The sequence below is a fragment of the Pongo pygmaeus genome, chromosome 9, assembly GCF_028885625.2.
Source record: "Pongo pygmaeus isolate AG05252 chromosome 9, NHGRI_mPonPyg2-v2.0_pri, whole genome shotgun sequence".
In the NCBI taxonomy this organism is placed as follows: domain Eukaryota; kingdom Metazoa; phylum Chordata; class Mammalia; order Primates; family Hominidae; genus Pongo; species Pongo pygmaeus.
In genome coordinates, this window is record NC_072382.2 from 103418574 (window position 1) to 103679120 (window position 260547).

At 38.6% G+C, this 260547-nt stretch overlaps 3 protein-coding genes, 1 non-coding gene and 1 pseudogene across 11 annotated transcripts; 3 read left to right on the forward strand and 2 right to left on the reverse strand.

Annotated features, from left to right (window-relative positions):
* Positions 1-35897: 35897 nt before the first annotated feature.
* Positions 35898-61251, reverse strand: ANGPTL5 (angiopoietin like 5). 2 transcript variants are annotated; one of them, XM_054438894.2, is made up of 9 exons: positions 61086-61251; positions 59092-59247; positions 58382-58526; positions 57022-57125; positions 56099-56192; positions 53910-54010; positions 51725-51845; positions 40108-40293; positions 35898-36825 (listed from the first exon to the last, which is right to left on the reverse strand). In XM_054438894.2, the coding sequence occupies exons 2-9, from the start codon at positions 59185-59187 to the stop codon at positions 36506-36508; spliced, it is 1167 nt and encodes a 388-aa protein (XP_054294869.2). In that variant the 5' UTR covers positions 59188-59247; positions 61086-61251; the 3' UTR covers positions 35898-36505. The 2 variants fall into 2 exon arrangements, with proteins under 2 accessions (XP_054294869.2, XP_054294868.2); XM_054438893.2 differs by having other exon boundaries at positions 59092-59279; positions 61086-61237.
* Positions 61252-66251: 5000 nt separating this feature from the next.
* Positions 66252-151444, forward strand: CEP126 (centrosomal protein 126). 4 transcript variants are annotated; one of them, XM_054438895.1, is made up of 11 exons: positions 66252-66674; positions 73889-74008; positions 95950-96095; positions 100218-100329; positions 110359-110557; positions 113924-116069; positions 130770-130882; positions 134328-134403; positions 139286-139495; positions 146202-146266; positions 151017-151444. In XM_054438895.1, exons 1-11 carry the CDS (start codon positions 66547-66549, stop codon positions 151059-151061), a joined length of 3360 nt encoding a protein of 1119 aa, XP_054294870.1. In that variant the 5' UTR covers positions 66252-66546; the 3' UTR covers positions 151062-151444. The 4 variants fall into 4 exon arrangements, with proteins under 4 accessions (XP_054294870.1, XP_054294873.1, XP_063527447.1 ...); XM_054438898.1 differs by having other exon boundaries at positions 113924-115463; XM_063671377.1 differs by having other exon boundaries at positions 66292-66674; positions 139292-139495.
* A 48877-nt stretch (positions 151445-200321) lies between these two features.
* Positions 200322-237490, forward strand: CFAP300 (cilia and flagella associated protein 300). 4 transcript variants are annotated; one of them, XM_054438899.1, is made up of 7 exons: positions 200322-200568; positions 200802-200883; positions 211874-211949; positions 219437-219603; positions 228787-228959; positions 234151-234217; positions 235994-236472. In XM_054438899.1, exons 1-7 carry the CDS (start codon positions 200459-200461, stop codon positions 236120-236122), a joined length of 804 nt encoding a protein of 267 aa, XP_054294874.1. In that variant the 5' UTR covers positions 200322-200458; the 3' UTR covers positions 236123-236472. The 4 variants fall into 4 exon arrangements, with proteins under 4 accessions (XP_054294874.1, XP_054294875.1, XP_063527449.1 ...); XM_063671379.1 differs by having other exon boundaries at positions 200429-200502; XM_054438901.2 differs by having other exon boundaries at positions 200437-200654.
* LOC129009192 (small nucleolar RNA U13) lies at positions 209924-210014 on the forward strand (annotated as a pseudogene).
* Positions 211299-211402, reverse strand: LOC129009182 (small nucleolar RNA U13). Its single transcript, XR_008492713.1, has one exon. It is a non-coding gene; the product is annotated as a small nucleolar RNA U13 (small nucleolar RNA).
* Positions 237491-260547: the final 23057 nt, after the last annotated feature.

Genomic DNA, 260547 nt, shown 5'->3' on the forward strand with positions numbered 1-260547 from the left:
TATAAATGTAATTTTTTATTACCAGTAATATTTAGGATTATATTGCCACCTGCTGGTGGACATTTTGAGAATTTCATATAACGATGTCATACTTTGTTTTAAACTTAACTCTTTGCTATTGTTTTCAATGAATATGTTTCACTTTAAAATTTTAAAACTTTATAAGAGAAAAACATTGAACCATCATACAAATCTGGAACATAAGTAAGGCATATCATAAAATATGCTTTGGGGAAATACACAAACAGGATTTTGAGAAGCGCTCATTTACATGCAGAGTTTGGCCCATTGTCATCCTCAGGTCTAAGGATATAGGACACTTAGACACATCAGTAAAGCTAAGGTTGTCGGGAACCGGAGTAGAGATTATTCTTTGACAAAGGCATTGAAGCAGAGAAAGCACATGAGCTTCTGTTTTGCCACGACTCATTTAAGTGAGCATTGCACTTTTATGGAGCTTTTTCTACAATGCTCACTTAAATACAACTGGTGTCAAAACAGAAAGGCAGGGAGAAGCAAAATCATATGTATTCATGTACCTAGATATACATATACATAGATACATTAGGAGGAAGATTAGGACTTGTATAGAAAAATGTAGATCATCGTTCTACTACTCTGGCTGTGGTTGTACTTCTGTTCCCAAGGAAGCAATATGTAGAACCTATGGAAGAGACCAACATGTGTCTCACCTTCCAAAAAGGTTGGACAACTCTCTCACCTTCCAAAAAGTAGGACAACATGTAACAAGGCACTTAAGCATTGCTACTGATACAGAGACACTCAAATAGACTACATCACCTACTGAATGTCACCAGTGTTACTTTATAATTTATTGACCTTAGAAATGACACATGGGCAGCTGCTGGTGTTTATGGCCAGTTTTTAAGTATGTGTTCAACAACAAAATTCACAAATGTTGATTGATATAAATATGGATAGCTAATATTCCTAGGTATTAACATAAATTAGATGAAGAGAAAGCCTCAAATAGGCTGTGAGCTAAGAATTCCATTATTTCACAAATTGTGGGTTTTTGTTTTTATGTCTGTTGTAACTATTGTTAGTCCTATGTTGGGAACCTACATGTGTAATATAAGTAACGTTATAAAGTAGGAAAGTAACTCAACTGCAGAAAGTGAACATGTTTACATTCCAGATGTTCCCATATTGGAACCTGTGGATTACGGTATCACGGAAAGAGTTAAGAGTGCCAGTTGGTCAATATCTTGCCATGGAGGCTGATGCAGGTCACTTCATTTCTATGTTTTCTCATCTGTAAAATGAAGGGGTTGTCCAGACTAAGGAAGATAACTATGTTTTGTGATGTAATGGTTAATTTTATATGTCAACATGGCTAGGCCATGGTACCTACTTATTTAGTCAATCATTATTCTAGAAATTTGTGTAAAGGAATACCTTAAATGAGATTAATATTGAAATCAGTAGACTGAGTAAAACAGACTACCCTCTATAATGTGGGCAGGTCTCATCCAGTCAGTTGAAGGCCTTCATAGAAAATACGTGTAATCTAAAAAAGTTGATCTCATAGAATTAGAGAGTAGAGTTGTGGTTAACAGACTGGGATGGTTGTTGGGGAAGGAGAATTGGGGCAATATTGGTCAAAGGATACATAATTAATTATAGTTAGCTAGGAGGAATAAGTTCAAGAACATTGCACAGCATGGTAACTATACTTAATGACAACATATGCAGTTCTTGAAAAATGCAAAGAGAGTGAATGTTAAGTGTTCTCACCACAAAAATGACAACTATGTGAGGTAATATATTTATTAGCTAGATTTAACCACTCCACAATTTATATATACTTCAAAACTTCATGTTGTACATGATGAATACATATAATTTATCTGTCCAGTTAAAATATATATGTAGGCCAGGCGCAGTGGCTCACATCTGTAATTCCAGCACTTTGGGAGGCCGAGGCAGGCGGATCATGAGGTCAGATATTCGAGACCAGCCTGACCAACATGGTGAAACCCCATCTCTAACAAAAATACAAAAATTAGCCAGACGTGGTGGCGGGCGCCTGTAATCCCAGCTACTCAGGAGGCTGAGGCAGGAGAATTTATTGAACCCGGGAGGCGGAGGTTGCAGTGAGCTGAGATTGCGCAACTGCACTCCAGCCCTGGCGACAGAGCAAGACTCCATCTCAAAAATAAATAAAATATATATGTATATATTATAAAAAGACTGATCTCCCCCAGAAAAAGGGAATTCTGCCAGCAGACTGCTTTCAGACTCAAACTCTGGCATTAACTGTCCCCCAAACATCCACGCTGTAGATTTTGGACTTGCCAACCTCCAAAAGCACACAAGCCAATTCCTTAAAAATCTCTGTCTCTCATAAAAAAAGGGTGGAGGAGCAAATGGGCATTATGTATTTCAATTTATTATATATTTAGTGTATTATGTATTATTATGCATTTTAATCTCCTACCGGTTGTGTTTCTCTGTGGAACCATGGCGAATGCATAGTAACAGATTAATATTAGCTAAAATTACAAACAATGTCCATTTGTAGGTTAAATTGAGGCATATTATTCCCTAATGCTTTCTCCTCATTGAGGCATATTACTCCCTAATGCTTTCTCCTCATTAAGGTAACTGATAAGTCCAAATTAGTACTCAGAAAAAGAGACTGATGGCTTCAAAGATTAAAATATTCTAGGCACTTGACACTATGATGAGGTTATTTTGCTACATAATGTACATTTTCCCCACCCCCTTTTTTAAGCTGATCATTGAACTGTTACTCCCTTATGCTAAAAGACAATGCATAGGGATCCACCCCCTGGAAAATGACACACAGCCTCTTCAGGCCTGCTCCCTACCTCTTCTACTGTCTGATCAAGGGGCCCATCAGATATTGGACTTTCTTCCTTGTGGTAGAAGGTGGAAGCTGCAATAATTTATCTTTTACTTTGGAGTGAATGTCCCAGAATACCATTGACCACTGGACTCCTAAAACTTCACGAATGTAACAAGTCCCTGAATCTTCATAGGGTTTATCTCCCAGCCTCTGAGGTGTGTGTGTCTTATAAAGGCCTCCTGTATGCTACCCACCTCTTGTTCATTCTGCCTAATTGTCTTAGTTTAGGCTGCTGTAACAAATTACCACAAACTGGGTGGCTTATAAACAGAAATTTATTTCTTACAATTCTGGAGGCTAGCAGTGCAAAATCAGGGTGCCAGCGTGATCCAGTTCTGGTGAGGGCCCTCTTTACAGCTACAGACAGCTGTCTTTTCACAGTGTCCTCAGGTGGTAAAAGAATCAAGGAAGCTCTCAGGGTCTCTTTTATAAAGGTACTAATCCCATCCATGAGGTATTTGCCCTCATGATCTCATCACTTGCCAAAGCCCCCACTTGCTAATATCGTCACATTAAGGGTCAGGATTTCAATATATGAATTTGGTGGGACAAAAACCTTCAGTCTGCAGCACTGATCAACATACTGTCATGGACATGATACTTTAGCACATGATTTTTCCAGGATGTCTAGATGATCCAGATCTCTTTGGACTATGAGAAGACTGAGGGAGAAAAAGTTAACATAGCCTGGAGAAAACCATAAATCTGTATTTTTGTCTACTCAGTGATAACTGTTTCTGATCCTCTTTTCTCATTGGGATACCAGCCATATTAATCTAGCCTAGCATAAATACCATACCTGACATGACAGCTGCAACTGGGACTAGTACATGGGCAAGCCTGTAGTAGTTAGTTATAGTTATCCTCCCAGATCCATATGGTTTCTGCAGAGGCCAGAGTGGTAAATTAAAAAGATCTATGATACGGCCACCACTTCTACATCCTTTAGATCTTCAACAGTGACATTCATCTCCACTATTTCCTGTCCCCCTGTAATATGTGATTTTGCTTTTCATTTACCATCATGGCTGGTATTGCATAGGGTGATTTCAGGTGCTTACTCTTCACCTTTCCACAATAATAGCTTTCCCCAACAGGCTATGAATCCAAGGAGGGTGTTCTACCAACCACCAGGTATGGCAAAACCAATTATACATTTGAGGACTGGAAAATGACCACTGGGTTTGTCCATGAAGCAAATGGATCTGCTGTAAACTGGGTCTTGTCCAGGACTCAATTCGTTACCTGGCATCCCTTTTCCATTAAAATGCTTTGGTTCTCTGGGTATTAATATCACGTCAGACTCCATGTTCAAGAGTCCTCCACCTATTTGTGTACTCTGCTTTCCCCACTATACAGTTAGCTGAAATAGCCATAGGGGATCATCACCACGTACATTTTCCATGGTGCTATATTGTCCTTTCCTGAGAACTCAGTTACATCTCAATGTATTCTGAGATCTGACCTGACTCAGGTTTGGATATTGGGCAAGAGATTGTGATTTTTTTTAAACTGGGAACAACCGTTCTCAGCTTCCAGATCTTCTGCCCTTGATTTGATTTGTCCTTGATTTGGCTGCGTAAGTAATTTACTTGTTGGCCACCATGTTTTATTGATCTTTATAACTTTCTGTGAAGAAAGGCTGACTGCCATTCCATGCTTACAAGTAGTTATGATAATGACAATGCTCTAGCTTCTGATGGGTAAGTGCTAGGATCTGGCCTCTATTTTATTCAAGGTCCTATCATTCCCATTGCTATCAGAAAGCCAAGTTCTATGACTGCCTCTCCTACAGAGGAGAATCATTACTGAACGTTTTAGTGATTCCAGTGCCCTTCTCCAGGTGCTTCTTTTTCATAAGACCTTTGTAAATGGTGTGGCCCCTGGGCTTTCCCATAGAATGTAGTTATCAAGTGTGTCTTCCAGCCATATGTAGTAGATTCAGGACATCAATCCTATGTCGCTGAGCCTTTCAATCCCTCCCTCTACTGTCTACCACAATAATTATGGCATTTCAATTTCACTCAGCCTGAGCCATTCTATTTTTCATGCTTCTAGAACTCATTCTAGTAGCAGGATTGTCCTATCTCCTAGTATCCTTGCCAGTGCCTTAAATCCTTTATCTCAGGAAATTACTACCAAATCAAACTCTTTATTAATTATATATATCAGAGTGATGATCTAGCATGCTGAGAAGCCAGTCCCAATCATACTCCTCCAGCTCCTGCTGTATACTTCTGCAGGTCTTTGGAGTAGAGTCCCATTCCTCCTTCCTCAGGTGTAGCACCTTTCAGGCCCATCACCTCTCAAATTGGATTATGCTGTCACTTGGCCATAATTATAGGCCTAGTAGCCAAGAGAGAGCAGGTCCTGAGACAGGCATGTGTCACTCACTTTGCAGAAGAGATTCCTATGCATTATCTTTCAGCCCAAAGAGGTATTTGCTCTTAATAGGAAGTTGAGGGCCATTTATGAATGCTAAGAAAGTTCAGGAGAGTCTGGGGAGCCAAACTTTGGGATGCATCCACCCAGATGTCCTCATCCTATGTGTCAGGTCCCCAGATTATCCTAATCAGAGCCCCAAATTTGATGTAACAGATCTGTTTTGTGGGACATTTAACTATATTTGACATTCAATCATTTCAACTCTTAAATGGGCTTGGTCCTTATTTTTATCTGTCTCCCTGGTGCAGGAGATGAAAGTTTTTTGTATACAAAGAACCCCTCTTGCTTACTTTCCTAATTTTTAGTTTCCTGCTCATTGTCTTTCTGTGGCACAGAAGCTCTTAGGGACATCCATCCAATTTATTCTTTCTTATAGTTTCTCTTTCCTCTGTGTGTCCCAAACACCTGAAATATTGTACCCACCAATGCTTTCTCTACCCGTGGTAGACACTAGACCAACACAATATATCACCAGTGAAAGCTGTATGTGCTCCTCCCACCAATAGTGATAGGGTCCTCATTTCCAGCTGAGCGGTAAGTAATCCAGTTCCAAAACCCTATCATATCACCTACTTTTTCAGTCCATACCACCTCTGGTACCAATTGTTACAGGTTGAGTTCTCCAGAAGCTACTCTGAGACCAAATCAGGGTGCAGGATTTTTTTTAGGAATTAATATTTATCAACAGGAAGGGGGAGGAAGCAGACTTGAGCAGAAGAAGTCAAACTACAATGCAACCATCTCCTAACCCAACAGAAGGACAGCTCAACAGTCAGTATTACACACCACAGTTGTCCTGCTTCAGGCTTCAATGGCCAGGCTTTTTAACCCTACGCTACTTAATTACTGGGTATGGATTTCCCCAGCAAGGGAGTGACATTGGATGAGGAATCTTTCTACCATGGAGGCTGACCTTAAAGGAGCTGGCAGCCAGAAGTGCTCTGCACTCCCCACAGCCAGGCTCCACTTACATGAAGTGAGCTGGGTAGCACATCTCTACATCTACCACTTGGCGGCAGTAGTGAAGGGACTGAGATGAGGTTATAAAAGGAAAACTCATCTGCCAAAACGATTGCAGGATATTGCTATTTGAAATCAGCAAAATATGAGGAAAATGTACGGGATTTGATTGGAAAATGTGAGGCTGCTAGACCGAGCAAGTACTAAATTTTAGCTGGAGCTTTATTTAGTAATATGGGTAAAATTACCAGATTATGGATTCAACTATAAAAGCTGAAGCAGCTGGAAGGTGCTTTTGTGTTTCTCACTCTAATCTGATAGAAAGTTGAACTCAAAGGTGATCCAAGCTAGATTTTGGCCTCTATACTGTAAACAAAGAATTTCTGTCAGCTAAGTACTTCACAAGATAGAAATTCTAGTATGGATTTACCACACAGCAACCAGATAATCACCACCAACCTTCAACTATATCCTATTAAAGGATGCAGAAGGCACACTCTCCCCATCAAGACATAGGAGAGTGTGCCAACAGCTATGAAGTGCTAGAGTAGTAGTTCTCTATATAGCACAATACTGGTGAAAGATGCTAAAGATTAAATGGCCTCCCTAAATTCAATAGTGTATTAGGTCATTCTCACATTGCTATAAAGAAGTGCCTGAGACTAGATAATTTATAAAGAAAAAGGGTTTAATCAGCTCAGTTCTGCAAGCTATACAGGAAGCACGACGCTGTCATCTCCTCAGCTTCTGAGGAGGCCTCAAGAAACTTACAATCATGGCAGAAGTCTCTCACTTATGAGTGAGAATATACGATGATGTTTGATTTTCCATTCCTGAATTACTTCACTTAGAATAATAGTCTGCAACCCCATCCAGGTTGCAGCGAATGCCATTAATTCATTCCTTTTAGTGGCTGAGTAGTATTCCATTGAGTAATTGGTAGAGGGAAAATTAAGCTGCAACATGGATTTGCTTTCATGTTAAGAAAGCTACTGCATTTCATCAGCATCTTTTGTCTCAGCAAATTAAACTCCAGCCTGGGTGACAAAACAAGACCCTGTCTCATAAGAAAAAGAAACTCAAGATTATCTGAGCTAGATGAGGTATTTATTTTAGCAATACTGTCCATGAACTCTGAAGACAGACACCAATCATCTCATGATGACTGGAATTCCTTCTGCCACCTTCAAGCAGAAAATTGAAAACTACAGTCTATGCACACACATACACCCTAAGGGTCAGGCTTTGTCAGCTAGGTCCTATCAAAGAGGGTGGGGGCATTGCCAGGAGATACCCCTAATAAATCCATCCCCTAATACGTCCAGCCCTTAATGATGTCCTGGGATGGACTCTCCTTCACAGGCTCATACTTCAGTGTTTGTAAATATGTCATCATAACCCCACTCCAACTGGTAAATAACTTCCCCACAGCAAATAAAGACACAGCCTAGACAAGTATTAGAAGCAACTCCATCAGCACAAAGAAAACTTCTCACCAATCTCAAATTTTTTCTGTAACTCTACATTCAAGAAGCATTTTTACTACAAAAACAAGTTCCTAAGAAGAACACAGGAATGAGGAAGGATACAAGACAAGCCAGGGGGGTGCAAGAGAAAAGAAAAACAAGTGTTATCCAGCTTGTGATGTAATCACAGGCCAAGCACCCATGGATGGAATCACTTAACAGGCTCTGAGGGAAAACAGACTGTCAGGTCCACTGTGGTGCCACTGGAGGGAGCAGGAGTGAAACAGTGACTGATATCTGTGCTAAATATACTGATGTTCTGAGATTATTGGGGTCGGGGGAGGAGATTGCAGAGAGAGAGAGGAGAAGATTGCGTAAAACGGGACAATTAATAGATACGTATAGTGCACAGGCGAGTGTAGTGGTAGTACAAGAGCAAGGTAGCAGGCTCGTACAATGAGGCTGTTTCTTGGGGAACTAGGGAGCAACCCAAAGATAGTGAAATTACATAAGAATTCCATTGATATTTCCAATTAGCAATGCCCATTCAAGAGAAAATCCATGCAAAATTTGGGATCAAATGTTTCAGGCATTAAGGAAAGTTAGGGCAACTCATCCTTCCTTTCTCAGTTACCAAAAAAAACCCAACCTTAAATAAAGCAGACAATTTCCGGAATGGAATGCAAGGCCACTGTGAATTGGCTGGCCCCTATGCAAGCAAGGCTCTGCTTTAACGGTAGCTGTTAGTCCAGTTCTTTCCAGGCTGCTATTTTCCTTCTTAGTGACTTGATGTTACTCCTGAGTATATGTCGTGGGTCCTTACATATTTTTTACTTCTTCTAACCATAAATTCTAAAGGTGTGCTCACTAGAACGGGAGCCCTCTCTAGATCATTCTAAGCAAAGTTTGGAGAATTAGTTGCCTCCTTTCTTTGGGTTCACAGTTTCTATGCCTATAATCAGTTGTCAGGATCCCTGTTGAGAATCTCCAGAATAAGTTTCTGCCTATGCCCATGAATATTTATCAGCCTAATTCACCAGGAGGCTTAACCCAGAGCTTCTCCTTGACTTCTGGAAGCTCAAGGTTTTTTGTACTACTTGTCACCAACACTCTGTTCCAGCATATCCCCAGATGATTAAAACTTCCAAAGCAGTAGACCTTTATTATTCCAAAAAGGATCCTCCATCAACATACCAAACTGATGAGGGATATGTTAAGTGTACAGAGAACGCTTTCTCCCACATTGAGGCACTTCTCTAGCAGGAAATAAGAATGTAGTTAGTCATAAGAGAAGCTCATTAAACTTGATTAGGATTTTAACAGTTAGGGAAAGATGACAATCACTTAAAGTTCATTAAGATCCCATGTCAGTATAACCTTTAGTATAAAGCCTGGCATTTTTTTGCCCACAAAATTTTTAATCTCAAATTAAATGAGACTTGACCCTTGATCTATGTTCCAATCCATAACAATATTTGGCATATGAGCAAAGGCCACTTTTAGTTTTTAAAAAAACTAGTTTAATTATTATGAATTAATTTTGTAATAATTATATTCTAACTCATAATGTAACCCCTATTTAGTGCAATTAGTAAGATTTGATTTCTAACAAAGCCTGATTCTACTAATATCAAAGATAAAACATACTGGGAGATTGAATTGAAACTTCTACAAGGTGTTTTTCCACTGTACCTGATTCATCCAAAAATCCTCTCATCTATAGAAGAAATAAGAATACTGACCAACAAAAAAGTTGTCAGAATCAACCGTTGCAGAACTACAGAAATTAATCAAAGGCTTGCAACAATCTAGGAATAATTTATTTACAAAAAAAAGCTCAATCTTGATAAGAAAAATAGGTTTGTAGTTTTATAACTTCCCTTTTCCTATCTCCTCTCCCAGCTCAGTCACAGCCTCAAAAGTCAATAACCTACAATCACAGTGAAAACCAGCAGCCTGTCATACACTGAAGAAGGTAGAATGGGGTTGGAGCTTCTTTAAAGCACATTCACAGAAAATTGTTATTATGCTAATTGCCTGTTGGTTCCCTAGAAGAGCCCACTTACCAGGTTGTCTTCATTTTTACCTTACTAAGAACACTACCTTGTGAAAAATTCTTTTCCCCAAAAGTGTTGAAAACAATAAGAGGCAATTGTATAACGTTGCAGCTGCCTGAAGTGGTGGATAACAGTTATGGCTAACAATAGACTAATTAAAAAGCTTAAAGGGTAAGCTAGAGGATAAGCTGTCCATAGGAACCTTGAAAAGCTGTGACATATCCCTGACACTATAGAAGCCACTTACGTGTGTAAAGCTGTGTGCATGTACAGGGCTCTGCATATGCTCAGGAAATACCTGATAACCCTCTAAACTCTCTCCTCTGGCTAGTCTTGAGGTTCTGCACAAACAGGAACTGAAGGCTAAGGCAGAGTTGTCAACTACCCAGTTGCATGTCAAAGGCATGCCCCAAAACACACACAGAACCTCTTAGCAAAGATTAATTGATTCCAGACATTTAAGGAAATTTCTATCCAATCATGTGTTGGTCACTAAACTAACCAATCAGACATGTCAGTGGCCACACATGAGAAATAGAGTTTTACAAAATTAGTTCCCGAAATTCACTAAACAAACAAACAACTAAAAACAGCAACAACAAACCCTGGAGAGTGGGGAAGAATCTGAATTCCAAAGTTGCCACACTGTATTATCTTAAATGTCCAATATTCAACAAAAAATTAATGTCATGCAAAGAAACAAGAAAGTAAGGCCCATACACTACACACACACACACACACACACACACAAAGTCAATAGAAACTTCCCCTGAGGAAGAACAAATATTGAACTTACTAGACAAAGACTTTACATCAACTACTTAAACATGTTCAAAGTACTAAAGAAAATCACATCTAAAGACCTGCAGGAAAGTATGAAAATTATGTTTCATCCAATAAAAAATAATAAAAAGATAGAAATTATTTTTTAAAGAACCAAATATTAATTCAGAAATTGAAAACTAACTGAAGTGAAAAATTCACTAGAGGAGCTCAATAGTGGATTTGAGCCGGCAGAAGAAAGAATCTGCAAATATCAAGATAAGTAGATTGAGATTATTCCGTGTGAGAAAAGAAAAGAGAATAAACAAAACAAGTAGAGCCTCAGAGTCCTGTGGGACATCATTAAGTTACTAACATACACATAATGGAAGTCCAAGAGAGGCTAGAAAGGAGCAGAAAAAATATTTTAAAAAATAATGACCAGCCAGGCATGGTGGCTCATGCCTGTAATCCCAGTAATCCCTCCCTCTGGGAGGCCAAGGCAGGCAGATCACTTGAGATCAGGAGTTCGAGACCAGCCTGGCCAACATGGCGAAACCCCATCTCTACTAAAAATACTTAGCCAGGCCTGGTGGCAGAAGCCTGTAATCCGAGCTGCTCCTGAGGCTGAGGCAGGAGAATTGCTTGAACCTGGAAGGTGGAGGTTGAAGTGAGCCAAGATCCTGCCACTGCACTCCAGCAGCTTGGGCAACAGAGTGAAACTCCATCTCAAAAAAGTAATAATGATGACCAAAACTTCCAAATTTAATTTTAAAATATTAATTTACATGTCCAAGAAGCTCAAGAAACTCCAACCAAGATACACTCAAAGACACAATTAAAATATTCTAAAATTGGTTATTGTGATAGTTGCACTTTAAATATACAAAAAGCTATTGAATTGTACTTTCTATCTGTAAATTGAATGGTATGTTAATTATATCTCAAAGCTTTTAAAAAGAGAATGAGGTACCAATACATCCTTACAACATGGATGAACCTTTAAAACATTGTTCTAAGTGAAAGAAGCCAGTCACAAAAAGCCACATATCATATAGCCCACTCATATAAAATGTTCATAATAGGAAATTCCATACAGACAGAAACTAGATTTGTGCTTGCAGAAGTTGGAGGGAAGTGAGTTACTGACAACGGGTATGGGATTTCTTTAGGGAGTGATAAAAGTATTCTGCAATTAAATTGTTGTGATGGATATACAATCTTGTGAATATCCAAAAATCACTGAACTACGTACACTAAAAGGGTGAACTTTATGGTATGTAAGTTATATCGCAATGTTTATAAAAGCAACTCCCTCCTCCCCAGAAATTTCAGTAGTGAAAAGGTGTAAAACCATTGTAATGGTTGCACATGTTTATGCTGGAAAATTGGTAAACCGAAATGTTTCTTTAAAACACCTACACTTCATTGGGAGACAGTTATTTCTTTGGAAAATGCCCTTTCTCTTTTTTCTATAAATAGTCAAAGTTTCAGGAAAAAGAACCAGTAATACACATGTATTTTAAAAGGCATGACTAAGTGTCAGAGGGTAGATTGTGCAAGATAGGTACCTTAGAGCTTGACCAGGACAACTCTTTGCTTATCTTCAGGAATTCCTGGGATTCTGGCCCTGACTCAGCCAAGACAAGAATAGTGAGCTAATGATTAATGATGTGATGATTAAAGTTCAAATTCTCCTGGTGGCAGTCAGAACCAGTTTGTTTATTGATGGCTTATACCCAGTATAACCAGTTGGATATCCTGGCTTGGCTACGTGACCAAGAGAGATATAAAAGACACTGTTGGAAATGTTTAAGTACCTTTCCCAAAACAAAGATTTATCATCACACAATTCTTGGTAATTCAATTTGGAAACATTGCATATCCTGATGTAAATAAGAAAGACACTAGGGAGCTGCACTTGGAAGTTTCTTGGACCCCTGATGCTTGCTTGCAATCTCCTGTTCCTGCTTTACTGTATCCTCTGCCTTTATTGAACATGCTCTTCGAGGCCTTGTGAGTCTTTCAATTATCCAGCCTAATGTAATCTCTTTTCATGAGTAATGCATTCCATACTGCAGATCTTTTTTACAGAAAGTAAAGGAACAGCAACCTCAGTAATTATATTCAAATGAGACTCTCAAAACCCTATGAGCAAACATAAGCAAAATTAGTCCCACCTGTGGGACAGTGCCAATATACCCAGCAGCTGTTCCTGAATAGAGATGGCGAAGAGAATATTGCCTGTTCCCAAACCTAGAAATCCAATCTGGTTGTCCAATCCAAACCACGAAAATCGTTGCATTCCACAGACAAGGACACAAGAGTTGTATTTGTGAAAGAGAAGCTTCTGCTGCTCAAGAACTTTCTCGATGATGCCTGGAATTAAGGGTCAAGAAACAAACCCCAGAATCTAGTAATCTACTCTTGAGTACCACCCCACCCCACATTATCTAGACCGTAGGTCTAAGTCAGAGATTCTGATGATCTCCTCAGGTACTTTGGCAAATTCATCACAAACATCTCCTGTTAATATATGGATAGAGAAATGTTTGGGGTTAATATATGGGTAGAGAAATGTTGGGATGACCAGAACCATCCTCATACATAGTCATATCTCTGTAGCACAAGTGTTCAAATTTCTCCAAATTCCACCACTAAAAAGATATCAGAGCCACATGGATCCATACCTTCATGGCTTGGATGTTTTCCCATGCTTTGCCTGAGCTCACACTATCAAGAAGGTACCAAGAGAAAGGCACTTTCTTTGAACTTAATCGCCAGACCCACTTCTTCTGGTTGCTATTTAACCAGACTGGTCATCCACTCTCATTTATTCTGTCATCCTTTCTACCCAAAGTATAACCAGTTGAACAGTGTGGATTGCCACCACCCTAGAGCATTTCAACAATATACAGGCTCTGGGTTCTCTAATCTTCTTCCTAAGACTACATAGGGGTTGTATTAGTCACTTACCTCCCTCCCACCTCTGGCCATATTCTGTACTTCCCTACAAGGAGCTATTAAGCTTAAGAGCCATGAGTTCAGCCAGCAATTAGTCTTTCTCATTTGCTTATAAAATAAGCAAGGTTTACAAGGGAAACCCCTGGGGCAGGTCTTCTGAAGCTGGAAAATAATTTGGACCCCTACACACAAATTAAGCCAGAGAGAATTGAAGCTGGTGAGGCAATTAAGTGGGCAATAAAAATCTGGAGTTGGTGGAGGGAGAACCATGTAAGTCGAGATGAAATACGTAACACTTGCGGGAATCTCCCAGACAGAATCTCCGACTAGTCTAAGCAACCCTCTAAGACCTAAAACAAGTTTTCTTCCTCTCTTACTCCATTTGGGCTGTTATAACGAATTACCAAAAACTGGATAGTTTAGGAACATAAGAAATGTATTTCTCACAGTTCTGGAGCCTCGGAAGTCCAACATCCAGGCACATTCACCGTCTGATGAGGGCCCACATTCTGGATCATTTCTCATTGAAATCATTTCTTCCTACTGTGTCCTCACATGGTAGAAGAGGCAAAGGATCTATCAGGCCTTTTTTATAAGGGCACTAATCCCATTCGTGGGGGCTCTACCTTCATGGCCTAATCACCTTCGAAAGGCCTCACTTCCTCATACCATCATATTGGGAGTAGGATTTCAACATATGAATTTGGGGGAGACAAAAACATTCAGACCATAGCACTTCTTTTGTCAATACTTACTGACAAAGCCTAAGGAGTAGTAAAGAAACAGAATCCCAAGATGGGGAATAAAAAGGGGAATCTACTAACTTTTCTCTCAAGGTGAAGTGTCTTTTAGAAAGGAAAAAAGGAGAGAAAAGTCCCTCAAAGACCTTCTTTGAAGACCAGGTTTAGAACTTAGCTCATATATCCTGAGAACTTACTCCATCTCACCTAGAAAAATCAAGAAAAAGTGAGGAGAAAGAGAAAAAAAAAATTACAGTTTTAGTTTTCCACAAGCCTTGACACAAGACACATGCAAATCAAGCCTCTGCTCAAATAACTTCTAATCCACTCACTCCCTTTTTCCCTCATTAGAGTTTGCTTAGAAACCTAGAAAATCTACCTGCTTGACCTGGCAAAGCAATGGGGGTAGTTCTAATTGGCTAATAGCCTAAATACTTGATGGTGTCCCTGGACTAATTAATTTTATTAAACACATTTGAGCTGGATTCTAGTGAGTGTTGCTAAAAGGAGGGATTCATTTATTCCTTCATTCAGCAAACACTTGTATAATTTTAATGTGCATGATGCTGTTCTAGGGACCTGGGATCAATTATGAAAAATACAGAAAATCAGTATGTTCATGAACTTTATATTCCTTTGAGAAAGTGCACACAACAGGAGGTAAGCCTGATGATGGGTTTAGCATAATGAATTCTTATGAAAAGAAAGATAATGCCCATATTTAGGCTTGGGAAACACACAATCTTTCCTGTGTACGTTTCCCCTAGATTTCTAAATTTTCTCTTTTCTCTGCCCAGTCTGGTGACACAGACTGTGTCCCCTCAGCCAACTTGTGTCCTCTCAGCTCTGGGCTTTAAATATTCAGGTCCATGTTCATAATCCTTGCAACTCCATGGGGTTCTGATGAAGGTCAAATGTTTTAATGGAAGGTGAAATTATTGTTATAATCTCTTACTATTAATATGGCCCTTGGCAATTGTATGGCCAAGGTCCATGACTGGTTAGCCCTGCAGTACTCTTTTCACTTCTCCATCAGAGCCAACCATTCTCTAGTCTTGGCCATTTGTAAAGCTGTTTCCCCAGGCCATGATGTTGACACAGCTGCTCATGGTACCCATATCCTGGTTCCCCTGTCTGTTCTATGCGTTATGTGTATGTAATTAGAACTTCCAACATTTCATTCCATAAGTACGCTGACCAAAGTAGCTGAAGACCAGTAACGTAAATTCGTTTTTCTGAATTTTTTTTCTGTCTTTACTTGGATTCTCGCTACATGTTGAGCATAGGTGGTAGTCTCCCTTTAATTCTCATCCACATGTAGACACAAAACTTTTCCTTAAGGGTCCCTTATAACATCTTGGATGTGCTAAAACTTGAAAACACTAAAAGAGAATATGAACAGATAAACACAGATGGTGCAAGAACCATAAAACAATGTTAGGTATATTCCCCATGTGACTGCAACCAGGAATAACTATCCTATAGCTAGGAATCACTTTAAGTCGTATATAATGGCACACTAACCATGCAATAAGTGAAATATTCACCTTCAACGAAGTTACCCACATAACACTAATGAGCAATCTGTTTCCTCTGGCACTCATATCCAGCTCAATGAACCTAACATCCCCCTTCGTGACCTTCATGCCCTTTCCATGATACCCATATCTACAGTAGCTTGACCTTTAAAGCTTAGGAGTAGCACTTAGGTTCCTTCATTCACTTCCATCTCCCATTTACAACCCCCAATTGCATTAGAGTGATTCATATATCACTTTCAGAAACGCCAACGGACACACAGTGACTCATGTTCCCTGCTTTCATCCTCATATTTCCTTATGGAAATACTAAGGTCCTGCATGTGCCATTTTAGTGAATGTCCCATGTTTTCCCTACTATCTTCCAAAGCAGGAATTGCTCAAGTTATGAGGGACTTTGCTGAAGACCCTGGCATGTATGGGATTAATAGATTTTTCTTCAGAGAGGCTTTCAGGTGTTTCAAGCTGCCATCCAATCTTTCACACAACCAGTCTTCTTCCCAGGCTACTTAGTGCAATTTCAAACACTAAGGAAGATTTAAAACTGCTGGTGGATGAATATGAGTGTGTTTTTAGAGGCATAAAACTAGGTGTGTTAGTGCCTTCTCTCTCTCCTTTGTGCCCTCATCTTACACTGGGCTTCAAACACTCCGTTTCCTTCCTTTTGTTTGGCTGTGTGGGAAGCCACTTTCTAATCCCTAGACTGAGGTGGTATGGTCATTGCCAGTAAGAAAAATGGGAATTTCTGGAGGTACGTCCATTTACATGGTTGGGATGGAGACAGGGCTGATTGCGAAAGCAATATTTCCACAGGGTAGTCTAAGGGAAAGGGAGCAGCTTGGATGAACCAGTAGCCTGCACTTGAGACTAACGCACTATCACCTACAGGTGAAGATTTTTTTGCTGTGTTCTCTGTGTATTTGTCTGTTCTCACACTGCTATATAGAAATACCCAAGACTGGGTAATTTATAAAGGAAAGAGGTTTAATTGACTTACAGTTCTGCATGGCTGGGGAGGCCTCAGGAAACTTAGAATCGTGATGGAAGGGGAAGAAAACATATCCTTTTCCACAAGCGGGCAGAAAAGAGAAGCGTGAGGAGTGAAGAGGAAAGAGCCCCTTATAAAACTGTCAGTTCTCGTGAGAGCTCACTATTACGAGAACAGCATGGGGGAAACCACCACCATGATTCAACTACCTCCACCTGGTCTCTCCCTTCACATGTGGGGATTGTGGAGATTATAATTCAAGATGAGATTCTGGGTGGGGACACAGCCAAACCATATCACTATGGATCATGTTTTAGGAAGAAATTAGAATTCAAAGAAATCCTAGTTGAAAGGAGAGAAATAAGACTAGTATATCTTTCTGCACTCTCACAAATCTCCAATCAAAGCGCAGTGTGGACAATTCCCCACTGCTAGCAGGAAAGGTCTAATCAAGATAGAATAGAATCATGGTTATCAGAGGCTGGGGGAAAGGGAAGACACTGGTCAAGGGTACAAAGTTTTCATTAGACAGGAGGAATAAGTTCTGGTAATCTATTACACACCATGGTGACTATAGTTAGTAATAATGCATGATATACTTCAAAATAGCTAAAAGGATGTTAAATGTTCTCACTAGAAAGAAATAATAAGTATTTGAGAGGACAGATATGCTAAGTAGCGTGATTTGATCATTCCACAATGTATACATGTATCTAAACATCACATTGTACCTGATAAATATATACAATTATTATTTATCAATTAAAAATAAAATGAAACTTAAAAAAAGAAATATATGGCATGGAGGATTCACCAGGAGTTATTAAGTTGCTTAATGGAATTGAGAAAGTGTAGGCTTTACCTCTGACAGGGCTGCATTGAAATCGTGACTCTGCCACTTGCAGGCTAGGTGTCTTGTAAGCCAACCAGGCAATCTGTTCCTCCATCTGCGAAATGAAAGAAAAAGAAAATTATGCTCTTTTTTCCTGACAACCTGGAACATATTCCTAAGCCCCTCTGTGATAAAGTCACTATATAACAAGTAATTTAATAGGTTTAGGAATTGGATCCTGAGGGTCTTTTTTAGCAATTGAACTGGACTAACTGCCACCACTAGTGCAGATCTGAACAGCAGTATGGATATCATTGGAATATCAAATGCAGAGTTCAGACTTGCTAACATAATTGCGTAGGAGGAGGGTGCAATCTTCCTTAGTGCTGCAATGAACATAAGTATGCATATATCTTTATAATAGAATGATTTATATTCCTCTGGGCATATGCCCAGTAATGGGATTGCTCATCTCAAATACTTATACCTAAGCTGAGAGGACACCAGTTGGATGAGGGGACATGGCTGAGGGAACACAGTCTGTGTCACCAGACCTAAGTAACCATCCCTGAACCGTGTTAAAGGCAGTATTAGGATAGGCAGATGAGCTCAGTTAGTGTCATTCCACAAATTGCCTTTTTCCGGGAGATTGCACCCTCCTCCTATGCAGTTATGTTAGCAAGTCTGAACTCTGCATTTGATATTCCAAAGATAACCATACTGCTGTTCAGATCTGCATTAGTGGTGGCAGTGAGTCCAGTTCAATTGCTAAAAAAGACCCTCAGGATCCAAACTGGTAACGCTGACAAAGACAGTTTCTTACAGGCAAAGGATACAATATAGCAACAGCATTAATGTAAGGATATACACCTCAGCCTAAGGCTGCCTCATAGGGAGGGGTCCAAAGAGGCTGGGACTGCGCAAGGATGTATGGATGCACTTTTCTGTTTGGTCAGGAACCACCTACATATGCGCAAACCTCTCAGATCCAGTGAGGCCAAAATGGCATTACAGCCTGGTCTTCTACTACCCTGCTGTTCCTGTGGGCGTAGTCGGCTATATAATGGCAGAACCCTTTGAGGCCTCTTTGAGACCCAGTGCAAATCATCAATGTCACTGTTATCAGTAAACAGTGCAGATGAGCTCGACTAAGGGGTCATTGATGTGAAACTTCAGCAAAACAGCTTGGGAGAATTGTAGCCCTGGTTGAGTCAACCTCACAGCACACAACCCCATCCCCAGTCATCAGAAGTCATGGTCCAGTGTATATCAAATTGGCCCCTAAAAATGCTAAAAATGCCCTTCTCAATGTGACCCTAACCCATAATTTCACATTTTCCTTGTACAGTCATATAACACTTAACAATAAGATACATTCTGAGAAACTCATTGATAGGCAATTTCATCGTTGTGCAAACATCGTAACAAACCTAGAAGATACAACCTACAACACACCTAGGCTATGTGATGTAGTCTATTGCTTCTAGTCTACAAATCCTGCATGTTACTGTACACAATTGTAGCACAGTGATAACTATTTGCATTTCTAGGTATATGTAAACACAGAAAAGGTACAGTAAAAATACACTTTAAAAGATAAACGATGGTATACCTGCAGAGGACTGAAAGTTGCTCTAGGTGCAAGAGTGAGAGAGTGGTGAGTGAATGTGAAGGCCTAGAACATTACTGTTAACTATTGTTGATTTTATAAATACTGTACACAGGCTACACTACATTTATTTTGAAATACTTTTCATTCTTCAGTAACAAGTAAGCAACTTCTGTAACTTCTTTATTTTATAAACTTGGTAATTTTTTTTTTTTTTTTTTTGAGACGGAGTTTTACTCTTGTTGCCCAGGCTGGAGTGCAATGGCACGATATCGGCTCACCACAAACTCCACCTCCCAGATTCAAGCAATTCTCCTGCCTCAGCCTCCCAAGTAGCTGGGATTACAGGCATGCACCACCATGCCTGGCTAATTTTGTATTTTTAGTAGAGATGGGGTTTCTCCATGTTGGTCAGGCTGGTCTCGAACTCCCGACCTCAGGTGATCCTCCCACCTCAGCCTCCCAAAGTGCTGGGATTACAGGCATGAGCCACCATGCGTGGCCATAAACTTTGTAATTTTTTTAAGATTTCATTTTTTCAGATTTTTGGGGTTTTTTAAATTTTATTTTAAGTTCCAAGATACATGTGCAGGATGTGCAGATTTGTTACATAGGCAAACATGTGCCGTGGTAGTTTGCTGCACCTATCAACCCATCACCAAGGTATTAAACCCAGCATGCATTAGCTATTTTTCCTGATGCTCTCCCTCTCCATGCCCCACTTGACAGGTCTCAGTGTGTGTTGTTCCCCTCTCTGTGTCCATGTGTTTGGATAGTTCAGCTCCCATTTATAAGTGAGAACACGTGGTGTTTGGTTTTCTGTTCCTGTGTTAGTTTGCTGAGGATAATGGCTTCCAGCTCCATCCATGTCCCTGCAAAGAACATAATCTTATTGCTTTTTATGGATGCATAGTATTCCTTGGTGTATATGTACCACATTTTCTTTATCCAGTCTATCATTGATGGGCATTTGGGTTGATACCGTGCCTTTGCTATTGTGAATAGTGCTGCAATGAACATAAGTATGCATATATCTTTCTAATAGAACGGTTTATATTCCTTTGGGCATATGCCCAGTAATGGGATTGCTGGGTCAAATGGTATTTCTGGTTCTAGGTCTTTGAGAAATCACCACACTGTCTTTCACAATGGAACTAATTTACATTCCCACCAACAGTGTAAAAGTGTTCCTATTTCTCTGCAACCTCACCAGCATCTGTTGTTTCTTGACTTTTTAATAACTGGCATTCTGACTAGTATGAGATGGTATCTCATTGTGGTTTTGATTTGCATTTCTCTAATGAACAGTGATGTTGAGCATTTTTTATATTTCTTGGCTGCATAAATGTCTTATTTTGAAATGTTTGTTCATGTCCTTTGCCCGCTTTTTGATGGGGTTGTTTGTTTTTTCTTGTAAATTTGTTTAAGTTTCCCTTGTAGATTCTGGATATTAGACCTCTGTCAGATAGATTGCAGAAATTTTATCAATTTCTCTAAGTTGTCACTCACTCTGATGATAGTTTATTTTGCTGTGCAGAAGCTCTTTAGTTTAATTAGAGCCCATTTGTCAATTTTTGCTTTTATTGCAATTGCTTTTGACGTTTTTGTCATGAAGTCTTTGCCCATGCCTATGTCCTGAATGGTATTGCCTAGATTTTTTTCTAGAGTTTTCACAGTTTTGGGTTTTACACTTAAGTCTTTAATCCATCTTGAGTTAATTTTTGTATAAGGTATAAAGGAGGGGTCCAGTTTCAATTTTCTGCATATGGTTAGCCAGTTCTCCCAGCACCATTTATTAAATAAGGAATCCTTTCCCCATTGCTTGTTTTTGTCGGGTTTGTTGAAGATCACATGGTTGTAGATGTGCAGTCTGATTTCTGAGTTCTCTATTCTGTTCCATTGGTTTATGTGTCAGTTCTTGTGCCAGTACCATGCTCTTTTGGTTACTGTAACCTTGTAGTATGTGCGGTCTTATAGCTGAGTTGTGTATTCTGTTCCATTAATCTATGTGTCTGGTTTTGTACCAGTACCATGCTGTTTTGACTGTAGCCTTTTAGTACAGTTTGAAGGCAGGTAGTGTGATGCCTTCAGCTTTGTTCTTTTTGCTTAGGATTTTCTTGACTATATGGGCTCTTTTTTGGTTCCATATGAAATTTATAGTAGTTTTTTCTAATTCTGTGAAGAATATCAATAGTAGTTTAATGGGAATAGCATTGAATCTATAAATTTTGTCAGTATGGCCATTTTCACGATATTGATTCTTCCTATCCATCAGCGTAGAATGTTTTTCCATTTGTTTGTGTCCTCTCTTATTTCCTTGAGCAGTGATTTGTCGTTCTCCTTGAAGAGGTCCTTCACATCCCTTGTAGGTTGTATTCCTAGGTATTTTATTCTCCTTGTAGCAGTTGTCAATGGGAGTTCACTCATGATTTGGCTCTATGCTTGTCTATTGTCAGTGTATAGGAACGCTTGTGATTTTTGCACATTGATTTTGTATCCTGACACTATGCTGAAGTTGCTTATCAGATTAAGAAGCTTTTGGGCTGAGACAATGGGGTTTTTTAGATATAGGATCACGTCATCTGCAAACAGAGAGAGTTTGACTTCCTCTCTATTTGAATACCCCTTATTTCTTTCTCTTGCCTGATTGCTCTGGCAGAACATTCAATACTATGTTGAATAAAAGTGGTGAGAGAGGGCATCTTTGTCTTGTGCTGGTTTTTGAGGGGCATGCTTCCAGCTTTTGCCCATTCAGTATAGTATTGGCTGTGGGTTTGTCGTAAATGGCTCTTATTACTTTGAAGCATGTTCCATCAATACCTAGTTTACTAAGAGTTTTTAACATGAAGGAATGTTGAATTTTACTGAAGGTCTTTTCTGTACCTATTGAGATAATCATGTGTTTTTTGTCTTTAGTTCTGTTTATGTGATGGATTATGTTCATTGATTTGCATATGTTGAACCAGTCTTGCAACCCAGGGATGAAGCCAACATGATCATGGTGGATAAGCTTTTTGATGTGCTGCTGGATTTGGTTTGCCAGTATTTTACTGAGGATTTTTTTCATCGATGTTCATCAGGGATATTGGCCTGAAGTTTGGTTGTTGTTGTTGTTTCTCTGCCAGGTTTTGGTATCAGGATGATGCTAGCCTTATAAAATGAGTTAGGGAGGAGTCCCTCCATTTCAATTGTTTGGAATAGTTTCAGAAGAAATGGTACCAGCTCCTCTTTGTACCTCTGGTAGAATTCAGCTATAAATCCATCTAGTCCTGGGTTTTTTTGGTTTTTATGGTATTTCTTACTGCCTCAATTTCAGAACTCGTTATTGGTCTATTCAGGGATTCAGCTTCTTCCTGGTTCAGTCTTGGGAAGGTGTATGTGTCCAAGAATGTATCCATTTCTTCTAGGTTTTCTAGTTTATTTGCATAGAGGTGTTTATAATATTCTCAAATGATTGTTTGTATTTCTGTGGGGTTGGGGTGATATCTCCTTTATCATTTTTTATTGTATCTATTTGATTTTTCTCTCTTCTTTATTAGTCTAGCTAATGATCTATTTTATTAATTTTTGCAAAATCAGTTCCTAGGTTCATTGTTTTTTGAAGGGTTTTTTGTGTCTCTGTTGCCTTCAGTTCTGCTCTGATCTTGGTTATTTCTTGTCTTCTGCTAGCTTTGGCGTTTGTTTGCTCTTGGCTCTCTAGTTCTTTCAGTAGTGACATTAGGATGTTGATTTGAGATCTTTCTACCTTTTTGATGTGCGCATTTAGTGCTATAAATTTCCCTCTTGATGATGCCTTAGCTGTGTTCCAGAGATGCTGGTACATTGTCTCTTTGTTCTTATTGGTTTCAAAGAACTTCTTAATTCCTGCCTTAATTTCATTATTTACCCAGGAGTCATTCAGGAGTAGGTTGTTCAGTTTCCATGTAGTTGTGTGGTTTTGACAGAGTTTCTCAACCTTGAGTTCTAATTTGATTGTGTAAACTTTTTGAAATATAATAATGCTTAGCTTTAAACACAAATATATGATACAGCTGCGCAGAAATATATCCTTTATATCCTTATTCTATAAGCCTTTTTAATTTTTTATTTACTTATTTATTTTTGAGATGGAGTCTCGCTCTGTCGCCCAGGCTGGAGTGTGCCGTGGAATGATCTTGGCTCACTGCAACCTCCACCTCCTGGGTTCAAGCAATCCTCCCACCTCAGCCTTCCGAGTAGCTAGGATTGAAGGCATGCACCGCCACACCCAGCTACATTTTTTTGTATTTTTAGTAGAGAAGGGGTTTCGCCATATTGGCCAGGCTGGTTTCAAATGCTTAACCTCAAGTGATCTGCCTGCCTTGGCCTCCCAAAGTGCTAGGATTACAGGCATGAGCTGCCATGCCCAGACTAATTTTTTTTTTCATCTTTTACTTTTTAAGCTTTTTTGTTACAAACTAATACCCCAACACACACATTAGCCTAGCCCCACACAGGGTTAGGATTATTAATAGCATTGTCTTTTTTTCCTTCACGTCTTGCCCCACTGGAAGATCTTCAGTGGCAATAATATACATGAAGCTGTCATCTCCTATTATAACAATGCCTTTTTCTAGAATATCTCCTGAGTGACCCCCCCCAAGCCGGTCTTACGTTAACCTTTTTATATATAAGTAGAGGAAGTACAATCTAAAATAGCAATAAAAAGTATAGTATAGTAAATACCTAAACCAATAAAAGTCATTTATTATCATTATCAAATATTATGTACATTTTATAATTATATGCGCTAGACTTACATGACTGGCAGTACAGTAGGTTTGTTTGCATCAATGTCACCACTAACACGTGAGTAATGTACTCTGCCACCACTTTATGATGGCTATGACGTTACTAGATGATAGGAACTTTTCAGCACCACCATAATCTTATAAGACTACCATCATGTATTCAGTCTGTCTTTGACCGAAAGGTCATTATGTGGTGTATGACTATAGTTCAAAATCACAATGACACAGTGAAGCTTTTGCCAACTAAGACACATTACGCAAATTAGCTCTATAGTTGTTGGGCCCTGGTACGCATGAAAGGAAAATATCTTGGGTCCCCAAAATCACTAAGGAAAACTCAAGCTGGGAACTGTATAGGGCAAACCTGCCTCCCATTCTATTCAAAGTCACTCCTCTGCTCACTGATATAGATGCATATCTGATTTGCTTCCCTTGGAAAGGCTAATCGGAAACTCAAAAGAATGTAGCCATTTGTGTATCACCTATCTGTGAGCTGGAAGCTCCCTCCCCACTTTAAGTCTTCCTGTTTTTGCTTCAGGTTGTCCCCTCTTTCCAGACTGAACCAATGTGCTTCTTAATTGATGTCTCATGTATCCCTAAATGCATAAAACCAAGCTGTGCCCTGACCACCTAGGGCACATGTCATCAGGACTTCCTGAGGCTGTGTCATGGGTGTGTCATCAACCTTGGCAAAATAAACTTTCTAAATTAACTGAGACCTGTCTCAAATTTTCAGGATTCATAGACCCCGAGAGGAAAATGTATCCTTAAGGACAGAGAGAGGACAGTTTGGAAACTATTAATTCGTTTGGTCTCCCTCCAAAAGAGCCTGGATATTTTTCAAATTATATGTAATCCATGCTTGCCCCTGAGGCAGACCCACCCTCCTGAGCGACTTAGAGACAGGACCATTATGTGGTTCATGTTTCTTCAAAAAGAAAGTTTATCTGGTACCAAGTTTTTCTGAACTGCCAGAGGTAGTTGCAGTTGAGACCCCACACACACCCTTAAAAAGGCTCTGAAGTTACTGACACAAAAAAGGACATCTGGCTACAAGAAGGGGCTTCTCCTGGATCTCCATCATCCACGTCAGTAGATATCTAATGAAGCTCTCCACTGAATCCCATTCCCATGTCCTGCACCAAGAATCACATCGTTTTCTTCTCAGATAGCCCATCCACCTCCTACCTTGGCCCAGAACAAGAACCTGAGCTTATAAACCGAGACTACCTGTGCCTGCTCCCTTAATATGTAAATCAAAAAACTCAGAGATAGTTGTGAATCTTTGAACACCAGTTATAACTGAATAATTCTTCAGACCAAAACTCAAATACAGAAAGACTAATAGCTAACATGCTGGTAATAAGCTAGTAGGACACTTTTAAATAAGTCTAGCCACTTAAAGACGTTTGGGTATAAGAGTACATCTGGTTATAGATTACTAAAGGACATTTAGTTGTTGATTGTAGAAGCATAATCATTAACCCTGTTAGGTGTCATTTTATGTGTAGGAAAAGGCAAGGACTAGGATCATTTCTCTTTTAAGGAATGTAGTGACTTAGGTAAGAGACTTGGGGCCTGTTTTTTGTTTCCAAGGCATCTTTTCGGAGAACTGCAGGTCATCACAGAGTCAGGGGCTTTGTGAAAATATGCTGGCAAACAGAAATGAGCAAACATGGCTTCTTACATTTGCTTCTTTGTCTCACAAGCTCCCCCTTTTAGTCACAAATCAATCAGCTGGTTGTATTTATAAGACCAATGCTAATTGTCCCACATAGTTAGGAAGGCTCTTTTCCAGGAAGGTTGGTAGTCTTCAGTTGCAGTTGTACAGAATGAGCATTGAGCCCAGTGTGCATACTTGCCTATTTATTGAAAAACATGCTTCAGATCGCATCTTATCTTAATTAGCATAAGCCAGGTTTCCTGACGTTGCCTTCTCTTGCACCTAACACAACACCTCAATAGGATTATTATGAGGATACTACAGATAATATATAGCAGTACATACTTAAGTGAGTTAAAGCATTAAAGTACGTTAAAGATTGGGAGAAAAACATGATAATCATTTTTTTTAAACTGTAACACACACTTGTTTCTTTCTTTCTTTATTTAGAGACAGGGTCTCACTTTGTCACCCAGCCTAGAGTGCAGTGGCATGAACACGGTTCCCTGCAGCCTCAACCTTCCAGGCTCAAGCGATCCCCCCACCTCAGACTTATTATTTTTATTATAGATTCAGGGGGTAACTGTGGAGGTTTGTTACATGGATATATTGCTTAATGATGAGGTTTGTCCTTCAACTGTACTCATCACCCAAATAACGAATATTGTATCAAAGGTGGAATTTTTCACCCCTCATCTCCTTTGGTAAACTCCTCCCATCTAGGGAGTTACCTGGCAGTAGAGTTTCCATGTGTGTTATACATGCAGCCATTTCTTCCTAGTAACTTTCAACTAGGAAAATTTCCCTTCTGGAGAAACAAAATGTCTCAAGGAAGAACTTACCTCTTTGTCAAGGAGTCAAAACAACTAGATGAATAAAACTCAGGACCAGAAACAAAGTAGGAGATCTGAGATTCAAGGGAGAGTCACCCAGTTGTCTCCAACCACAAAGAAGTTGGAAGATGCTGGCCCCAAGGTGCTGGATCCCCACAATGTTCCAGACAACCCTGGGCAGTCCACTGTGAGTTCCTTTGTGGTTGTCATGATTGTTCACTAAACAAAAAAGAAATCAAGCTTTTAAAGCATTAAAGTTAGTTTTATTCAGAAGTCTTACTGAGGGCTGTAGACCAAAGGCTACAGCCCAGGTGCAGTTCTATCAGACTACTTTGATGCAGTATTTTAGTTCAAAGCTTATATACAGGTGGTAAAGATTCAGTACATGCAAAATTACATCAAAGTTTGGGAGTAAGAGTACATCTGGTTATGGTTTACTAAAGTACATTTGGTTATAGATTGCACACACATAATCACTAATCCTGTCAGATGTTATGTGTAAGGAAAGGCAAGGATTAGAATCATGTATCTTTTAAGGGATGTAGTGATTCAGTCCAGAGACAAGGGAGGCTGTGTGCTGTATCCTGTTTTGCCTTCCAAACATGTTTCCAGAGAGCTGCATGTCATCACAGAGTCCTGGCTTTGTAAAATTATTCAAGCAGAAATGAGCACACATGGCTTCTTACATTTGCTACTTTGTCTCCCAGGAGTCAGAGAGAAAAGATCAAATGACTACCTCATAGATCTAGATGTTTAAGTGCTTCAAGGCTGATTCAGTAGTTCCATCATTGTGTTGAGAATGATTTTAATAATAACCCATCAGTGTAACAATCCATATAACCATATAAGTTCAGTGGGCTGAGAACAGTGGACACATTGCTATAAACCTCTCTGTTCACCATACCAAATATTAGTAGCAAAGAAAAAAAGCTACCTGAGAATCAACCAATACTAGAGCAGAAGGACTTTCACATATAGTCTTTATCCATCCATGCAGCATGAGACTGGCTTGCTGCTGCCACAATAGGTCTTCAAATCCTGAAAAAAGATAGAAGGACACAAAGATAAGGACTGAAGAGAGCAACTAAAATCTACATGTGTAGTACTCAGGACAAGCGATGAACACCACCATCCAAGATTCATTTGGTTCCAATCTTCTTTCCAGCTTTGCTGCCCATGAGCCCAAACATCATGCCACATTCCTCAAGTCTCCAAGGCTCATTGCTATCTTTTCAGGGAAGGGAAGGAACAAGGATGAGTGGGTTACCTCAATCAGCAAAGCCAGTTTTTCCAATAAGAATAGTAAAGGGCAGCCATTGCCAGACTTTTTCCATCTAGATCACTTCTGGTTGATGACAAAAAGCAGATCTCATTCTTTGTGAAAGGGGAAAACCTGAGGTGAATATCTATGTAAGTGTCAAGAAAGACCACCAGTCATAAGCCATCTATGGGTAAAACCTAGGTGCCTGATCTCTGAAACTTGCAGCTGAAGCCAGGAGCCTTCTCATGTAAAGTTCATCAAGAATCAGTATAAAGAAGAAGAACCCCTATAGAGCTAACTTTGTTCTCTGGAATATAAGATTTCCCTGAAGACATTAACAAGTTAGGGAAGGGACTGGTCCCAAAAGAAGTCAACACCGAGGAACTGCTAACCCAAGCAGAGTTCTGTTACCCTCAGAACCAGTTCAGAGATGTAGCAGCACGGCACTAGGGTGACCTACCTCCTCTCAACAGCCTGAGCGCCTCAAGTTCAAAGCAGAACATGGCCAAGGGTTAGTACTCAATGAAATTCAGAGAAGCTCATCCTTATTTGTATGTGCAGACTTACAATATACTACCTACTTGAGGGAAGAATATTTGGAAATAGATGAATATGTTGAATTTTTGCAGAGACCCAAGAACTTGAGGCCAAATCTATTGGGGCTTGAAAAGAATCAGACATTTACAACATCCTAACGAAATCATTTGCCATACTCTAGGAGCATCCTCTAGGGAACGAAGGGCAGTTCCCTGGAATGATCCATTGCATCTTAGTTGGGGGAGAAACCCTTCCCAAAGACACAATAAGTTTTATCAACTAGTGTAACTGCTTCCTGATCCCTGAAAACAGTCCTGAATATTTGTTGTCTGCCAGAGAAAGCTAAAGATATTCCTATGGACTGTTCCTCAGGGAACAGAAGCCCACCACCTGACCCCCACTTATTCCTATTCATAAAGAGGATTGGGTTAGAGAAATTTTAGTATTTAAAGTAAGTATTTAGTATTTAGAGTAAGACACAGGTACTGGTCTGAGTTTGGGAAGTCCCTTTAGTATAACCTGGTGTTCTCCATCAGGCACATATCTCTCCCTGTAAACTGAGCATTGTTCTCCTCCAGAATAATGGGGCCTGAAAGCCCTAGTATAGAGAAAGGGGCAGAATACCTATAAATAGGGGTATTTAATGGGACTGCAAGCAGTCCTTATGAGGGTATTTTGGGTGGGAAAGCTGTAGAAAGGTAATGATTCCCTAACTGGGAAGGTGGGCCTTTCCCCCTAGATGCCCTGTTAATAAGTTCAGAAGCCTCCTAAAGAATTCCTTTCAGTATTCCTCAAGGAATGTGGACCTATTCTGGGATAAAGGGTCATAAACAGCAGGTCTTTTTAGAATCCAGAGGCTTTGAGGCTTTGTTTGGGTGCCCTTTACCAAATCTGATACCTCTCTCAAGGAGACTGGAAAATTATGACCAGAAATTGAGCCTCGCCAGCACCAGTCCCGTAATCCATATCCCCTTACACGAACCATGTAGGCTGCAGCACCAAGTATCTCTCTGGTTTCTTTTCCGCCCAGTGAGCTTGATCTCTCACAGATCCTCTTCCAATTTCCCATCTCGAATCTAATCCAGGATTCAGCAAACTTTTTAAGTAAAGGACAAAATAGTAAGTATGTTCACCTTTGTAGACCATACGGTCTGTGTGGGAACTTCTCAACTCTACCCTTATAGCATGAAAGAAGGCATAGACAATATTCAAATGAATATGTCTGTGTTCCAATAATACTTTATTGGACAAAAAAATCACAAATACGGGCCATATTTGGCCTGTGGGCCACACTTTACCAACTGCTGATTTTAACCATTCTCACATCTGGACTCAAACCTGTCCGGGGAAATAAATACTAAGTCTAGTGTGGGCAGACCTGAATGGGCCCACATGGGAGAATCTAGAAGCCTTCTGGGCCCAAGTTCTCAGGAAAAAGAAAGAATGAAGGCTGATTATCAGAGAGTTGTCAACTTCTCTAGCAGCTGTCACAAGACTTATCTTCTAGCAAGATGCTTGGGAATCTTAGAACAAGATTTTATTCCCCCAATCTCAGACATCCTGCTGCCCTGTATATGAGCTCATTTCTGAGACTATGCAGTGAAAGCAACTATCTATCTCAGACCAATGGGTGGCCTAGTCAACCTGATAAGGTAACAATTCTTGAACTCTGACATATGGATGTCAGACAACATAGTGAAAATGTCATATTTGTTATCTCTCTTAGTTTGGATTTATCTAAAAGTAAACCCTAAAACAAGAATTTGAGTACAGGTAACTTACTTAGGTGCAAAAAGATTGATAATCCTTAGAAATGAGTTCTTAAATCATGCCGTTAATTTATAAGATTATCTCCTGCATAGAGAGACAATAGTCTAGCAAATAGCAAGACAATTTCTTGTACATCAAGAAAGAACCAACCCTTGCAATTAACTTAAAATGAACTCCCAGGCCCACCTATACTAGTTGTCTAACTGCCTGGCCACCCAATTTTATTCATTCAAGGATTGACCACATAGCTCAGTTTTCCTCTCTATGTTAAGACCTTCCATTCCTCTAGGAGGTTTTGACACACAGACTCTGGTGCCTCAATTATCTGGCCTCCTCACTTCCCAAAACTAAATACTGTCCCGTATTTGTCACTCACTCTCATGGCCACATTCTAGAGCTCACCACCTAGAGTCACATAGCTCTCTGAGCCCTGCGTTCAGACAGTACCCCAACCCCAGCAGCCAGTCCTTCCCACTTGCTCAGGTGAAATGAGAGGCTACCATGGACCACAAGAGCCTTAGGATTCCTTCTGGAGAATACTCAGAGACAACAAAAACCCCTTCTGATCCATGGATTCATGCTTCCTCTTTGGATATTTCTTTGAAACTGACAATACAGGGAAAGAAATTTGTACAACTTGGGAGAAATCAGTTTTCATTATTCCATTTGTTTCACTTTCAGAAGACTAGCCTTGCTGAAATATAAAATGTCTTAGGCATTAGTGGAAAATGAAACATCTTGTTTCATTCCCAGCTGCTTAATGCATTAAGTTCTTAAGCACCACGTAACAAGTATCTGACTTCTTACACTCTACTTTTATAGAAAACAAAAAGCATGAATACATTCGATTTATAATACTCTGAACAATGAAATGAAAATAGCCTTTTATATGCTTTGATATTACCAACTTTTCTCGTTTCTGTTTCTCAAAGCTTTTCTAGTCTTGTTTATTTGAATTGAAAGCACATGTCCTGTGAGCCTCTTATATAATTTCTTGGATAGTGAGCAATAACTATGAGTCTGATGGCAAGCCTGGTTTAGGTTAATTTCAACAGACAATAAAGCTTAGGTTTTGTTTTCACAAAACCTAACTATCTATCTCCTACTATTTATTACATGTACCTAAACACCTAGCTACCTATCTCCTGCTGTTACATCACCATACGGCCTTGCGAACTCTTTTTTATAACATCACTGAAAACCTATTTCAGAACTAACATAAGGATTCAGTTGTCCTTAACTTATAAGAACATTCACTGCCTAATAGCACAATAGGGACCAGTGGTTAGAAGCAGCCTGAGCAGGGCCAGCCATCTGGGGGCCGCCACACTGCCCCCGACACCTGACTGTGTCAGCACGGTAGATGGAGTTGAAAAGGTTGATGGGGTTCAAACTCCAGTTCACCTACACATAAGTGAGACTGCCGTAGTTATAAATTGGATTCAGTTGTCTTCGTCAGAAAAGTGAGAATAATACCTAACTCATAGGATTTTCTAAGGACTAAATGAGATCCATGCATAATATTTAGCACAGTGTCAGGCACAGAATAAACACTAAATGTTAACTATGATAGAATATTCATAATCATGTGTATGTGGCTATGTTATATAAAATTGGGATAAGCTGTTTTCTCCTGACTATTCCTCAGACCTAGACAAGTATCAAATGTACCCTTCAACAAGGTTGTATCAATTTACATGACAATAAAAGTATGAGTAAGCCCACTTCTTGGCTTCTGTACAAACACTGAGTGTTACCTCATGTAAATGCTGACATTAGGTCTTAATTTTTATGATAACTCATGAGATAATTTTATGTATATTGACCATTTATATTATGGAGATTGCTTTTCATGTCATTTGCCTATTTCATAAGGATGTTCTTTTCTTATATTTTAGAGTGAATCATATATAAGAAATAGAATCTGTCATTTGTTCAAATACTTTTTCTAGTTTCTCCCTTATCTCTAATTTTCCTTACAGTGTTTGGGGTATATGGAGCCTTCAAATATTCAAGTAATCAAATGAAATCTTTCTGCCTTGGAAATAAAAAGATTAACTCATATGTTTGCCTAACATTAATTTTTAGTGAATTTAATCGATCTGTAATTAATTTCTATGCAATACAGCATTCCTTTTTATTTTCAAGTTTTTAACCATTTTCCCAATTACCATTTATCCATTTTTCTCTTCTCCCACTAATATAAAACTCTACTTTTTCTATATTCTGCATAACATATTTCTATCAAGTTATAGACATAGTCAAGTATTTTACCGACCTCTCTGTTTTCCTCATTACACACATTTTAATTTTGTAGTTTTATTGTGGTGGGCAGAATTCTAAGATGGCCTCCAATATTTCTCGCAGCTTACATGCACACACCTTCTCCCAGTTATTCAATTAAACACCAATCCATATACTACCTTGGAGGGATATCCAAATGCAATTAAGTTTCCAAACCAGTTAACCTTAAGATAGGATTATGCAGGTGGCTTGACCTAACCACATGAGCCCTTTAAAAGCAGCTAGTTTTCTCTGGCTGGTCTGGCTGGCAGCAGAGGTGGTAGATATAGAGATGTGTTCTGGTTGACCTGGAAGAAAGCAAATATTCATCCTGTAAACTGGAGATCCCATGTTAAGGAACAGCAGGCCACCTCTAGAAGCCGAGAGCAGTCCCACCCACAGCTAGAGAGACAACAAGGTCCTGAATCTTATAACCACAAGGAAATGAGTTCTGCCAACAAATGAGCAGGGAAGGGGACCCCGAACCCAGATGAGAACTCAACCTGGATGACACCTTGATTTAGCCGCATCATTCTTTGAGCAGAGAACCCACACAACCTTTGCCAGACTTCTGAGCTTCAAAACTGTAAGCTAGTAGTTGAGAGTCCTTTTAAGCCACTAAATTTGTGGTAATCTGTCACACAGCAATAAAAAACTAATATGTTTATAGTGTGCTTTCACAACCAATATATCAGAACACCATCAATTCCTATTCCATCATATTATTTGTTCTCATTAATCACACTTACAGGACTTTAAATTTTCTCCAAATTAAAAAAAAAGTTCTATTGTTCTTTCATGTTAAGAGTATGGATAACATTGGAGACAGATCTGAATAGTCCGGGAGGTTCATTGTCCCTTTCCTGTGGTGGCTAGACAGAAAGAGCAGCCTGGTGCCAGCCACTGCACTTCAGTGAGCTCCTCTTTCAAACCAGGCCACCCCCTCAACCACAAAGCCCATACTGTTACAAAACTGCCCTCCCAGAGCACACTGCTCATTAAGATTAGTGGGATCCATCAGTGATAGACTGGATAAAGAAAACATGGTACGTATACTTCATGGAATATATGCAGCCATAAAAAAGAACAAGATCGTGTCCTTTGCAGGGACAAACATGGAGCTGGAGACCATTATCCTTAGCAAACTAATGCAGGAACAGAAAACCAAATACTGCATGTTCTCACTAATAAGTGGGAGCTAAATGATGAGAACACACTGACACATAGAGGGGAACAACACACCCTGGGGCCTATCGGAGGGTGAAAGGTGGGAGGAGGGAGAGAAGCAGGAAAAATAACTAATGGATATCAGGCTTAATATCTGGGTGATTAAATTATCTGTGCAACCAACCCTCATGACACAAGCCAGTCATTTACACACACACACACACACACACACACACAAACATAAACCTATTTCCTGTCTACCTAGGACATTGCTGGGGTGCATCAGCAAGATCCTAAGTAATACCCAAATCGTCCTTACACATTGTTCCTGCATCTCCAAACCACCCTTGGTTCTCACACCCACTACTCAACTTTACACATCCAGGGCCCTTTGCATCAAGTCTTCTATTTGAAGACTATGATGTGTGTTGCTACTTCTAGTTGTTTATGTTTTTTCTGTCATGTTTTAGAAATATTTTTAAATAGGTCATTACTTGCCTTTAGCCTACCTTTGAGTACTATAGCTCTCAAAGCTATTATGAGTAAGTTAACTTTTTTTGTTTATACTTAATCTATGCTGGCATAAAGAGAAGCTATTGGATCTATATATTGCTGGGGGGTTTTCTTCCAACTGGACACAGAGTGTTTACTGACCATTAAAGTGTAAGTGGATGAAAGAATAAAGCATTTATATTTTTAAACAGGACCAGTTAGCCAGAGAAGTCTTCAGAATGTGAAAGAATGACTCTATAAAGATGTCATTCAGACTATCAGCATGTGACTGCTACCTATTATGCCTACTTCCAAGGCACATGTGCATGCTACTGGGGGAGTAGATAAGAAAGAAAGAAAGAAGAGGGAGAGAAAGAAAGAGAGAGGGATAAAAGAAGAAAGAAAGAAAAGAAAGAAAGAAAGAAAGAAAGAAGGAAGAGAGGAAGAAAGAAAGAGAGGAAGGAAGGAAGGAAGGGAGGGAGGGAGGGAAGGAGGGAAAGGAAAGGAAAGGAAAGGAAAGGAGGAAAGGAAGAAAGAAAGAAAAAGAAAGAAAGAAAGAAGAAAGGAAAAGAAAGAGAAAGAGAAAGAAAGAGAAAGAAAGAAAGAAGAAAGAAGGAAAGAGAAAAGAAAGAGAAAGAAAGAAAGAAAGAAAGAAAGAAAGAAAGAAAGAAAGAAAGAAAGAAAGAGAAAGGAAGGAAGGAAAAGAAAGACAGTTGCCCTTATCCCTTAACATCTCCTAAGAGTCAGGTCTGAGTATCTGAGGCTCAGGATTATGACCTGAAATATACCTTCTCATTTGCAGTAGGGTTTGAGACCTCTTAATACTTTTAAAGCATCTCACAAGGCAACCCGGAAGTAATGTTGCCCATGGTTAGTCAATTATAAGTCAAATACATCTTTCCACTCCAAAGCCCCCCAAAATTAAAATTTCTCACTTCTCTCTGGGTCCATCTTTCCTTTTAATATTCCATTGATTCCCATTCTGCTTTCATCCTCAATTTTTCCATCATTTCCATAGCCTTTAGATGGGATAAAAATGTGAAGCCCCTATCTCTTGCAGTACCATAAGGGAGATTGCCTCTGTCCCAGCTCAGCAAAGATTTCAAGGCCCAGATTCAAAACAACAGAGTGGCTTGCTAAGTGACAAAATTATTCCCTTTATTTTTAGGGGAATTTGCCTTGTGGTGCTCATATCATTACAGATAAAAAAGGCAGTTCTGTGCTTCTCCAACCTGGCAGGCATCTGACTCCACTGCCAAGATACAACCTCAGCTGTGCCTCTGTGATGTGCACTGGAGACCATGGGAATCCATGTGCACCCTCCTGCAATCTTATCTCATGTAATCCTGTTCACGATTTATTCACTGCTTTCAGAGGATATCAAAGTGAAAGCACCTTAAATGACAACCTTATTATCATTTTTGTCCATCCCTGAACCCAAATCAGATTCTGTGTTCTATTCTGGGCTTAGCTATGTCACCCTGACATCTGTATCCTCAAACTTACTTTTAATTCAATCCTCTTCCCACTTAATTTTTCAGCCACTTTTCCCCTCCCTTGAGTATTATATAACCCTAACTCTGGACAAAGTACTTTCTATTCAAAGCTAATTCTTGATCATTTCCCTTGTCTCTCTTATCAGTAACTGACACTTGGCCCTGCATGTTCTCTGCTGTCCTCTCCCATGGAATCCTTACCATCCAATTCCCTCCACCTTAGTAGAAAAAGTAGAGAGGACCAGCTTACTCCTAGAGTGTATCTAGAATTGATTCATCACTCTTTTATCCACCATCCTTCACGTAAAGTCCATACCATTCCTACTGGTTCAAAAAGAGTTCAGATAAAGACGTATTTTAGAATGCAGCTGATCAGGATATAAAAGTACGGTATATTTATTACAAACAATAACAAAATAGTTAACCATGATTAGATATGAAAACAAGAAAAACTATTTGGGCAGCAAACTTTTACTACTTTTAAAATGGTATGGCATCACCTAGAAATAGTTAAGGTTCTCAAATCATGTGTAGTTTATATATTAATCTGCATAAAAGTTATTTATTGTAACTGTCTTCAGTAGAAATTATCTGTAGATTACATAATCATATAAAGTATAAAAATAAGTGAAATATTCTCTTCAATTTTCCTAACAACATATTATGGTTTAAAAATGCTTCAAAGGAAAGGCAAAATCCTTTAAAAGCACCATAAATTTTAGGAAGACAAGTTGTAGTTCACTTGAAACAAATTTCATTGTATATTGTTAATATAGTCAGAAGTAAAAACATACAATAAGTCATGTTTTCTTTTATAGAATATTACAAAATTGAAGTTTTCTAATTAAACTCATAGCATCTAAATGCCATCTACAGTTAAATTTTGCCTAATATGTTTGAAACACTAAGTGAAAAGATAAACTTTTAAAAATCTTTAATATATTATCATTGTAGAACTTGCGTTACAATGTTAAATGAGATTATTTAAAATATGGATTGTACATTCTTCTAATTTTCATTGAAACAGATTTAATCTTGACAGGTGAGTTGTTTTTGGTCCACGTGCCCCACTGAATTCCAGTTGCAAGCAATTTTCCAGAGAAGTGATGAATGCCATTTAGATTTGCTAGACCACACTCGTTAAACCACCAGCCGGTCTTGTTATGGAGGTGACTGCAGCTCCTCACAGACTGACCATTGACCAGGCATGCAGGGCGACACCCATCATTATCAACATCTGATGTGCTAAAAGGCATTGCATTTTGATTATCTTCTTTTTTGAGACCCCGGAATGCATCACCTGGGAAAAAAATTTTTAATGATTGAATTTAAAGGAAATTTATATTATTTTAATTAATCATTACCAGCATATTAGGCAAGAGCATCACATCTGGAAATAAGGTTTAAATTATTTTTCCACTGTTTATCATGTTAAAATTCTCCTACTCGAAGATTCAACATGCCACAATCTGGTGATGAGTTCCTCAACATGACAGGCATCTTTAAATGAATATTTGATATAAAAGTCACAGTCCAAAATGGAGTTTTGCTGTGTAGACAAAACCAGATAATTTAGGCCAAAAATTATAGCATACAGAGCTGTCAAAATTTGGACAGACCAATATGATAATTGATAATTTAGGAAAAAAAAAATTTACGCAGGGTAGGTTTTCATCCCACTACCATTTACGTCACTTTAGCTAGAGAAACTTTTACCTTTAAGAAATTTAGATTTACAATTACAAAGTTGGGGATTTTTTCTAGGGACCATCAACTTTATACAGAATACCAAATGCCCTCAAGAGAAATTCAGATATACTGTTGACGTGTACCTTTTCTTCACGGCTCTTCACATGATTTATGGACCAATTGGATAGTAGTTAAGACAATACCATTTTTAAAGGGCTTCTATTGAACATTGCTTTATTTTGTTTTGTTTTTAAGACAGAGTTTTGCTCATGTCCCCCAGTCTGGAGTGCAATTGCATGATCTCGGCTCACTGCAACCTTCACCTCCCAAGTTCAAGTGATTCTCCTGCCTTAGCCTCCCAAGTAGTTGGCATTACAGGCACACACCACCACACCCAGCTAATTTTTGTATTTTTAGTAGAGATGGGGTTTCACCATGTTGGCCAGGTTGGTCTTGAACTCCTGACCTCAAGTGATCCACCCACCTCAGCCTCCCAAAGTGTTAGGATTACAGGCGTGATCCACCACTTCCGGCCTGAACATTGTATGTATGGTATCCCTCGTATTTACAATATCCCTGCAATGATTAAGTATCTTGTCCAAGATGACCCAGTTAACTCAGTGGCAGGAGCAGGAGTCATATTTTGTTTCATAAAATTCCATAAAGTTAAAGATTCTAAGTAAACCCATAATGCCTACATTTCACCTATATATAAACTTTGGCTAATGTTTGAAACACTAATTTAAAAAAGAAGCCATATAAAATCTGTGGAGAAACCAAGCTCTATGTTTGTTTCATTATTTCTGAAAGTTTGGCATCTCTTGAGATAAATCTTTTGAAAGGGCCTGAAGAACTTCATTAGCAGTGGTGGCGTATCCTATACCCCAATTCTGCTGATTATTAAAGTCTCTGACTCTGCACTTCATGGGAAACAAAACACACACATTGTAGGGATTTTCAGAGAATATATAATCTCCAACACCCACACAGTGTGATACCTTTCCAAAGTTCCAGTGAGAGACAATACCCATGGAGCATTGCCTAAACAATGTGATCATGCCATGGATACTCTCCCTAGATAAAGTCCGACCACCGGAAGGATCATACAGCACATAAGCTCCTCAATAGATTTTATTTAATTCATTTAAAAAATATATGCATAGGTATATTTCCTTAAAAATAGCCTATTATAATATACCCATCATGTTTTCTGTGAGAGTGTGGTTGGAGAACATAACACTTTTGTTTTCCCTAAGAATCCAGAGAAATTTATCTCAAGTCTTCTAATCAGGAATAGTTGGGATTCTCATGGAACAAGTGTGTTGCTCAAATGTTCAAATTCATATCTCTGTTTTTGCTCCAAGCTCAAAGCCAAATTTGTGACCTGCCTTTACCACACACCTGATCACATTTAACCCATTGATTTTATCTGTATTTCTATCATTACATTCTGCTGACACCTTTTTCTTTTATTCTTTTGATTACATTATGTGATCAACAGTTGAAAGTTACTTCACAACTTCAAAACCTTGTTGGGAAAATGTAGAGTACAGTATGGCATAATTTGAGAGTTTTGTAACAAAAAAACTTTTGCCATTATCAATATTATCGTTTAATTAGATCCTAGTCATCTTTCAGAGAACCCCCACATAAACTTTTCCTAATATAGTGTATTCCATCTTTAGATAGTTCTTTACACTTTTAGAGAGCAAGCATTGAAAATCATATATTGTAATTTTTTAAACTTTTCCCTATAGATCATGATTGGAATTTCAGACTTTCACCTAATAACCCAAGTGTAAACCCCTCAGGTATCATAGATTCCAACCATGTCAGACAACTCTCTGTGCCCTATAATTTTCCTCCCTCTATGCCTTAACTTAAGCTGCTCTGTTTGTCAGCCTTCATTTGCCAAAAGCCTATCCCTTCTTCCAAGACTAGATCAGTGGTTCTCAACTGCAAGTATGCCAACATATCCATCTGGCTTAAAATAACTGAATCAGATTCTACAGGAATATATACTTTTAAAAAGCTTCCCATGTTGAATCTAACATTAACAGCTTGTTAAAAATTGCTTTTCCATGAATATTTTTTGGGTACAATCAACTGAAATCATTCTCACCCTCTTTCTGACCCCAAAAGTCCTATCAGTATTCTGTATTTCCAGTGTTACTTATCTTCTCCTTTATATTGGGATCAGTTAAAGAGCTGGGAACATATATCATTTATTTTTTTATTTCTAACACTAAATATACATAATGAACAAGTACCACAAACAGCAAAAAGGGAGTTGAATTTAGTACTTTTTAACTCAAATGCCTTTAAATTTTCAGCATTAAAATGCAAGTTTAACATCAAGTATTTTGAAGTTCTGACAAATTAAATTTATTTGGAAATGAGCAGATGCATCAAAGTACAATGAAAAGAACACTAAACTTGTTGTTCTGTCAGCCTGGTTTCTTGCCTTGGCTCAGGTGACGTGATCTCGGAACGCTGGGCAAGTCACTTTATCACTCAGGTTTTTTCACCTGTAAAGTGAGACGACTAGAGATCATCTCTAACAGTCTGTCACTTCTAAATGTCAGCCTCTCTGAACATGAAAATGAAAATACCTTCACAGCCTACTCCACAGGCTCTCTATCCAAAGAATCAACTGAGATTACATAAGGCAAATTGTTTTAGAGACTATAAAGCACTTCAGAAACATGAGGTGGTACAATGATCATAACAAAGTTTCAAAACTCAAGACTTGGCCAGCTTTCTTATTCCTAATCTATTCTGTTATCAGTTATGTGTTATATATAAAGACAAATGCATTATTTTTATCTTTACTTAATAATGAGTCAGTTATAATTTAGATCTGGATAATTTTAGGAATAAAAAAAAAACTTACCAGCATTTCCTGAATACCGTCCTAAGTGCATTTTAAAAAATCTCGTTTCATCCTCTAGCCAAAAATTATCATATGATGCATAAGCAAGTGTGTCATCTTCAGATTCCAAAGCCACATACAGCATAAAACTGGTATTTTTCTGATTTACTATATAAAAAATCTTTTTTAGTCCTAGCCAAAATTCTCCTGTAAAAAAAATACTTTGTTTTAATATGTTTTAATACAAATTAGAATAATGGTTTATTATTGAATGTTTGGTCTTGTTTAGTATTTCAAAAACCCTGAGATGGCTCACATAAGTAATTAAAGGCACTGGATGACCTAGCTCAAATTATCAGTGCTTACCTACTTTATAAAACAAACAAAATTCCTACTTCTACTTCACCAGACTTGAGAAAATCAGACCCTTTTTCATTTTTATCTCCCCAAATTAAGTAAAATTTGGGGAGAGAAGATAATAATGATCTCCCCAAATTTTATCTCCCAAAATTAAATTAGTCTTCATTTAAAGACTAAAATAGAAAGTCAACTTTTACCTTAAGGCATTTCAACATAAAACCAATTGAAATATTATGGCAGGTAACAAAACGTTATTTACCAGTAAATGAGGTTTAACCTCCAAATCAGCGGTTCCTAAAGAAACATTTCCTAAAAACACTCAGTTGAAATTATTTTTCCTGTCTTGGAATACTTTCTTAACAGACACTTCTTTGTTACAATGCAGCTGGTTAATTTCCTGTGCCCTGAACATAATGTAATAACATTGGAATATCCCCAGGTTTAGGATCAATATTTCCAAGACAATTATAGATTCAGGATGAAATATAAAACTCCCCAACTCGGACTGCATACTTCTTGCATACATATTCTAGCCAATGGCTTTCTACCTCTCCCTACCCACGTGGCATAGCCCAAATATGTATACCTCTGCTCTGAGATATATGCCTCTACTTGAATCATAAAATTATTAAAGAAAACAAGGGTCCAGTCAAAACAAGCTTCAGAGTTGGAGAATAACATGACAGCATTCAAACTCTTCAAATTATAGCTAAGATATTAAGTCTTTCTTCAGACCTCACCGGGGCAGACGTTTTAGCAACACACTCACAATTGAAAAGTAAGGAGAGGGGGAGGAGCCAAGATGGCCGAATAGGAACAGCTCCGGTCTACAGCTCCCAGCGCGAGCGAAGCAGAAGACGGGTGATTTCTGCATTTCCATCTGAGGTACCGTGTTCATCTCACTAGGGAGTGCCAGACAGTGGGCGCAGGTCAGTGGGTGAGCGCACCGTGCGCCAGCCGAAGCAGGGGCGAGGCATTGCCTCACTCAGGAAGCACAAGGGGTCATGGAGTTCCCCTTCCAGGGGTGACAGACGGCACCTGGAAAATCGGGCCACTCCCACCCAAATACTGTGCTTTTCCGACGGGCTTAGAAAACGGTGCCCCAGGAGAGTATAGCCAGCACCTGGCTCACAGGGTCCTACGCCCACGGAGTCTCGCTGATTGCTAGCACAGCAGTCTGAGATCAAACAGCAAGTCGGCAGCGAGGCTGGGGGAGGGGCGCCCGCCATTGCCCAGGCTTGCTTAGGTAAACAAAGCAGCCTGGAAGCTTGAACTGGGTGGAGCCCACCACAGCTCAAGGAGGCCTGCCTGCCTCTGTAGGCTCCACCTCTGGGGGCAGGACACAGACAAACAAAAAGACAGCAGTAACCTCTGCAGACTTAAATGTCCCTGTCTGACAGCTGTGAGGAGAGCAGTGGTTCTCCCAGCACGCAGCTGGAGATCTGAGAACGGGCTGACTGCCTCCTCAAGTGGGTCCCTGACCCCTGACCCCCGAGCAGCCTAACTGGGAGGCACCCCCCAGCAGGGGCACACTGACACCGCACACGGCCGGCCAGGTACTCCAACAGACCTGCAGCTGAGGGTTCTGTCTGTTAGAAGGAAAACTAACAGAAAGGACATCCACACCAAAAACCCATCTGTACATCACCATCATCAAAGACCAAAAGTAGATAAAACCACAAAGATGGGGAAAAAACAGAGCAGAAAAACTGGAAACTCTAAAAACCAGAGTACCTCTCCTCCTCCAAAGGAACGCAGTTCCTCACCAGCAACGGAACAAAGCTGGAGGGAGAATGACTTTGACGAGCTGAGAGAAGAAGGCTTCAGACGATCAAATTACTCCGAGCTACGGGAGGATATTCAAACCAAAGGCAAAGAAGTTGAAAACTTTGAAAAAAATTTAGAAGAATGTATAACTAGAATAACCAATACAGAGAAGTGCTTAAAGGAGCTGATGGAGCTGAAAACCAAGGCTCGAGAACTACGTGAAGAATGCAGAAGCCTCAGGAGCCGATGCGATCAAATGGAAGAAAGGGTATCAGCCCTGGAAGAGGAAATGAATGAAATGAAGCGAGAAGGGAAGTTTAGAGAAAAAAGAATAAAAAGAAACGAGCAAAGCCTCCAAGAAATGTGGGACTATGTGAAAAGACCAAATGTACATCTGATTGGTGTACCTGAAAGTGACGGGGAGAATGGAAACAAGTTGGAAAACACTCTGCAGGATATTATCCAGGAGAACTTCCCCAATCTAGCAGGGCAGGCCAACATTCAGATTCAGGAAATACAGAGAACGCCACAAAGATACTCCTCGAGAAGAGCAACTCCAAGACACATAATTGTCAGATTCACCAAAGTTGAAATGAAGGAAAAAATGTTAAGGGCAGCCAGAGAGAAAGGTCGGGTTACCATCAAAGGGAAGCCCATCAGACTAACAGCGGATCTCTTGGCAGAAACCCTACAAGCCAGAAGAGAGTGGGGGCCAATATTCAACATTCTTAAAGAAAAGAATTTTCAACCCAGAATTTCATATCCTGCCAAACTAAGCTTCATAAGTGAAGGAGAAATAAAATACTTTACAGACAAGCAAATGCTGAGAGATTTTGTCACCACCAGGCCTGCCCTAAAAGAGCTCCTGAAGGAAGCGCTAAACATGGAAAGGCACAACAGGTACCAGCCACTGCAAAATCATACCGAAATGTAAAGACCATCGAGACTAGGAAGAGACTGCATCAACTAACAAGCAAAATATCCAGCTAACATCATAATGACAGGATCAAATTCACACATAACAATATTAACTTTAAATGTAAATGGACTAAATGCTCCAATTAAAAGACACAGACTGGCAAATTGGATAAAGACTCAAGACCCATCAGTGTGCTGTATTCAGGAAACCCATCTCACGTGCAGAGACACACATAGGCTCAAAATAAAAGGATGGAGGAAGATCTACCAAGCAAATGGAAAACAAAAAAAGGCAGGGGTTGCAATCCTAGTCTCTGATAAAACAGACTTTAAACCAACAAAGATCAAAAGAGACAAAGAAGGCCATTACATAATGGTAAAGGGATTAATTCAACAAGAAGAGCTAACTATCCTAAATATATATGCACCCAATACAGGAGCACCCAGATTCATAAAGCAAGTCCTGAGTGACCTACAAAGAGACTTAGACTCCCACACATTAATAATGGGAGACTTTAACACCCCACTGTCAACATTAGACAGATCAACGAGACAGAAAGTCAACAAGGATACCCAGGAATTGAACTCAGCTCTGCACCAAGCGGACCTAATAGACATCTACAGAACTCTCCACCCCATATCAACAGAATATACATTTTTTTCAGCACCACACCACACCTATTCCAAAATTGACCATATACTTGGAAGTAAAGCTCTCCTCAATAAATGTAAAAGAACAGAAATTGTAACAAACTGTCTCTCAGATCACAGTGCAATCAAGCTAGAACTCAGGATTAAGAATCTCACTCAAAACCGCTCAACTACGTGGAAACTGAACAACCTGCTCCTGAATGACTACTGGGTACATAACGAAATGAAGGCAGAAATAAAGATGTTCTTTGAAACCAACGAGAACCAAGACACAACATACCAGAATCTCTGGGATGCATTCAAAGCAGTGTGTAGAGGGAAATTTATAGCACTAAATGCCCACAAGAGAAAGCAGGAAAGATCCAAAATTGACACCCTAACATCACAATTAAAAGAACTAGAAAAGCAAGAGCAAACACATTCAAAAGCTAGCAGAAGGCAAGAAATAACTAAAATCAGAGCAGAACTGAAGGAAATAGAGACAAACAAAACCCTTCAAAAAATTAATGAATCCAGGAGCTGGTTTTTTGAAAGGATCAACAAAATTGATAGACCACTAGCAAGATTAATAAACAAAAAAAGAGAGAAGAATCAAATAGATGCAATAAAAAATGATAAAGGGGATATCACCACCGATCCCACAGAAATACAAACTACCATCAGAGAATATTACAAACACCTCTATGCAAATAAACTAGAAAATCTAGAAGAAATGGATAAATTCCTCAACACATACACCCTCCCAAGACTAAACCAGGAAGAAGTTGAATCTCTGAATAGACCAATAACAGGAGCTGAAATTGTGGCAATAATCAATAGCTTACCAACCAAAAAAAGTCCAGGACCAGATGGGTTCACAGCCGAATTCTACCAGAGGTACAAGGAGAAGCTGGTACCATTCCTTCTGAAACTATTCCAATCAATAGAAAAAGAGGGAATCCTCCCTAACTCATTTTATGAGGCCAGCATCATCCTGATACCAAAGCCTGGCAGAGACACAACAAAAAAAGAGAATTTTAGACCAATATCCTTGATGAACATTGATGCAAAAATCCTCAATAAAATACTGGCAAACCGAATCCAGCAGCACATCAAAAAGCTTATCCACCATGATCAAGTGGGCTTCATCCCTGGGATGCAAGGCTGGTTCAATATATGCAAATCAATAAATGTAATCCAGCATATAAACAGAACCAAAGACAAAAACCACATGATTATCTCAATAGATGCAGAAAAGGCCTTTGACAAAATTCAACAACCCTTCATGCTAAAAACTCAATAAATTAGGAATTGATGGGACGTATCTCAAAATAATAAGAGCTATTTATGACAAACCCACAGCCAATATTATACTGAATGGGCAAAATCTGGAAGCATTCCCTTTGAAAACTGGCACAAGACAGGGATGCCCTCTCTCACCACTTCTATTCAACATAGTGTTGGAAGTTCTGGCCAGGGCAATTAGGCAGGAGAAGGAAATCAAGGGTATTCAATTAGGAAAAGAGGAAGTCTAATTGTCCCTGTTTGCAGATGACATGATAGTATATCTAGAAAACCCCATTGTCTCAGCCCAAAATCTCCTTAAGCTGATAAGCAACTTCAGCAAAGTCTCAGGATACAAAATCAATGTGCAAAAATCACAAGCATTCTTATACATCAATAACAGACAAACAGAGAGCCAAATCATGAGTGAACTCCCATTCACAATTGCTTCAAAGAGAATAAAATACCTAGGAATCCAACTTACAAGGGATGTGAAAGACCTCTTCAAGGAGAACTACAAACCACTGCTCAAGGAAATAAAAGAGGATACAAACAAATGGAAGAACATTCCATGCTCATGGACAGGAAGAATCAATATCATGAAAATGGCCATCCTTCCCAAGGTAATTTACAGATTCAATGCCATCCCCATCAAGCTACCAATGACTTTCTTCACAGAATTGGAAAAAACTACTTTAAAGTTCATATGGAACCAAAAAAGAGCCCACATCGCCAAGTCAATCCTAAGCCAAAAGAACAAAGCTGGAGGCATCACACTACCTGACTTCAAACTATACTACAAGGCTACAGTAACCAAAACAGCATGGTACTGGTACCAAAACAGAGATATAGATCAATGGAACAGAACAGAGCCGTCAGAAATAATGCCACATATCTACAAGTATCTGATTTTGACAAACCTGACAAAAACAAGAAATGGGGAAAGGATTCCCTATTTAATAAATGGTGCTGGGAAAACTGGCTAGCCATATGTAGAAAGCTGAAACTGGATCCCTTCCTTACACCTTATACAAAAATCAATTCAAGATGGATTAAAGACTTAAATGTTAGACCTAAAACCATAAAAACCCTAGAAGAAAACCTAGGCATTACCATTCAGGACATAGGCATGGGCAAGGACTTCATGTCTAAAACACCAAAAGCCATGGCAACAAAAGCCAAAATTGACAAATGGGATCTAATTAAACTCAAGAGCTTCTGCACAGCAAAAGAAACTACCATCAGAGTGAACAGGCAACCTACAAAATGGGAGAAAATTTTTGCAACCTACTCATCTGACAAAGGGCTAATATCCAGAATCTACAATGAACTCCAACAAATTTACAAGAAAAAAACAAAGAACCCCATCAAAAAGTGGGCGAAGGACATGAACAGACACTTCTCAAAAGAAGACATTTATGCAGCCAAAAAACACATGAAAAAATGCTCACCATCACTGGCCATCAGAGAAATGCAAATCAAAACCACAACGAGATACCATCTCACACCAGTTAGAATGGCAATCATTAAAAAGTCAGGAAACAACAGGTGCTGGAGAGGATGTGGAGAAATAGGAACACTTTTACACTGTTGGTGGGACTGTAAACTAGTTCAACCCTTGTGGAAGTCAGTGTGGCGATTCCTCAGGGATCTAGAACTAGAAATTCCATTCGACCCAGCCATCCCATTACTGGGTATATACCCAAAGGACTATAAATCATGCTGCTATAAAGACACATGCACACGTATGTTTATTGCCGCATTATTCACAATAGCAAAGACTTGGAACCAACCCAAATGTCCAACAATGATAGACTGGATTAAGAAAATGTGGCACATATACACCATGGAATACTATGCAGCCATAAAAAATGATGAGTTCATGTCCTTTGTAGGGACATGGATGAAATTGGAAATCATCATTCTCAGTAAACTATCGCAAGAACAAAAAACCAAACACCGCATATTCTCACTCATAGGTGGGAATTGAACAATGAGAACACATGGACACAGGAAGGGGAACATCACACTTTGGGGACTGTTGTGGGGTGGGGGGAGGGGGGAGGGATAGCATTGGGAGATATACCTAATGCTAGATGACGAGTTGGTGGGTGCAGCGCACCAGCATGGCACATGTATACATATGTAACTTACCTGCACATTGCGCACATGTACCATAAAACCTAAAGTATAATAATAATAATAATAATAACAATAATAATAATAATAAAAGAAAAAAAAAGAAAAACAAAAAAAAAAAAAAAAGAAAAGTAAGGAGAGAAAGTGCACCCAGTAAGATGGCTCCATGGGGGTCCACTGAGTCTCACACAGTATACAACACTTCAATTTAAGTGCCCCTGCCATCTTTTCCCAGTACCCCACCCTCAAATTTAAGACTTAAAAATACATTTTCTGTAATCCTATATTTATTTATTTATTTATTTATTGAGAGTCCAACTCTGTCACCCAGGCTGCGGTGCAGTAGTGCGAACTCGGCTCACTGCAACTTCCGCCTACCCCTAATTCAAGCAATTCTCATGCCTCAGCCTCCCAAGTAGCTGGGATTACAGAGGCGTGCACCACCACCCCCAGCTAATTTTTGTGTTTATTTTTTACTATACTTAAGTTCTGGGATACATGTGCAGAATGTGCAGCTTTGTTACATAGATATACATGCGGCATGGTGATTTGCTGCACCCATGAACTTGTTATCTACATTAGGTATTTCTTCTAATGCTATCCCTCCTCTAGCCCCCACCCCCTGACAGGCTCCTGTGTGTGATGTTCCCTTCCCTATGTAGATGTGTTCTCATTGTTCAACTCCCACTTATGAGTGAGAACATGCAGTGTTTGGTTTTCTGTTCCTGTGTTAGTTTGCTGAGAATGACGGTTTCTAGCTTCATCCATGTCCCTGTGAAGGACATGAACTCATTCTTTTTATGGCTGCTTAGTATTCCATGGTGTATATGTGCCACATTTTCCTTATCCAGTTTATCATTGATGGGCATTTGGGTTGGTGCCAAGTCTTTGCTGTTGTGAATAGTGCTGCAATACACGTACATGTACATGTGTCTTTATAGTAAAATGATTTATAATCCTTTGGGTATATACCCAGTAATGGGATTGCTGGGTCAAATGGTATTTCTGGTTCTAGATCCTTGAGGAATCACCACACTGTCTTCAACAATGGTTGAACTAATTTACACTCCCACCAACAGTGTAAAAGCGTTCCTATTTCTCCACATCCTCTCCAGCATCTGTTGTTTCCTGACTTTTTACTTATCACCATTCTAACTGGTATGAGATGGTATCTCCTTGTGGTTTTGATTGCATTTCTCTAATGACCAGTGATGACAAGCTTTTCTTCATATGTGGTTGGCCGCTTAAATGTCGTCTTCTGAAAAGTGTCTGTTCATATCCTTTGCCCACTTTTTGATATGGTGGTTTGTTTTTTTCTTGTAAATTTGTTTAAGTTATTTGTAGATTCTGGATAGTAGCCCTTTGCCAGAAGGATAGATTGAGAAAATTTTCTCCCACTCTGCAGGTTGCCTGTTCACTCTGCTGATAGTTTCTTTTGCTGTGCAGGAGCTCTTTAGTTTAATTAGATCCCATTTGTCAATTTTGGCTTTTGTTGAAATTGCTTTTGTTGTTTCAGTCATGAAGGCTTTGCCCATGCCTATGTCCTGAATGGAATTGCCTAGGTTTTCTTCTAGGGTTTTTATGGTTTTAGGTCTTACGTTTAAATCTTTAATCCATCTTGAATTAATTTTTGTATAAGGTCCAAGGAAGGGATCCAGTTTCAGTTTTCCGCATATGGCTAGCCAGTTTTCCCAGCACCATTTATTAAATAGGGAATTCTTTCCCCATTGCTTTTTTTTGTCAGGTTTGTCAAAGATCAGATGGTTATAGATTTGTGGTGTTATTTCTGAGGCCTCTGTTCTATTCCATTTGTCCATATATCTGTTTTGGTACCAGTACCAAGCTGTTTTGGTTACTGTAGTCTGGTAGTATAGTTTGAAGTCAGGTAGCATGATGCCTCCAGCTTTGTTCTTTTTGCTTAGGATTGTCTTGGCTATACAGGCTCTTTTTTGGTTCCATATGGAATTTAAAGTAGTTTTGTCTAATTATGTGAAGAAAGTCAATGGTAGCTTGATGGGAATAGCATTGAATCTGTAAATTACTTTGGGCATGCCAGGCACGGTGGCTCATTTCTGTAATCCCAGCACTTTGGGAGGCCGAGGCAGGTGGATCACCTGAGGTCAGAAGTTCAAGACCAGCCTGATCAACGTGGTGAAACCCCATCTCTATTAAATTACAAAAATTAGCCGGGCATGGTGGCAGGCACCTGTAATCCCAGCTACTCGGGAGGCTGAGGCAGGAGAATCGCTTGAACCTGGCAGGCAGAGGTTGCAGTGAGCCAAAATCACGTCATTGCTCTCCAGCCTGGGCAACACGAGTGAAACTTTGTCTCAAAAAAAAATAATTACTTTGGGCAGTATGGCCATTTTCATGATATTGATTCCTCCTATCTATGAGCATGGCATGTTTTTCCATTTGTTTGTGTCCTCTCTTATTTCCTTGAGCAGTGGTTTGTAGTTCTTGAAGAGGTCCTTCACATCCCTTGTAAGTTGGATTCCTAGGTATTGTATTCTGTTTGTAGCAATTGTGAATGGGAGTTCACTCATGATTTGGCTCTCTGTCTGTTATTGGTGTATAGGAATGCTTGTGATTTTTGCACATTGATATTGTGTCCTGAGACTTTGCTGAAGTTGCTTATCAGTTTAAGGAGCTTTGAGACTGAGGCAATGGGGTTTTCAAAATATACAATCATGTCATCTGCAAACAGAGACAATTTGACTTCCTCTTTTCCTAATTGAATACCCTTTATTTATTTCTCTTGCCTGATTGCCCTGGCCAGAACTTCCAATACTATGTTCAACAGGAGTGGTGAAGGGGGGCATCCTTGTCTTGTGCTGTTTTTCAAAGGGAATGCTTCCAGCTTTTGCCCATTCAATATGATATTGGCTGTGGGTTTGTCATAAATAGCTCTTACTATTTTAAGATACGTTCTATCAATACCTAGTTTATTGAGAGTTTTTAACATGAAGGAGTGTTGAATTTATCAAAGGGCTTTTCTGCATTTATGGAGATAATCATGTGGTTTTTGTCATTGGTTCTGTTTATATGATGGATTATGTTTATTGATTTGCATATGTTGAACCAGCCTTGCATCCCAGGGATGAAGCCACCTTGATCACGGTGGATAAGCTTTTTAATGTGCTGCTGGATTCAGTTTTCCAGTATTTTATTGAAGATTTTTGCATCGATGTTCATCAGGGATATTGGCCTGAAATTTTCTTTTTTTGTTATGTCTCTGCCAGGTTTTGGTATCAGGATGATGCTGGCCTCATAAAAAGAGTTACGGAGGAGTCCCTCTTTTTCCTACTGCTTGGAATAGTTTCAGAAAGAATGGCACCAGCTCTTCTTTGTACCTCTGGTAAAATTTGGCTGTGAATCCATCTTTTGTGTTTTTATAGAGACATGGTTTCAACATGTTGGCCAGCCTGGTTTCAAACTCCTGGCCTCAAGCAATCCACCTGCCTTGGCCTCTCAGAGTGCTGGGGTTACAGGCGTGAGCCACTACACCCAGCCCCAAATTTGTTTTCAAAATACACCAGTACAAAGCAGTCTCAGTTTGTATGCAGTATACCTGCCTGAAGACCTGGTTAGTCAAAACTCATATTCTTTCCCCATAAAAATAAATTTGAAGTAAGGAAGATGGCAAAGCCTGTATATGGATCTATAACTCCCTAATTCAAGAAGAAGCACTCAATGGAAAAATCAGAAGTAATGCTGAGAAAATGCAAGTAAATTCCCTATATTCCAGAGCATGGCAGTTACCTGGGTATAAGCCAAATTGCTTCTAAAATCACTGGCATTCAGTAGCATTTTTAGCACTAGGACTGACACCACCACTTACCAAATCCTTGGATGACATTATTATGAGAGATTAAAGATTTACAATTATAAAAATAGTAACTTAAATTAGCATAAAAATTAGTAAACTCACTGGCAGAAGTTCCAATTAATGTAAAATTCTGCAAAGTTCAGAAATATTGGTGTTCCTGTTTACCAGCAAAAGTGATGGTGCCATGTGGCAATAATGTAAACAGATTTTACATCGACCTGGGGTTATAATTTTCAAATTTTGAGCATAATGATGTTTACTGATATTTTAATACTATGCTCAGTTTAAATAATTTGAGTTTGCACAGACACATACCTCAATTCGCCATTTCATTAGCTTGTATAGATACAACACACCCCTCAAGAATTTTAAGATCTAGGACGACGCTGCCATTCAGTTATTCGTTCTGCAAACAGTTGGTGATCACCTGCCAGAATTCTGCTGGGTGCATAGTAGATACTTAATACATATCCAATCTAGAATTTTCACTCAAATCACATTTCACCATATATCTACAAATAAAGATTTCCAGATCTCCACTGAAGACCTACTTATTTTAAATGATCTGGCATATGAAAAGAGGGTGATTAAAGTTATATTTTGATATTTGCAAGCATTTGCTATTTTTACTAAAGATCTGACCAATAGAGACTCTATAGATATAATACCAAAAAGAGTAAACAGTGTAGAGTAAAAATACAAAAAATTAACCTAAAAGGTCTCCAAATCCATCCAGATAATCACACCACAACCTTTGGAAATCAATTATCCCATCAATTCTTTTCTGGATCACAGTCCATCCACCTCCTCTGTAATCCATGTCACACATTACCTAAAATAAGCACAGAGAAGACCAAAATAATACACTATTATTTTCATTATTTGATAATATAACACTAATGCTTCATCCTTAGGCTTAGAAAAAGAGACGATACTGCCACTGAGTTTTCAGTGCAATCATATGCCATTAATTTATTCAGATGTTTTTATATTTCTAGAAATAATACTGCTTATTATAAAGCAAACCTGTAATTAACCTAAATAATACTGTTTATTATCAAACAAATTTGTAATTAACTTAATCACAGTCCTTATAACAATCATTTTTAAAAATATGTATTTGCAGCTTTTCCCCCCCCCCCCCCCCTTTTTTTTGAGACAGAGTCTCCCTCTGTCGCCCAGGCTGGAGTGCAGTGGCGCGATCCCGGCTCACTGCAAGCTCCGCCTCCCGGGTTCACGCCATTCTCCCGCCTCAGCCTACCGAGTAGCTGGGACTACAGGCGCCCGCTAGCACGCCCGGCTATTTTTTTTTTTTTTTTTTTTTTTTTTTTGTATTTTTTAGTAGAGACGGGGTTTCACTGTGTTAGCCAGGATGGTCTGATCTCCTGACCTCGTGATCCTCCCGCCTCCGCCTCCCAGAGTGCTGGGATTACAGGCGTGAGCCACCGTGCCTGGCCGTATTTGCAGCATTTTAAGGTTATCCTCTTATTACTCAACTTTATAAATATTCTTCAGTTTGTATAACAGTATTGCTCTGATGTGGCAGAGCAATGTATTTCTCTATAAACTAAATTTTGAATTAAAACACTGGTGTGTGTGTGTGTGTGTGTGTGTGCGCCCGCTAAATATTTCACGTGCTTGTCTTTGCTCTTTTCTCCCACAAGCCTGGAAGCCCTGTTTTCAGACTGGCATTTTCAGAGAAAGGCATGATCTGTGCCCACTCAGCAGGTGCTCATAGACACATCTGTTGATGCTGGGTAAAATGCCCCTAAAAGGACCTCTGTAGGGCACCCATAGAAGCGATATGGGGAAGAAATCAGAGCAAAATTCTCCCTCAGAAACTTCCCGCATAGAGACAGAGAAAAAGCAGCATGGAGGAAGTTAAGGAACCAGCACTTTCCCACAAAAGAGGTGATTATGCATCCCACTCTTCACAAAATTAGAAGCCTTCCTTTTCCACATCTGTTCAGATCCAGTTTTGAATCTGTAGGTGAACTAACTTAGGTAATTTTAAAATTATTTCCCACCTAATTTCCAATTTTTTGACATCTTGTCAATAGATTTCAAATAAAATAATGGTAGTAACTCTAAGAAGAGAAATCGGTAGTATTTACTTAGAAAAAAAGTGACTTTATTATCCAATAAAGACTATCAATAAGGTATAAGTATCATAAACTTTCTTCTGCACAAAGAAGTACCCAGGAAAATATATATATAATATATAAACTGTATGTGTGTGTGTGTATATATATATACACACACACACACATATATTCCATCAATATGCATAGTCTCTAGCAGAAATTTCTACTAGATATCCTTGCAGAGAACTACTAAGAATAGACATAAGAGTAATTTATTTTATCAATTTCAGAATGAATCAGCTTTTCAGTCTGCCTTGCACCCCACTGAAAGGTTTTTTTAATTATTAATTTCTCATACAATCACATAAAATCATCTATCATCAGAAGAAATTATAACCATATACAGGAAGGGAAGTCAAAAGTATTTTTAGTAAGCTCCAAGGCAAAGCACACCATTATTTTCCAATATCCACAGGCTAATTAAAGCAAGCAAGTATTTATATTGCATAGTTCTGCCTGCTATAGTTCTGCCTATTACGAGGATAATATAAGCTTTTGCATCAGATGGATTTACTTTAAAGAGTATAACCGCAGAAACTCAAATAGAAAAGTGAAAGACAGACATTAGCTCTTCTATTAATTCATGTTTTGGGCATTAGAATTCTAAAAAACCAAAATTTTGAAAGTAGAACTTTACCTAATTTATTTAAAATTTTTCAAGGAAAAATTAAAAATTAAAACAATTTAAATTTTAACATAAATTAAATTGGTTGGATGTTTATCTTAGCCCACATAATACAGGAAAACTTTACCTCAAATGGGTAGCTAGATCCTTCTGGGTGAATTATGTATAAACCACTTGGTGTTTTGGTGACAGAGCCAATGGTATCCTTAATATCAGTGCAATCTAAACCTAGAAAAGCAAAATTATTTAATTGGGATATTTTCAAATGTACACTTAAGGCAATCATTTTACTATAGAGAATTGATAGTGCTATTATCATAATTTTCATTATTATATTATTTTAACTTCTTCAAAATGAAAAATGGTCACAATTTTAGAAATAAAAAGAAAATATAAGGGATTAAAGAATTTATGCTGCAATAAGCCTTCACTTATAATATCACTGTTAATGATTAGTTTCCTATACTATTTAAAAATTTCATTTGGGATCAACACTTATTAAACATATTTTATAATTACACATTCTCTTTACCAATAAATAATGCCCTTTCAGAAATTTAGGTTTATCTTAGAGAATGTAATGTGTAAAGGAAATCGACATGAATAGGGAGGAGAAAACCAAAAGGAATAAGTTGATTAACCACTACAGACACATATTTCACTATTCTATTCCCAACTTCAGAGACTGATGTGTTTGGGACCACTAATACCAGTAGCCAAAGGAAGAAAGGGGAAAATCACTTTCTTCCCCAAGAAATTATGCCTGACGTTAGAGCCTACTCTGTTGACAACAGTTAGAATTACAGCACCCCATAATCACCTTCTCCAAAGCACTCATCTCCCCAGGATTGTAAACACGTCTATGTGGACATGGATATTACATTTTCTGGAAGATACTCTACTCTGTAGCATCTTTAATAAATGAAATAAATTCAACCCTTAGAGTGTCCATTGTCCAAATGCCCATCTTAACATCCTAGTTCTACTCCTAACACTTTACTTCATAGTGTTATCCTAACTATTTACGTAGTAAGGTATTACATAAAGCCCTTACCATAGTGCCCAGCACACGCAAATGACAAAGAAAATGCCATCTACAAAATGTTAGCTATAAAAAGTCATTTGCTTTCCCCTTCGTCTCTGGGAGACATAGATTTGTTGTTGCCTGTGTCCTTAATTGTTAAGAGATATTCTCATAATGACTTTATGCTCAGAGACATGAAAGAAGTTCATGCTGAAGGACTGATCGGGGTTGGAGTATCTGCTTTATCATTACCTTTCAAATTAATGTGAACAGATTATTTCGATTTTTCTGGGCTGGATATTTCTTATCTGATGATGATGATCATAGCAAGCCCTTATATTGCTCTCCCTATGATTCGGGCATTTTTTTTTAATGTTCCTTGTGATAAACATTTGATGCGGGCAATATTTTAAGAGACTTTCCTGTATTTATTCATTTAATCCTCACACCAACTGTAAGAGGTAGGTACTATCAGTTTACTGATAAGAAAACACATCGAGAGCAGCAGGTCAGAAATTTGAAACTAAGGAGTCTGACATCAGAGTCCATGCTCCTGACTACCACATTATACCTGCTTTGGGGCAGTTATGAGATATAATAAAATAATTTTAATAACAAAATAATGTGAGAAAGTGCCTGTCTTCCTACCTATCACATAGAAGATTTTCAGGCACTGTTTATTCTCTTCTTTTTCAAAGAAGAACATAAAGATCATGTTCTAGGCCCTCAATAATATTTATTTGCTTTAAACATTTGGGGATAAATTCATATTTATAAGATTTATAGGGTATTTTTCTTAGAAGTCCAAGCCTCTAGGAATTAATATGCTATGTTTTAGTATAAAAAGTGCTAACTTTCAGTTTATTCTTGTCTTACATTTCTTTTTCTTTTCAAATTTTATGCCCCAATTTGAAACATTTCAAACATGTCAAAAACATTTTTTACAGGTGGGAGAACTTTGAAATTTTCTTTTCTTCTATCTGCAGATGAATTATTCATAAGATGTAAACTGGGAGCCCAGAACAAAGCTATAGAAAGCTACGTTATTTTCAACAGCTTCAGGATATCTTTATACAGCCATGGCTTTCACGTGGTTGAAAAAGTTTCCCATTTTAAGAAAGTACACGTTGTCTGCGGTGAAATTTGCTTAATGGCAGGTATTAGCCCCCCAGTCTGTTAGAGAATGGTGAGCTGTAGTTTTTAAACAAAACTTTTAAATGGATCAACCTCTCCAGGAAAATTTTAAGCAATAAAAGACAAACATGAAAAGGCTGAAATACCAAAGTTCTCACCATGTGACTGAACTGGTCTGTGAGGAAAAGGATCCAGCTGTTTTCTAAAAACTTCTGTAGTCAAAAGGAGAACTCTATTCATGAGCTCGTTAACCTAAACACATGCATACACATTTAAGTAAATTTATATTTGAAGAAATTGCCATCTCTAAGCCTCTCATAAACCCTACATGAAATACATAATGGTGCCCATTTTTCTAGATTGATTTCTTCCTGCTTTAACAAAGAATAAAGGCAAAGCTAAATAGCAATCATTAAATTTCGTAGTATCTACCTCCTTAACGTCGATTTTATCTGCCCCTATTTCTGCATTTGGCTGCTCTTGCACATCTGTCCTTCATACCTTGTCCAAACCATTGCTGTAGTTTCTTACCTCCTCCTTTGGCTCTTCCTCAAGTCATTGGCCACACAAGTTGATCAGATTGTGGCATTTCCTTGCTTAAACACTACAGTGGCTCCTTGGTGTGGTATGATTTCGTTCTTGCCTATTCCTATAGTCAGTTTTCCTTACTCAACCTCACCAGCCACTCCACCCTGCACCAACTCCAAGAAGTTTCCCCAGAATGGAATGTCCTCTTTGCCTTACCCAAACTTTATGATTTTTAAAACATTTATTCATCCTTCATGACTGTTCACAGACTTTCTCCTCTGGGAAGTTTTTTGTATCTGAGAGTTCTCTTTTGTGGCATTCTAACAACCACATTTTTGTCAACACATTTTAATGCTCCACTAGACTATACCCCTTGAATTAAGTTCGATTTTTTTACTGCTTTTTGTTTGCCTAAAGTTAACTATGGTGCCTCTAACATGGTAGGCACTAAATAGATCTGAACATGAATGCATTTTAAAAAAGATTATACCTCCAGGTAACTATACATCAACGTGCACATGCAATAACAACAACAATACTAAAACATCTATACCTGATTAGATAAATAATCCAAGGAAGCTTGTTGCTCATCCATCATATTCCTTAGTAGTTTTTTGGTACTTCTTGTGTAGGAAACAATAGAATTTTGCAAATTTCCTTAACCATAATAAAAAGTGGCTGTTAAATATTATATTGTTACAGAAAACAATTACCTTGAAAAATAGTGAATTTTACCTGATTTTGGATATGTACGTTAACTCAATACTAACTCGATTTATCTTAATACTCAGAATTACATATTTTAGTTAGTATATATTTTGTTTAACTCAGGATTAACCCCAGAAATGATTGTCTCAATACTTCTTAATGAAACTATGCTTCCTACTAATATAGATTACCCAGAATAATTAATCTGTTATCATTAAGAGACAGTGTTCTGATTATAAATTCTCACTTTATAAGATGAGATATATAGAGGCAGGAGTTATAGGATTCATCAATTCTTACTGTAAAAGAAAGTTAGTGGTAACAGTTTTATACCAGGCAAGTTAATTTTAAAAAGTACATGTTTGTTTTAATTTTTCTATTAATACTATATTTACACAATTAAATTGCAAGCACATACATATACCTACATATAATAAATCTTAGTCAAAGGTTTTGGTTATTTGGTTTCTGACTAAATATTTACTATACATTTTCCTTTTAAAAATGTTTTTATTTTAAGAGAAAATTTCTTATAGCGAAGTTGCGATAACAGTACAAATAACTTTTTTCCTAATGCCTTTGAAACCATGTTGCCATGATGTACCATCATGCTATTTCAGTGTATATTTCTTACACCAAAGACATTTCTAATAACACACCACCAAAATTAGGAAATAAACATTGACTACCTATATTTCTCAGACCCTATGTGAGTTTTACCCAAGATAGTAATAATGTTGCCCCCTATAACAAAAGGGCCCACACATTATTACGTATGTTATTCTTTAAAAATTTATTTTCTAAGTTTCTGTCCACCAGCAGTAGAATCACATTAATAAATCTTGATATTTTTAATTCTACCTCACTCCGCTTCCTCTCTCTTTCTTATTTTCAGCCTGTCACTTTCTATTAGCTTTTTCCTGAATTTAGCCATCTGTCTTAATAGGTCTAAAGCTGCACTCATTGGTTTGAGAAGCCTGAGACCCTTTTGTTGCAAACAGAATTAGCTACATAGAGAAAGGATCCATTCATTTACCAAATATTTATTAAGCACCTATTATGGGCCAAACAATAAAGCTTCTGGCCTAGGATGATCAGGATGTGTAGAAAATGACCCAGACAAAAGCTAAAGTATACTTTTCAGTGTCTACCCTAAAAATAATGAATCATATACCCTTATTATTGTGTTTATTTTTAATACTTACTACACATGAAATGTTTTTCTTCTCGTGTAATTTTAGTTTTAACATCACATGATTCCTCACAGTCTTCCTTACAAACAGTATCATTACTTTTACTTTCATCTTTTGCATTAGATACATCTTCTACAATGTTAACTACTGAAGAGTCCTTTATATTAAAAAATAGATATAAGAAAAAATGCATTAAACATGTTATATGACCTAATACATAATAAATAAGACTATAGAGAAAAGCTTAGATTTCAGGAAAGACAAGGCTGATCATTAGAGAAAAATATAAGCTATTTAATTCAAACTTCCACAAATAAACCTGATGAGTAAATAAAATCAAATGGACCAATTTCTTAATTTCCTGGGTAGCCACTCACAGGACAATATTTGAAATATGAAAGTTTGTGGAACAGCTTTTTTTTTAAGCAAAGTGATTTTTTACTACCTATCAGATATTCCATTGAAAAGTTGTGGGCTAGTTTTTAACCTAGGCCTGAAACGTCTTCAAACTTTTTTCATATTTGTTGAATCAATCCTCAGTTTATAGTTTCCTCTGTTTAAATCCAGTAACATTAAAGCAATTTTCAACATTTGTAAATAAATGTTTTAATTGTTCCATAAATTATATTTGGTAGTTATGATTAATCTTTTCAAAATTCTACTATATATCTTGAAAGCTAATCATGCTTTCCTAGCTAATATAATATTGCTAAAATTCTTACCGTAGAATGATGTACACAGTTACCTTGTACAGCTTCTCCACAAATAAAAATACATACATTTAAGAATAAGAGTGAGGCTTGGGATGGAGACATCATATTTTTCTTGGATAGATGAAAACACTTCTTCAAATATCAGTCAGCTCTCCGTGGAAAGAACTACAGAGCATAGAGTCTTCAGTTAAAAACCTCTGGAAAGCGTACAACAAAAACATAAGCCAAAACTTACTAGTTTCCATGCCCTGGTTTGAAACAACACCCTTCATATGAAAAACAAAGTAGCCTCTGGAGATCCTGATATTTTAAGTTGTACAATTCCTTTTTTATCACTTCATGTCTGTATTATAAATCCAAGCTTTTGCAATATAGGCAACAAATAGATAAATAAGTAAAGAAATAAATAAATAAATGACAGATGTAGACAGATAAATAAAGCATGAATTTATAAATTCATCTAATTTTTGTGAGTCAGCCTTTTCTTGCCTTGGGGAAAAAAAAAGGCTTTGATAAGCTATACATCAATAATTGCAAACTGCTTGCAAAAAAATAGGAAGTAGAAATGACTGATAGAGTGGGAAAAATATTACCTTGGAACTATTTCTATAAAATGCTAAGTAGAAATTTGATCAAGGTGGACATCCAGAGCAGATAATTCAGACTTAAAATTTACTTTTAAAATGCCAAATTTCAAGGCTGGGCGCGGTGGCTCACACCTGTAATCCCAACACTTTGGGAGGCCAAGGCAGGTGGATCACCTGAGGTCAGGAGTTCAAGACCAGCCTGGCCAACATGGCGAAACCTTGTCTCTACTAAAAAATACAAAAATTAGCCGGGTGTTGTGGCAGGTGCCTGTAATCCCAGCTACTAGGGAGGCTGAGGCAGGGAGAATCGCTTGAACCTGGGAGGCGGAGGTTGCGGTGAGCTGAGATCACACCACTGCACTCCAGCCTGGGCAAAAGAGTGAGACTCCATCTCAAAAAAAAAAAAAAAAGTCAAATTTCTAAGACTCTAATTAATCTGTAATTAGTTGTAATCTAATTACAACTATTTTGTTAAAACTGTAAAAATTCTGAACATCAGAGAAATAATATTATTGAAAATGACCACTCTTTGAAGGTTGATAGATCAATGTCTTCAAATTTTCCCTTTCAATATCTCCTTCCCTTCATTCTACACACATGCCTAAGTCTTCATTATCCTAAAATTAAGAGGCAAAGCAAAACTTTCCTGCATCTTCCTTCTGGTTCGAGAAATTATTTTCTCCATCTCCTTTCCTAACCTGAGAACTGCCATAGTTTTTATGGTATTAGTACAATGACTGACACACAAGAGGCACTCAAATATTTTCTTAATGAAGAAACAGCTTAAAATAATTATCTGTTCTCTGACTTTCCTTCCTCACCACCTACTATTTAAACCCAAACAATCATATCTCTTATTTGTGGCAATCACTTTCTCAGAGTTTCTCCAATGAGACAGTATGAGATGGCTGGGAGTGCCGACTCCAAGGCCAGATTGCCTGATTTAAAGATTAGTTTCAACACTCCCTTACCCTGGAATCTTGGACAAAGTTAATAATATTGCTATAGCTCAATTACCTCCTTTGTATTATGGAAATTGTTGTATGGATTAAAAGATTAATATATGTAACATTGCAGACAATATTGATGCCTTTTATAATTTATATTAATAGACAAATACACATATTGTAATCTTAAATTTCTAGTTGAAGTCTTACAAAATTGAAGTGAAAATGGCAGAACTTCAGCAGAAGTTGGCAGAACTTTAAATTAGCCAGATGTTAAAATTCTTTGTTCTTTCACATCTTGCCCAGAGACCAATTCAGGAAATTCTTATTTGAGCAAGAAAATACTTCAGCAGAAGATGGGAAAAAAAATAGCCTCAGCTAAGACAAAAGTGAAAGCGCAAAAAATTGTCCATCACAGCTGCCACATGGTTACAATACTTGTTAAATTAAATAAGCAGGAGGCAATTACCTGAGCCTGTCTCTGTACTTTGAGTTCCTCTGTAGCAAACCGCAGCCTGACTTAGGAGTATATTTTTTGTAACAAATAGCGGAGTTTCAGCCAATCATAGGCAGCCAACTAATCAGAGTATACCCAAATAAGATAAACACCTAGCTGTAATCAATCACATGATTCCTCTACTTTGTTTCTGTGTCCAACAAAATCTTGTTGCTCATGCTGCTGGGTGGAGCTCTCTGAACTTCTTGTTCTGGGTGCTGCCCAATTCATAAATCATTCTTTGCTCAAATAAATTCTGTTTATTTTCTGTTCTAAAGATACTAAAAATAATATTCAGCCTGGGTGCGGTGGCTCACATCTGTAATCCCAGCACTTTGGGAGGCCGAGGCAGGCGGATTACCTGAGGTTGGGAGTCTGAGACCAGCCTGACCAACAGGGAGAAACCCCATCTCTACTAAAAATACAAAGTTACCTGGGCGTGGTGGCGCATGCCTGTAATCCCAGCTACTCAGGAGCCTGAGGCAAGAGGATCACTTGAACCCAGGAGGTGGAGGTTGTGGTGAGCCAAGATCATGCCATTGCACTCCAGCCTGGGCAACAATAGCAAAACTCCGTCTCAAAAAAAAAAAAAAAAATATATATATATATATTTTTTTAATATATATTCAAATTAGATAGGTTATGTGAATATGCTTTATAACCATAAAGTGGTTATTATTAGTTTCCTTTGTAAATAAAACATCAACAATTTATGAGACCACATTAATGAAATTGCATGTCTAATAGACATCTCACATTTAACATGTTTGAAGCCTAGCTTGTATTCCTTATTCCACCCCTACCTATTCTTTCTCATCTTAGTAATGGCAATACACTTTATCCAATTGTTTGAGCCAAAAATCAGAGAGTCACATTTGACTTTTTTTCTCTCGCTTACTGCAACCATCAACCAACACATCTTATCGGCTCAAGGTTCAAACTGTAAATATTTCTTGCCACCTCCACTGCTACCATCCTAGTCCAAGTCTGCCGTCTCTGGTAACCTTATAACTGTCCTCATTGTTTCTGGTCTTATCTCCTATAACCTGGTTTTCCCCATAACAACTAGAGGGTCTCTTTAAAGGTTCAATAAAATTGTGTTACTCTTCTAACCAAAACTCTCCAATGGATATCCCTCCATTGAAAGTTGGATTTTACATTAAGTCCTTGCATACAATACAAGTCGCCACTAAATCTGGGCCATGTACCACTCCAATCTCATATGTTAGCACACTTCCCTTATTATATGGTTTGGATCCGCATCACTACCCAAATCTTTTTTTTTTTTTTTTGAGACGGAGTCTCGCTCTGTCACCCAGGCTGGAATGCAATTGCACAATCTCGGCTCACTGCAACCTCTGCCTCCCAGTTTCAAGCGATTCTCCTTCCTCCGCCTCCCAAGTACCAGGGATTGCAGGCGCTTGCCACCATGCCCAGTTAATTTTTGTGTTTTTAGTAGAGATGGGGTTTCACCATGTTGGCCAGGCTGGTCTCAAACTCGTGACCTCAGGTGATCCACCTGCCTTGGCCTCCCAAAGTGCTGGGATTACAGGCGTGAGCCACCATGCCAGGCCTCCCCGCCCAAATCTTATGTCAAACTGTAATCCCCAATGTCGGAGGTAGGGCCTGATGGAAGGTGATTGGATCATGGGGGCAGATTTCCCCACTGATGCTGTTCTCACAATAGTGAGTGAGTTCTCATGAGATCCGGTCATTTTAAAAGTGTGTGGCACCTCCCCTCTCTCTTTCAGTCCTGCTCCTGCCATGTAAGATGCCTGCTCCCACTTTTCCTTCTACCATGAGTAAAAAGCTCCCTTCCCTAAAGCCTCCCCAGAAGCAGATGCTGCCATGCTTTCTGTACAGCTTGCAGAACCATGAGCCAATAAAACCTCTTTTCTTTATAAATTACCGAACCTCAGGTATTTTTTATATCAGTGCGAGAACTGCCTAATACACCCTACCTCACTCTAGTCCAGCAACAGTGGTCTTGTGCTGTTCTTTGAGCACAACAGTATGATTCTGTCCTCACGGTCTTCTGTACTCACAGACCCCTGTGCCCTTATTCTTCATCCAGATATTTGAATGGCAACCTCTTTCCTTCATTCGGACCTATGTCCTAATTTCCCTTCCTTTGGGCCATTTCCTGAGCACCCTCTCACAATGTGAGATAGAAATGACGTTGGTCTCCATCCCCCTTCACTATCCCACTTTCCATGTAGCACTTTTCACTACCCTAATATGTTCTAGTTGGGAAGAAAAATAAATATAAGCTTCATGAACATAAGGACTTTGAAGTTTTATTCACTGTATCCCTAGCACCTAGAAAGTGCTTGGCACATAGTAGGTGCTCAATATATATTTCCTTAACAAAAGAAGGAATTGTTTTATGGTTTCAAAGTGTGAAAGAATATAACATTATATTTAATTCAGATGCCCCTTCTGATAAAAAATAGGGATTTTAGGGTAATATTCTTCTTTACTGCTTGAATCACAACTGCCTTTCCTGTCAAGAGATGAAGTTTATAAAATCCTCATGTTTTTTATTATCCAAATATCTAATCCTAAAGCCTTTTTCCATAAATAACACTGACAAAAAAGTCATGACAAAATCAAGCATCATGATGTTCAGAGCCCCTTGGGCCCTGCCTTTCTATAAGAATCTAGCATTCTACAACTTAAATAGAATGTGGAAAACCCACTTAATATTTTGAAGAAATAAAGAAAGAATTTAAAGGTCAAAAAAACCTATGATTAAAAAAAACTGGCAACATTGTTTGAAATTTCTTTTCTTCTTGTTACTGTAAAACAATATTTGAATGAAGAATAATTATATAAGTCTAAACTGAAATAAAATCCTAAGCCCCCACTGACTGAAGAGACCCCCTCTTGGCCAAGGGGACCCTGGGAAAACCTTAAAACTGAGTTCCCAGCCATAATGGGATGGAAGGTCAGCTATGCCTCATTATATCCTCTTCCTGTTGTAGTTTAGACACAATTGACCAGGATTAACGTTAAAATAGAGATTAACGTTAAAATATTGGTGGCAATAAGATATCAAATGACAAATAGGACCTAAGGCCGTGCCAGGCAAGGGTTGTCGTGCACTCCTACACTTAAGGAACAAACTATATTTAACTTCCACAAGTTTTCTGTTTTTCTCTAGCAGCTAAACAAACACTGGCCTTGAGATAAGCAATAGTAAAACAATCGTAGCTCACCACCAGACACTGACTAACTGACCCTCTGTTCCATAAGCCATAACTACAGCTGTGACTGGACAAGAGATTGATTTCAATAACTTTCTCCTGATGAGAAGACCACCAACCATGAGGTGGTTCTGGCCAGTTTGAGGAGACTGCTCACTTGAGTGCCTTTGTGTCCTAAAAAAAATTTAGACATAATAGGGCCTAATTGTAATGCAATTAAATGTTAAGTCTCCAGCCCAAAATGAACACGGGTCATATGTTACATTCACGTTTGTTCAATATACATGCATCAGAACTACCTTCATAAATATTCATAGCTCCTCCTATATCCTATAAATTATGTATGTTTAGCCAACTTTGCAGCATAAATCTCCTACCTCAACATCCCTCCTTCAAAGTACCTGCCTCTCTAGGCTTCAGTTGGAGGCACACTCCCAGCTTGTGGGATGGCCCTCCTTTCAGGCTGTAACCCTTTCCTCTCCTTTCTAGATTCATAAATTACGTGTTTTTTTAAGTTAACATAAGAAAGGATTTATAGGCAATTGAGAAACCAAATTATGCTTCTTAGTGCTAATATACCAAGTCACAAAGCAGTGAGATGCCTAGGACTTACGAGACCACAAACTAATAATATAGCAAAAGCTGGACTTTTGGAAAGCTAACCATGCCTAAATATTCCAAATAGCAACCCTAATATTCTCATATTCATCTGTACTTTGCACTGCCCTACTTTGCTCAGATCACCCATGGGGAGACAAACTTGTGATGATAGCAGTGGGAATAGAATCAAGGCCATTGCCTGTGGCTAGGCCAATTAAAAACTTGCCAAGATAACCAAGTGTCCAGTTGTATACATTTAGCTTTTCGTGTCAGAATTGTATATTTTATCCTGTTGGTATGCTCCTGAAGGAGAGTTCATGTGTTTTTCGCCTTAAATCGAAACTGGATTTGTTGTGGCACTTTAAAATCTGTCGCCAGTGTACATTCCAATGTGAATCATTGCAACCAAGTTTGCAAAGATTGTTTTAAATAGTTTCAACTGAAAAGTTTATTATTTGAACTCTTAAAATGAACAAATTAATTCACAAAGGCAGAGACATTTGAATGGTGGGTGAATAATCTTTATTTGGTCTGTACTTTCTGCTTCCAATCTGGGAATTTTTCCAAGAAAACACTGACTGAAATACAGTCAGAATTTATATGTGCATTTACATTAGGCTCCAACAATAAGATTCAGCCTTTTTCAAAATTGTCACTTGCATAGCCAATAAACTAGTGGCTCAAAAATCCATTTAATTTTCCATACTTCCCAAAACCATTTCAATGCGATGATCTCTTTTGGCATATCTTCCCAAGAGATTGCTAGTTTTGCTGTGATGGTCCATTTCCAGAATCTGGCAGCAATGCAAGAACCATTAGGAGGCTTTGAAATGTAGACCTTATAAGTAGGGCAAAGGCAAGGAAGACGACTGCAGAGGGAATGCCAGAAGCATTACCGAGTGGATGAGAGAATGCAGGAAAGGAAAATTTCCACTTCACAAAGACATTTTAAAGAGACGGTGTTTGGGGATGGTGATGCCACAGAAAGACTCACAACTCAAAATCTCACAACAGGATTCAGTAGTTTAACAAATTCAACTCCAAATTGTCCCCCAGACAATCACTGCAGACTCCTCCCGGTGGCAATTGCCTGTATCTGAGGATTTTACATCTGTCTTTCGTCACTGTCGGTACTGCCACAAAAACACTCTCATAAAAAGGGAGGCAGAACTGCATCAGGCTCTAAAACACCACTCAGCTCACCCCTCTCGCAACAACCCGGGTCCCTAGGTATGCCTGGGTTGCCACCCGCCGCTCGAAGCTGGCGGGGCCGGCGGAGCCTGCGATTGGCTGCTTCGGGCACATCGTCCCGCCCCGACCTGTAGCTCCTCCCAGGTTTCCGTTGTCAAGGACGCGGCGTCGGTTGTTGTCAAGATGGCGGCTGCAGGGTTGCTGCCGCCCCGTCTGCTATTGCCCGGCGAGGTCGCCGCTGCCTCAGCTGCCATCGCCACTACAGGCACCAGTGCCGCTGCGCGGGAGCTAGGGCTGTCGAGGCCAACCCTTCCGCGCCCGTGACGCGGGGCCTGAGAGACGGAGTGTAGGGAGGGGCCGAGCAGGAGGAGGAGGAAGCCAGAGCTGCCATGAGGGAGGTGCTGGGGGCGAGCAGAGAGGCGGCGCTGAAGTGAAGGATGCTGGCGGGGAGGCCCGGAGCCCGGAGCGCGGTCGGGGAACTGAGCACTGAATCATCGGACAACCTCGACAGAGCCCTCCTCGGCCCTCGGGAGAGCGGCGGGCATCACCGACCTGGCGCTTACCTGTATCCTTCCCAGCCTGTGGCTGCCAGGGTAGTGATGTTGAAAACGGGGCCCATCTTTTTTCCAATTAGATTCCCATTACCTTTGACGCAGGGTGATCAAAACTAGCAAGTCATCTTAGTGCAGATACTTCCTTTAGCAACTGTCGTGTCTCACCTTAGACCTGAAATTATACCATTTTATCTAATGCTGTGGCTGCTTCCCCCCATCACCCTGTTATTCTACTCCCATTCTTCAACTTTGTAAAATTTTTGTGAATTTTAAAACACATCAACTGCGTATTCTGTGGGGATATTTTTTACCTTCTAGAATTATGCCATTATGTTCTTTACTTACATGTTAACTACTTCCTGATTTATCGTACTACTTGGAGAGAGAAATTACACAAATAAGTAAAATGTTTTGCTATCCTAAAGAGTCCGTTTTAACAGTTATCCTAACACAGCACTAAATGCATTTACCAGAGCTGCTAAAGGCTACACAGTTTGGTAAGTTGTTTTGTTTTCCATCTCTGCCCAGTCTGTTGTCAGAGCGACAGAAGGGAGGAAATGAGAAACAGGGGACCTGGACGCTTTGCAATCTGGATTATCTCTGACTTTTCTCGAAGAGTTGGTTAAGCCTACCTTTGATGTTGCTGTTGGTTGCATTGTAGAAAATGGAAAGAGGAGAAGTATTTTGTTATCAAAATCTGTAAATCACATTTATTCCTTTAGAGACTGTTGTGATGATTAGGATTTAACCTTTGTATTCCCAAAGGACTTGGTTGGCAATGATGGTGTTGTGTAATCATCTTCATTCTTGTCAGAGATGGGTGTCTTCTCTTTCCAAGTTAACTCTGTTTTCTTATCCCCTTTGTCTCCAATTTCTAGGATGTTCTTTGTACTCTGTTACAATTTTAGCAGCAAGTCAACAATTTGTATTGAGTGCCTGCTCTTTGGCTGACTCTTCTAGGTTCTAGGGATACAAATCTAGTGAGGAAGACAAGTGTGTATAGAGCTTCACTAAAAGTAAAATGTCTCTTCTCCGATCATGCTTTCTCCAATCTTCCATCCCTTCAGTCTTTTCTTTCTTTGGGCAAGTTCTCAAAATGGTAGCTTGCAATAGCTGCTTCTAGTACCTCTCATCTATTCATTATTAACCCCATTCAGTTTGGCTTTTGCCCTTGCTGCTCCCCAAAATTGCCCTCTTAAAGGTTACTCTGAAATGAATACAATCATTTTCTGTATGGATTTAATTCTGGCCTCTTGACATTATATTTTCTTGGACACAACTGCTATTACACGACCCTGATTTATCTCTAAATCAGAAAATAGGGAAGTATTGTAAATGGCTCATTGAGAGTGTATTTTCTGTTATTTTCATTAATAAAATGGTTGTAGGCCTCATTTTTTAAAATTTATGTGGTATAAATTTTTGATACAAATGCCAAAGAAAATATTCATAAATAGAATCCAGCAATACTTTGAATGAACACGACCAAATAGACTCTATTCCAGAATTAGAATGACATTTCCTATAAAGAAATACAACACTAAAAAATATCCTTAAAGGCTAAATATATAGTTAAAATTAGGCAAGTTATAAATGAACATTTTAATAGATGACCAATAGACTTTGATAAAATTCAACAACGTGTGTGTGTGTGTGTGTGTGCTGGTTTATATATATTTTTGCTAGTTTGTATATGTGTGTATATATGTATGTTTAGATAATATATATTTAAATTGGAACAGAGGAATTATTTTTGAACATAATAAAGATTATAACACTAAATCAAGAACATTATGTTTGCTAGTTGGAAAAACACTAAAGCACCTTTTATATAAGTTTAATTGGAATGTTCTTTGTGTCTATAATGTTTCCCATTGGATACCTAGTACAGAGTAGGTGCTCAAATTTACATGACTAAATGAAAAAAAAGGAAAGAAAGCAAATGAAAGGACCATAGTCTTAAAATAAGCAAGTATGTGGTAACATTTACATTTCAATTTCAAATATGAACATGATACTCAGAGGCCATCTGGCTTTCTGTTGAAGACATTTTCTCACTGGAGTCAGAATTTTCTGACTCTAAAGGTTATAAAACAACAAAACCTTATAAAGTTTATTTAATTAAAATTAGCTAAAGTCCTATCATTTCAATCTCTTTTTCTCTTGAGAGTTCAAATAGAAATAGAATTTTTTTTTTTAAAAAAAAAAAAAGGAAGGTCTCTCATGTCCCCTTATACCTGCCTTTTTTTCCTCATAAATATCTCTAGCCTTCAACCCTCCCATTTTATCCTAGCACCCACCTTGCCTCTCCTTTCCTCTCCAGTTTATACCTTATTCTTAACTATTTGAACTTTCTCTCACCAACATCTTTGGCTATTTGTACCCCAGTCATTCTGTCTCAGCCACTCAATAACTACCACAGTCCTGTTCCTTTACTCCTTCATGCAAATAATAAAAATGTTGTCAAAGAAAAATCACAAAACAATACAGATTGTACCACTAAAGATTGATGGTTTCCAGCTTCACCTAAACAGGAACAGGGTTCTTTCTTTTTCCTATTAATGCCTCTGCCAGGTCTCTGTCACCTTCCATCACACTTGATAGACTGTCTTACCATTTGATAAGACATGGATGCCCTGACAGGTCTCTTCCAACAAGCAGCACAAACTCACACACTCCCACCCACCTGTCTTTTTTTCTCCAAGGCTCACTGATGGGATCTTACTTTTACTATAGAAAGTGAAGTGAACCCATTCAGCTGGGCCCAGTGGCTCACATCCGTAATCCTAGCACTTTGGGAGGCCGAGGTAGGCAGATTGCTTGAGTCCAGGAGTTTGAAACCAGCCTGGGCAACATGGTGAAACCATATCTCTACAAAAAATACAAAAATTAGCTGTGTGTTGTGGTGCATGCTTGTAGTACCGTCTACTTAAGAGGCTGAGGCAGGAAGATTGCTTGAGACTGGGAGGTGGAGGTTGCAGTGAGCCAAGATTATGCCACTGCACTCCAGCCTAGGCAACAGAGTGAGACCCTGTCTATAAATAAATAAATTGTATTTTGCTAATACATACATAATAAAACATAGTTTTGTACCTTGTGTTTCTAAAAGGTACTGCCCCATGGTCATGAGATTTTGAAACTTAGGTACATAATACATTTCTAATGGCATATACATTTGTATAACCCCCTTAGGAGCCAAGTTTTCTATAATGCACTAAAAGATATAAAAATGCATATGCCTTTTGTCCTCATATCTACCCCAGAGAATTTTCTCCAAGGGAATAATTCAGCAGGTTTTTATTAAATCATTACTATATTCTAAGAACCATGCCAGGCGTGAGAGTTACAGAAGTGTAGAGAAGACACTTAACGATGTACTCATAAGGTGTCATCAAGTCATCTAGTAGAGGCTAGATAAGGCTTCAAGGGAAGGAACTGCTTGAGATGGCCCTGAAAGGATGAGTAGAGTTAGCCAAGCATGTGCCAAGAGATAATGGTATGATACATCACGGGTTGTTCTGTTTATAATTATCTTAGTGTGTCTGGGCATAGGATTCATACAGGGAAATGTTAAGAAATACAGTTGAAAAAACAAACTATATTATAGAATGGTTTATATATAGGTCCAAGAACTTTAGAATTTTTCATGAAGGTGATAGGGAGCTTTTGGAGAACAACAAAGAGAAACACAATCAGATTTGCATTTAGCTGACTTTGTGTAGGTTCAAATAGAGGTTTAGAGTAAGATGAGTTAGAGGAGCACTGTAGTAGTCCAAGCAAGGGATTTAGAGTACCTGAGTTAAGGGAGAGGAAGAAGGTACAGTAGAGGAAAAATCAAATCAACATAGCTTTAATAGATTTGGGAAAAAAATGGGTTATATAATACATAGTTATTTGTGATGGCAACATTTTAAACAACCTAATTGGATAAAAGACTAAGTTGGGAGAGGAGAAGTGAGGATAGAGTGGGGTAGAATAAGCTATGCTTTAAAATCACATGTTACAATCCGTATTATTCTTGGTTTTGTTTTTTAATGTTAAGTATATAAAAATTCCCTTCTTTTGGACAGGTATTTAGCAGTGTTTTTTATGGAACTCATACCTTTACCATACAGCTTGTGTAAAAAACAAAATTTAACCAGCCATCTAATTTTTTTAAACTTGAATACCATATTTGAAATGATACAAAAGCAGCAGGATTCTTTATATTAATAATTAATAATTCAGCAGGAAACATACTATACTATTATACTTATATATAAAGTAGAAAATCATTTGGTTAAATTGAAGACTATATAGTTGTCAGAGCATTACAAACATTACATTTGTGATTTTCTTTATGCTGTCATGATGAGACTTCCTACATGTCAGAGAACAGAACTCTCTCCTCCTTGCTTCTCACGTAAGCCAAAGCATCTTCCTACCCTCAACCTCAGGTTGGCCCTGTGCACCCTGAAAGGAAGTTGCACTTTTCTTTACTGCCGAGTTGTCACTTTTAATACCTAGCCATCTTGTTGAAGTCTGGCTCTTATTAAAGTATTCTATCAGAGAATAACAGTTTTTCTGTGCTAGCAAAGAACCAAATTTTCTTCCCTTTTGGTTTGATTTTTATAAATCCTTTAAAAGAAATCTTTAAGTAAAAATATGTTTGTGAGTGTGTTTGGGTCTTTGTCTTGAAGTAGTGTAAAATTTTATTTAAAATGAAGGTAAAATGAATTATGGCCTATGGTATAAAGATGGTTAAATAGCAACATAAAAGAAAACAAGCCCCCATCAGCAAAGGTCTAAACAACAAAATGTTCAAATAAACCTGTTATTCTGAAATATGTAATAATAGAGTTTCTTTATAATATTGATGCTGAAGCACTATAGGATCCTGAAATTAACATGTTGAATTAACAAATTATGTACCGCATAGTTTATTATTGAGTGAATTTCTTGTATTCTGTTTTACCATTAATAATCAATTTATGAGATTTTTACAATCTTGATTAAATGCAGCTTTTAAAGAGAATTTTGAACCTCCCTCTTAGTGTAAAAAGTTTTTAAACAAGCTGTTTGTTCTAAAAAAGACAAGTAGATGTGCCCTACAATCTGTAACTTCAGTATAATCTCATATATTTCTACATCTAATGATGAGGTACTAAATGTGATTACATGGTAATTGAATGAACTTTTTTTTTTTTTTGAGACAGAGTCTCGCTGTGTTGCCCAGGCTGGAGTATAGTGGTGTGTTCTCAGCTCACTGCAGCCTCAACCCCCTCCAAGCTCAAGTGATCTTCCCACATCGGCCTCCCAAGTAGCTGGGGCTACAGGCATGCACCACCACACCTGGCTGATTTTTGCATTTTTTGTAGAGACGGAGTTTCACCATATTGCCCAGGCTCATCTCAAACTCCTGGGCTCAAGCAGTCTGCCCACCTTGGCCTCCCAAATTGTTGGGATTACAGGTTTGAGCCACTGTGCCCAGCCAAATGAACTTCTTTTAATTCAAAATCATTAAAAACAGAAGACTCATGAAAAACAGAAAATTACTCTGACAAATTTGATAAAGATACTTAATCATGTCAATTAAAACACAACTAAATAAATTGGAGAAATTACTCATACTGCTACAACTTATTTAAGGAGAGTTTAATTTTATAAAATAAATTTCAAATGAACAGGTGATTAGGATAACCAAAATATTCCTCTTTTTCTCTGACAAGCTTCTGGATACACAGATGACTATACATGGTTTTCCTAGTGTTTTTTTGTAACCACTAAGTAAGTCACTAAGTAAGTAACTAAACTGTATTCGTAACCATTCTAGTTATATTGCTATTTGATTGTTTAATATTTGAAAATGTACTTTCCTACTATAGATTAAGGGATCTGGTGAAACATTTACTTCATCTACTTTCTGTTAGTGAAATACAATCTTCTTATTTCATTTTCTTATATTCATGACTATGAAGGCAACTTGTTAGTGAGTACTCAAATATCTGTGTAATGAGGCCAAGCGCGGTGGCTCACGCCTATAATCACAACACTATGGGAGGCTGAGGCTGGTGGATCACCTGAGGTTAGGAGTTCGAGACCAGCCTGACCAACATGGTGAAATCTCGTCTCTACTGAAAATACAAAAATTAACTAGGTGTGGTGGCACATGCCTGTAATCCCAGCTACTTGGGAGGCTGAGGCAGAAGAATCACTTGAACCCGGGAGGCAGAGGTTGCAGTGAGCTAAGATCATGCCACTGCACTCCAGCCTAGGCAACAGAGTGAGACTCTGTCTCAAAAAAAAAAAAAAAAAAAAAAACTGTGTAATGAATGAAGATATACAGTCTTATCTGAGTTCATGATTTCTGTCTTATCTGAGTTCATGATTTCTTTTTTTTTTTTTTTTTTTTGAAATGGAGTTCTCTCTTGTTGCCCAGGCTGGAATGCAGTGGCACAATCTCGGCTCACTGCAACCTCTGCTTCCCAGGTTCAAGAGATTCTCCTGCCTCAGCCTCCTGAGTAGTTGAGATTACAGGTACCCACCACCACACCCGGCTAATTTTTGTATTTTCAGTAGAGACAGGGTTTCACCGTGTTGGCCAGGCTGGTCTCAAACTCCTGACTTCAGGTGATCCACCCGTCTCGGCCTCCCAAAGTGTTGGGATTACAAGCGTGAGCCACCACGCCCAGTCTGAGCTCATGATTTCTAAAAGTAGATTTTTTTCTCCAGGAAAAGCGAGCTATATCTTAAGTTCTAATACCAAGTCAGATTTTTTTTTTTTTTTGAGATGGAGTCTTGCTCTTGTCACCCAGACTGGAGTGCAATGGCACAATCTTGGCTCACTGCAACCTCCGCCTCCTGGGTTCAAGCAATTCTCCTGCCTCAGCCTCCCAAGTAGCTGGGATTACAGGCATGCACCACCACGCCCAGCTAATTTTTGTATTTTTAGTAGAGATGGGGTTTTGCCATGTTGGCCAGCCGGGTCTTGACCTCCTGACCTCGTGATCTGCCTGCCTCGGCCTCCTAAAGTGATGGATTACAGGTGTGAGCCACCACACCCAGCCCAATTTTTTTTTTACATAAAATGTTTGCCAGTCATATACTAATGTGGGCACATACTAATTATTCCACAAAAACTATCATTACATCATTTGCATGAGGCTATAGTTATATTTATCATATAGCACTGACAGTCATCCACTAAAGATGTAGACCATTGTTCTTAACTTAATGCTATCATTAGAGATATGAAAATCCATCTGGAGAAAAATTTAGAAGAAGAGCGCCAGATATTACTGCAGCAACAAAAAATATGTCGAAATCGAGCACGTAAATATTTTGTGGAGTCAAATCGGAGAAAAAAGTAAGTAATTGCACTTTATTCAGAAGTATAGAAATTCAAAGTCAATATAAAGTAATAGTTTCTCTACTTTGTAGCACTTTATGAAGCTAAGTCATGGCATTGTTATCTGTGAAACATTGATCAAGATGATCAATTTTTGGCTTTGTAAATTTTATTATTGTTTTCCTTCCCAAAGCACAAGGGTGGTGGTGTATTATCTAGGTCTCTGACAGTAGCAGTCTTTTTTTGTCATAGAACAGCTTATTGCATTGTCATATGCACTTCTTAAAATGACTATGAAATGTATTATCTTCTTTTTTTGTATCATTTCTTGATGATTTTAAAGTCACCAATTAATATTTAGTCTTTCGGTATATAGTTTGAGTTTGATTTGTTATTCACTTCTATATAATTTTTCTATATCTGCCACTTTTCATTCGTTCAATCTGAAAAAATGGAAAAAATATGAATGATGGTATAAAAATTGGAAAAATATGAATAATGGTAGCAATATGAATAACAGTAGAAGGGGTAGAAATGTTTTATAAGTGAATGCTGGAAAAAGGAGCTTTCTAGGGTGAACTAGAAACTATAGTAAAGTAAAAGTACAAATTGTTCAATCACTGCTTAACATTTTTCAGGGTGTTTTTTAAATATTAGGCTTTTTTTGAGACAGAGCAGTTATGCCATTCTTTAAGTGTTGTTTTTGCTACCTTGTCCATATTTCTACAATATATGAATAGCAGAAAATCCCTAGAGTTTATTAACTACATCACTGGGCATATGTTACAAATCCCATTTGGGGAATAAAAAATTGTTTACCTATAATTTTTGCCTGGCATTATGTTTCTCTTCAGATTAACTTTTTTATTGTCTGACGTAGTTGAAATTATTTGCTGAAATTTTGAATTTTATTTTGTATGTATGTGTTTCTGTTTTTCTCCTACCTTTGGGCTCCTGGCATCTATAAACGGCGTGTGACAGGTGTTTAATAAAGATGAATAATCATATGTTGAAAGAGTAATGGACTTTGGAGTCAGAGATCTAGGAAATACTAGCTCTATGAATTAAAGGAAGTCTGTTTAATGTCTTTAAGCCTCAGTTTTCTCATTTATGATTGGAATTAATAACATCTATTTCAAGGGATTTTGGTGTAGAGCAGAAAGGGTAGAAATAAAGTGGAATATTTGAGAATACATGTAAAAATATCAGTGTCTGACACATAGGACTTATTTTTCATTATTAATGTTTGTCAATTGTTTATTTTACAATAATCAACTTTGTTTAATAGCAAGCCTTCATGGAATTTTATTAATAAATTTTCTATTTGTATTCTCTCATCAAATGTAAGAATTCTGATGTAGAAAATAACAGAAAAGAAATCTTGCTTTAAAATTCTAAGATGCAGGACATTTTCCAATACAATATTATTGTTTTTTATTTTCTGTTACCCTAAAGTGCAGTGTAAAGATACATAAACATTTCTTTTAAAACACTAATCATTTGTCTCTGTATTTCACCTTCTATAAGGGGGCTGAATTATTTGTGCACATCCGAATTTCAGAAGCTGTCTATGATTATGGTCTTCTTAACCATGCCATTGTCTATCAATTTATACTTTTTACATCATTTAAGTTTATGCTGTCCACTTACATTGTGGTCACAGAGGATTTTTTTGTTTTGTTGTTGTTTTGGGGGTGTGTGTGTGTGGTTTTTTTGTGGTTTTTTGTTTTGTTTTGTTTTTTTGAGATGGAGTCTCAATCTGTCACTCAGGCTGGAGTACAGTGGCACCATCTCAGCTCACTGCAGCCTCTGCCTCCCAGATTCAAACGATTCTCCTGCCTCAACCCCCCGCATAGCTGGGATTATAGGCACGCACCCCCATGCCCGGCTAATTTTTTTGTATTTTTCGTAGAGACAAGGTTTTGCCATGTTGGCCAGGCTGGTCTCAAACTCCTGACCTCAAGTGATCCTCCCACCTCAGCCTCCCAAAGTGCTGGAATTATAGGCGGTTTTGGTTTTTTTTTTTTAATAGTATTTTCTTCAGGTAGAGACAGTCTCCTGCCATTTGTCAGTTATACGCTGACATTGTCAGTGTTATGTGTCCAGCAGAAGTCAAAGGAAAATGTTCCTAGCATCAAGTTCTCTTTATTTTCATTAGTTGCTTTAAATCACACACATTTTTATTTTCTTATTATTTATTGCATTTCTGTTAGCCAATATTTTTCTTTCATTGTCTGCTTTTATCACATCCTCAAGTTTTCCATTCTTTCAGTCAGTATCTATACAATGGAGTCCCCTTTGTTTCCCTCCAAGTCCCCTTTGTTTCCAGCTCCAGTAGATACTGGTTATCTTTTAGGCCTATTGCACAACTGGCATCCCAGAACTTTCTTTTATTGCTCTTAGGAGTTGGAGCCATAATTTTTGCCTCTCATAGCATCCCTTTGTTTGTTTGTTTGTTTGTTCGTTCTTTGTATTCCATTAGTTTGCTGGAGTACATCCTCAAGTTACTTTCTAATATGCTTCTTTGTAGACCAAGCAATTTTAAGATACACACACACAAAGGAAATAAACTGGCTTATTTCCTACTTTTTCAGTCCACCAACCAGAACTATCTTTTGGTAAATAAGTGAATGTGCATTTATTCACTCAACATGGAGAATTCAGTGAGCACAAATGATTTGACATTATGTCATGAAAAGAATTTATTTTGTTAATCTATTCTACCAGTAAACTTTAGAAAATGGCAATAATCTGGCCGGGCATGGTGACTCACACCTGTAATCCTAGCACTTTGGGAGGCTGAGGTGGGTGGATCACAAGGTCAGGAGTTCAAGACCAGCCTGGCCAAGATGGTGAAACCTCGTCTCTACTAAAAATACAAAAACTAGCCAGGTGTTGTGGCAGGTGCCTATAATCCCAGCTACTCAGGAGGCTGAGGCAGAGAATTGCTTGAGCTCAGGAGGCAGAGGGTGCAGTGAGCCAAGATTGCACCACTGCACTCCAACCTGGGCAACAGAGTGAGACAAAAAAAAAAAAAGAAAGAGAGGGAGGGAGGGGTGGGCAATGATGTGATTAATGCAACTTCATAAGGCAAAGAAATTGAAATAAATTTTAAGAAGTAAAGAGCTCAAAGGGAACATTCAGATCGTTATAAAACATTATAATACAGGCACATAAAAGCTCAGATGATGAGACAAAATTCTATGTAATTAACTGGCAGAATAAGAGAAAAACACGACAAAATGGGGAAAATTGCGCAGTGAAGAAGAGGAAAGAATACCAAATGACAGATGAGGGACAAGTACTTTGGAAGGGTCACTAAAATCTACAATAAAAAAGATTCCTTAAATATCCTAGAGGCAGAAAAAAATACTTAGAGGATCAGCAAAATACTTGGTGGACATGAAGTGTGAGGTAGCTACATTATCTGTTTGTGAGAATGATGGAGTTTGGAGTCTCTCATAAAAGCATTAAAAAAGTACTCCTAGAGTAATTAAGAAGGAATTATACGTTAAACAATAAGTCATATTTATTGAACCTCCATAGATATATATGCTATAAGCTGAAAAAAAATAGATTCAAATAATTTTAGATATAAATTTAAAACTGTCAATATCAATAGGTCTAAATATGCATGGGCAATACATCCATACTACATACATTTTTTTTTTTTTTTTTTGGTTTTTTGTTTTTTGAGATGAAGTTTTGCTCCGTCGCCCATGCTGGAGTGCAGTGGCATGATCTCGGCTCACCACTATCTCCACCTCCTGGGTTCAAGCAATTCTCCCTGCTTCAGCCTCCCAAGTAGCTGGGATTACAGGCACCCATCACTATGCCCAGCTAATTTTTGTATTTTTAGTAAAGACGGGGTTTCGCCACGTTGGCCAGGCTGGTCTTGAACTCCTGGACTCAAGTGATCCACCCGTCTCAGCCTCCCAAACTGCTGGGATTATGGGCATGAGCCACCGTGCCCAGCCATCCATACTATATTAAAGAAAATTTGGATATTTGGAAGTTATCTTTGACTATTTAAAATGTTGTTACATAAGACAGTCATTTATTCACTCAACTAATATTTACTAGGAAACCCCAAGGTTTCATATTGCAAAGGATAAAAAAATAAAAACATGATTTCTGTCCTCAGATTACTGATAGTGAAGTAATAAAAGATGGCAATGCTATGCAGTAAGTACTACAATAGCATCACTTACGAGATTCTATGGAAGCACATGCCATAGACTTAAACGACAAGAAAGAATTCCTGGAAGAACAAAGTCTCTTGTATTAGTTAACCAAGAGTTGGCCAGGGAAGATGAAGAGGAAGAGAGATGTTTTATTTAGAGAGAACAATATGTGAAAAAGCCTAATGTTATGAAATACACGACAAAAGTTGTATGTGGCTGATGCATGGGAATATGTGGAAGAGTATCAGGAGATGAAGTACAGTGTTGATAGTACACATGTTATGAAATAACTTTTATGCCAATCTAAAGAAATCAAAGATGCTGTTGAAGGAATAAAATCAGAGGAGTGTCATCATCAGATTTATATTTTAGCTCATTATAGCAAAGGGGTAGAGGATGAATTGAAAACAGGCTGGAGGCAAAGAGTAGAGTAGAAAGCTGTTATAATGTTCTAGGCAAGAAGATGGCTATGGAGGTGGAGCTGGATGGAGTAGATAGGATCAGTAGGAGTCAAGGATTAATTATAGGTGAAGCATAAACAGCATTGCCAGAAATGGAATTCTTGTAGATTATGAAAACTTTATTTTCACATTTTAACATAAATTTTTTTAAAATACAATGCATATTTCTATAATCTTTCATATAGTTTATGATAAAAGTGGTTTGATCTTTTCTTCATGCCCTACAATCATTATTATGAGCATTAAATATTCTCCTCCGTTACATTATTGTACTGCCTTTGAGCTGTTAAGCTTTATTTAGGCTATAATAAGTAGCCTGTAACAGTTAAGCTTGGTGAGTTCTTGCATTGAGGATTATCTATCTTCTTGTAATTTCTCTTTTTAAAATTAAACTGTTGGCTGGGCGCAGTGGCTCACGCCTTTAATCCCAGCACTTTGGGAGGCCAAGGTGGGTGCATTACTTGAGGTCAGGAGTTCAAGACCAGCCTGGCCAACCTGGTGAAACCCCGTCTCTACTAAAAATAAAAAAATTAGCCGGGCATTGTGGCGCGTGCCTGTAATCCCAGCTATTCAGGATGCTGAGGCAAGAGAATCTCCTGAACCTGGGAGGCAAAGGTTGTGGTGAGCCGAGATCATGCCACAGCACTCCAGCCTGGGTGACAGAGCGAGTCTCCATTTAAAAACAATAATAATAAATTAAATTAAACCAAATTAAACTCTTTATTTTGAGGTAATTGTAGATTCACAGGCAATTGTAAAAAAGAGAGAGATTCCATATACCTTTTACCCAGTTTCCCCCAATGATAACATCTTGCAAAACTATATAGTACAATATCACCACTAGGATAATAATATGTTTACAGTCAAGAACACTTCCATCACCACAAAGATCCCTGAAGTGTTGTCCTTTTATAGCCACACCTACTTCTCTCTCAGTCCCACCCCCTGGAAATCACTAATATGATGTTCTCCATTTCTACAGTTTTTTTCATTTCCAGAGTCTTGTATAAATGGGATCATACGATATATAACCTTTGGGGATTGACTCTTCTCAGTACAATTCTTTGGGATTCATTCAAGTTGTAGTGTGTATCAGTAGTTTTTTTCTTCTTATTGCTGAATATTTTTTATTATTATTATTTCATGATATGGATGCACCAGTTTGACCATTCACCCCTTGAAGGACATGATATAAAGTTGATAAAAACATTCACATACAGGTTTTTGTATAAACGTAAGCTTTTATTTCTCTGGGATAAGTGACCATGAGTACTCTGGTTAGGTCATATGGTAGTTGCCCATTTAGTGTGTTTAAAAACTGCCAGCTGTTTTTCAGAGTATAAGCATGATCTAGCTTTTCCTCATCCTCACTAGCATTTGGTATTGTCACTATTTTTTATTTTAATCATTCTGATAGGTATGTAGTAATATCTCATTGTGGTTTTAATTTGTATTTCCCTAATTGCTAATGATGCAGATTATCTTTTCATATTTTATTTACCATCTGTTATCTTTTAGTGAAATTCTCTTTACATTTTTATTCATTTTTAATTGGACTGTTTGCTCTTTTATTATTGAGTTTTGAGAGCTCTACATATATTCTAGATACTAGTCCTTTGTCAGATATGTTGTTTGTAAACATTTTCTTCTACCTTGGAGATTATTTTTCCATCTTCTTCATAGAGTCTCTTCCAGAGCAGAAGTTTTGAATTTTGATGTAATTCAACTTATTGGTTTTTCTTTTTATGGACTCTGCTTTTGATGTAAAGTCTAGGAACTCTTTGCCTAGCCTTAGTTTCTGAAGATGTTCTCCTGTGTTTTATCCTCAAAATATTATAGTTTTACGTTTTACAGTTAAGTCTGTGATCCAGTTTTAGTTAATCTTTGTATAAAGTCTCAGATGTGTACCAAAGTTTGGAGGTTTTGTTTGATAGTTTTTTGGGGGGTGTGTTTTGTCTCCAGATGTCCAATTGGTCCAGCATTATTTGTTGAAAATAATGAATTATTTCAACATAGCTTTCCTCTATGAATTGTTTTTTCACCCTGTCAAAAATCAGTTGAGCATATTTATATGCATCTGTTTTGCGGTTCTTTATTCTGTTATTTTTGTGTCTCTCCCTCCACCAATACCCCACAATTTTGATTACTGTAGCTGTATAATAAGTCTTCAAATCATGTAGGCTGATTCTTCCCACTTTATTCTTTTTCAAAATTGTTTTACGTGTTCTAATCTTTGCCTTTGAATATAAAATTTAGAATAATATTATCTAAACCTGCAAAAATTGTTGCTGGGAGTTTCATAGGAATTGCATTATACCTGTGTATCAATGTGGGATGGGGAAAACTGACATCTTCACTATGTTGGATCTCCTAATAAATCTACTGAGTTTTTTTATTTCAGTTGTTGCATTTTTTAATTCTAAATTTTTCATTTGATTTTTCTTTATATTGAGTCTTTATATTTTCTATTTATTTTCTGAGACTATTTTTTCATCTACAAACATGCTCATTGAAGCATTTTTATCATGGCTGCTTTAAAATGTTTGTCAAATAATTCTAACATTCCTGTCATCTTGATGGTGGCATAGGTTGATTGTCTTTTTTCACTAAGTTTGAGACTTCCCTGGTTCTCAGAATGACAGGTGATTTTCTATTGAAACCCGAACATTTTCACATCCTATTATGAGATTCTGTGACTTATTTAAACCTTCAGCTTTAGCTGGCTCTCCCTAACACTGCTCTAGCAGGGGAAGAAGGGTTGCAGCCTCATTATAGACAGATGGAGGTGGAAGCCAAGGTTCATCACTCAGCCTCTGTGGACACTAGACGAGTACGACAGTTCTTTATTACTGCTGAGCAGGAGGAGGAGTTCCAGCTTCTCACGTGGTCTCCATTGATACCACAGTGGAGGTGGCCTTATTACTGCTGGATGGTAGTGAAAGTCATGTCTCTCTGCAGGCTTCCTCAGATACCACCGACTATGGAGAGGTAGGGCACCTCTTCCTGCCGGGTAGGTGAAAGTCCAGACTCATGACATAGTCTCTACTAATACCAGGATGAAGAGAAGACCACATTACCACCAGGTGGAGATGAAAGCCAGGCGTTCTACTCAGCTTCTCTGACACCATCCCTACAGGAGGGTTGAGGGCACATTGTTACAAGGGAGGCAAGGATAGAAATCTAAGCTCTCCATTCAGTCTTTTCCGGCTGGATGGGAGTGGAACCACAATTTTCTGTGGTGTATGGATGGAGTGGCAGGATTTTTGCCTAAGTTTTCTGTCTAGCTAAGCTGATCTTTTCCTTATCCTGAGGCTAGAGAGAGCAAGCTTTAGTTAGGACTTTTTTTTTTTTTTTTTTTTTTTTTTTGTCTAAGCTTGTTGATACTTCCAGGCTTCCAGTTTTTTTCTGCTCCAAGCCTGGGATATATGAAACAAAAAAGAAAACCCAGAGAACTTAATCACCATGTCCTTCCTCAGGCGCCAAGGTCCCTAGCCTGCTGACCTCCTGTTCTTCACTTCTCAGAATCTTCTTATGGGTGTGTGTTGGGGGTGGGTGATGTGTAGTTGCCCCTTGGTATCTTCTGGTGATTGGTTCCAAGACCCCCAGGGATACCAAAATCCACAGATACTCAAGTCTCTTATATAAAATAGTGGAGTATTTGCATATAATCTACACACATCCTCTCATATGCTCTAAATCTTCTCTAGATTACTTATAATAACTAATACAGTGTAAATGTTATGTAAATAGTTGTTATACTATATTTTTATTTGTATTATTTTTATTGTATTGTTGTGTCCCTTCCAGTGGGTTTGTGGTCTCGCTGACTTCAAGAGTGAAGCCGCAGACCCTCGCGGTGTTTGTTACAGCTCTTAAAGGTGGTGCGGACCCAAAGAATGAGCAGCATCAAGATTTATTATGAAGGGTGAAAGAACAAAACTTCCACAACATGGAATGGGACCCCAACGGGTTGCCCCTGCTGGCTCTGGTGGCCAGCTTTTATTCTCTTATTTGGCCCCGCCCATGTCCTGCTGATTGGTCCATTTTACAGAATGCTGATTGGTGCATTACAATCCTCTAGCTAGACAGAAAAGTTCTCCAAGTCCCCACGCCACCCAGAGGCCCAGCTGGCTTCACTTCTCATTGTTATTTTTATTGTTTTTTCCCAAATATTTTCAATCCAGGGTTGGTTGAATCTATAGATATGGAACCCACAGACATGGAGGGCAAACTGTATATATCATGCACAGGTGTTTTCGTTGTACTTAGTGGGAGAAATAGAAAAAGTATGTCTACCTCCGTTTTTCCAGAAGCAGAATTTGTGTCTTTTTGATGTTAGTATTTCTCCTTCTAGCAGCTCCTTCACATTTTTTTAATATTTCTAATACATTTTTACCTACTAAATCGAGGGATTTTGTTAGAACTGAAATCTAAGAATAGTGAATGAGGACCTAAGGCAGCTTGTTACAAAACTTTTGAGCTTTAGTTAATTGATATGTTTCTTTTCACTGACACCTCAACCTTTAGAGAAATGAGATACTTCTGTATTTTTCCTTTTTATGATGTATATTACTAATTCTATGAATCTTTATTGTTTGAGTGTTTTGCCGTGTGATAGTGTACTGAGCGAAATTTTCAACGTTTCATTTGTTTTCTTTTCCAGTCAAGTGAAAGACAGTCTGTTGGAAAATATGATTTTCAATACATTCTTTTAGGATTTCAAATAATTTTATGTCTCAGTAAGCACAGGATTATAATCTGGGACACATGTTTCTTTGACAGGCAATGAAAACTCACAGTATATTATTGGGTTTAGTTTTATTTCTTATAGGCTTATTGTTGGCATTATTGTTTGTTAAAAATGGTATTTTTCATTTCTAAAAACCATTTATCCAACTGCATTTTTTAATTTTCAAGAACAATTTATCCTTATTTTTAATTTTTTAATTTCTAATTGTCTCAAAATATATTTAGCTTTACAGTTTAATATTATCATATCTCTAGAAAGTTGTAACTACCTAGATCTGAAATGTCGTTCCATCCAGAAAAAGGAAATGTATCACAAAAGGCAAGTTCTTCAGTTCTACATTTGTCTCCTGTGACCTCAGATACTCTAAATACTACTTCCTAGGTTCTATTGTTAAACTGTTGCCATGATGTTTATTTGCTCACTTCTCAAGAGCATTTCCAACAGATGAAAATGATACCCATAGCTGTAGACTCCTGGGAAACTAGAACAAATAGTTTGACATATAGCTGTCATTTGATGAGATGGCTCACATTGAGCCAAGGTGCTCTACGTGTTTCATGAGGCAGAGCTGCACATGTTAAACAGACCCTTCAAAAGTTGCTAAGGCAGACTGTGTTTCTTCTGCAAAAAAGACTAATTCCAGGGTAAATAGGAAGCAAAAATGTACTTTCTCGACTCTGAATTCTACAATGGTAGAGAAGCTTTCTCATTTTTATTTCCATTTCCTTCTATTCTCACAGCACTTACCAGTGCCTGGCACAGAATAATATAAAAGGAACTCTGTAAATAGTCGTTGAGTAATGAAAGAAGTATAGTAATCATCACTATAATTGCTTATTAAAACTTTTTATTATTGGCCTATCATTGAGTTCAGGAGTAGAAATGTCTGCTTATTGGTCACACTCCATCCCTGGTTTAATGTGGCTCAACTTAACACTGGCTTTATTTTCTACAGCCCCAGAAAATACTGTATGAAATTATTATTACTTTCTGTATACATTTTAGCCCAGAAAACCTGGCCACTGTGGAACAATATGAAATGACGGTGATGATAATTTGCTATCAAAATGACTTTTGGATAATAATAAGGAAAATACTACCTCTTAGCTTTGGAAATCTATCATTCATCATTGCCAAATATTGCTGAGTTGGTGGTTATTTTCTCAATTTCTCAAACATGCTAAGTTTTTTTCCCTCTCAATTCAGGGCCTTTGCACACTGTTTCTGCCTAGAGCACTTTTTTCCCCATTTTTAAAATGATTTGCCCCTGTGTATTTGGAGTTTTTTAGCTTAAATATCTCCAGAGAAATATTCCCTATTTACCTTATTTAAAGTGGGTTTCCCTGGCTCCCTATGTCAAACTAGAGTTTCTTTACTTCCTAGCACTTATGATAATTAGTAATTCTTTGTTTACTTGGTTTTGTTAGCTTGCCTCACTAGATAATAAATACTTGCCTGAACCATATCTGTTTTACTTACTGTTATATACCGAACAGATACATTATTAAATAAAAATAATAGATAACTGCTTTTAAAAGTGCTCTGATTATATTTGAAGTTGACATACGGTCAAACATTTATTAAATAATTATTTATTAAGCATCTACCAGGTACAAAGCATTGTGTTAGGAACAGGACTTCCAGAAATTAAAATTTCAGGCTCTGCACTCAATGAACTTGGAGAGTATGATGGGAAAGACAGACAGTTAAAATGCAATTAATTCTTTCATTCAACAATGCTATTGCATGCTGCTGTGTTCCAAGCCCTATGCTATGTGCTGACACAGACACTGAACTTAGGATACTTACAGTCTGATAAGCAATGCAGAAAAGTAAATAATTACAATTTAGTGAGATAAATCCTATGGTAAGGTTAAGCTTAGGGTTCCATGGGAAAACAAATTCGTGTTATGTGTGTAAGTTGGAGATGGAAGTGCTTTGAAGAAAAAAATTACAGAAAGGTTGTTACATAGTGTATACTCGTTTAAAACCAGGTAGAATCAGGCTTCCTAGTTTAGACTCCCAGTTCTTCCACTTAATAGTTATGTGGCCTTGCACAAGTTACTTAACCTTTTTAAGATTCAGGTTTTTTGTCTGTAAAATGCTTACCTCAGATAACTGCTGTGGGATAAAACAAGGTAATACATAAAAAATACTTAGCATTTAGAGTGCCTGACCATACTAAGCACTTGTAATGAGTGAGTATTATTTTCACAGGTCACCTTATATGTAATGACAAACTTTACTTTGCCAGCAGCCTTCTCCCAAACTTTCTTTCCATATCAGTCCCTAGCACCCTGATAGTATCCCTCTATCCAAAATATAAATGCCGGTCATGTAAATGCTCACATGCACAGTGCTTTTGGGAAGAAAGTAAACATGGAAAACTTTCACCCCCAAGAACCCCCCTCCGCCCGCCAAAACAATTAAGACTTAAAGCAATTGAAGATATATGATTATATTAGAAATTGTTCCTAGAACCCCAAGTTGAGGAAAACATGGATGAAGTAATTTTTTCGATATGTGATAAGGTCTCTGCTTACAGCTTCTGTTTTTCTCTATGATAAAGGATGTGAGAGGGAGGTGGAAGGTAATATGGAAAGTGTGAAGATACTCATAGATAGATACAAAGGACAAGGTGTCATCTTCGCTCTTTGTTGTCATTTCTGGCTATTGCTCTCCCTTTTCTCTAAAATCCTCCAGCTGTCTTCAAGCACATGCCATCAAAATATACTGCTTACCCCTACTTTTCCTTACTGCAGTCATCTATAGATCCTCTGTGTCATTCATTGAAAGTTTTAGCAGCTTGGCTGTTTTTGTCTCCCTACCATTATTCTAGCAATCATTCTTTGTGATTTTAGTATCCGCATAGACCATTCATCCAACCTAATGGTCTGTCATTTTCTTGAACTTCACACATTCAATGGCACATCACCTCAACTATTACCAGTTACTACTTTACCTCTAAAATCTCAGTTTCAGTTATCTCAATCTCTGATCTATATCTCCTATTTTTCCATGCCACTTCCTCTAGTACCCTGAATTCAACAGTTCTAAGACCCCACCAGGTCCTCCAATCCATTTATCTTTTTACCCTTTTTCTGTTAATCCCATCCCTCATATTCTCACTTCTGTTCCAACTGAGCTTCATACTCCATAGTTTATCATTATCATTCCCCAGAATATACCCTCAAACCTCTTGCAGTCAATCTCCACCCTTCATAGCAACCACTGTTATAATTTCTATCATCAGAGTTAATTTTTCATGTTGAGATTCATCCATGTATTAGTTCATTCTTATTGCCCAATGGTATTCCATTGTAAAAATATATTATAATTTATTTAGCCATTCTTCTATTGATAGGCATTGGGGTTGTTCTAATTTGGGACTACTAATAAACCTGCTGGCGGAAAGACAATTATAGCCAAAATGGTAAAACATGAGAGAATCCATAAGTAGGAAATCTTTTTGTGGATATACATTTTTATTTGTTCTGAGTAAACTAAAAGTAGAATTGCTAAGTCTTAGGGTATGTGTATGTTTAACCATATAAGAAGGTGTCAAACAGTTTTCCAAAAGGGCTGACCTTTTTTACACACCCTCCAGCATTGTGCATATGAGTCCCAGTGGCTTTATAACCTTCCCAGTCAGCCTTTTTAATTTTAGCTATATACTAAGTATAAATTGGGTTTAGTTTGCACTTCCCTGATGTGCCATTCCTAAGTTTTTTTATGAAATACCTATTCAAATATTTTGTCCATGTTTTAAGTTGGGTTGTTTGTCTTCTTCTTGTTGAATTGTAAGATATATATAGATATATAAGATCTATATATATATATATATTCTGGGAACAAGTTCTTTATCACAGATATATATTGTAAGTGTTTTCTTCTAACCTGTGGCTTGCCTTTTCATTTATTTAATAAAATCTTTCAAAGAGCAGTTTTACATTATGATGACATACAATTATCAATTTTTTGTTCTATGGTTAGCCTTCTCTAAGACATTTTGTCCACCCCAAGGTCATAACTTCTTGATTTCTTCTGGAAAGTTCATACTTACAGATTTTCAGTCTAGTTTTATCATTCATCTCTAATTATATGTGTGTGGTGTGATATAAGGGTTGAGTGGTTTTTTCACATAAGTTTATTTAGTTGCTGCAGCACCATTTGTTGGAAAATAATTTCCTTTCACTATTCAGTGGTCTTGATGCCTTTTTTGAAAATCAATTGAGGGTCTACCTCTGTGCTCTGTATTTTGTTCCATTGGTCTGTTTACTCTTATACTAATACTACATTGACTTGATTATTGTAGCATTATAGCAGGAATTCTCAACAGCAGTACTATTGACATTGTGGATGAGATAATTATTTATTATGGGGAAACTACCATATAGGAATTTTAGGATGAAGTATAGGATGTTTAACAGTACTTGCCTGCTGTCCACTAGATACCAGTAGCACACCCCAGACATGACAATTTAAAATGTCTCTAGACATTGTCAAAGGTCCACTTGAGGGGGAAGGGGCAAAACTCTCCTCAGTTGAGAACCACTTCTTTATAGTGAAATAAGATAGTGTGTAGCCTCTGATTTTGTTTTGATTCAAGATAGTTTTGCTTATTCTAGGTATTTTTACTTTTCCCTATAAATAAATCTGCCTGGTTTTGAGTGGGATTGTGGTGAATTTGTATATCAATTTAGAAAGACTTGATAACAATTCTAATTGCATTAATAAAATTGAGTCTTGCAGTCCATGAAATCCATGAACATAGCTTATCTCTTCTCCTCTTTCCCCCACCCTTTATTTTGGTTTGGGTTTTTTTGGTTTGTTTATTTAATTTCTCTCAGTGGCATTTTCTAGTTTTCAATACAGAAGTCTTGCATGTCTTTGTTTAATGACTCCTAAATATTTTGTATTTTGTAATGCTTTTATAAATGAATTTATTTAAATTTCATTTCCCATTGTTTGTTGCTTATATGTTGAAATACAAATGATTTTTCTATATTGACCTTGTATTCTAAGAACTTGTTAAATTTTCTCATTAGTTCCAGGAGTTATTTTATATATTCCTGATGATTTTCTAGTTATATAATTGTGTCATCTGCAAATAAAGAGAATTTAATATCTATCTTTCCAGTCAGTATGGCTTTTACTTTTTTGTTGGCCTCAGTGAACTTTCTAGGACTTCCAGTGCAAATGGGGAATAGAAGTAGTATGAGTAACCCTCTTTGCCTTATACCTTTTGGGGGAAGTATTTACTATTTCACCATTAACTATGTTGCTAGCTAGGGAATTTGGGTAGGTGCCCTCTATCAGATTGAAGAAGTTTCCTCTCATTCCTAGTTTGCTGAGAATTTTTATGAATGTGCATTGAATACTGTCAAATACTTTTTCTACATCTATTTTGATGATCATATCACTTCTCTCTTTTTTGTCAATATAGTGAGATGCACTAATTTCGCATTCCATGGATAACCCTCATTTGGTAATGATATGTTATTTTTATAAATTGCTGGATTTTATTTGCTAATACAGATTGAGTGCTCGTTATCTCAAATGCTTGGAACTAGAAGTGTTGTGGATTTTAATTTTTTTTAGGCTTTTGGAATATTTGTACATACATGATGAGTTATCTTGGGAATGGGACTCAAATCTAAGCATGAAATTCATTTATGTTTGATATACACCTTATACACATAGCCTAAAGGTAATTTTATGTAATATTTTTCAATAATTTTGTGCATGAAACAAAGTTTGTGTACTTTGAACCATCAAAAAGCAAAGGTGTCATTGTCTCAGTCACCCACGTGGACAATCTGTGATTGTTTGGTCATCACCACCATTCCTGAGTCTGAATTTATATGTTACTGATAAGCAATCATTTTCTTATACTTATTCACACTTAAGTACTTAAAAGTAAAAAATATGACAGATAACATTAACACATTGAAAAAATAATGTGTTCAAGGTAATGAACCAGTACAGTAGCATCACCGGAATACCTGTATCAGCTATCAGACAACAGCAACAGCAAACAAAGGCAGACTTTCAGTCTTCATGTCAGTACTCAAAAGTTTCAAATTTTGTAGCATTTCAGATTTTGGATTTGCTGATTAGAGATGCTTAACCTGTATTTTGTGAAGGATTTTTGTGTAATGTTGATGAGAGATATTGGTCTATAAATTTCTTTGCTTCTAATGTGTTGTCAGGTTTTGGAATCATAGTTATGCTGGCCTTGTAAAACATTGTGGGGAGTGTTTTGTTCACCTCTATATTTTGAAAAAGGTTGTATATGATTGTTGTTTCTCTTTTAAACGTTTAACAAAAAAAATTATAATATATCGGAACCTAGAGTTTTTTTGTGGGAAACTTATTAATTATACATTATTTTATTAATGTGTAGAGGTTTTCATATTTTATTTTCTTTTGTGTCAGTTTTGGAAAGTAGTTTCTTTTAAGAAATTGGTCCATTTTACCTAAGTTGTTGAATTTATTAGCATAAAGTTGTTTGTAATATTCTCCTATTATTTTTTAAGGCCTGAGGTATTTGTAGTGATATCCTGTCTTGCATTCATGATATTATTAATTTTTGTTTTCCCTTTTTTTCTTCATTGTTCTTGCTAGGAGTTTATCAGTTTTCTTAACATTTTCCAAAGCAACTTGTCTATGTTTTCTCTATTTTTTTTTTTTTTTTTTTTTGCTTACTGTTTCATCAGTTTATTTTCTTTTTATTAGATTCTTTCTTCTTTAGGATAAATTTGCTCATCTTCTATCTTGTTAAGGTGGAAACTGAAGTCATTGATTTTAAACCTTTCCTCTTTTCTGGTATAGCATTTAAAATTATAAATTGGCCAAGCGTGGTGGCTCACACCTGTAATCCCAAAACTTTGGAAAGCCAAGGTAGGAGGATTTCTTGAGGCCAGGAGTCAAGACCAGCCTGGGCAACAAATCAAGACACCCCCTCTTCTTTACAAAAAAATTTAAAATAAAATTATAAATTTTCTTCCAAACACACTTTTAACTGCATTTAACAAATTCAGTATGCTGTATTTTAATTTTTATATCATTCAAAATGTTTTTTTTACTTCTCTTTAGATTTTTTCTTTGATCTATGGTTTACTTAGAACTATGTTTTCATTTTTTCTCTAATTTCCAGTTATTTGGAGCTTTTCTAGATATCGTAATTGATTTCTAATGTAAATGTGTTTTGGTCAAAAACATACTCTGTAAGATTTTAATCTTATGAAATTCATTAACATTTCTTTTGTGGCTCAACATAAGATTTTTATGATGTACTTGGGAAAAGACTCTGTATTATGATTGTTGGGTATAAATTATTACTGTTCTATAAATATCAACTAGATTGACCCAGTTGATAGTGTTGTTCAAATATTCTATATTCTTACTGATACTTTTTTCCAGTTGTTCTGTTACTAAGAGAGGATGTTACAATATGCACCTAGGATTGTGGATTTGTCCATTTCCATCTTTAGTTCTGTGTTTGCTTCATGTATTTTGAAGGTCTATTATTGGGTTCATACATCTATATAATTTTTGTGTCTTCCTGATGAATTGACCTTTCTATCATTATGAAATGCTGTCTTTTACCTCTAGTAATACTCCATTTCTTAAAGTCCAATATTAATAACACTCTAATAAATTTGTCTGGTATTAATATACATAGTCAAAAACTTCATCTGATATTAATGTAGTCAAATAAATTTCTCAAGCTTTTCCATTCTTTTGCCTTCAGCACGTGTATATTTGCAATTGGGTCTTACTTTGTATCCATTCTAGCAAGTGTTAAGTCAGAAACTGTGAAGGGTCTGAGATTTTACCCTACTTGCAAGCTAATAATTTAGTTTACCATGATTTCACTCAGTACCAATGAGATGGTTGTTAATTCATGTTGCCTGTTTTGAAATATTAAACAACAAATAACTTTTGTTTCCTTGTTTTCACAAGTGTCTGCCATATGACATAAAGATTTAGTGTCTTCTTTGATAACTCAGATATGAGATATTACCAAACGACTTCAAATACTTTAATAGGGGAAGGCTTATAAACTCATTATTTAACAAATTCTCCTGAACATCTAGGCAGCCATGGATTTCTCAGACCAACTCTCAGATATACAATGTTGTATAGAGTTAGCTCCATATCAGCCATATTAAAGGACAGACCATCAAAGCATTTGCCCAGGAAACAAATCTGTAAGGATCACTGAAACATCACTAACATAAATCAGTAATACATACCAGCTGACTAAGATTCCTTCCTTACCTAACTAGATAAATGTAAATTGTTCTCATTATCAGTGAAGTAGATAGTGCTCTAAAAGAAAAATACAATAGTACAAAAAAAAATCCCTGGAACAGACATCTCTGTTTAAAAAAATGTCATAGGTATAACTTGTTTTATGCAGTTACATGCTGCACTATCAGCCATGAGACATAAAGACGACAGTTGCCTAAGTTGGCAGTTGCAGTGCGCTGATACTCTGAAACCAAATAATGCATGACATAGTGCTGTTTACTAGGAAGATTTTAATATCACAAAACTAATTTCTAAAATCAAAAAAAGTTTTATTCTTCAGAAAAGTATATATAATAAATGGATGTAATCCTTTTAAAATAACATAAAGAAGAAAATAAACAATTTTTGTTAATAAACATTTCTCCCCATCTCTACTATATAAATATTAACTGGTTTTTAAAATACTGACTTACAGTTATTATTCTGATCATTTGCTTCTATATAACAAACGACCCTAAAATTTAGTAGCTTTAAACAATTTATTAAAAATCTGTGTTGAATGGTTGAGCTGGTTTATTCTCCGTTGGAAGTTTCATGCTTTTGCACTCAGATTTGTGCTGTGGTTGGTGTTATCTGAAGATTCCACTTCGTTGGACATCCAAGATGGTTTCTTCAGTCACATGTCTTGTGGTAGGCTGAGAAGGCTAGAACAGTTGGAACCAAGCCAGTTATCTCTCTCCAGTGCTGTCTCTCCTGTTAGCTAGCTTGGGCTTCTTTTCAGCATGGTGATCTCAAAGTCACTGAAATTCCTATATGGGGTGTGGCTTTCCTGGAGTGAGCATTCCAGAAGTCCAAGTTGGAAGCTGCAAAATTCTAGCATGGGAAGTCACACAGTATCACTTCCATAATATTCTGTTGGTAATAAGAAAGTCACAGGGCCAGACTGATTAAAGGGGAGGGGACTACATAATCATGCTTCATTGGACATTATGTTTGGAGACTGACTATGGCTACCACAGGAGTGCTTGACACGTGATTTTATCTACTTGACACATGATTTTAATCTCAAGAACATATGAATGTAGAATTTGGAACTTTTTAAGCTGACTCTGTCAGCTTCTGCTAAGCAAGCTGTGCCTCCTTCCTCCCAACAGAAAGTAGAATACTCTATTATGACTCTATTTAATCGCTTTTGTTTTCTCTGTCTTCAAAGACTACATTAAGTACATTCATATTGTTGGGTAACCATCATCATTATCCATCTCCAGAACTTCATCTTGCCCAACTGGAACTCTGTACCCATTAAGCACAAACTCCCCATGCTACCCTCCCCACCAGCTGGTAACCCCCATTCTACTTTCTGTCTCTCTGAATTTGAATACTGTAGGTACCTCATTTAAAGTGAAATCATACAACATTTGTCCTCTTGTGAGTGGCTTATTTCACTTAGCAGAATGTTTTCAAGGTTCATTTATGTGTATGTAGCACATGCCAGAATTTTCTTCCTTTCTAAGACTGAAAAAAATTCCATTGTATATATGTGCCACATTTTGTTTATCCATTCATCCATTTATGAACAGTTGGGTTGCTTCCACCTTTTGGCTATTATGAATAATGTTACTATGAAAATGGGTATAAAAATATCTGTTTGAGTCTCTGTTTTCACTTCTTTGGGATGTAGTCCTCAAAGTGAAATTCTTTTATCCTATGGTAATTCTATGTTTAATTTTTTGAAGAATCAGCATACCAATTTCCACAGCTGCTGCACCATGTTACCTTGCCACCAGCAATGCATAAGAGTTCCAGTTTCTCTACATCCTTACCAACAGTTCCTATTTTTTATTTTGTTTTGCTTTTTAAATAATAGTCATCCTAATCGGTGTGGTATGGCATTTCATTGTGGTTTTAATTTGCATTTGCTTAATGATTAATGATGTTGAGCATCTTTTCATGTGTTTGTTTGTGTTTGTATATCTTCTTTAGAGAAATTTCTATTCAAGTCTTTCGCCCATATTTTAAAATCAGGTTGTTTTGTTGTTGAGTTGTTGGAGTTCTTGATATCAATCCTTATCAGATATGTGATTGGAAATATTTTTTCTCATTTCCTGTGTGGCCTTTTTACTCTGTTGATGATGTCCTTGGATCTACAAAAGTTTTTAATTTTGATGAAATTCAACTTACCTATTTTTCCTTTTGTTTGTGCTTTTAGTGTCATATCAAGAAATTATTGTCAAACCCAATGTCATGAAGCTTTTTCTGTATGTTCTCTTCTGAGTTTTGTTTTAGTCCCTGTATTTGGATATTTGATCCACTTTGAGGTAATTTTTATATGTGCTGTAAGGTAAGAGTCCAACTATATTGTTTCGCAGTATCCAGATATCCAACACCATTTTCTGTAAAGATTGTCCTTTTCTCATTAGATGGTTTTGGCATCCTTGTGGAAAATCATTTGACCATATATAGGAGGGTTTATTTCTGGGCTCTCTGTTCTATTCCATTAATCTATGTGTCCGTCTTTATGCTAGTACCGCACTGCTTTGATTACCATAAATTTGTAATAAGTTTTGAAATCAGGAAGGGCGAAACATTCTTTTGGGGTGGTTTTTTTTTCAATATTATTTTGGCTATTCCGGGTTCCTTGACATTGTATATAAATTTTAAAATGGATTTCGCTATTTCTGCAAAGAAAAAAAGTCATTGGGATTTGAAGGGATTGAATAGAATCTGAAGGTAGCTTTGAGTAGTGTTGTCATCTTAACAATATCTTCTTTGAATTCATTAACATGGTAGGTCTTTACATTTATTTGCATCTTTTCAAAATTCTTTCAGTGATGTTTTACAGTTTTTGGTGTAGAAGTCTTTTGCCTCCTTGGTTAAGTTTATTCCTAGGCATTTTTGTGCTATTGTAAATTGAGATTGTTTATTTTCTTTCTGCATTGTTCATTGTTAAGTGTATAGAAATGCAACTGGTTTATATGTGTTGATTTTGTATCCTGCAACTTTGCTGAATTCATTTATTAGTGCTGGTTTTACGTGGAATCTTTAGGGTTTTCTAAATATAAGATTATGTCATCTGGACTAGAGTTAATTTCACTTTTTCCTTTCCAGTCCGGATGCCTTTTTTGTTTTCTTGCCTACTTGCTGTGGCTATAACTTCTAATATTATGTTGAATCAAATGGTAAAAGCAACTTCTTATCTTGACCTGGGGAGATTCTTGAAGGAGATTGTTTTGGGAGCTAAAAATCTTCTCCCCCACCTCTGGTGCTACATCACTACATTCTACCTATCTCATATGTTGGACCACTTGGAGATCTATAGTCCTCTATCACCTGAAAGTATTTCCCTTAATCTGAGCTATTTAGAGTAGCATAATGTTCTAGCCTGGAGAGGTCTTTAGAAAGATGGTTAATAGTAACCTATGGCACTAAAAATTCTAAAAGAGTTCTTACCAACCATCTCCTAACCCCATGCATTCTAAGGAGTTCCCTTTGGAGGTTTCTCTACCAGTAATTTGTAGGCTTGCCTTTTCATTTTTTTTTTCATTTTCCAGCAAATAATTATTGAATCATACACACATATGCACGTGTGCGTGCACACACACACACAGTCTTCCAAGGACAAAATCAATTTTTGAGACAGTACAGCTTAAACTAGAGAACATAAATTCAAGTGTCTGGGGGTAATCAGAAATAAATGAAATAAGAAAGTTAAGAAAAATAGGGAATGGCAGGGATTAGGGGCAGGTGTTTGGAGCTATGTGTGATTAAGAATCCAGATTTGCCAGATCTTCCAAATTTTGAAGAGAAACTGGAAATCCACATTTTTGTGTAAATTTCCTGAATTTTTAGCACAGTTCCAACTTGACAGCCAATTTTAAACTTGTGGTCCAAAAGAAAAATAAAAATGTACAGGTTTTATTGAATACCTCGTAATTTTCAAAGCTACTTCTTTCACTAATGAATTCATTCTTCACATTACAGAAAATGGCATAGCTTCCTTAGAAAAGACTTTTTCCACAGCACAGTTTGCGAGGTGGGAATAGGTATGCAAACCTGCCAGAAATTAGAAAGGGCTGCATTAGAGAATCTTCTCTTAGTTGCAAGAGACCTGGATACAGTTCTGAAATTACCATTTACAAAGAAATAAGTCTTTGGCAAACACCTGTTTTAAAAAATTTAAAATTTGTTGTTTTTAAATAAAATTTTGAAAAATGAAAACATTGTTATATAATAAATGCATCATTTTGAAACTATTTTCTAAACTTACCACCTATTTCTGTTGCTTACTTTGTGTTTTAAATATAGAGCTTTTGAGGAGAAACGAAAAGAACAAGAAGAAAAAGAACACCAAATTAGAGAACAAATACTTCAACAAAGAAAACAGAAGTTTGAAGAAGTTACTGAAAAATTCCAGCGTGCCCATATTCCTCTTTCACAGCGGAGGAAAGCAGGTGCCTTAATTTCTAGAACAATATGAGAACATAAATTAAAGTTTTAATCTCATTTGACTTGAGTAGACAATAAAATCATAAATGAAGAAATGAAGTGGAAACAAACTAAAAAGACCAATATGACTTTTGAGTAAAAGCACTTTAATCAAATGAAAAATAGTCATTTGATTTAGGTTTAATTCAGAGAATATTGTTGGCTCTGTTACTAAATTCTGAAACTCACAGTTTGATTTGACTTCCAACTGGTTACAATGGTTTGTCTTTTTAAAATTGATTTGGTAAGTAGCTTAGTACAAAGAAAATTTAACATTTGGGTTCAGAAAATTAGTGTCACATTTATTCTAGTATTTTTTAATGGTTTGGTTCAAATTCATATTTGAGAGACTGGCAGAACAAAAAGTCTACAGAGTAATATAATCCAACAAGATAAAAACTTGGAACCAGTTAAGAATTTAAATATGATTATGGTTGGTTCTTTTGTATTATATCTACATTTTTATACCTTAAATAGTGAGACAATTAACAATATGTCAAAGCTTCATAAAGAATAGTGATAAGCAGAACCTTTATGTATTCAGCAAACATATGGTGTACTGTGTTGTACTTAGCCTTAGGCTAAGCTGAGATATAGAAAAATCTAATTGCATTCTACCATTAAAGATCTTACAACCTATTTTGGAGATGAGAGTGGTATAAGCAATGTCAATAACGTAATGATAATTGCTATGGTAGCAGAGTGTGTAAAGTGCTGTGAGAGCAGAGGAAAGAACACTAAACCTATGTCAGGACATCAAGGACATCATTCTTGGAAAAATGACTTAGGTCGGATCTTAACAAATAAGCATATTGCAAAGCAAACAGAAAATAAAAGGACATCCCAGGCAAAAGAACAGCTTGTACAAATAAATTATGTATTTCAGTGTATCTAAAGCATAGGTTGGGGAAAAGAAGAAAAATGGATATGAAGCTAGAAAAAATAAGAGGTAGCCAGTTCTCAAAGAGCTTTATATGCCATGCCAGGAATTTCATCTTTATGCAAAATACAGTCCACTTACAGTTTTTTTAACAAGAAAGCAAGCCATTGCTGTGTTAGTAATAAATATTACTGTTAATAAGGGCAGCTAGTAAAACTGCGCTAAATAACAATAGCTTAAACATGATAACAGTTTATTTTTCTCCCATATAATATGAAGTCCTGTGGTAGGCAGTCAAGAGCTGGTTTGATGATTATACTGACCTGAGAGACAGAAGGATCATCTGTCACTCGGCTCAAAAGTCTTTAGTACACAGTTTATACCCTCACTGTCGTGGTCACAATGTAGCTGCTAGAGCTCAACCGTCATACCAGTGTTCTAGGCAGGAAGAAAGAACAGGAAAAAAAAGATGTACCTCTGAGATCTCTGCTTGGCAACTTTATTTGCAAGGGAGTCTGAAAAATAGTTTTTTTAATGTAGGTATATTGCTACCCCTAACTAGAGTCTGTTACCTAGAAAAAAGGGAAAATGCGTATTAGGTGGGGAACTAGGGGTCTCTGCTGTAATTAGATTTGTTAGAAAGATAATCATAGTTACAAGATGGAATATAGATTGAAGTAGAGACTTACTAAAGTAAGTAGACTAGTAGGATACTATTTAAATAATTATGGTAAGAGATGTTAAGCTCCTAAATTAAAGCAGTGCATTGAGTGTAAGAGATAAGATTCATATTCATCCATATCCATATTCATCCTTTTTTTTTTTTTTTCAAGACGGAGTCTTGCTCTTCTTCGCTACTGTGCCCAGCCAGAGATACTATATTCAAGAGATATAATCACGGCCAGCCGAGGTGGCTCATGCCTGTAATCCCAGCACTTTGGGAGGCCAAGGCAGGCGGATGGCTTAAGAGCTGACAAGTTCAAGACCATCCTGGGCAACATGATGAAACTCAGTCTCTACAAACAACACAAAAATTAGCTAGACATGGTAGTTCATGCCTGTAGTCCCAGCTACTCAGGAGGCTGAAGTGGGAGGGTTGCTTGAGCCCAGGAAGCGAAGGTTGCAGTGAGCCAAGATCACACCACTGCACTCCAGCCTGGGCAACAGAGGCAGACCTTATCTCAAAAAAATAAATAAATAGATAGATAGTAGGATTTAGTTACTAATTTGATTGAAAGTGGTGAAAGAGGCCGGGCGCGGTGGCTCATGCCTGTAATCCCAGCACTTTGGGAGGCTGAGGCGGGTGGACCACCTGAGGTTGGGAGTTCGAGACCAGCCTGGCCAACATAGTGAAACCCCATCTCTACCAGAAATACAAAAGTTAGCCAGGCATGGTGGCGGTTGCCTGTAATCCCAACTACTACGGAGGCTGAGGCAGGAGAATTGCTTAAAAACCCAGGAGACAAAGGTCGTAGTAAGTAGAGGTCGCACCACTGCACTCCAGCCTGAGCGACAGAGCAAGACTCTCAAAAAAAAAAAAAAAAAAAAAAGTGGCGGAAGAGAGGCTAGAAGGAGAACAGTGCCTCTATAAATTAGCAGAAAACCTCATTTTAAACATTCAATAAATAATTTTTTAATTAATTTATTACTTTGATAGATGCATCCTTTATGATGCGAATATGAGCAGACTATCCTGTAGCTTTGCATTCTTCATGTAATTACCAGTTGATTAGGGAAATGGATTGTCTCTAGAGTTCAAGTTTGTACTAACCCTTACATAAGAACATACTGTTTTTGCTTAAACTTTTTAAATAAATTACAAACATTGTAATAATGGAAAAGTCTGATGACATGTTGGTGTTTTAAAAAAGAAAAGAGGAAGATAGTTTGAAAGTACCCACGAAGAGCTAAAGCCAGAAATTCACTCACCGTATTTCTAGGCCTTGAGTTATTTATAGTATATGATATACTATAGATACCATGTATAGATAGATAGTAGATTTATAGTATATGATGGGAGGAAAATGATGTCTCCATTTGAGAGGGTTGTAGGAGAAGACAATATTTAGAGAGAGAAGTAGGGTAAAATAGAGTATGTTGAATACCAAAGTGCACAGTGGAAAGCTTTGAGAAAGTGGTTATATATGGGACATAGGGTTATATTAAAGGTTGTGCAGTACAGTATATGGATGAGTGTCCATACTAATGTATGATCTTGAGCAAGTTACTTGCCTTCTCTATGCCTTAGTTTCCTCAGTTGTAAAATTCAAATATACCTCATAGGCCATAGTGAGGGTTAAATAGTTTATGTGCATTAAATGCTTAAAAATAAGGTCTATAAGTGCTCAGGAAATGTGGTTTTTTTGCCATTTTATTTTATTTTATTTATTTTATTATTATTATACTTTAAGTTTTAGGGTACATGTGCACAATGTGCAGGTTAGTTACATATGTATACATGTGCTATGCGGGTGTGCTGCACCCATTAACTCGCCATTTAGCATTAGGTATATCTCCTAATGTTATCCCTCCCCCCTCCCCCCACCCCACAACAGTCCCCAGAGTGTGATGTTCCCCTTCCTGCGTCCATGTGTTCTCATTGTTCAATTCCCATCTATGAGTGAGAACATGCGGTGTTTGGTTTTTTGTCCTTGCGATAGTCCTAATCATCATTGAGAATGATGATTTCCAATTTCATCCATGTCCCTACAAAGGACATGAACTCACCATGTCTAAAACACCAAGACCAATGGCAAAAAAAGCCAAAATTGACAAATGGGATCTAATTAAACTAAAGAGCTTCTGCCCAGCAAAAGAAACTACCATCAGAGTGAACAGGAAATGTTAGTTGGTGTTTTTGTATGTTCCCCTTTTCTTCATAGGAATATTTATAAATTTTGTCAGAAATTTATGGCACTATGAGATCAAATATAGGGGAATTTGCATGCCAGGATGAAGAGCCCAGACATTTCTCAAAGTCTCTTTTTTCCTGATAAATATTCTTAAAATTGGTGATGAAAACTTTGAGGTAACACATTCTCTTTTGGGAATTGAATGTCAAAATTTAAAGTATTTACACTATTCTGAAAATATTTTATTTTTACAAAGTTTTAAAGTAATATTTTATCATTAACCAATTAAATTATATGTAAAGTGACCACTGAAGATAAAGTGATTCTGTACTGTTCGGTCTTCATTATCTCTTTAGTTTTCCGAAAACCAGTTCCTCCATTAGAAGAGGCCCTCAAACAAATTCAGGAATCCAACTTAAAATCAGAAGTAAACCTTCCCTTTTCCCGTAGACCAACAATAAACTGGAGGTAAGTAATTTATGATTATTGTATACAATTATTACAGTAATTGTATAACCATCTAGTTGCTGTGCTTGTCAGCTTTCTCATCAGCTACTCCTCACCTGTGTTTTAGAGTTTATTCTTTTATTTTTACAGATTAAATTGAGGTAGAGTAGAATGAAAATTGCTCCAAGAATAGGTCAGAATTCCAATTTGTTGTCTTAAAGTCCTTGGTATTACAAAATACTATATATGTTAAATAATTTTTGTGGACCGTACCATCAAAACACTTTTTAAATATTGATATTGATATTTTGATTAAAATGTTGATATCTTTACTGAGAAGAGAAAATTATGTTGAATTGTAATAAATTTAGGTAAAAAGAGTAATTTTATGGTAGAAATGGGTTTTTCCTTACTGAAAATCTCTCCTGGATGTCTTGAAAAGGCTATAGAGTCTCCTGGTTCTTCTGCAGGATGGCATAAGTGAATCATCTAGAAGTAATAGGATGGACCGATCAACCACTGGGTACCCTCGGACATCCTGTATCTTCCATTTATTTATTCCAAACATTTGTTAACGCTACTACGTGTATAAAAGTAGATCAGGCATTATAAGGGGATATGGAGAAGTATATACTATTGTAAAATATAATCCCTAGTGCATAATCTAAAAGATAAGTGAAATAGTGCTTCAGAAATATAGAATAGTGCCAAATGAGTAATTACAATAGTATATAAAATTCATTTATATAAATACATCTACAATTCAGACAATAAATTATGTTAATATCTTACCTGTGCATAATGTTATTACATTTTTAGAATATCTGTGGGCAACAGTTCCCTTGATTAGGACTAAGAACAAGTAAATATATCCTCTTGATCCTAATTAGAGTTCAGGAAAGACTTCATAGGACAGAGACTTCTTCAGCAAAGCTTTGAAGAAAATAGTAGTTATTTGGAACAAGTGAGTGGATGGCATTTTAGACAGAGAGATGAGCATGTGCAAAAGCCAAGGGCAATCGAAGGCATGATATACTCTAGGAGTAAGAGTATGTGTACATCATAGAATGCAAAATACAGATGGCTTTGCCAGATACAAGATTGGAGAGATAAGTGCATCTGTATGCCAAGAAATATAAACTTTATCTTGAGAGTTTAAGAGGAATCAATGAATAATTTTAGGCAAATTAGCGATAAGATGAAATTTTCTTTTTAAACATATTATTCCAATCCATTGTGAACAATTGTGGATAATGGATTGAAAGCTAGGGATATTTCAATAAATGTAGAAATTATATAGCCTAGAGCTCAAGAGAAGGACTTAGGCTAAAGGCATTTGAAGCCAAGGTAATGGATATGGTCAACTATGGAGAGTATGTGTGTGATGAGCACTGAAGAACAGCAACATTTAAGGAAGTGGAAAAAGAAGAGAAGCTTGCAAACAGAATGGCTAGAATGGCTCATATAGGACTAGGAGAGGTCAGTATCATGAAAACTAGGGAAGGATAAATTTTCATGGGAAAAAAATAGTTTACAGAGATCAAATGACTTCTAAAGAATCAGACACAGAATGTCTGTCAGTCAGGATCCTGGCAGGGAACAGGAGGTACACTTAAAAGAGGTGACTGAGAGGTTAAGTAAGGGACTATAAAACCAACAAGGATGGTAAAGCACCCCCAGAACTGACACAAAGTCAGTATTACCAACACAGACCTGAACTGAAAAGAGCTATATTGTAGAAGAAGGAGGCTAGACAGGTCCTGTGGTCCTAGGGAGAGGAATGTAAGCCACTGCTAAAGCAAGCCCAGCAGGGAGGAAGTCAGAGGAATAATTATCAAAAACCTCTTTCTTCTGTCACCCTCCTTTCTCCTTCTGGTACCTTCCACTGGCCAAACTCAGCCATAAATCAAAGAGCAAGGGATCATTCAGTCTCTTGGAGCAGAGTCAAGTAGAGAAATGTGGTAAATGAATCTGGAAGGGCAAAGAGAGAATATCCAACACAGAAACAATGGGTCCACTGTATTTCACAACAAAAAAAGTTACTGACAACTTTTGTCAGACCAATTTTAGTGGAGTGGTGGGGGCAGAAAATAAATTGCAATGAGTTGAAGAGAAATGGAGAGCAAAAAGGATAACAAGTTTAGTTTGACTGTGAAAGTTAGAGAGTGATAGGACAATAGCCAGAAGAGATGTATGGCCAATATATGGCTTTTCCCTTAAAAAAGATCTTATGATGTTTAAATATGAATATTAAAGTGATGAGCAACAGAATTGGAGTCTATAAAGGTAGAGTAGGATAAAAATGTAAGTACTTATTCTGTGTTAGACATTGATTAGCATGGGTTACACATGTGAATGAGATATGGTCCTCTGCCTAGCAAGGGTTTGCAATTACATTATAATACTGTTTGTTGGTCTTTACAACATAATACAAATATAATACTGTATAATGGGGGTTGTTACAGAAATACTAGCAAAGTAATAAAGAAGTACAGCATTGAAGGTAGAAGGTAGTCTTAAAGAATGAGTTAAGATTTATCAGAGAAGCATGTGTTGGGTTTTAGGCATATGCAGTGCTACAGTGTTGTGAAAGGCATAGACCCCTGAGGAAATAGAACTTATTCAGAGTGTCGAGACTACAGGATGTGTTGCTGATGGGACAGGGGATGATCTAGAAATGTAAATTGTGATCAGATGTAAAATGCTTGTATGTCTAGCAAGTGAGTGTGAACTTTATCCTGTAACCAGTGGGGAGCCAATGGAGGTTTTTCAGCAGGGAGTGATAGCATCCTCTTTCTTATTTTAGAAATATAAATGGTGCAAATGTTGGACAGTAGGGAGGATAGAGAGAAATTGGAGGCAAGGAGACCAGAGAGGAAATTAGTGGAATAACCCAAGGGATAGATCCTTACTGCCTAAACCAGAACATTACTATTTTGTATAGTGAAGAAAGGATGGCTCTGATAATAGAAGATTTTGAGTAGTGAGAAGATGAGAGAGAAGAAAGAATGAAGATAATGTGCTTTCACAGTGCAGAGAAGTAGCATAAAGAAATAAGAATTTAAGGATGTTGATCAACTAGAAGTATAAGAATTGAAGTATAGGCTGGGCATAGTGGCCCACACCTGTAATTTCAGTGCTTTGGGAGGCTGAGGAAGGAGAATCAATTAAGGCCAGGAGTTCAAGACCAACCTGGACAATAGAGCAAGACCCCATCTCTACACACACACAAAATGTAAAAATTAGCTGGGCATGCTGGCACACACCTGTAGCTCTAGCTACTCGAGGAGATGAAGTAGAAGGATCACTTGAGCCCAGGAGTTGGAGCCACAGTGAGCTATGATCACACCACTGCACTCCAGCCTAGGTAAGAAGAGTGAAATCCTGTCTCGAAAGAAAAAGGAGAAGGAGAAGGAAAAAGAAAAGGACAAGAAGATGAGGAAGAGGAGGAGAAAGAAGAGGAAGAAGAATTGGAGAATAGACAGAATAGAAACAGAAAGAAAATATATTTTATTAAAAGAATAGATGAGTTTGGTATAGGACAAAGGAAATGAAAAAAAGCAAAAAAATAAAAAGCAACTGATATTTTGAGTCTTGCTGATTAAGGGAATATGATTAACTTTTTAAAATTCCCTTTGAGCCTTCTGAATTGAGGGGATAAATATCCACGTAGAAATGTGTAAAAATAATTTAACCAAAGATGAGGTGAGAGGCCAAGGCTATAGAAATAGATTTGAAAGTTATGATTGTATATATTGTTGCTTAATTTTCATGTGTACTTTTGTCCCCACAACCAGATTGTAATATTCTAAAGGACAGTGTCTCAGTCTTACATATGCAGGTATTCCCTATAGTGCTTAATTCAGTACTCATGTTGGAGGTATTCAATAAATACTTTGAGTGGAAAAATATCACTGACATGAGTGAACACTTCTCAAAGTGTATAAAAGTGGCCCGAAGTTAGATAGATGAGGAGGATATTTATCTGAGACAAACACCGAGAAGAAACTTCAACCAGAAGGAATATTAGCATGTGAAAAGGCATAGAATCATAAAAGGCATGTTATGTTAAGGGAGCTACAAGTAGCTCAATTTGGCTAATGTGTACAGTGAGAAGAGAATTGTGGGCAGATAGGTTGGAAAGGAAGCTGTGAGTTAGATCATGAAGAGCCTTGTTAAAGAGTTTGTTTTAAAAACAATTACTGAAAGATTTGAAGCAAACACACAATATTTATAGGTTGGAAATATTGCCAGAATGGAAAAGAAAAGGGGAACACTAAAAGTAGAAAAATCAGGTAATTTAGTTGATGAAAACGATGACTTCTTGAAAGCTATTTAGAAGGTAGAATCAATATGCTTTGGTAACTGTTTAAGACCTGGAGTTATTGGGAAGAATCAAAGATGACTCCAGAGATTAGATTTGGTCAGTGAATAAGTGGTAAAACCATTTATCAAAATGAGGACTATGAGGTTAAGAGGGTGTAGATCTCATGTTAAGTGTTCTTACCTCAGTAAAAAAAAAAAAAAAAAAGATGAATATGAGGGAAGAATAAATAGGTTTAGGGGAGGAAGTAATTGGAAGGAGAATGACATGTTTGAGTTTGAGACACTTATGAGATACTCAAGAGCCAATTTCTTATAGTAAGAAATCTGGGCCATGAATGTAGATATGACAATCATCAATGAATGAATAAAGTTAAAGTCATGGCAGTATCCACCAGTGGTAGTCTTAGATTCAGCTAAACAATAAAACTCCCTTAACTGTACCAGGCTATGTTTGGCTTCAATTAGAGACCAGAAAACACTGCATGCCAACTAGGTAACATTCTTCAATAGGAGGAATCCTTATAGAAGGCCACAGAGCAGTTGAGGGGCTAGTTTTTGCTATGTTTCCACCCTCTACAAGTGACAGCTCAGCTTTAAGGCTTATAATGCTTACATTATCACAATGGGTGGGCATCTACCTGCTCTGGATAAGAGGCCCCGTGTTCTAAACAGGAACAGATGTTTTTTGTAATGGCTCCATATGAATTGCTCCCATGGAAGAAATATGTCTGGTAACAAGAATTATCATACTCGAGGAAACTCAAAACTATAGCTTTCTAGCAGATGTCTATGGTTTCTTTGTAGTCCTCTTAGTCCAGATGTGGTTTACCAATGAAGGGCCATTTTTACCATAATCAATGTGCCTTGTAACACAGCTTAAATCCTACTAATTATCCAGAGAAATAGACTTAGAAAGTTAACTCAAAGTTGAATTGGTCCATAGAGGAGGAGAAGATTTTGTTAACCCTTTACTCACATGCTAATATAGATAAGGTCACATGGACAGTATAAGTAAGATTATAAAGAAAGTATGGATATAGATAAGAAAAAAAGAAAGTCACATAACTCAAAAATTTTAGCATATAAAGGACAGGCAAAGAAAGAGGAGCTCAAGAAAGAGCCTGAGAAGGAACAACCAGAGAAGTAAGAAAATAAACAGGAAATGTGATGATGTGGAAACCAAGGGAATTAAAATCAAGAAAGATAGTGGTCAAGAAATACCTATTTTTGCAATTATTAGGTAATTAGTTAACCACAAGCAAAGTAGTACATTGAAGTGATAGAGGTGGAAGCCAGATAACAGTTAGGTTAAGAGACAAGTGGAAGTTGTGGTGTAATATAATTTACTACCACATTATATGTGGCAATATAATTTTAGAGTACTCTATAGGAAAGCTTGTCTGAAAAGAGATGACAAACAATTAGAGGGAGTCCCAGGATTTATTTAGACTAATTTTTAAAATTCTAAACCAGTTAATGTAGAAGCAATGTACATTTTTTATACAGGGCTTCTTCACTTTCAGGTTTTTTTTTTCTATCAGTTCTATACTTTATGTTAATTGAATTATTTATTATTTTCCTTTTTTTTTTTTTTTTTTTTAAGACGGAGTCTCACTCTGTCTCCAGGCTGGAGTACAGTGGTGCGATCTCGGCTCACTGCAACCTCCACCTCCCGGGTTCAAGCGATTCTCCTGCCTCAGCCTCCCAAGTAGCTGGGATTACAGGAACGTACCACCACACCCAGCTAATTTTTGTATTTTTAGTAGAGACTGGGTTTCACCATTTTGGCCAGGAGTGTCTCGATTTCTTGACCTCGTGATCCACTCACCTCGGCCTCCCAAAGTGCTGGGAATACAGGCATGAGCCACCGCGCCCAGCCAGATATTTTCAATTTTTAAAAACTCTTGTAGAATGAAGAAAAGCATAGGCATTTTTCTTGTTCAACAGTGTGCAGTTGCTTGAAGTCTTAGAAGAGTTAAACTGTCAGAACAACTTTGCTTTCCCTGTAGCAAACATGTAGATATGATTACAGCAAGTCTATGCCAGGATCATTAAATAACACACATCATCTTTGTTTTATGAGAAATGATCTTTATTGTGCATTAGAATACCTAGTTAGTTTTCATGTTATTTTAACCTACTATTTTGACTTTGACTTCATGATATCTATATCTATCTGTGTGTGTGTATGTTTATATATATATGTATGTCACATAAATTCTATGTATTTGGAAAACAACAAGTGTATACAATGTACAGTGAGAACACTATGATTTACTTATTAAAAAGTTAGACTTCTCTCCACAGATAACCAATAGTCTTAAGAAATGTATATGAAAGTGCTTTGTAAACTTTGAAATTCTATATGAATATGAGATATTGGAATATTAAGAATCAGCTGTTAGGTTAATGGACGTATTTTTATTTATTGAAAATATAATTAAGCTGAAATCATTGATAAACTACTATCACATTAAAAATACATTTTCAGTGGAACATAAACCTAAATGTGTTAAGAAATAAAGTAATGCCAAGAAATAAGGGGCTTACAAAGAAGCAGAGGTATATCAGTAAGATTATTCTAATGTGGAAAATGTTAGTGGTAGATAAAAATAAGATGTTGGCAATGTGATCACGCAAAAGAGAAAAAAAAAAGTGTGATAAAAGTGCAGGGCATTTAGTGCTTAAGCCCCAAGATAAATCAGAGAATATGTTCTCATGAACATAGAAGCTGCTTCAGCAAATAGTAAGATGTAAGAATATTAATAAGGGAGTAAAGTTAAAAATATAAGAAGTAATTAGTCTTCTGTCACCACCAAATCCTTATCAGAAAGCTAATATGCTTGACCATTCTGGAAGGTGTAAGGTAAAACAGGATATATTGTCTCCCATATTAAATGGTTAAACTTTAATAAAATGATACTGCAAGATATCTATCTCCAATATCCATGTATTTGTGGTGTGGCCGTTGATCCTGAACTACGTGCTACACTGAGAAATCTGGCCAGAGCTGAGCAGTTATCTGTTGACCTCTATTTGCCCTTTGAACTCATGCTTTAAACCAGATTGTCCAGCCCATATTCCTGTATCTGTATGAGTAAAAGGCTTCTGAGAAGTGAAAATACTCTAAGAGCTAGAAATAAGAAATGGCGAACCTGAATAAGCTATGTACATTTTTCAGTCCATGTGAGAGGACACTGGTTGATCAAAGGATGATCATGCATGGACCCTATGGACAAGAAAATAACATCAATCAAAAGCCTAGAGGCAGCCCAATAAACCAAAAAAAAAAAATCTTAATAAGGCTGTCTCTCTACCTGCCTGTCCAAATGCTTTTCCACCTGTGCAGATCCATTCCTGCCTGTCCAGCTGTCTCCACACCTGACCCCTACTTACCTGATCAACTGTCTCCTCCGCGGGTCCCATTGCGGTCCCACCACTTCCTAATTCTTCCTAGCTACCCAACTGTTTCTCCTACCCGCCAGCCCCATATACTGCCTATCCATCCATCTGTACCCTCTACTCTTCCAAAGACCTTTGCACCAGTCCCGTTACTATCTTACCCAATTAAATATCGTCCTCGTCCTCCAACCCCGGCTACTTCCAGCATTTCTAGCAGTTTCCCTCGTCTACCAGCACCAATTCCTTCTTGCCCACCTGGCCATCTACCCCACCCACCCCAAAGTTCTCCAATCATTCCTGACCCTGAGTCACAGAACAAGTTATTTTGCAAAACTTTCAGACCCAAACATTTCCTTCCAGCACAGCATTCTACCGCAGCCACTCTAATGCCTACCCTTGTTCGTCATTCCCTTCCAGCTCAACTGGTTGTTTCCCCAACCCCTTTGGAACCTCTCCCTGTTTTGAAGCCTTCCTGTTTATCCAGTCACCCCCCTCATCCACCAGTCCCCACTCTTTCTTATGTCACTCCGTTGCCTGCACATCCTGCTAGCTTGGATCCTTTTCAGTCAGTCCAGCAGTCTGTTCCACAAGCCACAGCATTGTCAAATCAGCCCGAGACCTTTGCAGATCATCCGCCAGCCTCAGTTCTCTCCCTTGCATCTCCCTGTCATTCTCCATCTTCTTCTTTGCCTTCATCTCCTTCTACTTCCACATCCTTTTCTTCAGCCTGTATACCGTTTTCTTCCTCCTCATCTATTCTTTCCTCTTCTTCAACTTCCTCTTCTACTTCTTCATCCTTACCTCCTTCATCTATCCCTCTTTTTTCCTCTCCTTTGCATTCATCTTCCTCTCCAGGTTTGCCTCCAACTTATTTAGCTTTTCCCTCTTCAATTTCTCCTGTTTCTTCTTCCTTTATGATTTCCTCCTCCTTTCCCCCTATTCTTCACTCTCCTTCTGTTTCTACCTCCCCATCTCCTTTTATTCCTATCCACCCCTTCAATCCTCCTCACTGGGGGAAGAAAGTAGAGAAGAGAAGAGAAGAAAGTGGAGTAGAGAAGAAAGGAATAGAGAAGAAAGTTGAGACACGACAACTTTAAAGGTAAATAAATTGAGTTTATTAGATATTTTGTAGATATAGCAATATTTTGTTTGGGAAGGGCAACTGAAGGGGAAGGATTATGTAAGAGTAGGAAAGTGTAAAAGGAAGAGACAGAAACATACTCTCAATGTTCAGGAACTTATATTAAATACCTTCTTGCTCACCCTGATTAAATGTGTGATAACAAAGGGATAGTTAATCTAGTAATCATTGACCTTGACTACTCCAGTCTGTCCAAATAAAGATATATATATGGATATTGGAGATAGGTAATAGGTATATATCACATGTGGCCATTGTCACCTTCCAAAACATTTTTATTCTCATTAAAGTGGGAATTATTTAATTGAATTAGGAATAAATGCTCTTGGGATTCACACTGCCAGCCCCAGTGCAGCAGCATTCAGCTATATGGTACTCTCATCCCCATCCTATCCTCCCCCAAAAATCTTCTTTAGTTCTTTGCTTTCACTTTGTATATGTCCTGAAATGTAACATGCTATAGGTTTGCAGAAGATACAAAATTCTAATAGAAAATGATGTCATGCACTGAAAATGTTTGGATGGCCCTTTAGCATAGTAAAGGTAGACTCTATATTAAGGGTATGCTTCTGTGGCATAAAAACCATGCTTATATTCCTGTTTATATTCCCGAAATAACTGAAAATAAGTGAATACTTGGCCTCCATTGAGGAAGATCCAAGTTCCCAATGCTAGTTAAATAGGGAGGAAATTCCTGCCGACCCTGACAAGTAATTTTTATATTTTCTATCTGCTTGAATCTTCAACCAACACTATTAGGGTTACAGTTTTTTCCTAACCTACCAGCCATGACATCAACTCAGAAAGAAGGGTAATGCAGTATATTATTATCCATATAGGAATGCTCTTAAAGACCTGAGGACTAACTCTACACAGGAATTACTTCTACCCTTATCCCAGATTATAGAGGGATAGGTTATAATAATCAAAGCCATGAATTACTGGGCATTCCTATATAAAGATGGAGTTCTTTATGGTACTTTAGTCTCGCAACTATTTTTATTCTACTATTGATTGCCTTAAATTCTCATTCTAACATGTCTATATATTTCTCCAATATCCTTATATGTGGTTATCTGGACAAACACACACGTATTACACCTAATGTGTCATGTATATACATATAGAAAGAAGTTAACTTTATTTAAATGTACTAAGCACTTTTTACGTCTGGTTCACAGAGCTATAGATTCTGCCTTGCCTTCAGCATTATCAAAAAATGATCACAAGCATCAGAAACAACTCTTATCCAAAATCGATTGTGAGAAAGAAATGAATGAAAACATGAGGGCAACCTTGGCTACTAGCAAAAATGTGTTCCAGCTTAAACTGGAGGAAACTCAGAAACTCCTAGAAGATCAGCATCTGAGCAATTTGCAAGTATGAAACTATAAAAATGTTGTTAATACTTTAATTCCTTGCACTAATTTTGCTCCACTTTTGCAGTGTTCTCCACTAAAGAAATATCTTACTAGCTGAGAGGAGGCCATGAAAGAGAGTGTGGATGGATCAGCACAAATTCATCATAGAAACTATAGAAATAATTTTTTAGTTTTTTCCTTACCTTTGAAAGTACAATGTAATGTATTATTGCTAGAAATTGTATTATAAAAAGCAACCAGAAAATTATAATATATGTAGATATTAGTTTCTTAATGGAAATATGGCAGAATTTGCTAGAAATGATGTTTGTAATCTATCCCTAGTAGGGCATATACTTTATTTTTTCCACAACTGAATACAGATATCGGCTGATTTTCCTACATGTCCATCGGTGTACTTTATTTTTTATTAATAATTATGCACATTTATGAGATTTTTAATAAACCAATATCAGATTAAATTCATAACATTGGCCTGATTCATCCAACAATTAATCAACAGTGGCAAGGCTAAGAAAGCAAAACAGAAGATTCCTGGAAGCTATTGTGATGTGCCTTCCTATCATAAACAACTATAATTATGAATAAAATATGTAAAACAACTGCTTTTAGACATGAGTCAGAGGCAGTGCAGGATATGATCTTGAAAAAGAGAAAGAAATGATGTAAGCCTTATGACCTAGGCTTTCTACATAGTTATGTTGCCTGAATAAGCCTTAAAAAGATCCACTAGTAACCCAAGCTACCTATTAAACAAAAAAACTTAACACTTTTTTCTTTTTTCCTTTTTTTTTTTTCTTTCTTTTTCTTGAGATGGAGTCTCACTCTGTCACCAGGCTGGAGTACAGTGGTGCAATCTCGGCTCACTGCAACCTCCGCCTCCCAGGTTCAAGCAGTTCTCCTGCCTCAGCGAGTAGCTGGGACTACAGGTGCCCGCCACCATGCCCAGCTAATTTTTGTACTTTTAGTAGACACGAGGTTTCACCATGTTGGCCAGATGGTCTCCATCTCTTGACCCCATGATCCGCCCGCCTCAGCCTCCCAAAGTGCTGGGATTACAGGCGTGAGCCACTATGCCTGGCCAACACATTCTTAAAGAAGACTATGAAATCTAAATATTCAATAACATAATGCTCACAATGTCAGCATTCAATCAAAACTTACTAGACATATGAAGAATCAGGGAAATATGACCCATAACCAGGAGAAGAGTAGTCAATATAATCAGACAGAAATAACAGAGATGATGGAATTAACCAACAAGGAATTTTAACATATTTTTACAAATATTTTCAAGGAATTAAAGTAAAAATGTACATAAGAAAGACAATTTAAAAAAGAAATAAACAGACCTTCTAGTTCTGAAAAACATACTATCAGAAATGAAAAATTGACTGGATGGGCTTAACATTGCAGTCATTGGAGAAGAAAAGATTAGTGGACTTGAAAACATAGCAATAGAAATTATCCAAGCTGAAGCTTTGAGAGAAAAAGGCTGGAAAAAAATGAACAGTTAGTGACCTGTGAGACCATATAAAGCCATCAACACATTTAATTAAAAATAAAATTTAAATAAAATTTCACAAAGTAGGAACGGAAATGTTTAAAGAAACCATCACTGGAAATGTTTCAAATTTGATGAAAATTATAAATCCACAGACTCAAGAAGCCCAACAGACTCCAAGAAGGATAAGTGTATGCACACACACATACCACAGAAAGGCACATAAAAATCAGATTAAAGCCAGAGGGAAAAAAGATATGTTACATGCAGGGCAATAAAGATAAGATAGACCGCTAATGTAACTTATAAGCAAAACTTGAAATTGATCATAATGTTTCATTATTTAGTGGTGGAAAAAATTCTGAAGAAAAAAAAAAGCCTTGTTTATGATATCAGAAGTTGCCAAACTTCTTTTGAGGTGATTTGGGAGATGAAGCAATTACAGACCTATGCAAATGGAAATCTTAGAGCCATGGATGTCATACTTATATCTAGAAGGATCTTCTAACGCAAATTTCTGTGTCTCACTAGATGTAACCTCAAAGGATGCCTTCCAGGCCTGATTTCATCATCATTATCAGTTAAAACAACTTAGTTCCAAGAACAGGCATTGAAGTAGCTATGCTTTGTTTTGTTCCCTGTTTGGGTTGAGTGACTGTCACTTTAAGAAGTATGTCAAAGGATGTGATAAATAGGGACTAAATGCTAAAAATATAAAACTCTCATGAATAATTTTTAAAACTTATTCCACAATACTAAATCAATAAGAACTAACTATATAAATTAAAATATTTTTATTCTGTAATTTATTTACTTTATTTCTTAGTTTACTTACTGGGATAGAAAAAGAATGTACTTTTGTCTAATACCATAGTATGTAAATTTTAAAAATTTGCATATTTTAGATAAATCTAAAATGTATGATAAATCTTAAGGGATATCAATTTTCTTTCCATTCAGCATTTTGACTAGATATACAATTTAATGTCTTCTTAAAATTTATTTCTATATATGTGATGTAGATTAATGCATGCTAGGTATGTGTGAGAGAATAGAAATATTTTTAAACATTTACCGTACATTGAAGTAATTTTGAAATTTTATTAAAGACTGATAAATTTCATGTAAATTTCAGTGAAATAGTGATGTAAATGTCTATGGAATTTATGGAAATTACTACTATGCTAAACCTCCAAAAGGAGTCATTAAAGTCAATAGTTTTTGAGCCTAAGCCCATATGAAAATTACCTGGGGAATTTAAATAATACCAGTATATGGACCCCATCCAAGTATTAAATCAGCAGGACCCAGGTATAGATATTTTACACAGTTCTTTATGTGATTTTAACATGTAGCCAGAGTTAACAACCTTACTACAGTCCACAAAGTTAAGTTTTATAAAAAGATGTAGCCCCTACTAACAGGAAACTCACATTAGGATCACAGAGCTTTTAGGAGCCTCATCCAAGTCCAGTGAATGTTTTAGGAAAAAATACAATTTGTAAATAATTATTTTTCAGAATCTCACTTGCCGTTACTAAGCCTTCAAGAAACTTCATACTGTAAATGGAATAGCAATAGCAAAAATTTTTTTAAGTTCTAACTGTGGCTAGAATAAGCAGGTATTACTTTAGAAGTTGAAATCAAAGCAAGCATACTGTACTAGAAGTCTTTGTTACCTCCCAGTTTTTTACCTTGAGGATTGCTGCAGGGATAAGAATTATTTATATACCTATGATGTTTATAGTCATACTACTCTATATGCAGGGAGAATTGGGCTCAGTAACAATGGTATGTTGAATCATTAATCTTGGCATTTAAAAGTTTATAAGCTATAAACAATGTTCTTTTTTTTTCCAGAAATTTTGTGATGAAGTTAATCAGATAACCAATTCTGAAACCCTCTCAAGTATAGACAGTCTTGAGGCTACAGAGCATGAAGAAATATATTTAACACTTAATAAGGAGCATTCCACATCCATCCAGCGGAATACCATTTCCCTCAAACCAGCAAATATGCAATCAACTAATCTCAGCTGCTTTGATGAAGATAAACTGGCATTCTCTAAAACTCAACATATAAATAATTGGCTTACGAATTTAGATGCTTCAAATAATCAGAATGTCACACCTTTCTCAGATATTTTAAGTAAATCTAATGTTCTGCCTTCATGGGAATGTTTTAATAGTAAAGAACAAAATCCATCTCCTTTGAATGGAACAGTGAAAAGAGCCACAAATACTGCTAATAATTCAGTACCCTTTGTATCTAGCCCACCCATAATTGTGCTAGATAAAAAATGTGAAAAGACCTCTGAAACTAGCACTATGAGGAGAACCGACTCCACTTCTGGAGCATTCAAAAGAGAGAAACCGTTAGTTACTGAGAGCCCAACATTTAAATTTAGCAAATCCCAAAGCACTTCAGATTCTCTAACTCGGGAAGTGGCTACATTTCCAGACCAAGAGAAATATTCTGAATTAAATCAAGAAAATGGAACTACTTCAATTCCTACTTCATGTGTACCAGTGGCAACGCCTTTAGTTTTGCCATCTAATATACAGTCAGCTAGACCTTCAGCAAAGAACAGTATACACATAAAAGAAATTGATGCAGTGCAGTGTTCTGATAAGTTAGATGAATTGAAAGATGGTAAAGAAGAAGAGATAAAATATTTTAATTGCAATAAGGGAGAGTTGCCTTTATTTTCAGACAGTTTTCAAAATGCCTATATACCTCACAATCCTGATTCAAAAGATGAAAAACAAAAATTAGCTGAAACATCATCCTTGTCTAATGTAACTTCTAATTATGACTTTGTTGGCCAGCATAAGAAAATGAAATACAACATCCATGAGAGAAATGGTGTGAGATTTCTTAAAAGTATTTTAAAGAAAGAATCTAAATATGAACATGGTTATCTTAAAGCATTAATTATAAATCAGAGCTTTAAGTTTGGAAATCAAAAAGCAGCGGCTATCAGAGATAGTATTGAATTAACAAAGGAAAGGGAAAAAGGTGTAGAAATTCCAAAGACTATTAAAAAACTGAGGTGGTTTGATGAAACTAGCAATATAGAAAACAATGCTGAAGACAGTCATTCACTGAAGAATAAAACAGGAACAACTCAACAGCATTCTCAACAATTCCACATTCAAAGTGGTGCTGGAAGCAACATAATTAGTGTTTCTACTTGTGCTGTAAATTCTGCTGATAGAAAGAAGTCCAGGGAGGATTCAATCCCTGAAAATGTTACGACTTTAGGAGGATCTGGAGCAGACCATATGCCTTTGAACTGTTTTATACCTTCAGGTTATAACTTTGCTAAACATGCCTGGCCAGCCTCAAAAAATGAAGAAAGTAAAATCCCTGTACATGATGATTCTAAAACTAAGCAAGGTAAGCCACAAAGAGGTAGAGCAAAAATAATTAGAAAACCAGGATCTGCAAAAGTCCAATCAGGCTTTATATGTACAGACAGAAAAGGCACTGTCATTCAACCACAATCTGCAAGCAAAGTCAACATATTTACACAAGCTCAGGGAAAATTAATTATACCTCGTCCTCCTCCTCAATCTACATCAAATATTAGAAGTGGTAAAAATATACAAGTGTCTCAGTGTCAATCAGTAACTCCTGAAAATCCTCAAAACATTATTACACATAACTCTTTTAATTCAAAACATGTGCTTCCAACAGAACACAGTTTGAATCAGTGGAATCAGGAAAGTAGTTCTCCACTCTCAAATGCTTGTTCTGACCTAGTCACTGTGATACCATCACTGCCATCATACTGTTCTTCAGAGTGCCATACTTTCGCAAAAATAAATCATTCAAATGGCACTCAAGCAGTTGCCCAGCAAGATGGGACATTATATTGCACCCAAAGAAGTCCTGTTTATGAAGAAAGTTATCCATCTGTGACTCTAAGAACTGCTGAAGAAGAATCAGTTCCCTTGTGGAAAAGAGGGCCTAATGTCCTGCATCAAAATAAGAGGGCTACGGGTAAGAATAAATTTGTAGCTTTTTATAGATAAAATGTACACCTTTGTTAAAGTCATGTGAAACTGTTCCTATTTATGTATGGCCATACATACTACATAAATATTAATATTAAACAATAGCTTTATAGAAATAACTTACCTCCAGGCCGAGCACAGTGGTTTACACCTATAGTCCCAGCACTTTGGGAGGCCCAGGCGGGCGGATCACTTGAGGCCAGGAGTTCAAGACCAGCCTGGCCAACATAGCGAAATCCCATCTCTACTAATGGAAAAGTTAGCCCGGCATGGTGGCGCGTGCCTATAGTCCCAGCTACTCAGGAGGCTAAGGAAGAAAAATTGCTTGAACCTGGGAGGCAGAGGTTGCAGTGAGCCAAGATCACGTCACTGCACTCCAGCCTGATGACAGAACAAGACTCTGTCTGAAAAAAAAAAGAAAAGAAAGAAGTAACTTACCTCCTGTAATATTGTGATTTTTGGCCAGGCACAGTGGCTCATGGCTGTAATCCCAGCACTTTGGGAGGCCAAGGCGCGCGGATTTACTTGAGGTTGGAAGTTCGACACCAGCCTGGCCAACGTGGCGAAACCCTGTCTCTACAAAAATACAAAAATTAGCCGGGCATGATGGCACGTGCCTGTAATCCCTGCTGCCTGGGAGGAGGCAGGAGAATCGCTTGAACCCAGAGCCCAGGAGGAGGAGGTTGCAGTGAGCCAAGATGGTGCACCACTGCACTCCAGCCTGGGCGACAGAGCCAGACTCTATCTCAAAAAAAAAAAAAATTGTGACGTTAGTAGCTGAAACTTTTAAGAGAGTGACCCAACCAGTGCTCAACTGAAATTAGAAACTTTTGCCAGCCTCCATTTTTTTCCATGACTTTTCCTGTTAGTTTAAGAGGAAGGACAAGGAATAGGATCTGGTTCTTGTCCCATATTATTCTGTCATTACTATTGTAGTCAAATTTTCCATCAAAGTAAGCACAGTGAAAAATACTGTTTAAATTATTATAAACAAGTGAATACATGTAGTTATATTTATTTTTCTTTAAAACGTTTGTTAAATTGAGTTGCTATAAACTAATATTAATTAGATATACCTAATTCTCCCATTCTCTTTCCCAAAGTGTGGCAGCTCTGCTTTTATCTGCTATGACTATTGGTTTTTGTGAGAGCAAAAAAATAATATCATTGCCTTGAAATATTTTTGAAAATTAATTCTCTGTAGAATGCCATTGCCCTTACTAGCTGGTTGACTCTCATAAAACTTCTTTCCTTCTATGAAGGAATAAACTAGAAAGCAATACATTTTCCTGCCAATAGGAAACAGTTGCCTATTGAGAAATAGTTAGGACTGGAGTCTGGAGGCAATCAGAAAAACAACTCTTGTTTTTCCAAAGGTATGAATAAATATTGATATATAATGAGAGTTTAAAATTTAATATTCAAAGTCATCTTCAATTAAACCATGAGTTTTTAAGGCCAAGGGACATTTTTGTAATTCATCACAGTATCCCCAGATCCTAACAGTGCCTGGCACTTAGTAATCACCCAGACTCTCCTTGAATTGAATGGATAGAAGCCACATTAGCCAAAGGGAAGCGAAATGCAGACACTATAATCTAAAAATCTTCATTACTTGTCTACGAAAATCTAGATTTTAAAAAATTGTTTCTCTCACTAAAATTATGATTTTTTTATCCAGTCATTTCAGAATGTAACTTTAGTTTTCACAACACTTCAAAAAAATGAAGGTATCTTACAGATTAAATATTCTAAAATAATGATGGTTACCCTTTTTGAGTTTCTACCTTGTACCAGTCACAGTACACTAGTGTAAAGTATAAACTAAGTGTTTTATATTTACTGTCTCACTTAAACCTTGTAATAATACTGAGAAATAAATATTTTTTAAGACACTGTTTTGCAAAGAAGTAAGCAGAATTATCCAAGGTCAAGAGCTAGCAAGTAGCAGAACTGGTATTTTGATCCAGATCTCTATGGTTACAAGTCCTGTGCTTTTTCTACTAAAACCATATAGTAAATATAGTTATAAAGCAAATATCATATATCACACTCTGCTAATTAGGAAACTTATAGTTTCCCAATAGCTTATGTACAAAAGGGTAGCATATTAAAATTATCTGATTCTCTGATAATGGGATACATTTTATCTGGAGAAACCAATATTTTCCTGACATTTAATCAAAGGAGGTAGTTCTCTCTGGGACCTTCGTATAAGGGACATTGGAAAATGCAATGAATTTTAACATTCTTAAATGTTCTTAAATATTCACACTGTTGTATATATCTATACCTATTAATACAGCAATTATACTTAGAAAATATAACAGTACTAACAATACTGAATATTTTGTATGTTCAGTCATTTAAGCTTTTTTTCCAAAACTCTTTAAATATAAAATGTTTCAAGTGAACTCTTTGTTAATACTGGATTGTAGTTCAGTGAGCATTTGTGGGATTTTTTTTCCTACTCTCTTATTTGCCAGTTCATTTTATTTTTATACCCTTATGCATCCAGAGTTGACAATTGTGGAGAGCATCTTGTTCTCAATTAGCATTTCCAGAACACTCTAGCATAACTCTCTAGGAAAAACTCTTCCAATTAGATCCAAGCCATTCAACTATACCACCTCCTGATGTCTCCAGTTATTTCCCCCCTAAAAGATGACTTTGATATTTGCTTCACAGTCTTCATTTCCATATAAAGTCTTTGCCATCATATTGGATAGTTCAGCTTTTATATGGATGAGCAAACATCCTGATCTCTCTCACTCCTTTTTCATCTCTAATAACTTTCTCTACAATTCTGCCTCAAATACCCTTTCCCTTTGTTATATTCTGGACCTCGTCAACATTCATAACTCCTCTATTTCTTTTTTTTTATTTCAGCTTTTATTTTAGATACAGAGGGTACATGTGGATGTTTGTTACATGGGGATATTGCATGATGCTGAGGTTTGGGGTATGGATCATGTTACCCAGGTAGTAAGCAAACTCACTCACTCTTCTACTTAAGCACATTGTCCTCTTTTTTCCCTACTCTTACTCCTACCATTCTTCTACCCTACTGGGCTTCTTTAGTCCAGTATTTTCTCTACTTTCTCATTCCAATTCATCATCTCTTTTTTTTTTTTTTTTTTTTTTTTTTGAGATGGGGTCTCACTTTGTTGCCCAGGCTAGGGCGCAGTGGCATGATCATGGCTCAGTGCAGCCTGGGACTCCTGGGCTCAAGCAATGCTCCCACCTCAACCTTTCAGGCACTACAGGCGCACACCACCATGCCCAACTAAATTTTTTATATAGAGACAGGGTCTCCCTGTGTTACCCAGGCTGGTCATGAACTCCTGGGCTCAAGCCGTCTTCCACTCGGTCTCCCAAAGTGCTAGGATTATAGGCATGAGCCACCGTGCCTGGCCAGGTTCATGATTTCAATAGTTCTTTTACCAATATCCTAAACTCTTTGCCTCTTGGTCTTTTTTGTCACAAGAATCAAACAGCCCTCCCCCGCCTAGGGGGAAAAATTATTTGCTTTTTCTCTGCCTCCTTCTAAGTAGCAGAGAAAATTCATACCAATGTGCCAGGCATATTGGCTATACTGTAGATTTATGAAACATTTTCTGATGATCAACATTAGTGAGTATTCCTACTGTTTATCTCGTAAATTTACTGTCCTTGCTTTGAAATAATTATTTCAAACATCCTCCCCAAACATCTGATTTCCCTACTTCTCTTTCCTCATCAGATACTTTCACTGCTCATTTTTCTCAAACCTGTATCAATGGGAATAAATATCCAAAATGGGAGGAAAAGTTGTAGTTAGACTACATTAATAAACTTATATAAAAATTTAAAATATGTAAAACAATATTATGGCTAATGGATACATCCGTGGGTAACGAAAGTATAGCAGAAATGGTAATGACAAACATCAAACTCAAAATAGTGACTACCTCTGGGGAGAGAAGAAGGTGAATAGGCTCCAGGAGGGCTACATACAGGGCTGCCACAAATAGTTGCACAACTCCAGATAGCACCATTTATTTTATATAGTATGCAGCAACTTTGATACACAGAGATTTTCAATTGTATTTGTACAGTATATGTTCTTTACTATGCTAAAAATATTTTTAAATAAAATAATTTAATACACACCAAGGAGGATGCAGTGTCAATGAGTATAAGCCATTCTTTTCAAGTAGTTTAGCCATGAAGTGTAAGATCTATGACATTAACTTGAATAGGCAGAACTATGAGACTTTTTTAGCGGGAGATTAGATTTAGAGCAATGATCTAGTAGGAAGAAAAAGTTTAAAATATGAATGACATAGAAGAAACCATTTATGGATTCAGTTTTAAAAGTAACTCCTCTTTTGATATTCTTGAGCTAAAATTCTGTTGCCATGAGATCCTGCCCCACCGTTTATCTCAACTCTATATATCTTCATGCTTGTTTCCTTTGAGATAAAACTTAAATATGTAAGTTAAGTGAAATAAGAGATGCTTGGAGGTGGATGAAGGAAAACATGAAGGCATTCAGATGGCCCCTATTTTGTCAATAAAATATTAGGGGATTAGATAGAATAAATGAGCAGGATTGGAAGAGTGAGCTTTGTGAAGAGAGGGAGAGATTGGGAAAAAATTGTTGACCAATGATAAATAAAAGGATTGCTCAAAGTTATAAAGCCTGAATGAAATAATATGCCCGGAAACACTTAAACTATATGAGCCCATATCTAGAGGAGCAAATCAGTTCCTCATAGTATAAGTTATGGGCTTTCTCATCTAAAAAGGAACAGAGATTGTTAAAGAATAACAATCTTAGATAGGGGCTTAGATAAAGGTAAAAACAAACCTTAAGGGAAAAGATGTCAATTGAGAGAAGTTTTGTAGGAAAATGACACTGACAGAGAAAGAACTTAGCGTTGTCTGTTACTAATGAATATCAATATATTTTACCCTAGAAATAGGATACGATTCCTGAATATGTAATCGGGTGTGAATGGCGAATTGAAAATAAATTTGAATAATTGATAAGTTTAGTGGACATGTTTTAGGATTTTAGAAGGGGAGACCTGGAAAATTTAACACTGATTTTTTAATGTTAATTATTTGACTTATTTTGTTTTGTTTTATTTTATTTTATTTATTTTATTTTATTTATTTATTTTATTTTATTTTATTTATTTTATTATTTTATTTTATTTTATTTATTTATTTTATTTTATTTTATTTATTTTATTTTATTTTATTTTATTTTAAAGACAGGGTCTCACCCTGTCACCCAGGCTGGAGTGCAGTGGCTTTATCATGGCTCATTGCAGCATCAACCTCCCGTGCTCAAGCAATCCTCCCACCTCAGCCCCACAAGCAGCTGGGACTACACGTGTATGCCACCATGGCTGACTAATTTTTATATTTTTTGCAGAGACAGGGGTTTCACCTTGTTTCCCAGGCTGGTCTTGAACTCCCGAGCTCAAGCGATCTGCCTGCCTCAGTCTCCCAAAGTGCTAGGAATACAGGCATGAGCCACCACATCCAGCCAACAATGATACTTTTTAAATAACATTTAGAAATGTAAATTCATGGGAATAAGTATAATAGAGGATTTGCTTGACTTCTACACAGAAGACTATAACGCTGTTGAGAGAACTTAAAGAGGCAGGGGTAGGGGTATGGAAAAAAATTAAAGAAGACCTATGAAATGGTGGAGCAGGGGGAAGATATGCCATGTTCATGGATTGGAAAAGTCTGTATTAAAAAGAAGGAAATTCTCCACAAACTAATCCATAAATGTAGTATAATCTCAATCAAAGTTCCAATAGGATTTTTGTGAAAATTGAGAAACTGAGTCTAATATTTATATGGAAATGCAAAGGCCAAGAACAACTACAATAATCTTGAAGGACAAAGTTGTAAAACTACTAGATATTATTAAAACTAAAGTAATTATTACAATATGGCATTTGTACAGGATATTTAGACCAATTAAATAGAGAGTCCAGAAACAGACCTACATATTTAAACACTTGATTTTTGGCAAAGGTGGCACTGCATAGCAGGGACAAAGAGTTCATCTTATAATTCATCAATAGGATATATAGAATTAGTAAAAATGATCCTTATGTTACCACATACACAAATATTAATTCCAGGTGAACTGCAGGTCTAAATGTGGAAAGTAAAAAAAAATTATTTTGGAAGCTAATATAGGTAATACATTTATAATTTAGGATGGACAGCAATTTCTTACACAATACTTTAAAAGAACAAACCACTAAGGAGAAGACTGATCAATTGTAGATTAAAAATAGAGACTATTTTCATCCAAAAAACCATTATCAGATTGAAAAGGAAAATCACAGAGTGGGAGAATATTTGCAATGCATATTACTGACAAAGGGCTTACATCCAGAAGATATAAAGAACCCAAAATGTTCTTCAATAGTGTAATGTATAAATTCCATTATTCATTTAATGAAATACTATAATATAAATGAGCTATTGCTGAAAAACAGCAGTGTGGGTATACCTAACACCATAATATTGTGCAAAAGAACCATATTGCACAACAAAAATGCATACTCTGCTCCATTTATGTCAAGAACAGGTAAAACTGGCAGGTGGGTATATGGAAACAGGTAATGAGGGGAGAATTTTTGGTGCTAGTAATATTCAGTTTCTTGACATAAGTGGCTGTGAAATCTGGGTTTGGGTATATAATCTGTTTATTCTCAATTCGTGCACTTTTCTATACATATATTCTACTTCCTTTTTTTTTAAGCCAAATGATGTTGACACATTATTTAAATCTGATTTCAAAAAGAATACTTTTTTCTTTTCCAATAATTACTAAGAATATCTTCACAGAATCAAAAATTTGATTACTAGAAAGGACCAATGTGACAATTTCTTTCAAACTGTCACATTTTATAGATGAGGAAATATCCTAGGCAAAAATTAGGTAACATTTATTATGTTCCGATCACTATTTAGGCACTTTAAATATTGAAACAAAGTTAACTCTTCCAATAAATCTGTGAGGTAAATAATATTCTTACGCCCGTTTTATAGATGAGGAAACTGGGTCACAGAGGATAATTGACTGTATAAATTGCATAGCTAGTGTAAGTGGCATACTCAAAATTAAGGCATTATGATTCTGTGTTCTTCACTATTGAGCTACTTTGTTTCTTTATTTTTTTTCTGAGACAGGGGTCTCACTCTGTCACCCGGGCTGGAGTGCGATGGCACAATCTTGGTGCAACCTCTGCCTCCCAGGCTCAAGCGATCCTCCCACCTCAGCCCCCTCAGTAGCTGAGACCACAGGTGCGCACCACCACGCCTGGCTAATTTTTTGTATTTTTGGTAGAGATGAAGTCTCACCATGTTGCCCAGGCTGGTCTCAAACTCTTGAGCTCAGGTGCTCCGCCTCCCTAGGCCTCCCAAGTACTGGGATTATAGGCGTGAGCCACCGTGCCCAGCCTTACTTTGTTTTTTTAAAACTCTGAATAACAACAGATTTTTCAGTAATATACATGAAAACAATAGCACATTGATCTATACAGTTTGTGGATGGCACAAAGTATCAAAGGAAGTTACTGATGAAATCGAGGCTGGAAGCAAGCTTCAGAATCATCCTGGCTAACTGAACTGGCAAATCAAAACCAGTTCAGTTCAGTTTAGCAGAGATAGCTATAAAGTCATACATTTATTTGCATTCAGTTTACTGTTTAAGGTTTGGAGGGGGGAGGGTTGCCTTTTTTTTTTTTTTTTTTTTTAGGTGGGGACTCACTGCATTGCCCAGGCTGATCTTGAATTCCTGGGCAGAGAGCTCCTCCTGCCTCAGCCTCCCAAGTAGCTGGAGTTACAGTTGTGAGCCATGGTGCCTGGCATACTTTTTAAAGTTTTAATTGTGAAATATATCTGACATAGAAAAGAATGTATGTGACATATAAGAACAAGTTAAGACTAATAATAAGAGAACCCTGTACCCACTGCTCACTTTTAGAGATAGAAAATCACCAATAGCAGCCAGGTGCCGTGGCTCACGCCTGTAATCCCAGCACTTTGGGATGCCAAAGCAAGCGGATCACTTGAGCCCAGGAGTTTGAGACCAGCCTGGCCAACATGGTGAAACCCCGTCTCTACTAAAAATATAAAAATTAGCTGGGCGTGGTGGTGGACGCCTGTAATCCCAGCTACTCGGGAGGCTGAGACAGGAGAATCGCTTCAGTCCCAAGGCGGAGGTTGCAGTGAGCCAAGAACATACCACTGCACTCCAGCCTGGGCAACAGAGCAAGACTCAGTCTCCAAAAAAAATGAAATAAAATAAGAAAGAAAAGAAAAATCGCCGGGCGCGGTGGCTGACGCCTGTAATCCCAGCACTTTGAGGGCCAAGGCAGGCAGATCACGAGGTCAGGAGATCGAGACCATCCTGGCTAACACAGTGAAACCCTGTCTCTATTAAAAATACAAAAAATTAGCCGGGCGTGGGAGCGGGCGCCTTTAGTCCCAGCTACTCGGGAGGTTGAGGCAGGAGAATGGCGTGAACCTGGAGGCGGAGCTTGTAGTGAGCCGAGATCCTGCCACTGCACTCCAGCCTAGGGGACAGAGCGAGACTCCCATCTCAAAAAAAAGGAAAGAAAAATCACCAATACCTACAGAGCCCCATATGCTGCTTTCCAATTGCATCCCCTTCCTCCGTTACAGACGTGAACACCATGAAGAATTTCATGTTAAGCCCGGCGTGGTGGCTCACATCTGTAATCCCAGCACTTTGGGAGGCCGAGGCAGGTGGATCACAAGGTCAGGAGTTCGAGACCAGCCTAGCCAACATAGTGAAACCCCGTCTCTACTAAAAATGCAAAAGTTAGCCAGATGTGCTGGCACGCACCTGTAGTCCCAGCTACTCCAAAGGCTGAGGTGAGAGAATCACCTTGAACCTGGGAAGTGGAGGTTGCAGTGAGCCAAGATTGCACCATTGACTCCAGCCTGGGCAACAGAGTGAGACTCCGTCTCAAAAAAAAAGAAAAAAAAAAGAATTTCATGTTAATTATCCCAAGATTTTCTTTATAATTTTGCCACATATGAATGTATTGCAAACAATATGTTATTTTGTCCAGTTATGAAACTTCTATAAATGGAATTATTTTATCTGTATTCTTCTGGGATTTGCCTTTTCCAATCAACTTTGTTTTTTAGATTGATTGGGTTGGCTGTACTTCATATTCTTTGCTGCAATCACATTCAATTATATGAATGTGCTAACAATGTTTTCATTCTCCTATCATTGGACATTTGGGTTGCTTCTAGTTTCTTCCTTTTATGAATAATTCTTCCAAGAACAGCTTTGTACATCTACTGATGCACATGTTGCTGAACCATATGGTATGTGTATTTTCAACTTTACTAGTAATCCAAAATGTTTTCCAGAGTAATACATGAAAGTTCCCTTTACTACATCTTCACCAAAAGTCTGATAAACTTCTTAATGTTTTTCAGTCGTACAGTATAAAATGGTTTCTAATTATGTGGTACATATACACCATGGAATACTATGCAGCCATAAAAAGGAACGAGATCATGTCCTTTGCAAGGACATGGATGAAGCTTGAAGGCATTATCCTCAGCAAACTAACACAGGAACAGAAAATCAAACACTGCATGTTCTCACTTATAAATGCAAACTGAACAATTAGAACATGTGGACACAGGGAGGGGAATAACACACACTAGAGTCTTGGAGTGGGGAGGGGAGAGCATCAGGATAAATAGCTAATGCATCCGGGGCTTAATACCTAGGTGATGGGTTGATAGGTGCAGCAAACCACCATGGCACACATCTGTCTGTGTAACAAACATGTATCCTAAAACTTAAAAATTTTTTTTAAAAAGCAATAAATTAGGTTTTAATAATAAAAAGGCATAGAAAAACTTTAGCCCTATTTGTCTGGCAACTGAATATAATAAAAATACAAATGTATTCGTTAAAATGTTTCTAATTATGATAACTTGTATTGCCCTGATTACTAATTAGTTGACCATTTTATATGTTTATGCATCATTTGCATTCTCTCTTCTGTGAAATGTCTGTTCTTGTTGCCTGTTTTTCTATTTTTTTAAATTTCTTATTGATGGAAATTTTTTATATATTGTGTATACAGATCCAATATAGAGTATATGTGTTATAATTATTTTCTGCCAATTTGTGATGGTATTTTTACTCTTTCTAATGACTAAAAGTTTTTCTCAATGTGGGCAGTTCCTTTATGGTTGCTGGCATGTATTTAGTCTTTTTTAAATCGGTTTTACACTTCTAAGAAGGCAGATACCTGTTTTGATAACTCTTCTTTGTTAAACACACACACACACGCACACACACACACAAAGCAAAAAAGGTAGAAGTTTACCATAGCTGTTACAAGGTCACTATAATTTTGGACAATAATGTTAGGCAGTAACAAGCAGATCTTTAGAAGTACTGCTGTACTGTATGTCATTTTATAATATATATTTTAAGGAATTATAAACAAACTGGGATTGCCCAGGGCTATGAGAGGAGAGGTTCAGTCTAAAAGTCAGTTAAAGAAACACAAGCCTAAGAGACATGATAGCTGTGTACAAATATTTGAAGGCTTATGACAAAGAAGAAGGAGTAAACAGAACTGAAATGAAAGGGTAAAAATTGCAGAGAGGTTTTCAGCTCAGCATAAGGAAGGATTTGAGCTATCCAGCAAAGGAAGAGGATGCCCCCATGAGGTAGTGGCTCCTCATCACTATTCCATTCAAGCAGCAGTTGAATGTCCACCTGTGAGTAATTTAGATCCATAGGTTACAGGTTGAACTAGTTAACTTATAAGATTTTTTCCAAAACTGTAATTCTGAGAATGTCTCTGGTATTTTTTCTTGTGTTTACAATTAGGAATACTACAGATTTTTTTAAATATTATGCTTTATTGAAGATTAGTAGCTTTATTTTGAGTTTGGTAGTGAAACTATCCTATCTAGAATTTTCATATGAAACTAGGAATTTGGCCAGAGATACCAGTGCAAGCTACATTATTTTTGCAAAAATAGCAAGGTTATCAGCTATTGTATTAATTGTTAGATAATATTTAAGCATATGTATGTGAATAGAAAAATACATAAACAGTTTTAAGCATATACTGTGTCTTTAACTGTGATCAATAATCTACAATCCACAAAACTACAAAGGACAATAAAGCACAAAGATAAATAATTCAGTCAAGAAGTACACAAGTGACTTCAGAAAATTGATGAGCAGACTGAGGGATGAGATAAAACTTTGACACAGCAGTTACATGAACAAGGAAATTTGTATGCAAGGTGTTTAAAGCTTTTTAGATAAAGATGAGGACTTCTCAAGATTTAGAGGAAGAAAATTCCAAGAATAGAAAACAACATAGAAACTGTATTGATGCTGAAATTATCTCGGTGGAAACTATAACATTTTGCATATATAGCATTTAGCATATAGATACAGGTGGAAATAAGCATAATACAGTGCTTTTTAAACTGTGGGACATGACTCGTTCTTCAATTGTGAAATCAACGACTGGTAACCAGTATTTTTTAATGAAGTCTAATTTTAGAATTAGAATATTCTAGAATGGAAACTACCAGAAGGTATCATATGTTGTGAGGATAAATATATTTTATAAAACTACATATGTATCCAAGGTCACAATGCAAAATATATTTATTTCTGTGAGACACAGTCAAATCAGAATGAAAATTACTAGCATATGTGTAAGAGCTAGAAGTTTAGATTTTAGAGCCCAACTAATTGGAGCTGAATCCCAGCTTTGCCCCTTACTGGCTCTGTGACCTTGGGCAAGTTACTTATCCTCCCTCCTGCCTTAATTTCTTTTTTGTTGTTGTTTCTTTTCTTAACTTTCATTTTAGGTTCAGAAGAACATGTGCGCGTTTGTTATATAGGTAAATTGCATGTCACTAGGTTTTGGTGTACAGATTATTTTGTCTCCCAGGAAGTAAGCATAGCACCCAGTAGGTAGTTTTTCAGTCCTCACTGTCCTCCCACCCTGCACCCTGAAGTAGGCCCCAGTGTCTGTTGTTCCCTTCTTTATGAACATATGTACTCAAAGTTTAGCTTCCACTTATAAGTGAGAACATGCAGTATTTGGTTTCCTTATGTTCTTGTGTTAGTCTGCTTAGAATAATTGCCTCCAGCTCAATTCATGTTGCTGCAAAGGACATGATCCTTTTTATGGCTGCATAGTATTCCATGTTGTATACGTACCACATTTTTATCCAATCTACCATTGATGGAAATTTAGGTTGATTCCATGTCTTTGCTGTTGTGAGTAGTACTGCAATAAGCATACACATGCACGTGTCTTTATGGTAGAACGATTTATATTTCTTCAGGTATATACCCAATAATGGGATTTCTGGGTTGATGGGTACTTCTGTTTTAAGTTCTTTGAGAAATTGCCAAACTGCTTTCTACAATGGCTGAACTAATTTAGATTCCCACCACCAGCATATAAGTATTCCCTTTTCTTTACAACCTCACCAGCATGTTAATTTTTGGCTTTTTAGTAATAGCCATTCGGACTGGTGTGAAATGGTATCTCATTGTGGTTTTGATTTGCATTTCTCTAATGATTAATGATGTTGAGCATTTTTTCATCTTAATTTCTTTATATATAAAAATAGTGATAATAATAGTGCCTATGGCCCTTAGAACAATACCTGCCAAATGCTATAATTATTAGCTATATTATTAGCTATAAATGCTAATTAAATATTAGCTAGTATTATGTTATTATTCTTACTCTCAAATGTCAGGTATTCAGTTACTGGCTAGCTTTCTTGAAAGGTAAAGGCTTTTTTGTAAGGTTCTTATCATAAAGCACATGCACACATTTCCATGTCTTTCCCAAGACATTTAAGTGCTTATACACATATGCACATCTATGCCCTAGACCAATTGAATTTTCACCCTTGGTCCCAAGAAACTTAAATATGCATCATCATTACTTTACATCTTTGTATGTAATGTTCTTCTGACTCAAAGTGCCCTTTTATTTGGTAACCTACTACTACCTTTTTTGTTTTTTAAACAGGCCCAGAAAGTTAAATACTCTTTTAAGACCAAGCTCAAACTTCGTAAAACCTTTCTTGATTCTTGCAAAGTCACTGTACCCTCTGTGCTTTCACTTAATTCCACTTATAGCTATACATACAAGTTAAGCATTTTACTATAATAATTCATTTATATTCATTCTTCTAGACAAATGGATTCCAAGATTTTTTACTGTACTACTATTAATAAAAATTTTGAACACATACATGGCATACATATGTATTACTGTACTAATATATACATTAAGAATCTTAATCAGAAATTTTTCAAAGATAAGCTAAAGTAAAATTTTAAATTTTGTATGATATCACTAGCTAATATCTCACAGCACAATATACATTTAGGGTAAAAGTTATAGTTACAATTTTTTGATAATTTTTGAATTTGTGATACCAAGTTTGTTACAGGTATAATTATGTCATTGTCATTATGTGGCAAAGAGTTTGTGATTGAGAAAAAGAAATGTGTTGGCCTTGCTGTTGTTTACCTATCCTTGCATTATTAGTATTATTTTGATCTGTGATTTTGCAAGAATATGTTTTTAAGTAGTCATAAAAAAGCAAAGAAAAGGCCAGGTGCGGTGGCTCACGCCTGTAATCCCAGCACTTTGGGAGAACAAGGCAGGCAGATCACAAGGTCAAGAGATCGAGACCATCCTGGCCGACATGGTGAAACCCTGTCTCTACTAAAAATACAAAAATTAGCTTGGCGTGGTGGCATGCACCTGTAGTCCCAGCTACTTGGGAGGCTGAGGCAGGAGAATCACTTGAACCCGGGAGGCAGAGTTTGCAGTGAGCCAAGATCGTGCTACTGCACTCTAGCCTGGGCAACAGAGCAAGACTCTGTCTCAAAAAAAAAAAGAAAAGAAAAATAATATAATAAACATTCATGTAACTACAACTCAACCTACATAATAAATATCAAAGATATAGTAGAAGCCCTACAAAAGTTATTTTAGCCACTTTGTTATTTTGTGAGGGCTTGTTAAGATACTATAAGATATGCATAAATTCACTTACCTGGGCACACATAAATTTTAGTACATTGCAGGAAGCTAATGAGAGCTAATGAATGATGACACCACTGTCAACCTCTCACACTTGGAATTTTAACTCTTCTTTTAAGATAACTGAGTTTACTTCATGCATTACATGAGCATCAACCTTGCAAAATAACCAGGGTGCCAGTGTCAATCATATATTATATGAGTAAAGTTTAACTTCTAATTTTTAGATGATAAATATGAACTGGAATTCTAATATGTTCTTCCCGCACACCAGTGGATTATCTTACACAAACTTCTGGTGTTCTGCGTCATGCTCTGGAGGTTACTGCTCTAAACTATAAATCCCTCAGAAGCAAGGATTTTGTTGAATTCATCATTTTAACTGTGCCATGCATAGAACTTGTAAGAGGAGCTCAGTAAAGTATGCTAACTGAATGAATTAAACTTACAGAGTTTTCTTGATGTTTGAAAGTAACTTGAAAGTTTGCAGTGGGTATATATTGGCTACTCAACTAGCATAATTTATGACATTGTGCTGGCATTTGTTTAAGGGTCTGCTGTTATGAGAAGAAAACGAATTGTTGAAACTAAGCGAAGAAATATTTTAGAACAGAAAAGACAAAACCCTGGATCTGTAGGACAGAAGTACAGTGAGCAAGTTAATGTAAGTATAATATTAATCAAAATCTCTATTCAATATTAAAAAATTACTTGGAAAACAGAGGTTCTTAAAGGACTATGCTCTTGCTGTAAACTGTATACCACAACATAAATATAATTATAGCCAAAGCCATTTGTGAAGCAGTCTTGGAATCTTTATGCTAGGAGATTATTCCACTATACCTACTTGCTGTGTTCTAGTTAGCCTGTATAATCAGTTACTAATGAAAGTTTTAAACCACCTTTAAATCATTATTATTATTTTAGTTGTTATTATTAATAGCCAATGCTGGAAAAAATGAGGTCATTCACAACAAAATTCAACAAAGCTATTTAAATATACACTTAAAAAAGAAAGAAAAGTAAATTAGAGACCTGGATAGAAGAAACAAGTATGCTAGGCCAGATGCGGTGGCTCACACCTGTAATCCCAGCACTTTGGGAGGCCAACGTGGGTGGATCACCTGAGGCCAGGAGTTCAAGACCAGCCTGACCAACATGGTGAAACGCCATCTCTACTAAAAATACAAAAAAAATTAGCCAGGGGTGGTGGCAGGTGCCTGTAATCCCAGCTACTCAGGAGGCTGAGGCAGGAGAATTGCTTGAACCTGAGAGGCGGAGGTTACAGTGAGTTGAGATCGCACCATTGCACTCCAGCCTGGGCAACAAGAGCGAGACTCCATTTCAAAAAGAAAAAAAAAAGCATGCTAATCATAAAGACAACTATAGTTTCATGTGACTGAATATCCTATTTGTGTCTGAGCTTCCTGGAAGACATGGCAAAAAGGAAAATTAGATGAGTTATATATATTTCTCAAGGGATATTGATAATGATGTTGTTGTTTGGGATACAGTTTTAAAAAAACATTTCCCATTGACGACCTTTCATAGGGAACTTTGAAATACATAAAGAATATGCTCCTAATAACGGTTCCACAACAAATGAATAAAGAGTTTAATGTGGCTGTTCAAGATAGAGATCTTCAATGAAAGTAAAAAGCATAATAACAATTTTAAAATAATGACCAGGGGTGGTGGTTCATGCCTGTAGTCCCAGCAGTTTGGGAGGCCAAGGCAGGAGGATTACTTGAGCTCAGGAGTTCAAGACCAGCATGGGCAACATAGCAAGACCTCATCTCTGCAAAAATAAAAATAAAAAAATTAGCCAGGCACTGGAGTCTCAGCTACTTGGGAGGCTGAAGTTCCGGGAGGATGCATGAGCTCAGGAGTTTGAGGCTGCAGTAAGCTATGACTGTGCCACTGTACTCCAGCCCAGGTGACAGAGCGAGACTGTGTCTCTCAAAAAAAATTAAATAAATAAAACTAAAATTAAAATAAATGGAGGTAATTCTGTAAGAGCTAAGTAAGTGAAGTCAAATATGGCATTTTCTAGAGGTCTAACTTGATCCAAGGATTGAATTTAGAATATTAAAAGTCTAGATAGATAAGTAAATAGCATTTCACTTGGAGTTTCCACTTTAAATATCACTCTGACTTTTTTTAATAAAACTGGAATATTTTTAATAAAATGCCTTATGAAGAATTTATATTCCAAGTTACTGATTGAAGGTGCTATGATTTGTATGTTATAGGAAGTACTGATTTTTATATGGATAAGATTACTAATGTGGAGAATAATCAACAATGATCTAATCTTATCCGCAAAACAAGTCATTTAGTTGTATATTTATGTAAATAAAGTTAATCCCATTACCCATATATTTTTATTACTTAATAGTGTAATGGTTAATTACAGATATAACTTCCTGATTACAAATACAATAATGCCTAACAAGTCCTTCCACTTCAACTGCCATGTTCCCATCCAACATCTCAAAATGCACAATGCAAAAACATCTTTACCCTTATTTTTTCCTTATTTTCATTAATATATTATAAATTTAAAAGTAATATGTAGTTAATAACCAAGAAAACAAACAAAATTTTAAATGCCTGTTATTAGTGCCCTCTGTAAATTCATTTTTATTTTACTAGGTCTTATTCTATTCTGTCTCTTGCTCTTTTGCATTCTTAATGTATTTAGAGCCCATTTTTGTCCTTTTGAGAAGCCTCCCTTCCACTTTCACGTACAGATCTTCACCCATCCACTTACACAACTTCCAAAGTCTTGTTAGCCTAAGAATAGGTCAGTGTTCCTGAATCAAATTTTTTCATCCTTATTATTTTGACTTGTTTTTGTTTTTGGTTTTTTATTCCAGAGCCTAAGCAAGGGTTCAGTTACTACAGCTGTGGCCCTTGTCACCTTGTATTAGGAAATGCATGTTATCATACTGGATTTTCTCCAGCCCATGACATCTATATAGAGAAAATCTCAAAGAGATAAGTGAAAGGTAGAAAAAGTACAATTGCCGCTTTGCACGAGGGTTTCAGTCCAAGGTATCTCAAGTCTATAATGGAGATCAAACAAGACTATGAGATATACTGAAGGAGAGCTGTTGCAAAAATCTGCAGTTTCTCCTCAGATCAGATTGAACAAAAGTTACGTATAGTCATAGCCAGGCAGTTTTATCTGACAGAAAACAATTATTTCTTAAAGTGAAACAGAATGGTGATAAAGAAGGAGGTAGACCATATTCAGGGAAGGGAAGTTGGTATCTCTCAGAAAGTGTTAGATGCGTACACTTTTTGCCAGTGTTCTGAGACTTCCGTTTTCAAGGTTCTATGCAGCACTGGGGCAGCTATTTGTGTTTTAAGTTTTGTCACGTAAGATAATTACCTATCCTTGGCATTAGCTGTAGTCAGATGCTTTTGGCTAATAGTTGTGATTCACCCTTACAATGATAAACCAACTAGGTTAGAAACTTTAAGGTAATTTCTTACCTTTTCTTTGATTAGCACTTCTTTTTTATTTTTGAGACAGAATCTCACTCTGTCACCCAGGCTGGAGTCCAGTGGCACAGTCTCAGCTCACTGCAACCTCCACCTCCTGGGTTCAAGTGATTCTCCTGCCTCAGCCTCCCAAGTAGCTGGGACCACAGTCACGTGCCACCACTCCCGGCTAATTTTTTATATTTTTAGTAGAGACAGGGCTCCACCATGTTAGCCAGGATGGTCTCGATTTCCTGACCTTTTGATCCGCCTGCCTCGGCCTCCCAAAGTGTTGGGATTACAAGCATGAGCCACCATGCCAGCCTACTTAGCGCTTCTGATTACCATCCAACTCACTTTACCTCTTCCAAATATCCAGGACAATATCATAATCTGAAAATTTTTTAGTGGACATAAAACATTTTCATAATATTCCATTACCATAGAAATCTTTATTATAATAATTCTTGAATTCAGCTCTAAAAAATGTAATATACAAGTTACATGAACAATTATAGCTAAAAATATATACAGCAATTAAACGTTTTTTAAAAGTTCCTGTACATATTATGAATTTTAAATATGGAAATATGTTTTAATTCAATATTCTATTCTTGTAGAATTTTGGACAAAGTGTCCTGCTAAGTTCAAGTGAGCCAAAACAAACTACAAGGGGTACTTCTTATGTTGAAGAAGGTATGTTTTAGTTTAAACATTTTTCTCTGATCTTTGTTCCCAGTGATTTTTTTCCTTGTATGCCTATTCTCAGATGCTAACGTATTATGTAATTGTTAAACCACCATTTAGAACCTGAACTCTCCTTACCCCTGCACATACAGGTCATTGTCAGTGTTTCTTTATTCTAAATAATAATGTATTGAACATTTTTCTACATCAAGTTATTTTCTGATTTTTACTTATTTCTGTAGGTTAGATTTCCAGAATTAAAATTACAGTGACTGACATGTAAATGCCACCCAGTAAATATTTATTGAATTAAACTCTGTGTATTAAATGAATACTGGATCAAAAGAAATAAGCATTGATGTGGCTTTTCATATATATTGCTAAAGTATTTTCCGGAGAAGTATTATTCAAAATTGTTCTAGTAGTGTATGTCTAGTGGTGTATGTCAACTTGATGTAGAATCTTTTCATATTTGCTATAGACAAAAAAATAGTATTATATTAGTTTTGATTTCTATACCTTTCATTAATATTATGCTTAATTGCTTTTCTATGTATTTTTTGGTGAACTGTCTCTTTGTACTCTTTTTTCTTAGATATTAGAGTTTGAAATTTTCTTACTGATGTCTGCAAATTCTTTAGCAATCAAGGATTTGAATTCTTATATTAGTTGAAGATGTTTCACTACTTTACTATTTGCATGTTATTCTACTTATATTGTATTTTCACATATGTTTTAATTTTTATTTCTTCATTCAATAAATGATTATTGAGAGCTAATCTTCTGCTTACAAGTAGGTATTGGATATACATGTTGAATATCCCTAATCCAAATATTTCAAAATCAAAAATGCTCCAAAATCCAAAATTTTTTGACCCCTGACATGATACCACAAATGGAAAATTTTACACCTGACTTCATATAATGGGTCACAGCTAAAACACAAGCTCATACCACACAGTTTATTTAGTGTCCCCAAGGGGAAAAAAAGATTCTCTCAACCCTCTTCAGCTGTGCTGTATCTTTTCCATGCACACCCAGATTCCCCCATGTAAGCATGCTCACAAGGAGTATAAAATGATACATGTACCAATGGCAGATTCCCCACAAGGCCCCACATGGGGCCAAGACCTACATGCATTACTCACTGTATTGTTTTGCCTTTTCTCTGCTTTGTGATGTAAAGATATTGTTGAAAATATCAAAAAGACCTGAAGATACCCCTGTGGGTAGCAGTGATAAGAAAAAGAGGAAACATTTCTGTTTATCAATAGCCCAGAAAGTCAAACTTGGAGAAACTAGACCAGCAACGTAAGTGTAAAATGTCATATAGAAAAGGATGGTGTTGGAATGACCACAATATATGACCTGAAGAAACAGAAGGATAAATTGTTGAAGTTCTGTTTTGGAAGAGATGAACAGAAATTAATGCAAAACATATAAACACTGCATAGGATTTCAACCATGAAGTCAAAGAGTGGATCCATCAGCGTCGCATGAGCATGTGCCACTTAATGGTATGCTGATCATGAAACAAGCAAAGATCTATCATGATGAACTGAAAATTGAAGAGAACTATGAATATTCAACAGGCTGGTTATGGAAATTTAAGACACAGCATTATTTTTAAAGATTTGTGGTGATCAAGTGTCTGCTGATTACAAAGCAGCAGAGAAATTCATTGAAGAGTTTGCCAAGGTCATCACTGATGAAAATCTGACACCAGAACAAGTATATGTTGCTGATGAATATCACTGTTTTGGTGTTGTTACTCAAAAAAACATTGACTATAGCTGATGAGACAGTCCCTACAAGAATTAAGAATAACAGAATAACTGCTGGGGTGTGCTAATGACTCAGTCACGCCCAAGTGTAAATTTGCTATGATAGGCAAAAGCTTGTGTCCTCACTGATTGCAAGGAGTGAATTTCTTACCAGTCCATTAATGTGCTAACAAAAGGACATGGATCACCAGGGACATCTTTTCTGATTGGTTTCACAAACATTTTATATCAGGGAAGCTGGATTGAATGATGACTGCAAGATTTTATTATTCTTTGACAACTGTTCTTTTCATCCTCCAGCTGAAATTCTCATCAAAAATAATGTTTATGCCACGTGCTTTCCCCCAAATATTACTTCATTAATTCAGCCGTGTGACTAGAGTATCCTTAGATAAATGAAGAGTAAATATATATAAACACTTTCTTGAACAGCATGCCAGCAACAGTGAACAGAGGTGTGGATGTAGAAGGTTTTCAAAACCAGTTTAGCATGAAGGATGCCATACATGCTGTTGCAAACACTTGGAACACAGGGACTAAAGACACAATTGTGCATTCCTGGCACAACCTCTGGCCTGCAACTATGTTCAGTGATGATGAACAAGGTAGTGACTGAAGGATTCTGTATGTCAAGTGAGAAAAAATTATGTCTGACATCATTACATAAGCAAAAAATATACCTTCAGAGTCTATCAGTAAGCTGGAAGAAGTGGATATCAAAGAGGTTATTAACATCGATAATAAGACTCCAGGTGTTTTCATTGACCAATGATGAAATAGCCAAAAGAGCTCTGAATTAAGATGATTGTGATAATACTGATGATAATGGCATTGTTAACACTGAAAAAAAAAAAGGTGCCAATTGACAATATGATGAAAATGTGTGATGGGTTTATTGAACGACTAGAGCAGTGTACACTCATAACAACAAGAAATTATGTCAGTTTATAAAATCAAAGAGAGGCTTATAAGACCAAAAAAAAAACATTGTAAATGAGGCAAAAGTCTCTGGAAGAAACATTTTTTAAGGTCATCTAGCAGAATATTTCCTCATCCCTAGAGGACCCACTTCCTTGTGCCTCAGCTGCTTCTGATGTTTCTTCTCACCTAAAAAAATTAAATACAGTGTACAGTAACCATTTGATCAAAATGTAACATAATACCTAAGACTGGAAGCCTGCCATTGTTCCTTGTTGCTGTTGTTGAACAGCTGACACAGGTATTCTGGTGATGTTACTGTGGTGCTTAGTTGCCCTGAACACACTATTTTCTGACAGTATGAAGGATACATCTTATTTTTTACTGTTAAGTACTTATGTGTGAATAGGTATAAGAACATTATTGCTTTTCAGTAGATATAAATTTGGAGTCAGGAATAACAGTGATGCCAAACAACCACAGATAATCCACATAGGTTGCTGATACAGTGATATCTTTGCTTTCTGATGGTTCAATATACACCAACTTCATTTCATGGACAAAATTATTTAAAATATTATATAAAATTAACTTCAGGTATGTGTATAAGGTATATATGAAACATAAATGAGTTCCTTTTTTTTTTTTAAGAGGAGTATCACTCTGTCATCTAGGCTGAAGTGCAATGGTACAATCTTGGTTCATTGCAACCTCCACCTCTCAAGTTCAAGCAATTCTCCTGCATCAGCCTCCCAAGTAGCTGGGATGACAGGCGTATGCCACCACACCTGGGTAATTTTTGTATTTTTAGTTGAGACGAGGCTTCACCATGTTGGCCAGGCTGGTCTTGAACTCCTGACTTCAAGTGATCCACCCACTTCGGCCTCCCAAAATGCTGGGATTACAGGCATGAGCCACTGCACCCAGCTGAGTTTCATGTTTAAACCTAGGTCTCATCACCAACATATCTCATGTGTATGCAAATATCCAAAATTCTAAAAGAATCCAAAACCTGAAACACATCTAGTCCCAAGCATTTTGGATAAGGCATACTTAACATTTACAATAATGAACAAAATATACAAAAGTATTGCTCTTCAGAAGTGTAAAGTCTATTAGGGAAGACTGGCTTTAAATAAACATGTTTTAGTCTTTTCTTACTGATGTCTCCATTATTTTTAAGCTTTGTCAAAGAACCTTCCCAATACAGAAATTTAGAAACATTTGTTTCATTTTCTTCTGGGTTGCTTTAATTAATGGGTTGATTCCTTAAGTTTGTCTTTAATATCTTAGGAATTTGTTTAAACAAACAGTGGGAAGTAAAACTCCGAATTGATTTTTTTTTTTTTTTTTTTTTTTTTTGAGACAGAGTCTGTCACCCAGGCTGGAGCACAGTAGCACAATCTCAGCTCACTGCAACCTCCACCTCCTGGGTTCAAGTGATTCTCCTGCCTGAGCCTCCCAAGTAGCTGGGATTATAAGCACCCACAATAACACCTGGCTAATTTTTGTATTTTTAGTAGAGACGAGGTTTCACCATGTTGGCCAGGCTGGTCTCGAACTCCTGACCTCAAGTGATTCACCCGCCTCAGCCTTCCAAGGTGCTGGGATTAGAGGCATGAGCCACTGCACCCAGCCCAAATCGATTCTTTTATAAACAAAAACTAATATGTAAAATCATCTTTCCCTTCTGTCAAATCTTTGATACTTCTTTGATCACATGCTCTTATATCTAATTGGGTCTGTTTCTAGGCTGTCAGTTCTGTTTAGCTGATCATCAAAGTTTCTCATCTTAAGCGTTTTTTTGTCTTACTTTGTTATAATTCATTATAACTACTATTATAAAGACAGTCTCCTTCATCTTTTTTGTTCTACCAATGAATAACAAACATATGACAAAAACTATCTGCATTATATAGTTTTTTTCTTTAGTTCAAGTAATACTCTGGGAATTTTTATTAACTCACTGCTGTCATTTTGAATATCCTTTTTTAAAAAACGAAGGATAGGAAAATGCTAGATAGAGGATCCTGATAAATGAAATCAAAGTAGCAGATATTTACTAGGTTTCTGCTTGTAATATGAATACATACAGACAGTTAAGTATGTATAAGTATGTATAAGTATGTATAAGGGCTGATCTCAAAGACAAAAGGGGTTCAAAGAATAATTGATGTAAGTTTCTGTAGTTTCAGATAGTACTTCTGAGTTTTTGATGGCTGAAAACTTAGTGACAGCATCAGTGCCGGAGGATGAGATTCTGACTGTCTTGAATAGCAAACCGATACAGAAATCAAATCTACCTTTAAATAAAACTCAACAATTCAACATCTGCACACTGTCAGCTGAAGAACAGAAGATCCTAGAGTCCCTTAATGATCTCAATGAAAGACTACATTGTAAGTATGGAAGAACACCTCTTATAAGAAATACTGCATTTACACTTAGACAATTTTAATTTAAACTTTAATTTTAAAATTGAGAAGAAAAATACAAAATATATCCATATTACCAACTACTTAATTGAGTGCATAACCATTCAGAATATATTTGAATACTATTTCAAGTATGCCATATCATTTATGATGATGTCAACTTCTTTGTCAGACTTATCTGTCCTTTCAGAATATATGAGTAGACTTCTGTTTCAGCAATGGACATGCTATGTATCTATACTGACCACCCATCAAAACAACCATAAATCCTTGATTAAGTATTTTTTAAACCTGCAATATAGTGATGAGCTAGTAAGAATGTAAGACATTCTTAAGACCAATAACTAAATGTAAATAAGAACTCAAAAAGATAAGGAGAGTGCTGCAGCTAGCTCTTGTCCTGAGGATATTTAACTCATGGGGTGAAATTGAACTTTGCTTTCCATGGCCTCATAGAAAATAGGGAACAGGCCTACTCAGTATGAGTAGTCTCATAGAAGATCTTTCCACCATAAAGCTGGGCCACCCAAAGAGCTGTGCACTACAAATGCATACACAGAGGAGGCAGCGCAGGGAGAGGGAATTTTTTTCTAAAAAAAAAAAAAAAAAAAAAAAAAAGGCTTGCATTTTTTAAACTTCAGTATTGAGCAAGTGATAGAGGAAAAATGATCCCTGAGAATGTAGAATCACAGTCTAATACAAGTATCACACTAATTTATAGCCCATACTCACATTACCTGAGTAGTTCTTAAGATCTCAAGCAAAGAACTTAATTTAGAATGATCCCAAACTAGTAGTATTCCAAAACACTTGGGAAAAGTACATTTATATATCTTCTGGACCTATATTCCAGTCCTCAAAGAATTATCACAAGTGAAATCCAAGGAAAATAAGCAGTCTACAATTTAAAAAAAACTAAATAATCCATAATGAAAAAAGGCACGAAGAAAAAAAAAAATCAAAAGAATCCACAAAACAGAATAAACAGACCCAGAAAGGATTCAGATAATGAAATTACCAGGCACAAACTATAAATAACTATGCTTGTATGCTCTAAAGTTATCAGAAATAAGTTTTAAAATGCAGAAATGCAGTCATTTTTAAACTTAAACATGCAGGGAATAAGAAACTATAAAGAAAGAGCAAACAGATTTGAAAAAGGGCCCAAATAGAATGCCTGGGAATTGAAAATATAATAATTGAAATGTAAAATTTAGTAGATGGTTTAACCACCAGATTATAGATGTCTGAACAGAGAATTAGTAAACTAGAATATGAATCAAAGAAATTTATCCACAATGTATCTTAGAGAGACAAAGAGATGGAAAATATGATATAGAGCTTAAAAGACACAAAAGAGTAAATAAAAAGGTCTGAAAAGCTAGAGACAATATCTAAAGTGATAATGGTTGACAACTTTTCCAATTTGATGAACAATGCCAACCTACAGATTCAACAACCCAACCCATTTCAGAGTAAATAAAAAGAAATGACAACTAAGATACATCACAGTGAATTTTAATCAGCAACAAAAAGGCAGAAAACAATGAAAAAATATCAGGAGATATTGACAACATGTCCAATGTGCTGAGAGAAAGTAACTTTCAAATTTAATACCTTCTTAACATGAAAATGTCTCTCAAGAAGGGGGGTGAATTAAAAATATGTTCAGACAAAAACCAAGAGACTTTGTTAACAGCAGACTTACTAAAGGAAATTCTCACTGCACTTCACCAGACAGAAGTGCAGTTAACCTCAGATGGACAGTCTGAGAGAGTAAATTTCAACAAACATTGCATAAAACAATAAATATAATAAAGTAGTATATGTTTCAAAGACAAAAAGGTTAGAATTAAAATACCTATCAATAATAGTACATAAGTTGAGTGGGCATAAATGGAGTAAAAGTATACTAGGATGTTTATATTGTTAGGGAATTGGGTAAAGTCCTAGATTAAAGTTAGATATTGGTAATTGAAGTATGCCTGTGATAATTACTAGAGTCACAACTAAAGGACTAGAAATGTAATATACAACTTCCAAACTGGTAGAGAAGGAAAAGTGGCACGTAAAAACTATGAAATCAATCAGAAATAAAGCAACAAAGGAGAGAAAAATAAACATAGGAGAAATAGTGTAAGATTGTATGTAGGAATATATTTACAATAACTGTAAATGTAATAACTGCTACAGTTAAAAGAGGTTGTTAAATGGAACTTTACATTGCAACTATATTCTGATTCTAAACAATACATTTAAAACATAAGGATATTAAAAAACTGAAAGCAAAAAAAGATGGAAAAGGTATGCCAAGCAAGTTCTAACCAAAGGAAAGCTGGTTTTGATTCACTTTTAAATAGAAAGCATTATTAGACATAAAAAGGATCACTTTGGGCCCGGCGTGGTGGCTCACGCCTGTAATCCCAGCACTTTGGGGAGGCTGAGGCGGGCGGATCACGAGGTCAAGAGATCGAGACCATCCTGACCAATATAGTGAAACCCCGTCTCTACTAAAAATACAAAAATTAGCTGGGCGTGGTGGCCTGTGCCTGTAGTCCCAGCTACTCGGGAGGCTGAAGCAGGAGAATTGCTTGAACCTGGGAGGCAGAGGTTGCAGTAAGCTGAGATCGCGCCACTGCACTCCAGGTGGGCAACAGAGCGAGACTCCATCTCAAAAATATACATATATATATATATGTCACTTTATGATGAGCAAAGTCTTACTTCAGAAGAAATACATAAGATTTTTATATGCACTTAAGAACATAGCCTCAAATATATAAAATATTTTTAACCATGGTGGGTGATTTTAACATACCATTGTCAGTAATTGATAGAATAGATTTTAAAAATCAAATAGATGTATAAAAATTGAATATGATTAACAAACCTGATAAAGGGACACGTTCTTTGTAAGTAAACATACAACCTTTATAAAATGAACCATATATAAGACCATGAAACAAGCCTTAACACATTTCAAAGGATCAGAGTCACACAGACCACATCCTCTAATCACAATGCAATTTACCTAAAATCTACTAACCAAAAGATAACCATTAAGAAACACATTTCTAAATAAATCATAATTCTGAAGAAAAACAGTAATAGGAATTTCTAATTATTTAGATATGAACAATAATAGAAATATTTTATGTATCTATCAGATTTTCTCTACCTCAACACCGTTGACATTTTGAGCTGGATAATTTTTATTGTGGGGGACTGTCTAGTGCATTGTAACATGTTTAGCAGCATCCCTGGCCTTTACCCACTAGATGCCATAGCACTTCCCTATCATGACAATCAAGTGCTCCCAGACGTTACCAAATATCCCCTGGGTGGCAAAAATCACCTATGATTCAGAACCACACACATATTTTATATATATATATATGTATTTTGTGTGTGTGGATTCTATTTCCGCTTAAAATGTAGAAGGCCAGAATGCATCAATCCCATTTTAAAAACAATGAAAGATAAATGACAAAAGTGTAACTTTTCTTGAGCCAATTAGAGAGCTGAGGTCACATCACAACCAAGCAGCCTAGCATCCAAGGAAACACAGAAACAGGCCGGGCGCAGTGGCTCACGCCTGTAATCCCAGCACTTTGGGAGGCTGAGGCGGGCGGATCACGATGCCAGGAGATCGAGACCATCCTGACTAACTCAGTGAAACCCCGTCTCTGCTGAAAATACAAAAAAATTAGCCGGGCGTGGTGGCGGGCACCTGTAGTCCCAGCTACTCGGAAGGCTGAGGCAGGAGAATGGCATGAACCCGGGAGGCAGAGCTTGCAGTTAACCGAGATCGCACCACTGCCCTCCAGCCTGGGCAACCGAGTGAGATTCCGTCTCAAAAACAAAAAGGAAACACAGAAACATCTAAAGAGAGACAGGTTGTGAACATTTTCTCACCCATGGGAGAATATGAGAGAGGGAAATGTCAGGTTCCATACAAGCTGATATTAGAAATTCTGTTTAAATTTTCAACAGATTGCTAAAAGATGAATGTGGACTATTATGAGGATGTAGAACCTCTGGGAGTCATAGGCACAAGGGAACTTCACACCTACTCAGATTCTTCTCCGTGGATCTACACTGAGTGTTCATGAGGCAAATAGGAGGCAGAGCAGGAGACAAGAGAAACTTTTCCCACAGTAGTGCAGGCCTGACAAAGGGCAGCAGCCACTGCTGTAGGAAAGGCATGAAGCGCCCCCCATACAGAACATTTCCCCCTGCAGAATAAAGGCCATCTGGGACAGGGACAGCATACCTTCTTGATTGCTCTCAAGGCACAGGTGAAGACTTACTCGGGATAGGGAAAAAGTAAAGGAAAAAAGCCTCTACCCCTGAAAGAGGAGCAAGACACATTCCCAGGCCAAAACCATTAGAGGTATCCTACTGTTGGTGGAAGGGTCTAAAATTCTCTTGCACAAAACCTGCCAAAGATAGAAAGCAAAGTTAACTGTCATGGGAAGGAGGAGCAGGAGAAAGAGAGGCCACACAGGGTCTGCTTAAGACTGAGCCTGGACCAGGACAACAGAAAAATTACTGTACTTCCCCACCACCAGATCAGCAAGTACCAAGTAACAAATAATAGAAACCTACTACTGAGAGACAGGCAAGAGCATAGAGAGAGATCCCTTCTACTGTGCACACATGCAGGAAGGCCAAAACATGGGGGCAGAACAGGAACATTTCAAGGGGTGGGGGGACTCTCCAAGACCCCTGCATAAGTACAAAATAACACTAATGGAATTTGAAATTAGTAATGTTAGTAATTACTGTAGTTGGCTACAGCAACAACAAAACTCAAACCCACTCAGGGAGGCTGAGGCAGGCAGATCACTTGAGCCCAGGAGTTTGAGACCAGCTGGGCAACATGGTGAAACCCCGTCTCTACAAAAAATTCAAAAAAAATTAGTCAGGCATGGTGGCACATGCCTGTGGTCCCAGCTACTCCAGAGGCTGAGGTGGGAGAATAACCTGAGCCCAGGGAGGTCAAGGCTGCAATGAGCCATGATCATAGCACTGCACTCCTGCTTGGGCAACAGAGGGAGACCCTGTCTCTAAATAAATAAATAAATAAACAGCTTAAATTCCCTACTAAGTTTTTAAACATCTACACATACACACTACACACACCTACACACACACATACACTCCAGTGACCTAGCAGAAGTGGATATACTCATTTCAAGACACAAATACTATCTACCTCAGTTTCTAGTATCCAAAAGTCATATCCAGCATTCAGTCAAAAATTATGAGACATACTAAAAGAACAAGAGAAAAAAAGCACTATCAAGGAACAAAGCAATCAATGAATAAGATGCAAAGGTGACCAAGATGTTGGAACTATCAGACAGGTAATTTAAATAACTATGACTAATATGTTAAAGGTTATGATGGGAAAGATGAACAACATGAGAGAGATAGACAACATGCATGAACAGATGGAGAATTTCAGCAGAGAGATGAAAACTGTAAGAGACAGATGTGTGAGAAAGAAAAGTAACAGAAATGGAAAATGTTTTATATATGTTCATCATTAGACTCAAGACACCACTGAGGAATCAGTGAATTTGAATATAGGTCAGTAGAAATTTTCCAAACTGAAACAGCAAGAGAAAAAACAAAAATAAACAAACTACAGCTACACACATCATCATTTATGAATCTAAAAATATATAATTTTGGGCAAAAAAGGTAAATCACAGGAGAATAAAGATAGTACAATTCTATTTATATGAAGTCTAAAAACAGACAAACCTAAACGATATTATTTTGCATCCTTGCAATTAATATGTGCTAAAATCACAAAGAAGCAAAGCAGTATAGTGGGTTGGTTACCTCTTTGGGTGAGGGAAGGAAATGAAATGCATAGGGCATTGTGGAGGCAGGAAGTGACAGGAAGCTTCCAAGGTAGTGATAATGTTCAAATTTCTTAATCTAGGTGGTCACACACACATTAGCTTTATAAGTATTCATTAAAATATGCATATGTTTTATATACTCTGTATTTTAAAATTAAAACTAAATTTAAAAATAATAAATAAAAAGCAGGGAGCTACAATCATGAACTAAGGCTATGAGTTTAAGATGTAAAATTATGCAGATAAAGAATAAAAAAATTTAAGTCAATAACTGGAGAATTTCTTAAATTTTTGTTTGATACTTCTACATATTTAAGTGCTTCATGTAAAAGATTCTGCCTGAATTATTTTTCTTTTGCTAAGATGCTTGCTATTATATAGACAAAAATCTAAAAATTGAAAAGACAACCAAGTGACTCAATTTTTTATGCCTCAATTACTAAATAAACATCTCTCTTTTTCTGAGAGGCTCCAAGGATGAAATTAGTATTTTTTTATTAAAAAAAAAGAGAAAGGAAAAAAAACATTTGAATGAAGATCGTTATGTAATAGTCAAAGTACTAGGAATTCTCTTTGATCAACATAAGCTTTATGTAATTGTTTCTAATCAAATTACTTCCATTTTTGGACCTAATATAAGTATAAAGACTATTTCTGGGGGTGATAGGAAAAAAGTCTCTTACTCAATTTTGAATATTTCAATACATCAGAATTTAATATTTGATTCTTTAGTCATTCTTCTATTTCTATATATGTAACTAAATTATTTTGGTATTGTGATATAATTATTTCAGATATACAAGGATCCATTTGCAAAAACTCATCCATCAAAAATACTTTACAAATAATACCACTTCTGGTAAGTATTTGAAGAAGCTCTTTTTTTCTTGTTTTAGGAAACTTCTGATTTTATGTACATATCAATACAGGTAAGAACCCCATATTAATATTAATATTTCTTGGGATTGGTTTACAGAGGTTTTCTCCTCAATCAGCTTTTTATTATAAGACTGTTCATTAGAATTATGCAAATATCCTCTCATTTTAAAAAATTTTTAAAGGTCAGAATATGAAGATTTTTTTAAAGTTTAGGTTCAGGGGTACATGTGCAGGTTTGTTAAACAGGTAAATTGTGTATCGCAGGGGTTTGATGTACAGATTGCTTCACCATCTAGGTAATAAGCAGAGTACCTGATAGGTAGTTTTTCAATCCTCTCCTTCCTCCCACCCTCCATGGCCTCAAGTGGGCCCCAGTGTCTGTTGTTCCCATCTTTGTGTTCATGTGTACTCAATGTTTAGCTCCCACTTATAAGTGAGAACGTGTGGTATTTTGTTTTCTGTTCATGTATTAGTTTACTTAGGATTATGGCCTCCAGCCCTACCCATGTTGCTGCAAAGGACGTGATCTTGGTCTTTTTTATGGCTGCATAGTATTCCATGGTGTATATGTACCACATTTTCTCTATCCAGTCTACCATTGATGGGCATTTAGGTTGATTCCATGTCTTTGTGAATAGTGCTACGATGAACATACCCCTACATGTCTTTATGATAGAATGATTTGCATTCCTTCAGGGTGTATACCCGATAATGGGATTGCTGGGTTGAATGGTTCTTCTGTTTTAAGTTCTTTAAGAAATTGCCACACTGCTTTCCACAATGACTGAATTAATTTGCATTCCCACCAGCAGTGTATAAGCACTCTCTTTTCTCTGCAGCCTCACCAGTATCTGCTATTTTTTGACTTTTTAATAATAGCCATTCTAACTGGTGTGAGATGTTATCTCATTGTGGTTTTGATTTGCATTTTTCAACTGATTAGTGATGTTGAGCTTTTTTTCATATGCTTCTTGGCCACATGTATGTCTTCTTTTGAAAAATGTCTGTTCATGTTCTTTGCCCACTTTTTAATGGGGTTGTTTCTTGCTTGTTAATTCGTTTTAGGTTCCTTATAGATTCTTGATATTAGGCCAGGCACAGTGGCTCATGCCTGTAATCCCAGCACTTTGGGAGGCTGAGGCTGGCTGGTCACCTGAGGTCAGTAATTCGAGACCAGCCTGGCCAACATGGTGAAACCCTGTCTCTACTAAAAATACAAAAAACTAACCAGGCGTGGTGGTGTGCACCTGTAGTCCCAACTACTCAGGAGGCTGAGGCAGGAGAATTGCTTGAAACTGAGAGGCGAAGGTTGCAGCGAGCCGAGATTTCGCCATTGCACTCCAGCCTGGGCGACAAGAACAAAACTCTACCTCAAAAAGATTTTTTAAAAAGATTCTGGATGTTAAAACTTTGTCAGGTGCATAGTTTGCAAATATTGTCTCCCATTCTGTAGGTTGTCAGTTTACTCTGTTGATAGTTTATTTTGCTGTGCAGAAGCTCTTTAGCTTAGTTAGGTTCCATTTGTCAATGTTTGTTTTTGTTGCAATTGCTTTTGGTGTCTTCATCATGAAATCTTTACCAGGGCCTATGTCCAGGATGGTGTTTCCTAGGTTATCTTCCAGGGTTTTTATAGTTTTAGGTTTTATTTAAGTCTTTAATCCATCTTGAGTTGATTTTTGTATATGGTATAAGGAAGGGGTCCAGCTTCAATCTTCTGCACATGGCTAGCCAGTTATCCCAGCACAATTAATTGAATAGGGAATTCTTTCCCCATTGCTTGTTTCTGTTAACTTTGTTGAAGATCAGATGGTTATAGGAGTACAACATTATTTCTGGGCTGTCTACAGAATATAAACATTTTTATATTCAGAGTATTTCCTTCAGTCATGGGAGCAGAAACAGATATTAGTGTACCAATCTTCAAATAACTTTAGATGTGTATCCTAATTGAAAAACTGCTAAGAAGTGTACATTGGTAAGTATCCATATCTCTTCTGTGTCTTGAGAGGTTTTTTTTTTTAATTATACTTTAAGTTCTGGGATACATGTACAGAACATGCAGGTTTGTTACATAGGTATACATGTCCCATGGTGGTTTGCTGCATCCATCAACCCATCATCTACATTAGGTATTTCCCCTAATGCTATCCCTCTCCTAGCCCTCCACCCCCGACAGGCCCTGGTGTGTGATGTTCCCCTCCCTGTGTCCATGTGTTCTCATTGTTCAACTCCCACTTATGAGTGAGAACATGCAGTGTTAAAACTAGACGTTACTGAATCTTTTTTTTTTTATTTTTTGCCTTGGCACTGGGTTCTGGTAAAAATGGTCTGGAACAGCACTTTTCAAACTTTGGTGTACTTTGTACCACCTACAGATCTTGGTAAATACATTTTCTAATATAGTAGGTCTGGGATGAGACTAGGTAATACCAATGCTGCTAATTAACTTTGAAACACAAGTTAGTTCTATGTGAAGCACTAACTTCACATAGAAGCATAAACATGGATACACATTGGAATCACATGGAGAGCTTTAAAAAATACCGATGCCTGGGTCATACCTGAGAGCAGCTTGGGCATTTAGATATTTTTAAGCTCTCTGAATAATTCAAATGGGAAGCGAAGGATGAGAAACACTGGTCTAGAAACAGTGATGACAAACAAGAAAGTCACCTACCCTTCCTGGTCCCCTGTCCTTTGTCCATCTGGGAGTTCATGGGGAAGGGGATCAAAGTGTAGCCTGCACTGATGAGGAAAGCCAGTGAAGTAGTCAGTCCAAGTACCCTCTCTCATTGACAATACTGGACATACACTGACAAATTCTTCTTTTGCTGGACTTCTCTTAGTCACCAATCTATCAATAAAACAGCAGTACTACATAAATGTTGAATTAACTATTATAGTCAAGAAAGAGATTTATGAAATACTTTCATGTCTCCGACAAATTTTGCTTTGCTTCTCATTTGCATTGTATAAGTGGTCTTCCATTTCTTCTTCCATTTATTAAATATTAAGTACTGTCTATGTGCCAGAAACTTTGCTACATTCTAAAAATACATCATGAGCACAAAATAGCCAACTTTGCTAAGGCTAGGATTCACATTTCTAAGTTAGAAATTTTGGCCACAGAAGAAGGCAGAAGTGATCCGAAGCCATTATTGTTAGAAGATTATCATGGTTAGTCAGTGATGGACAAATACAAAGGTGCCCAGCAGCTCACTCCTCTCCACTCTATAGCATCTTCATGACTACAGGCCCTGCTGACCAACAGCAGCCCCAGGCCCACCACCAGGCACTGGGCTGCGGACCTGAAGACAGTAGCTTCAGAAAAGCAGAGTTGTTCCACATTCAGCAGTTTCCATAGATTTCCCCAGCAAGCTCCCCCTTCATAGTTCCACTTCAGCAGCTTGGGCATGCTTGGATTATCAGACTTCCCTGCAAGCTTCAATTTGTTTACCCACACCAGTGCTTCAAACAGCCTGCTTAGTCATCCTTTCTCTGATCCTGACTGGCACACCACAGTAGAGCAGCCTACATTTTTATCCCTTGCCCCATATACTCTGATCCTTCAATTTTCCTTTTCCAGACCCTCATTTTTCCAGCTCCTATATTTGGTAAAATGTAATTCCTGTAATAAATACCTTAGTCCCATAATTCTTCTAATGGCTTTGTTTTCCTGATGGACACAGTCTGATAGAGGAAACATAAAAATAAGCAGTCTCTTATAAATCAGTGTAAAAAGCACTAACTTCACAGGTATATGAACATATGGGAAATGAACAACATTCTGAGTTCTGAAAAAAGCTTCAGAGTTAGCCAAATGAATATTATTTCAGAGACTGAAAAGGAGAAAGGAACTTCCAAGGACTAAATCAAACAGATTCAGGACGAAGAGGGAGAGAGAAAACTGGAGAGGGAAGCAGGGGCTAACGTTCCCATAGGTTTCCTTCTGGCGTGCCTAACTATGTGGGTTCCAGGCCCTTTCATCATTAGTTCCATCAGACATTGTTTTCACAAGCTCACCCCCAAGAACTCCCGTTTCTGCTATACAACACTATAGAGATTTATTGGTACCCAGAATTTATCTAGAAGAAAATTTTAAATAAAGAGCTTTAAATGTGGATGCAAATAAATTAGAATTTATCATTTCACTTTGAACCCTGAATTTTTATTTATTTATTTATTTTTGAGACGGAATCTTGCTCTGTCACCCAGGCTGGAGTACAGTGGAGCGATCTCAGCTTACTGCAACCTCCGCCTCCCAGGTTCAAGGGATTCTCCTGCCTCAGCCTCCCGAGCAGCTGGGATTACAGGCACGTGCCAGCACACCCTGCTAATTTTTTATTTTCAGTAGAGACGGGGTTTTGCCACGTTGGCCAGGCAGGTCTCGAACTCCTGACTTCGTGATCTGCGTGCCTCGGCCTCCCAAAGTGCTGGGATTACAGGCGTGAGCCACTGTGCCCAGCCTGAACCCTGAATTTTTAATGAAATTGTAAAATTGAACATTTTCAAAGTGGGAATTTTACCTTTTAGAGTAGAAAGGTACTGATGAAAATAACATAAGGGTTGAGGTAAATAATCTATAATGTCCTCTGCAATGTTAAACTCATTACCGGAGAGAATGATGTCAGGATGTGTTGAATATGCCACTCTTTGACACGTCAGCCTAGTTTGTAGCTGCAGTGTTTTGGCATGTGTTTGCATGCTTGTTTCTTCTTTCTCATTTCCAGGAGAAGAGAGAAGATAGAACCAGCAGCTGCAGAGACAAGAGATAATTCCAGCAGGATCTGTCTAAGAAGACCCTTCATGTACTTCTCTAGGACTAGATACCATTTTGTGAAAACCAGCCATAGGAAAACATGTGAGCAACAACCCCCGTGAACATTTGTCATAACTCAGATTTTGTGAGCAGTGAAGTTTAACAGAGCAGTGACATTTAACAAAGCAGTGAAGTTTAACAGAGTTCTGAGAATACCATGAAAGACATTATGCCTGCCTGAACAAAAAGCAGGACATAACCTAGCTCTGAATACATGCCACAAGGATGAAGTTTATGAGTAGAGCAAACAAACATTTTTCCAAAGAATTCACAGTGCTCCTTTGCAATTTATAGATTTCATGTTGAAATATATATTAAATAAAATTTCTGTTTATTGAACCTCTTTATTAAACCTCTAACTTACTGATAAGATGTTGATGAAGTATGGCATATTTTGATTTTTTAATTGCCCATTTCAGTGTAATAAATATTCTTAAAGTTACCACATCTCACAAAATGGCCCTTGGTGGCAGCAATAGAGCAAAGGTTACCTTTTTGTATGGTGAAGGGAGGCCTTCCTATGGCTGTAAAATTACATCGATTCTTCCAAATTTCATACATGGCACTTTGGCATACAGAAAAAACATGAAATTTTTCATTAAAATGCCATGAATCAAGCCAGGGCCGTTGGCTTATGCCTGTAATCCCAGCACTTTGCAGGCCGAGGTGGGCAGATGGCTTGAGCTCAGGAGTTCGTGACCAGCCTGGGCAACCCTGTCTCTACAAAAAATACAAAAATTAACCAGCATGGTGGCATGCACCTGTAGTCCCAGCTACTTGGGGGGACTGAGGCGGGAGGATTACTTGAGCCCAGGAGGATTACTTGAACCTGGGAGGTTGAGGCTGCAGTGAGCTGTGTTTCGCCACTGCACACCAGCCTGGGTGACAGTGTGAGACCCGGTCTCAAAAAAAAAAAAGGTAATGAATCAAAATTAAAAATTAAGAGTTTTAAGAAAACATGTTATGTGGCCTTTTATTAATAACACTACTAAATTTTGGTTCCTCCATATAATTAGTTTTGAAACACTTGAAGTAGTGAGAAATGCGTTAACACGTTGAATGCCTACCATGTACCAAATTTTGTGCATATATTTTTTATTTAATCTGACCAGCCACCCAAACCATGGGTATTTTTGTCTCCATTTTATAGATGAGAAACTGGAGGCTTTAAAAAGTTAAACTGAGCCAAGACCACATAGCTACCTACAGTGGCAGAATCAAAGTTCAAACTCAGGTTTATCTAGTTCCAAAACCCATGTTCTTTCTGCCACACCATGTTAGTAGAAATGGGAACTATTGGATGAAATGAGGAAAAACAGGAAAAGAATTCAATTTTTAAATGAAGAAAATTAGTGAAAAAATTGACCTAATGAAGGAAACATTTGTGCTTTCCTATATTTTTAATTATAAGATAGGATTTAGGAAGGTGACAGAAAATTTAGTGCTTAGACTTTTAAATAGAAAGTTGTGTGCCCCTATAGAAAATATTTGAGAATTTTTTATACTATCAAGAAAAAATTCTGTGAATTAAGATGTAGTTTATAAAATAACATTTCAATGGGGGTAAGCAGGCCAGAAGAGTGTGCCAAGTTGTTTGTGAATCATTCCAAGCACCTCAGATGAAAACTCATTTTTATTAAAAAAAAAAAAAAGACAAGGGTTTATATTCATATACACTAGTATATATGTACACAGCAGCATCCTGCATGCCAAACTAGCTTCACCATTAATAATCCCTCACTTTAATACCTCTTAGGAACCAAAGAATGCCTCTACAAGCAAAAGATAGTTGAAAATAGTTAAAATCCAAAGTCAGAATAGGCCAAAAAAACAAAAAGCCTAAATAGTAAGCTGGTGAAACAAGATAAGATTTGCATTTTACTAGAACTTGCACATTATGATATTTTCCTTTTATGAAACTGTCATATGACCAGAATTCTTATGTAATTCTGCCCATGACTCCTCCAGAATTTTAGTAGATACAGGGTGGGTTCATTAAAAGTGACAAAAGTGGGAAGACATAGAGTAAAGATCCTTTGTGAATTAAAGTGGAAGAGAATAGCACTTTGCATGCTATAAACGTGAAAACTAACATTTTTGGCCAGACACAGTGGCTCATGCATGTAATTCCAGCACTTTGGAGGCCAAGGCAGGAGGATTGCTTGAGCCCAGGAGTTTGAGACCAGCCTGGGCAATGTAGCAAGACCCCATCTCTATATAAAATATAAAAATGTTGGCTGTGCACGGTGGCTTATGCCTGTAAGCTCAGCACTTTGGGAGGCCAAGGCAGGCAGATCATGAGGTCAAGAGATTGAGACCATCCTGGCCAACATGGTGAAACCCCGTCTCTATTAAAAATACAAAAATAGCTGGGCATGGTGGCACGCGCCTGTACTCCTAGCTACTCAGGAGGCTGAGGCAGGAGAGTCATTTGAACCCAGGAGGCAGAGGTTGCAGTGAGCTGAGATTGCGCCACTGCACCAGCCTGGTGACAGAGCAAGTCACTGTCTCACAAAAATGAATAAATAAAATAAAAAATAAAAATGTTATTTTTAAAAAATAACTTTTTTAATAATATAAGAAAGAAAAATGCCCTTTCACACTGAATCTTCAAGTTCTAAGGAAGAAAAGAGTCTCCTTTCAAATGTGAAGAAGTAAATTTAGAGGAAATCAAACAAGCATCACTTTCCTCAATGGAAAAACTTATGAAACTTCTTATAAGAGAGAGTAATCTGAGGCCGGACATGCTGGCTCACACCTGTAATCCCAGAACTTTGGGAGGCCGAGGCAGGTGGATCATTTGAGCTCAGGAATTCAAGACCAGCCTGGGTAACATGGCAAGAGCCCAACTCTACTAAAAATACAAAAAAAAGAAAAGAAAACAGCCGGGCTTGGTGGTGTGTGCCTGTGGTCCCAGCTACTGGGGAGGCTGACGTGGGAGGATCGCTTGAGCCTGGGAGGCAGAGGTTGCAGTGATCAGGGATTGTGCCACTGCACTCCAACCTGAGTGACAGAGCAACACTCTGTCTCAAAAGAAAAAAAAGAGAGAGAGAGAGATAGTAATCTCTTGGGCAAAAGGTATCAAATAATTGAAAGAAAAGTTTAAACACATTTCTGAGAGGCAGGGCAACTAATAACTGGTCAGAAAAATTTAGACGGTCTTCATTTTAAAATTGGCATCAGGGAGGATTACCATGAACTTATTTTAAATCCATATTGTACCAGAATGACTATGTCTGTGTTTCTTAGGAATGTTGAAGCTTTTTGCAAAAACTGTACTGTATACATATATAAATATACACACACTTACATGTATGTATTTTGATAGATATTACATGGACTAAATTTTGTCAATTTCATGTAATTTACCCTTTACAATAAAAATGATTCATTAAATGTACAACTAAATGTGATTTGGCTTTTATAACTCTGTAAATTTTTAATATAAAAATTCCCAAAATGTTTGTTTGTATCTTCTTTGACATTGAGAAACGTGACACTCATTAGCCACAATACAGGCACTAACTTAACTCTAGTATACATGAAAATTTGCTTCAGAATTGCTAATCCACATACCTAGGAGAAACAGATTTCTAACTAAAGTACAGCATTTATATCATTCTTTTCATCCCCAATCTTACTTATTCAGTCAACACACGGTTTTCCAAAGTCACTAAAGCCAGTTCCTTCTTCTCCACCCCCTTCACTGTGGTGGGTTTTTGTTTTGTTTTTTAAGAGTTGGGGGTCTCACTTTATCACCCAGGCTGGAGTGCAGTGGCATAATCATAGCTCACTGCAGCCTCGAACTCCTGGGCTCAAGAGATCCTCCTACCTCAGTCTCCCCAGTATCTGGGACTAAAGGCATGCACCGCAATGCCTAGCTTTTCTTCTTTTTTTTTTTTTTTTTTTTCTGTTTGGAAATAGGATCTCACTGTGTTGCCCGGGCTACACTGGAACCCCTGGCCTCAAACCACCTTCCCATCTCAGCCTCCTGAGTCACTAGGATTACAGGAGTGATAGTTTACCAAGTGAATAATTTTAATACAGTTTAGATTCATTTGTCACAATCTGTATCCCATGTTGGATTCTTCCAACATCCTGGATGTTTTTCTTATTTGCCTACAGTAAATTCACTCTTTGTAGAATTGTGTAGGTGTTGACATATGCATAGCATTGTATACCCATCACTACTGTACCATGCAGAACAGCCCTATCATGCCAAAAATTCCTTCATACAGCCCTGAGCAACCACTGATCTGGATTTTGTTTCTATTATTTTGCCTTTCCCAGAAAGGGAGAATACTAGAATAAAACTTTTGGTGCTGGATTGATGTCGGAGATATATAGAGAATTCTTATAATTTTATGTTGCTCAGCATCCATTTTGAATACAAGTTTAACTTTCTCATACCAAAGCAGGGCTCAGTCATCTTTGACACAATTTCCAGTTCTACCTTACACCCAGATGGCTCAAGCTGGTGGCCAGTGACAAGAACTTAGAGGTATCTCTCCTGCCTAGCGGACTGGGCTCCCTGCTTTCCTGCCTCTCTTTAAATGGACCATTTAGACATTTGCCTATTAAAGTGGCCCACACTCCATTCCCTTAGACATGCTGCTAGACACACTTTCTCTCTGGCTCTTCCTTTCTGCCTCATATGACCTGGGGACAGAGGACTGCCCTCCTGACTCATTATGCCCTCCTTGCCCAGGATCTGTATGTGAAAATCTTTGAACTTATTTCCTATTGTGGTGATGTACTGAATTTGTGCTTTCCATCTGAAGAACCAGGGAACACCAGGGAGAGCACAAGGTTGAACTCCCAGTGCCAAAGTGATGGTCAGGCAGGCATAAACTGGACATGGATCAGACAAGAGCCACAAGGGCATCTGCCAGTATAAACAAGTTTCCTATGTGAGGGACCCCCAGTCAGGTCAGGCAACTAGGACTTAGGCCATCCTCCAGGTAAAAGAAGTATCCCATGAAAGGCACACTGTTAACACCCACATCCATCTCCCCTTCATATACTGTTGCGGTAGGGTTGCTAGCTACTCTGGTACTGGAACCCCAGTTTAGCTGGGGGCTCTCAAAAATAAGGTACCAAGGCCAGGCATGATGGTTCACGCCTATAATCCCAACATTTTGGGAGGCCAAAGGAGGAGGATTGCTTGAGGCCAAAATTTGAAACAAACTTGTGCAACATAGCAAGATCCAGTCTCTATAAAAATTGAAATAAAATAGCCAGTCATGGTGGCATGTACCTGTAGTCCTAGCTACTTGGGAGACTGAGGCAGGAGGATCACTTGAGTGAGCCATGATTGCACCACAGCACTCCAACCTGGGCAACAAAGTGAGACCCTGTCTCTAAACAAATAATTTTTAAAATTTTAAAAACAACATATGAGCATAAATTCATAATTTTAAAAATACAGATACAGATACATGGATACCGAAATATAGATACGTGTGTCTACATAGGTTAGTACATAGATATATGTCTTTGCTGACAGGATCTGACACACAAAAGACTTCACACCCAGATCTTGGTTTCTAAATACCATTCTCTAATAAAAGGACCCAGGGCTTTTAGACAAGTGATTGAATCCAGGGCTAGGGCAGGCAAAATACAAGATACAGAGTAAGGAGGTACTAAATTAAATATAAATAAAAATGGGCTGGGTGCGGGTGGCTCATGCCTGTAATCCCAGCACTTTGGGAGGCCGAGGCAGGCAGATCACCTGAGGTTGGGAGTTTGAGACCAGCCTCACCAACATGGAGAAACCCCATCTCTACTAAAAATAGAAAAAATTAGCCAGACATGGTGGCAGGCGCCTATAATCCCAGCTACTTGGGAGGCCGAGGCAGGAGAATCGCTTGAACCCAGGAGGCAGAGGTTGCAGTGAGCTGAGATGGTGCCATTGTACTCCGGCCCGAGCAACAAGAGCAAAGTTCTGTGTCAAAATACATAAATAAAATGAGGACATTCCAAAAAGACACAGGAGCCAGCCTGCCCTGGCCTGGGCAATAAGAACAAAGCTCCGTCTCAAATAAGTAAATAAATAAATAAAATGGGGACATTCCAAAAAGACATAGGAGCCAACCTGACAGAGCTCCCCATGCCAAAGCTGAAACAATTTGAGCAACAAAATAAATAATGATAATATTCTATTATAACCAAAATAATAAAACAAATTACACCTGCCTATACTGATATGAATAAATGATTGAATAAATAGATGAGGAAGAAGGAATAACTCTTCTTTACAGTAGAACTCCAATGAAGAAATGTAGAAGAAATTAGAGAAATATAAAAATCACCATTAGAAAACCACAATTAATTGTTGCAAACAAGATCCACAAATGACGGCTAACATTTGTTAAAAACTATATGAAGAAACAGGGTATTTATGGAGCCTCAAAGTATCTCCCATAAAATATGTATTAATTACAAAGAGGGGAAAAAAGTAATTTTACAGTACAGAAACCTAGCTGACATCACCTGAACCAAATTATCAAGGTTAAAATTACTAACAAAAAGACATGTCAATATCATGTTGTACCTCCTGATATAATGTGATATGATGCACTGAGAAGATTACATCGCCTCTGCTGTGTTCTTCCCAGAACTTCATAACCTCAATTTAATCAAGAGAAAAACATCACACAAACTCAAATTGAGGAACTTTCCAAACATGTCAAGGTTATGAAAGAGAGGGAAAGACAGAGACTGTCACAGACCTGAGGAGACAAAAGAACATGACCACAAAATGTTTCATAACATCTTTGATTGGATCCTGAAACAGAATAAGGGTATTCATTTTTAAAAGAATGGTAGAATTCTAATAAAGTCTGTTATTTGTTAATAGTGTTATATACAAATATTCATTTCTTAGTTTTGGTAACTGTACCTGGTTATGTAGGATGTTAACATTAGAGAAAGCTGGGTAATAGGTACACAGAAACCCTTTGTGTCATTATGGCAACTCTTCTGTAAATCTAAAATTATTTCAAAATAACAAGTTAAAATGTTTTAAATTCTCAAAAGGTTTAAAATCTTTTGTTATACTAAATGTCCCAATTTGGGGTTTGGAACAATTATCACTGTAATTATAGAAAACATTAAAACATACATTGAATAGTTTTAAATGTATTAAGCTCTTACATATATATATATATAATCACTTGATATGGATTATACAGAGCAATGTTCTTGCCCACAGGAGTTAATAATTTAGACAGTCTGTTTCAAAGCCACATTCCAAGCCCAATATCAATGATACTGAAGAAGAGAAATTTCCATCTCATCAAAGTAGTAAAAGATCTTCAAGATGCTTGATACTGCAGCAATATTCCCTACTGCCTCTGCAGTGGCTGTAAAGATTACGAACTCTGTGGATAGATGGGTGGATTCATTTGTTCTTGCACTGCTATAAGGAAATACCTGAAACTGGGTAATTTATAAAGAAAAAAGGTTTAATTGGCTCATGTTTCCACAGGCTGCACAGGAAGCATGATGCTGGCATCTGCTCAGCTTCTGGGGAGGCCTCAGGGAACTTTCAATCATGGCAGAAGGCAAAGGGGAAGCAGGCACATCTTTCGTGGTAGGAGCAGGAGCAGGAGAGAGAGGACAAAGGTCCCATACACTTTTAAACAACCAGATGTCATGATGACTCACTATCGTGAAGACAGCGCCAAGGAAGGGTGGTGTTAAACCATGAGAAACCGCCTCCGTGATCCAATGACCTCCCCCTAGGCCCCACCTCCAGCACTGGGGATTACAATTCAACATGAGATTTGGGTGGGGACACAGATCCAAACCCTATCAATGGGGAAACAGTGTGGGAGACTTTTTGAGGCCCATACAGTTGTCCCTGGACTGCAGCATCCCACAGGGGAGGCTTCACCGCCAAGGTTTTTATAGTCACAATCACTCATTTGCTTATGGTATGTCTTATCAAAATGACAAAAATACTCCTTTTTATTGCCACAGTAGAAGAAAAAAAACCATTAAGAGCTGATTATTTGAAATGGAAAAATGTCTACACGCCAAGAAAAAAAAGATTTTATCTTGCAATAAAGACCTTTCCTGTAACAACAGCTAACGTTTGTTGAAAGCTTTTAATATGCCAAGTCTTGTGCAAAGCTCTTCATATGCAGGATTTCATCTAATCCTCCTAGGAACCCAATGAAGTATTATTATTATGTCCATATTCAAATAAGAGAACTGAGGTGTTGCAAGGTTAAGTAATGTGCCCCAGGTTGCAAAGGTGGGGAAAGATATATCCAGGAAGCAAACCAAAGTCTATCTGTCTTTAGAAGTGACTTAACCTCTATCATGTACAACCAGCTTTTTTGTTAGAGACAGAGTCTCGCTCTGTCATCCAGGCTGGAGTGCAAGGACACCTTCTCAGCTCACTGCAACCTCCACCGCCCAAGTTCAAGTGATTCTCCTGCCTCAGCCTTCCAAATAGCTGGAATTACAGGCACCCATCACCATGTCTGGCTAATTTTTGTATTTTTAGTAGAGACGGGGTTTCACTATGTTGGCCAGGCTGGTCTCAAACTCCTGACCTCAAGTGATCCACCCACCTCGGCCTCCCAAAGAGCTAGGATTACAGGCATGAGCCACTGTGCCCAGCCAAGGTTTCTTTTCAGAGCAGAATTTTCCAGATGATTATGAGTATAGGCTTATTTACAAGATTTAGAATTAGCTAAAAATATTTTTTCAACTTTTTACAAACATGACTAAGGTGAACATATAACGAAACCTTTTATAAACAAATGCATATACCAATTGGGTGGAGAATTGTTTAATTTGCCATATGAGCACTTAGAACATACTGAAACTTTAAATCTTTTAAGCTTTTATAGCCTACCAGTGGAATGTACTAGGAACCCTGTCTTTTTTTTTTTTTTTTTTGAGACGGAGTTTCACTCTTGTCTCCCAGGCTGGAGTGCAATGGTGCGATCTTGGCTCACTGCAACCTCCACCTCCCGGTTTCAAGCAATTCTCCTGCCTCAGCCTCCATAGTAGCTAGGATTACAGGCATTCACCACCACACCTGGCTAATTTTGTATTTTTAGTAGAGATGGGGTTTCACCATGTTGGCCAGGCCGGTCTCGAACTCCTGCCCTCAGGTGATCTGCCTTGGCCTCCCTAAGTGCTGGGATTACAGATGTGAGCCACTGCACCCGGCTGGCACCCTGTCTTCTTAATACCAAAGGTGTCAGCATCATTAGCTGCTAGCCAAATGGCAAACAAAACCACTTTACCTACTTGGCCAAGTAAATATTGCAAAAGTAAGGAAGGGATGGAAAAATAAAGGTTATTTAGTCTTAGCTATTGTATTCCTAAAGTAAATATAATCTTGCAAGTCATCATGGGGGAAATAACTAGGGAAACCTAAATTATCCTCCAAAATTCCCTTTCCCTTTCATATTCAGTAAAGCCTAACCCTCCCTCACCATCAATAATTCAAACAGTCTGTCTTGGTTTTGCTTTGGCGGTTGAATAGCTGCTATATTAGTGGCATATACAAAATGAGAGGGTAGAAGATCAATAGATTATGTAAGAAAGAAATTCATTACAGTATCTCTTTATAGCACTTCTATTTGCTTATTGATTAAATATTTATGTTAAGCTCTGTCTATGTGCCAGGCACTATAACCCAGCTACAGAAAAAAAAAATGAATGATATATTCCCTACCCTCCAGTAGTTCAGTTACCTGGGGGAATGAGACATAAGTATTCACCTGTAATAGGGCTGAACTTGACCCTAAAGCAGTCAAGTGGAGAAAGCACATATTTTTTTCTGTCTGGGAAAGTCAGGATATTGGGGCTTAAAGTATAAGTTGCGGTTCACCAGGCAGAGAGGGACACAAAAAATATTCCAGGAAGACAGAACAGTATGTTCCAGGTGACTACAAGTAGCTCAGCATGATTGCAGTTCAGGTTGCAAGTTGGGGAGTGGCAGGATATGAGGCTGGAAAGGCAAACATAAGTCCAAACGATATGCATAACTGCCTTGTAATATCACACCTTCTCACTGCATTCTAGAACATGTCTTATTCATCAGTGTCTCCCTAACTCAATGGGTGCCATGTAATAGGTCCTCAAATAATAGTACATTAACAGCCGACAATCTTTTTAAATGTAATTTTATGTCTATCATAATCAGTTGTAAAACTAGGTCAACTTGTATTAAGCTGTTAGTTGGCCTTTTTTAAAACTAGTGTAATGACTGCCCTCTAGTGGTTATAAAACAATAAACTTTTCTATCAGTCAATGCCAGTAGCTTTCACTCTTTCGAGTAAGAAAACTTAACTAAGGGATGCCCTTTGATATTTTTATATTCTATTGTATTTTATTTTAAAAACAACGTTGGTTACAGGAAATAATACATCTTCACCCACTAATAGCTTGCCATCCAGTTTGACAATGAGTGGTCTCTGACAACACTTGGTTTAATATATTAACTATGTCACATAGACTATGGTTTATGATTTAATTTATTCTGAAAGTAGACATGATTTAACGTTTTCTGAAATAGTAGGCTGCTTAAGTTTAACAATACAGATAATATAAATAATACAAATAAAATTCCCCATACACTAATACTAATCATACCTACCAAATATATTATCTTTTCTATTAGTAACTTATATACATTTCACATGTATTACCTCAAAAAAGTCTCTACTACAAACCTGTGTTTACTTTCATTCTTCAGAGTTACAGACTGAATTTCCTCAGGCATAACAAGACTTACAATAAAGTTATGAAATATAGCTTATTGCTATAATAGGAAAAGTAAGAAAACACTCTATAAGATGATAAACAGGGAAACTGTTAAATTATGGTACATTTATATGATGACTATTACACAACCATTAAAATTATATTTTCAAAGAATATTTAATGAATTAAAGAAATAGCAATGATTCGTTGCTAAGTGGAAATAGAGAGACCTGGAGCTATACTTAGAGTGTCTCAACCATGGGAGGAAATAAACACCTCAAGAAAGAAAAGCCAGGAAGTTAATGCAATGGAATATCAGGAGTGGTTTCTCTGCAATAGGATTCCAGGTGATTTTCATTTTATCTTAATTTTTTTTTTTTATATTTTTCACACTATCTACATTGTGCATGGGTAACTTTAGAGAAGTCCAAAAAAATTAAAAGCAAATGAAATTGTCTCCTTTGATAAAAGTGTACACATGAAAGAGAAAGAAAGCCCCTCAAAGTCTGCCTTTCCAGATGTCCTGTGTAGCTGAATTACAGACCCTGTAACAGATTTTCTATACTGGAGGATGAGTTTGCTTGTCACAAAAGCATCTTCCAGGGTATTCCTTATCTACAAATATTCGTAAAGGGGGTCCCTGGACCTTCAGAATCAGAAGATGAGTAAGTATAATTTTGTGTTAACTCCTATATATAAGTATCAGTCAAAACAAACTCTCCAAGAACTTTCTCTTGGAAAGGTTACATCAGTCTGAGTTTTGTTCCATTGGATGGCCCTTTTTTTTTTTTTAATTTTTTTAAAGAGATGGGGTCTTGCCATGTTGCCCAGGCTAGTCTCAAACTCCTGGGCTCAAGCAATCTTCCTGCCATCCAGGCCAGGCTCCAGGCACAGTGGCACTTTTGACTGCAAAGTACGAAAGCACTAAGAGTATTGCTCTACAGAATGGTAAATTTGATATGCAATTTTAAATTAATTTATATTAAAAGGTTGCCAAAGTTATCAATGTTGCTTATGTTTCCTAAAATGGATTATGACCTAAACAATATTTATGAACACCTAAAACTCATTAAAAATCTTTTTCATTTTTAATATTTTATCCTCATATTTTATTGTATATGCAGTCGTTGTCATAATGCCTTTTTTCCAGAGATTTTTTACAATGCCTTTTTTTAAAGATTAAGTAGAAAACTTTCCAAGAATTTCAAATAATTTTAAAGAAAGAAATTTATACATCAGCCACTCCACCTAACTCTTCATATTAAAGATGAAATCCAAGTACTTTTTAAATGACATTGGTTAAAGCTTCCAATGTCCATGAAAATAAAACTTGTATTTTGCCTTTTTGGTTTCTCCAGCCCAGCAAAGAAAGAACAAAAAAAAAATTTGCAGAAAGTGAGAACTTTGTAAGTTACTGCATTGATCAGAAATCAATTCAAAGCTATGTAATACGTATTCACTCAATACAACTTTATTGAGTACCTCTTAAATCATCTCTATGCTTGGGACTAGGGACTCCAACAGAGATCATATACAATCCCACTAATCAAAACATTTAGCCTATGAGATCTTAAAGACCGGCAAACAGGTAATTACAGCAAAGTGTGAGTGAACACAGATTATAATGAATTGCCTAGAAGGGCCATCTAATCCAGGACTTCGGCTGTGAAGGCAGGCTTTCTGGAAAATGTGACTACCAAAGTGAGGGCTGAAGGATGGGTTAAACAAGCAAGGATGGAAGAAGATGTAATTTCAGGCATTAGAAACAGCATGTGTCAAACTCAGCCTGCTTTGCCCTTACTTCATAAATCTCTAAATCAAACAAGGCTTTCAGGCAAGAGAGCAATTGGAAGCATTACTATGCCTCTGCTCTTTCCTGAACCCCTACTTAAATCACAAGGATTAAAAAGGAGAGATACCTGCCAGGCGCGGTAGGTCATGCCTGTAATCTCAGCACTTTGGGAGGCTGAGGCAGACGGATCACCTGAAGTCAGGAGTTTGAGACCAGCCTGGCCAACCTGGTGAAACCCCGTCTCTGCTGAAAATACAAAAAAATTATCCAGGCGTGGTGTCAGGCACCTGTAATCCCAGCTACTCGGGAGGCTGAGGCAGGAGACTCGCTTGGACCCTGAAGGCAGAGGTTGCAGTGAGCCGAGATCGCGCCACTGCACTACAGCCTGGGCGACAGTGAGACTCCGTCACAAAAAAACAGAGAGAGAGATACCCTAGATGTCTCAATTGTTGTAAATAATAATAAAATAAAAGGAGGGAGTACAAGACAAAGAAAAGAAGGGAAGACAGCGCCAAAACTTGGAAGGTTAGAAAGCAGGTGATGAAGCGGTAACTGATTTAGATAATCAAAGAAAGCTAAAACCTATGCTGGCAGTAGAGGAAGCCTAAAGCAAGCCAGTCTTTCCTGCAAAACCAGAAAGGCCCAGGTTTGAAAGACATCTGGTAGTTCTGAAAACTGGGGGTAAAGGTAAGACTGAAACAGGATTAGTTGGAAGTCTGTTAGACAAACAGTTAAACCCCAGATCCAAATGTCACGTAAGACAACTGGACCACTCTCCTTCTTTTGCCAAAGCAGGAACATTCAACTTTAAAACTATGAATAAACGAGAATTTCTTTAACCCGTTAGAAGGCATTTAGTGGTTGCTGAGGGTTTGCTGCTGAGATTGCCCCGTCAGGACCTGAGGAGTCTTTCCCCAGCTGACAGGAATGTCGGCAGCTGACAGCTCTCAGCTGACTCACTCTCCAGGCACTTCCCGCAGGCCAAGAGGCTCCTCACACGGGGCCACGCCCAGTCCCTGAGGGCCGCCCTTATCCAATGCCTGGTTGATGTGGGGCATGAAGTCCTGGCCCCTTTGCCTCAAGGTAGGTCCGTTTTGAAAGGCACGACTGCACACCAGCAAGAAACGACCAAAAAAAAAAAATTTGTAAATTTTTAAAAGATACCATTTACAAAAATAACCAAATTTAAAATGCCAACTCTGAATCTTTAAAAAGATATGCAAGCCTTTTCTGGAAAAAAGATTAAAATATTGAAAGACATTTTAAAATATTTAAATAAATGGATGTATATACCATATCTTTGGATTTGAAAACTCAATATCATGTCAGTTCTTCCCATTGATATTAAACATTCAATGCAATTCCAACTAAAACACTCAAGGCCTGTTTGTGGAATTTGACAAGATGATCTAAAAATTTATGTGAAAGAGGAAAGAACAAGAACAGCCCGGATACACCTATGTCCGAAGACTAACGTGGAGGTACTTGCCCTATCAAATAACAAGACTTTTTGTTTTTCTCTCTTTTTTTTGACACAGAATCTTGCTCTGTCACCCATGCTGGAGTGCAGTGGCACTATCTCAGCTCACTGCAACCTCCACCTCCCGGGTTCGAGTGATTTTCCTGCCTCAGCCACCCAAGTAGCTGGGATTATAGGCATGCACCACCACACCAGGCTAATTTTCATATTTTTAGTAGAAACAGCATTTTGCCATGTTGGCCAGGCTGGTCTCAAACTCCTGGCCTCAAGTGATCCATCAACCTCAGCCTCCCAAAGTGCTGGGATTACAGGCGTAAGCCATGGCACCCAGCAAAAGCTCTTATAATTAAGATAATGTGGTAGTGGCACAAGAGACATATAAAAATCAATAAAATACATATTAAAAATCAAAATACATATAAAAATCAATAAAAACTCTTGCAAATAAACCTGATTTACAGCAAAGCAGGCATTGTGTCAAGCTACAATAGCTATGGTAGTTATGAACACGCACCACTCAGATTTCCTTTCAAGAGATAACCTGCGCCAAAGAGACTGTTGGCTGACAGCCCCTACCTGCTGTACCTTCTGCATCCACCATGGTGTTCACATCAATGCCTTTCTCCCCGCAGACTGTTCCCAGTGACTGAACATTGTGGAAGACTGTGGAAAATTGTGGGTGTACCAGAAACAGACAATTCTTAACCAGTGAGGGACTTCTCTGGTGGACAGTCTTTACATATGGGTGCCTCAATAGGCCTGGGCAAGACTTTCTTTTTCAGAGCTACTTCTTCCTTCCCATGCTCTTTTCACATGTGTCAGACACATAACATCATGACCTTTACCCTTCACAGGTGTTTCTTCTCAATAAGTCTCATACACCTCTAATTCCATCTTGATATCTGCTTTTCAGAGGAACTGAACTGACATAGTTGGTACCAGGAACAGTCCAACAAAGCAGGCTATAAGGTGGAGATTGGGGATGGAATCTCTGACTGGCAAGGAAAACCCCATGCTGAGTGGAGAGGGGGTCACAGATTGTCCCTGGCTCAAGGTAGTGGCTCGACTGCCAATATTTCACAGGTGATGACCTGGGGAAACATTCCCTAAGAAAAACAGGCTTGCCAATGCAAGAATCCAGGCATTTAAAAGATGCAGTGGGGACAACACCTGCAAAGATAGTAGCTAGTTATTACTAAGTTGAATTGAAACCCTTCAGAGTGATGAGAAACTAAGAGCAGTTAACCACTAAAGGTTAAGTATGAGAGCCAGGATGCACTTGTGGTGGTATTGCTTACAAAGAGATCCTTATCACCCTGCAGTGGAAGAGAGCTCAGCTGCGGGGCAATTATAGGACTTAGAATAAGGAGCTGCAGAGGCATTTATCAGGCAAGGCAAATCTGTCACAAAAAGACCAGAGCCCTGAAACATCTGGGTGGGTAGCCCCAAGAATTCTTGGTCACCGGATTCCCAAATCGGTGCCCATCTCTCCTACCATTAGGAGACTGCAGGAACCAACAAGATCTCAGTGATGCTGCTGCTTCTCCCTGCAGATCCTTCTTGCAGATCCTTCAGACCTAGAACTTCCCCAGCTGTGTTGGGCTGGGATTTAACACTAGTTATCTGCTTGTCAGCAGACAGGGGGGTAACTATGAGGGTTTTCTGGCTGCCTTGTGGTGGAAAGGCCTCAGTAGGGTCTTCTCACGTGGAGTAAATGCTAGCTTTTAACAAGGAGTAGTGAGAGAGGGGCACTGATATCACTAGGAACTTAAGTGGTGGCTCTGCTCTGCAGGCCGGGACTGAAGGTATGAGAGGAGATCAAGCCTCCTCTATTAAAGAGCTGGGCTCCTTAATTGTAGCCAGCATGATGAGCCCCCAGAGTAAGAGAGACCAGGTAACTGCCAGAAGCCAGGGGCCACAGTTACCCTAACAACCAGCAAGGTTAAAGAAGCAGCAGAGGGGGCTTGGTTGTCAGGCAGTTGTAGAAATGTGAATACAATTTGGAGTTTCTAGGGTCCAAACAAGTTGGCACCCTACAAGGGTACTACTTAACATCTACAATCAAAACAAGTAAAGAATGGAGGAGTAGGTAGCTTAGGGCAGTGGTCCCAATAAAAATTATAATATCTAGCTCAGTTTCCAGACCTGGGCCTTTTTTGTTTTAAGACAGAGTCTTGCTCTGTCGCCCAGGCTGGAGTGCAGTGGCACGATCTCGGCTCACCACAACCTCCACCTCCCGGGTTCAAGTGATTCTCCTGCCTCAGCCTCCTAAGTAGCTGGAATTACGGGCACATGCCACCACGCCCGGCTAATTTTTTATATTTTTGATAGACACAAGGTTTCACCATGTTGGCCAGGCTGGTATCAAACTCCTGACAAGTGATTCGCCCACCTCGGCCTCCCAAAGTGCTGGGATTACAGGCATGAGCTACCGCACCCGGCCTGAGCCAAATTTTTTTTTTTTTTTTGGAGACGGAGTCTCGCTCTGTTGCCCAGACTGGAGTGCAGTGGTGTGATCTCAGCTCACTGCAAGCTCCGCCTCCCGGGTTCACGCCATTCTCTCGCCTCAACACCCCCGAGTAGCTGGGACTACAGGCGCCTGCCACAGCGCCCGGCTAATTTTTTGTATTTTTAGTAGAGACGGGGTTTCACCGTGTTAACCAGGATGGTCTCTATCTCCTGACCTCGTGATCCGCCCGCCTTGGCCTCCCAAAGTGCTGGGATTACAGGCGTGAGCCACCGCGCCCGGCCCCTATTTTTAAACTGAAACCCATTAAATGATAAGATGGCCTGGTCTCCAGGAAGAAGGACCCTGCAATTTCCCCAAGAAATATATACTGCAAAGATTCCCTCAGTCGTTGTCTTAAGGGACCTATGGTCATTTCTGTGGGAATACACTGAGGAAACTGGAATAACCAAATATTTGAGGACTACTGAAGCGGGATCTTGGGCCATCATGTTCTTGAGCTACTAGAACATACGATCTACTAAAACAAGGGAGTAAACCAAGAAAACAAAGATAAGAAATCTGGGAGGCAAGGGAGCTGCAGTGGCCATGAGAATGCACTTTGCAGCCCTCCAGCTACGGAGCATAACTGATCAAAGACCTTAGCTGAGGTGCTCTGAAACCCATCCCAGCCCAGAGGATAGGTTCTCAAAGGATGCAGAGCAACAAGAAAAAGGCAAAACACAAACAGAAATCCCCAGGGTGACGGTAAAGGAAAAATTCAGCTCTGCGGCAAGCCTAGAAAGCAACCAGTCAAGACAAGTACAGAAGGAATGGCCACAAGAAGATAAAATTGATAGGAAATCTACTAAGTTTGAGTTACTAAGAGGATGTGTGCAATCTGGAAGAGAAAGAATTAGTGATAAATTACATAGAAAACTAAACAGAAAAATCATAATTTGTATGGCAGCCAAAACAAAAATGTGAACAGAGAATAATAAATATTCATAGTACACTAGATGACAGCAAAAATTATATTTAGTCATAATAATGCAAATGTTAAATATTGATCTAACAAAAATTAATAAGAATTTTAGTAGGCTGGGAGAATGGGAAGTGTGAGGGAGACAGGTGGAGAATATAGTAGGAGGTTAACAGGTAGTATATGAAACAAATACCAAGAATGACAGGATAAGCATGTTATTTAGAAATATTGAAGTAAATACTGTAAGAAAAAGCCAAAAGAATAAATATTATTATCTAGGGAGAAGAAATGGAGAGGGATACTGCTAATTATTCCATAATAATAAGACTTGTATTTTATGTTTAAGGTATCTGTAACTTTGATAAACTTTAAATTCAAAATAATTATTGAGCAATACATTTTTGTTGTTTTTGTTTTGTTTTTTTAAATAGAGATGGGGGTCTTGCTATGTTGCTTAGGCTGGTCTTGAACTTCTGTCCTCAAGGAATCCTCCCATCTCAGCCTCCCAAAGTGCTAGATTACAAGAATGAGCTACCACACTGGGCCAAAAAACAATTAAAATGCTTTTTTTAAAGCAATGAAATTGCAACAATTTGACAATAATATGTGAATATACAGAGTTTTAAGAAATTAATAAAAGTCAAACACCACAATGAAACAAATGATTCATAAAATAACTAAAAATGTGCATAACAATGTATTGTTGAAATTTTACCTCAGATTTTAAAAAATGAAAGTTAAAAAAAAGGAGACCATTTCTAGATACACGTATACTCAAAAGAATTGAAAACACATATCTACACATAAACTTGTAAATAAATTTTCATAGCAGCATTATTTATAATAACTAAAAAGAAGAACTAACCCAAATGTGCATCAACTGATGAATGGATAAATAAAATGTGGTCTATCCACACAGTAGAATCTTGTTCAGCAATAAAGAATAAAGTACTGATATATGCTACAGTATAGATGCATCTTGAAAACATTAACATCATGCTAAGTGAAAGATACTAGTCACATATTGTATGATTCCATTTATATAAAATGTCCAAAATAGGCAAATCTACAGAAGCAGAAAATAGATTAGTGGTTGCCAGCGGCTGGGAAGAGGAAATAGGGAATAACTGCTAATGGGTATGGAGTCTACGTCAGGTTATGAAGTATACTAAAATTAGTGGTGGTGGTTGCACAACTCTACAAATGTGTTAAAAGCCGCTGAGTTTTATATACTTTATAAGGGTAAATATTATGGTATGTGAATTATATCTCACTACGGCTGTTGTAAAAAAAAAAATACCAAAAAAAATTAAAAATACAAAAACAAAGAAATGAGAAAGGCAGAAGAAAATAGTAAGATTAAAAAAGAAAGAAACAAAAGAAAAATAAAAAAAAATTCAAGCAAATGCATGTCATGGTTAAATGAGTCAAAAAAGTATAGAGATTTTTGTTCATGGGAGGGTCACACACTGAAATTCATGTCTCAGATTTGAACACAGTAAGTGTAAGAGTCATATTCCTTTTGTTGTGAAATTTCTGTATACAAAATATTCTATTTAGCAGAATAATTGCCACCAAAAAAAAGTACAAACAGCTCAAGATAGTGGATATATATACATATATTTTAAGGGCTAGAGTTTAGAATAAAAACATGTTACAAATCTATTTCATCACCATAGAGAAGTAGGACTGTTTTCTCTTTGGCTTGAGAAAAAACAAAGAATAACTGGGTTTTGTTTTGTCTTTTTTAAGGAAAAAAGCTATTAAAGCCACTGGCTTAGCAAGTGGATACCATATTTCTAGGAGAATCTAGCTGGTCTACCCTAATGCAAAATATTTCATTGTTATTTATTTAGATTGCTTTCTAAATGTATGTACTGTCTGAAGTGAGTAAGGTTTTCAAACAGCTTTTTCCCAAATGAATTGGGAAGGCAAAAATAGCATCAAAGACTCAAAGATGCTTTAAGAGCATTACAAGAAAAAACTTGGAAGGTTTGCACAGCTAGGAAGCCAAGAGGAGCTTTAATCCAAATAAATCATCAGCCAAAAGTATCATTTTAAATGGGAGAGAATGAAATCAGCCTCTTCCATAAAGCTAACTCATCACTTTCCAGCTTATTTCCATGACAAACCAGCTAAAAATTACGAGATTTCATTGACCACATTAGTCTTTAAATTATTTTTTAGTCAGTTTTATAAGTCAGAAATAAACAAAAGGTAATCTCCTCCCAGAAGCAACTGCTAAAGTATTGATCCTGTATAGTGGTTTCATTAACACATATTTGTTCTCAAAACAATTCTTAAATAGTTAATGTAACTTTTAAATAATTTGTATAACTCCATCTTTCAGCATGGATACCTAAAGAAACATCAAATAAAACATTATTCATTTTTCAGACAGGGTCTCATTCTGTCACTCAGGCTGGAGTGTAGTAGTGTGATCTCAATTCACTGCAGCCCTGGCCTCCCCAGCTCAGGTAATCCTCCCACCTCAGCCTCCCAAGTAGCTGGGACTACAGATGCCCACCACCACACCTGGCTAATTTTTATATTTTTTATAGAGACGGGATTTTGCCATGTTGCCCAGGCTGGTCTCGAACTCCCAGGCTCAAGTGATCCACCTGTCTTGGCCTCCCAAAGTGCTGGGATTACAGGCATGAGCCACAGCACCCAGCCAGAATATATTAAGTTTTGGGGTAAAATTCAAGCTTCCTAGTAATGAATTTTGTTGATATGCCTTTTTTCCCCCATTAAAACAATCCAGTAAAAATAACTTCAGTGAAGGTTGAATTAATGTATATAATCCAACAATGAATTTTCCCCTAAAGGGAAAGATGAGAAAGCTTCAGTTAGATCTTCAGTCAGTTTTTATTGAGGACCCACCTTATGTCAAGTCCTCATAAATTAAGGTACTACAGATAATTTTTCAGAAGTAAACAGTAGTGTGCAATCATGAGCAGCTTTTGAACAAATTACGGTAATAATAACCACGAATGACTGAATACTTACCACGTGCCAGGCACTCTGCGGGGCACAGTACATGATAATCCCATTTCATGCTCTCAGAGCCTTGTAATGTAGATAGAATATTGTCCTCTTTTAAAAAGATGAGAACAGGCCAAGTGTGGTTGCTCACGCCTGTAATCCCAGCACTTCGGGAGGGGCTGAGGCAAGCAGATCACTTGAGGTCAGGAGTTCAAGACCAGCCTGGCCAACATGGTGAAACCCATCTCTACTAAAAATATAAAAATTAGCTGGGCGTGATGGCTGGCCCCTGTAGTCCCAGCTGCTTGGGAGGCTGAGGCAGGAAAATCCCTTGAACCCAGGAGGTAGGCTGAGATCACGCCATTGCACTCCAGCATGGGCAACAGAGTGAGACTCTTTCTCAAAACAAAACAAACAAAAAAAAAGATGAGAAGAGTGAAACAGAGAGGAGTCAAGAAACTTGTCCAAAGCCACACAGAAAGCATGGCAGGCTGAAGTTCAAAACCAGGAAATCTGACCCCAGAACACACTCTCTTTCTTAACTCCTTAATGCTCCTTCTTGAAACTCAGAATGAATTCTCCTGTGGAATTGCATTGTAACTGTAATTAATTTCACAAGATAGTCCATAAAAGCCTGGAAACATGTCTAGACAATAGTTTGTAAGTACACAACTGAACTGTAATGACTAATGACCCAGTTCAGACACAGAAGGAATTGGTAGCATAAGGGTGTTTTGTCTCTTTTTAGCAGCAGCAGCAATTTATCTTGAAAAAATGGTTTTCAAACATTATAAAGCCAAATAATCCTCTAGGCAAATGAAATCTTACCTAAAATAGATAAAAGTAGAGCTTCTCTGATTTGTTCTGATTGAAGAGGGAGAGGAAAAGCCTCTTTTCTCCATTCCACAAAGTAGACCCTGAGACACTTCCAAAAAATGCTGGATTTCAAGGAAGACAGCCTGAAAACCATTGAAGTAGACAGAAGGATTGTTATAGGCCCATTGGATCTTATTTCCCAAAAATCACAGAACAAAGTATTTTATAATGTTCTTGTAGACAAAATAGAAGAATGCAGGTTGCAATACAGTACAGTTATGTGTAACAATAGATCTGCCCATCTAATGGAAGGTTTTTTAGTATCATGCCAGAGGACTTTGTATCGGGTCCAATTCCATTAAGCGTTTTTTATCAATAAGTTGGATGAAGTCCTAGAAGCTATGCCTAGGACACAAAAATGAAAATGGTATAAAATCATCACCAAACATAGTCAAAGAATGAACTGCAAGCACTTCAGAAGTATACATTTTTTTAATGCTGAATATTTTCCACAGAAATCCTTTTTGGTGAGACCTATCCTAGAGTGCAAAAATTAGACCCTTGAAGGAGTAAGGCATTCAAGACCTCATCTTATCCTTAATAAACCCAAAAGTTAACTCACCTCCATCCTTGCACAGTTAACCTTCCAGGTATGACTCCCCCATCCACTCACCTACCCACACAAGACAGCAGTAATGGATTGCTTACAAGATCACAAAGAATGATAAAACCAAAAGAACAGAAAACTAAACTTCAAAAAGTGGGCCAGGCGTGGTGGTTCATGCCTATAATCCCAGCACTTTGGGAGGCCAAGCTGGGTGAATCACTTGAGGCCAGGAGTTCAAGACCAGTCTGGGCAACATGGCAAAACCCCATCTCTATTAAAAATACAAAAATTAGCCAGCCCTGGTGATGCGTGCCTGTAGTCCCAGCTACTCAAGAGGCTGAGGCACGAGAATCGCTGAAAACCAGGAGTCGGAGGTTGCAGTGAGCTGAGACAGTGCCACTGCACTCCAGCCTGGGCAACAGAGCAAGACTGTGTCAGAAAAAAAAAAAAAAAAAAAGAAGAAAGAGGCCAGGCGTGGTGGCTCACACCTGTAATCCCAGCACTTTGGGAGGCCGAGGCGGGCGGATCACGAGGTCAGGAGATCGAGACCATCCTGGCTAGCATGGTGAAATCCTGTCTCTACTAAAAAATTCAAAAAATTAGCTGGGCCTGGTGGCGGGCACCTGTGGTCCCGGCTACTTGGGAGGCTGAGGCAGGAGAATGGCGTGAACCTGGGAGGTGGAGCTTGCAGTGAGCCGAGCCGAGATGGCACCACTGCACTCCAGCCTGGGCAACAGAGCAAGACTCCGTCTCAAAAAAAAAGAAAAGAAAGAAAAGGCCAAAGTGAACTCTAAACTAAATGTTCTAGAAACAGATATTAAAACCAGTGTGAAGAGCCAAGGTGTAAAAACCAGGGAGACAGGTGATAAATGATTCATGGGTCACAATAGTGTAGGCCAGATCTTCTTTTGTTTTGCTTATGTAAACTTTGCTGGATCAGCCAAGTTTAAACGTCCAACTCTGGAGTTGAAATAGACACAATTTTTCCAAGGTATAGTAAAGTGAGTATTTTCCTGGTTAACCCAATGGGAAATTGTAGTAAGTTCCAGGCTATTCTTGAAGTGCAGAGATAGTCACATGACTGCTCTTTCAACCCCTAAGCACTCTTCCCAATATATTGATTACCAACTGACATTGGTGTCTAAAGCAATCTAATGCTTTTCTAATCTATTTAGTTTTCCATCTCAGATTAACAGAGCCAGATATGAGTGTGGTGTCCAAGGCATGGCTTTAGCCAGCTAGTTTATGATGCCAAGAAGTGGTGGAAGATGGGGAGATAGCCATGGAAGAGAGTAACTATAGTGGAAACATGCTATGGTTTGAATGTGCCCCCTAAAGTTCATGTGTTGTAACTTAACCCCCAATGCAACAGTACTGAGGGGGTGGGATCTTTAAGAGGTGATTAGGTCATGGGCCCAGAGCATTGGCTCACGCTGGTAATGCCAACACTTTGGGAGGCCGAGACAGGCAGATTACCTGACGTCAGGAGTTCCAGACCAGCCTGGCCAACATGATGAAACCCTTTCTCTACTAAAAATACAAAAAAAATTAGCTGGGTGTGATGGCAGGCACCTGTAGCCCCAGCTACTTGGGAGGCTGAGACAGGGGAATCATTTGAACCAAAGAAGTGGAGCTTGCAGTGAGCTGAGATCCCACCCAAGCACTCCAGCCTGGGTGACAGAGCAAGACTCTGTCTCAAAAAAAAAGAAAAAAAAAAGATGTGATTAGGTCATGATGGCTTTGCCCTCATGAGTGGATTAATGCAGTTATCTCAGGAGCAGGATCCTGTTAAAAGGATGTGTTTGGCCCCTTTCCCCCTTTCTCTTCCACATGTGCTTTTTAGATCTTCCTCCCTTCTACTATGAGATAATGCAGCAAGAAGGCCCTTACCAGATTCCAGTGCCTTGATATTAGACTTCCCAGCCACCAGAACTGTGAGAAATACATTTCTTTTCTTTATAAATTATCCAGATGGTGATATTCTGTTATATCAAGTCATGGACTAAGAACATCATAGAGTTAGTGAATTCCACAGAAATTAAAAACCTAATCAATATCCAGTTGTTGTCTTTGTGTTGTTTTTTTATGGGAAGACAATGCTTGTATGTTGGAAAGAAAGATAAATGGCGTCTCTCTCATTGCCCAGTAACAGTAATTCTTATTTTATTTTATTTTTTTAAATTTTTTGTTTTGAGACGGAGTCTTGCTCTGTTGCACCCAGGCTGTAGTGCAGTGATGCCATCTCAGCTCACTGCAACCTCCACCTCCTGAGTTGAAGCGATTCTCCTGCCTCAGCCTCCTGAGTAGCTGGGATTACAGGGGCCCACCACCACGCCCAGCTAATTTTTTTTTTGTATTTTTAGTAGAGATGGGGTTTCACCATGTTGGTCAGGCTGATCTCAAACTCCTGACCTCAGGTAATCTGCCTGCCTCGGCCCCACAAAGTGCTGGGATTATAGGCGTGAGCCACCGTGCCCGGTCAGTAACAGTAATTCTATTTTGACCTTAAACCGTAAATAAAATGGAGAGGTCGGGTGAGGTGGCTCATGCCTGTAATCCTAATACTTTGGAAGGCCAAGGCCGGAGGATTGCTTGAGCCCAGGAGGTTAAGACCAGCATGGGCAACATAGTAAGATCTCATCTCTATTCTTTATTTAAAAATAATAAATACATAAGTACCTAAATAAAACGGAGAACTAATGACTAAGATAGAAAAGACTACAAAGTGATGGAAGAAACAAGTGAGAGCCTGTTTTGGCCATGTTAAGTGGGTGCTGGTTAGACAACCATGCAAGATGTTAAGGAGGCATTTGGAAATACACGTTTGGAAATTCAGAAAGGGGTCAAAGCCAGGGATTTTATTTTATGTTTTGGAGACAAGGTCTCACGCTGTCACCTAGGCTGCAGTGAGCGCAATCCCAGCTCACTGCAGCCTCGAACTCCTGGGCTCAAATGATCTTCCCATCTCACCTTCTTGAGTAGCTGGGACTACAAGCACATGCCACCACACCTGGCTAATTTTTTTATTTTTATTTTTAGTTTTAGTAGAGATGAGGTTTCGCTATGTTGCCGAGGCTGGTCTCAAGCTCCTGAGCTCAAACAATCCTCCCACCTCAGCCTCTCAAAATGCTGGGATTACAAGTGTGGGCCACTGCTCCTGGCCTAAAGCCAGAGATGTTTTAAATTGGCATGTAGATTATATTTACATTTCTGTAGTAACTGTATGGTTTACTTATATGTATGTCTTTAATCCACAGGAAATTGTAATACAATATGTGGTAGAGATTTTGTTTTTTCCAAATGGGAAAAATAACTGCCTCAGTGCAATCCTTACATTATCCCATTAATTCAATACTATCACTACTCTCCTTACCCTCCTACCCCCAACCTCCAGAATAATGTCCAGATTTCCTGTTCTGACATTCAAAACACTCAATTGCCTGGTCTAATTTTTTTTCCTGATCTATTTCACTGACGTTATGATTTTCCTACTGGTTTTCTAATCGTGAATAAGCCCTAGGGGCTGTGTAAAGCCCTCTCAGAGCCATCTTGGCGTGAGATAACGGAGCAAACAGGCAAGGATCCTGCCACTCATCCCACTTCAAACACTGGAACTCTCCCTTCACCTGATTTACATGTTGATGCCTCCAAATGAGAATTTTACTGAAGAGGCCACGCACGGTGGCTCATGTCTGTAATCCCAGCACTTTGGGAGGCCGGGGTGGGCGGATCATTTAAGGTCAGGAGTTCGAGACCAGCCTGGTCCAACATGGTGAAACCTCATCTCTACTAAAAATACAAAAATTAGCCCCGTGTGGTGGTGGGCGCCTGTAATCCCAGCTACTGGGGAGGCTGAGGCAGGAGAATCACTTGAACCTGGGAGGCAGAGGTTGCAGCGAGCTGAGACTGTGTCACTGAACTCCAGCCTGGGCAACAGAGCCAGAGTCTTAAATAAGGAATTTTACTGAAGAGATTCAGTTGCTTATTTATTTATTTATTTATTGAGACAGAGTCTGGCTTTGTCACCCAGGCTGGAATGCAGTGGCACAGTCTTGGTTCACTGCAACCTCTGCCTCCCAGGTTCAAGCGATTCTCCTGCCTCAGCCTCCCAAGTAGCAGGGATTACAGGCATGTGCCACCATGTCTGGCTAATTTTTTTTGTATTTTTGGTAGAGACGGAGTTTCATCGTGTTAGCCGGGCTGGTCTCCAACTCCTGACCTCAGGTGACCTGCCCGCCTCCACCTCCCAAAGTGCTGGGATTACAGGCATAAGCCACCACGCCTGGCTAGACTCAGTTGCTTTAGAAAACAAACAAACAAACAAAAACCCTCTTCTCTAGACTAAATTATCCTCTTGTGCAAATTTTACAATGCCTATTTGTCATTGATTGGGTTCCATAGGAAACAGACTTTGAGACAGAGATCTGTGCACAAGAAGTTTATGGAGGCACACTCTCCTGTAAAGAAAGGAAGGAAGTAGAGTTACATAGAGGGAGATGTTGGAACTATGAAGCAGTTACAACAGAGATTCTAGTCAATCCTACATGTTCCAGATTGAGGCAAGGGGGCCCCGCTGTCCAGTCAATGTATTCTGATTGCCCTGGGGAGGTAGTAGCATCAATTTGGGTAAAGGAGCTCGCTTTGTTTGTGCACAGTTCCTGGAAAGGGACTTAACCTTAAGCCATCCACAGACCAGGATTCCATCAGTTGAGCAAATTAGTGCCTTAGCTCTGAAGAGGGTTCCTGGTGGCACACCACAGCATCTATACCACTTCTTTGAATTTGCTCAGGCTATTGATTTTTCTCAAGGACATTTCCTACCACCTCCGATTCCTACCGCCTCCGATTAAGCCCAGCTCAAATGCTATATCCTCCATTAAACATTCCTTGACTCTTGTCATTGTAAATAGTATTTTTCTCCTTTAAATTTCAAGCACTTTGTATTCCTCTCTTGGCATTACAACACTTATCTTATTCTACCTTCCATTAGAGCTATTTTTTACGTCAATAAATTGAGAAGTTTCAGTTACTCAGGCAATAAACTAGGACCCGAGGATATAAAGTGATCAAAACAGATATGATTCTCTTCATACTTTAAACAAATAGAAGTTTAAAAATTCACAGTAGTAAAAGAGTACATAGGATGGAAATTTAATTCAAATGAAGGTGTCAGGAAATGATTCTCTAAAGAAGTGATATGAAACCCAGTAGTAGAGAGCAGCTCAGTGAAGGGTGGTGGTACGGATAAGGAGTGGGGTGTGTGCAAGTAAGAGCGAGCAAGGCCAGGCACGGTGGCTCACGCCTGTAATCCCAGCACTTTGGGAGGCCGAGGCAGGCAGATCACTTGAGGTCGAGAGTTCGAGACCAGCCTGGCCAACATGGTGAAATCCCATCTCTACTAAAAATACAAAAATTAGCTGGGCATTGTGGCACGCACGTGTAATGCCAACTACTCAGGTGGCTGAGGAGGGGACTTGCTTGAACCCAGAAGGCAGAGGTTGCAGTGAGCCGGGATCATGCCACTGCACTCCAGCCTGTGAGACAGAGTGAGACTCCGTCTCAAAAAAAAAAAGTAAGAGAGAGCAGCAAATGCTAAACCTGACATATGTTGATCTCTTCCTATATGGCAGACACCATCTCAGGTGCAAGGGCTCCATTACTAAACAAAAGCAGAAGAAAAGTCCTTCCTCCTTAGAGCTTCCATCCTAGGAAATAAAAGAACTTAATATAACTAGAATTTAGAGAATAAAAGAGAGGGTGGTGCAAGATGGGGCTGAATGGGTAGGTAGAGGCCAGACCACTAATGCCCCGGTCAGGATTTAAGGATTTTAATGCCATAGACATGATTAGATTGTTTTTTCAACAACCACTCTGGCTGTAGTGTACCTGTCCTGTCTCCCCTTCTGTATTTCTAGCTATTAGAAGATTGCTCTTTACCTAATATGCCTTTCAGAACATAAGGTCCCTTTGCAAATAATGGACACCCAATAAATAATAACAATGACTAACATTTGAGTGTTTTCTATGTGCTGGAGACTGGTCTAAGCATGTTCCATGTATCAACTCATTAATCCTTACAACCCACCATGTCAGTTGGCTGGCCAAATGGAAGGAGGTATGTTTATTTGGAGCATAGGAACCTGGACACACCTGCGAGTCTACAGATAGAGACTATGTGTATGGTAGGGGGGGAGGGAGTAAGCAGTAGGTGAGAAAAAAAATCAGAATATCACATACACAGCTCCATATGCCTTTGCATCTTATTGAAACCAATTTTTTTAAAAACATTCACAATTAGCTGCAAAGCTAAGAAATACATGGACAGGAAAACTGCATGATCCTATTGCCCAAAAAAGACTGGTGTACACATTTTCATGTCTCTAAGGCCCTTATCCTATCATCATAATTATTAGAGCATATGCCTAAAGAACATGGTGAGCCGATTTAGCAAAATCACTGGGCTTTCTGAAGAACTGTTTATAATAATCTCTTAAGGCATCAACAATATCCCATCTCTCTCTCTCTGAAAAAATTAAAAACAAAAAAACCTTGGGAATGTGTTATCTGGGATCTCCAAAGAGACCTATCTGATTGAGGGACACTCCCCACACCCAGCCCCCTGATATTGCAACACACAAATGAAAAAAGACTCACCTGCAGACTCAAAGTGGCTGTGCCTCCCTGAATGAGAAGCTAGATAAATATCACACTTAAAAGAGGCACTAAGGAACAGTCACTGACTGAGCCTTACAAGTATGTTCATAGTTCCAAATGAGACGCAACATAATGAGCTGTGGCATTTTAGATGAGGAAAGGCAGATAAAGGTGTGAGGACACGATGTGCTCGCTCATTCCTGTTAATATGGAACTTTGATCAGAATTCCATTTTATTACATGAGTGGGAAACAGCTTAATGGTCCTTTTCTCCAAGCATTCCCAGTTCTTGGACTAAGTAAGCATAGATTTATCTATAGGTTTACCCATGATTTGAAAAAACATGTAAATAATAATCAGGAGCTATCCCCTTCCCTTTAGAGTAGAGTTCTGCTTATCAATTTCTCTAACTAGACCCCCTACTTTGTCTCTTTAGCATTTTCCTCCATCTCAGGCAATAGTTACAGCCCCTCACTGGGTCTTAGCCACCCGCCAATGTCCACCCCAACCCCTTGGTGCTGGAGGTGTGGCAGATTGATTTGAGCAGTAAGTTGGGGTACATTGCTTTGTAACATTTCATAAATTTTGTTTAAACAAGAGTAAACCAAAAACAGGATTTTGCAATAAAAAGTATTTTTATAGAAACCAAAGACTGACATAACTTGTACCCAGCCATTAGGAAGGCAAAGAAACTGCTTTTCTTGACAGCCCTAGAAAGCTTTAAATTAATGTCAAAGACAGGAGTCCTGTCACAGAACAGAAAGACACGTTCCAGCCCCTACTTGTTTATATCTTCCTGGGGCCGTAACTGCACCCCCACCCTATCCCCCTCCACCCCACTCCCACACTAGCTGTCTTCCAGAAACAAAAGACAGTCCAGTTTAACCCTTTCCTTTACCATAGGGCTTTTTAACTGCCACCAGATATATTAATTGCATCATGAACCACAGGCTGCTGCTGAGCTAAACAAAGTAAAAGTTAATAAGGAAATAATGATGATATTTACTTAGTCAGCACATACCAGGCACTGTGATAAGCACATACAGACGTTTCCTCAACACTTCTTACAACAACCAGATGCAGAAACTATGACAAAGAAGGTAACTAGCCAATTACCTTTATACAACAAGTAAGTGACAAGGTAAAGAGCAGATCTGCTTCCCCATAAAATCTAAGTTTTAACTATAGCTAAAAGCTGTAAATTAAATTTATACATAACATCTCTATAAATTTATTTAAATTAAAATTAATTTGCTATAATTTATAAATTTATTTAAAAATAAATTACCTATAAATTAATTTTATAAAATGTTATTTATTTAAAGGTAATCCTTAAAGCTTGTACTGTTTTAAATTAAATATATCCAGGGAGCAAGACTTCCTATAACTAATCTTAATGCTTACAACAATAATATAACCAATCAACTTAGTCAAATCAGTTGTATTTTTCACACCTATAATATAATATAGATCAGTAAAATTGGAATCATTGATTCATTTACTCAATAAATTTTCTGGAATCCCCTCCTGTGTGCCAGCCACTAAGGATACAATGTTGAACAGAATACTCAATCTCTGACCTCTTAGATTACTGGCTAATGAGAGAGAAAAACATTAAATACGGAAGCATACAAATATTTAAATAATTGCAAGCTGTTACAAGTGCTGTTGGGAACAAGTACATTGTTATGAGAGAATGACCAGAAAGACTAATATTGATTGGGGGTCAGAAAAGTCCCTGTAGGGAAATGACTTGTCACCTGAAACTTGAAGATGCATAGGAAGTAGTTAGGCTAAGAGTGAGAGGGAGGGAGGTGTTCCAGGCAGGGGACAAACCTTCTGCCAAGGCCCTGAGCAAGAAAAGAGCTTGGCTTTTTCCAGGCTAGTGATCCTTAGGTAGGAAACCAGGGAAAGAGATAGGAAATTAGATTGGAAAGAAAGACAATGTAAGCCGTAGAGATTTTGTATTTTTACCTTACGTGCAAATGAAAATTCACTGAAGAATTCTCAATAGTGTTGAAAGAGACAGGAGGCAGGGAAACACTGAGTAGAAAAAGGTGGTCCCTGGTGAGGGCTACACCCTCAAGCCTGGACCCGTGGCCGTAAATGAGAAGATGCATTCCTGTTTTTCCACCTGAATGTTGCCTATTCCAAAACCACCCTGGCCTGCCACGCCCCCCACCCTGTACCCATAAAAACCCCAAGCTCCACTGGCAGAGGAGCAGAGCGGTGCAGCAGAGAAGGGGAGAAGGGAAGAAGCATCTGAATGTCGAGACGATAAGAGGCAGCTGGACATCGGAGACTACAGTCGGAGAGGAGTTCAGCTGGGATGGCCAAACTCCAAGAGATTATCTTCCCACTCCATCTCCTTTAGCTCCCCATCCCACTAAGGAAATAATAATGATATTCATTTAGTCAGCACACACCAGGCACTGTGATAAGCACATACAGACATTCCCTCAACATTTCTTGCAACAAGAAAATGGCCACAAAGAGCCACTTTCGTCGCTCAATAAAACCCTCCACATACACCACCCTTCAGTCCTTTCGTGTGATCCGATACTTCCTCGACACCCGACAAGGATTCAGCATGCACTGGGTGTGGGAACCCAAAAAGGCTGTCACATTGATTCTTCACTGAGCTGTTTAACACTTGTGCCGTCCACAGATGGCAAAGCTAAAAGAGCATTGTTTGTAACACATGCCCTCTAGGGCTCCAGAGGTCATGGGCAGCCCCTAGACGCTGCCACAGGCGGGTGCAGGGTTTGTTCCTGCCAGCATCCAAAGGTAGTTGCCCCAGCTCCTGCACCCGCTCACCTGCGTGCTCCCCCGTTTGCAGGGGATTTGAGCTGAGCTCGGTAGCCAAGTGAAAGAACCACACCCCTGTCTCAAGCCCTGAGAGGAGCTCAAAGGAACTGTCCCATCTTAGTGTCATTTTACAATCTAATTTACCATTTTTTAAGGCTCAATCTGGCTGATGAATTCATAATGAATGTCAAGAGAGAAAGAGTAGAAAACGGAGAACAGTTAGGAAGTTTTAGTTACAATCATCCAAGCAAAAAGATGATGGTAGCTTTGACTAAAGTGGCAACAGTGGAGAGAAGTGGAACCTGGAGAGAAGTGGAGATTGTATATACATTGAGATTATAATAAGATTTAGTGACGAATTTGGTATAGGGAAAGATAGCGAAGGGGTGGGGCAAGCTGGGGTCAAAGAGAAGTCTCAGGTTTCTGAATTGAGCAATTGGGTAGATGGAAGTGTAGAATAGCTTAAAGTAAGAGTCAAAGGGGCCATGCACAGTGGCTCACGCCTGTAATCCCAGCACTTTGGGAGGCCGAGGTGGGCAGATCACGAGGTCAGGAGATCGAGACCATCCTGGCTAACGTGGTGAAACCCCATCTCTACTAAAAAAAAATCAGCCGGTTGTGGTGGCACGTGCCTGTAGTCCCAGCTACTCGGGAGGGCGAGACAGGAGAATCGCTTGAACCCGGGAGGCAGAGGTTGTAGTGAGCCGAGATCACGCCACTGCACTCCAACTCCAGCTTGGGTAACAGAGCGAGACTCGGTCTCAAAAAAAAAAAAAAGAGTCAAAGGGGCTAATATATATAGTGGATGGATAGTGTCTAGACCAGCACTTCTCATTTAATGTGTATGTGAATCACCTAAAGAGGCTTGTTAAAGTATAGATTCTGCTTCATGACATGAGGTCTGGGGTTGGGCCAGAGGTTCTATGTTTTTACCAGTTCCCATATGATGTCAATGATGCTAGTCCATAGACCACATGTTGAGAGGCAAGGCTCTACTACAGAAACACCATACACATAGGATTACAAACTTTTCAACAAAAAACATATATATATATATATATATTTGAGACAGGGTCTTGCTCTGTCATCCAAGCTGCAGTACAGTGGTGTGATCATGGCTCACTGTAGCCTTGACCTCCGAGGTTCAAGCAGTCCTCCTACCCTAGCCTCCCAAATAGCTGGGACTATGAGGAGGCACCACCACACCTGGCTAATTTTTTAAATTTTCTGTAGAGATAAGGTCTTGCTATGTGACCAGGCTGGTCTCAGACTCCTGGGTTCAAGTGATTCTCCTGCCTTGGCCTCCCAAAGTGCTGGGATTACAGATGTGAGCCACCTTGCCTGGCCAAGAATAACATTTTAATTTAATCATTATAATTTTATGAAAGATAGAATATTATCATTATTTAAAAAGATAACACGATTTCAAAATAAAGAAGATTGCTTAATAGAATAGATTTATCAGAACATGTATTACCTTACCTTTTTATTATTTACCTCATTTGGCCGCAGATGATGTGAAATTTTACCTTATGTGCCAAAGACACATGGCTGTATGAACAACACAGAGGTTGGGTTAAGGAGGAAAAATAAGAAAATGAGTTGTTCTGGCTGAGCAACAAAAAGAATAGAAGAAAACACACTATTTATTTATTTATTTATTTATTTATTTTTGAGACAGAGTCTCACTCTGTTGTCCAGGCTGGAGTTCAGTGGTGTGATCTCAGCTCACTGCCACCTTCTGCCTTCCAGGTTCAACCGATTCTCCTGCCTCAACCTCCCGAGTAGCTGGGATTACAGGCACAAGCCACCACGCGCAGCTAATTTTTGTATTTTTGGTAGAGATAGGGTTTCACCATGTTGGTCAGGCTAATCTTGAACTCCTGACCTCGTGATCCACCCACCTCAGGCTCCCAAAGTGCTGCAATTACAGATGTGAGCCACTGTGCCTAGCCTAGAAGAAAATATACTTTATAAAAATGCCATACACATAGAATGTAAAATTCTATGTCTGGGATGATAGGTAATTTTTACTCTTTTGCTTGTTTTCTATATTAAACATGTGTTACTTATACAAGCTTTTTTTAAACTATAAAGATGATTGGAAGGTACTAAAAAATAAAAATACACTGTCAAGACTGAATTAATGAAGGTTACATAGAACATATACCAGTCATGCATATTTGAGTGAGAACCAACACTTAGAAAACTATCCATTTCCGGTAAATATTGCACTTAAAACTATACACTCAAAGCCTAATCACTGATTATAGGATTGAAAAAAGATGATAATTTGACCAACAACATAACAAAAGTTATTCAATTTTTTTATTACACTTTAAGTTCTACGGTACATGTGCACAACATGCAAGTTTGTTACATATGTATACATGGGCCATGTTGGTTTGCTGCACCCATTAACTCATCATTTACATTAGGTATTTCTCCTAATGCTGTCCCTCCCGCCTCCCCCGACCCCACGACAGGCCCCTGTGTGTGATGTTCCCCACCCTGTGTCCAAGTGTTCTCATTGTTCAATTCCCACCTATGAGTGAGAACATGTGGTATTTGGTTCCTTCCTTGTGGTAGTTTGCTGAGAATGATGGTTTCCAGCTTCATCCATGTCCCTACAAAGGACATGAACTCATCATTTTTTATGGCTGCATAGTATTCCATGGTGTATATGTGCCACATTTTCTTAATCCAGTCTATCATTGATGGACATTTGGGTTGATTCCAAGTCTTTGCTATTGTGAATAGTGCTGCAATAAACGTACGTGTGCATGTGTCTTTATAGTAGCATGATTTATAATCCTTTGGGTATATATCCAGTAATGGGATCACTGGGTCAAATGGTATTTCTAGTTCTAGATCCCTGAGGAATCACCACACTGTCTTCCACAATGGTTGAAATAGTTTACAGTCCCACCAACAGTGCTAAAGTGTTCCTATTTCTCCACATCCTCTCCAGCACCTGTTGTTTCCTGACTTTTTAATGATCGCCATTCTAACCAGTGTGAGATGGTATCTCACTGTGGATTTGATTTGCATTTTTCTGATGACCAGTGATGATGAGCATTTTTTCATGTGTCTGTTGGCTACATAAATATCTTCTTTTGAGAAGTGTCTGTTCATATCCTTTGCCCACTTTTTGATGGCGTTGTTTGATTTTTTTCTTATAAATTTGTTTAGGTTCTTTGTAGATTCTCGGTATTAGCCCTTTGTCAGATGGGTAGATTGCAAAAATTTTCTCCCATTCTGTAGGTTGCCTGTTCACTTTGATGGTAGTTTCCTTTGCTGTGCAGAAGCTCTTTAGTTTAATTAGATCCCATTTGTCAATTTTGGCTCTTGTTGCCATTGCTTTTGGTGTTTTAGACATGAAGTCTTTGTTCATGCCTATGTCCTGAATGGTATTGCCTAGGTTTTCTTCTAGGGTTTTTATGGTTTTAGGTCTAACATTTAAGTCTTTAATCTATCTTGAATTAATTTTTGTATAAGGTGTAAGGAAGGGATCCAGTTTCAGCTTTCTACATATGGCTAGCCAGTTTTCCCAGCATGATTTATTAAATAGGGAATCCTTTCCCCATTTCTTGTTTTTGTCAGGTTTGTCAAAGATCAGATTGTTGTAGATGTGTGGTGTTATTTCTGAGGCCTCTGTTCCATTCCATTGGTCTATATCTCTGTTTTGGTACCAGTAGCATGCTGTTTTCGTTACTGTAGGCTTGTAGTGTAGTTTGAAATCAGGTAGCATGATGCCTCCAGCTTTGTTCTTTTTGCCTAGGATTGTCTTCGCAAAGTGGGCTCTTTTTTGGTTCCATATGAACTTTAAAGTAGTTTTTTCCAATTCTGTGAAGAAAGTCATTGGTAGCTTGATGGGGATGGCATTGAATCTATAAATTACCTTCGGCAGTACGGCCATTTTCAAAATATTGATTCTTCCTGTCCATGAGCATGGAATGTTCTTCCATTTATTTGTGTCCACTTTTATTTCATTGAACAGTGGTTTGTAGTTCTCTTTGAAGAGGTCCTTCACATCCCTTGTAAGTTGGATTCCTAGGCATTTTATTCTCTTTGTAGCCATAGTGAATGGGAGTTCATTCATGATTTGACTCTCTGTTTGTCTGTTATTGGTGTGTAGGAATGCTTGTGATTTTTGCACATTGATTTTGTATCCTGAGACTTTGCCAAATTTGCTTATCAACTTAAGGGGATTTGGGCTGAGACGATGGGGTTTTCTAAATATACAATCATGTCATCTGCAAACAGGGACAATTTGACTTCCTCTTTTCCTAATGGAATACCCTTTATTTCTTTCTCTTGCCTGATTGCCCTGGCCAGAACTTCCAACACTAAGTTGAATAGGAGTTGTGAGAGAGGGCATCCCTGTCTTGTGCCAGTTTTCAAAGGGAATGCTTCCAGTTTTTGCCCATTCAGTATGATATTGGCTGTGGGTGTGTCATAAATAGCTCTTATTATTTTGAGATACATTCCATCAATACCTAGTTTATTGAGAGTTTTTAACATGAAGCACTATTGAATTTTGTCAAAGGCCTTTTCTGCATCTATTCAGATAATCATGTGGTTTTTGTCTTTGGTTCTGTTTATGTGATGGATTACGTTTACTGATTTACGTATGTTGAACCAGCCTTGCATCCCAGGGATGAAGCCAACTTGATCTTGGTGGATAAGTTTTTTGATGTGCTGCTGGATTCAGTTTGCCAGTATTTTATTGAGGATTTTTGCATCGATGTTCATCTGGGATATTGGTCTAAAATTCTCTTTTTTTGTTGTGTCTCTGCCTGGCTTTGGTATCAGGATGATGCTGGCCTCATAAAATGAGTTAGGGAGCATTCTCTCTTTTTCTATTGATTGGAGTCGTTTCAGAAGGAATGGTACCAGCTCCTCTTTGTACCTCTGGTAGAATTCGGCTATGAATCTGTCTGGTCCTGGACCTTTTTTGGTTGGTAGGCTATTAATGATTACCTCAATTTCAGAGCCTATTATTGGTCTATTTAGGGATTCAACTTCTTCCAGGTTTAGTCTTGGGAGGGTGTATGTGTCCAGGAATTTATCCATTTCTTCTAGATTTTCTCGTTTATTTGCGTAGAGGTGTTTATGGTATTGTCTGATGGTAGTTTGTATTTCTATGGGATCAATGGTAATATCCCCTTTATCATTTTTTATTGCATCTATTTGATTCTTCTCTCTTTTCTTCTTTATTAGTCTTGCCAGCAGTCTATCAATTTTGTTGATCTTTTCAAAAAACCAGCTCCTGAATTCATTGATTTTTTTTAAGGGTTTTTTGTGTCTCTATCTCCTTCAGTTCTGCTCTGATCTTAGTTATTTCTTGCCTTCTGCTAGCTTTTGAATGTGTTTGCTCTTGCTTCTCTAGTTCTTTTCACTGTGATGTTAGGGTGTCAATTTTAGATCTTTCCTGCTTTCTCTTGTGGGCATTTACTGCTATAAATTTCCCTCTACACACTGCTTTAAATGTGTCCCAGAGATTCTGGTATGTTGTGTCTTTGTTCCCATTGGTTTCAAACAACATCTTTATTTCTGCCTTCATTTCGTTATGTACCCAGTAGTCATTCAGGAGCAGGTTGTTCAGTTTCCATTTAGTTGAGCAGTTTTGAGTGTTTCTTAATCCTGAGTTCTAGTTTTATTGCACTGTGGTCTGAGAGACAGTTTGTTGTGATTTCTGTCCTTATACATTTGCTGAGGAGTGCTTTACTTCCAACTATGTGGTCAATTTTGGAATAAGTGTCAGGTGGTGCTGAGAAGAATGTATATTCTGTTGATTTGGGGTGGAGAGTTCTGTAGATGTCTATTAGGTCTGCTTGGTGCAGAGCTGAGTTCAAGTCCTGGATATCCTTGTTAACCTTCTGTGTCATTGATCTGGCTAATATTGACAGTGGGCTGTTAAAGTCTCCAATTATTATTGTGTGGGAGTCTAAGTCTCTTTGTAGGTCTATAAGGACTTGCTTTATGAATCTGGGTGCTCCTGTATTGGATGCATATATATTTAGGATAGTTAGCTCTTCTTGTTGAATTGATCTCTTTGCCATTATGTAATGGCCTTCTTTGTCTCTTTTGATCTTTGTTGGTTTAAAGTCTGTTTTGTCAGAGACTAGGATTGCAACCCCTGCTTTTTTTGTTGTTTTTGTTTTCCATTTGCTTGTTAGATCTTCCTCCATCCCTTTATTTTGAGCCTATGTGTGTTTCTGCACATGAGATGGGTCTCCTGAATACAGCACACTGATGGGTCTTGACTCTTTATCCAATTTGCCAGTCTGTGTCTTTTAATTGGGGCATTTAGCCCGTTTACATTTCAGGTTAATGTTGTTCTGTGTGAATTTGATCCTGTCATTATGATGTTAGCTGGTTATTCTGCCCATTAATTGATACAGTTTCTTCCTAGCATCGACGGTCTTTACAATTTGGCATGTTTTTGCAGTGGTTGGTACCAATTGTTCCTTTCCATGTTTAGTGCTTCCTTCAGGAGCTCTTGTAAGGCAGTCCTGGTGGTGACAAAATCTCTCAGCATTTGCTTGTCTGTAAAGAATTTTATTTCTCCTTCACTTCTGAAGCTTAGTTTGGCTGGATATGAAATTCTGGGTTGAAAATTCTTTTTAAGAATGTTGAATATTGGCCCCCAGTCTCTTCTGGCTTATAGGTTTTCTGCCGAGAGATCCACTGTTAGTCTGATGGGCTTCCTTTTGTGGGTAACCTGACCTTCATTTCAACCTTGGTGAATCTGACAATTATGTGTCTTGGGGTTGCTCTTCTCAAGGAGTATTTTTGTGGTGTTCTCTGTATTTCCTGAATTTGAATGTTGGCCTGCCTTGCTAGGTTGGGGAAGTTCTCCTTTTTTTTTTAAGATGGAGTCTCACTTTGTCGCCTAGGCAGGAGTACAGTGGTGCCATCTCGGCTCACTGCAACTTCCACCTCCCAGATTCAAATGATTCTCCTCCCTCAGCCTCCTGAGTAATTGGGATTACAGGTGCCACCACACTTGGCTAATATTTGTATTTTTAGTAAAGACGAGGTTTCACCATGTCGGCCAGGCTGGTCTTGAACTCCTAACCTCAAGTGATCTGCTCACTTCAGTCTCCCAAAGTGCTGGGATTAAAAATGTGAGTCACCATGCCCAGCCAAAAGTTATTTCTGAGTAATGCAAAAAGCAGCAAAAAATTCCTAAACTAAATTTAAATTAGAATCTGACACCCAAAATGAAAATAATTCTATGTTTTTATTTTTGTTTTTTAAAAATACGAAGATTACATATGTCAAACTTCATCACACTGTACACTTTAAATGTGTACAGTTAATTCTATGTCAATTACATCTCAATAAAAGTTGGAAAATTTTAGAGAAAAATTAACTAAAATACTATGTGCTTAGGTTCTATGGAAAATGGTTTTTATAGGCCAGGCACAGTGGCTCACACCAGTAATCCTAGCTCTTTGGGTTGCCAGGGCAAAAGGATCACTTGAGCCTAGGAGTTGGAGACCAGCCTGGGCAACATGGCAAAACCATGTCTCTACAAAAAAATACAAAAATTAGCCAGGCATGGTGGTACTCACCTGTAGTCCCACCTACTCAGAAGGCTAAAGTGGGACGATCATCTGAGCCTGGGGAGGCTGAGTCTGCAGTGGGCCTTGATTGTGCCACTGCACTCCAGCCTGGGCAACAGAGTGAAATCCCATCTCAAAAAAAAAATAAGAAAAAAGAAAAGAGAAGAGGAGAGGAGAGGAGAGGAGGGAGGAGAAGAGAGAGAAAGGGAGGGAGGGAGGGAGGAAGGAAGGAAGGAAAGAGGGAAGGAAGGAAGGTAGGAAGGAAGGAAGTTTTTTATAAAGTATTAAGCAAACTCCTCCATGCCAAGTAGCATACAATCTATTTGCAAAGATGTTCACAAAATATTAGAAAGATAAAAGTACAAAATAGTATGTGCAAATATTTGATCATCTGGCAAGATCCAAATCTATATGAATTCAGACAGAAGCATTAGAGTAAATTCCTTCATGCAATGAGATTTAACATAAATTTTAAAGAAAGTATGGGACTGTTTTTTCATTGAATAGTCTAGAAAACATGCATCAAACATGCCTCACTGCATCTTCCGCCTCCTGGGTTCAAGCGATTTTCATGCCTGTCTCCTGAGTAGCTGGAATTACAGATGCATGCCACCACACCTGGCAAATTTTTTTAATTTTTAATAGAGACAGGGTTTTGCCATGTTGGCCAGGCTGGTCTCAAACTCCTGGCCTGAAGTGATCCACCCGCCTCAGCTTCCCAAAGTGCTAGGATTACAGGTGTGAGCAACCGCACCTGGCCCTTGAAGACATTTCAATGCTGAAGAGCATGGCAAGCCAAAGAGCGAGCTCAACACCTCTGAAAGGCAGAACTGACTCTTCTTATCTTTGGGGGATGAGAAGACAGAGATCTTTTAGTTTCTCAATCAAAAGCCCGAGGTGGCGGTCGGGTGGAAGGGGAGGGGGAATACCCAAGTTTTAGAAACAAAAGAGACAAACTGGATTTCAATCATACTAAAACTACAACCAAGCCCTGATCCTGTCAAATCCCGAATTACAGTTGTTATTCACCCTATTTGCTTAACAGAGCAAATAATAAATACTTTCTGGTAGAAGATAGTATTTCCTGAATATCTTATGCTTTTTAAATACACAATATCTTACATTAAAAGGTTGTTAAACATGTGAGAAGGCAGAGCAACATGATTTATAAATAAGAGACAACATAGGCAAAAGAAGCAGACCATTAAGTAATCCTGATTTCAAAAGAACTCTGATTACTCTGTTAAAGAAAAAAAAAAGAACATGCAGTAAATGAAAAACTTGAAAATTTAAATGGAACAGAATCTATTAAACAAGATTAAGATGGACATTTCTAGGGCTTAAAAATAAAATACCTAAAATTGAGCAGAAAATAGAATTAGTAAATTTCAATAGAATTTACTATTGTCAGGTCAATAGAGAAGAGAAAAACTGAAGTACAAGGAGAAACAAAGGATTGAAAAAGGTATAACAGTGCCTAAGAAACATATGGGACACAGTGAAAAGTTCTAATATATATGTAACTAAAAACAAAGAAAAAGAGAGTGAAAACAAGGCAGGTATACTCTTTGAAGAGGTAATGGCTAGATTTTCAAAATTGATAAAATAAATCAACCAAAGAATTTGAAAGTTCAGAAAACCCCAAACAGGATGAATCTGAATACATAAGACACACAAGCACACACATACCAGAGAGAGGGAAAAAGAGACGGAGGGAGAGAAGAGCAAGTCTGCTGAAAATAAAGGCAAAGAAAAAATTTCAACACAGTCAAAGAAAAGAGACACATTACTTTGCAACAGTTGACTTTTCATCTGAAACTATGGAATCCTTAATGGAATAATATTTTTAAAGTGCTGAAAAACAAAATGTCAGCCAGGAGTGTTGACTCATGCCTGTAATCCCAGCATTTTGGGAGGCTGAGATGGGAGGATTGCTTGAGGCCAGGAGTTGGAGACCAGCCTGGGCAACACAACAAGACCTCATCTTTACACAAAATAAAAAAGTTACTTGGGTGTGGTGATGCACACCTGTAGTCCCCGCTACTCAGGAGGCTGAGGTGGGAGGATCACTTGAGTCAGGAGTTTGAGGTTAACAGTGATCTGTGATCATGCAACTTTACTCCAGCCTGGATGACAAAGCAGGACCCTGTCTCTAAAACAAAACAAAGATAACTGCCAACTGCCAACTTAGAATTCTATGTAGCCTAAAAATTTCCTTCAAAAATAAAGGTAAAATAATGCCAGGCACGGTGGCTCACTCCTGTACTCCCAACACTTTGGGAAGCCGAGAAGGGAGGACTGCTTCAGCCCAGGAGACCGCCCTGGGAAACACAGTGAGACCCTGTCTCAATATTTTTAATAATAAAATAAAAATAAAGGTGAAATAAAGACATTTTCAGACAACAAACTCTGAGAGAACTAATCACCAGGAGGCCTCAATTATAAGAAATACTAAAGAAAGATGTTCATGCTGGGCGTAGTGGCTCATGCCTGTAATCCCAGTACTTTGGGAGGCTAGGTCAGGCCAATCACTTTGAGCTGAGGAGTTCACGACCAGCCTGGGAAAAATGACAAAACCCTATCTCTAAAAAATAAAAATACAAAAATTAGCTGGGTGTATGACTTGAGCCTGTAGTCCCAGCTGCTTGGGAGGCTGAGGCTGGAGGATCACTTGAGCCTGGGAAGCTGAGGTTGGAGTGAGCCGAGATCCTGCCACTGCATGCCAGCATGGGTGACAGAGTGAGATCCTGTCTCAGAAAAAAAATACAGAAAGATGTTCATGCTGAATGAAAATAATCCTAGTTGTAAATTCAGAACCACCGGAAAGAATAAGAAAACTGTAAAGAAAAAAACATACTGATAAATATAAAATAATAATTACTATTTAAAACAATAACAAAATAATGTATTTTGGAAATACGTAGAAGTATAATGTTGACCAAAACAACAGTAAGATGTGGGTAGACTTTTCAGATTGTAAGATTCTTGGCCGGGTGCGGTGACTCACACCTGTAATCCCAACACTTTAGGAGGCTGAGGCGGGCGGATCACAAGGTCAGGAGTTTGAGACCAGCCTGGCCAACATGGCAAAACCCCAAGTCTACTAAAAACACAAAAATTAGGCCAGGCACAGTGGCTCACACCTATAATCCAGCACTTTGGGAGGCCAAGGTGGGTGGATCACGAGGTCAGGAGTTCAAGACCAGCCTGGCCAACATGGTGAAACCCCATCTCCACTAAAAATACAAAATCAGCCAGGTGTGGTGGCACATGCCTGTAATCCCAGCTACTCGGGAGGCTGAAGCAGGAGAATCGCTTGAACCCAGGAGGCAGAGGTTGCAGTGAGCCGAGATCGTGCCATTGCACTCCAGCCTGGGCACCAACAGTGAAACTCCATCTCAAAAAAAAAAAAAAAAGATACTTGTTTACTTGAAATATGGTAAGTATGCTAATTTAAGATGGACTATAATAAATCAAGGAGGCATACTGTAATCTCTAGGGTAACCATAAAAAGTTACAATAAAATGTTAAGTAAAAACCTAAAAAGGAGAAAAATGGAATAATAAAAGTACTTTATTATTCCTTCGATTTTGCCTACTTTTGGATAAAAGGGGAAAAGAAAAGAATTAGAAAACAATGAGCAAAATTATAAGCTTAAACCTAACCATGTCAGTAACATAAATGGACTAAACAATCTACTTAAAAGACAAATGCTTGCTAAAGAATAATAAGCCCCAAATATGTGCCGTTTAGAAGAAAGACTCTATAAATATAAAGACACAGAAAGGCTGAAAGTTAAAGGATGGAAGGACATATCATGAAAATACTAACCAAAAAAGGCTATAGTAACTATATTAATACAGGTAGGTTTTCAAGCACAACTGTTACAATAGACAAAGAGGGGTATTTCATATTGATAAAAGGTTAATTGCAATAGAAAGAAATGACTAACATTTTTATTGATTGATTGATTGAGACACACACCTAAGCTGGAATGTAGTGGTGTGATTGCAACTCAGTGCAGCCTTGACTTCCTGGGCTCAAGCAATCCTCCCACCTCAGCCTCCAGAATAGCTGGGACTACAGGTATGCACCACCATGCCGAGCTAATTGTTTATGTTTTGTAGAGACAGGGTTTCACCATGTTACACCTAGCCTGGTCTCCAACTTCTGAGCTCAAGAGATGCTCTTACCTAGGCCTCGAAAAGAGCTGGGATTACAGGGGTAAGCCTCACACCTGGCCTATTTATAAATTTTTGTAAACAAAAAGGTGAAGTACACAAATCCGCAACAACCGCTACAGATTTTAAACTTCCTCTCTCCGTTACTGTTAAGAAAAGCAAACTTAATATCTGTGAAAGCATAGAATATTTGAACAGAACAATTACCATATATGACCAAATTTAACTACAGAATATATATCTTTTTCAAGTATACATAGACTAGTCATCAAAATAAAGCATGTGCAAAACCATAAGTCTCAATAAATTTGAAAGAACTGAAATCATACAGATTATGTTTTATGTTTTCTGACCACAGTAGAATTAAACTAGAAATAAGTAACAAAATGAAAAATAGAAATCTCTAAATGCTTAAGATTAAACATATTTTAAATAACTCATCAAATAAGAGACTCTATTGGAAAGTAGAAAATATTTTGAAATGAATGATGAAGAAAATATGTTATGTCAAAACATGCAGGATATAAGTAAAATAGTGTAAGCTATTTATTTATATCTTTTTTCTTTTCTTTTTTTTTTTTTTTGAGACAGGGTCTCACTCTGGTTGCCCAGGCTGGAGTGCAGTGGCATGATCATGGCTCACTGCAGTCTTGACTTCCCACGCTCAAGCAATCCTCCTACCTCAGCCACCCCAGCAGCTGGGACTACAGGTGCACACCAGCACACCCAGCTACTTTTTTGAAATTTTAGTAGAGTCAGGATCTCATCATTTTACGTAGACTGGTCTCCAACTCCTGGGCTCAAGAGATCCACCTGCCTCGGCCTCCCAAAGTGCTGAGATTACAGGTCTATGCCACCTCGCCCAGCCTATTTATATCTTTAAAAGCATATATCATTTAAAAAGTCAAAAATTGGCCAGGCATGGTGGCTCACGCCTGTAATCCCAGCACTTTGGGAGGCTGAGACGGATGGATCACTTGAGGTCAGGAGTTCGAGACCAACCTGACCAACATGGTGAAATTTTATCTCTACTAAAAATACAAAAATTAGCCAGGCGTGGTGGCACGCACCTGTAATCCCAGGTACTTGTGAGGCTGAGGCAGGAGAAGCACTTGAACTCAGGAGGCAGAGGTTGCAGTGAGCCGAGATCACATCACTGCATGCCAGCCTGGGCAACAGAGTGAGACTGTCTCAAAAAAAAAAAAAAAAAAAGTCAAAAATTAATGATCCCAGCTTACAAATTAATAACCTAGAAAAAGGTCAGCAAATTAAACTCAACAGAAGAATAAAACAATAAAGATAAGAACTGAAATCAACTAAGTAGAAAGCAAACATGCAATATAGAAGTTCAACAAAGCCAAAGTTGGTTGGTTGTCAAGAATAACATCAAGGCCACGGCCGGGCACAGTGGCTCATGCCTGTTATTCCAGCACTTTGGGAGTCCAAGGCGGGTGGATCACCTGGGGCCAGGAGTTCGAGACCAGCCTGACCAACATGGTGAAACCCTGTGTCTACTAAAAATACAACAATTAGCCAGCGTGGTGGTGCATACTTGTAATCCCGGCTACTCGGGAGGCTGAAGCAGGAGAATCACTTGAACCAGGGAGGCAGAGGTTATGGTGAGCCAAGGTCGCCCATTGCACTCCAGCCTGGGCAACCAGAGCAAAACTCCATGTGAAAAAAAAAAAAAGAATAACATCGATATACCACTGGCAAGGCTGGTCAAGAAAAAAAGAAAATAAATAAATCATCAATATTAAAACTAAAAAATAACACCGTTATAGATTCCACAAACATTTAAAACATAAGTTTTTAAATGTAAGAAATAATATTATGCTAATAAAATTGAAAATCTAGATGAGGTGTTCAAATTCCTTAAAAACTGTAACAGTCATAGATGGAGTTTTCTTTTTGGCACAATTTTAAAAAGCATTTAAGAAATACATATTACCAATATTATAGAAAGTTTAGGCTGGGCACAGTGGTTCACGCCTGTAATCCCAGCACTTTGGGAGGCCGAGGCAGGCGGATCACTTGAGGTCAGGAGTTCAAGACCAGCCTGGTCAACATGGAGAAACCCAGTCTCTACTAAAAATACAAAAATTAGCCAGGCATGTTAACGTACACCTGTAATCCCAGATACTCAGGAGGCTGAGGTAGGAGAATCGCTTGACCCCGGGAGGCGGAGGTTGCAGTGAGCCGAAATCGTGCCAGTTGCACTCCAGCCTGGGCGACAGAGGTAGACTTCATCTCAAAAAAAAAAAAAAAAAAAAAAGTTTAGCAATAGAAAATTAGACAAAACTTTTCAACTCATTTTAGGAGGTCAGAAAAACATTAATAGTAGTAAAACTTAACAAGTATATAACAGGTAAGGAAAATCACAAACCAATATCTCTCATGAACATAGAATCAAACATCTTAAACATGGTATTATCACATTTAATAATGTGCTTTATAAAAAGAAAAATATAACAAACTGGGGCTTATTATATAAATGCAAAGTTGGCTTCACAGTAACAAAACAAATTAGTTGACTACATTAACAGAATAAAGAAGAAAAAACATATGGTCAATTTGGTAAATGTGAAAAAAATTAACGCTTTTACATAATTTTTTAAATCTCAAAAAAAATTGATGGAAATTTTCTCAGTTTGATAACAGATATCAACTAAAGCACCTACAGTTTATACCCTATATAATGGTAAAAAAAATTTTTAATCAAAAAATAAACATAAACATAAACACAAAAATAAATAACCCAAAACTGAACATTTTTTGCTATGATGTTGTAAACAAAGCAAGAATGTCCTCTACTACCACTTCTTTTTTAACATTATCCTGGACATCATAGCCAGTGCACTAAAGTAATTGGGGGCAGCTGGGTGGGTGGCACAAATATTAAACAAAATGAAGTAAAGCTCTTCTTATAACCAGATACCACAATTGTGTATATAGAAACTCCAAAAAAAACTAACAATCCATGAGAAATAAAAAGATAATTTAGCAAGGTGTCTGGATACAAGATCAACATACAAAATAAACTGTGTAACTATATAATACAACAAACAGGAAGAAAATAAGCATTTTAAAGTATCACTTATAATAGCACCAAAAAAATGCAATTTTTTTTTTTTTTTGAGACAGAGTCTCACTTCGTCACCCAGACTAGAGTGCAGTGGTGTGATCTCAGCTCACTGGAACCTCCACCTCTGGGTTCAAGCGATTCTCACGCCTCAGCCTAGTATCTGGGATTACAGGCATGTGCCACCACACCCAGCTAATGTTTTTGTATTTCCAGTACAGACAGGGTTTCACCATGTTGCCCAGGCTGGTCTTGATTCCTGGTCCCAAGTGATCTGCCTGCCACAGCCTCTCAACATGCTGGGATTACAGGCATAAGCTACCACTTCCGGCCTAACATAGGGTTTTTCAACCTTGGTACTATCAACATTTTGAGCCAGATCAGTCTTTGTTGTGGGGGCCTGTCCCGTACGTTGCAGGATGTTTAGCAGGATAGTTGATCTCTACCCACTAGATGCCAACAGCACTCCTCACCTCAGTTGGGACATATCTCGACACTGTTGAGTGTCCCCGAGGGAAGCAAAATTAACCTTGGTTGAGAATCATTGATCTAATGAAAGATATCAATATTCTTCCACTCAATACTATAAAACATTGTTGACAGAAATTAAAGATCTAAATAAATAGATATTTATTATGGTTTGGAAGACAATATTGTTACAAGGTTAATTCTCCTTAAATTCATCTAGATAGTCAATGCAATTCCAATTAAAATCCCATCAGATGGGCAGGGCGCAGTGGCTCACGCCTGTAATCCCAGCACCTTGGGAAGCTGAGACAGGTGGATTACCTGAGGTCAGGAGTTCAAGTCCAGCCTGGCCAATGTGGTGAAGCACCATCTCTACTAAAAATACAAAAATTAGCCGGGCGTGGTGGTGGGCGCCTGTAATCCCAGCTACTCCGGAGGCTGAAGCAGGAGAATCGCTTGAACCTGGGAGGCGGAGGTTGCCGTGAGCCAAGATCACGCCATTGCACTCCAGCCTAGGTGACAAGAGTGAAACTCCGTCTCAAAAAAAAAAAAAAAAATCCCATCAGGTTTCTTTGATGGAAAATGATAAACCCAATTTAAAATTTATACAGAAATGAAAAGGCAACAGCTTATGCAATCTTGAAGAAAAAGAATAACAAAGGTAGACAACTTATACCATCAGATATCACGTCTTTATATAATCCTACAGTAATTAACACAATGTGGCATTCGTGTGAGGACAGTCCAATAAACTGAATAGAAAGAACAAAAACAGTCACTTGATTTTTTTTAAGTGCCACAGCAATTCACTGATTAGAAATAGTCTTACCAATATATAGAGATGGGTCTACTGAAAAACCACAGGGAAAGAACTAATCTTCAGCTTTAAAAAATTATTTTGAGATGGATTATGGACATAAATGTGAGACTATCTTCTTGACTTTGTTTAGGCAGAAATCAAACCTGACACATAAAAAAGAAAATTGATAAATTCAACTTCATTAAAATTAAGAATTTCTGAGCATCAAAGCTACAGGCAAGCTACAAGCAAAGAGAATGTTCACAATATGTATATCTGGCAATGGGCTCATATCCATATCATATAAAAACTTCCTAAACATTAGTAAGAAAAAGACTGACAACTCTTCTTCCTCCTAATGGACAAAACACTCAAATAGGCATTTCACTAAAGAAGATATCCAAATGACCCAGTATATTGCAAAGTTGCTCAGCAACATTAACTATCAAGGAAATGCAAACTGAAATCACAATAAAAAATTAATACAACCTTCCTAGAATGGCTAAAATTTTAAAAGACTGGCAATACTATGTGTTGGCAAGGATGCTGAACAACGGGAAATGTCATTCATTGCTGGTTAGGATGTAAACTGATCTTCTTTAGAAAACTTTTTGACAGTATGTAGTAAAGCTAGACGTACTTACGCCATGTAACTGAGCAATTCCAATCCTGGATGTATTTCCAATAGAAATGGTGCATAAGTCCATCTAAAGACATACATAGGAATGTTCATAGCTGCTTTCATAATAACCTCAAAGAGGAAACGGCCCAAAAGGATAAACGGTAGTATAGTCAAGTAACAGAATACTAAACATCAATGAAAAGGAATAATCTCTCTCTCTCTCTCCCTCTGTTTCTCTTTTTTGTCCTTGTTCCCTGTCTCTTCTTCTGCTAATGCTGTTAAAAAAATAATCAAGGTCAGTTCTTAAGGGCTAGGGGAAAAAGAGAGAAAGCAACGAGATGGAAAAGAACTATCCCTCCATTCTGAAGTCCAAATGCTATAAGGCAAAAATAAAAACTATAGAGACAGGCCAGACGCGGTGGCTCAAGCCTGTAATCCCAACACCTTGGGAGGCCGAGGCGGGCGGATCACTCGAGGTCAGGAGTTCGAGACCAGCCTGGCCAACATGGGGAAACCCTATCTCTACTAAAAATACAAAAACTTAGCATGTAATCTCAGGTACTCGGGAGGCTGAAGCAGGAGAATCACTTGAATCCGGGAGGCGGAGGTTGCAGTGAGCCGAGATCACACCACTGCACTCCAGCCTGAGCAACAGAGCGAGAATCCATCTCAAAAAAAAAAAAGTAGAAACGAAGATACTTTTCAATAGAAAATAAGAAAAGTGTGTTTTCTATTAAACAGCACGCATACCAGAACAAAAGTGGTCTAAAAAACAAAAATAAATAAACAGCATGTTGTAATGTACTGTGTATGAAAACATTTTTTTTTTTGGCCTTCAAATGTACATTTTAAGGAAAAAAAAAAAACAGATGGTAAAACAGAATAGTTTCCTAAGTAGTCACATAGACATCTGTCTTCCAAAATAGATAAACCTAATTAATTCAGAATAATCTTTTCTTCAGAAACGTTTGAGTCATCAAATGTAGATAACTGTAAATCTGAGGTTATAGCTCTTGAGACTAGAACATTAACCCATACTGAGTAACTACTATTAAAAGTTAATGTCAGCAAGTATCGATTGGCAATTTGTCTCCATCCCCGACCCCTAGTTTCCCTAACCGCCAAGCCCGGGGTGGGGGAGTGGAGTGGCACAAGCTCCTGGGAAAGACAGGCTGACCTCCGTCCCTGCACCCGCTGCGGCAAGGCCGGAACCCCTGGGTCCCTAGAGACGTGTGGCCCCGCCCCCGCAGCGTCGCTGCAACCCGACGGCCGCCGCGTCTCCATGGAAACGGCCCAGGCATCCACGCAGCCGAGAGCACGATGGCTACTGGGGAGCGCGGGGACTTGGGCGGCTACTACTTCAGGTTCTTGCCTCAGAAAACCTTCCAGTCTCTGAGCTCTAAGGAGATCACCAGCCGGCTCCGCCAGTGGTGAGGAACCGAGGCGCAGGGAGAGAAGAGGCCCTTCGTCTTCGCGGCTGTGGAGGCGCGGGCCGGGCGTCGAGGAGCCCGCGCGGGTCGGCGCCATTCTGAGTGAACCCCGAGGCTTCCTGAGTGAACCCCGAACCACCCGGCAGGGCGGATGCTGTGGGTGGGATCGGTTATCGTTGCGCTCTGAGAGGGTGCCAGCCCCCAGATGATTTCTTTTTCCTCCTCTGCCCCAGGTCCATGCTGGGCAGAATCAAGGCGCAGGCGTTCGGCTTTGACCAGACCTTTCAGTCCTATCGGAAGGATGATTTCGTTATGGTTAGTATGGGGGTCGGAGAGTTCCCTGGGTCTCTGCCGATTTTTAAACTTCCCCCCACGTTGGCATAGATTCTTGTGAACACGCCATTCCTTAGTGACGTCGTTTTCTTGGCATTTGGGAGTAATAAAAGGTGCAAATGATTTTTTTAAAGTAACTTTTACGTTTCGAATCACCCATCATGAATTTGTTTGTCATTTAGTTCATTCTTTCTCTACTTTCAGCATCTTGTATCTTGCCTCAGGGAACTTTGCAGTTCTGGAAGATCGCGCGCTCTCTACAAGATTAGTTTCTCCCTTTGTTTATTTTTGTTTCATTTTATTTTGTTTTATTTTATTTACTTATTTTTTGAAACAGGGTCTTTCTCTGTCACCCAGGCTGAATGAAGTGCAGTAGCACCATCTCAGCTCACCGCAGCCTCGACCTCCCGGGCTCAAACTTCCTGAATAGCTGGGACTACAGGTGCAGGCCACCACGTCCAGCTAATTAAAAAAAATTTTTTTAGAGGCAGAGTCTCACTATGTTACCCAGGCTATTCTTGAATCCCCGGGCTCAAGCAATTCGCTCACCCCGGCCTCCCAAAGTGCTGGGGATTACAGGCGTGAGCCACCACCCCCAGCCTCTCTTTTTCAATAGGCACACCTCGTTTTAAAATATTTTAAATATTATCACACAGCTTTATCGCCGCTTTATTTACTAGCTCCAAATTACTTTTGATTTTTTTCTCAACATCACACCCACTCTGAGAACTGGGCTTCAGGCTCTACCAGCAGTTCCAAATGAGGAATTCCCCCAAAAAAGTTTGAAGCCATAGCACAGTGATTTGAATAAGTCTTTTGACTACTAGAGGTGACTACTTTGAGAGAGGTAAAACTCACTTGAAAGTTTAAGTTTTGGTGTGTTTGTTAAAATTTAGTCCATCATTTTCAATCCTGTTTTTTTTTTCTCCTCAATCAAATGGAAAATACTGTTACAGTTTATGAAATTATCTTCATTCTCTGCCATTCATGTCCTTCACGCATTGACTGTAGTTTATAGTTTGGCATAACAAACACTTCCTGAGGGCCTATCATGTGCTAGGAATTCCTTCCAGTGCTGGGAATACGAGGAGGAACAAGACAAGAGCCCAGCTGTCAAAGATTGTACAGGCCTTGGCAAGACTACAATAAATGAAAAAAAAATCTGATTATTTCATATAGTGATAAGGGCACTAAAGAAAATAGGAGGAAATGGAGAAAGGAGAACATTAGGTAGGATTGTGTCATAGTTCTGGAGGCTAGAAGTCTTAAATCAAGGTGCTGGGAGGGCCATCATTCCTCTGAAACCTGTAAGGGAGAATCCATCCTTGCCTCTTCCTGGCTTCTGGCGGTTGCCACCCACCCTTGGCGTCCTTTAGTTTGCAGCTGCAGCAGTTTCTTCTCTTCCTGTCAGTCCCATAGCCTTTTCCCTTCATGTGTCTGCATCTCTTCTTCTTATAGAGACACCAGTCATATTGAATTAAGGGCCCAGCATAACCTGATCTTAATTAATTACATCAGCAACAACCCTAATTCCAACTAAGGTCACTTTGTGATATTTCAGGAAGGATGTAAATTTTGGGGGGACACTATCAACCCATAACAGAGAGTAAATTGGTTAAATGTCTATCTCCCTTTCCCTAAGATAGTGTTATGGTGCCATTATATTATAATGCTACTGGTAATGACATTAATAACATTTCTCAAATACTCATGGTTAGATTATTATGTAGTTTTTTATATTTTTTATCTATACCAGTACTGGCTGTCTATAATATTTTTTAAAGATCAGGATTTGAGGTCACTGAATTTTAGAATACTGTAAACATTTTAATATAATTCATTTATTCAATAAATATTTGTTGAATATTTACTGTGTCCCTCTAGAGGGTATTAAAAAGATGAAGAGACCTGATCCCAGCTTACAAGGCATGTATAGTTTGGGGAGCTAGAAATGTCAAGGAAAAAAAAAAGTCTGAGGCACGGCATGGTGGCTCACAACTGTAATCCCAGCACTTTGGGAGGCTGAGGCAGGAGGATCACTTGAGCCCAGGAGTTTGAGACCAGCCTGGGCAACATAGTGAGACCCTGTGGCTATTTTTAAAAAATTTTTTAATTAGCTGGGTGTGGTGGCACACACCTGTAGTCCTAGCTACTTGGGGGGCTGAAGTGGGAGGATTGCTTGAGCTGTGATTGCACCACTGCACCCTAGCCTGGGTGACAAAGTAAGACCCTGTCTCAAAAAAAAAAAAAATTCTATATTACTTTATGAAGTATTTTTCTATAGCAGTAGTGACTCCAGTGTGCGCGGATTCAGCTTTCAGCACTTTTTATATTACATTTATCATTAATCTTTACAACAATCTGCGAAGTTTGGTGTTCTGACTTCCATTTTATAGCTGAAAATTCAGAAAGGATATGTAATTTATGCAAAAACATTCAGCAAAGGGCAGAACCCAGGCATTTTTGAATCTAGAAACCATGCTGTTTCTACTACAAAAACTGATTACTGAACAGAGGGTGTTGTTTAAACTACAATTCCAGATTTTGAATTTTCCCTTTCAATTTAAAAACAAATTATGTTCCAAAAATGTATCTGTGAGATGATAAATGGATGGAAGGAAACATTTATCTGGCAAACATTTCTTTAGCTCCTAGGTCTATATAGATGAATAGACACAATTAAAGCGAGGGAAATACCAAAAATTGCATTGCAGAGGGAGAAGTGATATAATACATACCAGAGGCATAAGGTACTTTGGTGGTACAAAAGAGAAAGTGACCATTTTTGCCAGAGGTGGTCAGAAGAATATTTATAAAAGACAAGACTCTTAAGGCGGGGCCTGAAAGATGAGTAGGAATTCATCAGGTAGATGAAATGGCAAGGATAATGTTGGAGAGATGGGTGGGATAATATTTTAGAAGACTTTTCATGCCATGCAAAGAAATTTGGACTTTATCTGGCTAAGAAGGAGAAGGTTTTAAGAAAGACTTTCAATGTTAAAATATTGAGATCACCTTGGCGGAAGTGTGGAGGGTGGGTTGTTAGGACTGAGTCAGGAAGTAGTGACACCAAATTGGAAACTGTTGTCCTCTAGACAGTTACATGATAATGTCGAGTACCAGTATGGCCCAGGTTTAGGAGAAAGGCTTAAGGAATGGTAAGATATTGAGAGTAAAGGAGAAGGGGACATGTAGGATGACTCCCAAGTTTCTGGCTTGGTTGACTCGAGTGGCTGATGATGCCATTAAATATGTAGAAAACATGGAAGAATTACAAGGAAAATGAGTTCAGTTTTAGGCATGCTGAATTTGAGGTACATACAAGTGGCAGTATTCTAGATAGTTGAATATAGCATTTAACTTTGGATTTCAAGAAAGCTCTGGGCTCAGCATATAGTGTTGACATCTTCAATGTGGGACTGGGGATGATAAGGAGAATTTTCCACATAAACAACTGCAAGGAAGCGCCTTAATTTACAGAGCTTTCCTGGAAGCCTGCGCAATGCTTCTGCTTACATCTCATGACCAGAACTTAGGCATGTGACCAGAATTTAGGCCTCCCACATCCCAGAGAGGCTGTAAATGCAGACTAAGCTGAGCACATTGCTGTCCCAAATAAAAACGCGATTCCTTAAGGAAGAAAGAATTGATATTAGACTAGAAACCATCAGTCTGCCAGATAGATAATATAGTCAAATATATATTTAAATAATTTAGAAATATTGTCTGTCCAGTATGCATGTTGGATGTAAAAATTAAATTAATAAGAAAATTAAAAATAGAGAAACTTATCTTTTTTCCACTTTTCACATTTTTATTTCTTTATTTGTTTATTTTTAATAGAGACAGGGTTTCACTATGTTGCCCAGGCTGGTCTCAAACTCCTAGGCTCAAGCAATTCTCCTGCCTCAGCCTCCCAAAGTGCTGGGATTACAAGTGTGAGTTATCACCCCAGCCCACTTTCACATTTTATGAAACAAGTTTATTTAACATTTTCACATGCATTTTGACATCAGTAACTTTGTTATTACTGTAACTAGTTTAGGAATCATCTTATATTTTTCCAAAGCACAGTCAGCTTTCCTAAAGTTGAGATACAGAAAATCTCTTCTAATGCCTTACTGGAAATTCCGTAACAAGCCAGAAATGCAATTTGCATGTATTAGGACATTTTTTAAAAATTCACTTATTAGACATATGATCATAATCTCAATGATGTAACTTGCATTGCCTTATTCGAGGTTCCCTTATAAAGACTCATTTCCTTTGGTTCTAGGCCAATTCACTAAAGGCCAGTTGACCTGCTGCTCCATTTATAATGACATCTAACATGTAACTGTTAAGTTAATAACCTCCAGAAATAATTACTAAATCTGAATTAAATTTTCTTTTTTTTAAGAGATTCTTTCAGAAGGCGTAAAATGCATTCAAAACCAATATTCATTGAGGTTAATTCCAGTTTATCTTTTTCCAAATGTACCATTATATAAATTAAAATACTTGCATGAATATTCTTTTATTTGAAAGACTAAAATGTCATAAGGCAACTTGCTTTTTGTCTAGAAATAACTTTGGGGAAAATTTATCTTTTTATAATTAAGCATATATGATACCTTTTTGAAAAAAATGTGTTTACCTTTAATTCTTCACCACTAGAATGTAAATTCCATAAGAACAGGGACTGTGTCTGGCTTGGCATAATGTAGATATTTGTAAATAATACTCAGCTCACATCTCTTCTCTGTTCTCTTTCTTGTTAAATAGCATTTATTAAATGGTTTTTCATGAAGAGAAATCCCAGGAGTCATCTTCCTTCTCCATTTGTTTCTTCCTCCTAAATAACATTAAATCCATCTACTTCTCTACCTCCCCACTTGGTATCTCCTTGACTGATGAGGACATCAGCTCTTCCATGATTACAACAGTAACCTTCCTCCTAGCCAGTCTTTTTCCAGCCCTTCAATTCATTCTCCACACTGCAGCCAGAATGAACTTTAAAAAAAAATAGATGATTCTGATAACTCTTTCCTCTGCTTAAAAACCTTCAGTCTGGCCAGGCGCAGAGTCTTAAGCCTGTAATCCCAGCACTTTGGAAGCCTGAGGCGGGTGGATCACCTGAGGTCAGGAGTTCGAGACCAGCCTGACCAACATGGTGAAACCCCGTCTCTACTAAAAAACACAAAAATTAGGTGGCCGTGGTGGCAAGTGCCTGTAATCACAGCTACTCAGGAGGCTGAGGCAGGAGAATCACTTGAACTTGGGAGGTGGAGGTTGCAGTGAGCTGAGATTGCGCCATTGCACTCCAGCCTGGGTGACAGAGTGAAATTCCTTCTCAAAAAAAAAATAATAATAATTTAAAAATAAAATTTAAAAAAAGGCTAGGCACAGTGGCTCTCACGCCTATAATCCCAGCACTTTGGGAGGCTGAGGTGGGCAGATCACCAGATGTTGGGAGTTCAAGACCAGCCTGACAAACATGGAGAAACCCAATCTCTACTAAAAATACAAAATTAGCCGGGCATGGTGGCGGGCGCCTGTAATCCCAGCTACTTGGGAAGCTGAGGCAGGAGAATCGCTTGAACCCGGGAGGCGGAGGCTGTGGTGAGGCGAGATCACACCATTGCACTCCAGCCTGGGCAACAAGAGCAAAACTCCATCAAAAAAAAAACCTTCAATGTGGCTGGTGCCATGGCTCATGCCTGTAATCCCAGCTCTTTGGGAAGCCAAGGCAAGAGAATCGCTTGAAGCCAGGAGTCTGAGATCAGCTTGGGCAACAAAGTGAGACTCTGTCTGTATTATAAAATTATAAAAGAAAAAAGAAAAAGAACTTCAGTGTTTTCCCACTGCCCTTAGATCAAAATACTGATCAAGATCTAGATCGATTTTCGATCAAGATTAAAATTCTTCACTTGACTACAAGATCAATTTAACTCCCCAGCCTTATCTGACCATTGCTGCTTCTGGGTCACACCAAACCTCTTCACTTTCCTTGAATGGAATGTATCATCCTTTCTCACCTTACAGCCTTCATACTTACCATTTTCTCTCCCTTGAAAAATGGTAATTCCAGTGGCATACCGGAACCAGTTTAGGAGAGCCTGATTGCTAGACTTTCAGGAATCTTTGTTTGCTGGTTGTTATACTGTTGGCAACTTGAAATCCACCATGGAAACAGGCAAACGCTACAATCAGGGCTTTTTAGGGGAGGAGGAGTGGCCAGTTGTTAAACATTTACCAGTATACCCCTCTGCCCAGCTAACTCCTATTCAACTTTCTGATCTAAACCTAAATGTTCTTTCTATATTAACATTTCTTCCCAATGCCATTAGATTATGTCTGCCCATTTTGTACTTTGATAGCACCTGCACTTTTTTATAGCATACATGGCATGTTACTGTCTCCGCTCTTACTATCTGCCTGCCCATGAGGGCAAGCACTGTCCATTGGATTTTAGTATTAAGAAGTCAAAGGTACTATTCATTAAGTGATAGGAGCAGGAACCAGATAGAGAGGAATGAGAAGTAGATAAGAGAAGTGAGGCTGGGCTCGGTGGTTCACGCCTGTAATCCCAGCACTTTGGGAGCCTGAGATGGATGGATCACCTGAGGTCAGGAGTTCAAGACCAGCCTGGCCAACATGGCAAAACCCTGTCTCTACTAAAAACACAAAAATTAGCTGGGTGTGTTGGCGCACTTCTGTAGTCCCAGCTACTCGGGAGACTGAGGCAGGAGAATCTATTGAACCCAGGAGGTGGAGGCTGTAGTGAGCTGAGATCACACCATTGCACTCCAGCCTGAATGACAGAGTGAGACTTGGTCTCAAAAAAAAAAAAAAAGTGAGACAGTTTAGATTCCTCTCTCAAGAAGGTATTCCTCTCTCAGGAAGGAAAAGTGAGTGATCACTTGAAGGGAATGTTGAAAAAATGAAACTATTTATTGTAACAATTTAAACAACAAAGAATAATTCATAGAAAAAGTCAGTCTTATCCCAATCTACTCCTACTCCCTACCCTCTCAACCCTCCTCTTACCACGAGTCGGTAACCACCACTTCTGAAGCAAGTAGTTTGATACTCTTTTTTTTTTTTTTTTGAGACAGAGTCTCGCTCTGTCACCCAGGCTGGAGTGCAGTGGTGCGATCTCAGCTCACTGCAACCTCCACCTCTAGGGTTCAAGCGATTCTCCTGCCTTAGCCTCCTGAGTAGCTGGAATTACAGGCACGTGCCACCACGCCCATCTAATTTTTGTATTTTTAGTAGAGACAAGGTTTCAACATGTTGGTCAGGCTAGTCTTGAACTCCTGACCTCGTGATCTGCCTGCCTTGGCCTCCCATAGTGCTGGGATTATAGGTGTGAGTCACCACACCCGGCCTATGATACATATTCTTACATACTTTTCTTTATGCTCATATAAATGTATAGAGGTTTTATTTTGTTTTATCACATGCGTTACTCTTTTTTTTTTTTTCTTTTTTTGAGATGAGTTCCCACTCTGTCACCCAGGCTGGAGTGCAATGGTGCGATCTCAGCTCACTGCAACCTCCACTCCCATGGGCTTTAGCAGTCCTCCCAACTCAGCCTCCCGAGTAGCTGGGGCCACAGGTGCACACCACCATGCCCAGCTAATTTTTTGTATTTTTAGTAGAGATGAGGTTTCACCAGGTTGCTCAGGCTGGTCTTGAACTCCTGAGCTCAAGTGATCTGCCTCAGTCTCCCAAAGTGCTGGGACCATAGGTGTGAGGCACCACACCTGGCCATATACATTACTCTTAAACTACCCTTTTTTTTTTTTTTTTGAGACGGAGTCTCGCTCTGTCGCCCAGGCTGGAGTGCAGTGGCACGATCTTGGCTCATTCAAGCTCTGCCTCCCGGGTTCACGCCATTCTCCTGCCTCAGCCTCCCGAGTAGCTGGGACTACAGGCGCCCGCCACCACACCCAGCTAATTTTTTGTATTTTCAGTAGAGACGGGGTTTCACCATGTTAGCCAGGATGGTCTCGATCTCCTGACCTCGTGATCCGCCCGCCTCGGCCTCCCAGAGTGCTGGGATTACAGGCGTGAGCCACCGCGCCTAGCCCTAAACTACCCTTTTTTAACTGAAAGTATTTATGATTTTTCCTGAAAATCAATACATAGTCTGTTCAGGGGATGTTTATTTAGTAAGTGCTGTATGTTAGGCCCTGTTCTAAGTCCTGGGAGATAGCAGTGAATAAGAAAAACAGGACCCCTCCTCTTAGGGAGCTTACATTCTATTCTAATACTTTCTTTCCAATAGCTACATTCTGTCTGATATAGATGGACTATATTTTATTCAACTGTTTTTCTACTGATAGACATTGAAATTGTTTCCAAGTTTTGACACTACAAACAGTACTATATTAAAACAAAAAACTCCTTATACCTAAATCTTATCCACTGGTGGTTTCAGAACCCACAAGTAGAGTTTGTTGAATGAGATATGCATGTTTTTATTGTTCAAGATAATAGCAAATTACTTTCCCAAAGGGTTATAAAGATTCACACTTCTGCCAGCAGCTTGTGAAAGTACATGTCTTCCGGTGCTCTCACCAAAAGTTACCAGTCTTTTTACATCTTGGCAATGTAATGGATAAAAGTGGTATCTTCTGGATTTTATTTTCATTTCTTTCACTGCTTTGGAAATTGAGCATCTTTTCCTAAAGTTTATTGGCTATTTGTGGGGGTTTTTTGTTTGTTTGTTTTTTGGGTTTTTTTTTTTTTTTTAGGATAGTCTCACTCTGTTACCCAGGCTGGAGTGCAGTGACACAATCTCAGCTCACTACAACCTCCACCTCCCAGGTTCAAGCAATTCTCATGCCTCAGCCTCCCCGGTAGCTGGAATTACAGGAGTGTGCCACCATGCCCAGCTAATTTTTGTATTTTTTCAGTACAGACGGGGCTCGCCATGTTAGCCAGGCTGATCTTGAACTCCTGGCCTCAAGTGATCCACCCATCTTGGCCTCCCAAAGTCCTGGGATTATAGCCCTGAGCCACCGCGCCTGGCCCTATTTTTATTTTTTATATGCCTATTTTTATCCTTTGGTGACATGTGCCGCCCTCAAACCTTGTGATGATGTCAGCACATTACCCTTCTGACATGAAAAAAGAAAAAAAATTATAAAATAAAAAAGAGCTAGGCTGGGTGCGGTGGCTCACGCCTGTAATCCTAGCACTTTGGGAGGCCAAGGCAGTCAGATCACCCGAGGTCAGGAGTTTGAAACTAGCCTAGCCAACATGGTGAAACCCCTTGTCTACTAAAAATACAAAAAATTAGCCGGGCATGGTGGCACACACCTGTAATCCCAGCTACTCAGGAGGCTGAGACAGGAAAATCGCTTGAACCTGGGAGGCAGAGGTTGCAATAAGCCAAGATCACACCACTGCACTCCAGCCTGGGCAACAAGAGCGAAACTCCATCTAAAAAAAAAAAAAAAAAAAAAAAAACTTTCGTTCCAAGCGCCAGCAGCTGACTCAAGCTGAAAAGGCAGAAGAAAACAGGTTTGTCGGTTTTTCTTACATTTAGTTTTTTTTTTTTTAATCACTAGGATGTCAGTTTCTCCGTTTTAACATATGTGTTGCAAATATTTTCTCTCAGTCTATTATTTTTCTTTTATTTATTGCTCTTCACAGACATTAGGTTTTCTGGCTGTCCAGCACCTTATGAACAACCATGCAATTTGGAGGTAACTTTTGGGAAGTGCAAGTGAAACCTCCCAAAATGCAAGGAACTCCCTTGCATCCAGATCGTAAGCGTGGGACCTAGGTTTACAAACAGACTCATCAGTGCAAGACTGGAATTTTGGAGTGAGCAACTTAAGGAAGGAGGCACACACAGAATTCATTTCTTTGGCAAAGGTAGTGGCAGAGATCACTTTCAGGCCAGACAGACCTGGCACAGCAATGGCCTAGGTTAGAAGGGAGTGATGGTGATGTCTATGGCCATACCACCCTGAATATTGGAAGCTAAGCAGGATTGGGCCTGGTTAGTACTTGATGTTTATAGCCATACCACCCTGAATGTACCTGATATTGAAAGCTAAGTAGGGTTGGGCCTGGTTAGTACTTGAATAGGAGAAAGGGGTGGTGGTGGTTTCCTCTAGTGCTTGATGGGGCTATCGCTTCTCAGCCTTTTGGCTAAGATCAACTGTAGTGCTTGGTGGGGCTGCAGCAAGGGTGACAGTTTCCTCATGAGGGCAGTTCTGCATATGATTTTGGATTGTTCCTGGGTCCAGCCTTCAGCCTGATGCCCTCCACCTCCGGAACATTTTGTGGACTCCCTGAGATGCTTCTAATAAATTTTCTTCTGCCTTTTCAGCTTGAGTCAGCTGCTGGTGCCTAGAACTAAAGCTCTTTTTTATTTTATATATTTTTTTCTTCTTTCATGTCAGACTGACAATATGCCTACATCATAACAAGGTTCGAGGATGGCACATTTCACACATACCTGCAAAAACGCAGTCATCATGCTCATAAACTACAAAAGGATCTGGAACTAAAACTCTTACCTGCTTTGTTGTCTTTTGCCATGCAGAAAACGTTTCACTTTTAGGAAGTTAGATTTTTCACTTTTTTACATGCCTTTTGGAAAGAATTAAATTGACAGTTACTTTTGGATTTAGATCTAGTATGTGAGTTGTTACTAAGGCAATTCAATAAGCAAGATTGAAGGAAAACAAAGTTTTCAAACATTATATAACCTCCTAATGTTTACTGTATATCATTATTTTCTAAATTAAGTTCCAAAGACATCTGTACTTGGACACACAATGTTCATACTGTTCCAACTTGAATGTAATAAAACTTCATTTATTTATAAACTCTTTATTACTCAGACATTTTACCAATTTAAAATTGTCCTTTCTATTTGAATAAAATGAGATTATAGTTATTTTATGTTAATTGTTACTATCATTTATAATAAAATATCTAACTTATTCCCCTCAAATTTGTATTTTAGGCTTTTTTCAAAGACCCAAATGTTGTTCCCAATTTGAAGTTACTTTCAGATTCTTCTGGACAATGGATCACATTAGGTAAATAAAATTTTCATCTTTTCAGATACTATTTTACTATTATAACAAAATTTTGCCTCAGGAATTTTCATTATTAAAATATAAATTGTGAATGACTCATCTGTTTGATACATCAAGATCAAGTATGACCAGCTGTGCCAGGCCTGCCCTGCATCTCTTTCCTGGGAGTCTACTGCTACTATCCTGGCTTAACACATAAGAGCAATTTTTCTGTCTTTTTATTCATATAAAAGTATTTATTGTGTATTTTCCATGTACTCTGCTAGATATAGGGAACATTAAGGTAAATAAGAAAACCTGTACTAAAGGAACTTGATATGTTAAAATGTGTGTGTGTGTGTGTGTGTGTATGTACTAATGTGTCAAAGGTGCTACCATAGAATTGTAGCCAAGGGCCGGGCGTGGTGGCTCACGTCTGTAATCCCAGCACTTTGGGAGGGTGAGACGGGTGGATCACTTGAGTACAGGAGTTCAAGACCAGCCTGGCCAACATGGTGAAACCCCATTTCTACTAAAAATACAAAAATTAGCCAGGCGTGGTGGCGAGCACCTGTAATACTAGCTACTTGGTGGCTGAGAAAGGAGAATTGATTGGACCTGGGAGGTGGAGGGTTGCCGTGAGCTGAGATTGTGTCACTGCCCTCCACCCTGGGTGACAGAGCAAGACTGCCTCAAAAACTAAAAAAAAATTAAAAAGTGTGGGCAAGAGTGGTCAGTTCTGCCCAGAGGGAAAAGATCAGTAAAGAGTCCACTGATATAGGGATATTTAGGCAAAATCTAAATTGAGATGAGTACATGGGTACATCGATTTCTCACAGAGGAATCAGCCAACCATAGGACTTTTTTTTTTTTTTTTTTTTTTTTTGAGACAGGGTCTCACTCTGTCACCCAGGCTGGAGTGCAGTGGTGCCTTCTGGGTTCAAGCAATTCTCATGCCTCAGCCTCTCCAGTAGCTGGGATTACAGTCGTGGGCCCCCACACCCGGCTAATTCCCGGCTAATTTTTGGTTTTTTGCTTGCTTGTTTTTTGAGACAGAGTCTCACTGTCACCCAGGCTGGAGTGCAGTGGCGTGATCTCAGCTCACTGCAACCTTCGTCTCCCAGGTTCAAGCGATTCTCCTGCCTCAGCCTCCCAGGTAGCTGGGATTACAGGTGTGTGCCACCACACCCAGCTAATTTTTGTGTTTTTAGTAGAGACGGGGTTTCGCCATGTTGGCCAGGCTGGTCTTGAACTCCTGACCGCAAGTAAATCTGCCAACCTTGGCCTCCCAAAGTGCTGGGATTACAGGCGTGAACCACTGTGCTCAGCCTAATTTTTTTTTTTTTTTTTTTTTTTTTTGTAGTGATAGGGTTTTACCATGTCGACCAGGCTGGTCTCGAACTCCTGGCCTGAAGTGATCCACCTGCCTCAGCCTCCCAAAGTGCTGGGATTATGGGTGTGAGCCACCGCGCCTAGTTAGATTATATTTTCATAATGTATTATTTCATAATACATTGAAAGAGTCAGAAATTTTTTTTAAGAAAATTACCCAAACACTTAAACACTTAATAACACTCACTTAAGTCCCTTCAATAACTCTTGGGTCAAGGAAGAAAGCAGAGAGTTAATATAAGACTATTTTGGAAAAAAAATGAAAGCTATATTTTAAATTTTAGGTTGAGGTATCTTAGCAACAGAATGAATAAAAGCAACGTTCCATTTAGAAGAATCTGGTGATATGGATTTATACTCAATAAAATGCATTTTAAATTAGATTTTTTTTGTTTAGGGATGTATTTTGGTAAATTACACAAAAGTAACTTAAAGTATTAGTCAAGAACAAGATTACAAACAGCTCATGATGTTAGACTTAGTAGGTCAGATTTTATTGCTTTTGGCTAAAGACTCCTGCAAAATTTATAGAGCAAAAAGCTGGTACAGACTCCTTACAAAATTAAACTGAGTATCTGAGAGAATATATTTACCCAACTCAAAATTTTCAAAAGGAAATAATCAGAGCCATGTATCACAGTGTTTATAAAACATGTTTACCGTAACTTCAGTCAATCTATTTGAAAAAATAAGGCTCACTGAAGTAAGTGCTCAACCCTCTCCCCATGTTAGTACATACACAAAATAGCATTTTGTACTAATTTTTGAAAAAATCATTGCAAAAAGAGGTTCTCAAATGTCTCATGTGCCTGACTTGGTGAATTACAAATACTCTGAAAAATAGGACAGAAGAATAATAACACTATTTCAGAAGTAGAAGTTCTAGTGGAATGTTAGTACTCTTCCACTACCTCATTTTTATCTCCTTTTACTTTTTCTTTTTCTGCTACATTTCTTTTTCTGATACACCCCCTCTTATTTTCCTCTGGGGCCCTTTTAAAGCAAAAGAAGCAGCTTTTTTAAATAGGTGAAGAGACATTCTTTTGGGAAGTGAACCAGTTCTAAAGAAAGTGATGATGGAACCTCCTTCACTGTGCTGCACTCCCTGGAGATTGCCAGTTGTCGGTGCTGTTTTATCCTCTCAGCCAGTCGCCATAGCTGCTATGTTTAGATACACTTTGTCTTTTTTTAATAACATATAATGGTTGCTTCCTATGTGCTCAGCTAAGGGCATCATACACATTACCTCCTTTGATTCATGAAACAATGCAAGAAAGGTAGTATTATATATCACTATTTTACAAATGAATAGTCAGAAGCATAAGCTAAGTAATGTGTGCAGTTTTACTCGACTGAGTGAGCAGAGGATCCAGAATTGAAGACATTCACCACTTCACTCTCCTGCCTCTGTCACTTCCAAGTTGATGGGGTTGCCATAAAAGTACTAACTTAAGACACCAAATGATAAGGAGGCACCCAGTGTTTTATAATGCTAGTACTAGGGAAAAACTGTATTCTTTCTGTATGTGATCACAGTGATGCATTACATGTCTTATAAATGCTGGGGACATAATTTAATGAAATTCCTACATAAAAAATAGCATGTGTTATGGAGTGAGTTGTGTCCCCACCCCCAAATTCATATGTTTAATCCCTAACCCTTCAATGTGATGGTTTTTGGAGATGGGGCCTTTGGAAAATAAATTAGGTTTAGATGAGGGCACAAGGGTGGGACCCTCATGATGAGATTAATGCCTTTATAAGAAGAAGTAAAAGCACTAGAGCCATCTGAGTACACAGAAAGAAGACAGTTTTCTGCAAGCCAAGAAGAGTGCCTTCACCAGCAACTGAATCATCTGGACCTTGACCTCGGACTTTCTAGCCTCTAAAACTTTGAGAAATACATGTCTATTGTTTAAGCCACCCAGACTATGGCATTTTGTTATAGCAGCCCAAGCTGACTAAGACGGATCTTGGTACTGAGAAGTGAGGTGCTGCTGTAACAAATACCTAAGAATGTGGAAGTGGCTTTGGAACTGAATGATGGATGGAAGCTTGAGGTGCATGTATATGGACACTGTGGGCCATTCTGGTGATAGCTCCCAAGGAAATAAGGGATATGTTATTGGAAACTGGGGTAAAGGTGATCTTTGTTATAAAGTGGCAAATAACTTGGATGAACTGTTTTCTATTGTTTTATGGAAGGTAGAACTTATAAGTGATGAAATTGGAGATTTAGCTGACGAGATTTCTAAGCAAAGTCTTAAAGTAATGTCTTGCTTATAGTAAAGTATGAAAGAAGAGAGATGAAATGCAGAACGAATTGTTAACCAAAAATAAACAAACATTTGAAGATTTGGAAAGTTTTCAACCTATCATTATTGTAAAAAATGAGAAAGTTTGTTCTGAAGAGAACACTGTTCAGAACACTGAACAGCCATTTGATGAAGAGATCATGGGTATAACTCATGGACTTAATGAGCCATTTCAACAGAAGTCAGGAACAGAGATGGAATTATATCAGCAGCAAAGACTCTGCTAGTTTGAACAATGAGATGAGATGAAGGAAGGCTGTTGGACTTCTTAGATCCTGCAAGACTGGACCATAGAGCTATTGGGCTGTGAACGTGCGCTATTCTTCAAGAAAAGGTTAGAAAGACCCCGAAGCAATTCAGAGATCTTCAGGGCCATCAGGGACACTGCCTCCATTTCAACAGGCCAGATGGACTCCAACCAAAGCCTTGGAGGCAGGGCCACCCTGCAGAGCATACGGGCTAAGTTGGCCCTGTGGAACCTTGGAGATTGGGCCACCCAGAGCCTTCAGGGCCCTACCGCCACCAGGGTAGAAGCAAGACTGCCACCTCAGTGGGTCCAGAGGCAGAGTATCAAACCAAAGAAGATTATCCTTGAGCATTTAAGATCTAAAGGAATCTGACTTTCTAAGTTAAGAGCTTGCTTGACACCTGTCACCCCTTTCTTATTTCCTGTTTCTCCTTTTTGGAATGGAAATGACTAGCCTATGTCTGTCCCACCTACGTATTTTGGAAACACATACCTTGTCCTTCTTCACAGGTTTACAGCTGAAGAGGAATTTTGCCTTAGGATGAATCATACCTCAAGTCTACCCATATCCAATTTTTATAATATTTAGAAGAAACTTTGGACTTTAGAGTTGATACTGGAATGAGTGAAAATTTTGGGAGCAGGACAAGGTGGCTCACCCCTGTAATCCCAACACTTGGAGAGGCCAAGGTGGGAGGATCACTTGAGCCCAGGCATTTGAGACTAGCCTGGGCAATGCAGCAGACCCTATCTCTACGAAAAATTATCTGGCTGTGGTGGCACACACCTGTAATCCCAGCTATTCAGAAGGTTGAGGCAGAAGAATCACTTGAGCCCAGGAAGTTGAGGCCACAATGAGCCATGATCACATCACCACACTGCAGCCTGGGTGGCAGAGTGAGACCTTGTCTAAGGAAGAAAAAAAAAAAAAGTTTGTGGGGCTGTTGGAATGGAATGAGTATATTTTGCATGTGAGAAGAACATGAATTGGGGTCCTAGTGGTTACATGTTATAGACTCAATGACTGAACTATGTCCTTCCTAATTCATATTTTGAAGTCCCATGACCATCCCTCCTTCTACCTCATTGAAACCCAATTATTTCCCAAAGGCCCCATCTCCAACTACCATCACGTTGAGGGTTAGAACTTCAATATATGAATATTTGGCCATACAGTTCAGTCCATAGAAAATGCTATTTTTTATGTCTCAGTATATGAATTTTGAAGGGATAGAATTCAGTCCACAGCAAATGCTATTTTCATATCTCTTATTAAGTGGTTTGAACTTAATCATATTTTTTCACCATCCAAACCCTCCTTCCACTCCCCAAATCAGAGCTAGGGTAGGCTAATTAAAATGGCATGCCCGATGTCAGTCCCTCCTTCTGTGTCCACTGACCAATCTTCAGAAACTATCAGGCTCTACACTGCTCTTGTTATTTTGGTCTTTCAACATCACCTAGAACTCCTCTTATCATTTCCTCTGGTCTCCTTTTTTCTTTATCTAATCTCTCAGAGGATCTTACCTCTAAACAAAGGAAGCTTCTTAGCAACACAGTTTTGCAATTACTGAGGCATATATAGTTCCTGGCTCCAGGCATCCTTCATGCCTCCACATGAGCCCAGCTCAGGACATAGAATAACAGGTCCTAGCATGACTCTCAAGTGGACAGCCAAAAGAGCTAGTGTAAACATTACCAGCATTACTTACTCTTCTTAAGCACAAGCTACTTCTCAGGTCAGAGATCCAGCAAATGTATCCAGGGTAGGGATACACCGAGGGCCACCACACCTAGGTCTACAATCTTAGAACTTTGAACAAAAGAACACCACCCCTCTTCTATCAGAATGAGAGTGTGTGTATATGTTTGTACATAGAGACTGATTCAGTGATCGATGGAGGTAATAATAAAAATATTCATTTTAATCTTTATGACTTTCTGTAATTTAATGGAACCTCTAGTAGCAGAAAATCCATTCCTGAATGATAAATTCAGGAAATAAGTGTGGGATAGGGAATGGAGGATGGGGCAAAACTAAGTCTACAAGAGGAAAATAGACGAAATGCCGTTATTTCAGTTTTCTGTAATTCTGAATTTTGATAATTTGATTAGGGCCTGATTTGAAATTTACCTTCACTTAGAAAACCGTCTTTTGTAGCAAATACTATAAATGAGACCCCAAGGGAGAAATTTTTTGTTTGTTTGTTTGTTTGAGATGGAGTCTCATTCGGTCACCCAGGCTGGAGTGCAGTGGCGCCATCTCGGCTCACTGCAAACTCTACTTCCCAGCCTCCCGAGTAGCTGGGATTACAGAAGCCTGAAACTACATGCAGCTAATTTTTGTATTTTTAGTAGAGATAGTGTTTCACCATGTTAGCCAGGCTGGTCTGGAACTCCTGGCCTGGCTGGTCTCGAACTCCTGACCTCAAGTGATCCACCTGCCTCGGCTGTCCATAGTGCTGGAATTACAGGTGTGACCCACCACACCTGCTAAGAAATTTTTAAATGAAGAGAAAATGTTTTCAAGATACACTCAAGGACTTTACAAATGCTCATCAATTAAAATTTTTGTGGCCAGGCACGGTTGCTCATGCCTGTAATTCCAGCACTTTGGGAAGCCGAGGCGGGCAGATCATCTGAGGTCGAGAGTTCAAGACCAGCCTGACCAACATGGAGAAACCCCGTCTCTACTAAAAAATACAAAATTAGCCAGGCATGGTGGCGCATGCCTGTAATCCCAGATACTCGGGAGGCTGAGGCAGGAGAATCACTTGAACCAGGGAGGCAGAGGTTGTGGTGAGCCGAGATCACGCCATTGCACTCTAGCATGGGAAATGAGCAAAATTCCATCTCAAAGAAAAAAAAAAGTGAGTTATAAAGCATTAAGCATAGTAGGAATAAAAAATCATACAAAGCAATTCCTATGCTTTTATAGGCAATTCTGATAATATACGCGTTAAGAATCCTCTACTACATTTTTCAAAAATGTATTTCATTTTTAAGTATCCTCTAATTTATATTCATCTAGTCCTGAAATGGTGAGATTTTGTTATAAACTTTTTTTTTTTTTTTGAGACGCAGCCTAGGCTGGAGTGCAGTGTCGCAATCTTGGCTCACTGCAACCTCTGCCCACCAGGTTCAAGCAGTTCTCCTGCCTCAGCCTCCCTAGTAGCTGGGATTACAGGTGTGTGCTAGCACACCTGGCTAATTTTTGTATTTTTAGTAGAGACGAGGTTTCGCCATGTTGGCCAGGCTAGTCTCGAACTCCTGACTTCAAGTGATCTGCCCTCCTTTGCTTCCAAAAGTGCTGGGATTACAGGCATGAGCCACCATGCCTGGTCTTGTTATAAACTCTTAATGATTAACAAAAATGAAGAAGCTACAAAATAAGAATTTAATAAAATTCATAAACTAATATATATTTTAAATATATCAAAAATGTCGTATTTGTTAACTTCTTAGAATTTCTGCATAGCGATTTATTTTGGAAATAGTTGAGAATACTAAATTAATTTTTCTATCTCCATTCTTTATAAAATATCTTTTTTCAGGAACAGAAGTGAAAAAAATTGAAGCTATAAATGTTCCTTGCACACAGCTTTCAATGTCATTTTTTCGTCGGTTATATGATGAAGATATTGTACGAGACAGTGGACATATTGTTAAATGTTTAGATTCTTTTTGTGATCCATTTCTCATTTCTGATGAGTTACGAAGAGTAAGTACAGAATTTTAAAATTTTGCAGTGGAATTTTATTTCAGGAAATGCAAAAATGTCAAAAACTTTGCCTGCTTAAAGCATAAAATACCTTGTCATAAAATACCACTTATTTATAAGTAATGATCAGTAATAATCCTAACATTGGTAGATTTCTACTTAGATGGCACTTTAACCGTCAACTTAATTATTTGTGTATTTTAGTAATTCTCAAATAGGTGCTACTAACATCTGATGGGTAGAGATGCTGCGAAACGTCATATAACTCACAGGACAGTCACAACAAAGTTATCTGGCTCAAAATATCTATAGTGCTGAAGCAGGGAAGTCCTGGCCTATTTAATAAGGCCATTTTTGCTCAGTGTGGGCCTTTTAACTTCTCAAATGAATATTAAAAACATCCCGGGGCTGGGCATAGTAGCTCACACTTGTAATTCCAGCACTTTAGGAGGCTGAGGCGGGTGGATGGTTTAGGCCCAGGAGTTCAAGACCAGCCTGGGCAACATAGCAAAACCCTGTCCACAAAAACTACAAAAGTTAGCCAAGGCTGGTGGCTCACACCTGTATTCCCAGCTGCCCAGAAGGCTGAAGTCCCAGCTGCTCGGAAGGCTGAAGTGAGAAGATTGCTTGAGTCTGGGAAGTCAAGGCTGCAATGAGCTGTGATCATGCCACTGCACTCCAACCTGGGCGACAGAGCAAGACCTTGTCTCAAAAATAAACTTAGATAAATAAATAAAAACATCCCAGGAGTAAAAGAATCTTTTTATCTCATTGCTAATATCAACAAAGCCATTGGATTAACTAAATTCAATTTTGTTTTAGTGAAAAGTACACCGAACTTGGAATTAAAATGTATAGATTACTTACCTGATTCCTGATTTATTATTTAGAAGATAATAATCTTAGGCAAATTTCTCAATCTTTTGAGCCTCAAGGTCTTATATATACAACATGAAGATGAAAGTGCCCATTCTACCTTCTTCCTAAAATCATTGAGAAAATTAATTGAAGAATTTACATGTACCTTTTAGAAATATCAAATGCTGCTAAAATGAAATGTCAGCTTGGGCAACAGAGCAAGACCCCCATCTCTACAAAAATATTAAGAAATAAGCCAGGTGCAGTGGAGTGCACCTGTAGTTCCAGCTACTTGGGAAGCTGAGGTGGGAGGATTGCTTGAGCCCAGGAGTTTGAGGCTGCTGTGAGCTATGATTGTGCCACTGCACCCCAGTCTGGGCAACAGAGTGAGACCTTGTCTCTAAAAAGCAGAAAAAAGAAATGTATTATTGATATTATCATTGTTACAATTATCGAGAGTGTTAAAGTAGTTAAAAATGAGGACTTTCATGTCAAATAGCCATATGTTCAAATCCAGTCTTTGTCACTTAGTAACTGATCCTTAACTTCTCTAAGCTTCAGTTTCTTCATCTATAAAGTAGGCATAATGTGAGAATTATGTGAGATAATGCACTTACTCTGCTTAGCACAATGGCTGGAGCTTAGTAAGTTTTCCAAAATATTAACAACTACTATTAATTACTACTGTTATTATTATCCTCAATTAAGAGAGAAGGGAGATGTACAAGTCTGATGTATTACAAATCCAGTTAGCAGTGAACTAGGGAAGCTACTGATCCATCATTCCGGACACAGGAATCTTGTCTGTAGGAGAAAGGGAGGCATCCAACCAGTCTACACTAAGGCAATACCTAAAAGCACTCATTAACTTAGTTAAAGAAGAAAATAAAATTGACTGAGAATACCCAAACACACACAGTTGAATGAGACTACATATAGTTTGCTCTTACGTAAATGAAGTATATCTAACATAAGATAATATAAATAATATACATGGCTGGGTGTGGTGGCTTACTCCTGTAATCCCAGCACTTTGGGAGGCCAAGGTGGGCAGATCACCTGAGGTCAGGAGTTCGAGACCAGTCTAGCCAATATGGCAAAACCCTGTCTCTACTAAAAACACAAAAATTAGCCAGGTGTGGTGGCGGGTGCCTGTAATCTCAGCTACTTGGGAGGCTGAGGCACAAGAATTCCTTGAACCCGGGAGGCAGAGATTGCGGTGAGCTGAGATCACACCGCTGCACTCCAGCCTAGGTGAAAGAACAAGATTTCGTCTCAAAAGAAAAAATTAAACAAAACAAAACAAAAAATACTATGCAGTAGGGATCTGATATAATTTCTGCTTCTCCTTACCAAGGATTGGAAATTACTAATCAGGAAATGTTTGGTCTGGGTTTCCCTCCTTTTGAGTACTACTGTCAGCTCTTCTCTCTCACACTCCTCTAGCATAAGGGTCTAAAGACCCTTACCTCTAATTTTAGATAATTCACTGTCACTTCTACAGAAAAAGCATCATCAGTGGACATTTTTTTTAAAAAAAAGAAGTATTAGTTTTCCAACAGAATACTCTGCAAAACTACTTGCTGTCTGTCTTATTTATTGCCATGAATAGCACCTCTATTCATGAAATGCTGGAGCTCAGTGTTTTTCTACTAGTTGCCTGTATGGCTTGCTCTTGGGTTCATTGCTACTCTGTGGCAATAGGGAGGAAAGGCTTTTAACTTGGTTGCTTTCTGGCTGATAAAAAATAAAACTAACATCCAGCTTCAGCCTGAACTAAAAAGGGTCCCCCATTGTGCAGCACTACAGAGTGTATTGGCTCATTGTAATGTGAGTACTAATAACAACCACTTTCCTGACTGTGGCTCAGAAGTGTGACCTCTGTCTAAGAGCTACATAGCTGAAGAGATCTGTATGTGAATGGAGAGGGAGAACAGCCATAGAATATTATGTTTTCACATTCATTCCAAAAAATTTTTAAAAATTATTATTTTTTTTAAATTACACAGCCTAGCCGGGCATGGTGGCTCATGCTTGTAATCTCAGCACTTTGGGAGGCAGAGGCGGGTGGATCACTTGAGACCAGGAGTATAAGACTAGCCTGGCCAACATGGTGAAACCCCATCTCTATTAAAAATACAAAAATTAGCCAGGCATGGTGGCACACGCCTGTAATCCCAGCTACTAGGGAGGCTGAGGCAGGAGAATCGCTTGAACCCATGAGGTGGAGGTTGCAATGAGCTGAGATTGCGCCACTGCACTCCAGCCTGGGTGACAGAGGGAGACTCCATCTAAAAAAAGAAAAAAAATTAGCTGGTCATGGTGGCGTGTACCTGTAGTCTCAGCTACTTGGAAGGCTGAGGTGGGAGGATTGCTTGAACTCAGGAAGTTGAAGCTGCAGTGAGCCAAGATGGCACCATCGCACTCCAGCCTGAGTGACAAAGTGGGACCCTGTCTCCTCCACCCCCAAAAAATTGCACAGCCTAATCAGTTCAATATATGAGAGTATTCATGTAAGAAATGTGTTAACTATTCATTCCTAAGTACTTTATTCACCTTTCTCTTAAGCCAGATCTTCAGATAGTTGCAAACATGGGCCTCAATAACACATCATCATTTTCTTACAGAGGGAGGGAGGGAAAGAGGGAGGAAGGAAGGAAGTGGAGATGTGCAAGTGTTACATGTGGCACACCCAGAAAGCAATTAAGTATGGACTGCTTTCCCTTACCTATATTTTCCTAGACATACCTAACCTTGGTTTTCATCAAGGCATTATAAATAAACTGTGTATGGACAACACCATAGAGTTGAGTTTTTTAAATACTTCTTATATGCAATGACCTGTTGGTAAGTTTTCTGTAGAGACTGTGAATGAGCTTAATCAGTTTTCACAATTAAGTGCACTTGCTACTAGACAGTGATTGTTGTATAATTCATTGTATTTTCCTCTTTCCCTTGTGTGGTAGTGTTAAGTGTAATGTACGATTTTGATAGCCTTTCTCCATCTAGAGTTCCTTTCTGTTTGTTTGTTTTTGTCTCTATTTTGTTTATTTGTGCTCTGGTATTTATTTCCTTATGCTAACTTAGGTTTGTTCTTGCTTTTTTAGTTTCTTGAGGTGCATCATTAGCTTATTTGAAGTCTTAGTACTTTTTTGATGTAGGCATTTATTGCTGTAAACTTCTCTTTTAGCACTAATTTTGCTATATTCCATAGGCATGGGTATATTATATTTCCATTTTTATTTGTTCAAGAAAGTTTAAATTTTTCTTCTGAATTTGTTCATTGACTCACTGGTCATTCAGGAATGTGTGTTGGTTCTCATGTATTTGTATAGTTTCCAAAATTTCTTTTGTTATTGATTTCTAGTTTTATTCCATTGTGGTATGAGAAGATACTTGGTATGTTTTCAATTTTTTAAGTGTGTTGAGACTTGTTTTGTGACTCAACATATGGTCTATCCTGAAGAATGTTCCATGTGCTGATGAGAATAGATATTCTGTAACTGTTGGATAAAATGTTCTGTAGATGTCTGTTTGGTCTAGAGTGCAGTTTAAATCCAGTGTTTCTTTATTAATTTTCTGTCTAGATGATCTGTCTAATGTGGAGAGTGGGGTGTTGAATTTTCCAACTATTACTGTATTAGAGTCTATCTCTTCTGTTAGGTCTAATAATATTTGCTTTATATATTTATGTCTGCTGGTGTTGGATGCATATATATTTAGAACAGTATATCCTCTGCCTGAATTGACCCCATTAGCATTATATAATGAGTTTCTTTGTCCCTTTTTACTGTTTTATTTACAGGTCAAGTGAGTTTGCTATGGGCAACATATAGTTAGTTGGATCAAGTTTTGTTTTTTTTTTTAATCCACTCAGCCAGTTTACACATTTTACGTGAAAAATTTAGTGTGTTTATATTCAAGGTTATTATTGATATGTGAGGACATACTTCTGTGATTTTGTTAAATTTTTTGGTTATTTTGTATATCTTTTGTTCGTTTTTCTCTTTTTGTTTATCTTTGGGGTTTGGTGGTTTTCTTTAGTGGCAATATTTGAATCCTTTCTGTGTTTTCAAATTTTGCTTTCAGGTATAGGTCTCCCTTAACCATTTCTTAGGCAGGCCTAGTGATGATGAATTCTCTCCATTGTGGCTTGTCTAGGAAATACTTTCTCTTTCATTTATGAAGAATAATTTTGCTGGGTATAGTATTTTTGGCTGCTAGTTTTTTTCTTTGTTTTCTCTCTCAGCACTTTGAATCATCCCATCCTCTACTGGCCTGTAAGATTTCTTCTGAGAAATCCATTGTGAATCTATTGAGGGTTTCCTTATATGTGGCTAGACACTTTTCTCTTGCTGTTTTTAGAATTCTTTTTCTTTAACTTTTGATGGTCTGATGATAATGTGCCTTCAAGAAGACCTTTTTGGGTAGTACTTATTTGGGGATCTTTAAGGTTCCTGTATCTGGTCGTCTAAATCTCTTGTTAGAATTGAAAAGTTTTCAGCTATTATTTTGTTAAATAGATTTTTTTTAAGCCTTTGGGCTTCTCTTCACCTTCTGGAACACCCATAATTCAAAACTGGGTTTGCTTTATGGTATCCTATATGTAATGTAGGCTTTGTTCATTCTTTTTCTCTTTTTTTTTTTGTCTGACTGGGTTACTTCAAAAGACCTGCCTTCCAGTTCTGAAACTCTTTCTTTGGCTTTATGTAGTCTATTGTTGAAACTCTCAATTGAATCTTTTATTTCATTCATTGAATTATTCAGTCCTAGGATTTCTGTTTGGTGCTTTTTAATGATATCTATTTTTTTGGTGAATTTCTCATTCATATCCCGAATTGTTTTTCTGATTTCTTTGTATTCTTTATGTGTGCTTTCTTGTATCTCACTGAGCTTCTTTAATATCATTAATTTTTTGAGAGAATTTGTTTTTTAGGACTAGAGACAGGGTTTCACCATGTTGCCCAGGCTGGTCTCAAACTCCTGGGCTCAAGCGATCCACCCACCTCAGCCTCCCAAAGTTTTGGGATTACAGGTGTGAGGTACCATGCCTGGCCATATCATTATTTTGAATTTTTTTCTTATAGCTCATAAATTTATTTTTTATTAAATCTGTTGCTGGAGAATTATTGTGTTCTTTTGGAGGTGTCATCTTTTCTTGCTTTTTTGTATTTCTTGTGTCCTTATATTAATATCTGCGCATCTAGTTTAACAGTCACTTCTTTGAATTTATTGGATTGGCTTTTTTAGAAGACTTTTTCCCGAAGATGTACTTATGGTGGTGGTTGGGTAGAGCATTTTGGTTTTGATTCTGGGTGTATGCAGTAGTGTAGTCTCCATATGATTTATTCAGGTGTACTCAGCATCACTGGTGTCTGTGGTTTCCTCAGTGGCTTAGGTTGCAATTGTTAGTAGAGACTGGGGTGAGGTTTTGCTGGGGACAGGTAGGCCACTTTTTGGGCTCTAGTAGTGGCAGCAGCTGGCCAAAGCACACCTGTCCTTGGGCCCCTGAGCAGTATAGGCAGGCAGTGGTGTTAGCAGGTCCAAGCAGGCTGATTCTTGGGCCTCCACGCAGCTTGCTCATGTGCCAGCAGTGTTAGTGGTGGGCTTGGTGTGTGGATGTGTGTTTGGGTCCTCAGGCAGTGTGCATTAAATGGATGATGGCTGTAGCAGTGGTGGGACAACCTTTGGGTTCCCAAGCAGTACACACTTATATTAGTGGTGGCTGTGACATGCTAGGCAGGCCAATCCCCAGGCCCCCAGGGAGCAAGTATGGGTGGGTGCCAGCTGCTGTGGTGGTGGCCAGTTGAGTAAGCCTGTGCTCAGGTCCCCAAGAGGAGTGCACAGATGTCAGCAGTGGTGGATGGGACGGGGCAAACCCCAGAGTCCTGGGTGTGCTTGGGCACTGGATGGGGGACAGTGCCAGGCCAGAGGGGCTGTCCTCAGGTCCTCCAGTGGTGCATACAGGTGGAGCCTCTTGTGAGTTGGGCAGGGTGATCCTCAAGCCCCCTAATGGAAGCAGCAGGGGCAATGAGTGGAGAAAGCTCATCCTGAGGGCATGTGCAAGGGAGCTGTGGCCCTGCTGCAGGGAGTGGGGTGGGGTTGCTGTCAGTGGCTGCAGCCACTGGCAGGTGGCTCTTGGGTTCTGGAGAACACACATTTCAGCCCCCAGCAACAATGGCCTTGGCAGTAGTGGCAGCAACAGTAGGGAGAGCCAGTCTTCAGGGCACATGCAAGTGTGTAGTGGCCCTGCTACCAAAGGAATGGGGGGTACAAGGTCGCTGCCAGTGGTGTATGCTTCAGCCCCTCAGCTGTGGGTGGGAGACCCCATCTTCAGAGAACATGCAAGTGCGTGGCAGACCTGTTGCTGGTGGTGGCAAGGTTGCTATCAGTGACAGCGGCCCCAGGTAAGTGGGTTTCAGGCTCTGGGGAACACACACTTTGTCTCCCTTTGTCTCAAGGGCAGCCTCCTCAGTGTACTGCATCACTCATTCCCCGGGGTACAAGACACCATGCAGAGTCCGGGCGGACATTTGGGGATGTCATTGGGGTTCTAGGGATGTGGAGATGCAGGGACTGTTGGGCCCCAAGGAAGGATGCAGTCTGGTAGGAGTTGGATTCTCAAAATGGTGCCATCCTGCAGCTGCTTAGGACTTGGAGGTGGGGGAGGGGTGGTGGCAGCCAGCATGAGTTCCTCTCTGGAGCAGTGCCATTATGTGGTCTCCAGGCAGCAGCCTATTACTAGTCTCTGGGCCCATGAGGGTTGAGGAGCTCTCCCATGGTGAGGATTGCAGGAGTCCACAGTAGAAATGTAGACTGCTGGGGTCTTTCACTTACCATTTCCCTGCATTGGGAAGCCTCTCCAGACTCCCAGCCAATCCCAGCTCCTTCTGTGCTTGTATGTTTCCTGTCACCTCTCTGTTGAATTCCAGTGTTCTCTGTTAGATGCCTCTTTGAAGTGTGATTATCTACTTGCTATTTTGGTTCTACTTTGTTCAGGAAGTGAGTGCCAGATGCCTCTAGTCAACCATCTTGACATCCCTCCCATCTAAAGTTGTTTGTATGTATTTATTTTTTTTTCCACTTTATTTCTTGACCATAGTTTTTTTGTCCTTTATTATTTGGGTCTTATTATATCTATATTTTATTTTTAGCTATTTCACATTCTTTTTTTTCTCTCTCTGTCACCCAGGCTGGAGTGCAGTGGTGCAGTCGTGGCTCACTGCAGCTTCAATCATCTTCTGAGCTCAAGCAATACTCCCACCTCAACCTCCTGATTCACTAGGGCTACAGGCATTCGCCACCACGTCCAGCTTATTTTGGGGGGTGGTTTTAGTAGAGGTGAGGTCTCACTGTGTTGCTCAGGCTGGCCTCAAGCTCCTGGCCTCAAGCGATCCTCCTGCCATGGCCTCCCAAAGTGCTGAGATTATAGGCACGAACCACCATGCCCAGCCTTCACATTCTTTTTTTAAAATAGGGAGGCTGAGGCAAGAAGATCACTTGAGCCCAGGAGTTTGACACCAGCTTGGGAAACATAGTGAGACTCCATCTCTAAAAGAAGAAAAAATAAACAAAGTAGGTAGGATATAAACAATCCAGTGGAAAAAATATATGTTATATCTCACATTGGTCACCTTTTATACCCACTACAATCGATAAATGAATCAGTGGTCTGTATTTCCCAATGGCATAAGAAAATCCCCTACATCGGATCTAGTTTTCTGCTTTCTGTATGAGGTAGCAAGACCTCAGAAGAGCAAGAGTCAATGTCAATAGGTGATGTGTGAAGTGATCTTACTAGAGGAGAGCAGGAAAGCGAGAGCTGGATATGAGGTTCCAGCACCTGAATGGTTCAAAAAGGAGTACTTGTGGGAGTAAGAACAATAGTGATCCAAAATCCATAAGAGGAGAGAGCTTAGAAAATGACCATTTAGTCTCTGGGTAGAAGCCAAGATGGAGGCCTTATGGGATGGAGAAGTGTCCTCATTTATTTATGCTCCTATTTATTTCCAAATAAGATTTGAGGTGACATAACACTAAAACAATTACTAAAAATATAAACTAGAATAAAGAAATAAAGTGGAAGGAGGGAAGACTTAGCCACTGTGTTTTAAATTTTGATTTGTTCTTTTCATTGAATGTCAGTTCCTAATGATAAAATAGAGGCAAATAAATGCAGATTACAGGTTACTCTCTTCAGTTGACTCAAGATTGGTTCTTAAAATAGGTGTAAGATTATTTTTAAGTCTATAAAATGAAACCTTTGAAAACATAAAAGTTAAAATCTTGAGTTATGTTACATTAAGATGAATTTTATCATCTTAGGTTTTGCTAGTGGAAGACTCAGAAAAATATGAAATATTCAGCCAACCAGATAGAGAAGAGTTCCTGTTTTGTCTTTTCAAACATCTTTGCCTTGGTGGAGCCCTTTGTCAATATGAAGATGTGATTAGCCCATATCTGGAAACAACAAAGCTTATCTATAAGGATCTGGTGAGGTAATGTTGCTAGATCACAATATGTAAATCTCTAGTTAATAGAATAAATTATTTGTTTAACCATGATGGAATTACACAACATCATTCAGTGGTCATATTAACAACCAAAGCATATAAAAAGCTCTACCCTCACCCCCCTCTCATAACCTTCCCCTCTCTTCCAGAATAGAAAGATTTCTGGATTTCTCTCTCATTTAGTTCTCAGTCCCCTCATTCTTCATCTAGCTCTTCTGCTTTTTTCCTCATTCAGACCTGTTACCAACTGCCATCTTCCAAGCCTTCTTTTTTTCTTACCAAGCCTCCTTTTAAATCTGAAGGGAACACAAGAGATCCCTCCAGATGTTTGAGTTTGCTTAACTAATAGTAAAAACAATTATTACCTTTGTTCCAAAGAAGTGGAAGAATTTTCACGTAGATGTAATCTTTACCTTTTCAAATTAATCCCAGTGCTTATACAGTTTGAGGTATTCTAGTAGCATTTTTCTTTTTGAAGATCAAATGAGAATTAAAACCTTACAAATTTCTTATTTGTACCTTTCTTTTAACTGAAGTGAATGTTCTTTGGTTGGGTTTTTCAGTTATGAGGATATTGGATCATCTTAATAGGCAAAGCAATAGAAAGCAAAGGGTCTTAAAAGTTAGTAATATAATTTTACTTTAATAGGAGAAAACCAGAATTAGCTTCTCATTGGACTCATAATTGTTACTTTACTTATACTCAACACCTTAATTCTCATATCCATTCCATGTGTCATATAGCTATACAGCAAACTGCATAATTTAGTTATGCAATTAATTTATTTTATGGTTTTAAAAACAGAAAAATGTTTCTATAATCTCTCTGTGATTTTAATGAACAAGTTATTGTCAACACATACAGATTATTGGAAGAAGATATGTTAGGAACAGAATTTCAGAAAAAGCATACACATACCTATTAATATATTAAACATACTCTCCTAAGTATTTGAAGTTCATGTAAACCTGCTAGACTGCTTCTAGCACTCCCTGAAGATACTTCTCTGTATACCCTACACATACACAAACACACACGCACTCATGCACTTACACACATACTACTACCACTGCTGCCACAACGCGTTGTACCCCATCAGCCACATGAACCTGTGGAATTCCTCACTACTCTGTGCTGTGGAGGAGGAGATTGTGTTGGAGATATTTGAAGTAGAACTAAGTTTAGAACCTACACATTGAAGAAACTGCTATTTTTCCCAACATTCCCTTCTCCAGATTCTCACCTGCGATTCTCTTCTACATTTTTGGATGCTAAGAAAAAGTATGACTGCTTTACAGTGTCTAACCTGCCCTTGCAGATAAATATTATTCCTAATCCATTCTAGCACAGTCCATCCCTTATGTTTGCACATGTTGGGAGCACACTACAGAGTGTGATTTCAGGAGTCTCTAACTCAAACAAAAGGGTAAAAATGTTATTAAAATATTTTCTTCTTAATCCATTATAACAGGTCCTATAAAACACACCTTTTTTTATTTTTTTAATTTTATTTATTTATTTTTTGAGACAGCGTCTCACCGTGTCACTCAGGCCAGGCTGGAGTGCAGTGGCACGATCTCAGCTCACTGCAACCTCCACCTCCTGGGTTCAAGGGATTCTCCTGCCTCAGTCTCCCAAGTAGCTGGGATTATAGGCACATGCCACCATGCCTGGCTAATTTCTTTATTTTTCATAGAGACGGGGTTTTGCCATGTTGGCCAGGCTGGTCTCAAACACCTGACCTCGGGTGATCTGCCCGCCTCAGCCTCCCAAAGTGCTGGGATCACAGGCGTGAGCCACTGCACCCAGCCTATTTTATTTATTTTTTATCTTTTTTTTTTTTTTTTTGAGACAGGGTCTCACTCTGTTGCCCAGGCTGCAGTACAGTGGCACAGTCTCGACTCACTGCAACGTCTGCCTCCTGGGCTCAGGTAGTCCTCCCACCTTAGCCTCCCAAATAGCTCGGATCACAAGCACACACCACTACACCTGGCTAAGTTTTTCATATTTTTTGTAGAGACAGGGTTTCACCATATTACCCAGGCTGGTCTCAAACTTCTGGACTCAGGTGATCCACCTGCCTTAGCCTCCCAAAGTGCTGGGATTACAGGTGTGAGCCACTGCACCCAGTCAGGTCCTTGTTTTTTAAAATGTGCAGAGTTACTTAGAATAGTCTGGACACCCCGGAGTTTAGAGTCAATATCGGACTGATCCTCAGAAATAATCGCAAATGACATTGACAAGAAACAGCTATATTATGTCCAAACCATTAATATAATTACACTTTAAAAAATATTATATGGAAATTATGTTTCTTTATCCTTAAAAACCATGGTTATCAGAGGATGGAATTAGTGATGGATAAAGATCTAATATAATGCAATTATTAGTAGAACACCATAGAGCACTAATCAATATCACTTTATATTTCCTTTTCCTTTTTTCTTAAGAGATATAGGACAGATGATAACTGTACTTTCTTGCTAGGCCTATAAAAAATTAGACAAATTATTTTAGAGATATTTTAAAGTAATACTAACGTAGGATCAGAGGTAATAGAATAATATGATTTCTTTCTATTAGAAACTAACATCTAATAATGTACAAATGGTGGTTTCTTTCTAAAACAATATACTTGTTTTTGTTTTTGTTTTTGATTTTTTTTGAGATGGAGTCTCACTCTATCGCACAGGCTGGAATGCAGTGGTGCAATCTCAGCTCACTGCAACCTCCGCCTACCGAGTTCAAGCGATTCTCGTGCCTCAGCTTCCCCAATAACTGAGACTACAGGCGCATACCACCACGGCCTAGCTAATTTTTGTATTTTTATTAGAGGTGGGGTTTCACCATGTTGGCCAGGCTGGTCTGGAACTCCTAACCTCAGGCGATCTGCCCACCTCGGCTACCCAAAGTGCTGGGATTACAGGTGTGAGCCACTGTGCCCAGCCGATATACTTGTGGTACATGTTTATATGTGTTAAGTGATTGTTCTAATATCAAATACTAAATTTTCCTCTAAACTGATTTGATAAACACTTTTACAAAGTTTTTTCTTTCGTCAGATTTTTAAATGGAAATAATTTATGTATAGTAAAATGAATAAATCATAAATATACATACAATTTGGTGAATCTTTATGTATGTTTATACCAAATAACCACCCACAGATCAATACTTAGAATTAGATATAACCATAGATATATTCTTTATATTGACCTAGGTGATTATATAGGTGTATGCAAAGTATTTTATATATAGTGGTTATAGTCATCCCTTGGGTAAGCACAAAATCTTAAAAGTAGTATTCAACTTTTAAGCAGTATGTTAAGCAATAGAGAAATCAAAAGAAAATGAACTTGACCTATGTCATAGAAATATTTGGAAATCAATTTAATCCTGGGTTTAAGTCTAAATGAAATATCTAGTAGAGATGAAAACCACCTAAGATTCTTGAACCCTGAAATGGCTATGGCTGGTCATCCCCAAAAGGTACACAAGCTCAACCATACATACACACACACCACTCAAACTGAGTCTTCCTTTTTCCTCCTCCTCCTCTTTCTTCTCTCCCTCTCCCAATTACTTTTACATATGTAGTAGATGGAGAAGCAGTACTTACACCTAAAAAAGTAGAGAAGAGGGTATCTTCCTTTAAATTTTACCTATACATGTCACACATTAATAATACCTTTGATACATATGTATTAAATATTTATAGAGTGTATAGGTCAGGGATAAGCAGCTGAGGTGTAACAGAAAGATGACTGGACTCTGAGTCACCTATATTCTATTCCCAGAAATACCACTTTTATTTAGCTTATCTTAATTATAGCATTTAGCTTCTTTAGTTATATTGTCCATAAAATTGACAAAATAATGCCTACCTCAATAAGTTGTGTGATCTTTAAATGAGGTCATGTATATAAGGGTATTTTGGAGGCAGGGTACAGTGGCCATTACCTGTAATCCCAGGACTTTGGGAGGCCAAAGCAGAAGGATCTCTTGAGGCCAGGGTTTCAAGACCAGCTTGGGTAATATAGCAAGACTTTGTCCCTACAAAAATAAAAAATAATAAAAAGTTAAAAATTGGGTAAAAAATGTTTTACAAACTGTAAGGCATTATAAATATAAAGTGTGTGTATATGTATTTATATATATGTAACAAATTATAAATATATATCTGTAGCTTATTTTCTCAATCCTTAGTTTGCTTTCTCACTACATATTGCCATAGGAAATCTTTTGTGGGGAGAGTAACTGAAAGAAAGCTACTGAAAAAAATTATTTGTAATATGATATAACTTAGCAGTATATAATTTAACAAATAGTTGTTTGGGTTTTTTGGGGTTTTTTTGTTTGTTTGTTTGTTTGTTTGTTTTTGAGATGGAGTTTCGCTCTTGTTGCCCAGACTGGAGTGCAATGGTGCAATCTTGGCTCATTGCAACCTCCGCCTCCCGGGTTCAAGCGATTCTCCTGCCTCAGCCTCCCGAGTACCTGGGATTACAGGCTATGTTTTTGTATTTTTAGTAGAGACGGGGTTTCTCCATGTTGGTCAGGCTGGTCTTGAACTCCCGACCTCAGGTAATCCGCCTGCCTAGGCCTCCCAAAGTGCTGAGATTACAGCCATGAGCCACCGCGACCGGTCAACAAATAGTTTTTATATACATTATCTCATTTGATTTTCATATACTAAAAGGAACATATTATTCCAATTTACATATGAGAAAATTGAGGCTCAGAAAGGTTAATCCTACTCAAAGTGAAAGAACAGGTCAGTGGCAGAACTAGCATTTATATTTACATTGTTTAAGTCTTCAGTCTAGCATGCTTTTATCTACCCCGTATGGCTGTTTACACTTCAGTCTGATTTTTACAAATCCCTATTTGTCCAATAATTGTCTCTGTAGCCTGGGAAGGTAATTTCATCATCTGAGTCTCAGACTGACTTTAAACCTTCTAACTGTAAGATTCAATTTTCTGCTATTTCAATTCAGTTGACCTTGCCCATTCTTGGATGAAGCCTCAGATGCCATTTTTTCAAACCACTTAGTTGGATAGTATGTATTTCCATGTTCTATATGAATAAGAACACTTAAATACTAAAAGGGATCATTACTTAAATGTATATGCCAGTGCCTATTAAATGTTAAAATCACCTTTTCTTCCTTTTTTTAGTGTTCGAAAGAATCCTCAAACCAAGAAAATACAAATTACCTCTTCTGTCTTTAAAGTTTCAGCCTATGTAAGTGTGAGAGAACTTTTGCAACCAAGAATTTAATTACTTTTTATTAATAGAGTTGTACAACTGGAGTTAACAATCAGGACAATGTTATGCCTAGGAGAAAAGACAATGTTATTTAGAGTTTTGTTAAAATTAAAAGTTGGTAGAGTATGCTTTTGTTTGGAGAACAGTTTGAACTTTTTTCCCTGGCTTCCTTTCTGTCATCTGTATCTAATAACATTGCCTACTTATTTTAGAGCTAAATCTGTGACTCAGATGGAGTAGAGCACAGTTCTCTTAGTCTGTCAAACCATCATTTATAGGGCAGATAAATAAGAATGCCATAAATGTTGCCGGGCCTGGTGGCTCACGCCTGTAATCCCATTTTAGGGGGCCGAGGCAGGCAGATCACGAGCTCAGGAGATCGAGACCATCCTGGCTAACACTGTGAAACCCCGTCTCTACTAAAAATACAAAAAATTAGCCGGGCATGGCGGCACGCGCCTGTAGTCCCAGCTATTAGGGAGGCTGAGGCAGGAGAATCACTTGAACCTGGGAGGCGGAGGTTGCAGTGAGCTGAGATCTTGCCACTGCACTCCAGCCTGGGCGACAGAGCGAGACTCCATCTTAAAAAAAAAAAAAAAAAAAAAAAAAGAATTCCATAAATGTGTCTTTATACATAGAATCTGGTACTTGAATTTCAGTATTATACAAAAGATATTATTACATTCAAAGCAGTTTCTAAGTATCTTCATTCAGTCACTTAACAAGCATTTATTAAATATATACTGTGTATCAGCTATTGTACTGGGCTAAGTCACAGTGATAAACAAAAGAAACATAGTCCCCACCCCGTGCAGTGGCTCAAGCCTGTAATCCCAGCACTTTGAGAGGGCGGATCACTTGAGGTCAGGAGTTTGAAACCAGCCTGGCCAACATGGTAAAACCCCATCTCTACAAAAAATACAAAAAATTAGCGGGGTGTGGTGGCAGACGCCTGTAATCCCAGCTACTCGGGAGCCTGAGGTATGAGAATTGCTTGAACCCAGGAAGCGAAAGTTGCAGTGAGCTGTGATGGTACCAATACTGTACTCCAGACTGGGCAACAGAGTAAGACTCCCAACTCCAAAAAAAATTAAAAAAAAAAAAGAGAAAACAAAGATAGAAAATTGCTAAATATAAAATTTTTGCAATATTAGCACTTTAAAAGCACTTTTTTTTAAATGATGGGATTTGTCTTTGGACTATAAATTCCTTAAAGACAAAAATTATGCATGTAAGTATAGTACATATGTATTCCTATCATAGTTAATCATTAATTATCTGCCAATTTATTGTCAAAGATTTTATCCATGTTTCCTGTTTTGACAGAAAATACATAATAGGCAAATATGTTGATTATCACTTAAATGTAGTTGTATACTAACTAATTTAGGATTGGCCGGGCGCTGTGGCTCACGCCTGTAATCCCAGCCTTTTGGGAGGCCGAGACAGGTGGATCACAAAGTCAGGAGTTCAAGACTAGCCTGGCTAAGATGCTGAAACCCCATCTCTACTAAAAACACAAAAATTAGCTGGGCATGGTGGCACATGCCTGTAATCCCAGCTACTCGGGAAGCTGAGGCGGGAGAATCACTTGAACCCGTGTGGCAGAGGTTGCAGTGAGCCGAGATCACGCTGCTGCACTCCAGCCTGGGCAACGGAGCAAGACTCCGTCTCAAAAAAAAAAAAATTAATTAATTAATTAATTAAATAAAAATGAAAATAATGATAATAATTTAGGTTTGTCTTTTTCAGGATTCTGCTGGTATGTGCTATCCTTCAGCAAAGAATCATGAACAGACATTTTCTTACTTTATTGTGGATCCTATCAGGCGTCACCTTCATGTTTTATACCACTGTTATGGTGTGGGAGACATGTCTTAATGCTCTTTCAGATTATGTACCTCTACTATTTTTTATTTATCATTTTTCTATCTTAATACTAACTTATAGATAAACATATACCTTGCAAATTAATTCAAGAAAAATGTAAGGAGCCTACTTAGAGCAGAAGAAAGCAAACACCAAGATGCCGTTTTAAAAATTTGTGTGGAATACTAACCGGGGATCAAATTTCATCCATAATAAAATCTATACCAAAAAAGTTGTGGAATTTTTACAAAAAGTTACAAGGAATTAGAAATCTAGTTCATATTTGTTGCATTGCAATTCAAGTGAATCCTCAATTTTCCATGTATTTTAATTTATAAGCTAACTAATTCTGGATTGAAAATGTAGCAGAAAACTAAACATTTCTACCACTGATCATGAATATGAATTGTTAGTTTATTTAACTTGTTTCATTTAATTACATTTCTTCATTGCACAAGCGTTTACATCTCTAAAGCTAGGCAAAGCATAACAATTCTTTTGCTTCATTTGTTCCACTTAAAAGCCTCAATAAAAAAGTAATGTTCTGGGGCCTAGCGCGGTGGCTCACGCCTGTAATCTCAGCACTTTGGGAGGCCAAGGCGGGCAGATCACGAGGTCAAGAGATCGAGACCATCCTGGCCAACATGGTGAAACCCCTTCTCTACCAAAAGTACAAAAATTAGCTGGCTGTGGTGGCGTGTGCCTGTAGTCCCAGCTACTCAGGAGGCTGAGGCAAGAGAATCACTTAAACCCGGGAAGCGGAGGTTGCAGTGAGCCGAGGCTGCGCCACTGTACTGTAGCTCTGGCAACAGAGCAAGACTCCGTCTCAGAAAAAAAAAAAAAAAAAGTTCTGAAAGTAGTCGTAAACTCTTTTATCACATAATAAATTAAAACTGCAGCTGTCCCACAGCTAATACAAGAGCTACATGTAAACAGAGAAAGTTGCCTGATGGCATTAGTAAGTTGTTCAAAGAGTGAGAAGCAGGTTATCTTACTACTGTTCCTTATTTCATTCATAGTATTAATGTATAACTTAGATTGTTTTTGGTTTTTTTTTGATGGCAAAAATCATTGACATATATCCCATGGGTCATGGGAAGCCTGTAAGAAATGTTGAGGTTTGAGGAGGAACAGGAGCAAGTTTGAAAGATGTGTTTCTGTGTTGTGGGATAAAGCAATAATCTTGGACTTGAACCTGGATTTGTATCTCGAATGCAGCTGGCAATTTGGGTATAGGGCTCATGGGAAAGAGTGTGTTTTACTTCTAATACCTAACACAATGCCTTGGCATATTAAATGTTTATTGAGTGAATAACTACTTTCCAGATATCCTCATAATACCCATAGATTTTTTAAAATTACATAAAAACATAAAATCAAGAACTGAAATGTCTGTTTGCTACCAGCTTTGCTGCTTACCTCACAGTTCCCTATGACCTGGAGACCCTTTCGATCAATCAAGTGGCCAATCAGTAACTCGTTTTGAATACCAATTCTATGCAAGGCACTGGGCAGTTTACTTTGGGGAAACATACACTCCCTATAAACCTATTTAGGAAGGTAATCTTTCAGAGTGTGACTACCAAGAGTGATTGTTGCATGAATTCAGAGATAGAAGAGATCACTCTGAACTAAGATAGGCATAGTCTGGCTTCTATGGAAAGACTGGTGGGATATCAGTAACGGAAGAGAACAGCAGTTGAAGGGAGCGCATGATGTGACAAGGTACTCTGGGCTTGGCCCTCGGATGAAAGTCCAGAGGCAAAAGATGGGAAAGTGATACTGAGGAATTGCCACTATTTTTCCTCAGCTCTAAAGGTGGAGGTAGATAGGACCTTTCAGGAAAGATTGCTCCATTGTTTTGGACAAATCATTTGATGACTCATTTGTGATTATGCAAATTAACTGTATTATAAGGCATAATAGAGTAGTGATAAAGAGTTTGGGCTGGGCTGTCAGGTTGCCTGGATTTTTAAATTTGCCATTACTTGGTGTGTGACCTTGAGCTGGTTACTTAACTCTCTGCACCTCAATTGTCTTTTCTATAAAATGGAAAAAAATAATAGGACTACCTCGCAGGGCACGGTGGCTCACACCTGTAATCCCAGCACTTTGGGAGGCCAAGGCGGGCAGATCACGAGGTCAGGAGATCGAGACCATCCTAGCTAACACAGTGAAACTCCATGTCTACAACAAAATAACAACAACAAAAAAAATGAGCTGGGCGTAGTGGCAGGCGCCTGTAGTCCCAGCTACTCGGGAGGCTGAGGCAGGGGAATTGCTTGAACCCGGGAGGTGGAGGTTGCAGTGAGCCAAGATCGCACCACTGCACTCCAGCCTGGGCGAGAGAGCAAGACTCCATCTCAAAAAAAATAATAAAATAAAATAATAATAATAATAGGACTACCTCATAAGTTTTTTGGAAAATTATATTAATTAATACATATGTTGGGCTTTGAATGATGCCAGGCGCATAGTTTGAGTGCTCACGAATTTTGGCTGCATTCTCTACTGAGGAAATATGAAGAAAAAAAAAAGAGAAACAGTTAACTGTCTGCATAATAATGTAAAAAGCTGTCTTCTTGGGGCCTGAATTGCTTTTATATAGATTATTATTAATTTGACTGAAGAGATGGGAAAATTGGTTTTTCCTCTTTGGGGGCCCCAGAGAACGTAGAGGTCCTGAGCACAGACTCCAGGTATTTCTTTGGCAGCATTTGTACACTTGGAACTATTTGCTCAGCTATTTGTTATAATTTGTTTAATATCTTTCATGAAAACAAGTACTGTATCCATTTTGTTTACCTTTGTGTCCACAATGCCTAGAACTTGAAAGACAATACATACCCATTGTCTGACTGACAACTGTTGGTAGAGAGAAACTGGCCTTTGAAGTGCAACTGTGGAGAGTGTGGAAAGTGAGGGAGGGGGAAAGGTTGGTGCTGAGGGTTATAGATCATCAGCATGGAAGCCTCCTCTGCAGGGGCTGAGCTGATGGACTTTAGCAGCCTTCATACCTATGTGCCCACCTTAAATTTACTGTACAGTCATCCCTCTAGTTATACTTCAACCTTTTGTTAAATTTTGCAGACTATTATAGTCTGGATTCATACTGTAGTCTGGATTTAGCTGCCCAGCATGGGATTAGATATGCAGCCCAGGAACATGTCTGTGGCAAAAATTGTCCCTAGAGAGCAGCAGCCGCAGCCCGTAGAAGCCAGCTTTGTAAAAGCAAACTCTGATCAGCTGAGAGAAGAGCGGTTGTCTGGAGTGAGACAACTGGCCGTGGTGACAAGTGACCACAGAATGGCTTTCTGAGACTTTCTGAGAGCATTCTCCAAAAATTCCAAAAGTAACTTAAAGAAGAGGGGTCTTGCAGAATTGTAATTTGGACATTAAAAAGAGGGACTTAGAGAAGTTGGGATATTTAGATCACATGAGCAAAAATAAATTCAAAGATACAAAAACATAAGGTGATTTGGGGGGACATGAGTACATCTGAGTAGTTAAAACTAATAAGTTCTGTTCTGGAGTTCTGGATAATAACAGGGAAGATAGATTACTGGGGACTTGGTCACTGAGAGCTGTGGGCACAAAGCTAAGAAATTTAAATCTTTTAAGTAGGTGATGTATAGCAATCATTAAGGACTTTTGAATAGGGGTAGTAGCATCATGAAAGTGATATTCTAGAAAGATTAGTCCGGCAGTGATAAATTGGGGTGAAAAAAGTCCAAAGTCCAAAGATCAAATAGAGGTACATAGTAGTTGTCAAAGCACAGAATTAACTGAACCGAGCTCATAGCAGTGATAACATCTCAAGGCATCATGAAGTATGGGACAACAGAATGCTTGATGGAAAAAAGAAAAATCAAATATGGCCCAAAAAAGGGTAGCCGACTGTGTGAATTATTAAATTTTGGTGTTTGAGGTACTAAGAACTGGGAAGTGGGAACTGTGGTAGGAAGCTGTGGTCAGAGAAGGAAGCTCCCTTGTCCTGAGTTCTCCTTGTATTCAGATTCACAGGTCTGTCATCCTTGTTCCAACTCATCTGCAACCAGCACTGGTCCTTAAAACTTTGAAAACTGGTCTGAAGGTTCTAGAAACTCACTGGAGGCTTCTTAAGAAAAACTATCTACCCTGAAGGCTTCTCAGTCATCCAGTTAATCAACAAGAATTTTTAAGGAACTACCATTCATTCTCATGCATCCCACAGGTGCTTTTTTTTTAAGTCGGAGTCTCGCTCCATCAACCCAGGCCTGAGTGCAGTGGCGCGATCTCAGCTCACTGCAACCTTCACCTCCTGGGCTCAACCCATTCTCAGGCCTCAGCCTCCCAAGTAGCTGGGGCTACACGCGCGTGCTACCATGCCTGGCTAATTTTTGTATTTTTAGTAGAGATGGAGTTTCACAGTGTTGGCTAGGCTGGTCTTGAACTCCTGACCTCAAGTGATCTGCCCACCTCAGCCTCCCAAAGTGCTGGGATTACAGGTGTGAGCCACAATGCCTGGCCCCACAGATGCTTATTGATTACCTGTTATGTCCTGGCCACTTTCGAGGCACTGCAAATACACCAATGAACAAAAATTTCTAAATTAGGGAGCTTACATTCTAGTGCCCATAACTGTGATAGGTGCAATGAGAAAGAGAAAGACTCAATTACTCAAGAAAGTTGGTCTTGTGGAGACGTAAGGCATTCATACATGTTAGTATTACTAATAGTACAAGACAGCATGTAAGTATCGGATGCCTAGCAGAGACCGTAATTGCAAAAAAACTTCAGGAGAAGAAATCATGCCTGCGTGAAGTAGTCAGGAAATTCTTCAAAATAGATCTGGGAGTCCTATTAGATAATGTTTGTGAAGAAACAAAGAATGGGGAAAGGTACCTTGAAGAAAGGCGAAAGTTAAGAAAGATTAAACTGTTCCACAGGCAGAAGTATATGTCCAAAGAAACCTAAAATAAAGTTTTGTAGGGATTTCCTTGTCTTTCTCCCTTGTATTAACCGAATGGTTAAAATATTATTTGGCAACAAATCAGATTACCTATTTATTTCTATTTTATACTAGCAGCGTTGTCTGACATTAATGACAGGAACAAATTAGCATCCCTTGTAAGTCAAAGGGTGTGCTTATAGTTCTGGAAGTAGAAAGACAGTATTATTGGGTTTTTTTTTTTTTTTGAGATGGAGTCTTGCCCTGTCACCCAGGCTGGAGTGCAATGGCACAATATCGGCTCAGTGCCACCTCCGCCTCCCAGGTTCAAGCTATTCTCTTGCCTCAACCTCCTGAGTAGCTGGGATTACAGGCGCCTGCCACCGCACCTGGCTAATTTTTGTAGCTTCAGTAGAGACATGATTTCACCATGTTGGTCAGGCTGGTCTTGAACTCCTGACCTCAGGTGATCCGCCCGCTTCAGCCTCCCAAAGTGCTGGGATTACAGGTGTGAGCCACCACACCCAGCCTGTTGTTATGTTTGTTTCTAGTCAGAGTTAGTGCTTGACATGTCTTACTTTATTTAATCTTCTCAACTACCCTTTCAAAGTAGGTTAAGTCAGTAGAATCTTTGGGGTTATAAGTGAAAGAAAATTTGATCCAAATTGTCTTAAGCAAAAAGTGAATGTAGTAGCCCACATAACTGAAAAGTCCCATAGTAGTTTGGCTTGCTTTTTGGCCTGATTTAATGCAAGACCCGTTTTCTCTCTCAGTTCATATTCTCTCTGTTGACTCCCTTCTTAGTTTGTGTCTTTCCATGTACAAAAATGTTAGTATACCTGGCTGGGCACGGTGGCTCATGCCTGTAATCCCAGCACTTTGGGAGGCCGAGGCGGGCAGATCACAAGGTCAGGAGCTCGAGACCATCCTGGCTAACACGGTGAAACCCCGTCTCTACTAAAAATACAAAAAATTAGCCGGGCGTGGTGGCGGGCGCCTGTAGTCCCAGCTACTCGGGAGGCTGAGGCAGGAGAATGGCATGAACCCAGGAGGCAGAGCTTGCAGTGAGCCAAGATGGCGCCACTGCACTCCAGCCCAGGCGACAGTGCGAGACTCCGTCTCAAAAAAAAAAAAAAAAAAAAAAAAAAAATTTAGTATACCTAGCATACATCCTGTCAGTTCAAAAAACCAGTGGGAAAATAACACCTATCTCAAGATTCCCAAGAATCTCAACAAAAATCCCATCTTGTGACATTGGCTTAAGTGGGGTACTTTGACCATCTGTTAACTAATCCCTGTAGCCTTAGAAATGCTATTGGCCAGATCTGAGATACATACTACTCAGCCAGAGGTGGAATCAACAACATGACAACCAGACGGAAGGAGTAGTGAAAACCCTAAACTCAGAATGAGGAACAGTTACTAGAATTAGAGGAGCAGCACTGTATATGAGCAGCATTGCCTGACATTAGGAAAAGGAGTAAGCTAGCTTCCTGCATCAGTCAAGGATGTGCTTATAGATATGGAAGCAGAAAATATGCTATACATCCAAAAAAGTGGATTACCAAGGTTCTATTACATTTCCACTTTATATGAGGAGGCTAAAACTTAAAGAGGTTAAGTAATTTGCCGTACGTCACAGGACAAGTGATTGCTGGGTCCAGGATTTGAACCCAATTTGGTCTCACTCCAAAGTAACAAATGGTTTACAATCCTGGCTTTGCTTGAGAATAATGAGTGAAGCTTTTTACAAATTGAGATGCTCCTCAACTTATGAGGGGGTTATGTCCCAATAAACACATTGTAAGCTGAAAATATCAGAAGTCAAAAATGCATTTAAGACACCTAACATACCAAACATCATAGTTTAACCGAGCCTGCCTCAAATGTGCTTAGAACACATATATTAGCCTACAGTTGGGCAAAATCATCTAACACCAAGGCTATTTTACAATAAAGTGTTGAATGCCTCATGTAATTTATTGAAAACTGTACTAAAAGTGAAAAATGATGGTTGCATGGGTGCTTGAAGTACAGTCCCTATGGAATGTGTATCCCTTTTGCACCGTTGTAGTAGAAAGATCTGAAGTTGAACCATCGTAAGTTGAGGACTGTCTGTATAGATGACTGATCTCTACTTCTACTTCTGGTGATTGAATCAGTTCTGTAGTGGGTTCCAGATATTGCTTTTTTCTTTTAAATATGAAAAAAGTGCAGGGAATACATAACATACCCTCCACCCAGGTTTGACAGTTAAAATGTTACCGTATTTAACATTTTTAAATTAAAATTCTTGAGATAAATGTAGGTTCACATGCAATTGTATGAAGTAATACAGACAGATCCTTTGTACACTTTGCCCAGTTTCCCCGTTAATGGTGACATTGTACAAAACTGTAGTGTAATATCATAACTAGAATACTTACATTGATACTCACTGATCTTATTCAGATTTTTCCAGTTTTACTCATACTCATTTGTGCATGTGTGTGTGTGTGGTATGTATATTACGTTCTATTCAGTTTTATCACCTGTGTAAGTTTCTCTATTCACTAGCACAGTCGAGATAATGAACAGAGGCTGGGCACAGTGACTTACACCTATAATCCCAGCACTTTGGGAGGCCAAGGCGGGAGGATCACTCGAGCCCAGGAGTTCAATACAAGCCTGGGCAACATGGAAAGACCCTGCCTTTACAAAAAATAACATTTAGCCAGGCATGGTGGTGTGTGCCTCTAGTCCCAACTCCTCGGGAGGCTGAGATAGGAATATCACTTGAGCCCAGGAGGTTGAGGCTGCAGTTAGCCTTCTTCACGTCACTGCACTCAGCCTGGGCAATAGAATGAGACCCTGTCTCCAAAACAAATAAAAAATTTTTTTTAAAATGGCCAGGTGCAGTGGCTCATGCCTGTGATCCCAGCACCTCGGGAGGCACAGGCGGTGGATCACTTAAGGCCAAGAGTTTGAGACCAGCCTGGCCAACATGGTGAAACCCTGTTTTCACTAAAAATACAAAAATTAGCCAGGCATGGTGGTGGGTGCCTGTAATCCCAGCTACTAGGGAGGCTGACGCAGGAGAATTGCTTGAACCCAGAGGCAGAGATTTCAGTGAGCCGAGATGGCACCACTGCACTCCAGCCTGGGCAATGGAATGAGACTCCATCTCAAAAAAATAAATAAATAAAATATAAATAAATAAATGAAAATAAAAAGATAATGAACAATTCTAACACCACAGTGATATCTCACATTACCTTGTTATAACCACAGTCACCTTGCTCATGGCCTTACTTCAGATTTTCTTGAAGTTTTTACTCCCAAACCATCTTCCTCCTTCCCTTTCTGGAAATAACCGATATCCTGAAGCCAGTGGGCATCCTTCTCCTGCATATATATATATATACATATATATATATCTGATATTTGTTATATTTATATATTTATTTATTTATTTATTTATTTATTTATTTGAGACAGGGTCTCACTCTGTCACCCAGGCTGGAGTGCAGTGGTGTGAACACTGCTCACCGCAGTCTCAAACTCCCAGTCTCAAATAATCCTCCTACTTCAACCTCCGGAGTAGCTGGGACTACCTGGCTCATTTTTTTTTTTTTTTTTTTTTTTTTTTTGAGACAGAGTCTCACTCTGTCACAGGATCTCGGCTCACTGCAACCTCCGCCCCCTGGATTCAAGTGATTCTCCTGCCTCGGCCTCCCGAGTAGCTGGGATTACAGGCGCCTGCCACTGCGCCCGGCTAATTTTTGTATTTTTAGTAGAGATGAGCTTTCACCATCATGGCCAGGCTGGTCTTGAACTCCCGACCTCGTGATCCACCTGCCTCGGCCTCCCAAAGTGCTGGGATTACAGGCATGAGCCACCGCACCTGGCCTTTTTAAAATTTTTTAAAGAGCGAGGTCTTCCTATATTGCCCAGGCTGGTCTTGAACTCCTGGCCTCAAGAGATTCTCCTGCCTCAGCCTCCCAAAGTACTGGGATTATAGGTGTGAGCCACTGTGCCCAGCCCTTCTGTATATTTTATACTTTTACTATGTATGTTTCTATTAACATTATATACTGTTATATATGTTATATATTATACTGTTTTAAAATTTTTGCAAACTTACTTTTATTACCCAGCATTTTTTCAGATTTTATCTATGTTGATACAAATAACTCCTGTTTATCCTTTTTTTTTTTTTTTTTTTTGAGACGGAGTTTCGCTCTTGTTGCCCAGGCTGGAGTGCAATGGCATAATCTCGGCTCACTGCAACTTCCGCCTCCCGGGTTCAAGTGATTCTCCTGCCTCAGCCTCCGAGTAGGTGGGATTACAGGCACCTGCCACCACACCCGGCTAATTTTGTATTTTTAGCAGAGACGGGGTTTCTCCATGTTGGTCAGGCTGGTCTCAAACTCCCGACCTCAGGTGATCTGCCCGCCTCAGCCTCCCAAAGTGCTGGGATTACAGGCGTGAGCCACAGCTCCCAGCCTGTTTATCCGTTTTAACTGGATGGCCTTACCATATCTATCCATCTCCCTGTTGTTAGACATATTGGTTGTATGAATAATGCTGGAATAAATATCCTTGGGCATATCTTCCTCTGAAGTGTTCTCTAAGTCTTTTTTCTTTTTTTTGCAGATGAGGTCTTTCTGTGTTGCTCAGGCTGGGCTTGAGCTCCTGGATCTCTAGGCTTCTATCTCATAGAACTGTTGATTAGTAGGATATATTCAGCCTTACTAGATATTGACAACTTGCTCTTCAAAATGATTGCACAAATTTATGCTCCCACTGCTGATATAAGAACTCCCATTTTACAACTTTCTAGATAACACTTAGTATATGTCAAATCTGTAATTTTTTTCAGTATGATGAATGTGAAATGGTATTGTTTTTATTTTTATTTTCATTTTGAGACAGGGTCTCACTCTGTCACCCAGGCTGGAGTGCAGTGGCATGATCTTAGCACACTACAGCCTCGAACTCCAGGGCTCAATCAATCCTCCCATCTCAGCCTCTTGAGTAGACCACAGACACACACCACCATGCCTGGCTAATTTTTTGTATTTTTGGTAGAGACAGGGTTTTACCATGTTGCCCAAGCTGATATCAAACTCCTGAGCTCAAGCAATCTGCCCGCCTCAGCCTACCAAAGTGCTGGGCATGAGCCACCATGCCCAGTCTGAAATGTTTTTTTTTTTTTTTTTTTTTTTTGAGACAGAGTTTCACTCTTGTTGCCCAGGCTGGAATGCAATGGCATGATCTCGGCTCAATGCAACCTCCACCTCCCGGGTTCAAGGAATTCTCCTGCCTCAGCCTCCTCAGTAGCTGGGATTACAGGCATTTGCCACCACTCCTGGCTAATTTTGTATTTTTAGTAGAGACGAGGCTTCTCCATATTGGTCAGGCTGGTCTCGAACTCCTGACCTCAGGTGATCCGCCTGCCTCGGCCTCCCAAAGCGCTAAGATTACAGGCATGAGCCACTGCACCCGGCCAAAATGGTATTATTTTAATTGCTCTAACCTGTTTATGAGATAGAGCATTATTTTGTATATTGCCCTTTAAAATGTGTATTCATTCTGGTTGGCAACTGCAGGGTTGGGAATGACTACTCTACTCTCTACTCCTTCTCTGGTTTAAAAAACCAGAGAGAAAAAGAAAGAAAAGAAGAGATGAAAACAAAAGAACAAAGGAAAGAATAAGAGACAGGGAAGTATTCTTTTACAGTGAAAGCTGCATTAATTAACACTAAAAGCTACATATAGTGCCATATTTAGCAGTGTCCCAATTGGTAAATTCTAGTAGCTGGTAAACCTGATATCCTCTAATGTAAGTCTTCAATCTCCTGACTTGGTACACATGCCAAGTTCATTGGAATAAGCAGGCTGAACTTGGTTTAAGTAAGGTTGAAACTTACCATTCCTGCTACACTTGATCTTAGCCAAAAGGCCAAGAAGTGATACCGTTCCTGCTTATGTTTCTTTTCTCATGCTTTCTCTTTCTATTTTTTTTTTTTTTTTGGTTTTTTCTTTTTTTTTTTTTTTGGCAAAGAGAAAAAAGTAACCTCATGGGGCTTTAACAAACACTATGGATCTATAAATTATATTCTTTATCACCTTTGCTATTAGAAAGGTATGAGAGGGAGATAGTAATGTAGAAACCATGTATGATAATGTAAGTTAACTTTTAAATTAACTTTTACTCAGCCAATTTTTTTTTTAATCAACTAGCACCCTTTATTACCTTAACATATTGTAGAATAAAACATTTTGTAGAAAAAACTGGCCGGGCATGGTGGCTCACGCATGTAATCCCAGCACTTTGGGAGGCCCGGTTGGGTGGATCACCTGATGTCAGGAGTTCGGGACCAGCCTGGCCAACATGGTGAAACCCCGTCTCTACTAAAAATACAAAAATTAGCTGAGCGTGCTGGTGGGCGTCTATAATCCCAGCTACTCGGGAGATTGAGGCAAGAGAATTGCTTGAACTTGGAAGGTAGAAGTTGCAGTGAGCTGCGATAGTGCCACTGCACTCCAGCCTGAGTGACAGAGCCAGACTCCATCTCAACTAAAAAAAAAAAAAAAAAGGAAAACTATGTTTTTAAGTACTTAATAAACATATCACTGAAGTTCTAAGGGAACCGAGAGAGAGATGACAGTCAAGGATGAGCCATAATCAAAGGCTTCCTTGGGAAGGGAATTGAGGTTTATTTTAAAAGAAATGATAGCCATGGATTGGCTTAGATGGGGAAAGATTTCTAGGTAGAAAGAATGTTTCATGCTATGGTGCAGAGAAGTAAGAAATACATGTGCAATTACAAACTTTCTTGAATAGAGCAAGAGATCTGCCGAAAGAGTAGATTGTTCAAAGAATGTTTATTGTGTGCCAGGCACAATGCTAAGCTTGGAGAAACAGTGATGAACAAAACACATTATCATGGCTCAAAGAAACGTACAATCTAGTGACCAAAAACATAGTAAAATACATAAAGTAATTATAAATTATGATTTTAGTAGGAAATAATAGTGGTAAGTCTGAGAAGATTCTTCTGAGGAGGTTAACATTTAAATTGAGACCTAAGCATATGAATGTTCTCAAAAACAATTATAGCAAATGCAAAGGCTCCAAGATGGAATGAATTTGTTATGTTTTAGGACCTGACAGAAGTCATTGTGGATGGAACAAGTCGGCAAGAAAGAAAGTGCCATGAATTGAAATTGGAAAGATAGAAAGATAGATCACATACCTCTTGTAAGCCAATGAGGGGAGTTTGAAATTTAACTTAAGTGTAATGGGAAACTAGTACAAGATTTTAAGCAAGAGAGTGCTATACATTTTTGAAAGATCAAAAGATCACTGTGGCTATTATGTGGTAAGTGGATTCAAGAGGACATGTAGAAGTAAGGAAACTAGCATCACGGTCTAACGACAAATGAGGGCAGCTTGGGCAAGGATGGTTTCGGTGACGATGGAGTGTCATGAGCTGAACTGTGTGCCCCTCTCCCCCATATTCATATGTTGAAATCCTAATCCCCAGTGCCTTTGAATGGGACTGTACTTGGAGATAGGGCCTTTGAAAAGGTAACGAAGGCAAAATGAGGTCATTTGGGTGGGCCCTAATTAAATCTGACTGTGGTCCTTATAAGAGGAAGAAGTTAGCACACAGCACGGAAGAACGATCATGTGAAGAAACCAGAAGAAGATGGTCATCTACAGGCCAAGGAGAGAAGTCTTAGAATAAACCAATCCTGCTGAAACCTCGATCTTGGACTTCTAGCCTCCAGGACTGTGAGAAAATAACTTTCTATTGTTTAAGCCACCAAACCTGTGGTACTTTGTTATGACAGCCTAAAGCAAACTAATATATATGGAAGGAAGTAGGTGTATCCAGATGTGCTTTTGGACCTGAAACCAATGTTACTTGCTGGTGGATTGAATTGGGAAAGTCAAGGAGACTCTCAGCTTCCTTGTTATAAAACTTTTAGAATAGATCTACTTGACCTTTTTTGTTTGTTTTTTGTTTTTTTGTGAGACAGTCTTGCTCTGTCACCCAGGCTGGAGGGCAGTGGCGCTATCTCAGCTCATTGAAACCTCCGCCTCCCGGGTTCAAGCAATTCTCATGTCTCAGCCTCACGAGTACCTGGAATTACAGGTGTGCGCCACCATATCTGTCTAATTTTTGTATTTTTAGTAGAGATGGGGTTTCACCATGTTGGCCAGGCTGAGCTCAAACTCCTGACCTCAAGTGATCCTCCCGCCTTGGCCTCCCAAAGTGTTAGGATTTCAGGCATGAGCCACTACATCCAGCCTTGATGTACTTGAAATATTTAACAAGAAACAATCTTATGAAATAAAAGAGCAACAGTTGATTGAAGGCTTTGAAATCCAGAGAGAAGTACAAGAATTAAATGAAACAGGATGATATGTGGAAGCCTTGAGAAAAGTGTGTCACACAAATGTAAGTCATTGTTGTTAACTTCATCATGGTTGTTTTTAGTGTATGATACACTATAGTGATCAAATACACTTTTGAGTGGGTGAGCAAAGGTGAAAATGGTACTTGAGGGAAATGGCTGTAGAATTGAAGAAGATTGATAGAAACAGGAAAGGCTGTATGCAGCCTGGGAAACCAGCCAGGAATTGGCTGCAGAAATTGAGGTATGAGCTGAGAATTATCTGATGTCCCAGGGAAGGTCAAAGGGATTGGAGATATTTCAGTAAAACACATACACACATATACTTTTATATACATAAATGCATTAAATAGCTAGAGGCCAAAAGGAAAAATGTGACCAAACCGTATGTCATTTTCTGTATAGGCAGCAATCCCATTTAAAGTAACTTTCTTTTTTTTTTTTTTGAGACGGAGTCTCACTCTGTTGCCCAGGCTGGAGTGCAGTGGCGCGATCTCCTCTCACTGCAAGCTCTGTCTCCCGAGTTTACAAAAAATTTAGCCAGGTGTGGTGGCGGGCCCTGTAGTCCCAGCTACTTGGGAGGCTGAGGCAGGAGAATGGAGTAATTTTCTTTTTTTCTTTCTTTTTTTTTTTTTTGAGACAGAGTCTCACTCTTGCCCAGGCTGGAGTGCAGTGGCACAATCTCGGCTCACTGCAACCTCTGCCTCCTGGGTTCAAGCGATTCTCCTGCCTCAGCCTCCTGAGTAGCTGGGATTACAGGTGCCTGCCAGCATGCCCGGCTAATTTTTGTATTTTTAGTAGAGACAAGGTTTCACTGTGTTGCTCAGGCTGGTCTCGAACTCCTGACCTCGTGATCCCCCTGCCTTGGCCTCCCAAAGTGCTGGGATTACAGGCGTGAACCACTATGCCTGGCTTTTTTTTTTTCTTTTTCTTTTTTTTGAGACAGAGTCTCACTCTGTCATCCAGGCTGGAGTACAGTGGCATGATCTTGGCTCACTGCAACCTCCGCCTCCTGGGTTCAAGCGATTTTCCTGCCTCAGCCTCCTGAGTAGCTGGGATTACAGGTGCATGCCGCCATGGCTGGCTAATTTTTGTACTTTTAGTAGAGACGAGGTTTCACCATGTTGGCCAAGCTAGTCTCGTACTCCTGGCCTCAAGTGATCTGCCCACCTCGGCCGCCCAAATTGCTGGGATTACAGGCGTGAGCCTCTGTGCCTGGCCTAAAGTAATTTTCTTTTTAAGACCTTTTTGGAGCTAGGCAAGTGGCTTGTGCCTGTACTATCAGCTACTGGGGAGGCTGAGGCAGGAAGCTCGCTTGAGCCCAGGAGTTTGAGATTTTAATGCACTATGATCATGCCTGTGAATGGCCACTGCACTCTAGCCTGGGCAACATAGTGAGACCCTGTCTATAAAACCAAAAAAAAAGGCCGGGCACGGTGTCTCATGCCTGTAATCCCAGCACTTTGGGAGGATAAGGTGGGCGGATCACGAGGTCAGGAGATCGAGACCATCCTGGCTAAAATGGTGAAACCCCGTCTCTACTAAAAATACAAAAAATTAGCTGGGTGTGGTGGTGGGCACCTGTAGTCCCAGCTACTCGGGGGGCTGACGCAGGAGAATGGCGTGAACCCAGGAGGCAGAGCTTGCAGTGAGCTGAGATCTCACCATTGCACTCCAGCCTGGGCAACAGAGCGAGGCTCAGTCTGAAAACAAAACAAAAACAACTTTTTGGCGTCAGGATCCGTGCCTACCACAATGCTTTGTACATAAATGTAATAAATGCTTGTATATTAGAGACGTAATCGCTCATATTTCATCTTATTTTCAAAGGTAGTAGATAGTATGGTGGGATGATTTGCTTTGGGCAAATCATTTAAACCAGCACAGTCCAAGAGAAATATCTGTGATAAAGAAACAATTATCTATATCTGTGCTATCTATCATAGCTACTAGCCACATGTGTGGCTACTGAGCACTTGAAAAGTGGCTAGTGTGACTAAAGAACTGAATTTTTTGTTAAAATATGGCTAGTGGCTGCCATATTGGATGATGCGGATTAACCTCCCAAGCCCTTGAGTTCTTCTGTAAAATGAAGAAGTGATCTCCTTTGCCTTTTAGTTCTAAAATGTTCTTTTATTAATTCAGCACAACAAATACATGGGCACAAGATAAGAGCTTAAATTTTTATTTCCTAACCAAAAAAATATTTTTAAAGAATGTTAAATTATACACTTTTTACATAAAGAAAATCTTGATAAGTTTTAATCAATTGTATATACAAAAATGATGTTTTGGACTGTCTGTAGCATATATCATGACGTTAATAAGTAAAGAAGAGGCCAGGTGCGGTGGCTCATGCCTGTAATCCCAGAACTTTGGGAGGCCAAGGTGGGCGGATCTCCTGAGGTCAGGGGTTCGAGACCAGCCTGACCAAGATGGAGAAACCCCATCGCTACTGAAAATACGAAATTAGCTGGGCGTGGTGGTGCATGCCTGTAATCCCAGCTACTCAGGAGACTGAGGCAGAAGAATTGCTTGAACCCAGGAGGCAGAGGTTGGAGTGAGCCGAGATCACGCCATTGCATTCCAGCCTGGGCAAGAAGAGTGAAACTCCGTCTCAATAAATAAATAAGAACGTGGACTGCTTGGAGAGGCTTCAGAGGTCTGTGAGATGATTAAAGAGTTGAGAAACAGACTGAGTAAATGTTAAGGGACCCAGATTGTTTAGAAAAAAGACTGAGGGAATAATGACTATATTCAAGTATATGAAGGGTTATTAGACAGAAATGGTATCCAGCTGTTCTCCACTTATTAGACAAAATACTAGGAACTTAGGTTAAAGAGGAAATAAGTGGGTATTAGAAGGCACTTCCAGAGAGTTGAGAGTTGATATATTAAATTCTCAACAGAAATTTAGTGGTTTTTTTTTTTTTGGTTTTTTTTTGAGATGGAGTCTTCTTTCTCTGTCACCCTGGCTGGAGTGTAGTGGCATGATCTGAGCTCACTGCAACTTCCACCTCCTAAGTTCAAGCGATTATTCTGCATCAGCCTCCCGAGTTGCTGGGATTACAGGTGCCCACCAGCACAACCGGCTAATTTTTGTATTTTTAGTAGAGACAGAGTTTCACCGTGTTGGCCAGGCTGGTCTCGAACTACTGACCTCAGGTGATCCGCCCTCCTTGGCCTCCCAAGGTGCTGGGATTATAGGTGTGAGCCACTGCGCCAGCCTAGTGGTTTCTACTTAACAGTTTTTTTGTTTTGCTTTTTTGATACAGGGTCTCTCTCTGTTGCCCAGGCTGGAGTACAGTGGTATGATCTCAGCTCACTGCAACCTCCATCCCCTGGGTTCAAGTGATCCTCCCACCTCAGCCTCCCGAGTAGTTGAGACCACAGGCATGCCCCACCATGCTTGGCCAATTTTTATATTTTTTTGTAGAGATGGGGTTTTGCCGTGTAGCTCAGGCTGGTCTCGAACCCCTGAGCTCAAGAGATCCACCAGCCCCAGCCTCTCAAAGTGCTGAGATTACAGGCCTGAGCCACTGCGTCAGCCTACTTAATGGTTTTTAAAATGTATTTGTGCAGCCGGCGCGGTGGCTCACGTCTGTAATCCCAGCGCTTTGGGAGGCCCAGACAGGCAGATCATGAGGTCAGGAGTTTGAGACCAGCCTGGCCAGCATAGTGAAACCCTGTCTCTACTAAAAATACAAAAATTAGCCAGGAATGCTGGCACACACCTGTAGTCCCAGCTACTCGGGAGGCTGAGGCAGGATAATCGCTTGAACCTGGGAGACAGAGGTTGTGATGAGCCGAGATCGCACCATTGCAGTCTAGCCTGGGCAACAGAGTGAGACTACATCTAAAAAAAAAAAAAAAAAAAAAAAATTATGCTACGTTATGTTGAAGATACGTGTATGACAAAGCAGCAGTCACAGAATGTTAAAACTATAAACATGGCTGGGTGCGGTGGCTCACGCCTGTAATGCCAACACTCTGGGAGTCCGAGGCAGGTGGATCACTTGAGGTGAGGAGTTCAAGACCAGCCTGGCCAACATGGTGAAACCTCATCTCTACAAAATTAGAAAAATTAGTCGGGTATGATGGCACATGCCTTTAGTCCCAGCTACTCAGAAGGCTGAGGCAGAAAATCGCTTGAACCTAGGAGGTGGAGGTTGCAGTGAGCCGAGATCACACCACTGCACTCCAGCCTGGGTGACAGACTCCAGGTCAAAAAAAAAAAAATTACAAACAAATTGGAATCACTGCTTAAGAGATTAATTGTCAGCTTTCAGATAGGAGTCAAGACATCAGTTTGTAAGATCCTTTACAACATGAATATGTTACAAATGAGATAGATATTTTCAATTATCAATTAAGTACATATTATACGCTAGATATTGATATTTGTGGGGAAAATGAGATTAAAGGATTTGTCTATAAAATGAAGACATTTACTTTGATGCATATTGTTTACAAAGGATGATATTTAATATTAATAGAAAAAAATAGAATGTAGAAGATAATATAGAGCAGTGGATCTCAAACGCCAGCATGCACCAGAACCACCTAGAGGACTGGTTAAAACCCAGATTGCACCGGGCGCAGTGGCTCATGCCTGTTATCCCAGCACTTTGGGAGGCCGAGGTGGGTGGATCACCTGAGGTCAGGAGTTCAAGACCAGCCTGACAAATATAGAGAAACTCCATCTCTACTGAAAATACAAAATTAGCTGGGTGTGGTGGCACATGTCTATAATCCCAGCTACTCGGGAGGCTGAGGCAGGAGAACGGCTTGAACCCAGGAGGCGGAGGTGGCGGTAAGCCGAGATTGCGCCATTGCACTCCAGCCTAGGCAACAAGAGTGAAACTTCATCTCAAAAGATAAATGAATAAATAAAAATGAAACCCCCCAGAAAAAAAACAGATTACTGTGTGCACCTCCAGAGTCCCTGATTTCATTGGTCTGGGTTATGGCCAGAGATTTTACATTTCTAACAAGTTAGTGATGCTGATGCTGCTGGTTTAGGGACCACACTGTGAGAACCAATGACAGATAATCATATATTTAGTATATTTAGAAAACATCTTTCCATTTTTAGTATAATTTAGTAAAGTATAATAAATAATGAGATCTAGTAGCCTTTATTTTCAAGCCGGGATGTGGAAAAGTATAAGCCGGAATTTGACAACTGGTATTGTATACAGCATTTGAGAGGCTATTTAGGGGGCCTATTTGGTGCATGCCACACCCAGTTCTGCCCTAAGCCTGAGGGGCCTCATACTGCAAAATTCTTCACACCTGGCTATTCGGCCCAACTTTAATTTCTCTCATAAGGATAACTTCAGCTAGATTTTAGAAGAAAAACAAATCTAATTGAAAATTAATTTTTACTGTAGCACATATGACTTTATATTTTAAAAAAAGAAGCTGATTAACCAAAATGCATCTATAGTTGGAATAATATGAAAATAACATATATATTTGAAAGGAGTAAGCCTTTCTGGAATAGGCATGACATCTCCAGCATACCAAACAAACAAGCAAAAAGTATTGAACAAATTAGCTCAGTATACAAAGCAGTGTCAAAGAAGCCAATTAAATGTTGGCTTTTTTTTTCTTTTTCTTTTTTTTTTTTTTTTTTTTTTGAGACAGAGTCTCGCCCTGTCACCCAGGCTGGAGTACAGTGGCACAATCTTGGCTCACTGCAACCTCCGCCTCCCGGGTTCAAGCGATTCTCCTGCCCCAGCCTTCCGAGTAGCTGGGATTACAAGCGCGCACCACCATGCCCAGCTAATTTTTTGTATCTTTAGTAGAGATGCAGTTTCACCATGTTGGCCAGGTTGGTCTGAAACTGGCCTCGTGATCCACCTGCCTCTGCCTCCCAAAGTGCTGGGATTACAGGCATGAGCCATCGCGCCTGGCCAACTGTTACTTTTATTCCATCAAAAACATTTGAGCGTACAAGACAAATGCATTAGCATTTAGTCAATGTTGTGATGTCTTGGAGATATACGGTATAGAAACATCTGTCTGGTCTGTGGAGGCTGAATTTTCAAAATTAGAGTCATGGCAGCAAGTTAGTTGTTTGAGATTCAACCGTATCTTCACTTTTGGGATCCAACATCTCTCTCCTTACCTCTCTCCCCTCCCTCTTTTGTACATTTCTTGAACACCTATTATTTGTTGAGCATTGCTGTCATGGGGATATAAAAATGGGAGATACTGTTGCAGAAGCACTCAGAGGAGTGCTGGGACACAAACATGTATATAAACTATTATAACAAACTATGGTTAATGCCATGATGGAGGCAATAGCTAGATTCTTTGAGAGCCCAGAGGTGAAGCCCCTTGCCTACTCTGGGGTGAGGACTGATGAGCAGAGGAGAACCATGAGGGCTCTCTGTTAGAGGTTAAGTTTTGAAGGCTGAGTTTCAGGGGAAACTATGTGAAAAGGAGGCAAGTGAGTTCCAAGCAGCAGTAAAAACATCTTCAGTGGCAAAAGGATGAGAGGAAAAATGGCTCACTCAAGAAAACCACAAGTGGTTCAATATGTCTGGAAAACAAAGCAGACATAGATGAGGAGTGGCAAAAGATAGGTTGAGGGGAGCAGCAAGGACCAGAATGGTTAAAAGCCTCATATGCCATTCTAAGGGGGCTGAATTTGTCCTGAATGGTATCACACCTTGATCAGACTTACATGTTAGGAAGCTCACTCTGACATCAGAATAGAAGTCTGATGGAGCCAGGTACAACTAGAAGCAGGAGGCCGGAAGCAGTAGCTCACATCTGTAATCCCAGCACTTTGGGAGGCCGAGGCGGGTGGATCACCTAAGGTCAGGAGTTGGAGACCAGCCTGACCAACATGGTGAAACTCCATCTCTACAAAAAATACAAAAATTAGCCGGGCGTAGTGGTATGCGCCTGTAGTCTCAGCTGTTTGGTAGGCTAAAGCAGAAGAATCGCTTCAACCTGGGAGGCGGAGGTTGCAGTGAGCCGAGATCGCGCTACTGCACTCCAGCCTGGGTGACAGAGCGACCCTCTGTCTCAAAAAAGAAAAAAAAACTAGAAGCAGGAACATGATTTTGGTGGTACTGCAAAAAAAAAAAAAAAAAAAAAGATAAGAAGTGAAGTATTATAGACGTGAAAATGGGCATGTGGTTGGGTGATAGACTTTCAGATATCTGAAAGAAAATTAACACAAATGAGTAATAAGTAAGTTGTAAGTGATGGTGAGAAGGTGATTAAGGGGACACCCAGTTTTCTGGCTTAAACAAGCATGTGGACCATGATGCCATTAACTGAGCTGGTGAATCAGAAGAAGGATGTGGCTTGTGAGGTTGTGTACATGGCTGGTGATGGAGGAGGGTAGAGGTAAAGAGTTCGCTTTTAATTAATTAATTAATTAATTAATTTCTTGAGACAGAGTCTCACCCTGTCGCCCAGGCTGGAGTGCAGTGGTGTGATCTCAGCTCACTGCAACCTCCACCTCCCATGTTCAAGTGATTCTCAGTGCCTCAGCTTCCCAAGTAGCTGGGACCACAAGCGTGTGCCACCATGCCCAGCTAATTTTTGTATTTTTAGTAGAGACAGGGTTTCACTCTGTGGGCCAGGCGGGTCTCGAACTCCTGACCTCAAGTGATCTGCCTGCCTTGGGCTCCCAAAGTGTTGGGATTACAGGCGTGAGCCACCACACCTGGCCAAGAGTTCACTTTTAGATGTGTTGAGTCAAAGGTAAATGAACAAAAAGTGAAGTGAACAGGCATGTGGATTTCTCTTTCCAAAAATGTACCTGTGAAGGGAAGAACTTGTGAAGATGTAGATATGTTTATGTAGGTCAGGGAAAGATTTTTTTTTTTTTTTTTTTTTTTTTGAGACAGAGTTTCGCTCTTGTTGCCCAGGCTGGAGTGCAATGGTGCGATCTCGACTCACCACAACCTCTGCCTTCTGGGTTCAAGCAATTCTCCTGCCTCAGCCTCCTGAGTAGCTGGGATTACAGACATGCGCCACCATACCCAGCTAATTTTTTAATTTTTAGTAGAGACCGGGTTTCTCCATGTTGGTCAGGCTGGTCTCGAACTCCTGACCTCAGGTGATCCGCCCACCTTAGCCTCCCAAAGTGCTGGGATTACACGCGTGAGCCACCACAACCAGCCAGGGAAAGACTTTCAAGGCTTTTGTATATGGTGGCCTCCAAATCTCTGAACAATTGGAGAAGATGTCATTTTCTGAGGGGCAGGGGGATAATGAATAAATGTGATGAGTTGCATGACTAAGTTTAGAATAGCTGTATCATACAAGAAAAGGCTCATTACAGATGCAAGGAAACATGGTTTGGTTAGAGACTATAAATGTGGAAGGACACTAATCCATTCACCTGTGAGATTCCTTTCTGTTGGCCCCAGAAACCAAGGGTTAGCCAGGCTTCTTGGAGGCTGGAAGAGAGCTGACCACTTCTTTTAAGTTCCCAGTGTACTTAGCATGCCAGAACGCCAAGAGAAGGTTCTAAAACATGGGTATGTTTCAAATGTTTACACTTAACAAGTTAATACTTTTAACATGGGATAATTACAAAGAAAAATAATTGTGATATTCACCAGATAATTATAGAATTTACTTAAACTATTTTTTTATTTTTATTTTTTTTGAGATGGAGTCTTGCTCTGTCAGCCAAGCTGGAGTTCAGTGGTGCCATCTCGGCTCACTGCAACTTCTGCCTCCCGTGTTCAAGTGATTCTCCTCCCTCAGCCTCCAGAGTAGCTGGGATTACAGGTGTGCACCACCACACCCTGCTAATTGTTGTATTTTTAATAGAGATAGGGTTTCACCATGTTGGCCAGGCTGGTGTCAAACTCCTGACCTTAGGTGATCCACCCGCCTCGGCCTCCCAAAGTGCTGGGAATACAGGTGTGAGCCACAGTGCCCGGCCTGTTTTTTTTTTTTTTTGAGATGGAGTTTCACTCTTGTTGCCCAGGCTGGAGCGCAATGGCTCGATCTTGGCTCACTGCAACCTCCGCCTCCCAGGTACAAGTGATTCTCCTGTCTCAGCCTCCCAAGTACCTCGGATTACAGGCATGTGCCACCACGCCTGTCTAATTTTTTTGTATTTAGTAGAGATGGGGTTTTACCACATTAGTCAGGCTGGTTGCAAACTCTTGACTTCAGGTGATCCACCCCCCTTGGCATCTCAAAGTGGTGAGACCACAGGCGTGCACCACCACACTTGGCCTACTTAAACTATTAATTCATAATGCATTATAGATAGTGTCATTTGGTGATGAGACAAAGTTTAAAGTTCTACAAAGAATGCCTCCTTGTAATTGTATAGTGTAGGCATACATTTGGGAAGGTAGTGTAACCTTATTTGGACAAAACATCAAAAGCTTTGATTGAAGCTTCTCATGAATGTGGGGCTAGGGCCCCATAAGCTTAGGTGTTGAAATAAAACACAGATAACTGGATTAAAACAGTTTAACAGATTCAGTTCATTAAAATCCATGAGCGAATGGGATTGAAGACTTAGATAATTGTGAGAAACTTATTTATTATTATTATTGTTTTTTGAGATGGAGTTTCGCTCTTTTGCCCAGGCTGGAGTGCAATGACACAATCTCGGCTCACTGCAACCTCCGCCTCCTGGATACAAGTGATTCTCCTGCCTCAGCCTACCAAATAGTTGGGATTTCAGGCATGAGCCACCATGCCCAGCTAATTTTAGTAGAGACAGGGTTTTGCCATGTTGGCCAGGCTGGTCTTGAACTCCTGACCTCAGGTGATCCACCCACCTCAGCCTCCCAAAGTGCTGGGATTATAGGCATAAGCCACCATACCCAGCATGGGAAGTTTAAACAATGAATTACGATTTCCAAACCGAATGACAAGGATGTTATCTTAGTCTGTTTGTGCTGCTATAAAAAATACCACAAACTGGATAATTTATAAATACTAGAATTTTATTTCTCACAGTTCTGGAGGCTGGGAAGTCCAAGATCAAAGCAGCAGCAGGTTTGCTGTCTGCTGACAGCTGCTTTCTGCTTTCAAGATGGTGCCTTGTTGCTGCATCCTCTTAAAGGGATGAAGGCTGTGTCCTCACACAGCAGACAGATGAAAGGGCAAAACAGCTGAATGCTGTGTGAAGCCTCTTATATAAAAGTTCTTAATCCCATTTAGGAGGGAGGAAACTTCGTGACCTAATCACCTCCTAAAAGCCCCACCTCTTTAATACTGATGCACTGGAGACATTTCAACATGAATTTTGGAGAGACAGAAACATCCAAACCATAACAGAAATGAAAAGGGAAGGGAGTGATAGGTTGCAGAAAAGGGAGAGGTTAAGGATAAATGAGGTGTGAGTAATGAAATAAGAGAACCAGATGATTATTAAGAATATGGTATACCATAGTCTGACTTCACTACTGGAGTATTTCTGGATGATGCAGAGTACAGACGAAGGGGCAGGTGGCTAAAGTGAAGTAGAGATGAGGGTCCATTGTAGTTGAGAGGTCAAGTAATTGGGATACGTGTGTTTTGAGATAGTGATCTACCTGGACATTGAAAATGATCCAGGATAAGGGTGCATCTTTATATGAAGAAGGTGACTCCCTATTTTAAGATGCTGTCAACAGATAATTGGTCCACAAAATGGGCAGAAGAGGAAGGGAGTAGACAAAGGATTGAATATGTTATCTTTATCCCCTACTACACCATGGCTGAAATTGTATAAATGAGGAATAGTAAGTTACAAAATCTTGGTTGATGATACAGAAGTGCTTACAGAACATAGGCCCTCCAAAGACCCTTTCACTCCAGTTATCAAAGTAATTTTGTCCTCAGTTTAATGGCAGGTGAAACAATATTGAACAAAGCATCCTCTGCTGTATCTGAAGTCCTCTAGTTAGTGTTCATAGTAGTAAATGCTCTAGTAAAGGGACAGCTTCCATTCCAATCCCAGGTTTTCAATCACTTTGGTTCTTTTTTTGAGACAGAGTCTCGCTGTGTTGCCCAGGCTGGAGTGCAGTGGTGTGATCTCAGCTTACTGCAACCTCCACCTCCTGGGTTCAAGAGATTCTCATGCCTCAGCCACCTGAGTAGCTGGGACTACAGG

Coding starts and splice junctions, on each gene's coding strand:
- ANGPTL5 (XM_054438894.2), bottom strand. CDS start 59,187: ATGATGTCTCCATCCCAAGCCTCACTCTTATTCTTAAATGTATGTATT. Junction 54,011..56,098: donor CAGACCAGTTCAGTCACATG/GTGAGAACTTTG, acceptor TTGCTTTTCTAG/GTTTAGATTGCACTGATATT. Junction 51,846..53,909: donor GATCTAGCTACCCATTTGAG/GTAAAGTTTTCC, acceptor TGCTTATTTTAG/GTAATGTGTGACATGGATTA.
- CEP126 (XM_054438895.1), top strand. CDS start 66,547: ATGCTGGCGGGGAGGCCCGGAGCCCGGAGCGCGGTCGGGGAACTGAGC. Junction 74,009..95,949: donor GAGTCAAATCGGAGAAAAAA/GTAAGTAATTGC, acceptor TTTTAAATATAG/AGCTTTTGAGGAGAAACGAA. Junction 110,558..113,923: donor AGCATCTGAGCAATTTGCAA/GTATGAAACTAT, acceptor TTTTTTTTCCAG/AAATTTTGTGATGAAGTTAA.
- CFAP300 (XM_054438899.1), top strand. CDS start 200,459: ATGGCTACTGGGGAGCGCGGGGACTTGGGCGGCTACTACTTCAGGTTC. Junction 200,569..200,801: donor ACCAGCCGGCTCCGCCAGTG/GTGAGGAACCGA, acceptor CCTCTGCCCCAG/GTCCATGCTGGGCAGAATCA. Junction 200,884..211,873: donor GGAAGGATGATTTCGTTATG/GTTAGTATGGGG, acceptor TTTGTATTTTAG/GCTTTTTTCAAAGACCCAAA.